At 41.1% G+C, this 288358-nt stretch overlaps 1 protein-coding gene across 1 annotated transcript; it reads right to left on the reverse strand.

Moving 5' to 3' along the window:
• Positions 1-17828: 17828 nt before the first annotated feature.
• LOC126412157 (nuclear pore complex protein Nup58-like) lies at positions 17829-165996 on the reverse strand. Its single transcript, XM_050081616.1, has 8 exons — positions 165824-165996; positions 141110-142119; positions 119552-119636; positions 98106-98280; positions 95555-95753; positions 66482-66706; positions 63422-63496; positions 17829-22503 (listed from the first exon to the last, which is right to left on the reverse strand). Exons 1-8 carry the CDS (start codon positions 165886-165888, stop codon positions 22304-22306), a joined length of 2034 nt encoding a protein of 677 aa, XP_049937573.1. The 5' UTR covers positions 165889-165996; the 3' UTR covers positions 17829-22303.
• Positions 165997-288358: the final 122362 nt, after the last annotated feature.

The following is a 288358-nucleotide window of genomic DNA, read 5'->3' on the forward strand; positions in this document are numbered from 1 at the left end:
TCCTGAGTGAATGCGCCAAGTTTCCATCACTTCCGACAGATAGCGTAGCTGCAGGTCAGATTCAAAATGGGGTCTGTAGGTGATGTATATTACTAGCAATGTGCCATCATTGAATTTTTCACTGCAGAGAAAGAAGCTGCGGAGAGTATTCACAAACACTTGTGTGAAGTCTATGGAGCATTTGCCGTTGACAGAAGTACAGTTAGTCACTGGGCATGAAGAGTGAGGTCATCAGAAGATGGTTTGGTGGAGCTCCATGATTTGCAGTGGTTAGGGAGACCATCCACGGTTGTTACACCGGGCATGTTGCAGCAAGCTGATGTTGTCATTCACGAGGACAGACACATTATGACTCCGCCATTGGCGCTGCATCTGTCAATCAGCAAAGGTAGTGAGGATACAAATATCTGCACTCTTGGATATTCAAAAGTATGTGTACCGACATGGCATACATGCATTTGTTTCGCGTTGCAGGAAGGCCACTGAACAGGATGGAGATTACATGGAAAAATAGAACGTTATCATGAGAAATAAAGCGTGTTCTATGGATCGGAGCATGGAACGTCAGATCCCTTAATCTGGCAGGTAGGTTAGAAAATTAAAAAGGGAAATGGATAGGTTAAAGTTAGATATAGTGGGAATTAGTGAACTTCAGTGGCAGGAGGAACAAGACTTCTGGTCAGGTGAAAACAGGGTTACAAATACAAAATCAAATAGGGGTAATGCAGGAATAGGTTTAATAATGAATAAAAAAAATAGGAACACGGGTAAGCTACTATGAACAGCACAGTGAACGCATTATCGTAGTCAAGACAGACATGAAGCCCACACCTACCACAGTAGTACAAATTTATATACCAACTAGCTCCACAGAAGAGGAAGAGATTGAAGAAATGTCTGATGAAACAAAAGAAATTATTCAGATAGTGAAGGGAGACGAAAATTTAATAGAAATGGGGGACTGGAATTTGATAGTAGGAAAATGAAGAGAAGGAAAAGTAGTAGGTGAATAAGGAATGGGAGGTAAGGAATGAAAGAGGAAGCTGTCCGGATAATTTAGCTAACACTTGGTTTGAAAATCATGAAAGAAGGTTGTATACACGGAAGAGGCCTGGAGATACTAAAAGGTATCAGATAGATTATATAATGGTAAGACAGAGATTTAGGAACCAGGTTTTAAATTGTAAGACATTTCCAGGGGCAGATATGGACTCTGACCACAATTTATTGGTTATGAACGGTAGATTAAAACTGAAGAAACTGAAGAAACTGCAAAAAAGTGGGAATTTAAGGATATAGGACCTGGATAAACTGAAAGAGTCAGAGGTTGTGGAGAATTTCTGAGAGAGCATTAGGGAATGATTGACAAGAACGGGGGGAAAGAAATACAGTAGAAGAAGAATGGGTAGTTTTGAGGGATGAAATAGTGAAGGCAGCTGAGGATCAAGTAGGTAAAAAAATGAGGGCAAAAAGAAATCCTTGGGTAACAGAAGAGATATTGAATTTAACTGATGAAAAGAGAAAATATAAAAATGCGGTAAATGAAGCACGCAAAAAGGAATACAAACGCCTCAAAAATGAGATCGACAGAACGTGCAAAATGGCGAAGCAGAGGACAAATGGAAGGATGTAGAGGCATATATCACTAGGAGTAAGATAGATACTCCCTACAGGAAAATTAAAGAGACCTTTGGAGAAAAGAGAACCACTTGTGTGAATATCAAGGGCTCAAATGGAAAACATGTTCTAAGCAAAGAAGGAAAGGCAGGAAGGTGGAAGGAGTATATAGAGCGTCTACACGAGGGCGATATACTCGAGGGCAATATTACGGAAATGGAAGAGGATGTAGATGAAGATGAAATAGGAGATACGATACTGTGTGAAGAGTTTGACACAACACTGAAAGATCTAAGTTGAAATAATGCCTCGGTAGTAGAACTACTAAAAGCCTTGGGAGAGCCAGCCACGATAAAACTCCAACAATTCAGTGAGCAAGATGTATGACTCAGGTGAAATTCCCTCAGACTTCAAGAAGAATATAATAATTCCAATCCCAAAGAAAACAGGAGTTGACAAGTGTGAAAATTACTGAATTATCTGTTTAATGAGTCATGGCTGCAAAATACTAACACGAATTCTTTACAGACGATTGGAAAAACTGATAGAAGCTGACATCGGGGAAGATCAGTTTGGGTTCCGTAGAAATGTTGGAACACGTGAGGCAATACTGAACCTACGACTGATCTTAGAAGAGAGATTAAGGAAAGGCAAACCCATGTTTCTAGCATTTGTAGACTCAGAGAAAGCTTTTGAAAATCTTGACTGGAATACTCTCTTTCAAATTCTGAAGGTGGCAGGGACAAAATACAGGGAGCAAAAGGCTTTTACAATCTGTACAGAAACCAGAAGGCAGTTATAAGAGTTGAGGGGCATAAAAGAGAAGCAGTGGTTGGGAAGGGAGTGGGACTGTAGCCTATCACCAGTGTTATTCAATCTATATAATGAGCAACCAGTAAAGGGGAAAAAAACTGGAGTATGAAGTAAAATCCATGGAGAAGAAATAAACACTTTGAGGTTTGCTTATGACATTGTGATTCTGCAGCAGATGGCAAAGGATCTGGAAGAGCAGTTGAACGGAATGGACAGCATCTTGAAAGAAGTTTATAAGATGAGCATCAACAAAAGCAAAATGAGGATAATGGAATGTAGTCAAATTAAATCTGGTGATGCTGAGGGAATGAGATTAGGAAAAGAGACACTTAAAGTAGTAGATGAGTTTTGCTATTTGGGGAGAAAAATAACTGGTGGTGGTCGAAGCAGAGAGGGTATAAAATATAGACTGGCAAGGAAAGCATTTCTGAAGAAGAGAAATTTGTTAACATTGAGTATAGATTTCAGTGTCAGGAAGTCTTTTCTAAAAGTATTTTTATGGTGTGTAGCCATGTATGGAAGTGAAACATGGACAATAAATAGTTTAGACAAGAAGAGAATAGAAGCTTTCGAAATGTGGTGCTGCAGAAGAATGCTGAAGATTAGATCACGTAACTAGTGAGGAGGTACTGAATAGAATTGGGGAGAAAAGGAATTTGTGGCACAACTTGACTAGAAGAAGGGATGGGTTGGTAGGACATGTTCTGAGGCATTAAGGGATCACTAATTTAGTATTGGAGGGCAGTGTGGAGGATAAAAATTGTAGAGGGAGACCAAGAGATGAATCCATTGAGCAGATTCAGAAGGATGTAGGTTGCAGTAGGTACTGGGAGATGAAGAAACTTGCACAGGATAGAGTAGCATGAAAAGCTGCATCAAACCAGTCTCTGGACTGAGGACCACTACAACAACAGATGAGACACCATTCTTTTGTGGGTATAATTCTCATTATGTTCAATAAAGAATTGTTGAAGAAAACAAATGTGGTGAATTACTTTCTGTGCAACCCTCGTAGACTGGGCACTGTCAAGAGGCCAGTGTGTCTTCTTTTATAAAGCAGTTTTCCCTGCACTTTTGCTAGAGAAGTGGAATTATTGGTAAAAATCTTGGGCTATCATTGGTGGACTTTGAACAGTAAGAGAAGTTTCCTGTGCTAATGCCAAAGAAGGGGTTATTGGCTAAGACTCCTGTGGCTACCATTAGCGGGTCAACATCATTGTTTAGAAAGTCATTTTTCCTGCATTTATGCTGGAGAAGAGTTATTGATAAAATTTTTCCTGCTGCTGTTAGTGGTCCCATATCATTAGCTAGAAGCCGAACAAGCAGAGTATGAGAAGAGGAATGTTTATCCAATATATTCTTATCCGCAGAGGTGCCTTTGATGGTGTTGCATGTATTGCTTGCATGCCACAGTCATGTAATCCCTTCGTTGATGGCACGAAGCCATGATGATAGAAGCCTATAGCCATCCTCTCTATCGAAGTTAGATGCGTTCTCAGAAATTTCAATCCCTTCTTGGACTTTCCCTGGATAAATATTGGTTTCCTTAGCCAGCACACACACACATTATTCAAATCAATGTCAAGGCCCCAGTTCTTGAAATGTTTTGTTACTGCCAATTTCATATTTTGTTTCAGCCACATGTGGCATTCGTGTTTCTTAATTCATTTTTTAACAGTCCTTCCCATTTGGCCTCTATACATTTTGCTGCAGCCATACATCATTTAATAGACACCCACACTGTGGAAGCAATCAGGTGCATCTGTTTTCCATCAGAAAAAGTCTTTTACTCAGTTTTGACTGAAGGAAGTGGTAAGAATTGCACTCTTCCTTAGAATTCTGCTTAGGTGGTCAGTGTCCCCAGAAACAAATGATAACTTAGTAGAGTGAGAAGGAGGTTCCTAAAACTTCCTGCTGGTAGAATTGATATTGTGCTTAAACATCCTGTCTATGGACCAACTGTCATAGCCACTGGCCTTCATTGTCTTCTTTAAAAATCCAACTCTGATTTCAAGCTGTTGACATCGGTGATATAGAAGACATGTGAAGACAGAGTGTTGAGCACTGCTCGCTTATGGGCTGGGCGACTGTGCAAAGTGGCATCTAAATACCTACTTGTGTTAGCACACTTTCTGTACATTCTGCGTCCCGGAGTGTGTCAGATCTTCTATATACCAACACATTGAGGAATGAGAGACCGACCTCACTCTCAACCTCCAAGCTAAAACTGATTTTGGGGTAAATACAATTTAAGAACTTGTGGAACCCATGAAGCTCTTCTTTGCTTTGTGGCCATATAATAAATGTTTCATCCACATAGAGGAGCCAACAGGAAGGCTTCAAAGGGGCACCACTTAATACCTGTTGCTCAAAATGTTCCATAAAAACATTAGTTGCTGCTGGTGAAAAGGGTAACCCCATAGCAGGACCATCGGACTTTTCATAGAATTCACAACTGTATTTAAAATAGCTTGACCAAAGACACGAGTCAGTAATGCCACAACACCACAACTTTGTCCCTTATGATCTCCATTGTATCTGATACGTAGAATTTCTAAAAAATGTCTCAAATCTTTGACAAAAGTATTTGTTTCTCCAACTAGATGCCTCAGTTTTCCAGATAAATGACTTGCTATAAAGTAAGTGGAGAGATAATCTCATTTGCTATAAATCTCAAAGGAACCGATTCTTTGTTTATCTTGGGTACTCCATACATTCTGGACGAGACAAGTATTCGAGCCATAAGACTCTTAGTAATGTACCTATCCACTCTGGAGTCTGATACCAGATATTTCAATTTCCAATAGAAAAATTCAATAGAGAGGATGGCTATAGTCTTCTGGCACCATGGCTACCCACCATCAAGGAACTGAATACATGGTCACAGTGGGGAAGCAATACAAACAATGCCCTTGAAGTGATCTCTGCAGACAAAAACATTTTCTCGGGCTTTGCCCATTTGGCTTGTGGCCAATGATATGGGCCCGCCAATAGCAGCAGGAAAAATTTTAACTTATAACTCTTCTCCAGTGTAAATGTACGAAAAATTCCTTTCTACCCAGTGACATTGACCAACCAAAAGCAGCCACAAGAGTTTTAGCCAAGAACCCTGTTCTTCAGCATTAGCACAGGAAAACTTCTCTTACTGTCCAATGATGATGGCCCACCAGTGGTAGCCCATGATTTTTATTCAATAATCCCACTTCTCCAGCACATGCACAGGGAAAAACCCCCTTTGTAAGAGAAGGGTACACTGGTCTCTGACAGAGAACAAACTACAGCGGAACCACAAATCCTGAAGAAGATCCCAGCAGAGGGATGGAAACTCAATTCTTTGATTTAACATGACATGGCCTAACAAATTAGGAAATTTTAACTTTAGTAAAAGAGATATTTTCACCCATTATTGTAATTGAAGCAGTATAAGGAAAACATTGGGCACAAAATACAGAAGAGTTATCATTGCACTGTTTATGTTGTTTAGTACTTGGACAGATTGGAGCTCTCTTCCAGCACCCTCACATTGCAACCGACAAAGAAGTCCAACGGTATGGTTCTGTAGCACTGCATAGCAGGATCACAAAAGGAATTACCTTCGACAATGGCGGGTGGAAATTAAATATGAGGTAAAGCTGACAGATACGCATCAGGAAGACTGATCATATGTGGACTGCAATTCAAAACCAACCACAAAACACACAATTTTGGCTTCCTAGTACAGGATGTGAATTTGTGGTGCAAAAAGGGAGAGAGCATTTGTGATTTTTCAGTAAATTTGATGAACATAAGAGAAGAAAATATAACATTGACCAGAGCAACTCAAGTCAACAACTGAGGAGAGATAAGTGAGCAGACACAGTACTGAATTGTTTGGCTACTTAAGAAGAAATAAGTTTATTTTATGATAAAACCATTGGCCATAGCTTTGGCATATGTATGAAGAAACAGCTCATAGACGACATGGAAGAATTCCATGTTGTGACTTTGAGGCTACAATGGCAACAGTGATCTCTGAGGGAACCCCTGTGGCAGCTGACCAGCACAACAAGAGTGCAGCTACACTCCACAGTGCAGTGGTACTTAACATAATTCTCTAGTAAATAAAAAAAATGAAGATAATAATACAAACAGAATATATGGCAGTTATAGTATATGATGATGTAGGACGAGCATCTTACATTATATACCTTACTAGCTGAGTACCTGGCACTGCCCAGGTATGTATTTATTTCAATTCTATTAGCCTATCTCCTCCTTCCCCTCTTCTCTGTCCAACCCCCCCCCCCCCGCCCCCCACCCTCTCTGCCCACCTCCACCACCATCACACTGTCTCCTGTTCCCCTTTTGTCCATATGCTACCCCCCAATTCTTTCCAATCAACTAATCCTACCCACTATCTCTGTCTATATCCTCCTCTCCCATATCTGTGCCCATGTCCTTCCTCCCCCTTCTCTCTGTACATTATCACCACCACCCCAATAGGCTTCTTGTTTTTACCCCCACAGCATTTTTTTCCATATAGTAATATGTGTACCTCATTTGACAGAAATCAGTCCAGAGGTTTAGGAGGAGATTTTTAGAAATGGCTTTGCCAGGGTACACACTTGTCACATACACAACGTATTTCATACCTATTTGTACACATATGAGGTGTGCTCAAAACGAAACTGATCTTTTGCTGTATCAGTTTTATTGCTTATTGTACAACATTTTATGCACTATCCCCTTCAACATATTCCCCTCTACTGACAATACACGATTCTCATCATTTCTTTCAGTTTTGGAACGCCACCTGGAACACATTTTGTGGGCTGGCACACAGGTTTCTCATCGCATTGACCTGTATCTCCTGTATGGTTTGGAAACGACATCCTTTCAACATTTCTTCAGTCTGGGAAGCAAGAAAAGTCTGCTGGGGCCAGGTCCGGAGAATGTGGTGTTTTACTAGACAGCTGCAGACAAAGTTGGCGTGATATTTCAAAAGTTCGATTTCTTTTTGAACACACCATGTATTTCTGCCCTAGCTGTAGCGAATTTTGTCCTGCAGTTTGAATTTTATGCAGCTCAATCTCTGTGATGTCATATCTCCTGAACAATGTGTCATAATTGATATAGTTTTGCAGGTACATTAAGCTGCATATTTTTGTGCTATCTGAGAAATGTGTTGTGAGTAGAATTAGCAGTAAAGTTGTAACAAATTAAAATGTCATGCATGATGAGGCAGTTTTTCATGGATCTCAGTGTTTATGACGTCTCATCTCCTGAACTTTATGTTGAACAATGATATAATTGTGCAGATACATTGTGTGTGATATGTGAATACTGTCTGCAAAATTTGCCATAGTACAATTACAGTAAAGAAATAAAAAATTAAAACATCATGACTGATGCAGCAGTTTTACTGCATGGACAACAAAAATGTAGTAAGCAATGAACTTTATTCCTTTCATCATTTTGTGAAGATTGTCAGAGAGAAAAGGTTTCATAGAGGTTCAAAATTACATGTAAACTTTGTTGAAAGTCACTAAGTGCTCTTATTATGAAATAATTAGACAAGTAAAGTCTGCAAATTTGCTCCTTGGGAGCTACACGTCTTCCCCCATCCCCACTCCTTTCATAGTTAGGTGGTTCTTGCACCTCACACCAAGTTTGGTTGAAATCAGTCCTGTGGTATATGAGGAGATGTGGAAAAACACACACACACACACACACACACACACACACACACACACATATAGAGGGAAACATTCCATGTGGGAAAAATATATCTAAAAACAAAGAAGCTGTAACTTACCAAACAAAAGCGTTGGTACATTGATAGAGACAATAAAAACAATAAAAAACACACACACAAATTTCAAGCTTTTGCAAGCCAAGGTTGCTTCATCAGGGAAGAGGGAAGGAGAGGGAAAGACAAAAGGATGTGGGTTTTAAGGGAGAGGGAAGGAGTCATTCAAATCCCGGGAGCAGAAAGACTTACCTTAGGGGGAAAAGGGGACAGGTATACACTCGCACACACACACACACACACACACACACACATATCCATCCGCACATATACAGACACAAGCAGACATATGTAAAGCCCATGTAAAGCCAAGAGTTTGGGCAGAGATGTCAGTCGAGGTGGAAGTAAAGAGGCAAAGATATTGTTGAGTGACAAGTGATGTATGAGGGGCAGCAACTTGAAATTAGCGGAGGTTGAGGCCAGGTACGTAACGGGAAGAGAGGATATATTGAAGGGCAAGTTCTCATCTCCGAAGTTTTGATAGGTTGTAACACTGTGCCAAGATGTGCTGGCTGTGCACCAAGGCATGTTTAGCCACAGGGTGATCCTCATTACCAACAAACACTGTCTGCCTGTGTCCGTTCATGCAAATGGACAGTTTGTTGCTGGTCATTTCCACATAGAAGGCTTCACAGTGTAGGCAGGTCAGTTGGTAAATCATGTGGGTGCTTTCACACGTGGCTCTGCCTTTGATCGTGTACACCTTCCGGGTTACAGGACTGGAGTAAGTGGTGTTGGGAGGGTGCATGGGACAGGTTTTACACTGGGGGCGGTTACAAGGGTAGGAGTCAGAGGGTAGGGAAGGTGGTTTGGGGATTTCATAGGGATGAACCAAGAGGTTACGAAGGTTACGTGGACGGCGGAAAGACACTATTGGTAGAGTGGGGAGGATTTCATGAAGGATGGATCTCATTTCGGGCAGGATTTGAGGAAGTCTATCCCTGCTGGAGAGCCACATTCAGAGTCTGATCCAGTCCCGGAAAGTATCCTGTCACAAGTGGGGCACTTTTGGGGTTATTCTGTGGGAGGTTCTGGGTTTGAGGGGATGAGGAAGTGGCTCTAGTTATTTGATTCTCTACCAGGTCAGGAGGGTAGTTGCGGGATGCGGAAGCTGTTTTCAGGTTGTTGGTGAAATGGTTCAGGGATTCGGGATTGGACCAGATTCGTTTGCCACGAAGACCTAAGCAGTAGGGGAGGGACCGTTTGATATGGAATGGGTGGCAGCTGTCATAATGGAGGTACTGTTGCTTGTTGGTGGGTTTGATGTGGACGGATGTGTGAAGCTGGCCATTGGACAGATGGATGTCAACGTCGAGGAAAGTGGCATTTGATTTGCAGTAGGACCAGGTGAATCTGATGGAACCAAAGGAGTTGAGGTTGGAGAGGAAATTCTGGAGTTCTTCTTCACTGTGAGTCCAGATCATGAAGATGTCATCAAGAAATCTGTCCACTATGGCATAATTTTCCAGAACTGATGACCAAATATAAAGACTGAAGCTGATAGTGGACCCAGTAAAGTTCTCAACAGCAACTGAGGCAGTGTTTCATAAATTAACTTTTACAATAATTTATTATCCATATGCCAGAAGTTTATCATGAGCAGGAAATAGAGGAAATTGCCCCTGCTGATTTTGCACCAGTCATAACAGATGGAGCAACAAGGAATTAAACAAATTCACAGCTTGTCGTGACTATCAAGTATGTTCTGCCGGAGGATAAACCTTTAGAACAGCTTGAAACTTTCTGCACTTTTGGAGACCTTATGGAGGAAAAAAAAGACTCTAAGTAGCAGAGCCTTTAATGAAGTAACTGAATGACAGATATAATCCAGATAAAGTTATTTTTCTGATTGTAGGTGATGCAGCTGTCATGTTGGCAGTCACAAGCATGTTCAGACTCTTCTGAAAGAACATTTAGACATGTACTGAATATGATTTTGGCTCAAGCAATGAATGAAAATACAGATATCACAATTTTTTGGCTGATATCTGTGAGACTTTCTTATTAGTCCCGGTTCTTGTCAACAGAATGCAACGTTAAGTCATGCAGTCAATAGGAAAATGTCTCATAGTGGCAACACACAATGTCATTGTACTCAAAAGCTAAGCCAGTTGCGTACAAAAATTGAAGTTAGAATGTATCAAAAACATTTAACTTTCATTATGTCTAACTATTACAATCACATAAGCAAAACAGCTCCATCTGGAGTTAGAGCAACAGGCATTTCAACACCCAATGGATTCCAAACCAACAACCTCCTTCCTAGTCGCCATGACCAACTATATCCTCACCTACAATTACTTCTCCTTTGAAGGCTTTACCTACAAAGAAAGCCGGCGTAAGGCTGTGAGCACCTGCAGGCCTCCAACCTATGCCAACCTTTTCATGGGTCATCTAGAGGAATCCTTCTTAAACACCCAGAATCCTAAACCTCTCACCTGGTTCAGATTCACTGATCACGTCTTTGCGATCCGGATCGCGGGTGAGGACATCCTATCCACATTCCTCCAGAACCTTAGCAGCTTCTCCTGCATTTGCTTCACCTGCTCCTACTCAACCCAACAAGCCACCTTCCTAGATGTTGACCTCCATCTCAAAGACGGCTACATCAGTACCTCTGCCCATATCAAACCTGCTAACCACCGGCAATACTTCCACTTTGACAGCTGCCACTTGTTTCATACAGCCTAGCCACCCATGGTCGTTGCATCTGCAATGACAAGCGGTCCCTCTCGAAATATACTGTGGGTCTCACTGAAGCCTTCATGGACCGTAATTATCCTCCCAATCTTGTACAAAAACAAATCTCTCGTTCCTTATCTTTCCAGTCTTCCACCACCTCCCAGAGTCTCACTGCCCTGCCACAGAGGACCATTCCCCTCGTAACTTAGCACCACCCAGGACTGGAGAAACTGAATTACATTCTACACCAGGGTTTCAACTACCTCTCACCGTGTCCTGAAAAGAGAAATGTTCTACCCACTATCCTTCCCACATCTTCTACAGTGGTATTCCATTGTCCACCAAATCTACACAATATACTCATCCATCCCTACACAATGCCTGCTCCTAACCCCTTACCTCATATCCCTGCAATAGACCTACACCCAAGACCTATCCCATACATCCTCCCACCATCACCTACTCCAGTCCTGTCACAAACATCACCAATTCCATCAAAGGCAGGGCTACCTCTGAAACCACTCATGTGGTATACGAGCTCAGCTGCAACCACTGTGCTGCATTGTATGTGGACATGACAACCAACAAGCTGTCTGTCCGGATGAATGGCCACTGACAAACTGTTGTCAAGAAAAAAGTGGGCCATCCTGTTGCTGAGCATGCTGCCCAACATGACATCCTTCATTTCAATGACTGCTTCACAGCCTGTGCCATATGGATCCTTCCCACCAACACCAGCTTTTGAAAACTGCGCAGGTGGGAATTTTCCCTGCAATATATTCTATGTTTGCATAACCCTCCTGGCCTCAGCCTTCCTTAGTGATTGTCCCATCCAGCCTCTTCCCTGTTCCCATTCCAGCACTACACAGCCCTCATTCCACCCCCAGACTCAGTCTTTTTACTTCTTTAATTTTCCACTACTCCCCCCCCCCCCCCCCCCCAACTCTCCCCTGCCCACCGTCTTACCTCCTGACTGCACATAGCTGCCCTACCCTCTCTCCACCTCATCCTTGGGCACTCCCCAGCAGCACTTCACTGTTCCCCACCCCCACCCTACTATCCCTCCACCTCCCTGGCCCAGTCTCCTCCTTACCCCCACCCAGTCGCCATACCCATCATGCACTGGTGCTGCTGCTCACAGTGTGGCTTCAGTTGCCAGAGGCTGCAGTTGTGGGTGTGTGAGTTGCATTTGCATGAGCGTGTGTGTCTGTCGTCTATTTTCGACAAAGGCCTTACTGGCTGAAAGGTTATTTGTGACGGTCTTTTTGTTGTGCCTATCTGTGATTCAGCCTTTCCTCTATATGGTGAGGAGCAACTTTCCTTTTCATAATATTGTTTCATTCCATCCAAGATTTTCCATTGTTTTGCTTAGTTTGAGTTGTCTGTATTTTATCTCATCTCATCTCATCACATCACATCGATGATAATGGAGCAAAAGGTTGAATTGGAGAACTCTGTGGCGGGAAACTGCCTACACCCCTCTCAAAGGAACCATTTCAACATCTGCCTATACCAGTACAGGTAAATCACGGAAAACTTAAATCTGTATGACTGAAAAGAGATTTGATTTGCCTTCCTCTTGAATGTAAGAACAACATCACACTACTGCACCATCTGGTTCAGTGATCTATTGTATAATCAATTACATGAACATACACAATTTTATAGTACCTGTGTTGTTCAGAAATATGATGCAATGTTCCTTTGGACATGCATGTCAAGCAGTCATGGTGTACAATGTCTGTACTCTAGTAGACTGCGGTCTGTGTTCGCAAGTTGAGGGCAATTGGTACCAAAGTACAATGACTGAGGAGGATACTGAACTACATGGACTCCCAACCTAGAATATGCAGTGCTTGCTCGAGTGGATGAGGCACCTGTAATCAGCACTCAATCAGCAGCAAGGAAATGAATGTTTCGCAGAGTACTGTGTGGTGAATATTATGGGAAATGCAACTACACCCCTACCATCCGCAGAAAGTGCATGCTTTGACTCCAACTGACTTAGACGTGTCATGTTCAGTCTCTCTGACATCAAGTTCACTGTGGGTTAAATGTCAGAGAGACTGAAAATCATAAGTCTGTGGTACAATAATAATGAATTTCTTTTACCTGCACATGATTCACAGTTATATTGTTGGGCAGTCTCTTTGACTCAAACATGACTATTTCAACTGTTTAGCATTCCGTCTCTGATGAAACAGACTCCATCACTCTAGTCCATCAACAGGGAGATTATCTGAGGGTATTGGGGAGTGTATTCAGTGGGATCTGTATGTCATGAACAGGATCTGAAACTTGGGGGCCTTTCTTTAAGTGATGTGATGGGCTGAGCTGGAACTTAACTAGATTTTTCACTTATACCTTCTGAATCTTTCATTTATAGACTAGGATCAGTTACATCACATTGATACATTTACCTTTTTCCATCATAACTCTAAGTTTGTAACACCTTCAAGGAATCACCCTGTAACAAGACAATTCTCTTTCACATTGCTGGAGAAATCTTGTGAAATACAGAATGAACTTGCAAATTGTGATTATGGCTCTGCATCCACTGTAGAATGTTTCAGAACAAATCAGAATTTGTGCTGGACTGGAACTCGAACCCGGATTTTCTGTCTGTCACATGTGTTTGCCTTAACCACTTCGACCACCTATGCACAGTACCAGGAGTGGTCCAAATCCCCATTTGTTCTGAAACATTCTACAGCTGTTTCAGAATCATAAGCACAGCTTGTGAGTTCATTCTTAATTTAATGCACCTGTTAATTGTCAACGTAGAATCTGACATTGCACTGCAGTATTTCATGTCACAGCAAGGCAATGACGAAAGAAATCAGTGTCTCACCCTGTGTGGGAATCCTGATAATACAGTGTGAGCACAAGGGAGAGAAGACATGAGGACACATGGGGATTTGGGGTGCACCTGGAAGCAGGCTCAGATAGCCAAAGTGGTTAATGTGATGGCATGGACAAGCCAGAAATCTGGGTTCAGGTCCTAGTCCATTACAACTTTTCATTTATTCTGAAACATTCTACGGCTGATGAGGAACCATAATCAAAATTTACAAGCTCATTCTTAATTGAAAGTGGCTGCTGATCATTAACATAGTGTCTCAGACTCTGCACTCGAGCACTTTTGAAATTCAAGCCATTCCAAAAATTCCTTAAGCTGAATATGTAGCTTCAGATACATAGGAAAATAGTTTAGAACTCTCACTTACAGTGTTTTCCTATAAATAAATTTCAGGATTATTTTAATGGAACATACTTCTGGGTGGACTTATGATGCCAGTGAGCTGGAGCAATATGTCTATACATGGAAGACAATGCCAATTACTATGAACAGCTAATAACATTATCAATATTATTTATAGACAAAGACTTCATAATGAGTATTTAGACTTCAAAAATGCAAGTGACATATTCTCTGCATTCACTTGTGAGAAATACTGATTTTTTGCACAAGCATCAACAATGTTTAAGAGTCTTACCATACAATGTTTTGCATAATTCTCCTTTTTAATTATTTTAGATTAGGCATTTACAGGTGTTGTGTTTGTGTATTCGTCTTTTCAGTTTCCTGTGGTGATATTAGAAGTTCATCCTTTTTCCTTCATGCCACTTTCTATGTTGTAAAAATGTTTCCATTGGAAAGTACAACAGAAATATAAATGGAACATCTGACAATGATTGGTACAAAGGTCTCTCCCTAAATTTGCATTTGTTCATTTTGGCTAAACTCAAATTTGGCAGCACTGTCAACTAAATAATTCATTCTTGACATAGTATTATCCTGGCATGGCATCTACCAATAAACATCTCGCCAGAGGTTTTTCCTTTTGACCTGTCAGTCTTCTGACTAGTTTGATGCAGCTCACCACAAATTTCTCTTCTGTGACAACTTTTTCATCTCAGAGTAGCCTTTGCAACCTACATCCTCAATTATTTGCTGGATGTATTCAAATCTCCGTCCTCCTCTGCAGTTTTCTCAAAAGTTTCTTCCTCAAATTAAGGCCTATGTTTGTTACTAGTAAACTCCTCTTGGCCAGAAATGCCCTTTTTGCCCATGCTAGTCTGCTTTTTATGTCCATCACAGATAATTTTACTCCCAAGATAGCACAGTTCCTTATCTTTGTGTACTTCGTGATCCCTAATTCTGACATTAAGTTACTTTCTGTTCTCATATTTGCTACTTCTCATTATGTTGCCTTTCTTTGATTCACTTTCAATCCATATTCCGTAATAATTCTTCACTTTCACTGAGGATAGCAATGCAATCAGCAGATCTTATCACTGATATCCTTTCACCTTGAATTTTAACCCGACTCTTGAACCTTTCATTTACTTTAGTCACTGCTTCTTCAATGTACAGATTAAATAGAAGGGCCAAAGACTACACCAATGTCTTACACCATTTTTAATCTGGGCACTTTGTTCTTAGTCTTCCAGTCTTAATGTTCTCTCTTTGTTCTTGTACATACTGTATATTACCCTTCTTTCCCTATACTTTCCCATGTTTTTCTCAGAATTTCAAACTCTTGCACCATTTTACATTATTGAAAGGTTTTTACAGGTTGACAAATCCTATGAATGTGTCTCGTTTCTTTTTTTTTTTTTTTTGTTCCTTCTTTTTTTTTTCAGTCTTGCTTTCACTGTCAACTGCAACATCAGAACTGCCTCTCTTGTGACTTTACCTTTGCTAAAACCAAACTACTCATCATCCAACAGATCCTCAATTTTCTTTTCATTCTTCAGCAATTTGGGTGCATGAGCTGTTCAGCTGACTGTGCAATAATTCTTGCACTTGTCGGCTCTTTCTCTCTTTGGAATTGTGTGTGACAGTATATCACTGGTTTCATACATTCTAAACACTAATATGAATATTCATTTTGTTGCCACTTCCCACAATGACTTTAGAAATTCTGATGGAATGTTATCTGTTTTGTCTGCCTTACTTGATCTTCAGCCATTCAAAGCTATATAAATTCTGACTCTTAATATTGGATTCCCCCCACCTTTCCCTGTTGACACCTTACATTTCAATATCTGATTTCAGAATCTATGCCTGACTGTGACGTACTCTAATTCAAATCTTCCCTGTATCTCCCAGCCTTTTCCAAGTATTCCACCTCCTCCTCTTGCAATTCTTGAACAGAGTATTATCTATTACCAGGTGAAATTTATTGCAGAACTCAATTAGTCTTTCTCCTCTCACATTCCTACTACTAACTCAATATTCCCCCTTAACCATTTCTTCTTCTGCTTCCCCTACAACAGAGTTCCAATCTCCCATGACTATTAGATTTTTATCTTCCTTTACATACCGAAACACCCATTCAGTATTCTACTATACTTTCTCTATCTATTCACCTTCTGCTTATGATGTTGGCATGCATGCCAGAACTATTGCTGTCAGTGTTGGTTTGCTGCCAATTCTGATAAGAACAACACTATCACTGGATTGTTCACAGTAACTCACTCTCTCCCCTATCTTCCTATTCATAACGAATCCCATTTTTGTTATACCATTTCCTGGTGCTGTAAATATTACCTTATATTTGACTGACCAGAAATCCTTGTCTTCTTTCCATTTTATTTCACTACCTGCCACTGTATCTAAATTGAGCATTAGCATTTCTCTTTTCAGATTTTTTAGCTTCCCTACTATGTTGAACCTTCTGACATTCCATGTCCCGATTTGTAGGAGGTTACCTTTTCGTTGCTCATTCAATCTTTTTCTCATGGTCACTTCTCCCTTGTTAGCCCCCTCCAGGACAGAGAAATCTTTTGCCAATGGAGAGATCATCATGACATTTTGTCAACTACAGACCACATGTCCTGTGGATACACATTGTGCGTCTTTAATGGAGTGGTTTCCATTCCCTTCTGCATCCTCATGCTGTTGATTGCTGATTCTTCCACCTGTTAGAGTAAGTTTCCAACCCCAAGGGCAAGAGAGTGCTCTAAACCTCCATATGCTCCTCCACTCTCTTTCACAAAACCATTGGTAGCCCTTCTTTTGTCGGTAGTCTTTGGCTGCCATTGCTGATGGTTTTTATTAAAAATGTAAGCAGTGGTGGAGTTTTAACCCAGGATGTTTGGATTATTAGTCAAAGATGCTACCCCTATCCCATGGGTGCCACTGCTAGTGATTCATTAATGCACATTTTCATAACCATGTAATTCTCATGAAGGTCTTCTCTGTATAAACCATAAAATCTTTGAGAAACCTACTTACTGGCATTATACCTGTTTGACAGTTTTGTTGGTGAATGAGGCTCTACCACCATTACTCGAGCGCTCTGCTGCTAACATATTGTTTCATCAGCATTCATGTTGTTAGTTTCCATGTACTTACTGCTCAGCATTCCACACTGAACAGTCACTACAACATTCTCAAAATGAAAGAATTTAGTAGGATATGTATTTTGTATTAACAACATGCATCTGGCTCCAAAATGCTGATGCAAGATGGTGCTAACTCTCCTCCCCCACTCCCCTGAAACAACACAGATATACACTTTATACTTGTCATCCATCAATACTTGATTAATAATGACCTCTCTTCAAATTTCCAATCATTCGTCTTATCTTGTATTCCCATTGCTCTTCTCTCCTTATGTCTTTATCAACTAGTATGCCTATAACGTTTTTTTCATTCATTTCCTATCATATTTTCTTCAGTTTGATTTTTTAGTCTTCCCTCTTTACAAAATTTTAATTTTTTCATTTCATTTATGTGCTGACTTTCAAGTTCACACATTTTGCTTTCGTCCCTTATGAACAGAGACAATTGTTAATTACTTATTAAAACCCATCCACATTATTATTTTCTGTTTACAAATTTTGCACATCCAGAGAGTTAGTATGGCTGATAAGACAAGGAAGCAATGGAATAAAATGATGAGAAATTAAACATTGATAATCAGAGATAATTTTTTATTATTATGTCGATACAAAAATAAAATCCTGAGAAATTATGCAAGTTGATGCAACCTGCTCATACAAATCCTTTTTCATTCAATCAAAACACAATTGAACAAATTCTCACAATACCGAGAAAAACTTGTTCATAAATGACACCTACGATACACTGTCATGCTGCAAACAGCATCTTCAGTTTAAAATTGAAATCATTGCATAAATGTGATATACCTACCATCTAAAGTTTGGATTCACATGAAGCTTCTCATAAAAATTCAGGTGTGTGATAAACTTTTCACTTGGATTCAGGCAACAACCAGTTTCTGAAGACACTCCAAGGTATTAAAAATGAACGTTCACTCACTCATTAGCCTATGATTATTTTCTAAATAATGTAATATAGTGTGTTATAGCTAAACAGCATATAATACTGTCATCACTATCATGTCAGAGATCATAAATATCAACCAGAACAATATAACAGCAACAACAGTGTCCATCACTTTGGATATTCGTTACAATTCAAATAGACTGGCATTTCTTATGGTAACATACTCAATATCAACAACACATTTGACATACTGCATCTACCTTAATATTCAGAGTGGGATTATACACTGTAAGAAAATCGACATCTACATTACGTACACAGATATATACTAATTTCATTCTTTCAGAGAAACATACTTAAAATGTATGTAATCTAAAAGGAATGAGAAAGGTTACTTAAAAATATTATGAAGGAAAACTGGACTTATTTGGTGCACTCTAACTCTCAGCACAAGATGATGATACATCCATATGAGGAAAAAAACTACCTACAATATGAACTAAGAGATACAATACTTCTCTCAACATCATGGCATACAGGTTCAATAACGTAACATTATTCAAAAGAACACTGACAGGCGAAGAAAACCCTCATTACAACCCTAAAGATCTTGTGTTTAGTACAGCCTGAGTCTGTGTTGTACAGCAACTAGAAAAACTGCAAGGAATATGAGTGTATCTAAGACAACTGATTCTATTTTGTTCACAGATGTGGAGCCTTTCCAGCTTTAAAGTAACTACAACTTGCTATTATAATAATGCAGTAATATTTTCACAAATAATTTTCACAGGAGGAGAGAGTAATTGCTCTATTCTGGCACTTTTTTTACCATTAACTGCTTACGAACACACACCATCTACTTTGTTAGAAGTGTTTCATAATTCTAAACACAATAAATTTCTTATTGACTTTCCTTGTCACCAAAAACAAAGTGGTGACTTTATTACATGTTCCTTTTTTTCAGGTCATTTTAATGCTGCACACATTCTGATATTTAATTCATCCAGAGACCAGGAACACAGCATTAGCACTTCACTTCTACGACACCACAGTTGTACCAGTTCACATTTTCATTCCATTTTATGTATGTGCACTACCAAAATCATAATCATAAGATGGAGATTTGCCGAAAACTTGAGAGTTTAGGTGACAAGTAAACCGAGAACGCTGTTTGCATGGCTATCATCGGGAGAAATTTCCATCTCATAATAGTTAGCACTGTTAAAGAGTTTTCTGAAATTTAAGTTCTGTATGTTAGGGAACGCATGTACTGTAATCAATGTTGGCGCCAGAATCCTAGAATAATATCCTGTGATTTTAGAGCCACAAAAGATGTATCACCATGAAACTTATACAAAAATGAGGAGAAAAAATTGGTAATGCACATACTGAAATAAATACAATCAAATTTGCTCAAAGCAATATGGTTGCACCACAAAAAATGTAAATCATGATGGCCAGTCTGGTATTTGACTCTGCTCCTCCCATGAATACAATGTTTTCAACAATTTGCTGTCTAGTTTAGTAATGAATCCAAAATCTTCAAGAAAATACAGGCAGTTTTATACATAGTTCTACAATTAGTGACTGTTAATCAAATGAAGCACTGAAACTGACATCAATATAACATCCTCAAACGTCATTTATCAGCACTTTCTATTTTTTCTCTTCCAGTTTTTGAGACATTCCTTTACCCTCAAATAACAATGGAGCAAAATTATGTAACAAAGTACTTCAATTAACATGAATGAAATCTATTATTGCTTGGTTCCAGCTGCTAATTATTTAAGAATGAAAAAAACGTAACTACAAACTTTCTGCTACTATTCGTTTTGGGCCAATGTTACATTTTTAGAATCGTCATTTTTCAAAAGATAGCCCGCAACATAAATGAATATTCACAGACATGTACTTTCACTTTTGAAATTCAGTTTGCACTTGGAAATACCTGAAACTGTCAATACCATTATCTTACTGTCATTACACAATGAGTTTTGGTTTTCTTTTCCTGTTTGCTTGAGAACATGTCTCTGATGAACAAGTCAGCTTCCTGGAAGGGTTTAGAAAATCTCACAAGATTCTGAACATACTATCTAGCTACTTCACCATCAGTACAGTTGTTCACTTCTGTCAAAAGTAATCCTATTCCACAGATTATAAAGCGAACAACAAGCACAGCAATGACAGATAAATCAAAGATATTGGTAGCTGAAATATGTTTTAGTAGGAGGCTTATTCAAAAAGTAAGAGTTGTTGCCTATATTTAAATGTTGGCAGCTCAGAACAAATTTGCACAAATGCAGTAATTATTTACAACTCCACAGAAGCTATTGTTTCGATTCATTAGTAATCTGACATGGGTGAACGTAAATAACAATGGTCGTGAAAATTGCTACTTCTCTCAGTTGTGAAGTGTGTGCTGTAATTAAATTTGGGAGCAAAAGTATCTACAGCTGTTAAATTGATCAGAAGCTGTCTAGTTTATGAGACTACTGTAATAAGTGAAGAGAAGATTAGACAGTGCTATTGAGACTTTAAAAGTGACAGTACAAATGTATGCAATGAAGAGTAGAGTGGTAAGACCAATATCCAGGCCAATAAGAGTGTGCAACAAGTTGGACCAAAAACTGCAGTCTGATCAAAGATTGACGAGTAGCGCTTAGGCTGATGAGTTTCTTTCTGCAGAATCCACCATTATCTACTCCACTGTTAAGGAAAAGCTTGGATATAACAAACTATGTGGTGGGTAAGTTCCAAAAACTTTTAGCCACCACCATAAAGAGCAAAGAATATCAATCAAATAAGCATTTCTGAATTGCTACTGACAAGATGAACGATGACGAGATGTGGATGTCCAAGAGCTATGCATAACCAGAACAACAGATAATGCAGTAGGGCCGCACAAAAATTAAAAGAATTCACCTAACCTCCTTAATCGGGTTGAAAAATACAGGCTACAGTTTTTTTTAGAACAAAAAAGGTGTTTTTTGCTTTACTTCATGAGATATGGGTCAACAATTACAGCTGAAATGTACTGCCAAATGCTCACCAAATTGGTATATGCCATCTAAAATCAACAATACAGGAAACTGTTGACTGGGGCAGTTCGCACCACTGACAATATTCATCCACGAAGAGTAAAATTCATCATTTCTGTTGACAACTTTTGAATCAATCATCCTACAGTCAAGAACTTGCATTATACTGATTATTACCTCTTCCTGCATTTGAAACAGTGACTTGGCTGACAATCATTAGAGATGATGATTAACTCAAGACCTCTATTATCAACTGGGTCAATTCTATGCGAAGGCACTGAAGAAGATAGTGTAACGTTACAAAAAAATGCTTAGATGTGAGCAACAGTTATGTGGGAAAGTGAAGCAGGGTTTTAGGAAACTAAAATCACCAATGAAGGCTTTTTCTAATATATAGACTCACATAATATTTTGTCATACAAATCTAGTAGTATGCTCATTTCTGTTTTACAGTTATGTTCAGTATCTAATATTGTGTTCCACTGTAAGTATGGTAATGGTTATTATAAATCAATAATAGAAAGAAAGAAAGAGGTAAGAAATCTAAATGAAGCCAAAGAGTCTAAATAAACAAATGGAATGTTTCACAGAGTTTACTTCAAAATATTTTTCTTTGTTCACATTTTCAACAAAAAGTTTGAGTTCATTCCTCTCGTAGCTAGGGAATCGAAAACTCTGACAATTTAGGTCCAGTTGTGTACTGCACAGCTCTTTCAACATGATATCAATAATTAAAAGAACTTAAGAAAGTTTGTGTGTGTGCCATGACTTTCTTAACAATTCAATACAAACAAACATTTCAAAATTCATAAAGAAAGAGGAAATTTGAGTTTAACCATATAATATCACAACCAATACAAAAAGAAATTTAATTTTCTCCTTTGCTTGGAAAGGAACTGACATTGCGCTGCATATCACACAAGGCTATGATCGCAGCTTTTCATGCATGGGTATACACACATCTTATAGATGCACAGAAATTATCATCATAATTCAGTTTGTTACTCTAACTCTATACAACTTCTAACTGCTGGAAGTAATATGGTAAAAAGTCTATTGAGAAAAAACACATGAAATGCCAGTCTAATTGAATGTAATTTTTTTTCAAATACGCTTTCCTCTTTTATTGCCCACAGGTGGTTTCTGAAGCTGAAAACTTTGATTTTCAACAGGTTGTGGCGTGGAAAGTGCATTAATATTACTTGTAATACCACCAGACAGGAGGGTTGAACCAGATGAAAAGAATTGCTGCTGTGGGTAGTGTAGTTGCAATGATGAACTCTGCTGTTGATTTGATCCCCAACCTGCAATGGGAGGAATCATTTCAACATTCCAGCAAGAAACTTAACAACAACAAATGTCCACTGTAGTATCCCATTATAAGGAAACAACATTCCATCAAAGCAGAAACTACATTCACAGTCATAGACTAAAACACAACAGCTCCTGATTATACATACTAACAATTCAAGATATTTACATCATCCGTGTGTGTGTGTGTGTGTGTGTCTTTTGAGGGATATACTACATTAATGTTTACCCTTAAATTAATGTTTAACCTCTTAAATGTTATACAGTTCGTCTCTGTTAATGGTAAAGAAGGTTGTAAACTAATAACACTTTTTCAATACCAGGACTTGGCCTGGCCTTCAGGTCTCAACGAGAGATCTTGTGTGCTGTATGAGTTGCTCTTATCTGCTATCCATCTTCAGGAGTCTCAGAAGTACATTACTGATTTAATTCAGTTGATGCTTACTGTCTCATTATCTAGATGGGCTACAATACCATGAGGAGAAGAGCTGTATCAGTACTTTATAAAGTCTTATAGTTCACTTCCCATTGTACGACATAGAGATGATCTAGATTAACTGATTTTTTTGGCTGTTTTCTGTGGGTCAGTCACACTTCTTTGTCTCACCATGTGTAAGTATGGTCAAGACACGCTTTTCAAATGAAATATAAAATTGTTAACTGACAACTTTTGGCAACCGAGATCATCCTTGGCAGAAATCAGTGTATCTCTTAAGACTGTACAACAAAGAAGAACATAAGTTGATGCAAGAGTCTGCCGAGGTTCCTCCTGAAACACTATTGGCATGATATGTGAAACTCTCACTGCCAGCTCTTTTCTCTCCCAGTAAATTACATTTTGAAAAAATAAGATTTTTGACAATAATGAATCTGTTTCAATGGAATTTTACCTGTCACATGCAAGTTAAGATGCCATATTGTCCAAACCTGAATATTTCCTTGCCATTAAGGAGGTAGTGGCATTTCAGGAGTGAAAGAACAAACCTCAAGTAAACAATGGAACATTTCACTGTACTATTAATTTCCTGTCTGGTGAGGTCATCCAATAGCTAGACAAAGCCATTTATCTGCACACCAACTGTTAAGTGAAAATTTGAGGTAGAAGAGTTAAGATATGTGAGAATGTTTTAAGCTATTTTCTTAACACAATGTTTTAAAAGTTTCAGAGATGCTGCCGGCCTGCTTGTCAATCTTTTCACAAAATAGGTAGAAGATTCAGGGTAGGATAGATTCAAAACAAACTTGGGGATTCCATAATATGTATGCAGGAGCTTTAGACATTGTTACGCTTAGGAAAACATGTACCAATAAAAGAAGATTGAGTCGATACATCAACTGCTAAGTACATGACAGATCACTCATCTTGGGTGTCATTCTGTTTCTGAAACTTAATTCAATGATCAGTTGCAAATGACTGTTTTCTAACATGCTCTCAATAGTGTTTTGCAAAAAGAATGTCGTCTTCCATCCAGAGATTCCCATTTGAATTCACAAAGCATCCCTGTAACACCCGCACGTTGATCAAACCTATTGGTAAGGCAGGCTTCTGAATTGCTTCACTGTCTTCCTTTAATCTGACCTGATGCAGATCCCAAAGACTAACAAAACTCAAGAATGGGTCACTCAAGTGTTCTATACGCAGTCACCTTTATGGAAGAGCTACACTTTCCTAGAAGTCTACCAATGAACCGAAGTCAACCATTTGTCTTCCCTGCTACCGTCCTTACATGCTTGTTCCATCTCTTACTGTCTAGATATTTTATTAACATGACTACCTCTCACCACACCACTAATACTGCATTCAGGAATTAAAGGATTGTTTTTCATACTCATCTGCATTAACTTACATTTTTCTACATTTTGAGCGAGCTACCATTCATCACACCAAATAGAAATTCTGTCCAAGTTATTCTGCATTCTTCTACAATCACTCAACGATGATATTTTCCTGTGCACTACAGTATCACCAGCATACAGTCGCCCATCATTTATGCACGTAAGGAACAGGAGTGGTCATATATGACATTTCCCCAGTGCTCTCTCGACAATACCCGTTTCTGATGAACACTCGCCATCGAGGACAATATACTGGGTTCTATTACTAACACAGTCTTCGAGCCACTCTGGGAACCTAATCTGTATGTTCAGACCTTTATATAACTGTCATTAGCAGTCTCAGTGGGGTACTGTATCAAATGCTTTCTTGAAATGTAGGAATACGGAATCTGCCTGCTTTCCTACATCCGTGGTTCGCAAGATATTGTGCAAGAACAGGGCAAGCTTAACAACTTGTCAGGAACAAATTAATCTAGTTAATAACAGCTGTCTGGTATGTGGCATTATTTTTAAGTTGTTTAGGCAGTTCTACATGAAGAGTGGCACATGCATCTGGTGCCTCTGACACACGCACGGCAGTTTATTTCCCCAAAATCAAATGAACTAAGAAAATCCGTTTATGTGATGCCCATTACATGACAAGTAACTGTGCAATGTTTTTATGGCATCCTTGCTACTATACAGGAAAATTATTACATACTTTTACTATAGATACTACATAGGGATCAGCACAATCACGTCAATTTTACCTTATAAATGATTTTGATGGCTCATTTGACGAGCAAAAGCTATTCAGAGAAAACATGGTACTACCTCAATACCAAAGTTGCTCCTCTGGTGATCTCATTAGACTCAGTAAACAAATTAATTCCTCCTCATTACTCTGCTGCCATTAGAAATATTTTAATTCTACAAACACCCCCACTTGTTCAAGTCATATACAGAAAGAGGGGCACAGAAATTAATCCACTGGACTCATATGTAGGGGAAGTGATGTTCAAGTGTTCATCCAGCCATTGTGATTTAGTAAACATAAACATTACTCATGGATTAAGTTTTAGGGCTGTTCAGACTGCTGCTTATGAGGAAGTATGAGAAGCGATCTGGAATCGTGGGACATGTCAGCACATCACCAATCCCTCCAGCCATTATTGCCAATAGAAGCATCCAGATGATGTTGCTGTACTCTGTTCCAGAAGTTCCTCTTCCTGCCTCACGAGGTGGAGTGGTGCCCTTTCCCAACCTCCCTACCTCAGGAAAAATCTGAGCACGAACTGCAAAATGAACCTAGGTCCTTCCACATCACAGGCAGTTACACTAACCACTGGAGGCATATTAAGGGGAACACAAAGGATATTCTTTTTGAACAGAGACAGCCAATTACTTTGCGTTATTTTCCAGTTCAAACTTGTGTCCAGTTTCTAATGTTCTCATTGATGGAACCTAACCATTATTTTTCTTTTTTCCAGTATAACCAGCATAACAACAGTTTTTTTTTTTGCCTTTTTGACAACCTATGATCAAGGGAAAGAATCAGTTCCAGAAATTATTCCCTGTAGACTTTATTTATGTTCATAATTTACGCTGAGTGTTATGCAGTATTCCAACTGGTTTGGTACTGTTTCTCAAGTATATATGTTTTTATTTATTTTATTTGCGTTACTTTAAAAAGCATGAAAAAATATTTGAGAGTCTGCAATAACTAAATAGTAGTTTTTACTCTCATTTATTTACTTCTATGTAAGAATAGTTATGACACTTTTCTGGGACAAGTGATAAAAAAGTTAATGTTGTGTGGCTGCAGTTTCACTTTCCCAATCATTATTTGGACAATACTTACGGCTGGCCACCACTTTCTTAGCTCTTCACAATCTTTTTAAATGGTCTGCTTTGTAGGCAAGATGATCGTATGGAATAAAAGAAATTCTCAAAATGCTGTACTTAATAGTTTAAAATATGAGTTTGCAGCATAAAAGTAGTGTTGTTTGCCTTGGTTTTATTAAGGTTAACCATGCTAATGGGATTATAAAAATGTAGATCATTTTTTCCACTCAGTGTTTGTCAGGTTTTAAGTTAATCCTAATAATACATAATCAAAAAAGTCTGGAACCTCATTGACTGGAATAGAATTGTGTTCCGTGATGAGTCCCATTTCGAATTGAGCCCCAATGACCAGTGAACATGTGTCTGGAGATTCCCAGGACAGCTGTGAGATACCAACCTGACTGTTGCCCACCAAAATGGCACAACCACCATCAGTGATGATTTGGACTGCTATTTCATTTCATAGCAGGACCCCTTTGGTTGTCATGCATGGCACCCTTACAGCAGAGCGATACGTCAACGGTATTCTATGCTCCATTTTGTTGCCCTTCACAGCAAGCCATACTGGGCTTCCATTTCAGCAAGATAATGCTAATCCCCACACACCTAGAGTTTCTAATGCTTATCTCCATCCTTGCCAAACCCTTCCTTGGCCAGCAAGATACCCCGGATCTCTCCCCAACTGAGAGCGTCTGGAGCATTAAGGGCAAGGCTCTCCAACCAGCTGAGGATTTTGACGATCTAACATGCCAAATGAACAAAATTTGGCACAGTATCCCTCAGCAGGACGTGTAACAAGTTGGTCAACCAATACTAAGCCAAATAATTGCTTGCGTTAGGGTCAGAGGTGAACCAACACATTACTGACTTGCTCAATTTGTGAAGCTCTTTTTTTTTTAATAAATCATCCAATTTTTCTGAATTTTAATCACTTGACTGTCTATACATGTACATCACATCTACAAATTTCCATCCAATTCGGATGATGCCTTTGTTTTGTGCCTTTGTATTGGATTGTATTATGAGAAGTTTCAAATTGATGAGAGGGCAACTTTTCAGCCTTAAAATTTCACACAATTTCCCTCTGTTTTAGTACACAAAAATGATATTTTATTTTTAGTACTGGTGCATTTTAGCTCGGGGATTAAGTATTTTATCTAGGATGTTAGACTGGACCCTTTCTGTAGTTTGGTAAAAACTGCATGAAGAAGTGATACAAAAATGATTAGGGACAATTTTGGCGCCATTCTCTTATCCACCTCGACTGCAGAACACGGAATCTTTCGCAGCACCAAGGAATCCATATAATTCCATGATTGCTTAAGTCACATTATTTCTCATCGGACTCAGCAATATAGGATCTGCAGTTTAGTAGACTCAAACACATGTGCACCCTCTTGTGGACACCTATGTCAATCATCCTCAACACTAATTGACAGACAGTTGTTGTTGGTATTCAACTGTGAGAAGAAGCAACCATCACTTGCTACTTATTTGGCTATAATTGTTCACACTTTTTCATAATGTCTGCTAGCATAAATGGATAAAAGTTTCAAAGAACTATCACCTTCTGTTGATGGTAACAAATGGAGATTATATATATCAGACTAGGTACTCCTTGGTTCACATTTCCACAGCTGTTACTGGTGAAATTTCTAGCTGGCATAGCTATCACTCACGAAATTTCTAGCTGGCAATTTATAACAGACGTTGAATGTAATGGGATGAAAATGAATATCACTCATCTTTGTGATCTCTTCTTCCCGTCTGCAGTTACTATGGAGCTGACGAACTTTTGCAACTTATTTGAAAGAAAAGGAATAGTAATTTCTCTTAAGGCTGAAAATCAATAATACTGCAATAATAATAATAATAATAATAATAATAGTACCCTGAAGATGCAAGTGCACAAAAAAGTTTTTAAATTCACTAATGTACTGAGAATAATCTATAATATGTAGTAGTTGCGAAGTGGCCAATATATTTTACATCAGTCATATACTCCACTATTTTTCTCATCCTTTAATAATGTTATACATGCTATTTATTTTTTATGTTCTTTTTAGACTGTGTTATCTAACTAGACACTACCATTTTTTTATGTTACCAAGAGTTGGGTTTAGATTTTACATTTTTTTGATACATTGTAAAATTCTAAGAACTTTCTAAAGCAATGACAGAGAAATCATAAAGTGTCCTACGTAACAAGCCAACCCCATTTTCCTCAAAATGAATACTGGGGAGGGAGAGAGGGGCGGGGAGAAAGAAAATAAAATTATGCTTAATGTAAAATATTACCTGTGTAATTTATGTTGTAAAATACAGCATGTTTAACTGTTCAGTTTCTTTGTAACTTAACTGTCTGATACTAAAATGTAAACTTTCACAGCCGGAAATATCATGTCCATTATAATTATCCGGGCTGTTATGCCGTGGTCGGTTGATGAATTCTGTGGTGATTCCCAACTGCATGATGTTGATGAATCACCACAGAATTCATCAACCGACCACGGCATAACAGCCCGGATAATTATAATGGACATAACTTAACTGTCTGCATCAACGTGAAAAAATTGAAAGCTGTTTTCACGGTGGAGGGAGGATTACATTATAATTAATATACTGTTCACCAGAAAAAGTTAAGGAAAAAAGTCAGTTACACTTCACTAATTTAGTGCAGCTTAATTCTAAGCTGATGTTAAAATTTGCACATTAATTTTTGTTTTTAGCACTGCTGCCATTACCCATAATTACTTTTAGTCACTAATTACTGGGCATACATACAAGCAGTTGACAGCATTGCGTGAGCATGCAGTTATTTTTTCACTGCATGAGGACATAATTTGATTGGCTGCATGTTGTGTGTGATCAGCAGCATTTTAACCACATAACTTTATAACAATGCATGTGTGTTTTGCTGCCCTTCGAAGTAATATCATGACAACTGTGCTGTGATATACTTCCTGTTGGGAAACTTCTATTAACAGCCACATATAACAATGTCTTACATATCTATTACTAATGCAGACAACTTCCGGTGTATTTGCAAGGAATTGACATTTGCTTTCAGGAAGTTTTAACAATTACAACTCCAAAAGAAAAGGGCACATTTATTGTATTTTGACTATAAGATAGCGGTCTAGAGTAAAAAATGCGCATCACATGAAGAACTACACCTTTAATATTATTGGCCTGTCTATTCTCAGTTGCCAGTAATATTGTATTACTGATTGATTATTGGTTGTGTGCATTTATGTGGAACTGAATAAATGCTATTTATTCAGGATACATTTCACTTACTTTATTTCACTGGCCTGAAATACACACCCATCTTCACTTGAACACAGCACACTCAACTTCCACATTGTGTAATTGTACTTGCAAGCTACAAACAGTCCTGGTCCAAGCACTTTTCATGTTCAATACTAATGTTTAATTGCTTTTTTACACAACACATACTGTAAGGAACAACAGACAAGCAACGAACAAGAAAATGCTACAACAATAATTCTTTGCAGACTGTAAGTACAGTGGCACGAGATGTAAGACAACAGTGCTAAATTTAAGTGAAAATGTTTGTTTGTTTCAGGTCACTGAAGATACCTCAACAAATTGTGGCAACACACACCTGGCAAATTGAAAATTATGTTTATTTAATTGCAAATAGGGTGATGACTTGGAGGAAGCCTACCAACCATACTAATGACTATGATTTTTGTATGTCTCCTCCCAATGAACCAAGGAGCCCCCATGAAGAAGGAAGAAACAGACTTGTACACCCTAATACATGCTTTGAAAATATAATGTAATTGGATGTTTAAAAAAAAACCTAGACGCCAAACAGCGGTAGGAGAACACATGTATAAAGGATTCAAATTTACAAGCTTTTAGAGCCAGTGGCTCCTTCTTCTGGCAGAAGGGTTGAAGGAGAAGGAAGGGGGTGGAGGAAAGAGACTAGTGAGGTTTAGAAAATGGGGAGAGTTTGGAAAAGTCGCCCAAAACCCCAGGTCAGGGGAGAAAAACTGAACAGGATGAATATGAAAACTGAGTCAACAGTCTTTTTTTATCACACCATCTGGTAAGTTTCCCGTGAACCAGGATTCTGAGTGAGTTTCCCCAACTCTCCAAATTTCCTAAAACTCACCAGTCATTTTCCTTCACCTCTCTACCTTCCCTTCAACCCTTCTGCCAGAAGACAGAGCCACTGCCTCAGAAAGCTTGTAAATTTAAATACCTTTACATATGTGTTCTGCCGCTGATTGGTGTGTAAATTTATTATCTATCCAATTACATCGTGCTAATATATGCTTTGCAATTAATCCTGTACCTATTGACAAAGAACTTTTAGTTTCTCAACTTTCTAGAGAGGTTCTGAAAGGAGAAAGGTAGGTTGAGGTTTAACAACCTGTCGACGTCAAAGTCACTTAGAGATGGAGCCCAAGCTCAGAATGTTTCAAGGACAGGAAAGGAAATCACACATGCCATTCAAAGGAACCATCCTGGCATTTGTTTGCAGTGATTTAGGGAAAACGTAAATCTGGATGGTTGGCTGCAGATATGAACTGTCACTCTCCCAAACGCTACTCCAGTGTGCTAACTACTACGCCACCTTGTTCGGTATTAGATGTTTTGATGAACTCTAATGAAATCTCAGTAAAATAGTACAATTCGAGATACAAAGACTTCTCCCAAGTTATTTCTGCCTCAACTCACAAGATAACACAAAGCAAGCTCAGCAGAAATCTGGTATGGGAAAGTAAGACAAAATTATTGGCATCACATTTAAAACATTGGAAATATCTACACCACTCTGTGAAAGTGTCCAAATTTTTTCATAGAACTAAATAATTGGAGGCGTTCTTTAAAACTGTAGGTGACATTAATTAGTGCAGAGAAATAGATGATTCAATTGAAGCAATGAATATGGTGCACAGTTTAATCAAGGGCAATCATTCATCGACACTTCTTAAAGGAGTACTTTTATGCAATAAGAGCACATTACTTTCAATTCTTGTGGGCAATGCTACTAATGCAGAAGAAACTTATAAAAATGTGAGTAACATCTTGATACAAGCAGACCATATGAGATACCAGAGGGAATTTTGTGGGGCTTTGAAAGTTATTGCTGTATTACACTGTCCAGTCACATTAAAGTGACCACCTGTCAAGAGCCTGAATAACAACCTTTTACGGCATGGACCACTGCAAGACGTGCAGGAAGAGTCAATGAGATTCTCAAAGGTACCAACAGGGATGTGAAGCCATGCCGACTCCAGAGCCGTGGCCAGCTGCACTAGATCCTTGGCTGATGATCCATGGCGTGAACAGCCTGGTTGAGGTGGTCCCACGTACTCTTGATTGGGTTTAAATCTGGGGAGTTTGGTGGCCAGCAGAGTATGTTAAACTCATTCTCTGCTCTCCGAACCACATATGTACACTGAGAGCTATGTGACACGTTGCACTGCCATGCTGGTAGATGCCATTGTGCCGAGGAAAAACGAACTAAATGTAAGGGTTCTCCAGACCATAATTCTCCCTTCTCCTGCCTAGATCCTTGTGAAGATTGTTGCAGGATGTTTGCTTCTGCCTAGACCCTAGTGAAGATTGTTGCAGGATGTTTGCTTTCTGTCCGATGGAGCATAACATATAATTCACTTGAAAAGGCCACCTCTCAACACACAGTGGATGTCCAGCAAAGATACTGGCATGCAAATTCCAGTCTTCATCGCTGATGACCAGCAGTCAGCATGGATGCATAAAGCAGGTGCCTCCTGGAGGTCCATCACAGCAATGTTCGCTGAAGTTACAGAGGAGTCACTGTTGATAGCTGCTTGGTTCACGTGGCCAGTCGTTGCTCAACAGTTGCACATCTATACACCAGTGCACACCTCCACAATCATCATTCACCCCTGTCATTTATATCCTATGGTGCATGACAGTTGCCTCGGGACTGGTTTTGGATAATGTCACTTTTCCATGCGTGGTATACTTTAAACATGGTGGCATGCGAACATTTTACAAATTTGCCATTTTGGAAATGTTTCCAGTCATAGCCTGAAAGCTTATGGACCATGCCCTTTTGGATGTCAGATAAATTGCTCTATTTCTGCATTATGAGAATGACTGCACTGTTTCTGCATCCCACGAACAGACTTTATATACCCACCATTGCTAGCGCTGCCACCTGCTATCTGTGAGTGGTTATTGCACATTGATGTCAAACATAATTGGTGGTCATATTAATGTGACTGAACCATGTATTACAACAGCAATCTGATTGCACCAATTACATCTGTATCCTGTGCAAGCAAGACAGGCAAGCTACGGTAAATACTATTCACAAACAAATGGCCGAAACGAGTGTCAATAACTCCAGGATAAAAAAAAAAAAAAAAATGTTATACAGAAACTACTGATAGAGTCAAGTACAGCTACGTTTCTGGCATTACATATAAAATTATGTCTTTTGAAGACTCTTGTAAAATCTGTAAATGCAGATGTCCCTGAATTTAGAAAATGTGCTACGAGAGATGAAAAAAAGAACATGGCAGCACTTTAAAAATGTTTTGAACGATTTTCTGGGAAACTTTAAAGCAGAAAACTTTAAGCAACTTGTGTATGAACTGATGCACTCAGATTACTAGGTGAAACTCAACATTTCATTAAAAATGTGCTTATTGCAATCACACCTTAACTACTTCACTCAAAATTGCTACAGTGGGAGTGAAGAGCATAGTGAGCACTTTCATGGATGTTCTGCTGATTGAGCAAAGGTAGCATAGATAATGAAGTGCTGCCAGTTAAGTAATCTCTACTGGTTGGAAAAAAAGAGGACATTTCCACAACACAGTACCAGAGATAAGCCAAAAAAAGAACACTCTTACATATCTGATTTTTTTCCATTATATATTTTCTTGTGAGATACTGCAAAAAAACATCATTTCCTCAAAAATAAGGGCTCTTCAATTAATTATTATAATTTTTGTGTGTTATGATACTAAAAATAAGTAAAAATCATATTCTTTTTAATACATAGTGATTAGTTTCATCAACTCAGTTTAGTGTACATAGCAGCCTATCGGCCGTATTCGGCCAAAAACTATGCCACAGCAGAAGCGAGTTGCAACAAAGCAGGCCACAGGCAGGCAAGAATTAATTTAAGTGTTGCAAAGCAAAACACAGTCATCAGGCATTGCAAAGCAGAGCCAGCTGGCTGCGGTACAGCAACAGCCAATGCTGCAATATGCTAGTGGAAAAATGAAAGCCTTTCCTCACTTGCCACCACATAATTGTTTGGACTAGGTGCCTTAAGACCTAAACAAACACAGCCATTCATGTACTAAAATATTCTCATCTTAGTATCATAGCCTACACCGCGAGCCTGTTAACAACTGGAGCGAGATCCCACAATGCAGTAAAGGGTCTGCTGTTGGACCACAGAACGGGGCACCCTGCCCTGAGTCTTGAGAGCAGCTACGGGCGAGCAGAGATTTGCCCACTGGCTGGATGGAGGTCACGGCCGCCTCCATGGTATCATAAGCTTCGCTGCCATCACCGTCGCTGACAACGGCATCAGAGTAATAGCACATTGCACTGTCAGCAATGCCAGAAGTCTACTGTTTCACATGACAGGCAACTGGACACTTCCACAAAGTTGTTCCCGACTTACTATGACTGAGGGCTGAAATAAAGAAGTTAATTCAACAAACCTACTGTCATCCTGAAGTCTCATCTCACTCTCCACAGGTGACAATTCATGGGTTATCTAACAAGGGTGCCAGATCGCTGACATCGCCTTTTTAGAGTAACATCTATACCTACAGCCTATGGTACGATGAATCAAAAAATTTTGATTTTATTTTGGTCATGGAGAAAAGGTTTGACAGTCATACATTTTATAATGTAGATTTTATTGCAAACAGAGAACCAGTGGACTTGCCTAGTTTTAGAGGTAGTGGAAGTCACAATTGGTTAGTGCCAGTTAGAAGTGCACATGTAACCTTGAGGGCCACTCAGTGTCATGTATGGAATCAGTTCCAGTGTGTGTGTGTGTGTGTGTGTGTGTGTGTGTGTGTGTGTGTGTCTATATATAAAAACAAAGATGATGAGACTTACCAAACAAAAGCGCTGGCAGGTCGATAGACACACAAACAAACACAAACATACACACAAAATTCAAGCTTTCGCAACAAACTCTCCCTTAAAACCCACATCCTTTCGTGTTTCCCTCTCCTTCCCTCTTTCCTGATGAGGCAACAGTTTGTTGCGAAAGTTTGAATTTTGTGTGTATGTTTGTGTTTGTTTGTGTGTCTATCGACGTGCCAGCGCTTTCGTTTGGTAAGTCACATCATCTTTGTTTTAGATACATTTTTCCCATGTGGAATGTTTCCCTCTATATATATATAATTGTTAGGGACATGTGGCTAGGCAATGCTGGGAGTCAAGATGGCTCATGATTAGATGTAAGAATTATGTTAATGCATTTTGTTTTCTTGTCTTGTGTATGTTAGTTCTCAAAATGAGTGTTCTGAAGGAAAATGATTCAACAGAACCAGAGACACAAGGTGTGTCAGAGCTGGAAGCAGTATTCATATTGTTAGAAAAGGTAGCACAATTAATAGCTGACAAAACAGAACTGTGTGGGTTGATAGAATTGCAATAATCACAATGGGGTATTGATTTGACAGTCGCAAGTTTAATTGCTCCTTTTTGTGGTAAGGCAAGTGAGGATGCGCAGGCTTTTGTGCGAGACCTTGCGAAATAGCTGAGATGGAAAGCTGGTCTGATAAGGAATTACTGAGTGTAGGAAAATTAGGAATTACTGACAAGGGAACCTTCCCATCGCAGCCCCCTCAGATTTAGTTGTAAGTTGGCACAGTGGATAGGCCTTGAAAAATTGAACACAGATCAATCAAGAAAACAGGAAGAAATTGTGTGGAACTACGAAAAAAATAAGCAAAATATAAAAACTAAGTAGTCCATGTGCAAGATAGGCAACATCAACGATAGTGTGAGCTCAGGAGCGCCGTGGTCCCGTGGTTTGCGTGAGCAGCTGCGGAACGAGAGGTCCTTGGTTCAAGTCTTCCCTCGAGTGAAAAGTTCACTTTCTTTATTTTCGTTAAGTTATGATCTGTCCGTTCGTTCATTGACATCTCTGTTCACTGTAATAAGTTTAGTGTCTGTGTTTTGCGACCGCACCGCAAAACCATGCGACTAGTAGACGAAAGGACGTGCCTCTCCAATGGGAACCGAAAACATTTGATCATAAGGTCATAAGTCAACCGATTCCTCCACAGGATAACACGTCTGATATATTCTATATGACACTGGTGACGGCATGTGCGTCACATGACAGGAATATGTTGTCGACCCACCTAACTTGTACACTTGGCGAATGGGTAAAACGATTCTTCTACCTTGCCCGATTTAGGTTTTCTTGTAGATGTGATAATCACTCCCAAAAAAGTGATGAAAACTTAAGAGTTTGTCACATAAACTGCAACAAATGAATGCAACAGTTTCACAGTCGCAAAGTTTTCCCTGTGCTCTGTCAAAACATATGTTTTTAATGTTTCCAAATTTTTCCATGTGTAGACCGTTAAATCCTGCTTATGTCCAAGCAAATCTGAACATGTCCTGGAATTTCGGAGAGCGAAGTTGATTATGTGTGAGTGCCTAAACTTTGATAATTGACACACGATCACGTAAACAATACTGCTCTGTGTACCTGTGCAGCTTCGCAAAATCATAGAATCTTTTCACAAAGTATTTCACTGCCGAAAACCAAACACATCTAATGGTTGCACAAGAGGTGTACAACCTGGAGGAATGGTAATCACGTCTACTCCCACACTAAAATTGTACACTGCCTGATCCTTCTGTCCTGTATAGCTGTCAAGGAGTAAGGTAAAATCTTTGTCCGCACAAGGAGTAATCACACGTTCATTAAAGTCTTTCACTAGTCTTTTCTCCATTTTTCCTGACGCACTGCAATTCACAATGACATTCGGCGTTTGCGCAAGTACCCTATTCACCTGTTGCTGAACTTGCGGTCCAAATACACCATTTTTTCCCTGCAAACATAAATAAAATGTAAGTAAAAGAAATCCTGCGTTGTTCAGAGCATATTGTATGGTATAACTATGTGAAGTGGCGTGCATCTGGTCTACAGCACATTCCGTGTCACCTTCTCCAACTAACGATAACGTGTGGGTCGATTTCGTTTCATAGTTAAAACCGGACTGATCTGAGTTGATAATATATGCGTCTCCATACTGTCGGAATCTGAGGTTAGTTTCTGTAACAAATGTCTTGGAACACTCTAAAAGTTCTTCCAGTTTATTCGCGTAGTTCTTGCTTACATATGTCGTAATCTTCCTGCTCATAATTTTGTATTTTCTTTTGAACGTGACAAGCCAATGAGATGAAGCCGGTTTGTTTAGCATAACGCAATCCCCAAATCTGTAGGTTTGTATCATGCACTGCACTTAATTCATTTCTGGCTTTAATAAATTGTCGGTATACATGGTTTTCTAGTTCACTGAACTTCTGTCTCCGGGTTCCACCTCGTTCCACGACTTCTCTGCAATATTTAATTGTGCTTTTTTCCTCCATCCCTTTAAATTTCTTAAATTTATTTGTTACTTCACTCCATAATCTATATTTGTGTCTTTTAATTGGTTTGGATAGTAACCTGTACTGGAGCATTTCCTTCATGTAACCCAAAGATATACCATCAGATTGAAGTCGTAGTATTTCCTCTTAGTGTTCTTCGTACGGATCATCAACAATCACATCATCTGGTACATACAGCCCCGCAGCAATCAGCAAGGTATTGTCATCACCACACGTACCGTTTATCAACAAATGTAGGAAATAATCATACAAATGTTCAACAATCGTTCAATCCCTTAAGGAACTTTCTGATTCCTAACAGTTCGGAAAATACTCATTGACCTTGTTATTGAAGTCGCGAGCTATATTTGCTGGGTTCATATTGCCCACGGAATACATCTCATGTATTTACTGCATTCTCGTCCAAAGTAGCGAACAGTCAACTGCCAGACAGTGAGCCTTGTTAGCAGGAATATTCTCTCTTCCGTGCGCTGTAGTCGACTGACGTCATGTGTACAATGTTTGTTTAGGTGTAACGTCCCCATACTACGGCACAGTTACCTCGCATCGGATGGACGGACAGACAGATAAAAATTGTCTGAAAATAAAAAATTAAACTTTTCACTCGAGGGAAGAATTGAACCAAGGACCTCTCGTTCCGCAGCTGCTCACGCTAACCACGGGACCACAGTGCTCCTGAGCTCACACTATCCTTGATGTTGCCTATCTTGCGCATGGACTACTCAGTTTGTATATTTTGCTTATTTTTTTCATAGTTCCACACAACTTCTTCCTGTTTTCTCGATTGATATGTGTTCAGTTTTTCAATGTCTATCCACTGTGCCAACTTATAACTAAATCTGAGGGGGGTGCAATGGGGAGGTTCCCTTGTGAGTGTAGAAAATTTGAGACTAACAGGGGAAGCTAAAACTTATGTATAGGGTATAAAGAAGCTCTAAAGGGAGCCACAACATCCAAAGAATTTAAAGATGAATTAATTCTAAGATAGACAAAACGAAATAGCGTCAGACACTATAGGGAACAATCAGGGGTAATAACGAAGAGAAATACATAAACTGTGGAACAATTTGCAGATATGATAAGGAAAATTAAAGGATGTACCTATAAATAAGGACACACTGCTGCAGTTAATGAACTTATTTTGCAAGAAACTGAGCAGAAGGCACTTGATGCCTTAGGGCTGCATGCAGAAACGTCAAGATGTGTATGGACAGGGGGTCCAATGGATTTGCATAGAGCAGTGTGATTAGCTATGACTGTGAGGAGATTGATTTGTTGACTGGAATGCAGGGTAAATAGTCAGTGTTTTGCAGACAATATAAATTATTTCAGGGGTGGACAAATGGGACATGTAAGGAGGCAGTGCTGTCAGCCTCATGGTGATGTGAATAAAAGAAGAGAAAATAATAGTTTTAGAAGCAGAGGGCTGGGGAAGTACAGGGTGTTAAATATAGCGAGAACCCCAGGTCCAACTATGGTCATTCCCAGTAAGCTGGGATGCTACAAAATCGTATGTTGAGATGGATAGTGCATACGAAGAATAGTAGGAGAAATGGGTTGTAGGATGTCTTGAGTCCAGAGACTGGTTTGATGCAGCTCTCCATGCTACTCTATCCTGTGCAAGCTTATTCACCTCTGAGTAACTACAGCAACCTACATCCTTCTGAATGTGTTTCGTATATTCATGCCTTATTTCCCTCTACGATTTTTACCCTCCGTGCTTCCCTCCAACACTAAATTGGTGATCCCTTGATGCCTAAGAACATGTCCTACCAACCGATCCCTTCTTCTAGTCGAGTTCTTCCCAATTCTATTCAGTACCTCCACATTAGTTACACGATCTACCCATCTCATCTTCAGCATTCTTCTGTAGCTTCTATTTTCTTCTTGTCCAAACTATTTAGCATCAACGTTTCACTTCTGTAAATGGCTACACTCCATACAAATACTTTTCTAAAAGACTTCCTGTCACTTAAATCTATACTCGATGTCAAAAAATTTCTCATCTTCAGAAACACTTTCCTTGCCATTGCCAGTCTACATTTTATATCCTCTCTACTTTGACCAACATCAGTTATTTTGCTCCCCAAATAGCAAAACTCATATACTACTATAAGTGTCTCCTTTCCTAATCTAATTCCCTCAGCATCACCTAATTTAATTTGACTACATTCCATTATCCTCGATTTGCTTTTGATGGTGTTCGTCTTACATCCTCCTTTCAAGACACTGTCCATTCCGTTCAACTGCCCTTCCAGGACCTTTGCCGTCTGTGACAGAATTACACTGTCATCGGCGAACTTCAAATGTCGTCAGCAAACCTCAATTTTTTTATTTCTTCTCCGTGGCTTTTAATTCCTACTCCAATTTTTTTGTTTCCTTTACTGCTTGCTCAATATACAGACTGAACAACATCGGGGACAGGCTGCAACCCTGTCTCACTCCCTTCTCAACCACTGCTTCCCTTTCATACCTTCTCGACCCTCGTAACTGCCTTCTGGTTTCTGTATAAATTGTAAATAGCCTTTCGCTCCCTGTATTTGACCCCTGCAAAATGGTTCAAATGGCTCTGAGCACTATGGGACTTAACTTCTGAGGTCATCAGTCCCCTAGAACTTAGAACTACTTAAATCTAACTAACCTAAGGACATCACACACATCCATGCCCGAGGCAGGATTTGAACCTGCGACTGTAGCGGTCCAGACTGTAGCGCCTAGAACCGCTCAGCCACTCTGACCGGCTTGACCTCTGCCAGCTTCAGAATTTGAAAGAGAGTATTCCAGTCAACATTGTCAAAAGTTTTCTCCAAGTCCACAAATGCTAGAAACATAGGTTTGCCTATCCTTAATCTATCCTCTAAGATAAGTCGTAGGATCAATATTGCCTCATGTGTCCTAACATTTCTACGGAATCCAAACCGATCTTCCCTGACGGCGGCTTCTACCAGTTTTTCCATTCATCTGTAAACAATTCATGTTAGTATTTTGCAGCCATGAGTTATTAAACTGATAGTTCGGTAATTTTTTACATCTGTCATCACTTGCTTTCTTTGGGATTGGAATCATTATGAGGGTCACTCCAAAAGAAATGCACACTATTTCTGTAAAAATACAGTTTTCATTCTGCATGTGTGAAAGTTTTACAGTGCGTAGATACATCCTTCCCACTTGTTTTCAAACTTAGTTCAACCTGTTCCCGTGAGTGGTGCCGTCACAGCATGTCTTCAAGATGGCTGCTACACTTGATGTTTGTCAGACGCAATGTGCTGTCATAGAATTCCTGTGCTGTGCTGTGAAAACGAGAAAGTGAGAAACATCCACAAGAGATTGAAAAAGGTGTCTGGAGATGCTGCTGTCGATTGCAGTACAGTTAGTCAGTGGGCAAGCAGGTTATGTGATGAAAGCAGGCACGGCAATATTGAGGATTGTCCTCGCAGCAGCAGGCCACATACTGCACACACTCCAGACAATGTGCAGAGAGTTAATGAATTGGTAACTGCTGACAGACGCATCGCAGTGAATGAATTGTCAAGCTACGTTGGGAAAGGGGAAGGAAGTGTTTGCAGAATACAGAAAGTGTTGGCGTTAAAAAAGGTTTGTGACAGGTGGGTTCCCAGGATGTTGACAATGGCTCACAAAGAAACAAGAAAAATGATATGCAGCGAACTTTTGGAACAGTACGAGACTGGTGGAGATGAATGTCTTGGAAGAATTGTGACAGGTGATGAAACTTGACTCCATCATTTTTCACCAGAGACAAAGAGGCAATCAATGGAGTGGCATCATGCAAATTCACCCCCCCCCCCCAAAAAAAAAACCACCACCACACCTTCTGCTGGAAAAGTTATGGCTACAGTGTTTTTTGATTCCAAAGGATTCTTGCTTGTGGACATCATGCCAAGTGGAGCCACCATAAATTTTGATGCATATGTGGCGATAATGAAGAAACTTCAAGCTCGAGAGAGTCGTGTTCGACCACATCGGCAAAAGCAGGATGTTTTTCCGTTGCACAACAATGCACGGCCACGTGCCAGTCAAAAACCCATGAAGCGAACACACAACTTGGATGGACAACACTGAAACACCAGCCTTATAGTCCTGACCTGGCTCCATGTGACTATCATCTCTTTGGGAAACCGAAAGACTCTCTTCGTGGAACAAGGTTTGAAGATGATGACTCCCTTGTGCGCGCTGCCAAACAGTGGCTCCAACAGGTTGGTCCAGAATTTTACGTGCAGGTATACAGGCACTAGTTCCAAGATGGTGTAAGGCAGTTGAGAGGGATGGAAATTATGTGGAGAAATGAAAATATTGTTCCTAAAGGATGTATCTACACACTGTAAAAGCTTTCAAACATGTAGAATAAAAGATGGATTAAAAAAAAAAATAGTGTGCATTTCTTTTGGAGTGACCCTTGTATATTCTTCCTGAAGTCTGAGGGTATTTCACCTGTCTCATACATCTTGCTCACAAGATGGTGGAGTTTTGTCAGAGATGGCTCTCCCAAGGCTATCACCAGTATTACTGTGGTGAAATGTAAGGAATATGACCCACATGGTACATATTGTGTCAAGTGGGGGATAAAGATGTCACACTGTTATGATCGGTGGACATAGTTTTTTGCCTGGATATTGTTCAATTTAAATAATATGTAGATATTGTGCCACACATGAGTGAGGGCTATAACATGATTCTAGGATTAGATTTCTTATATCAGCAATGTGCCATAATCGATCTTTGGCAACTTAACAGATAAATGTTTCAGTTAGGTGAAGCCATTGCCATTGTAGAGGGTTGCAGAGGGGGAGGGGGGGGGGGGGTCTGGCATGAAAGACGAACTGTTAACTATCACAAAAAGACCTGATTCGCATGATTGTGTACCTAAGGGTACTGGGAAACCACTTTATGTCTGTTTGAGTCTAGCTTGCTTGTAGGAATTTTGCATGTGGTGGAACTGTTAGAAGAGAATGAAGTATAAGATCAGGTGAATTGCTTATTTAAAAGAAGTACTGTATGCATACGAGAAATAAAGGGTGAAAAGAAGGTACCTGTTTTTATAGATAATTTTAGTGCAGAGGACTTGCTAATATACACTCCTGGAAATTGAAATAAGAACACCGTGAATTCATTGTCCCAGGAAGGGGAAACTTTATTGACACATTCCTGGGGTCAGATACATCACATGATCACACTGACAGAACCACAGGCACATAGACACAGGCAACAGAGCATGCACAATGTCGGCACTAGTACAGTGTATATCCACCTTTCGCAGCAATGCAGGCTGCTATTCTCCCATGGAGACGATCGTAGAGATGCTGGATGTAGTCCTGTGGAACGGCTTGCCATGCCATTTCCACCTGGCGCCTCAGTTGGACCAGCGTTCGTGCTGGACGTGCAGACCGCGTGAGACGACGCTTCATCCAGTCCCAAACATGCTCAATGGGGGACAGATCCGGGGATCTTGCTGGCCAGGGTAGTTGACTTACACCTTCTAGAGCACGTTGGGTGGCACGGGATACATGTGGATGTGCATTGTCCTGTTGGAACAGCAAGTTCCCTTGCCGATCTAGGAATGGTAGAACGATGGGTTCGATGACGGTTTGGATGTACCGTGCACTATTCAGTGTCCCCTCGACGATCACCAGTGGTGTACGGCCAGTGTAGGAGATCGCTCCCCACACCATGATGCCGGGTGTTGGCCCTGTGTGCCTCGGTCGTATGCAGTCCTGATTGTGGCGCTCACCTGCACGGCGCCAAACACGCATACGACCATCATTGGCACCAAGGCAGAAGCGACTCTCATCGCTGAAGACGACACGTCTCCATTCGTCCCTCCATTCACGCCTGTCGCGACACCACTGGAGGCGGGCTGCACGATGTCGGGGCGTGAGCGGAAGACGGCCTAACGGTGTGCGGGACCGTAGCCCAGCTTCATGGAGACGGTTGCGAATGGTTCTCGCCGATACCCCAGGAGCAACAGTGTCCCTAATTTGCTGGGAAGAGGCGGTGTGGTCCCCTACGGCACTGCGTAGGATCCTACGGTCTTGGCGTGCATCCGTGCGTCGCTGCGGTCCGGTCCCAGGTCGACGGGCACGTGCACCTTCCGCCGACCACTGGCGACAACATCGATGTACTGTGGAGACCTCACGCCCCACGTGTTGAGCAATTCGGCGGTACGTCTACCCGGCCTCCCGCATGCCCACTATACGCCCTCGCTCAAAGTCCGTCAACTGCACATACGGTTCACGTCCACGCTGTCGCGGCATGCTACCAGTGTTAAAGACTGCGATGGAGCTCCGTATGCCACGGCAAACTGGCTGACACTGACGGCGGCGGTGCACAAATGCTGCGCAGCTAGCGCCATTCGACGGCCAACACCGCGGTTCCTGGTGTGTCCGCTGTGCCGTGCGTGTGATCATTGCTTGTACAGCCCTCTCGCAGTGTCCGGAGCAAGTATGGTGGGTCTGACACACCGGTATCAATGTGTTCTTTTTTCGATTTCCAGGAGTGTAGATATCCTGGAAGAAGAAAACTCGAACACGAGGGGTGTCAGCCACGGACAATTGCCAAATGCCATTGCAACTGCATTACGAGGGAAAGTGGAGCACCTAGAGGGATGCAATAGGGAACAAATGGAAAAATTACTTTTGGAATTTATTTTATACAAAAGGATAATTATCAGCTATGCATAATACACAGCACCGAATACCAACGGGAAATGGAATACCAGTCTAGCACAAACCATACAGAATACCCAAGAATTTACAGCCAATTTTGGAGGAACTGATCGATAAATAGCTGAAAGATGGAATAATTGAAGGAAGTAATAGGGCATGGGGGGAGGAATAGTCGCTGGGCCAAAAAAAATTAATGGATGGAATGCAAAAATGTAGGTTTTATTGTGATTACAGACAAATAAATGTGAAAACCATCACACATGCCTATCCTTTGCGAAAAATCACACAAACCTTGGATTATTTAGGACAAAGCAAATATTTTTCAACAATGGATTTGCCGAGTGGTTGCCACCAGATAGAGGTTGCATTGCACGATTGACACAAAATAGTGTTTTCAACACCCTGGGGACACTACCAATTCAGAAGAATGCCATTCTGATTAAAAAGTGTACCTGCAATGTTTCAGAGATTGTTCGATGGAGTACTCAGAGGGTTAACACCATGGCAGTGTTTAGTGTATCTTGATGATATAATTGTCTATGGGAGTGATACTGAACTGCATACACGGCTATTAAGGAAAGCATTTTTAAGGTTAAGAGCAGCGAAGTTTACATTGAGTGCAGAAAACTGTAATTTTGTGAAGAAAGAAGTAGCATACCTAGGTCATATCATAAGATGGGGTTAAGACAGACCCAAGATTAATTAGAGCTGTACCTGAATTTCCTGTACCAGAATCTATAAAGGAATTGCAATTGTTCTTGGGATTCTGGAACTATTACCAACGGTTCGTAAAAGGATTTGCGGATATTGCCAGATCAATGACACAATTGTTAAAAAAGGATGCTCAATTTGTGTGGTCAGAAGAGTGTCAGCATGCCTTCAAGGAGATAAAAGAAGCTTTAACATTGAGTCCAATATGGATATTTTCAGATTTTAACAGAGAATTTGTTTTTTCATGTGATGCATCAAACCTTGCACTTGGCTGTGTGTTGTCGCCGGAGGAAGAGGGCACAGAACATCTGACAGCTTACACATTAAGACAATTAAATTCTTGAGAAAAAAAACAACACAGAAAAAGCTGTTAAGCCTTATTTGTGGAATCACATATTTCAAATGTTATCTTTATGGTAAGAAGTTCAGAGTAACAACAGATCATGCAGCACTAAAATGGCTGTTGGGATTAAAGGATCCTTCTGGTAGGCTGATGTGATGGGCAGTAAGAATAAGTGAATTTGATTTGAAAGTCGCACATAAACCTGGGAAGAAGCATGGAATTGTAAATGGATTAAGTAGAAAAGTAGCAGTTTTACACTTTGGGGGTAATGAGCATAAGCAATGGTAAACTGCACATAGAGAGGATGACAAATGTAAGCAGTCACAATTTTGTATGCAGTATTGGTCGCTATGAAGAGAAAACAAGTTGGGACCGTGGGTGGTACCAGCGAAGCTAAGGAATAGAGTGCTACCAAGAAGCTCGTTATCACTTATTAGGGGGCCATAGAGGTTGCAAATCTATAAACAGAAAAGTTGTGTAAAGGTATTTGTGGAGGAATAGGTGGACACACATAAACCAGCACACACAGAAATGCATATGTGCACAGTACCATTGCAGAGGTTACCTGAAGTTTTAGCATCATTTGAATTTCTGGGGATCGATGTTTTAGGTCTTCTCAATAAAACACCCGAAGGGATAAGTTTGTACTCAAAATCATTGATCATTTTTCAAGATACATAGAAATGGTCATGACGCCAAACCAGCAGGTGGCAACAGTGGCACAATCACTTGTGAATAATTGGTTAACGAAGTTTGGAGTGCCTGAGACAATAGCAACAGACCAGGCAACGAACTCTATGTCACATCTATTCAAGGAATTGTGTAAGTTATTGAATGTGAAGAAGTTAAGGACCAGTCCTCTCCATATACAAGCCAATCGAAGAACTGAAAACCTATAGGAAGATGTTTGGATACTACGTTGACTCACATCCCATCAAGTGGGATGTGTATTTGGAGTACATTTTTTCTGCCTGTAACTCAAAACAGCATAAGGACACAGGATTATCGCCACATGAAGTAACATATGATCGTAAAATGCTAGCACTGTTCGACATATTGAAAAGGAAGAAATGGAAGACTGGAGAGTCTGTTAAGAAATTTGCCAGAGTGATTAAGGAAATTTGGAGTAGAGTACAGAAAGCAAATACACGAGCACTGGAGGAACACGAAGAAGCAGTGGGCCTACAGCAAGAACACTGGAGTATAATGTTGGTCAGTGGGTGATGCTATCAACTTTGTATATGCTGAAGGGAAAGACAAAGAAGATGCTTGACAAGTATCAGTGGCCACACCAAGTGGTACAGAGTATGTCGCCAGTGAAAGCCAAGATTCAATCGCTGATAAGGGAGTCCAGCAGTTATTCCAGGGATAAGAGATGTGGACTGGAAGTGGAGAGTGGGGAGAAAGGTATTGGGAGATAAAAATGAGGTTGTGAATGAAATAGTAATGAGGAACCCGTATGGATTAAGGCCTGGAAGATAGTCTTTCATATTTTTTAAAGTTGGATATAGATTTGGTGTAATTAGTATAAACAGATGCAGAGCAGCAATGAGTTGAAGGGGGAGGAAAGTGATTAGTAATCCTGCTCGTAGGGGAGGTGCAGATGAGAGATGATGCAACTCATAACGGAACTACTGATCTTCGTCGGAGTGGAAGCATTACGGAACCAGCAACTGGGAAGGGGAGTGCTGTTCGCCAACCAGGAAGATGTATTGATCACCAGTCAGTCATTGCTGGGTGATAAAGGTGGTATTCAATGCATGGGAGATGTGTAATAACGAAGTGAGAAGATTGGAACAAGCATTCAACAAATTCTGCAAGGGAACAGAAAGGCACAGGATACTGAAAGGAAGTGCCGGGATATGTGAGAATGTACATGAATTGTTCAGTAAATTAAGGTGTGACATGACCGAGGTACTGGGGGTTCTTCCACATATGCGAAGGAAGAGGGGATGGATCAACGCTAGAGGTTAGCTTATGAAAACAGTATTTGGCACTGCTGATGAAGATGATGTTCAAAGGGTGAACAAGACGATAGAAGAGGTTAAGCAGTGGGAAAAAGGAAACAAAGCCATAAGTGACTGGCACACTATGCAGATTGCAAGTTTACAGAAGGATGCATTGAATAACACACAACTACTATGACAACTGACTAGGGAAGTAAGAGGGTATGCCAGAGCTGCAGAAGGGGTAGTTACTCAGAATATCAGGGAACTATAAACCGAAGTAGAAATCTCAGATACAGAAGTAGTAATGACAAAATGGTTGCAGTCCGTAGAAGATATTGTCTGGGAAGCATGAGGGAAAATAATAGAACTGCAGGAGGCTATGCAGCAGATTGTGAGAAGTCAGCAAGGGGTAAACTAGTTGCAACGGAGCAGTATTTAGAGGGTCTAAGGAAAGTATAGAAGGAACTACCAATGGAGATGGGGTTGGTTTTAGAACCCAAGCACAAAAAACTTAACTTTTTATTTCAAGGTTTCCACAGTATTGGTGAGAACTTATGGAGTGAAAGTTTACACTTCTGTTTTTATACCACTAGCAGGGAAACAAACACATTATGAGTGCTATATAGTTCATGCATATCCTGTTAAGTGGGGGATATTAAAGAAATCTGAGAGATTCAAAGCACAGCTACTATTATTAATTGCAAAAGACAAGGGAAGCTACGCAGAAATGGAGGAAGCAAATTTACAAAAAAGCTACTGAGGGGAAATCAGTCTGTCCGAATACGGTAATATGAGGTAGGCAGGATTCTAGCACAGTGAAATTGCTAATGGGGCAAAAGGAGGTAAGAGAATGCAATAAAAAAGTGATCAAGCCAAAATTGTCCTTTCAGCAGGTCGAGGTGCACTGATTGTACTCCACCTGTGACAAGATGGTAGCAGTGGCTACCTGATTCAAGAAGGGAAACTTACATCAGCAAAGAGGCTAGAGTTAAATGGGAGTGGTTTGTTGTTAAATGGAACAGCATGTGAGATAAAGGGGCTTGATTTCTATTTACCCAACATGATTTCCGGGATAACTCGCCTGAATATTTCGCAGTCTTGTTTGTATTGACCAGAGATGCCATTAGAAGCCCTACGTGCCGCAAATCTATTAGCTCGAACTCTAGGACTAGAATTAATGCAGTCTATAAATGAGCTTCTGAACCAGCAGGAGGGATGAGTCCACCTGGTAACCTTAGTGCAGCTTGTATATTTATATTGAGAAAATTAGTACTGGAAAGAGACAGCAATGACTATTGTCATACCAACCAGCGCAGTGATACTTGTTCCGCAGAGAACAGTCCTCATTTTGGTGCGCAGGCGACGAAGCACAAGACTGAATTTAGACCCAGCTGTTTTTCAGATTCCAGTGAACAGGATACCCTGAGCATAAAAGCAGCACAAGGAAGGTGAACACACAAGGGGTAGCATTAAGGATAACTGATTTATTTTAGCTTATAAGTTCATAATACCGAGTTAGAAGTTATTGTGCAAGAAGCCTTGTAATGAAGTAAGTTCCATGGTGTTTGAGTTAAGGAGCAGGGCAAGCGGCCCTATAGATATGTGTAAGATTAAGGAAACCAACTGTTACACTAATTCTCAAGAGGCCAAACAGGGCCAGAAGGGCCAGTCACCAGGAGCCTTCTAGATAAAAAGAAGGGCAATGTAGCATATTGACTGTATTTGGTCAAAAAGTGTGCCAGAGTGGAAGTGAGTTGCAACAGAATGACCACAGGCAGGTAAGAGCATTAGAGCGTTATGCACTGCGAAGCAAACTGCGGCTGACAAGTGTTGCGAAGCAGAGCCAGCTGGGTGCAGTATAGCACCAGACGACGCTGCAATACGCTAGTGGAAGGGTGGAAGCCTTTCCTCACTTGCCATCGTGGAAGGGTTTAGAGTGTGTGCCTTAAGCCTTAAATGAACATAGTCTGGGATGTATAAGTACTCGGCCATTCATGTATATTCTCATCTTAGTATCAGAGCCTACACCATGAGCCTGTGACAAACAGAGTGACATCCCAGAATGTAATACAAGGTCCACTGTTCAACCACAGAAGGGGTAGCCTGCCCTGAGTCACGGGTGTACCTGCTGCTGGAGCAGAGAGCCTTCCACTTGCTGGAGGGAGGTCATAGCTGCCTCCACAGTATTGTCAGCCACGCTGCTGTGCTGTCATCACAGTCACAGCTGGAGACACTGTTGATCATGGCATTCGAGTGATGCCATGCTTGATGCTCGGACCCATTCCTTACACTATCAGCAATGCCAGACATCCATTGTTTCACGTGAGTGGCAACTGAATGCCTCCATCAAGCTGTTCTTGAGGTATTGTGGCCGAGGGCCAGAATAAAAAAGTTAATTAAATGAATCTACTGTCGTACTGTCGTCTTGTCTCGCTCTCCATGGGTGACAATCCAAGCCTCACCGAACAATGTGTAAATCACTACTAAGTTGTTCTTGCACTCACCTAAAATGCAAAAACTGCAGAGCCCCTATGTCCTACACAGACATATGTGGGATCAAATAGCAGCTGTCATCTTCAATGTAGAATCTAACAGAACACAAATATGCAAAGAATCATTTCTTTTTTGTGTCACAGATCAAAACCATATTTTATAGTGGAGTCCATGAACATGTCTACAGTAAACTGCTTGTTCACTTCCTCTGAATACGACTGATTTTGTTGAAACTTGTCTCAAAGTTAAATAACTGTTATCCACAATTAAGCTATGACAAATAGTTCATTAATCATGTGAGTAGTCTTGTTTCTTTTTTGTGATACCCTATTTATCAACAGAATATTAAGGCATAGTTTATCTGCATAATATTAACTGTTGTATGAACTAGACTTGAAAGAATCTTAAATATTTTACAAACTGCTGTCACTTCTCCTACTGTTATGGCACCCACTCCTACATATCTTTCAGCCCATTTACTTAACGTTACTTTCCTTAGTGTTTCTTGTTAGTCAACTGTTTCCATGTAAACAACGCAGAAAGTTTCTCAATTTTTCACTTAATAACTTATTTCCAAAGAAGTCCAAAAACTGCAAGGAGAGGAGTGGTTCTGGTTTGAACCAGTTGTTGGAAGTATCTGCAAAAACTGAAAGTCTTCTATGGGAAGGGGAAGAGATTGGGGGCAGTGAGCGACAACAACACTACTCATCTGAAGTTTGATTTACATCCACTAGGTTCCACAGCTTTGTCAGCTACTCATATATGCCATGTCATTAGAGAAGTGAAAAACCATCTATAGATGTACGAATTTAATGCCTGAATGTGGTAATGACAATACTCCAGATTTAAGAAACAGGTGTTGCATAATCATTACTTTCACACCTGGGACATGGAATTTAAAATGGGCTTCAAACTACAATGTGATTACCTTTTTGATACAGGAAAAGTGCTCCTATACATGAATATGAAATTAAAATGCAGTTAAACTTATAGAATTAACTAATCATTGAACCCTGAACATTTAAGTTATTAATCTGAAAAAAGGCCAAAATGAGCTACCTTGCCATTGTGATTACAAGTTGGACAAGAAACACATAATTTAAGCACACATGAATTGAGAGGTGCCAATAAGATACTCAAAGCCCGACAACACAAACAGTACATGCCACAAAACAACAATAAAGTAACGTAAGCAATGCCACCTATAAACCAAAATACAACTTTAATACCACCTGTCTGTCCTTGATAACCAAATTGTCATCTCCTGTGGCTCACCCCAGCTTGGCAGTCGCCATTAAGCAAGGAGACAATTGTTTATTTGTCAGACACACAAAGAATGCTGTGCAATAATGGCAACACGGTTGATTTTACTTCCAGGGATGTGGGTCTGATATAACTGGGATATCCTTTGTCTCATGGCAGCATCTTATGCCAACTTACTTATAGGCCATCTGCAGGCTCCCTTCATATCCAGACAACACTTAAAACTCTTGTCTGGTTCAGATTCGTTAATGACACATTCATAATCTAGAGGCACAGCAAGGAAAACTATGTTCTTTCTTCCATAGGCTCAATGCCTGCTCCCAAATTCGCTTCACCTGGTCCTTCTCAACTCAACAAACCACTTTCCTAAGTGTTGACCTTCACCTCTCAGATGGAGCACTAGTTTCTCTGAACTATGCAGTTGGGAACTTATCTCTCCAGCATACTTGGTGCACTCAATCTCTGGTCTACATCTCTGCTAACCTGTTTCCCACTGCCTCACCTTACCTATCATTTCCCCTTCACCATCCAGGTAGTGTACTGCCTTCCTTCCAACACTCTTCCTCCCTCCCTCCCCCCACACATGCGATCTCTGTCTCTGTTTACCCCATCTTCCTGTGCGGAGATCAGGTCATGAGTTTTCTGTTGCATGTTTCTTTGTTCCACAGATCAGACCACTATAAGTAAGTGGTTGCCTTTCGCTTATTTTATGTGATGTTCCATCCAGGAATTTCCTCTATTGCTTTACCTAAATGTTGAATAGCTTTGAAATCTATGAAAAAGCTGTTCTCGACTTGAAGGGTGGGTTGACCACCACAGTGCCTTACTGGGTATGGTCCTATTGGAGGTGGTATGTCCTTATGTCCTTGCATTTGTCCAACCTTTGAACTGACTTACCAAGCCAGTTATAAGAGAACCTACAGATTAAGGCGAACTCCAAACAACAGTGCAGCTTGCCATTTTTTACATTAACGAATCATTGTCAGAAGTAAGAGAAGTGTGTGTGTGTGTGTGTGTGTGTGTGTGTGTGTGTGTGTGTGTGAGAGAGAGAGAGAGAGAGAGAGAGAGAGAGAGAGAGAGAGAGAGAGAGAGAGAGAGAGAGAGGGGGGGGGGGGGGCTGAGGATTAAACCCTGCACCTTTAGGCTTGTAGTCTAGTGCTTACCCAATGTGCCACCAAAACTACATATATTGTGAATGAGAAAATGTCAACAATGTTTTTATTTTACACGACGCATATCCTTTTCCACAAATTCAAAATGTTTGCCAACATTTCAAAATAAGAAAAAGCTGTATATTTTTTTCCTTTATATTATTATCATTTTAATTCATTTCAGTAACTGAAATTTATTATACTTTCATCATTTTCATTCATTCCAGTGTCTGAAATTCATTAAGCACTTTTAAGTCTATTACCAGATTTAAGGATGTTAAATCATTTTAATTTTACCAACATATTTTGTTGTAGAAATGCCAGATCACTAAAATAATTGTCTGTACCAATGTGTAGTTGCCTCCTGAAATACTGAAGTAGCAAAGGAGAAAAGTGCTTCTCAGTTATCAAAAGCTGGTTGAAATTACAACTTCTACTGCAGACCGGGAAGTTCTGACTGATGAATCATGAACAGTTAATTCAAAATATTTAATCACAAAAAATATTCAGGAAATCAGTCAATCTTCTCACATTTACACAAATCTCAGCTACACTCTAAGAGAGAGAGAGAGAGAGAGAGAGAGAGAGAGAGAGAGAAGAGATATACCACGAAGGAATTATCCAAGTGGGGCACAAATCAATAGATGTGACGTCCATGTACAGACAAACAAAATGAGTAGAGATTCTGAAAAGTTGGATGATTTATTAAAGAGAAAGAGCTTCACAAACTGAGCAAGTCAAGAACACATTGGTCCACCTTGGGCTCTTAAGCAAGCAGTTACTCGGCTCGAAATTGATAAGTGTTGTTGGATGCCCTCCTGAGGGATATCATACCAAATTCTGTCTAACTGGTGCATTTGATCGTCAAAATCGCAAGCTGGTTGGAAGGCCCTGCTCCAAATGTTCTAAACTGGGGAGATAGCCAGTGACCTCACTGGTCAAGGTAGTGTTTGGAAAGCATGAAGACAAGCAGTAGAAACTATAGCTGTGTGTGGGTGGGCATTATTTTGCTGCAACACATGGATGTTGGAGATATTGGTCTGTAATTTGATGCATTAAATCTTCCAACCTTTTTTATAGACAAAAGTGACATGTACTCTTTTTCCAGTCACAATGGGACTATTTTATACACTATATATTCTCAAAAACTGAATAGATATTCTGCCAGACTTGGGGCGTGGTACCCTTCGCATGGTCTTAATTGTCTTCAATACTGGGGGCTATTTCAGTACCTCCATCAGTAACTGCGTGCAGTGGTTAAACACTGGTATGGTAGTATCCTCATTCATGGGTACATTTTTAAAAGTAGGTCGTAATATTTTTGGTAAGGATGTTCTGGCAGAATGTATATAATTTAGGACTGAAGGAGCCAACTCACCAAATACAAGAACCATTGAGTCATTGACAGGCACACAAAAAAAGAATAAAAAATATCTTGCTTTCAGGCAAATCTTTAAGGAGTTAGAGTACATACATACACACCTGCACAGTAAATTGTGCTGGTTGAAAACACAGTGCAGGGGCTGCAGTTTGATGTGTTCTCTGGCGTTATGAGTTGTGCCGGGGTGTGGGTGGGGGTGACACAGAGGGAGAAAAAAGTGGGAAGCGGGAGGAAGGGGTCGGGAAGGACACCTGGTGAATTGGAGGGAGGCGTGTAGGTGTGCAGGATAGAAAAGTGGGAGGGAGTGGCAGCAGGCGCATGGGTAATGGAGCCAGTGAGTTTGCATGGCACATGGCTACAACAATGTGGAGTTATGGATTGGGAAATGGTGACAGAACAATGGAAAAGGAGGATGTTGGGTAGAGGGTGCGGGTGTTGGTGTTGGTTCGTGGGCACTGAGGTCATGAGGATTGAGGGAGCAGAGAAAGTACTGATAGATAATTACAACCTGCGTAGTTAAGAAAAGATAGAGCAGGTTGTGAAATAGCCGTTGAACTCGAGCATGTTGTGCTCACACCCAAACCTTCAGATGTCAGACAATCGGATTGGTACCAAACATTGTATGTAGATAGAGTATCAACCAAAACTCCGAGTTAGTTTGTACTATGTGCTGTGGTCCAGCAGAACGAGTGTGAAAATTAAATTAAAAATAACACCAGAACTATGGAGTACAGGAAAAGCATAACTGTAACTAATGGCTACAGCTTTTGTGGGGAACTTGGTAGAGTGTTAAATCTTCGTACCAAGAGTCCTGAGTTCAAACTATGACAATGACAATCTTTTTTACTATATTATATGTGAAAGCCATGGGAAAACATGTTTGTGACACATAAAAGGGTTGTTGGAGTTTACAGCAATGTTCTGTTGGCAGTCTGCTTTCATTTCATGTCTTTGAAATCAGTAAACCTATAGAGCACATCTGTAGTTTCACAGAATATACAATCAGAACAGTAAAATAATGAAACAACTGCATCACACATGTGGAAGTAATATTAATAACAATAACAAAATAGGAACATAACATTCAAAAATTAATGCAAACATGAGTCTCCTGCCCCCCCCCCCCCCCCCACACACACACAGAGTGCCATTAATTCAGGAACAAAGGCTTGATGATAATGGTTGCATACGAAGAAGTGTGTGAAGCAAATTAATTTCGTACACCAAGCATATTTTATGAATCCCACATTTGTGCATTCACCCTGTAGATTGCCGAATGAAAGCTTGTGTGGAACAGAACTTTATCAAAGTCTCAAAGGGTCTGAGTTTGTCAACAAGTTTAGCCATTACCTAGCAGTGACAGTGACAATTATAGAAATTTGGAGAACATAACTGATTGTACGTGAGGGAACGCAGATCACTCCATTGTTGCAGGCTAATCTCTTCTGAAGATTCTCGAACAGCACTGGACATTTTACAAATCATCTACTTGTACCTTCTGAACAAATGAAGATCAAACAGTTAACAAATGGAGGTTGTGTTTGCTGGAATTACATGACTTGCGATTTTGTCTTCTGGTAGGTTATTTTGAACATGCAGGTCATGAAGAATACTAGTGTCTTTGTGGAGCCTGTAAGATTCCTGTATTAGCAAAAGTTTCTCTCCAACTGATTTGTTCCACTACTGATTCTTGAAGAAATGTCCTTAGCAGTTCTTTGGTCATTTTGCCAGAGGAGTGAGAGTGGACAATTAAATTTGATGCTGGGAACATGGATTGGCGTGTATGAGTACTCAAAAAACAAGGCTTCTGAAGGACAATGAACAGCTTTGGAACAAGTTTACCCATATGTGAAAGCAATGCAATACTTGTATATGTATGGATTGTCATGTGAACAGACTGTAAAACCCTTACAATATCTTTAGAACCTCTAATCGCGAGAGTGTGGCCCACAGTCATCTCCTTGTTGAATCCACCTTTGTCAGTGTTGTAGATATTTGTGTCTGTGTAGGCTGTCATGAGTGCATGAGTTGCTTGTTGCCAGTCTTCTACCATTTTCTGGATGTTGTTTCTCTTGAGGAACATTTTCACTATAACAAAAGATTTGTCTTTATGGCTTACACAACTGTTTTTACACTTCCAGTGCAGAACCAATTGTCACTAGTGTCAAATCTTGGGAAATTTAACTCACTTTCTTTCATTCTTGCCTACAATTTGATGTCTACACAGTGACCACATCGACCTCACTGATGATGGTGTTTGAAGGTCTCCATCAAGGGCATTGCAACGTGTTTGTACGTCTCCTTCACAGAAATTAACTCTTTACTTTCCCACTGCCATTTCCATTCATACAACATACACTGGCAGGACATCTAGAGTGAAATCTGTTTTTCAATGAAGACATCATGTGATGTGCTAATGTTTGGGTTGAGCTTGGCTGCTTTTTGATGTTAAGCCAATATTTGAGCATTTTGATTTTATCTTTTCTAGAGTAAAACTCTACACTTTTCTCCTTCTGTGGTATTTCATCATTTCCATCACTTGAGGACCCTTCTGGTGACAATACTGAAGATGTCAACTCTAGTCCATTCACTTCATTACAAATGAGTGATGCACTCGTCAATATCTAGTGTTTCCTCTTGTGTGACGTTCGACTCATTCCACTGATCAATTATGTCCAATAGGAATGCTCCACACTTTCTCTCATCAGTTATTTCCATTGTTGTATGTACACAACAGTCATCATGCAACAGTTCGACGAGAATGTCAATAATGTTCCATGGACTCATATCGCACAACAGCATTACCTGTAATGTGTAGACTGGATGGCAACTATAGACCCATTTGTCTGTGTGTTTACAAACATGAGACTCTAGCCAGAACATGCACATCTGATGTATGGTGACGCTGCCATCTGCAGTCAATAATAATAATAATAATAATGATAACAATAATGGCAGATGTTTATTCTGTAAAACTACAAATGCACTAGCTGCTTCATCAGAAGTGGTGTCTTTTGTGTCACACATGTTCAACAGAACATCACACCTATCTATACAAATGTATTGTGTAGGTTTGCTACTTTCAACTAATGAACTGAAAGCTGACTATCAAAAGAACATTGCTACAAACTCCTGAAAGGCCTTTTACATGTCAGGAAAATGTTCTCCCACACAACAGTTTCACACATAAACAGTTAAAAGAAATTGTCATCATGGGGTACCTTTGGTACGACAACCTCATGCCCTACCAACTCACCCATGCAAGAACTATACAAAACAATAATTCACAGGTAAGCTTTTCCTGTGCTCTGTAGTTCTGGCTCTACTTTTAAATACCATTTATGCATGTTCTACTGGATGACAGCACAAAGCACATTCTAATCGATGTTTTGGTTGATTGCCCATTCATTCTGCTGGACAGCTAGTTGGTGTTGCAGAAATTGAAGCAGAGTTGATTGAACTACATTCCATTATCCTTTATCCTTGCTTTGCTTTTGTTGATGTTCATCTTATATCACCCCTTCACCACACTGTCCATTCCATTCAACTGCTCTGGTGGTGCAGAATAAGCCTGTGGCAGAACTTGAGTAGGATGTGCTGGTTGGGAGAATCGGGCAGGGCTTGCACACAAGTCTTCCACAGGGATGTGACCGCTTTGGCATGGGGTTTGGGCGGGGGGTATAGGGATGGACCACAATGTTGTGTAGGTTCGGTAGCCAATGGAATTCTACTTTAGGAGGGGTGGGAAGTATTGTGGGTTGGGAGTTCCTCATTTCTGGTCATGGTGGTAGCCAGTCAAAGCCTTGGGGAAGGATGTAGTTCAGTTCCTCCACTCTAGGATGATATTGGAGGCATTCCTTTGCAGCAATTCTTTGTTGTTATTGGAGGATTAAGGGTGTATGACACTGATGATGTTTTCTTGTGGCCTTCAGTTTGAAGACTGGTTTGATGTGGCTCTTCATGCTACTCTATCCTGTGCGAGCCTCTTCATCTCTGGATAACTACTGCAAACTACATCCTTCTCAATCTGCTTACTGTATTCCTCTCTTTGTCTCCTTCTATAATATTTACTCCCTACACTTCCCTCCAGCGCTACACTGGTGATCCTTGATGTCTCAGAATGTGTCCTATAAACCAGTCCTTCCTTTTGGCCAAGTTGTGCCACAAATTTCTTGTCTCCCCAATTATCTTCAGTATGTCCTCATTGGTTACATGACCTACCAATCTAATCTTCAACATTCTTCAGCAGCACTGCATTTCGAAAGCTCGTATTCTCTTTTTGTGTAAACTGTTTAACATTCATGTTTCACTTCCATACATGACTACACTCCAGACAAATACCTTCAGAAAAGACTTCCTATCACTTAAAGCTACATTCGATGCCGACAAATTTCTCTTCTTCGGAAATGTTTCCCAGTGCCAATCTACATTATTCTCTCTACTTTGGCAATCATAAGTTATTTTGTTGGCCAAACGACAAAAGACACCTACTACTTAAAGTACCCCATTCCCTAATCTAATCCCTTAGCATCACCTGATTTAATTTGACTACATTACATTATCCTTGTTTTGGTTTTGTTGATGTCCATCCACTTCAACACACTGTCCATTCTGTTCAACTGATCTTCCAAGTCCTTTATCTGTCTCTGACAGAACTGCAATGTCATCGGCAAACCTCAAAGTTTTCATTTCTTCTCCATGAATTTTAATTTCTACTCCAAATTGTTCTTTGGTTTCCTTTACTGCTTGTTCAACATACAGATTGAATAACACTGGGGATAAGCTACATCACTGTCTCACTCCCTGTTCAACCACTGCTTCCCTTTCATGCCTCTTCACTCTTATAACCGCTGCCTGGTTTCTGTACAAGTTGCAAATAGCCTTTCGGTCCCTGTATTTTAACCCTGCTCTCTTCAGAATTTCCAAGAGAGTATTCCAGTCAATATCGTCAGAAGATTTCTCTATGTCTACGTGTACATTTGCCTCTCTTTGATCTTTCTCCTAAGGTAAGTCGTAGGGTCAGGCTTGTCTCGTGTGTTCCTACATTTCTCCGGAATCCAAACTGATCTTCCACACCTCTGTAACGAACAAGTGTTAGTATTTTGCAAGCATGACTTATTAAACTGATAGTTTGGTAATTTTCACACCTGTCAACAATTGCTTTCCTTGAAATTGAAATTTGGCACGTTTAGGCTGTGAAGGACCAGTTGAAGCAGATGAGAGAGAATGTGTAGAGGTGCAAACCAATGTGTACAGGGTGCCCTGGCCCTGGATCCAGATCATGAAGATGTGTCAAATAAAACTGAACCAGATAGAGTGTTTGTGGTTTTGAGAGACAAGGTGTGTATTCACTAAATGGGTATTTGACAGATAGGCAAAGAAGTGTGGTATGTGGCTGCATATGGGCATTACACATAATTGTTTATATACCTGCCAATCAAAGGAGAAGTAGAAGTGTGTGAGAATTTAATTGGTTTGATGTATAATGAGTAATGTAGTGGGTTTGGAGTCTGAGGACATTGGAAGAGGTAGTATTTGAGAGTGAAAAAGCCACGGCTATGGAGGATGTTGGTGTACAGGGAGGTAGCAATAACAGTGATGAGTAACGGTTCATATGGTAATGGGGAAGGAAGTGAGAGGCATGCCCATGAGGAATTGATTGGAGGCATTGGTCAACAATAAGAGTATACACTGCTTCGGAGGAAGCACAGTAACCAGCGACAGGAGCATCCCAGATTGTCGGGATTATAAATTTTGGGAAAGATTCTGCGGTGAACCTAATGATTTGAGTATAGATTGGAGGTTATGTTGGACTTCTGGGATGGGATCACTATGGCAGAGCTTTTATGTAGAGGACTCAAGAGTCAGGTTGGTGGAAGCCTTCTGTCAGGTAGTCGCTGTGATTCATCACGTCAGTGGAGTCTTTGTCTGCAAGGTTGATGATTACATCATGGTCTGCCTTGAGATTGCAGATGACTGCTATTTCTTCTGTTAAGTGATTTGTATTCTTGGAAAGGAATCTGGGGAAGTATGGTCAGGCAGAGTTTGGGGTGAGAAATTCTTGGAAGTGGACCATGAGGTAGTGGTTGGGGGAGGGTTGTGTCACAATTGGATGGTGGCGTCAACTGGGAGACGCAAGATTCAGAGTTGGCATGAAGTTGGAAGAACTGGTAGTAAAGAAGTGTTTACACTGTTTGGATTGCGGAGAATTGAAATTTTAAATGGATAGGTTGAAAACAGTGTTTTGGCTCGGTTTAGGGTTTCATGGAATGTTGGGTGGGAGTCTTTGAGGCTGTGTGAAATGAAAAAGGTCAGCAAGGCATGGTCTGGTTACTATGGGGAGCTGATGATGGTATTCACTGGGTATAAGACAGGTGTTGATAGGTACTGATGCTCCGAGATGGGAGTAAGATGTCAATGCATTTGATAATTTTTGGAGGTGGTCTCTGAAGTGCTCTTCCAGGTGTTGGAGGGCAAGGATTTCTTTTATAGGTAGCAGAAGTGGTTCTGGGCTCCCTGCACCATGGAGATTTGTTTCGGAATACGTCTGTGAGTGATATGGGTTGGCATAATTTGAAAATCTGAAGGTTACCATAGAGGGATGGGTAGGATCCTGAGAAGGGAGCTTTTATGATTAGGCTGTTTGGGAGGAGGCAGGGGGGAGATTCTATGGCATAGCCAGTATTTACAGAACAGGATGTGGGAATGGGTTTTACTACAGCTAGGTATACTTTATGAACTGACAGACAGATGGAACAAAGGTTATTTGGGACAGGGCGTTGCTACAGAACAACACCTTCAAGAACCAGGTGCAAATGAATGCACCCTCAGCACCCAGTGTCATCCTGGACTGGAGCGACTGAACCACGTTCTTTGCCAGAGCTTCAATTGTCTATCACTGCGCCCGAGAAGGAGTGACATCCTACCTACAACCCTTCTTACACAGTGATAGTTTGCCACCAATCTAATCTACACATTATCCTGAATCATCCCTAAGCTACTCTCACCCCAGCCTCTTGCTACGTGGGTCAGGGGAGACACAGGTGCAAGATCCGCCCAATTAACTCACACAGCACATCTTACTCAAGTCCCATCACAGATTTATCCTATCCCATCAGAGGAAGGGCCACCCATGAAAGCAATCATGTCATATGCTAGCTCTGCTGCAATTTCTGCACATTTTATTTGAATATGATCACAACCAGCTGTCCACTAGAATGGATGGCCACTTTGAAACTGTGGCCAGGAGCAGAGTTGATCTTCCAGTAGCAGAACACACCGCTGAGAGCAACATGCTCGAGTTCAATGGCTGCTTAGTAACCTCTGCCATCTGGAGCCTCCCCCAGCAACAGCTTTTTTGAACTGTGCTGATGGGACTTATGCTTGCAATACATCCTTCATTCCTGCAATCCTCTTGGCCTCAGTCTCTGCTAACCCACTGCACCGACACTCTCTACCAAACAGTTTCCCCTTGGTTTGTCCTATCATCCCACCCTACCCACACGAAAACGCCACTGTCATTGCCCATTGTGCAACCCCACTGGCCCCAGTGTTCAAGTTCTGCTGCCTCTCCCTTCCTTCCACACTTGTGTGTGTGTGTGTGGGGCCGCCCATGCGCGCACGGTGCAGGCACACACATGCGTGCTTATGTAGGTGTACTCTACCTTATTTAAGGGTTCGTCTGAAAGCCAGCAAAGTTTTCATTCATTTTTCTGTACCTGTTAATGACTAAATGCTTCTACTATTTCGTAAGTGTTCTTTATTGGCTTCAATATTTTATCTGTGTCCTTCAGTGTCAACACCAGACTGATCCATGAGAAATGAGATGGAAGATTTGGGTCTGTCCATTTATGTTACATGCAAACACATCTTCCTTGCATTTTCTTATTAATCTTTTGCTACAAGTGATTGTGGAAAATTCTGTAGGCTTAACACACAACCCTTCTTATGGGTGAAAAGCCATGAAAAATTTCCCCTATGTATTTCCTGCTGTTTTCTTTTGTAGTGAGAGTTTTTTTTTCTACAACATTCTGAATGGTAGCATTATATGAAAGAGACTCTTTGTCGTCTTTTACTACTTTATTTATCTAGATCAGATTTTTTTGTTCTTTTCTTGTTCTCAGTTCCTGTTTTAAGTAGGTTGTCCACGACTATCAGTTCAACTCATCACAAATATTCTCACTGTTTTCTTGATGACATTTTTGCCTTTGATCGCCATCATCCCTGTAATAGCATCACATTCACTAATTTCTCTATTTCTATCACATCATTGACAAAATTGGAGTCAATCTGTAGCCAAGTAATCTAAAATATTTCTTTCAAATCCAGAATTTTCCCAGTTCATATTGGACCAATTGAATTCTACTATTACTATGTGTCTTGTGTTTCTGCTTTCACTGCTGAGGGAGTTTAATTTTTCTTTCTGATGAATGCCAAACATGTTATCTCTACCTTCGGTTCCAATCAAATCTCTGTTTCTAATATGACGCAGGTGAGACTGCCTTCTAGGAGATACAGGTTTTCTGAAACTTTGCTATGAATGGTTCAGCAGTTAACAACCAATATTTTAAGATTATCTCTGCATTAGCTATCAGGTTTGTTTTTATTGGTTTGTATGATACTGGCTTTTTATCAAAGGATCTTGGAATTTTGTGTAACCTAAAAAAATCCCCTGTACTCTCCATTCATACTCAGCCACCCAAGTGACTCATTCTGATACACATCTTCCCTATGCAGGGTAACTTTATGAGTCTCCAGCTCGTAGTGCAGGTTGAGAGGAAACTACAGTTGAACTCGTCACTGAGTTTACCAAGTCTCTCGTTAGCTGTTACACTTGACTCTCCACCAGCAAACCCCTAATCAGACCTGAGAATGATGCTACAAATCAACAGCTTTGTTAAGACTTTATAAATGGAACTAAATGTCTTCACCACTTCCACCCATCTCCAAAAACAACTCAAAATGTTCTTACATCCCATGTAACAGATGTTGTTCGTGTAACAATTTGCAGCTGACTGCAACATGTGCTCTCAATTTCTCCTGTGATGGCCACTTCAACCTGCCAGACAATTCCTTCTGAAATACACAATTAGTGTACACTGGATTAATTCTGTTTCCATGATACTATCTTCCCTACGAGGGAGGAATGGAACTAACTGCAGCTAACATCCTCTTCTTTTCCCTCTGTAGTTGCTCAAACTATGACAGAGGAGAGAATTCTGTTAGAGCAGGAGAGGCAAGGACCACCTGCTGTCTCCGTATCAGTGGAAGGCAATGCCTCAGTCCCATAGGTTAGATGTAATGGATAGCTTTTCAGTCATTTTCCACACACAACACCATAAAAAAAAATAGTTCCTTGTGCAATCTTGATTTTATTACAAAACAATAAAATATATTTTTGGCATATATTCTACCACAAATATTAGTATCATTTAACTATGTCAGCAGTGCAACAATAACAACACTTATTGATTAACATGAGGACTATAGTAATATTAAAACATTAACTGAAAAAAATACTGTGGATGCTAACAAACCATCCTTTAACAATACCAAAGAAAAAATTTGATTGATAATAGATAAGTATCACCTACCTGATTATGAAAAAAGAAGGGTTGTACTTATTGGTATGATCATGGATTCCAATTTTCATTTTATGTAACAGACACTAAAGAAAAGATCAACACTAACAACTACATTTCTCCAAGTAGAAATATTTAAAAATGGTTTTCTAGTCAATGGAGTCTATGGGGGTGACCATTTAACTACAACTACACTCAAAAATAAATATCAAGGAACTACTGTAAGGAACAACAGCAAAGTAATTATAGCCAAAATAATTTCAAAGTATATGCAGAAAAAGCAATGGACATTCTAAGGCTCTTGCACTGTTTTATATGAGGGATGGCTTCCATGTTGCACTATAGAGTGTTGTCCACAAAAGGAATAACAATTTATCCCCAGCTGTTAGGAAGTCACACTAACAAAAACTGAAGCAAAAGTGAAACATGGAGGGTCAGATAATTAGCCCCCCCCCCTCCCCATTTGTGTCTGTGCTTTTTTAAGCTCTTTCAATTCACAGATTCAGAGATATGCAGAGTCTCTTAAATAACTACAACTGTTTCTTTAAATACTTAGTAAACAGTATGAAGGTAAAAAAATTACATAAAATGCTTCATTTAATTCATATATTCTTCCATTTCATGAGCATTTACAACTTTAATGAAAGTACAACAGATAATAAACACAAACTACAGAAAAACAAAAAAAAACTGTAATTAACAAGTGTTTAGAATTTAACTGCAGTAGTCAACACATTTCACTTACTACTGACAAATCTCTCCTCAACAGAACAAAGTACAAATAATTTATATCAAGAAAGAAAGCCCTGCCAATATCTGGCAAAATAAATGCCATCTGCAATTTAGAAAAGCAATTTAAAACTGAAGTAGCATACTTTAACATTTTACAGACCTCTTAAATGAAACATTTCAATAATTCCAGGTCAGACCTTAGAAAAGATTTAAGCGGTTAATGAATAGTGCAAAGAGAGGGTGGAAGGAGTAATATTTTCAGAAACAACTATGCCCACGAACAAGCAATTGAAATATGGTAACTCAAACAATAACATGACCACATTATTTACCTAATGGATTGCTTGAAGGAAGCTGAGCTTTTGAAAGCAATGATGATATCAATCCAAAACCTTGATTTCCCAGAGCTGAAAAAAATTACAAACCAAAAATAAAAAGGTAGTTAGCATTCAGTTAGTGTAAATGCCAATTTAAGGATAATATTTATATAAAGGTTTTGTACCACTTAATCACACACAGACGTAAAGACATGTTCTATCATTTCATGGTTTCTCTACTCTTTAAATTAGTTAAGAAAATGTTGTTAACAAGATAGATCCTGTTAAATGTTGAAAGAATCATTCAGTATTATTTCCTAATCTAAACTATATAAAATAGCACTTGTGTAATGGCCAACTGGATATATTCATTATAAGTAAGTGTTGGGTAAAATGTTTAAGTGCAAACTTGATTAATGGTATGCTTCTGAGTGTTCCACCAAGTTACAATGTCCATTTATGCACACTATTTTGATGTCCAACCCAGGCATCTTCTTCATATAACAGCAAAATTCATAGCACCCGAAGAAAACATCTGGCTCATACACTGAAATATTGTGCATAAAATGGAAACAACAGCTCAGAAAAACACACAGAAGCACATCATTAATCACACTGACAAAACCTGAAGCTGAATAAAATGCCAGCAATATGAACTATGGACATTTCCTATGGACATATACAGATAGTGTCCACTTCAAGCAATACTGACATAGAAAAATCCATTGCTCACAAAAATCTCACACAACGTTTTCCGTTTACTTGCATCCACTGTTCTATATGTGTATTGACAACTTCATTGTGAAGTATTTCTTGTGAATGGCACAAAAGCCACAAAAGTGGTGATCATATATACATACATTTAGTATGATTCCTGGAGGAAGTCACGTATTATTCCCTTGAAATCTATTCCAAGTTAACAACACCTTCTAATAATGATGGGACAGGAGACTGAATGAAAGTCTTTGTATTTACAACTTAACTGCGGAAGCTTCAAAAATTCTTATTTGCGATTGGTAATTTGAAACTATGAAGACAAATATTTTTCTGACTGTAGTTTACAGTGTAAATCTTACATTTTCCACACAAAATTTGCACTATAACACAGTGTGTGAAGTACTAATGAATTTTTGAAATGCAGCTATTAGGAAATATGGATAAAGATGTAGACTTAAAACCTAAAATCCACCTGATGTGGCATTGTTCTTTAAACTGTGGAAACTTACGACTGATAGGTTTCCCCAAAAGATGTGAATCTTTTCAGTGTTTTGATATTACTTGGTTGATATCTCTGTTGATGTAATTAGTACACGTATCTCAGTATCAGCCACAGAATATTACTGTGCAGATTTTATTTATTTATTTTTCCCCCCTTCAAGATTTCGAACTCAATAAATCCAATCTTAAATTAAAACCATTTTGCTGTTAATTAATATTTTTTGTTGTTTGCCTGTTTGTGTGTATGGTATATGTTTAAAAAGTATTGGGAATTTTGTAATTTCGTGTGTTGTATTAGCCCGATTCACGCGATTTTGTTGTTGTTGTGTTGGTAAACATGCTGAAATTTATTTGTACACTGAAAGCCATACTGGATGTTAAGTCTGTCATCAGTTGTCAAGATGGTTACATGTGTTTGCATACGAGTGACAATTACTGATTTGTTTCAAAAATGGATCAGAGAACGCACATTATATTTTCCACAAAAAGGGAATACAACATAACACAGTTTTAGGAATGTCGCATATTGCTTTTGATGAGCCTGATATGAGTAAAACAAGGGTTTACGAATGGTATAAGCATTTCCAAAATGACTGCGAAGAAGTTAAAAATGACAAATGTTCAGGACCGCCCAGTACAACAACAACAACAACAACAACAACAACCGATGAAAATATGGAAAAAGTTAAAGAAATGATCATGAACTATCACTAAATCACAATCAGAGAAGTTGATGATGATGTTGGCATATCAACTTGATCTTGCCGTTAAATCTTTTCAGATGTTTTGGGTATGAAACATGCGACAGCAAAATTTGTGCCAAAGGTGTCGAATTTCGAGCACAAACAGTGGCAAATGGAAGTTGCTCAGGTGCTCATAAATGAAGTCAACAATGTGGTACTACAGAAATGTGTGATAACAGGTGATGAAACATGAGTTATGGGCATGACATCGAAACCATGGCTTATTCATTCTATGGGAGGCATTCTGGATTGCCACAACTAAAAAAAAGCTCAACAAGTGTGGTCGAATGTGAAGGTTCTGCTAACTGTTTTCTTTGATTTAATGGCATAGTGCATCATGAGTTCTTGTCAGAAGGTCATACGACCAACAAGGTGTAGTACCTACAAGGTCAATGCTGTTTGCAGGAAGCATTCATTCAGAAAAAATGACCAGATTTTTGGCGAAACAATTCATGCCTTTGTACCATGGTAATGCATCTGCTCAACTTCATTGCTTGTTCATGAATTTTTGGTGAAAAACAACACGGTAATTGTGCCCCAACCTCCTGTGTGACTTTTCTTTTTCCAAAAATAAAGAGAACCTTAAAGCACCTTCATTTTCCAAGCTAAGACAAGATTAAAAGCGCATTGTTGAAAAAGCTAAGTGCTATTCCAAAGACTGAGTTACAAAAGTGTTTCAGTGATTGGAAGAAGTGCTAGCATAAGTACATAATATCTAATGGGGACGACTCTGAAGGCGATAACATTAATGTAGATGAATAAATAAAATTATTTGCAAAAAATGAAAATTCCTGACACTTTCTGAACACACCTCGTATATAACCATGCAGTAGACGCGTTAAAGTTCAAAAACTTCTGAACTAACACTGCATTCCAATGACCCACCAATTATCTTTTGCATTTCCCATCATCATCGTTATTTTCAATTCCAATAAGAAAAATCCATTTAAGTTGCACTTAATTTTAATTAGCTCTGTTATTACAATGATACGGCCTAGTCTCAGATACATATTGCCGACGTAAGTCTAGAACATTAGAAAATATCCAGCCAGCAGATAAATCCTTTGCTCTAAACATTAAAGAACAAGGAGTTTTCAGTGTTCACTAAACTTACCAGAGAAAGCTGTAGGGCCTGTTGATATTGTTGGAGATTTTGTTTTTGTTGTGACTGATGATTTTTTATTGTCTTCTTCAAATACATTTGTTGTATCTTTCAAAAAATATTTTAGTAAATTTAAATACTGTTCCTTTTGATTCTCCACCATGTTATGAACTTCATGCAAACGTCCTGCTACAGCAACAAAGCAATCCAGGAGCCTTTTTAACGCCAAGCAGAACTCTGGAAAGACACAATGTAAGATAACAGCTCTTGTATAATACACAGCAAATATAAAAAGAATGAAGTTTGAAAAATTCTCTCATTCATTTCAAATTTCAGATTCCAAACCTGTAGGTACAAAACAAAAGAGTGAGTAATGGGCTACATAATTTTTTTTTTTTTTTACGACAGAAGTTGTCTGCATAATTTTTATAGTCTGCATCATGTAGTAAGGCAACAATCAATGAGATTCGTTCTATTTCCAAGTACTTATTCACAAGTTACTATTAGATGGTGAGAATCTCTCCCGCAGGCTCCACTGCTGCCGTACTTTACGACAACACAATTTCATTCACAGAGCGACTCAATTATTCATTCAATTGTTGATGACATTTTCTTGTAGCAGCATAGTTGTGAATGTGTATCTGTAAATATTTTAGTGTAATTTCAAAATAGATGTGTCGTGTGACAGCAGTAAAAGTTAAGTGTTTCATAAGCAAGTGAGGGGGATTACTTATCGTGTTTGTAACTTTTTCAAATGTGAATCTGAAAGTGAGACTCTTATTGTTGACATTGCGAAGACACAAGAAGAGACTGTAGAAGCATGCAGCGAATTGTAAACAAAAATGTCAGTGTTGTAGAAATGTCATAAGTTTGTTTAGTGTCCTCTGGAAAGCATTATAATCACAAGAAACCTATAATACAACACGATGGTTCTGCCAAGGATGTTTTAGGGCATCCCATGTTTGAAATGTACGTGTGGACTACATGGTGTAAGACACATTGTTATAGCAGTCAAGTAACTTTACATTCGAGAACCACTGTGTCAAGAAATTAATAATTGGAAACTTGTTCACCCCCACGTGTTCTTTTAGCTTGCTGAAATGATGGAAACTGAATAGTGCAGTATAGCGGAACCCAGACTGTACACAATTCCCAATACAGTGAACGATCTTCGATGAAGGAGTGAACACTGCCTTTACACACCCATCTGCTGAGCTATGTCTACGACAGTCACTCTACGACTGATGTGAATTAGCTCCTAGGCTGCCCGGACACTGTCGTCTCAGCTGGATGTCGATGCTATCCTTCCCAATCAGCTTCACAGCACATCTGTACAATCTTGGTCAAATTGTTGAGACCATTTCACTATGTATGGATACAACGTTGCATTCGGTCCATATCCACCAGTTTCAATGTGAATGCGCATGCAAGTTAGACATTTCAATGCACCACTCTTGTTATGCAATGGTCTGGGCATGGAATGATGTATGCAACTTTCTTACACATACAAATGGTGAACATCTGATGTCACAAACACTAGTTACAATCGTGCATGAGACAATTGGTTTCAAAGATTGCACTTTGTCAATGCAAACAGTTTTAAGAGACAGTGATTAAAATACAATAAAAGTAATGGTGGAAGAAAGTGATGATGAAAAGAACTGACATAACTGTTCGAATGGGCCACATTCCTCAAAAAGATGCACAAAATGAGAGAGGAAGGTAGTTCAACAGTGTATTGCCTCAAAGCAAGTGTGAATCGGAATTATTCCAGCAAAACTTGCCAGAAAATACGTTATGGTACTGGTGATTTTAAAGTGCCCAAAGGAAAAATGTTCTCAGATAATTATTCTGCATTCTGGCTTCATTCCTGAGAAAAAATTTGTGTTCAGGTGTAAGAAACATGAGTGCTCTTAAACTGGTCACTGTAATGGAGAATGTCAGTTACCATTCATCAGTTACAGAGGAAATACCAAGTACAAACAGGAATGCAGGTATTATGTCCTGCCTTAAAATTGAAAATATTCCACGCAGTATAAACCAGACCTGTGCTGAAATCCTGCAACTCATTAATTTAAACAATTCATACAAGAAAATGTATGAACTTTCCTTACTTGCAGTGAATGTGGTCACAGAATTTGGCATTTACCACCATACTCCTGTCAGTATAATCTAATTGAATTAATTTGAGCACAGTCAACACCTATGCAGCAGAAAAGAACAAAACATTCACGGTGCACACACTGGATCACTTCTACATGAGGCAATGGACATATCCCATTCAGCTTGGACAGACAGACTGTGGCACACTGAAAAGCTACAGGAAGAGAATTTTGACAGGAAGGTAAAGACCAGAAACGAGACTCTAAGCGATCATCATAAATTTACAACTAGCTCGTTTGTGGGCAGATTCGGATTGCTGTGACAATGGTATTATGATGTATACTTTGGAACGAAGTAAGGTGACAAGAGATCTCAGCTTTAAAGACTTGTGGTTAAAGAACAGGCTATGTTTGTCAGAATATCGACTGTGTTGTGAACTTTAAGCTTTTCCACTATGTACTATTCTAATAACTCGCAAAAATGCTGCCAGTTAAATTCATCATAAACTCTGATACACGTATTTCCAAAGCAGAAAGTGGAAAAGCTTTACAACAAGATGGGAGGACTACTTGTTGAGATATAAATTGTTTTCAATGAAGTTGCTGTGCAACATTCCCTCAAGTTATTTGAAGAAGATGGTTAGTGGTTTGCTTGTTCCAAGAATCATACATGCGGTCTCTCACCATGAGGTTAGTTTATTAACATTCTCTTAGTCAATGAAAAAAATGACAAAGTGTGATCATTTACAAGACTGTGTTTTGCATTAATCTTTGATACCTGTAATTCTTTTTCATGCAAAGTGAAACATGCGTGCGTGCGCGTGCCCACACACACACACACACACACACACACACACACACACACACAAAATCATTCTGAAAGCTAGCAAGTTTCCTCTATCTTTGTGTGAGCCTGTTGACAACTTAATGCTTCTACTATCTGTGGAGTGGTCTTCTTTCTATTACTGTAATGATGTGTGGTGTTGTTTTCAAACTGCAACTGATCACTGAAAACAAACTCCATACAATAATGTGCTGCAAGTCTGTAGCCAGTATGTATAATTGTAAAAATCAAGATATTCTACAGTGGTCATCACATATGATCCTTATTACACAGTTCAGTGTGACAATTCTTTTTTACAAAGAAGAATTACTAAAGAATGTGATACCATAACTAATTACTGAATGAAAGTAGAAACAGTAAGTCAGCTTACTGTCATTTTCATCACCAATGTCTGCTATTATATACAATGGAAAAAGTTGCAGGGATTGGACACTTAACATGTGAACACGTGAACTCAATTTCAATTCAGTTTCTTATCAATAGGTGCTTACGTACTATACTACAGTCCAAATCACACAAAAATGACAAGTACTGTAACCAATTTTGATGACCTTGTCATTACACAATCGACTTTTTGAAAAAACTGTACTTGTTATCTCCACAAAGCTGCCTCAGCTGTTTTTACCTTCCGATCTGACATGGGCTATAGTTGTAGAGCAGCTAACGCAGCTTCATCAAGATGAAATAAGATTGCTCCCATGTATGCAAATTATCAAAATCAGTTAGAACATTGTGTATTCTCCACACAGATCTGAATTATAATGTGATGTACTGCAGCCAAATGAATCTGATTGTTGACTGTGCAGAAACACAGTTTAACAACATGAACTTTGTTTCCCACCTCACCGCAGCTATGCTTATACACGCCTCATCCCATCCACACTTCCCTTCGGCTCCACCTCTCTGTGCAGAGCCACCATCCAAGTCATGCGAATTATAGCAGAAACTAATCTCCTCAGCAGAGTGAACAGATTGAAAGTGGAAAAAATTTGAAGATTTTTATGGCTGTTCTCATATACTAAAACCTTTGTATGTTGCATTATATTGGTATTTGGTTGTACTGAAACATTTTTGAAGGCCATAGAACTGGAATTGAAATGCAAAAATATGGTATTTGAACACGAATGAACCAATATAATAACCCAGTACTATTTGTATCTGTACAGTTTCTTGGTAGGGAGATATCTCTTGCAATCTCTTCCCAAATGTCTGAAATGTTAACTGTGCTTTATCAGTTTTTTAATATAGTAAAAACAAACATTCTTAAAGCACAATCAATCGTACATTAAGACTGGAACTAACAAAATTGTGGATCATAGATTAATGACTACATGTGTAACTTAAAACTAAATAAGTAACAGCTCCTTAATTTCCTTCCACAATTACAGGAGGGGGAGGGGAGGGGAGGAGAACTCAACAAATTGTTTTTGCTAGTTAAATAAACATGAAGAGTTGCAATAGACTGAATGAGTCTCTATACTTTTCCTTGCATATCTTTTGCCAAAGTTTTCTCATCAGGATTAACTTCCTATGCTGCCTTACATTTATGGAAGTTTGTACAACATGATCCTCCACCAACACTGCTGTGAATTTCAGAACATGAAGTGTGAGGATGCAATTGGCATCTTATTTAGTCAGAGTAATTATGATACATCCTGACAGTACCATACATCTGTATGCAACCCTAAAACAACTTAACCATGAGTGCATACTGATGACTACTACACATCCTCATGGTCTTGCTTCCCAGAAAGTATAGATTTATTTTATAGTTAGCACCACAATCGACACCCACATCCGCCACTGGGCCCTATGTTGGTGTCTAAGCATGCACAGAATTTTCAGCATTTGGGAACTGGTGGCACTAACATGCTTCAAGAATAATACAAAGTACAGGTTAGTACTTTGCATACTGCCATCTTTATATCTGTCCTCTCCCAGTCCTTTGGCTTAAATGTATTTTTTAACCCTATGGCTGCTACAGAAGCAGCGGCTACACACTGTTTTTAACATGAGAGGTTATTGCCTCATCTAGCTACTTCTTTTAAGTGCCTTGTGTCCGAGCTGCTACCAGGTACTGAATTAAATGAACCATCTGTCTTCATCAGTGATTACTATTTAGTAATCTGTTATTCCTTCCTCCCTGTTACGTGTGCATTCCTCAGTACAGTAATTTGAGAAATGACTATACCTGTCAATATTTACAATGTAGGAAAAAACAGATTGCTACTTACCACAAAGAAGACACATTAAGTTGCAGACAGTCACAACTAAAAAGACACTTACATAAAGCTCTCAGCCACAGCCTTTGTCAGTAAAACACACACACACACACACACACACACACACACACACACACACACACACACACACACCATTCACAAACACACAAGTAAACACAACTCACGCACACATGACCCTCAACTCCGGCATCTCATCTCAGGCTAGCCCGAGATGCTGGAGTTGGCGGTTGCGTGTGTGTGAGGTATGCTTGCTTTTCTGTCTGTGTGTGTGTGTGTGTGTGTGTGTGTGTGTGTGTGTGTGTGACAGACAAAGGCTGTGGCTGAAAGCTTTATGTAAGTGTCTTTTTAATTGTGACTGTCTGCAACTTGACGTGTCATCTTTACAGTCAGTAGCAATCTGTCTTTTTCCTTTGCCGGTATTCCTTGCTGCAGTTTCCAAGGATTGATTTCTGTCAATATTTATGTAGATGGTTCTTGGATCATTAATCACAGACCACTGTTTTTACAGATCGAAAATTATGCTGTTCCTTATGATGTCTGTGCAATGTGTGGATTATGCTTATCACAGCTAAGTACAGTGTTTTTATTCTGCAAAGCATCCTGGTAAGTCACATGGTAAACGTGATACGCACCCCAACTGTTATACAGGGTGAGTCACCTAACGCTACCACTGGATATATTTCGTAAACCACATCAAAAACTGATGAATCGATTCAACAGACCGAACTTGAGGAGAGGGGCTAGTGTAATTGGTTAATACAAACCATAAAAAAATTCACGGAAGTATGTTTTTTAACACAAACCTACGTTTTTTTAAATGGAACCCCGTTAGTTTTGTTAGCACATCTGAACATATAAACAAATACGTAATCAGTGCCATTTGTTGCATTGTAAAATGTTAATTACATCCGGAGATATTGTAACCTAAAGTTGACGCTTGAGTACCACTCCTCCGCTGTTCGATCGTGTGTGTCGGAGAGCACCGAATTACGTAGGGATCCAAAGGGAACTGTGATGGACCTTAGGTACAGAAGAGACTGGAACAGCACATTACGTCCACATGCTAACACCTTTTTATTGGTCTTTTTCACTGACGCACATGTACATTACCATGAGGGGTGAGGTTCACGTACACACGTGGTTTCCGTTTTCTATTACGGAGTGGAATAGGGTGTGTCCCAACATGTCAGGCCAATAGATGTTCAATGTAGTGGCCATCATTTGCTGCACACAATTGCAATCTCTGGCGTAATGAATGTCGTACACGCCGCAGTACATCTGGTGTAATGTCGCCGCAGGCTGCCACAATATGTCGTTTCACATCCTCTGGGGTTGTAGGCACATCACGGTACACATTCTCCTTTAACGTACCCCACAGAAAGAAGTCCAGAGGTGTAAGATCAGGAGAACGGGCTGGCCAATTTATGCGTCCTCCACGTCCTATGAAACACCCGTCGAACGTGTACCTCACCCCTCATGGTAATGTACATGTGCATCAGTGAAAAAGACCAATAAAAAGGTGTTAGCATGTGGACGTAATGTGCTGTTCCAGTCTCTTCTGTACCTAAGGTCCATCACCGTTCCCTTTGGATCCCTACGTAATTCGGTGCTCTCCGATACACACGATCGAACAGCGGAGGAGTGGTACTCAAGTGTCAACTTTAGGTTACAATATCTCTGGATGTAATTAACATTTTACAATGCAACAAACGGCACTGATTACGTATTTGTTTACATGTTCAGATGTGCTAACAAAACTAACGGGGTTCCATTTTAAAAAAACGTAGGTTTGTGTTAAAAAACATACTTCCGTGCATTTTTTTATGGTTTGTATTAACCAATTACACTAGCCCCTCTCCTCAAGTTCGGTCTGTTGAATCGATTCATCAGTATTTGATGTGGTTTACGAAATATATCCAGCGGTAATGTTAGGTGGCTCACCCTGTATAGCTCTAGCACATTAATGAAACCCACTTGATAACTCTATGTACGACATTTTTCTAGAGTGTAGTAGACTGAATGTGTAATATACACATTGTGTAGAAAGTGTAACAATGATGCACTTATTGTTGCCCTCTTCAGTAGCTTGTCAAAGAGTTTTATAAGTTTCCAATAATTTATTATGCATCAAAGACAGACAGCTATGTGCAGCTGAGTTACTATATTTAACCCATGTATAAGACAACCCTGATTATATGAGTAAATCCTTTCCTTCAAGAGGCTTCTGACTAATAAAAATTACAGACTTTTATTGAGATAAAGTATCTGCCTAAAAAGTTAACATTACGCCCATTTTAAATTTATGCCATTTATTTCATTATCTATGTTTCGATAATACACGGAGAAACAAAGCAAATGAAGAGAAAGGTCTGTGGATCATTTTATTTTCTACATTTTTCGCTTACTAACCCCACCCCATGAACCATGGACCTTGCCGTTGGTGGGGAGGCTTGCGTGCCTCAACGATACAGATAGCTGTACTGTAGCTGCAACCACAACAGAGGGGTATCTGTTGAGAGGCCAGACAAACGTGTGGTTCCTCAAGAGGGGCAGCAGCCTTTTCAGTAGTTGCAGGGGCAACAGTCTGGATGATTGACCGATCTGGCCCTGTAACACTAACCAAAAAGGCCTTACTGTTGTGGTACTGCGAACAGCTGAAAGCAAGGGGAAACTACAGCCGTAATTTTTCCCAAGGCCATTCAGTTTTACTGTATGATTAAATGATGATGTATGATTAAATAATGATGGCGTCCTCTTGGCTAAAATGTTCCGGAGGTAAAATAGTCCCCCCATTCGGATCTCCGGGCGAGGAGCACTCAAGAGGACGTCTTTATCAGGAGAAAGAAAACTGGCATACTACAGACCGGAGCATGGAATGTCAGATCCCTTAATCAGGCAGCTAGGTTAGAAAATTTAAAAACGGAAATGGATAGGTTAAAGTTAGATATAGTGGGAAATAGTGAGGTTCGGTGGTAGGAGGAACAAGGCTTTTGGTCAGGTGAATACAGGGTTATAAATACAAAATCAAATAGGGGTAATGCAGGAGTAGCTTTAATAATGAATAAAAAAATAGGAGTGGGGGTAAGCTACTACAAACAGCATAGTGAACACATTATTGTGGCCAAGATAGACACGAAGCCCACACCTACTACAGTAGTACCAGTTTATATGCCAACTAGCTCTGCAGATGATGAAGAAATTGATGAAATGTATGATGAGGTAAAAGAAATTATTCACGTAGTGAAGGGAGACAAAAATTTAATAGTCATGGGTGACTGGAATTCAGTAGTAGGAAAAGGAAGAGAGGGAAACGTAGTAGGTGAATATTGATTGGGGCTAAGAAATGAAAGAGGAAGTCGCCTGGTAGAATTTTGCACAGAGTATAACTTAATCATAGCTAACACTTGGTTCGAGAATCATGAAAGAGGGCTGTATACGTGGAAGAACCGAAGGTTTCAGATAGATTATATAATGGTAAGACAGAGATTTAGGAACCAGATTTTAAATTGTAAGGCATTTCCAGGGGCAGATGTGGACTCTGACCACAATCTATTGGTTATGACCTGTAGATTAAAACTGAAGAAACTGCAAAAAGGTGAGAATTGAAGGAGATGGGACCTGAATAAACTGAAAGAACCAGAGGTTGTACAGAGTTTCAGGAAGAGCATAAGGGAACAATTGACCGGAATGGGGGAAAGAAATACAGTAGAAGAAGAATAGGTAGCTTTGAGGAATGAAATAGTGAAGGCATCAGAGGATCAAGTAGGTAAAAAGACGAGGGCTAGTAGAAAGCCTTGGGTAACAGAAGAGATACTGATTAATTGATGAAAGAAGAAAATACAAAAATGCAGTAAGTGAAGCAGGCAAAAAGGAATACAAACATCTCAAAAATGAGATCAACAGGAAGTGCAAAATGGCTAAGCATGGATGGCTAGAGGACAAATGTAAGGATGTAGAGGCTTATCTCGTGAGGGGTAAGATAGATACTGCCTACAGGAAAACTGAAGAGACTTTTGGAGAAAAGAGAACCACTTGCACGAATATCAAGAGCTCAGATGGAAACCCAGTTCTAAGCAAAGAAGAGAAAGCCGAAAGGTGGAAGGAGTATATAGAGGGTCTATTCAGGGGCGATGTTCTTGAGGACAATATTATGGAAATGGAAGAGGATGTAGACGAAGATGAAATGGGAGATATGATACTGCGTGAAGAGTTCGACAGAGCACTGAAAGACCCGAGTCGAAACAAGGCCCCAGGCATAGACAACATTCCATTAGAACTACTGACAGCCTTGGGAGAGCCAGTCCTAACAAAACTCTACCATCTGGTGAGCAAGATGTATGAGACAAGCGAAATTCCCTCAGACTTTAAGAAGAATATAATAATTCCAATCCCAAAGAAAGCAGGTGTTGACAGATGTGAAAATTACTGAACTATCAGTTTAATAAGTCACAGCTGCAAAATTCTAACGCGAATTCTTTACAGACGAATGGAAAAACTGGTAGAAGCCAACCTCGGGGAAGATCAGTTTGGATTCCGTAGAAATGTTGGGACACGTGAGGCAATACTGACCCTACGACTTATCTTAGAAGAAAGATTAAGGAAAGGCAAACCTACATTTCTAGCATTTGTAGACTTAGAGAAAGCTTTCGACAATGTTGACTGGAATACTCTCTTTCAAATTCTGAAGGTGGCAGGGGTAGAATACAGGGAGCGAAAGGCTATTTACAATTTGTACAGAAAGCAGATGGCAGTTATAAGAGTCGAGAGACATGAAAGGGAAGCAGTGGTTGGGAAGGGAGTGAGACAGGGTTGTAGCCTCTCCCCGATGCTATTCAATTTGTATATTGAGCAAGCAGGAAAGGAAACAAAAGAAAAGTTCGGAGTAGGTATTAAAATCCATGCAGAAGAAATAAAAAATTTGAAGTTCGCCGATGACAGTGTAATTCTGTCAGAGACAGCAAAGGACTTGGAAGAGCAGTTGAACGGAATGGACAGTGTCTTGAAAGGAGGATATAAGATGAACATCAACAAAAGCAAAACGAGGATAATGGAATGTAGTCGTATTAAGTCGGGTGATGCTGAGGGAATTAGATTAGGAAAGGAGACACTTAAAGTAGTAAAAGAGTTTTGCTATTTGGGGAGCAAAATAACTGATGATGGTCGAAGTAGAGAGGATATAAAATGTAGACTGGAAATGGCAATGAAAGCGTTTCTGAAGAAGAGAAATTTGTTAACATCGAGTATAGATTTAAGTGTGAGGAAGTCGTTTCTGAAAGTATTTATATGGAGTGTAGCCATGTATGGAAGTGAAACGTGGACGATAAATAGTTTAGACAAGAAGAGAATAGAAGCTTTCGAAATGTGGTGCTACAGAAGAATGCTGAAGATTAGACGGGTAGATCACATAACTAATGAGGAGGTATTGAATAGAATTGGGGAGAAGAGGAGTTTGTGGCACAACTTGACTAGAAGAAGGGATCGGTTGGTAGGACATGTTCTGAGGCATCAAGGGATCACCAATTTAGTACTGGAGGGCAGTGTGGAGAGTAAAAATCGTAGAGGGAGACCAAGAGATGAATACACTAAGCAGATTCAGAAAGATGTAGGTTGCAGTAGGTACTGGGAGATGAAGAAGCTTGCACAGGATAGAGTAGCGTGGAGAGCTGCATCAAACCAGTCTCAGGACTGAAGACCACGACAACAACAACAACAACAACAAACCCTGCCATCTGTGGTATCACTATTTTTAATCATCATCATATAAAGAGCAAAGCTGTGAAGTTTATATCTACATTGTCAAAGATATTTGGCTGTTCCTTCCGAATATATTGTGATTTCTGAGGTTATGGTTACTGCGGGAGCTCAGAACACAGTTGTTTTTATCCGAACACATATTGGAATTGGCTTCGACAGCAATGTGAGAAGTTCTCTTGCTTCCAAATTTATCGTCTGCCCGCTGCTCTCGCACTGACTGTGTAGTACCAGTAGCTGTCACACCCATTTCATTCCCGTCATACACGATGGCAGGTGCCGACAATATTGCAGTATGAAACATGTAAGTACACCACTGGCCCCTGTCTAGACTTTTACCATCTTCTGCAGAAATGAATACTATTGTTGAGTATTTGCCAAATTTTAAAGTCAGTGCAATTCCAACTACAAATGGATTCAAGCAAACTGCAGTTCATTCCTAAAATGGGATTCTCTCACTGGAGAATATTAGTTGAAGCACATATAGACCTGTATTACACAGTGTCATTTATTCTTGACACTATTAGCAACGGTAAGAATTAATTTGATATAGTGGCATTAATCAACTCTTTTTATTAATTATGAGAGCGCATTCATACATGTTTCATTTTCGATTGGCAATTACGTGACAACGTGGTTAAAATGGCTTTAAGGTACAAGTGTGGTTTCATTAATTTTTTTAACAAACACTTTGTGAGCAGTATTCATGCACATCTTTTCTTGCACATGAACAACATGACATATTTTTGAAACTTTCCAGGCATGTTTAATAAACTAAATTTTCTGTTAATCAAATGGTGAATTAACCTAACATCTGTTTTATATTGGGTATGCACCTGTAATAGCAGATAGTAGCAATGCACTCTGTACAAGTTTCACATGGGTGACTGAATACAGTTCATTAAATCAAGTGGCAAGTGACCTCTAATATGATTCCTACCCTGTCATTAATGGATGTTGCTTTGTGCTATTTTGACAATCACGGAAGAAAATGATAAGAAGAAAGCAACCAAGTGGGGTTCAATGTAAATCTACATATACATCAATACTCTGGAAACCACCAAGAAGTCCCATTTTTACCAGTTACTTGGGTTTCTTCTCATTCCAATAACACATGGAGTGCAGGAAATTTGAATGTTCAAGTGCCTCTGTGAATACTGCAGTTATCCTAATCTTGTCCTCATGATCTCTATGTGAGCAATACGTAGAGGGTTATAGTATATTCCTAGAGTCATCATTTAAAGCTGGTTCTTGAAAATTTGTTAGTAGACTTTCTCAGGATAGTTTCAGCCAGTTCAGTGTCTTCAGCACCTTTGTGACACTCTCCCATGAGCCAAACAAACTTGTGGCCATTCATGCTGCCCTTCTCTGTATTAGTTCATTATCCCCTGTTAGACCTATTTGGTGTGGGTCCCACACACTTGGCCAATATTCTAGAACTTGTCACATGGGTGATTTGTGAGCCATCTTCTTATAGACTGATTGCATTTCCCCAGTATCCCACCAATAAACCAAAGCCTACCAAATGCTTTAACCCACGGCCGCCAAGAAGAGAGGATGCGCAGCAGTGCTGCCAGCAGCAGCAGCAGCAGTTGTCTGATAAAAAGTAAATTAATTTAGTCTTTGTTTTCCTTTCTTTTCTTTTTCACGCGCTTCTCCAGAGAAGTGAACTATACATTTGTATTTAACTGTGCGGACTAGTGGTTAGAAAATTAATCGTAGCTTTTGTTTTTGTGTTACTCTTGTGAATATCCTTGCATAGGCTGGCTTTCTAGTATAAATTTTCTCATCGGCAGAAACTCCTTCACGCCACTAAGTTTCAACTTTGTGTTAGTAGGCAGCATACAGTTTAGATCAGTGCATTCTAGTTTGAATATTTATCTTGTGCAGTAACTTTTTGGTAAACTGGGTTTTTAATAACAGTTATCTGTAAATACATCATCTTCAATAAGAAATTTATTTCTGTTTAATAGCTTGCGGTGTCAGAGTACAGTGAGAAATCTGCACAGCAATTTTTAGCGTTATTTTATTCTCCTTTGACATATTTTGAATACTTTTCAAACTCAGTAGCACCATTTGACACCTTATATCTATTTTATACACAGTACAATATGGCTGGAGACTGTGCTTGCTGTGAGTGGACACAAGGAGAGTTCGTTGCTGTCCATAAACAGCTGGAAGCTGCCTTGGATACCGCCGATGAGCTTCTAGCTAATGGGTTGTGGTGATGTTGGGGCGCCAGCGACAAGACCTATGACACCTTTGCTGCCACTGGAATCTCCTAGTGACCCAGATGTCACTGTGGCTTATGATACAGAACATCTGACCAGTCCGCCCTCACTCTAGGTTGGGTGGCAGACAGCAATGGGTTCGTGTGTCACTGGGTGGAAGGCTAAAGAGGGAGCTGGCCGTGCAGCTGGCTCCCTACCTCTTAGCAACAGGTACGAGTTGCTACCTAGTGTTGATGGTAACTATGAGCCAGTACGAGATGCCTCTCCCATTGGGCCAGCGGACGAGGTCTCATCCATGATGTGGAGGTGTCCCTGCTGGTGGCTATCGAGCGCACTGGGTGCAGCTGGCTGCATGTAGTGGCACATGTGAGCACGAATGCAGGAGCATCCACGGAAATGTCCCACAATTAGTAATGCTTACTGAAAGTTATAATCCACAGGTAGTATTGGGAACAGAACGCTGGTTGAAACCAGATGTCAATGACAACGAAATCCTACGTGGAATGTTTATCATAAGCATAGGTTAGTTGCCAATGGTGCCGGTGTGTTTACTGCAATTAAAAATTTGATAAAATCCAGCGAGGTTATCATGGAATCCGAATGTTAATTAATCTGGGGGAAATTGAGTATCAGAGAACGGTCAAAAATGGTGATCGGATGCTTTTATAGACCACCTGTGTCAGGATCTGTAGCTGTAGAGTGCTTCAGACAGAACTTGCAGAATATCATTACTAATTTTCCTGATCATGCCGTTGTAATAAGGGGTGACTTCAACTTGGCAGGTACAGATTGGGAGTGTTATGCTATTAAAACTGGTGTCAGAGCCAGTGTTTCTGGATGTCTTGTCCAAAAATTACCTTGAGCAGATAGATAGAGAACCAACTTTTGATGGTAACGTCTTAGACCTCCTAGCAACAAACAGACCCTTACTTAGCGAATCAGTTAACGTAGAGCAACGTATCAGTGATCATAAGGCTGTGACAGCGTCTCTGACGACGGGTCCTACAAGGAATGTTCAGAACGGAGGGAAGATATAACTGCTTAGCAAGGGTGACAGGATACAAATTTCAGAATATCTCAGCAGTCAGCATGAAATATTCGGTGATGAGGATGAAGATGTGATGAACAAATGGAAAAAATTCAAAGCCATCGTTCAATATGTCCTAGGCAAGTATGTTCCAAGTAAGGTTTTTAGGGACGGGCAGGCGCTACGTAAACAAAGAGCACATCATCTCAGATTCAAGAGAAGTAAAAACCTAGCCGACAAACAAAAGCTGAAGGAAGCGAAAATGAGCATAAGGAGAGCAATGAGAGAAGCATTCAATGATTTTGAAAGTAAGACATTGTCAACTGACCTGAGGAAAAACCCTAAGAGATTTTGGGTCAAAATAATCTATTCATTCTGTCAGTGACGGAGAGAAGGTTGAAATATTGAGTTTGGTGTTCCGAAGTTGTTTCACCGTGGAAGATAGTAACACTGTCCCTCCTTTCAAATGTCGTATGAACGCCGAAATAGCAGATATTGAGATAACCAACGGCAGAATTGAAAAGCAGCTACTATCGCTTGGTAGTGGAAAGGCATCAGGACCAGATGAGATACCTATAAGATTCTATAATGATCATGTGAAAGAACTTGCTCCCCTTCTAGCAGTAATTTATTGTAGATCGCAATGAAAAGTACCCAACAACCAGAAAAAAGCACAGGTCATTCCCATTTAAGAAAGGCCGTTAGACATATCCACATAATTATAGACCTACATCATTGACATCAATCTGTTGTAGAGTTGTGGAACATGTTTTATGCTCAAGAATTATGTTTTTTTGGGAAATGAACATCTCCTCTATAAAAATCAACATGGATTTTGCAAACAGAGATCCTGGGAAACTCAGCTCGTTCAGTTCCTCCACGAGATCCACAACACAGTGGACAACGGCGCTCAGGTTGATGCTGTGTTCCTAGATTTTGACACCATCTCCCACTGCCATTTAATGAAAAAAATACAAGCTTACAGAGTATTGGAGCAGACCTGTGATTGGATTGAAGACTTTCTTGCACACAGAACTCGACACGTCGCTCTTAATGGAAAAAAGAAAAGAAAAAAATTCCGGCAAGGTAATATCCGGAGTAAAAAAATATATATGATCTAGAAGAAAGAAGTTCACAGATGATGCAGTTGTTTATACCAAAGTAGCAACACCAGAAGATTGTAAGAATTTGCAGAATGACCAGCAGAGAATTGATGACTGGTGCAGGATCTAGCAGTTGACCCTGAACGTAAATAAATGTAACATATTGCGTATATATGGGAAAAGAAACCCCCTATTGTACAGCTACACTATTAATGACAAACAGCTGGAGACAGTGTCCGCCATAAAATATCTAGGAGTAACTATCCAGAGTGACCTTAGGTGGAATGACCACATAAAACAGATAGTGGGAAAAACAGATACCAGGCTTACATTCATTGGAGTAACTCATCTATGAAAGAAATAGCCTACAAGGCACTTGTTCGCCTGATTCTTGAGTATTGTTCATCTATCTGGGATCCCTATCAGGTACGACTAATAGAGGAGATAGAGAGGATCCAACGAAAAGCGGCGCGTTTCATCACGGGATTGTTTAGCTGGCGAGAGAGCATTACAGAGATGCTGAAAAAATTCCACTGGCAGACGTTACAAGAGAGGTATTGTGCACCACAGAGAGATTTACTATTGAAATTTATGGACAGCACCTATCAGGAGGAGTCAGACAACATATTGCTTCCCCCCACATACATCTGACGTTGTAACATTTTTTGACAACCGGAAACTGTGTGGTACTGGGGTGCAGGACTCAGACATTTCTCGTGGGTGATTTACGTATTGTGTGCAGCCGATCTTCTTCTCAGAACAGACGGCTGTGTTGATATTCACAATGCTTCTTCTTCGAAGATTTCGTGCTGGTTAGGGAAATGATACTGAACTACTTCTCTACTTCTGAAATGATTTCTTACTCTCAGAATACTTTCATATCAACTTCGCTATATTTTCTTCTTCACAATAAAACAACTACACAAGTTTCACATGTGCTTTCAAGTCTCACAAATCAACCCTGCCTGGAAAATCTTAGTACTTAACATATACCATTACAGTCTCTTTTGGTTTTAATAACCCTTGTCAAAACAGTTCTTGCTCCTAGCAAGTCAAACAACAGAGTATAAGAGTTTCTAGATAAGACATATTTCATTTGTTCCCAACAGTCACTACTATTTCACTGCCAAAGAGTAGCCCTTGATTACTTCTTGTACTGGACACAGAGCTTCCAAGGCATGCGCGGCCAAAACTTGTTAGTGCCGATAGACTGCCACAACTTTAGTCTTCTCATAACACATGACCGTCCTGCACACACATAAACCGTGTCGCAGTACACACATTTCCACTCTCACGCATTCATCCTTAAAATATTGTGTGTTCGAGACAGTGAAATACGAGTGCCTCTAGAATTTACCCCAAAATTCTCGAGGCACTACAACATATTGACCACGAGGAGATGATTCGAGAAATTAGAGTCAATACAGAGGCTTAACGATAATTATTCTTCCCATGCACTATTTGCAAATGAAACATGGTCGGAGGGATCAGATAGTGGTACCGAAAGTATCCTCTGCCACACACTATTAGGTGGCTTGCAGAGTATGATGATGTAGATGTAGATTGAGCCTATGTGGTCATTCCATTTCATACCCCTATAAAATATTACAACCAGGTATTTGTATGAGATGGCTGATTCCAACAGTGACTCACTGACATTGTAGTCATAGGCTACTATGTGTGTGTGTGTGTGTGTGTGTGTGTGTGTGTGTGTGTGTGTGTGTGTGTGCGCACCTCATTTGCAAAAAGTCTGAGGTTACTATTAATACTGTCTGCAAGGTCATTAATATGCAACATCGACAGCAAGAGTCCCTATATATTTTCATGGGGTACACTTGAAGTTGCTTCTACATCTGATGATGACTCTCCATACAAGATAACATGCTGCATCCTCCCTATTAAAAAAACCTCCAATCCAGCTACAAATTTCGCTTGATATCCCATATGTTATTACTTTTGACATTGAGCATAGATGTACTGAGCCAAAAGGTTTTCACAAAACAACAAATACTGCATCCACGTGACTACACTGTTCCACATCTTTCAATATGTCATGTGAGTAAAGTGAGAGTTGGGTTTCACATAACTGATGTTTTCAGATTCCATGATGGTTGGCACAGATGATGACATCCTGTTTGAGGTACCTCATTATGTTTCAGCTCAGAATATGTTCTACGAATCTACAACAAATCCGTGTCAAGTGTATTGGACAGCAGTTTTGTGGCTTACTTCTACTACCCTTCTTGTAAAAGCATGTGACCTGTGCTTTCTTCCAATTATTGGCAAAAGAAAAAAATATAGAGAAAAAGAAGCACTGAAGAAAGTTCTGCACCTGGATGTTTTCCTTGAAGAATTCTGGCAGAGAAGAAAGACTCTCCCCAAGTGGAATGTGAAAGATCAGGAAGAAACAGTTCTCCCAAATAAACCCAAAGATGATAAAGAAACACTTCCACCAAATGAAAGTGAAAATTGAATGCCATCACTGATGAGAAATATTTCACACTCATCACCAATCCTGTTTGTGGGAAAAAGTTGGTGAAAACATGTGACTGTACATCAATGATCAGGACAAAATAAAAGAAAGTGATTTTTAAAAACTAAAACATCAATTTAAAGATAGCACCATAAAATGCTGTACTGGTGTATTCCTAGCGCATTTTTTCAGAGAATGCTGAGAAACAATGAAATTGTCGATAGAGAATATTTAGTATATTCAGAAATGCAGGAAACATTAATTTGTGCACCATGTACGCTGTTTGAGGGAACATCAGATTTGGCAGGACCTTGTGGGTTTTTTGACTGAAAAAATCCATAGGCATTTGCAGCTCATGAGAATAGTCCACTGCACTGAGATTATGTTTTTAGTTTTAAAAACAGAACCTTGGCTCTGACCATGACAGATGGAAAATTATTCACACATCTTAAAATGAAAGCCTCCCATAATGTGTTAAGAATTATTGCTGTTGTGAAGAAACTTTCTTCTTGAGGACTAAAGGACTACCTTTCCACGGTGGTGAATAAGTACTTGGAAGTGTGCATAATCATAACTTTTTAATGTACATGGAATTTATTGCTGAATTTTATCTATTTATTGGTAGTCACATGCCACAACATAGCGATTACTTTTGTTCCATTCAAGGCCTGTTCAAAAAATTCTGGAACATCGGTAATTTCACGCCAATGGTGTGTTGGAGCAAACTATGCCTTTGTTTAATGTGTAACTGCCAAAAGTTTCAGTGTTGTGTGTCTGCTAGTTATTGTTCAGTGCTGTACTGAGTAGAATGTTGTGCCGCACAGTTTGTCGAGGCAGAGTTAAAGAAGCAATACTCCTGCATTAAATTTTAGGTGAAACTCAAAAAAAACTTTACAGAGACACAACAAATGATGCAGGAAGCTTACAGTGACGAGTGCCTAAGCCGCACTCAGTGTTACAATTGGTTCAGACGGTTTAAAAATGGCTGGATGAAAGTTAAAGATGACCCTTGTTCAGGATGTCCTTTATTGTCTACTGACAATGCTCATTTCAGGAATTTCAACAAAATTGTGCATGCCAATTGGACACTGACTGTTCGAGAAATTTCAGAAGAATGTAACATTTCAGTTGGATTTCGTTATGAAATCCTGACACAGCACTTTGGAATGCATCATTGTTGTTATAAAGTTTGTCCCAAGGCTCATGAGTTAAGACAAGGAAGACCACTTCGCAATATGTGAAAAGCTTTTGGATTGAGCAAATGAGAACCTAATGCTCCTTAAGAGAATCCTAACTGGTGATGATACAGTTATGATGTTGAGACCAAGGCTTGATCTTCACAGTGAGTCGGGAAAGGTTCTCTAAGACCAAAGAAAACTTGTTATGTCAGGTCAAATGTCAAAATCATGCTGATAGTTTTCTTTGACTTTGAAGGATTATGAATTCATGCTACAGGGACAAATTGTTAATCAATGGTACTATCCGGAAGTGATGCAACATTTGGGAGAAAATATGAGAAGGAAATGGCCTGACATGTGACGATACAATTCATGGCTCTCGCATCATGATAACACATCCACACATTCATCCCTGTTGGTGCATACCTATTACACAAAAAATGAAATCACTGTGCTGCCTCACCCTCCATAGTCTCCAGACCTGGCGCCTGTGGACTTTTTTTAATTTCCAAAGTTGAAAACCCCATTGAAGGGCGAAGATTTGCAACAATATATGAGATAAAAGAAAATTAGTAGATGGTACTTCGTGTGATCTAGCAGGAGGCAAACCAAGACTGCTTCCGGAAGTCGAAACGGTGTTGGGAGCATTGTATCAATTGTGACAGAGAGTATTTCAAAGGAGACCCATGCACAATAAGTAAAGTTAAGTGTAAAAAAAAACTGTGGAAGAAGATCTGGAATTTTTTGAACAGACCTCATATGAGAAAGTAATCAAAATCATGGGGAAAATAGTAGTTAAAGAAATAATGGCAGAAATTATTGCAGCTAAAACTATCCTGTCATTGTTGACTAAGGTCCTGGCATTGCACATAATATTCAGTTAAGTTGGGTCTTGTGGTATGTCAATAAACTGGGATTGGCAGAAGGGCGATTTGTTGAATTTGTATCCAATCCTAGACATGGTGACCAGGACCTGGCAGATGCACTACATCACTTTCTTCAAAGGCATGTATTTTACATAAGGAACAGTAGACGACAGAGTTATGACAATGTACCAAATATGTCACCTATTTGCTCTGGCTTGCAAGCCAGAATTTATGTTCTCTTTCTTTATGCTTACTATATTCCTTGTTCAACACACACACACTCTGAATTTGGGGAGTTCACATGCAGGAAAATGGTGTAACCCTGTGGTTCTAGTCAACGATGGAAGCATTCACGCACATTTTTCAGTAAAGACAACTTGACTGTAAAAATTCCTCCCTATAACCTGATGGTCTGCTAGAGAAGCAGCTTGCAGAAGCTTGAACAAAGATGGTGAGGCAATCATCATACCGCTGTTGTCAATCATTGGGAATTAATGTGAGAAGTCTTTGCTGAAATTGAAGCTAGAGACATAATGAAAAAATTGTGTACTTTTGACTCCTATTTTACATCTGTAATTCGGTTTTAATCCTTGAAATATTCAGTGTTGGAAGTAAACAATTGTAAGCAGCAGACATGGATGTAGCCACTGATCTGAAGTTGTAGTGTTCCCTAGACGGTTTCTTGGAAGAAATAAAAATGTGTTATGAAGTTTTCAAGAATCTAGGTCATAAAAAGCTGAATTTCTTTGTAACACTGCTAAAATTCAACAAAATTAAGTTCAGGAAAAGAAACACAACGAGAAAAATAAAAGTTTGTTTGCTGAATCTGATTCAGACATTGAAAAAACTAATGAATCACACGAGATGCAGATTTCCTTCCTTTTGATTATGGGTAAGTCGACTGAAGAACTAAACACGAGTTTCTTCTAATACCAACTGCAGTGAAACATTTATGTTTTTGAAGTGCTGAAGAAGCTACGTCCACTTGACATCCATGAACTTCTGACCAGGCTTCAGCAAATCGATAGTTCAAATCTTGAAGATTCAGTATTTGTACTTGAATGCTTACGCTTCGCAAGTTATGCATCCCACACAAAGAATGAAAATGAGTCATACGCTCTTCCAGAACTGTGCAAGATGCTACAAGGTAGCAATTTAGAGAACGTTTATGCAAATTTGAACACAGCTCTTCAATTGCACTTCATTACTCATGCTTCCAGTTGCTCAATAGAAAGGTCAGTTTATGCTGAAAGACATACAGATAATTATTTAAGGACATGCTAACATTTTTTGGACAACACGAGACAGTGTGGTACTGAGGTGCAAGACTTGTACGTCTCTCGCAGTTGACTTACGTATTGTGTGCAGCCGATCCTCTTCTCTGGGTAATCAGCTATGTCGATCTCTCAAAAACTTCTTCTCTGAAGACTATAGAGGGTTACAGGACTTAATTAAGTTACTTTTCTATCCTTGAAATGATTTGTGTACTCGTGAAACACTTTCAGATCATTCATGGTATATTTTAAACTCTCAACATAAAAGTAATGTTTACTCTTTTTCACAAAAGTAAGTAAACTCTTGCAAGTCAACTGGTGTCTTTAAATCTTTAAACATCAGACTCGATAAATCACAAGTACAATATCATATGTTGAAACAATCCAATAATTTATGGACATCACATATGTCCTGCCTCATGCAGAGCTAAGACGATAAGTAAGTTAAAAGTATCTAGTCTCCAGTGAGTCCAATACATGAATGTGCATAGAAATCTATATTCAATTGTTCATTAGTCTTTTTACAATCAGCACAGACACTAACACATCAAAGAATACTACATAATTATTCCTTGAGTTTTCATCACGACTTCTGTGGAGCTGGCGGCAAACACTTGTCCTAGTCAGTGACTTGCCCCTCTTACAGTCTTCTAATAACAAACTTCCGACTGCACATAGAAACAGGTGGACCGGTAGAAATGTTCTCACTCTCCCGCACCCGTACCTAAAATATCAGGTGTTCGAGACGGTGGAAGGCTGAGGGTTTCTAGAATTTACACCGAAATTCTTGAGGCACTACATATCCCTCCCCTTAGCTTGAACACGTGGTATTTTATATATATTCACCATGTACAATAACCTCACACAAGACAATTCTTTATCTTTTAACAGTACATCATTTTCTACTAATAACCGTGCATATTTTACCACAATTATAAAGCGTGAACCTTTCAATCCCTGTTGGAGTTAGCTCTTTACAATCTCCAAAAATTTGTGAGTAGTAAATTTTTGTTTTCTATTCCTCTTCCAATCGTAAATTCCAGGAGTACATAACTCTTGAATACTCTACCGCTTTGTTCTTACTTCCCGTACGACTTTTCCCGAGTATGTGCTTATTCATTACTTATTGTAGTCTGGAGGAACTCTGGGTAGAATAAAAGTGTTATCTTCTTGGATACTTGTAAATCTGAAACGTAATAAGGCTACTGATGCATAGAATTTAAACTTACCTGACTATTTTCTTTAAAAGTGTGACTTCTGTCACGATTCTGCCCTTTTTCCCTTTAGGGGCAGTCTGCCCTTTTTCCCTTTAGGAGCAGTACCTATATCTTATATGGATTGATCCTAGGAGTACCCTTTCTCCTTCTGTTTCGGCAGGTACGCCCCTTTCTTATTCCTATCCTCCTATGGTACAGGTCAATTCCCTTCTTGGTGCCCCTGTCCGTGCAGTATACATCAGCCTTTCATAGGTCTGCCTATCCGCCCTTTTTCTGATCCAATAAATGTCGAGTGCACCCTCCGTATCCTTCTTGAGTAGGCCTACTGGTTCATTGTCCTAGCATACGTCTTTATGAATACTATTCTTAAATTTTCTCTTGATAAAATTACAACTCTACTCTACATCTTAACTCCACTTTCCAATACTCCCTCTAATACCCTAGAGTCCTCTTTCACTCCTCACTCCTACTATATAGACATATCAACGCCACGCATAGTAGATGCTATGTCTACCTGTATCTATCAACTCCCAGTAGATACCATGCCTTTTCTCAAAGGACTAGCATGGCACGTGCGTTGATTGTTATTCTCCTGTCTTTACATACATGTAAATATGAATATAATAGAGGGAAACATTCCACATGGGAAAAATATATCTAAAAACCAAGATGATGTGACTTACTAAACGAAAGCGCTGGCACGTCGATACACACACAAACAAACACAAACATACACACAAAATTCAAGCTTTCGCAACAAACTGTTGCCTCATCAGGAAAGAGGGAAGGAGAGGGAAAGACGAAAGGATGTGGGTTTTAAGGGAGAGGGTAAGGAGTCATTCCAATCCCGGGAGCGGAAAGACTTACCTTAGGGGGAAAAAAGGACAGGTATACACTCGCACACACGCACATATCCATCCACACATACAGACACAAGCAGACATATTTGCTGCTACGCAGAACAAAATTCTCTTCTTAGACATACAAATATCTTCATCATCTCACTCGTATCTCGAGCTTTAGAAGTAATTAAGTACAATGAAACATAAGAGTTCATTTGAAAACCATATAAAAATATGAACATGTGTTTTGACTTCTGCGAGTCTAAGACATGAAGTAAGTTAAAAGTCTCTAGTCTCCAGCAAGTCTAATACATGAATGTGCATAGAAATCTATATTCAATTGTTCATTAGTCTTTTTACAATCAGCACGGACACTAACACATCAAAGAATACTACATAATTATTCCTTGAGTTTTCATCACGTCTTCTGTGGCACTGGCGGCCAACACTTGTCGTCGTCCCCCTCTTACAGACTTCTAATAACAAACTTCCGACCAGCACATAGAAACAAGTGGACTGGTACAAATGTTCTCACTCTCCTACACTTATACCTAAAATATCAGGTGTTCGAGACAGTGGAAGGCTGAGTGTTTTTAGAATTTACACAGAAAGTCTTGAGGCACTACAACGTGAAAAGAACAGTGTCTCTTAGTTATCTTGGTATCCCCGCTATTGAATCAAGCTTGGCAATGACACTGGACTATAAAACTTGTTTGCAAATGATGCTAGAAAAAAAAAACACTTTGTTATTTAAATAATCACTATTTTGGCCCCAGACCTTCCTCAATGTACTTTAAGTTGTTTGTATTGTTTCTATTTCATTTTAACAACTGGTAAATATACTGTTTTTATTTATATTTATTGCATAACAATTTGTTAAGTTTTTCTATGTTACTTTTACAAAAGCACTGTTTTAAATTACAACTTGCAATTAAGTACTATACAGATGAAAAACATGCCCACATGTTAGGCAAACTTTGAGAAATATCTAACAATGAAAAATCCAAGTTGGAGTAATGAAAACATTACGAAAAGAAAAGATTGCTTATCACCATAGAGAGGAGTGGTTGAGTCGTGCACAGACAACAGAAAGACTTCCCTACATGTTGAGCTTTCAGACAACAGGTCTTTTTTCTTTTTTAAGTAGATAACACATACATGCGACGAGCAACTACATCTACTGGGAAATGCTATCTGGGCGGGGATAAGGAGGAGACTGGGGTGAGGAGGAGGAGGAGGAGGAGGAGGAGGAATAGCAGGGTAGAAGGAATGTGGTTGGGACAGGGTAGGGCAGCTAGTGCTGCTGGTACATTTAAGGGAGGTTGGGGTGCAGAGGAGTGCAAAAGGACAGAAGTAGAGGTGGGGGGAGGGGGGGGGGGGAGTACACTGGTGGAATAGAGAGTTGTTAGTGGTGGAGTGGGACGAGGGAAGGACACAGGTGGGTGAAAGACAGGGACTAATGAAGGTAGAAGGCAGGGGGGATACTGGCATGGCAACATCCTAGGCCATCCTATTCATGGGCTATCTAGAGGAATCTGAAATCCCTTACTTGGTCCAGATTAGTTGATGACATCTTTTTGATATGGACCGAAGGTGAGAAGACCCTGTCTACATTCCTCCAGAACCTCAATTAATTCACTTCACCTGGTTCTTCTCAACCAACAAGCCACCTTCCTCGATGTTGACATCCACTTCAAAGATGGTTACAGTACCTCCATCCACATCAAACCTACCAACCACCAGCAATACCTCCACTTTGACAGGTGCCATCCTTTCCACACCATGAAGTCCCTTCCAAACTGCCTAGCCATGCATGGCCGCCACATGTATAGTGATGAGACAGTGAAATATCTAGGGGTAACCTTGGATGAGAAGCTAACTTGGACCCCTCATATTAAGACTATCTGCTCCAAGACAAAAAGCACTTTAGTGAGTACTAGGAGGGCTTGTGGCTAAAACTGGGGCCTAAGCCCCACGGGTATGCACTGGATATACACCACAGTGGTTAGACCCAGGATTTCCTATGGGGCCGCAGTGTGGTGGAAGAAGGTAGAACAGCGGGTTGCTGCTAAAGAGCTTGCTAATGTGCAGAGATTGGCCTGCTATGCCGTAATGGGCGGAATCAGCAGCACACCAACCGCTGGAATGGAAACCATGCTAGACATGTCTCCACTTCATCTTTGGGTTAAGATGGAGGCAGCAGCTGGGGCATACAGACTTAAAACTGGCCAAAACTGGGTCTCATTTGGATATCCAGAATCACACACTAACATAGTGAGTGAGGTAAATACAGGTATGGCTGGGGAAATGCCCGCTGACTATATAACAACTCCTAACTGCTTCGACAAGCCTTACAATACAATAATTGGAAGTAGGGAGCAGTGGGAGAAAACAGTTCGACGCCGTATGGGGGACATCGTTTGGTTCACCGATGGGTCGAAAACAGGATCAAGGCATTGGGGCAGGGTTGTACGGGGTTCAGCCAAGACTGGAGAGAAGCATCTCTCTAGGGAAAGCCGAAATTACTGCAATCAGGGCATGTGTGGAGGAGAATATGAGTAGGTGCTACAATTATCGTAGCATCTACATCTATTCAGACAGCCCTGAAATCATTGGATGCTCCTGCAACAAGATCTAAGATTGTTGCAGATTGCCACAGGGCTCTGGTGGAGCTAGGGGGAAGCAATAGGGTGTACCTAGTGTGGGTACCTGGCCACTCAGGGATCTGTGGCAATGAACAAGCCAATAGATTGGCTAGGATGGGGGCTACAACTCCATTTATTGGACCGGAACCTGTCTTGACAATCACCAAGGCTATGATCAAATTAGAACTACGGAACTGGCTTAGGAAACAGAACGTAGGATATTGGACCAAGGTCCATAAACAAAAGCATGATAAGGTAATGATGCCCAAGCCATGTTTTAAAAGAAGCTCTGTAATCCTGGGACTAACAGGAAAGAGATCAGGCTCATGACTGGACTGATGACCGGCCATGGGAACTTCAAAAAACACCTACACACAGTGGGTATAATGGAAGAGGACCCTAAATGTAGGATCTGTGATGAGGGTGAAGAAACTGCATCACACCTAATCTTTGAATGCATGGCATTGGAGAGTAAAAGATACAGAATCTTCGGAACAACTAGACCTGAAGAAATTGTGTCTACACAAAAAACTGGTAGAGTGACTCCTTGCACTATTTAAGGGCACTGGTTGACTTTACTAGATATACAGGGAGCGATACCACACAATAAACCTCGTTTCGGTGCGGGCAGTGGCAGATTAGACCTAAGCTGTTTTAGCTCTCCTGTTAAAAAATCAAATCAAATCAATCAATAGTGATGAGAAGTCACTCTCCAAATATGCCAAGGGTCTCGGTGAGGTCTTCACAGACTGAAATTACCCTCCCAACCTTGTACAGAAAAAGATCTCCCGCACTTTGTCTCTGAATTCACTTATCACCTCCCGGAGTTCCACCGACTGACCACAAAGGAGCACCCCCTTGTGTCTCAGTACCACACAGGACTGGAGCAACTGAATCGCATTCTTCGAAAGGGTTTTGACTACCTCTTGTCGTGCCCTGCAATGAGGAATATCCAACCCACTATGCTTCCCACTCCTCCCACAGTGGTATTCCACTGCCCACCAAATCTACACAATATCCTTGTCTATCCCTATTCCATCCCTGCTTCCAACCCCTTGCCTCAGGGGTCATATCCCTTCTCCAGTCTGGTCACAGGCATCACCTATCCCATCAAAGGCAGGGCTACCCATAATAGCAGCCATGTGATCTACAAACTAAGCTGCAACCACTATCCTGCAGTCTACTTGGGCTTGATAACCAACATGATGTCTACCCACATGAATCGCCACTGACACACTGTGGCCAAGAGACAGCTGAACCAACCAGCTGCTGGGCATGCTGCCCAAAGCAACATTCTTCAATTCAATGACTGCTTCACAGCCTGGGCCATCTGGTTCCTTCCTACCAACACCAGCTTTTCTGAAATGTGAAGGTGGGAACTCACCCTGCAATATATCCTACATTCCTGTAACCTCCCCTAGCCTCAACCTTTGTTAGTCCTTGTCCTTCACTCACCTATCCCTTCTCTGCTCCTACTCCCGTGCTACACAGCTTCCTATTCCACTCACGCACCCACTGATCTTTTTTCCCCTCTTCTACTTCTCTCCTTTTCCACTCCCCCCAATCCATCTCAAACCTCCAGGCTGCATCTAGTTGCCCTATTATGTCCCTGCATGCTCACACAAGCAGCGTTTTTAGCTTCCCCCTCCCTGCCCCAGCCTCCTCTTTACCCCCACCACCCAGACTGCTTCTGTAATCAGGTGCAGTTGCTTGCAGACCAGCCTCAGTGATTAGACACAGTTGTCATGTGTGTGATTTGTGCATGCACGAATGTGTGTGTGTTGTTTACTTTTGAAAAAGCCTTTTGACCAAAAGCTCTATATGTATGGCAGTCTTTTTGTTGTGCCTACCAATGATACAACATCTCTATACAATGAGTAGCAGTCTTTCCTTTTCATAATATTTTAGAAATATATATCTTATAAGTTGTGGGTGGCAGGGAGGTGGAGGGGGAGGAGGACATGACAGCAGAGTTTTTTTTTGCCCAGGGGCATAATCAGGAGTACTAAATCTGGGCCTGATCATAACACAACTGGCACAGCTTACAGAGATTTTACAAGCAACAGTATTGTGACTGGAGGGCTGTACACTCAATCCCACTGTAATACCGTATATTAGCAATTGGAATGCTGTGAAGAAATGACAAGATTTATGACTATGGGGTTACCTTGAACTTGTATTGTGTTCTCTCAATGCAATGAATTTCTGGCACGATAAAAATAGCCCCGTGTGAATTTTAACGACTCAATCCACTGAAATACATCACCTTTATGTAGCTCTTGCATATGATACTCAAACTGTGCAAGCTTACTTCTCTCCAACTGCTGCACTGTCCTATTAGTCACTGAATACACATTGCAAAACACTTTGATAAATGCCACTTGGAACAAAATTAAAACAATGCTCATGAAAAGAAGCATCTTCTGTATTATAACTTTTTCCATGTACGACTGTGATGCTGAATTGTAGTTCTGAAGCATGTAAAATGTAACTTTTAAAAAACAATTAATACTGTTCAAATTCATTAAAAATAATGAAAATAAATTCAGAATGAATATTTCATTCCACATCAAGAACACACTGTTTGAAGCTTTGTGTTAGATTAAGACTGTGTGCTGGACTGGGACTTGAATCCAGAACTTTGCTATTCATTGACAACGTTTTTATTCACTGAGCTGCCCAGGCACAACTCACAATCCACCCCAAAAGCTTGTTTTGTTTGTACCTCCTTCCTACTTACAAAACTAAACAAAAACTCTTCTTTATAACTTGCCAGATTAGCACTTCTAAAACAAAGAGACCACTGAGAAAGGACTTACCCACTACTTATGGGATGTTCCTAGAATGAAGATTCCAGATTTGAGTCACAACTCTGAACAAAGTTTTAATCTGCCAGGACATTTCAAAATGGCACACACTCCGTTACAGAGTGATAAATTTATATTGGAAACAACCCTTAGAGTGTGGTGAAGACCCTTCTCCACAATATCATTTCTTCCAGGTTTGCTTGTCCCACTAGGCATGCAGCAGACCTGCATTGAGTCTGGGAGTTATGTGAGAGATACTGGGATTAAAGCTGCAAGAGCTGGTGTTGAGTCATGCCTGGTTAGTGCAGTTAGGTAAAGATAAGTGTTCATGATAGGCAAGTTCCTGGGTTGAAGTCCTGGGCAAAATACCATTTTAATATGTAAAGATGTTTCACATGAAAATCAATGTCACAATTACTACTGCATTGATCCATTTAAAATACTGGCACTACAGCAAAACTAACATAGTAATCATATGTTACCTTGTGATGACAGAGGCTTTGGACTCAGTACTGCGTTTACATGAGCCTCAATTTTATCAACCTCTTGTTTGTACACTTGAATTTGATTTTCAAAACGTGTAACAAGGTCCTCGAAGTATTTATCAGGAGCAGTGTTTTCAAACTGTAATCCTGGAGGTGTATCTTGTGTTTTTTGAGCCATTTCCACAGTCTGCAGACACTATAAAAGAAGAGACACTATTTAATAAATATTATTTCGTACTTCGCAGAAGCAAGAACATTTAGCATGTAAGCTGCAGGACTGGGTGACAGGGGACTGGATAAATATGTATGCATTTGAAAGCTAAATAGAGGCACAAAATCTTTTTATTGTCTTCTCATATTTCAAACCAGGTACAGTTTCTTTCAAAATGAAACTTCCAAACTTCAAGTCTTTCTGATGTCTTATGTACTTGATTACAATTGTATCACATTCTGTTTCAAATGGGTGAAAAGTTGCTGGTGTATTACAATTTCTTTCTACAGTAATGTTAAATCCCCAGAACAAAGTTTGTCTTTGATCCTCATTTTTATTCACATATAGCACATTTTTTGAGAAACAAAAAATGATATTAATGAATAAGCGTATGTACTGAGAAACAAAAGCCAACGACAACTTTTTCAAAAATTGCATAATGTCCTAAAACTGCCATCACAAATAATTCTTATAGGATTTGATTTTAAATAACGATGATGATGGTATGAGAATAAATTCTGTGGGATTTGTTGAGAGAGAGAGAGAAAGAGAGAGAGAGAGAGAGAGAGAGAGAGAGAGAGAGAGAGAGAGAGTTGTCTTCAGAATGATATTTAAGAAAACCGATGAGCTTTTGAAAAATAATCAAGGAAAGTTTAATCGACTGACTTATTCCTATTAAGAAAAGGTCTTTGAAGGCTTACGAGAATGTGCTGACATCTTTTTAAATAAACTGAGGTTAATGAAAGGGCATGTGTGTTAGGAGGAGCTTTACTCTACACCTCTTTCCAGAAGCTGTCAAGAAATACATTAAAATACCAGATAATGACATAAGTGGAAGATCCAATAGCAAATACTGTAATATAATACACACTGCCACTAAAGGGAGTACAGATCTGACATTTCTTGAAGCTCATACAATTAAAGTGAGTAATCTTACCACATGATTAACCAGAAAGAATAGTAATACCATGTCAAAAATTTAATTGTATAAAATATTTTGACAGTTTAGAACAAGTAGCTATTGACTGCTAGAATTGGAAGAAGCAAGCCAGATGTACACACCACCTTTCTTTTTAACGTTCGTTGTTACCACCTTAACCCTTTCGTTGCCAAGTTAATGCTAGCAGCTGTCCACTTGCTGCATATGGCGTGGTGCACCTTGCGCCGTCAACATACTGCAAGGGAACTCTAGTGTCATGCTCTTGTTTGTCACTGTCATTAGTTTCACTTCAGGAAGGTCAGTGCGAGAAATCTGAAGAACAGTTTTCTCAGACCTGTGACGCCTGGGCAGAATTGACAATTTCCATAGTATCACCACGACAAGGAAAATTACTTCATTCTCACTGTCACTGTTCATAAATGAACTTCCTACTTCCATGTTTGATAATCCACACTTGTAAATTTTCAAAGTGCTTCACAACACATGCCTGAACTATAAACCCATAAAATAAGTAAAAGACAACTATTAAAGCTGCTTCTGTCATCTACAAGAAATATTAATATAATTGTTAGTGCAGGCAATACCCTAATGAAGCACCTTAGGTCAAGCCGTGCATTCGTGTCATGTTAAAACATTCACACTATTGCCACAATTCATCCTGCAATGTATATAAGTCACTAGCACAGAGCAGAAGTTCACTATGGATAATTATGTCACAAACAGTTTAATGGTTAAATGAATGCCATTTAGGCTTACTATTTTTTCGGCATCATCTTTGAGAGCTTTGGACAAGTTTCTGGGAAAAGGTCTTTAGCAGAATTTTGTAGTGTGTGTGTGTGTGTGTGTGTGTGTGTGTGTGTGTGTGTGAAACTCCTTAGAGGAGCACATGAATTTATCTTGAACATTTTTGAAATCTTTCGAGAAATCTGTTGTGATTCAACATGCACGAATCTCATCAACCTGACAAGAAACACATTCAGTTCTCTCAACCAATATAAATGGTCAAGAATTTTAGTAATAAATCACCTTAGTTTTAATTAATTTCTTTATCTTCATATCAACAGCAAGACACACACACACACACACACACACACACACACACACACACACAATGTACTGTGGAAATTAGTATGAACTTTTCTTTTATTTTGAGGAGGGGGTGGGGTGGGAAAGTTATGTGAACTTCGTGGTTGAACAGGTAACTGTAAGACCACAAATTTGAAGGTCTGGACTTTGTCTGACAGATAATGTGAATTTCCTAAATGGCAATCTGACAATGCTTTAAAAAAAAGAGAGAGAGAGAGAGAGAGAGAGAGAGAGAGAGAGAGAGAAAGAAAGAAAGAAAGAGAGAGAGAGAGAGAGAGAGAGAGACTGTATTTGAAACTTCAGTGTCTTACCTTATCAGTATCTGCCTTCAGCCTGCTTGACAACGTAACGTTCCTCTGAAGGTCACTAACTTCTGATGCAACCATCTGTTTCAGCAACTCTAAATCCTCTTGTACTTTATGCATAGTTTTAGGGGAGCTTCTTGCTACGTCTGAACAGTAAGCTTTCTGTTTTTTGACAAAGTCCCTACAAGAAAGAAGAAAAATAATCATTTTACAAACTCGAACAATAAATTATCTATTGTATAAAAAATATAATACGAGGGTAGTCCCAAAAGTGAGGTCTCCTATTCTTTTATAAGTACATAGCCGTGTTTATTTCTACAATGGTTTACATTAGTTTTTAGCTTGAACATTTAGCTATTTTTCGACATAATCACCATTTCTGTCGATGCATTTTTGTAGGTGCTGTGACATTTTTTATATGCCTATGTCATACCAGCTCGCTGCCATGCTGGTCAGAAAGATATGAACCTCTTCTTTCACCTTGTCATTGGAGCTGAATCGCTGGGACCACAATTAACGCTGACAGGTACTGTGACACTCTGAAAAAACTCAAACAGGCAATTCAGAAGCGGAGAAGGGGAATGTTGAGCAAGGGTGTACACATTCTCCAGGACAAAGTTTGCCCACACATTGCTTGGCAAACCGTTGCTCTCCTGTAACAGTTTCACAGGAACATAATTACCCAGCCACAATATTGTCCTGACTTGGCGCCTCGTGACTATCACCTGTTCCCTAGGTTAAAAGAACATTTGGCCGGTAAGCGATTCAGCTCCGATGACGAGGTAGGTGAAAGAAGAGGTTCATAACATTTTGAACAGCATGGCGACGAGCTGGTATGACATGGGCATACAAAAACTGCCACAGTGTCTACAAAAATGCACCGACAGAAATGGTAATTATGTCGAAAAATAGCTAAATGTTCAAGCTGTAAACTGATGTAAACCACTGTAGAAATAAACAAGTCTATGTACTTATAAAAAAATAGGAGGTCTTACTTTTGGGGTTACCTTCGTAGTAATGGTGTAAGGAGTAATATTCTTCAATATAAATAGTATTGAAAGGTATGTAATGCTGTAAGTATTTTCCACTTCATCAAGTGAACAAACAATTTCAATAATAATTCAAAAGATGTCCAGTAACTGTTTTCTGTTAATGGTCAAAGACAAAATGAGATGAAATTTATGGTGATCTCCCAAATCCAATTTCTGTTTTGTGATGAAAACTACCAATAACATAACATTCTCATCTAGTTGGATCTACCGTGCCATCGCTGTTAAACAGATTACTGCCTGTATCTCAAAGTAGCACTTTTCTTGTATGTTCAAACTTACCAGCTTCAAAATCTTCGGAAATGCTGCAGATGGAACAAGTTTCACCCCTCTCCCAAATAATTATTATTTGACTTTATTCTGAGTAAAGTTCAACACAATCCTGTTCCAACAGTAAGATGGATACTTATTCAATAAGAAAAGTCTGTACTTCAATTCTCAGAAATTACAGGTTAAGTAGGCTATGCGTTACCCTGTATGAAGCGTTTTGTTACAGACACAAAAGAATTACAGACACTGGCTGTGAATGGGCACTGATTGAAATCAATGGGAAAGTTGAATATTTGTGCCGGAATGGGATTCAAGCCTGGGTCTCCTGCCTACTAGGCAGTTGCTCTGACCACTAAGCCATCCGGACACTGTGGTCATTGCAACTGCTTGGACTGCCCTAGCACACTTCCTATCAAACCCAAATTCTCAACCTACCCACACACTACTAATTAGTGCCCCTTTCCCATTACCCTCATTACTCATGGCATTTTGCCGATTCCTGTAAGAGTTTGAGCCTGGTGTCCAGTTGTTACACTTTATTTATTTTTAGTTTAAGTTTTGTGGCAAACTAAAATTGTTTTTGTCAGGGTACAAGAACTTATACAACAGAAGGGGAAAACCATGTCATTTATGTGCAGTAATTAAAAGGTAAATATACTCCTTGAGGTTTTATTTCTATAATGTTGCTGTTAATTTTTAGTGTGTGGCTTGTCAGTCAATCTTCAATACATTAATTATTACAACACCTGTTTCGGTCTTACTACAATTGATTTTCGTCCACACATTGCTGAAGCTGGAATTTCCGCCTGACCTCCACCCCCCTCCCCCCTTTCCTTCCTTCCAATTCCAAAATTCTCACCATCCGGATGAAGTGTAAAGGAAACACTGTACACTAACATATGTGTCCTTCAGTACACTCACATAGCTTGAGTCAAATCCAATATTTCCAGGGAAACAGGTAATTCATATTTACTGCACCACTCTAAAGCTCTAATCCTTCACAACTTGTAAATGGTTTTCACAGTCTTATATGATGCCTCACTCCAATGTATATTTTCTTTTGCTTTACTCTCCTTGTACCTGCATCACCTTTTGCTGTTTGTGTAAGTACATCTGACAAATAATTATCCCTTTGATCCGTCTACATCATTTTCTACGATACTGGACTTTTTGCTTACTGGTGTACTTAACAATTCTTAAAATTTTCATAATCTACATTTCTGACTTCTCTACTGATGAGTAAGTTACTTTCCAGTTTTGAATTTGTTTTTACTTTGTACCTTACGAGTTTGCAGCCATTTGCGATTCGAAAGTGCTTTAGGACCATCGTGTTTGTGTAATTCTTTTACATTTGGTAAAATATGATTAATTTTGTTTAAAGCTTCTTTTGGTCATCGTCGAGTCTATTTTCTGTGTTTCCTTGGCAAATTCGACAAATGTATAACCTCTGGCTCTTCTGGTGTGAAGAATCATTCTTACTTTTTTTTTCCTACTTCTGCACAAGAATGCCACATCATTGTATTTTTGGTGGTATTTGTTGCTATTCATCAGCTCATGTAGCTCTTGTGCAACTCTTTGTACAGGTCTTCTATCATGTAAGCTTACTGGCACACAGGCTAATGATTTCCATGGGATGTATTCTGCTGATTTTTAACACGTCTTGTTCTTCCTTCCATAAATGCAATATTGTTCTTAATTTTCTTGTTTACAATAAATCCTATAATTGTAATTACTCCCTACAGTGTTCCTGCAGAGCAAAACATATCCTGATTTTAATTCTATTTGGTCCTCATGTTTTTGCTGGACTTTTGGTAACCCTGCTATGTTGTTGTGGTCTTCAGTCCTGAGACTGGTTTGATGCAGCTCTCCATGCTACTCTATCCTGCGCAAGCTTCTTCATCTCCCAGTACCTACTGCAACCTACATCCTTCTGAATCTGCTTAGTGTATTCATCTCTTGGTCTCCCTCTACGATTTTTACCCTCCACGCTGCCCTCCAATGCTAAATTTGTGATCCCTTGATGCCTCAAAACATGTCCTACCAACCGATCCCTTCTTCTAGTCAAGTTGTGCCACAAACTTCTCTTCTCCCTAATCCTATTCAATACCTCCTCATTAGTTATGTGATCTACCCACCTTATCTTCAGCATTCTTCTGTAGCACCACATTTCGAAAGCTTTTATTCTCTTCTTGTCCAAACTAGTTATCGTCCATGTTTCACTTCCATACATGGCTACACTCCATACAAATATTTTCAGAAACGACTTCCTGACACTTAAATCGATACTCGATGTTAACAAATTTCTCTTCTCCAGAAACGATTTCCTTGCCATTGCCAGTCTACATTTTATATCCTCTTTACTTTGACCATCATCAGTTATTTTACTCCCTAAATAGCAAAATTCCTTTACTACTTTAAGTGTCTCATTTCCTAATCTAATTCCCTCAGCATCACCCAATTTAATTTGACTACATTCCATTATCCTTGTTTTGCTTTTGTTGATGTTCATCTTATATCCTCCTTTCAAGACACTGTCCATTCCATTCAACTGCTCTTCCAAGTCCTTTGCTGTCTCTGACAGAATTACAATGTCATCGGCGAACCTCAAAGTTTTTACTTCTTCTCCATGAATTTTAATACCTACTCTGAATTTTTCTTTTGTTTCCTTTACTGCTTGCTCAATATACAGATTGAATAACATCGGGGACAGGCTACAACCCTGTCTCACTCCTTTCCCAACCACTGCTTCCCTTTCATGCCCCTCAACTGTTATAACTGCCATCTGGTTTCTGTACAAATTGTAAATAGCCTTTCGCTCCCTGTATTTTACCCCTGCCACCTTCAGAATTTGAAAGAGAGTATTCCAGTTAACATTGTCAAAAGCTTTCTCTAAGTCTACAAATGCTAGAAACATAGGTTTGCCTTTTCTTAATCTTTCTTCTAAGATAAGTCGTAAGGTTAGTATTGCCTCACGTGTTCCAACATTTCTACGGAATCCAAACTGATCTTCCCCGAGGTCCGCTATATCCCATTAAATTTTAATTCCTTTTTCAACTTATAGCCACAGTAATAATAATAATAATAATAATAATAATAATAATAATAATAATAATAATAATAGAAAATGTAAAAGAGCATACACAAAATGAAAAAGTGAAATAAATAGAGGAGATGAGGGTACTGAAAAACACTGAGATTACTAAAAACTGATCATCAGCTTAGTTGGAAAAGAATTGGAGAAGGAATTTGGCTGATGAAATACTCATCTAAAAAAGTACTATTATTGTTAATTCAAAAACAGTCATTTCACTTTTAATGTTTTCATCAGGTGAGAATCAACAGTCATTAAGTACTTTAGAAAATGCATTTTAACTAAAAGCTGTTTCATTTACCCTATATATCATCTACCAGTTTTGGTCACAGAATGTCATCACAAGATGTAACCTGAAACATATCAGTTAAAAACATTCCGCATTTTCCCCCCTAATCTGATACATCAAGTTTGTCATAATGAAATCATGCAAATAACTATTGTAGCCTGTTCTTTAAACACTGACCGAAACCGTTGGATGATATATAAGTTAAATAAAACAACCAATGGTTAAAATACATTTTCTAACAATTGTTGGCTCTTTCTGAAAACATACTTAGAATTATCTGAAACTCAATACCAGAAAGTTCAGACCCTCATAACTCCATTAACTTTTTTGCCTCAATGCCTTGTCAATATGTCAGTTAATGTAAAAGTTCTGCAACTGCACAATAGCTTTGTATCATAAAATCTAGTGTGAAATAGTGAAAACGTAACTTTAAAGTATTAATGTTCCACAAACACTATTTGCTGGACAGTGTAATTCATTTTGGTGATTGTACTGTAAGTCAAATAGTGTGCAATGTAATTTCACATTTCTGTCGCTGCAAATTACGCCACTGTGATATTCAACAAATGTTGTGTCACTAATTAATGCCTGGACTATTTCTCTCCCAAACATACTGGTGAAGGAAGAGATGCAGGCCTCTTTACCCATGTAACTGTGATCTGTAAAACTGTACCTGGCCATCAACAACATTGTAGTGTTAAGAATGTGGGAGAAGACACTTTAAAAGTCATTTATTGTGTGGTCCACATCATTTGGCACTATCCTTTATAGAATAAGTTCCCAGCATATTATTCTGGAACATCAGCGTATGAGACTTAGAGATTTGCATCAAAAAGTAAGGAGAATGTTGCATGGTGTGTGGGTGGTTAGATGAACAAAAAGAATGGGGGAAAAGACACCACACAAAAAGATAGGCACCCGAGGGAGACATCATAGCAATACTGTGTAATACCATCTTTGGCTGTCACTGACAAAACTTAAAATTCAACTCCTGTTCTTATTGGGCAAGACATTTTTACAATCACCTTTCTTATGCCTTGTAACATAGCTGCAAGAGGTACACCATTTCTCGAAGACACACGAGACACTCCGTGTCAATACATCAACAAATTAGCCAAAAATTCACAGTGTGACCACAGGAGCATCCAAATACAATAGCTCCTTTCTGCCATTCTATTACATGTCCATATTGACCTTCTTACTGTGCTGATTCGATACAATCAACTGCCATATACAAACCGTTTCACTGTCAAAATTTTTTTCCTGGAGTAGAGGGAAACATAACAGTCTGATGGAGTGGGTTACGGATATGGCCAAACATGATACTGTAACTCATTCTGAAACATCTTCACGGCAACCCATCTTAATGTGTTGATTCCATACTACTGACAGGTGCAAACAAGCCACTTGACTGCCATGATTTATGACAGAGGATCACTTAAGCACACGGTAACTCCTGAGGTATAACTGCTGCGAATGAGCACTGTGCAAGGGAATTTAAAACCTCATTTTTTGTCACCAAAAGCTTCCTCCGTGAGATGTATCACAGAATGCCCAGATTTAGTATCATACCCCAAGCCACGGAAATGTTCAAACTTCACCAAATGCCAGGCAGTTACAGAATGAAATGCCCTGTCAAACTGCATCCATAAAGCACTGTCCAGCCAATGCCAAGAAATAGCCAAAATTTTTTCAAGTAATTATTAAATGAAGGCAAAACAATTCCTTGGAAACAAAATCCAACCATTGATGAGTTTAATGGCTCCTGTCATGAACAAGAGTTAAGCCAACATGTTGCCTAATGCAATTAGTGGCAGGAGGATAATATGATCCACACCTTGGGCAAAAATTGGAACCACAACTCCCCATTGCACGCCCCTCAGATTTAGTGGTGAGATTAGCTCGTCAAAAACTGAACACAGCTCAACCATGAAAACAGGAAGGTGTACTGAACTGTGGGGGGGAAAAAAATAGGAACAGTGAATGGGCCAAAAACAAGAAGTGTGATATAGAGCAGCCTGAAACACCAACAGTGTTGTGGGTCAGTGGTCACAGTGTTGGGCAGACAAGCATGTTCAAAACTCCCTTGCGCCATTTATAAAAACACACACACACACACACACACACACACACACACACACACACACACACACACACTTTTTTTTCTCTTCACAACATTATGAATTGCTTGTCCAGTCATTGAAATGTTTGTTCTCTTTCTGTAGTCTTAGTAGTTGTCACACTATACACTGCGTATGGAATATGAGTCAGGTGGTAAGAATACATTACTGTCACCAAAAAATTTGATGAATAGTGAGAGTAGGCAAGATACCACATAGACGTCTCACAGAAATGAAAACAAAAAGTAAACGGTGTGAACTATGCTACAACAAAGGAATTCAAGAGTCAAGACTTCCAAAATGGAATGCAACTTGAAAAATGTTAAAAACATGTTTTGACAGAGCACAGAGAAACTGTGATTGTGAAACTGTTGCGTTCATTTGTTGCAGCTTATGTGACAAACTATTATGTTTTCATCATTTCCTTGGAAGTTATAGCATTCACTTTCATACAAACACCTGTACTGGGCAAGGAGGCATATCTCACTCACTCACCAGTAGTACAAATCAGGTGCATCGATAAGAGATTCCTATCATATTACACACGTACAGTCACTAATGCCATGTATGACACACCAGACATGTTTTCCGGTGGAGGATTCGGTTGACTTGTCGCCTCGTCATCGCGGTTCCCATTTGAAAGCTACTTCCTTCTGGCTGCTAATACAGTAGTTGTGTAGAATCAGCTGCCATTATACATTACATTACATCTCGCTGTTGCAAACAGATGTTACACTATGGCACAGACACAAATTTGAATAAAGCTAACAGAAAAAAAAAGAAAAAGAGAAAAAAAATAATTGCAAGGTGGAGGTTTATACATGGCTTGCCCGCTTGGCAGTTCAACACCATAACAACTTAACCACAATGCCATTTCTCTTGCAGGCTGCTCTCTATTGCAGTTCTTGTTCTTGGACCATTCACAGTTTCTATTTTGCCTTTATTTTATTATTTTTTTTTTTTCCTTCAACAGTCCGACACACCTTCTCCCTGTTTCCATGCTTGATCTGGGTTCAGTTTTTGATGGGCTGTCCACTGGGCCCTCTTACCACTTTATTTGAGGGGGTTGCAATGTGGAGTTTCCCTCGTCAGCAAAAACAATAATGCACATCGCAATCTTACTCTACTGCTGCAAAGTTTATCCAACCTCTGCAAGCAAACAATATACAACGTTCAAATAACTTATGGGTATGCAGCTAGCTGCTACACGTTCACTTAGAGTTGATCTGGATATTGTTCTTTTACCTGCAGACAAGGGCAATGCTACCACTGTTTTGGACAAGCAGGATTACATTCAAAAGTTGCAGGGGCTACAGTCTGATTCAGCGTATTGCACAACTAATGCTGCTCCCACAAAATGTGTTGACAGAAAGACTAACAGCTTCCTGAAGAAAAGTTCCTTGTCAAGGACACTATCAAGAGTATTATTATTATTGTGCAGTTCCCCCTAGGTTATATGGCCTCTCCAAGATCCATAGGGAAAGGGTTTCTCTTCACCCAATCGGTAGTAACACTGGTGTTCTGACATATCGTGTAGCAAAACACCTAGCTACTATGTTGAGCACCACATTAAAAACTCTGCAGATTTCTTAAATCGATTAATGGGAATGTGTTCGAATGACTCTGATATTTTATTAAGTTTTGATGTGGTCTCTCTGTTCACTCGTATTCCTCTGTCTGATTCATTATGCTTGATTGAGGTTAGGTTCAGTGCGGAATTAACAAATCTATTTCAACGTGAGTTGACTTCCACTTACTTTATATTCAATGATCAGTACTAAGTGCAGACAAACAAAGTTGCGATGGGAAGCCCGTTACCGCCTATTATTGCGAATTTGTTAATGGAAGACTTTGAGGAAAGTGTGTTGGAGTAGGTGGCTTTGAAAATTGTGTTTTTCCAGACACGTAGACAATACTATTGTTGTTTGACCTCACTGCAGTGAGAATTCAGTTGACTTTTTAGAAGACCGGAATTCAATCCACCTGAATATTTGTTTCACAATGGAGGTGAAGAAGGATGGCTGCCTTCCCTTTCTTGACGTGTCGGTCAGGAGGAAGGTTGACGGTATGCTAGTACGTGCCATTTATAGGAACTACTCAGAATGACCTGTATCTGTATGTCGACAGTTGTCACCAGCTAGCTCAGCGTGGGAGGTATTTTGTACCTTGGTTCACAGGTCCACGTCATCTCGGACCCTGAGAGTTTGTCAGCTTAGTTAGCCCACCAAGAAGTCACCTTTTGTCAGAATGGTTCTAGTGAAAGACAGATTACACATGCGTCACACTATCGACCAACTGTGGACTGGTCTGGTGATGATAATCCTAAGATGGCACGAAAGTCTATGGCCTTTTTGCCTTGCACAGGGAGCTCTCTGAACAAGATTTGTTGTATTTTGTGGAAATAGGATGTGACGTATGTTTTTTGACCACCATCTAAGATCGGGGTACTTTTAGGTTCCATAATAGATGATCTAGGTTTGCGTAAGTCAGGTTATGCCATGTGATATATTGGTCAGACTATCAAGACTGAGGAGGACAGGTGTACTTAGCTTAAGCATTACACAAACTTACAACAGCTGAGCAAATCTGCCATTGCAGAACACTGTCTCGGCACCGGTTATCCTGCAGAATGCATGCACTTCTGACGACTGGGATAGTGTGATTATGGAGCTTCTTGAAATTAAATTAGCAAGTGACGTTATAAATAGAGATGGTGGTTTTTGTTTAAATTCTGCACGGAATCCTGCTCTCTTCTTTGTCAAAAAACAAAGAAACAGAGTTCATGGTACCTCACCTGTTGATTATTAATTTCACCGCTGATAACTTCTGACAACGGCCACCATTGATTTGTGATAGCACTAGTGTTTATAATTTGTTTGAGTGTTATCTTTCCAGAGTTTCTCCAAAAACCAAGGTTTTAAGTTCCTTTGCACTTGTTGCAATTATGCCTTGAAAATGTCAGAGTGTATTCATGTCAAAATATCAGCAGCTGTCGACGATGCCACCTAGCAGCATTCCCGTAAGTTATTTGAACATCTTGTACCAGTTCTTCACCATCCACAGTGTTTCAAAGTGACCAATGTGGTCTTTTATGATAAGATTTTATGTTGTCTGACGATCTTAAGTTGATACATCACACAGTAATTAGAAGTCTAGAATCACAATCATCAATTTTATTGATTGGTAAACTGTTTTGGTTATCCAACTGTCATCAGACCATGGGGTGAATTGGTAAGTAAATATTATAACTTATTTTAGAATCTGTACCGGCATGACACTCGATGACAACCTGGGACCACAACCCTTGTGAGAGGAAATGAAAACTCGCCTTGTGAGTCGATCTATGGGAAACAGAAAGTCTGGGGAGTCATACAGACATGCACAGGGTAATTCAGCACACAGTTGGCATGGGTATTTGTCAACTGACTACAACACTTAACAGAATGTGCAATACAAGACTTAACTCCGTGTATGCACTGGTGTACCCGGGTTACTGCTGCCCACATTGAAACACTGATGTCAGTGGGTCTGGCCATACTACACACTTCATGCACCCCCCATGTCGGGTTTATGGACTATTCCACGTCAATACCCAAGCTCGCTCATCTGTCTTCATTGTGGTGTCCAATGGTGGGAATACTAAATCCCTCACCCAATGAAAAGCCCACATAGGGCTGAAAATTGACAGGGAGGGCTGCGGCCACCAGCGCAGAACCAGAGAGGCTACCGGAGAAGCCAGCAGCAGATTGACCTACACATGAAGCAACACCGACCCAGCTGTCTGAAGCAAGGGGAGGTTCACTGGGAACAGCTGAGGCCGAGGTCGCCATAATCAGTGAGGGCAGAGGGAGGAGGCAGAGGAGGAGAGTGGATCAAAATCCATGGGCTCCAAATCAGTCAGTGCAGTTGCCAGCTTCAAGACACAACTGATTTGCATGGTGGATCAGCTGCTCCATATCAATGTTCACCACAAACAACTGCCAACCTCTGTGTCCCACCATGACACCCACCCCTGGTTGAAGGACCAGGCTCAAACAGTAGCACTGGGACGAAATTGCAGCAGGCCACCGAGGTCTGTGGCATGCAACTCGGGGTGCCACAAAATCAGGAGAGACCCTGTGGCTGGTGCCCATGCACATGTTCTGCTGGATTGCATCTGTTCACCAATGTTGCCTGGTATGTAGCCAGAAGACTCAATCACGGGCAGAAGCAGATACTGATTTCTTCAGTTGGGTCTTGAATCTACACGACATGCTCCACCTCTGATTTAGAAGCAGGATGAAACAGGGTGGTATTCAGATGCTGGATACTGTTACAGATGCAGAAGTCTTCAAACTCCCACGACACAAATTGCCTGCCATTACTAGATACAAGGGACCTGGGAGGATCCCTCAATGGTATAAAGAACTGACAATGCATGCATGAACAGCGGCAGTCGACAACATGAAGGACTACTTGGCCATGTATGAGAAATTGGACAATGCGCCAACCATGAACAACCACATGCTGCCCACAAACGGACCTGTGAAATGGACGCACACCCTGTCGCAGTGGTGCTCTCTGGGACTAGTCAAGGATCTCACACCAATGCCTTCATCTGTGTAATACCGCAGTGTGATGCATGCAGCAACAGGAGTATGTGAGGTCGCAATGCCACGGGGACGACTACTCAACAGCATTGCTCCTCCAGGCTATGCCTGAGGATCCCTTGGACAATGATGATCATATAGGAGGAAAAACATATTCCATGTCTTATCTGCACCCAAGGAGACATGTCTTGACCAACCCATCTGGACCACTGAAACAACTTTCCGAAAATGCAGGTCAGGAGCTGTGTTGTTCATGACTTCTTTTTCTATAAACAGAAAATCTGACAGGGTTCGCCGCAAGGCGTCACGGAACACAACCATGAGAGCCTTCTGCTGACTGGGGGCCATCAGGAGATGCAGTAGCACATCAGCTTTGGAATGCTGGGTGGAGGAGCAATAATGAATATTGTAGTAATAAATACTGAGAAAGAGGACCCAACTCGGCTGTCAATGGGCAGACCCATCGGGCAACTTGGAATGAGGGCCACATAAGGAAATCGGTGGCTTGTGGTCAGAAGTGACAAGGAACATCGCCCTATATAAGAAAATGTAAACTTTTTAACTTCAAAAATAATGGATAGTGCCTCATTTTCCATCTGTGAATCGATTCATCATTGTCCAAGAGGTCCTCACCCTCATCACAGAGGAGAAATGCTCTTGAGTGGTTGTCATGGTGTTGCTACCCTCACATACTCCAGTTGCTGCAACATCACACTGGTGTACGGCTTGTATAAAGGCACTGGTGTGACATCATGTCTACTGGCCAGCGATCGTGACACTGAACAGCAGAAAGCTTCTTTGATGCATCAGTGATGGGCTGTTCGGTGCAGTGCTGTCTGGGTTCTGATGGAACAGGACTGCACCAAAGCCATACTGGGACACGTCAGAGGCCAGAGTTAACGGTTTACTTGGTGTAGAAAAGACGGACAGGGAGTGAATCACAAACACTGCTTGACAGACTGAAAAATCCATTCATAATCCACAAACCACACAAACTTAATGCCGCTCTGGCGAAGACAGTTAAAAGGATGAGAAATGTGCGCAGTCCAGCGACTGAACTGAGCATAAAATGAAATATGAAATCTTATCCAGAAAAGATTGGAGTTTCTTTAGGCCTTTGGGAACCAGCAGGTTGAGGATGGCTTTGATAGGACATCTATCAGGACAAGGTCATCTTTGCTACGCCCAAGTCCCAAGAAATTCACCTTTTGCAAGAAAAAACTGCACTTTTTCAGGGAGCAGAGCACGAACACTGCTTGAGAGACTGAAAGCCCATTGACAATCTGCAGACCAGAAAAACCTAATGCTCTTCTGACAAAGCTGGTTAAGAGGCTGGCACATGTGCGTGGCTCAAGGAATGAACTGAGCATAACACAAAATCTTACCCAAGACTGGAGCTCCTTCAGTTTCAAGTCCAAACAGGGCGTTGAGGACCAAGAAAGTCTTTGAGAATGCATGCAATGGCACCACACAAGTCAGTGCGTGAAAAATACTGGCTACCAACAACTTCGCCAACAACTCTACTGGCTGCTTAATTGCCTTAGATTATGCGACAACAAACAACAAAGCTCATCAAAGGGAAGTTTCTTATGTTCTGTGGAGCGCTTCAAATTTTGGACACATGTAAGCCAGTGCTGCTTTACAACAACAAGGTGGCCTCGTTCACTGGACTGATGATACACATTACATGGCAGTGAAGTAAGAACAGACACTGGTAATTCTCCCACTTTTTTGGATACTGTCGGGTCCATGGTGACCTAAAATTACCACTAAAAATGGAAACAAAGAAAGAGGGGAATCAATAATGTAGGAAAAGACAGATTGGTACTTACTGTAAAGATGAAACATTAAGTTACAGACAGGCACAATTAAAAGACACTTAAACATAACATTTCAGAACAACCTTCACCAGAAAAAGATAGAGAAACACACACCATTGATTCATACAGCCAAGCACATCTCATGCACACATCACCATGAGCTCCAGTAGCTCAGACCAGAATGCCTTCAGAATGCATTGTGGTCCAAGCTGTCGGAGTTGATGGTCATGTGTGCATGAGGTGTGCTTGCTTAAGTGAATGAATGGTGAGAGTTTCTCTTTCTTTTTCTGATGAAGACAGTGGCTGAAAGCATATGTATGTGTGTCTTTTAATCGATCCTGTCGCTGTACAGTAAGCAGCAATCTATCTTTTCCTAAACTGTTGATATACCAGCCTGGAGTTTCTATTGTTTGAAAGACGGGCATCACACACTTAAGAACTTCCTTCATTGCCACATGCCATTGGCTTGACAATGCCACTGCATTACACGGCCAGCGTGGGTACTTCATGGTCCAATATTGGCTCAATAGTACCCAGGGAACAGAACCATGAGAGAAGAAATGAAAAATCACCACAAGAGTCAATCTGCAGGAAGCAGAAAGGCCAAAACCTTATGTAGATGTGCACAGGGATAACTCAGAATGCAGCTGTCAACTCAACACTTGGCAACAATGCTCAACATGATGTGCGAGGTCCACGGTAGTTGAACTCAGCTTTATCACTGGTCTGCCTGAATCACTGCTGCCTGCAGTCCGCAGGTCTGCCCATACTACACTAGTGTCCAAAATTAAAGCAACAAACAGAAATTTTGCAAGGTTGTGTTTATTTTGTCACAAAACAGTACAAACAGATGATATTAAAGTACAAACAATGTAAAGAAAACAGAGCCTAAGCAACTGTAATATGCACCCATTCTTCCTACAGAGCTGCTTGTAAGTCTTGGAGAGTGGTTGGTGGATTCTGACATACCGTCTCCCTTGCACATTCCACACATACTCTATGGGATTTAAACAAGAAGAGCAAAGCAGGAGTGCTCTATGAGGTAGAGCATTATCATCCATCAATACAAAGTCTGGGCCCACAGAACGTCACACTAACCGCACATCAGGTCTCAAGATTTTGTCACAATGCCTGACAGCAGTTAAACCTTGCCAGCTCACACATACAATTTCATGAAGAGGTGTTCAAGTGTTCAACATAATCCCTTCCTACACCAAAAGGGATCCTGCTCGATATCAATCTCTTTCCACAATGTTTGGGTCCCGAAATCATGTTCCACATTCCCTCCAGATGCAAATACGTCAACCATCCACTCTCTAGACAAAATCAGGACTCATCTTTGAAAAAAAAACATTGACCCACTGTTTGGCTGGCCAGGTGGCATGTTGACGACTCTTCTCTAGGCAATCCCTTCTGTGACGACGCATCAGAGGTACACATACAGCAGGTCTCCGACAATAAAGGTCACCCTGCCGAAGTCTTTTGAACACTGGTTGCCTCAATACAACACGTCCAGTGGATGCTGCAAGGTCAGACCAGTTGCCATGCAGTACTAAAGTGGTATCATTGTGACCTTACAGCCAAATAACAGTCCTCTCTTTCTGATGTCACACGTGGTCAGCCCTGCCCTGGTCTTTGGATACAGTTTCGGTCTCTCTAAACTGTCGCCACATCTGAAAAATAATATAATTATTCACATTAAGCCATCGGGCAACATCAGTTTGTGACTGTCCTGCTTCCATTCTTCCTATGGCCCTAAAACACATAGAGTCTTGCAGGCATCTTGTCTGTGCCATAAGGCACCATCTGTGACCGTGTACACAGCGACTGTTAATGTGGGACTACCCGGAAAACACTATACCATTTGCTAGGTGCCCTGACGTTACCACTGGCATGGTTGTCCGTTGACCGGAATGTTATCTTCCGTGCACAACAAGATTTTGTGGACATATGTTGACAGTTTTTATGATTTTTTCTCCATTATTCTGCAGCACTAGTAACGCCAAGCCAGCTCTTCCATCTCTGTCGCAATGTCTGCTAGCAGAAATATTAAGTTTATTATCATGGTATTTATAAGGAGGAAGTAATAAAATTACCTGAGATCCAAAAACACCACATGCTCATCTGGGAAAAAACATTATTTCATAAATAGTTTTCAGAGTAGCAGCACATAGCAGCATTTTGTCAACACAGCTACAAATTTCCACTCCTACAAGTGATATTAGCAGCTAGAAAATTAAAAATGTTGCCAAAGATTTGTTCTGTGCAATGAAACAGAAAAGGATACGCTGTTCATGTAACACTATGTTGGGTCATTCCATGTCAATTCAACCAATTTGAGAAAATATTCCAGCTGATAGTCTCAGATTTGGCTGAAATTCAGCACACCAATGCTGCTGAGTGTGGAACACTCATGTACAAAATTTTTAGTTCCCCTGCCAATTAGTTGCAGATTTATGGCTTGTGAAAGAAGGTGGCGTGACCTGGAAATTGCAACCCGCATCTGGCAACCTATCTTCAGACTCAACTTCAGGTCTTAATAACTTTGGAACTATTCTGCACAGTCCAGAGAAATTTTTACAACCCAGTAACATCCACTTAGAGAACACACTCTATGAACCAAAACACCAACAACATATTTTTGAGGGAAAATAAAAAATTCCTAAATGTGATTAAAAAAATGTAATACGTTAAAAGGTACATATTGTAGGTGCCCTCTGTGCCAAATATAATTCACTCAAAAAGGGTATAAATATTTTTGTGGTAAGCTTAATGTGGCCTAAACACACACAGAACTCACCTTGCCCATATCAGTCACACAAACGGAGTTACATGCACATGAAAATACAAAAATTCGAAGAATTACCTGAAAAACATGGATTTTCTAAGTGTGGTAGCACAAAAAGGACAAGTGATATCCAAGCCAAATTTCAAACACTGCATAAGTAGACCATAATATAATATGTGTCAAAATTTCAACTTGTTATTGCAAGGCATTTGTGTACAATAAAAGTTGACAGAGACGTATTTGGTTACGTTTCTTTTAACACGATTTAGCAAGTAACAGTGATGATGCAGACAGCTTGTTTCAGATGAAGATGTAACAATTGTTGGGAACCATTAGGCAACAGAAAGTTAAACAAGGGTAGTTTTCAGGGACAGAATGAGTCATTGTTAGGAAGGATCAACAAAGGAAAGAAGCAACAATTACAGGTTACTCATGTTTTTAAGATTCTAGTTCAGACTGGTCAGTACTGTTGTGGTAAGTCAGTATGGAGGCAGAAGAGTGTACTAGTGGTGCTTTTGTTCAAACAAGTTGCAGTAATGGTAGAGCACAAGCATCTGAATGTCATAAAACAACATATGGAACAAAATGTGTACTGTATGATCTGGATGAATCGGACCAAGATTTGTTGCTATGGAGTTCCGGGATACACCCTGTGGGCACAAGAAGTACAATTCCAGGAAACTTTATAGTGTTTGTTATCATCATATGAAAGTGTTTCTGGATAAGTATTCTTTCCTACAAAGAAGTTGTTTTGATCCATCTCAGATCCATAAGAAGACAGTGAAGTGTAGCCTCAGAGAAATTGATATAAAATCAGCATTGAAAGTGAATCAGTGCATGGGACTTAACATGAAACCGGGACAAAAGTTATGTTCCAGGTGTGTTACACTGCTAAAAACGAAGAATATTCTGATAATTTACATGACAGTGACAAAGAGTATCAGCCACCTACAACCACAGCGGATGAGGAATTAAATACTTCAGTGACTGCTCGTTGTTTGTCTCCCACGAAGACACACAAAGATGGGAAAAGAGACAGGCCCAGCTATGGTAGAAGAAAACTACAAGAAGCTCAAATGTAATTAAAACACAAAATAGCTGACACACTAATGGTGGAAGAGGAAGAACTATCTGCTCCAAACGAACAGAAATCATGCCAGAAATGCTCTGATTTGGACAAAATTGTGCACAATTTGAAAGAAAAATGTGCCATATCCACATGCCACAAAAACGTAGCTATTCTTACCCTTGCACCTTCCAGATGGTCTACTGACTACACTGCAGAGGAATTCAATGTTTCTACATATATGGTAAAGCAAGCTAGGAAAATAAAAGCAACCCAAGGAGTGCTTCCACAACTTCAGCAGGCTCAGGGTAAGCAATAGAGTTCAGAAATAAAGGTGCTAGTGTTGGAGTTTTATGAAAATAATGACTACAGCCGAATAATGCCTGGAAAAAAAGACTATGTAATGGTGAAAATAGGAAATGTACGTGTACAGATACAAAAGATCGCCCCCGGTAGCTGAGTGGCCAGCGCAACAGACTGTCAATCCAAAGGGCCCGGGTTTGATTCCCAGCTGGGTCGGAGATTTTCTCTGCTCAGAGACTGGGTGTTGTGTTGTCCTTATCATCATCATTTCATCCCCATCGACGCGTAAGTCGCCGAAGTGGCGTCAAATTGAAAGACTTGCACCAGGCGAACGGTCTACCCGACGGGAGGCCCTCGTCACACGACATTTCATTTCATTTCACAGATGCAAAAAAGACTGTTGCTATGCAACATATAAGAACTATATGTAGAATTCAAGGAAAAGTATCCTGATACCAAAGTAGGTTTATCATCTTTTTTCAATCTTCGGCCAAAATGGATAGTGCCTGTAAGTGCAGGGGGCACACACAATGTTTGTGTATGTGAGACCCATCAAAATGCTAAGTTGATGTTTGCTGCTATAAAGGATTCTGGTCTGGATTACAAAGGTGCAATGAAGCTACTAGTGTGTGACATCAGTTCCTACTAGTGCATGATACACAGGTGTGCAAAGTGTCCTGGTAAGACAAATCTTGCAGAACACATGAATAACAAACTGTATGGTGAACTCCTTATGGATGACAATGAACTTTTTTCTTATAAACAAAGGACACACATGGATCGCTCAAGTCTTGAAACAGCAAAGTACAATGGAAGATTTTGTTGAAATGTGTTGTCAAAAAACCGACAAACTGACCACACACAGCTTCACAGCAACAGCACAATCAGCTTATCTCCAGTTTTGTAAGGATAATTTGAAACAAGATGAAATTATAGTAATACTAAACTTTTCTGAAAATTATACATTTATAGTTAAAGATGCCATCCAAGGATATCATTGGGACAACAGTCAAGCAACTCTCCAGCCATTTGCAATTTACTATAGAGGTGAATCAGGTGATGTGTCTGTCATGAATCTGTGTGTTTTTAGTGACTGTTTAATTCATGATGCCATTGCAGTTCATGCCCACATTTGCACTGTCATGGCATATGTGAAAAACAAGCTGCCTCACATACACTTTGCGAAATACTTCAGTGAAGGGGCAGCTAGTCAGTACAAAAACTGCAAAAATCTCAAAAATTAATGCATGCATTATCTCAAAAATTTATGCATGCATTACCATGATTTTCAGATTCACGCAGAATGGAATTTTTTCGCAGCAAGTCATGGTAAACATGTATGTGATGGTATTGGTGCTACCATTATAAGCGCATGGCATCACGAACTAGTCTGCAGCACCCTACAGAAGGTCACATTCTAACACCTCTTCAATTATTTACCTGGGTACAGAAAAATATCTCTGGCATACAATCAGTCTATGTTTCGAAAGATGAGGTGAAATCAGTTGAACAGTTGCTAAAATGCAGACTAGAAGACATTAAAACTGTTGCAGGCACAAGGAGCCATCATCACTTCTCTCCAGCGGACTCTGACAATGTGCAGATGAGCAGACTGTCTGGTTATAACTATAGGTTCATGCACAACATGGGTCTTCACAGTGTGTCTGACTCAGGGTTCAGAGGCAAAAGCAGCAACATGCAACCAGGTTGCTATGTTATTGCTGTTTATGATAACAAATGGTACTTAGGATGTGTTGCAGAGTGCTGTGAAGCAGAAGGTGATGTATTTGTGAACTTCATAGCACCAGCAGGACCAGCAAGATCATTTCATTGGCCACATTTGGCAGACAGGTGTTGGATTCCTTTTTAACATATTCTTATGACAGTTCCAGTTCCTACCACAGTGTCAGGAAGACAGTACAATTTGCCACTCAATGTACAGAGTAAGGTAGCTGATGTGTGGGAGAACTTCTGTTCGAAGCACAATCAACTGGTTTTTAGCAGTTAAGGTGCAGTAAATATTAATGATAGGTTGTGTTAATCTGTCTACATGTTGTTGCTTAGTGATTAAACAGTTGTGGGAGAGGATAAGAAGAGGCAGAACAGTTTACGAAATGTTTTTACAAAATTGTGTTGTGGAACAATGGCCACATCACCAAATACATCTGTCAACTTCCATTGTACACAAATATCTTGCAATAACATGCTGAAATTTTGAGGCATATATCATTATGGTCTACTTATGCAGTGTGTGAAATTTGGCTTGGATACCACTTGTCCGTTTTGTGCTACCACACTTAGAAAATCCATGTTTTTCAGGTAATTTTTCGAATTTTTGTATTTTCGTGTGCATGTAACTCAGTTTTTGTGACTGATATGGGCAAGATGAGTTCTGTGTGTGTTTAGGCCACATTAAGTTTACCACAAAAATATTTATACCCTTTTTGAGTGAATTATATTTGGCATAGAGGGCACCTACAATATGTACCTTTTAATGTATTACATTTTTTTAATCACATTTTGGAATTTTTTATTTTCCCTCAGAAATATGTTGTTGGTGTTTTGATTCACAGAGTGTGTTCTGTAAGTGGATGTTACTAGGTTGTAAAAATTTCACTGGACTGTGTGGAATAGTTCCAATGTAATTAAGACCTGAAGTTGGGACTGAAGATAGATTGCCAGATGCAGGTTGCAATTTCCGGGTCATGCCACCTTCTTTCACAAGTCATAATTCTGGAACTAATTGGCAGGGGAAACTAACACTTTGTACACAATTGTTCCACACATGGTAGAATTAGTGTACTGAATTTCAGTCAAATCTGAGACTATGAGCTGGAGCCCCTGGTTGAACTGACTGTTTGTCAGAAATCCCATTAAAAGAGTGGAAAGATCAGCAGATGAAATTATAGGTTATACATTGTAAGCCCCTATGACTTATTATGAGCTTGGTGAACTAAAGCTGAGAGCGAAAAATGTGTTGTCACTCATGAAATATTAATTTGTTATTTATATTTGTTCCAACTCTTTCTTGGTGCCATGTCTGAACAAAATCCACTGCTGCTAACTTTCAGAATTAAGCGTAACTATCTTTCTCATGCCCTGCACCATGCAAAACCAAGAAAAAGAGATTGCTGCAGTGCAACATTTCCAATGTGGATCGCAAACTGCATTGTTCTGTTCATTGGAGAGCAACAACAAACTTGCTCTGCACAATGTTGGTACATCAAAGGAAATGGTTTGTTCACTATATTTGCACCAAGTCGGAACAAGGTGGTCGTCTATCGACAGGAGGTGTGTAAATTAATTTGTATGCTATCTCAAAATGAGTTTTGAGTGGAATCATTAAAAGTAGGAAACATAACAGACCTGTATTGAGAATGGCCAGATTGTGGAATCTGAAACATTATGATTTCAAAAAAAAAAAAAAAAATAAATAAATAAATAAATAAATAAATAAATAAAATAAAAAAACTGATCCAGTGTTCCAGTATTCTGACAACACATGAAAAAATATAATCAAATTTTCCATCACCAGTGATAGTAAATCAGACATTATTTTTCCCATGTATCTTTTGACTTTTCAGTACTGGTGTCGCACACAGATGATGTTTCTATGTATTTTTCCACTCAGCTGATGATAAACAACTGCGAAAGCAACACTTCCAATTTTCAGAAATTCATTTTCCATTTTTACTGGCCCATGTACTGGAACCATGTACTCTGGTCCATTCAGAGCAGTTCTGCCCCTTTTTCCCTGTAAATTTGTGTACCATGTTGTGTGGTGTGTCCAATGTAGGAGTAACTGTATACTGAATGTTAAAATTAGAAGTAACTTTATTTTCTTCAAGAAATGCAGGACATCTCACTGTATGGTAATGGCAACAATAAAAGTACAGGTGTTACCACTACTTTTCTTGTATGTACTACATAAGGGTTTTAAGAGCTCTCATTGGAAACAAACATTTCTTATATTTCTTTAATGGAGTAACATGCAAATATTAATTAAAAAATCTGACATAACAAAAGCCATACATCAACCTTAGGTGAAAAAGAAAATGGTCACTCACTTGAAGCTGTCCACTGTTTGCAGTAGTTCATTAGGAACGGCAGTTTCCTTCACTGTTTTTGACTCTCCTCGATTTACTGAAGCACCTGTAACTCAATGTGATAAATTAATGAGAAAATTCTGAATAATAATAAATTTTCTTACACATTAGTGATAACCGAGTGCACAACTCCAAAATATAAAAGCATTTTCATTTAGTATGATGCACAACAACTTTTCTTTTCTGTCCTTTTTAACTGTACATTCACCATGAGAAATTTTGGTAACTGATGGATATCAAGTGTGTAATATTATATGAAGAATGCAATGTGTAATTTTTTTAGTAAATTAAACAACTCTTCTGTTGAAAAAGGTTGAATAATACAGCTTATTCAAACATCAAAATGTCAGGTTTATAACAGGCAACCATCTGACATTTTTCCACTGAATATCGTATCTGATTCCATTTCTTACTTGTAAAAGATTTGTGGAGACGACTGATGAATAGTCATTAAAATGTAGTTACAGTTATATTCTTGATGGAGTGGATAAAGTTCAGCACCAGCTTACAGACTACTTCCATGCAATAAACAGCTCACAGCAATTCATAGCTATCAGTGGGTTTCAAAACTGATCTTGTGATTATGAGCTATTTGCTGCCAATTCATCCATCCTGCTAACTATGTATCCAAGCTAAAAGAGGTTTTTATAGCACCATAATTCTCTCTTTACTGACAAAACAATCAAGGGATGAAATTATGCCTCACATACCACAGTATTCTGAGCCTTTAGAATGAAAGGGACTCCCGAATTACATACAATTAAAAAGAGGCAGTGCAAGGAACAATCACATACAGAAAATGACACAAATGCTAGTTCTTAAATTAAGAGGTTTCTTCAATGAATGCAAAAGAGGTGAGAGAAGTGGGACACATGCTTGATTGTCACCCCTAACAGGGCCTCAGTTTACACTAACTGTCTCATATTTTGCACTTTGTCATAATCTGTCATTTCCTTTGATTCTTCTGCACTATATCATTTGCTGCTTCTCTGTTGTTCTTTTTACACTCATATAATTTGCCTGTTATCTTCTTACATATGATTTATTGACTGCCCTTTATATCATATTTAATCTGTCATGTTTTCAAATTTCAAAAAGGTAATTACTGGATCCCCACTGTTTTTTATTCCACTTTTTACATAACATTACAATGACATTTTCAGTTGCTGCAAATAATGGTCCAAAATGTGATCACTGTCTGGTTTACACCCCAGAAGCTAAATGTCCAAATTTCTAGGGGATTTTAACTGATGGGTATCAGATTTCAAAATCTTGGCCAAATGTAAGTGCAAAGGAACATCAAAATAACTACATGACACTGAACTTACTGAGATTGAAGCAAAAGTGATATGGGTGGTTCTACCTTCCTTAGACTGATGCTACAACATGCCTCTATTACATTGAATTGAACAGAAATATAACTACAGTATTTGAAGCTGTAACTGAGATGCCCATTCATGCCAAACGTCATGGGTGCGGCATTACATCCACTGTATAATAATTCCATTACTGGTATATTTCATCATTTTGCATAGTTCCAATGAAAAAAATTTCTTGCTCAGAATACTCAAGACTGCTTAAATTGGCTGTAAAAACAAACATTATCAAAATTCAAAACTATCTGTCTCATTGGTAGCCTCCATTAGGCAACTCCTGTGTTATTTTCATTCTCAAAATCCTGATGACGTCGATATCCCCAAATATGGCAAAACTTTTAAACTCTATGATCTACTTTTGTGTAAGATCTATTTTAAATTTTTCTATGTTCTTAAAATCCACCAATGACAAAAATGATTTCTGCTCCTCTGTATTGGTACTGCTACACCGAAACTCTTATAGTTTATGTTTCTTTAACACAAATTTTAAAAGTTTTCCAATTCAAAAATAAATAAATTGTAACTGGTTTCGTTGACAACAATGATCTTTAGATCATACCGCCAACGTAACTGGTACCTAAGACAACATAGAGGGGTATCTGTTGAGAGGCCAGACAAACGTGTGGTTCCTGAAGAGGGGCAGCAGCCTTTTCAGTAGCTGCAGGGGCAACAGTCTGGATGATTGACTGATCTGGCCTTGCAACACTAACCAAAACGGCCTTGCTGTGCTGGTACTGCGAACGGCTGAAAGCAAGGGGAAACTACAGCTGTAATTTTTCCTGAGGGCATGCAGCTTTACTGTGTGGTTAAATGATGATGGTGTCCTCTTGGCTAAAATATTCCGGAGGTAAAACAGTCCCCCATTCGGATTTCCGGGCGGGGACTACTCAAGAGGATGTCGCTATCAGGAGAAAGAAAACTGGCGTTCTACGGATCAGAGCGTGGAATGTCAGATCCCTTAATCGGGCAGGTAGGTTAGAAAATTTAAAAAGGGAAATGGATAGGTTGAAGTTAGATATAGTGGGAATTAGTGAAGTTCGGTGGCAGGAGGAACAGGACTTTTGGTCAGGTGAATACAGGGTTATAAATACAAAATAAAATAGGGGTAATGCAGGAGTAGGTTTAATAATGAATAAAAAAATAGGAGTAAGGGTAAGCTACTACCAACAGCATAGTGAACGCATTATTGTGGCCAAGATTGACACGAAGCCCATGCCTACTACAGCAGTACAAGTTTATATGACAACTAGCTCTGCAGATGATGAAGAAATTGATGAAATGTATGATGAGATACAAGAAATTATTCAGATAGTGAAGGGAGACAAAAATTGAATAGTCATGGGTGACTGGAATTCGAGAGTAGGAAAAGGAAGAGAAGGAAGAATAGTGGGTGAATATGGATTGGGGGAGAGAAATGAAAGAGGAAGCCGTCTGGTAGAATTTTGCACAGAGCATAACTTAATCATAGCTAACACTTGGTTCAAGAGTCATAAAAGAAGGTTGTATACATGGAAGAATCCTGGAGATACTAGAAGGTATCAGATAGATTATATAATGGTAAGATAGAGATTTAGGAACCAGGTTTTAAATTGTAAGACATTTCCAGGGGCAGATGTGGACTCTGACCACAATCTATTGGTTATGAACTGTAGATTAAAACTGAAGAAACTGCAAAAAAGGTGGGAAGTTAAGGAGATGGGACCTGGATAAACTGACTAAACCAGAGGTTGTACAGAGTTTCAGGGAGAGCATAAGGGAACAATTGAACGGAATGGGGGAAAGAAATACAGTAGAAGAAGAATGGGTAGCTCTGAGGGATGAAGTAGTGAAGGCAGCAGAGGATCAAGTAGGTAAAAAGACGAGGGCCATTAGAAATGCTAGAAATGCTGAAAGAAGGAATCATTAAAGCAGGACAGCAAAATATAGGATATGTAAAAGGGAAAAGGTAAAAAAAAAACCATGGGTCACATAAGAAATGATTTCCAAGATGGAGGAGAGAAGAAAATTGAAAAACAAGAACACTGAAGATGCAAGAAAGATATACCGAAGGTTAAATAACGAACTGAGAAGACAAACAGAGCAGGCTAGGAAAAAATGGCTAAAAGAGGAATGTGATGAAATTGAAGAACTGGACAGGAAAGGAAGATACGACTTACTATACAACAGAGTAAAGACTATGACATGGGAACAAAACAGAGCAGGAAGTGCTACTATGGAAATTTTGAGTAAAGACGAAGAGGTAGTGTATAAAGATTGTGACGATGTCCTCCAGAGATGGGAAGAATATATAAAAGAGCTATATGACACAAATAGCAAACCAGAAACTCTGGAACTTGAATCACACAACAGTGTAAGTGATGAAGAGAAAGGACCGATCATCATAATGGAAGAAGTAAAGTCTGCCACTGCTGCAATGAAAAATGGCAAAGCAGTAGGTACAGATACAATACCGGGAGAAATACTAAAATGCTTGAACCACAATGGAATAAGAGAAATATTGAGGTTATGTAATAAAACATATGACAGTGGTGAATGGCCTGAGGACTTTTTGACAACAGTAATGATTCCATTACCGAAAAAACAAGGAACCAAGAAATGCAGCGAGCACAGGACAATCAGCCTCATTTCACATGCAGCCAAAGTGATGTTAAGAATAATTAATAAAAGACTTGAAAAAGTAATAGAGGAGAATCTCGGCGAGGAGCAGTTTGGCTTTAGACGGAATACGGGCACCAGAGATGCAATAGGGCTCCTACGAATCTTGGGAGAAAGGTTTATTGAAAAAGGAAGAGACCTATATATGTGCTTCATCGATTTAGAAAAGGCATTTGACAATGTGGTTTGGGACAAGCTGGCGACTATTATGAGGGAAAAGAGAGTGGACTGGAAAACCAGAAGACTTATAAACTCATTCTACCTTAATCAAAAAGTTTCAGTTAAAGTGAGAGGAGAAAGTACAAACTGGATCAGACTAGGGAAAGGAGTAAGACAAGGATGCTGTTTATCACCTACTCTTTTCAACCTGTACTTGGAAAATATGATTGACCAATGCTCATTAGATGACAAAGGAGTAGAAATTGGAGGAAGAAGAGTAGGGTGCTTGAGATTTGCTGATGACATGGTCCTTCTAGCCACAGGGGAAAAAGAATTACAGGATTTGGTGGACACCATTGCAACTAACGGAAAAAAATATGGAATGAAAATTAACACAAGTAAAACAAAAGTATTGGCAATAGGAGGAAATAAGGAAATAAAAATTGTGCTGAATGGAGAAACACTAGAACAGGTGCAAAATTTTAAGTATCTTGGAAGCAGGATAGACACCGACTGGAAGTGCACCACAGAAATTAAAACAAGGATAGTAATGGCAAAGGAGGCGTTTTATAAGAAAAGGAGAATCTTCTGCAGCGGTATGGACAGAGAACTCAGAAAGAGACTTATAAAATGTCTTGTATGGAGTGTTTTTCTATATGGCGCTGAAACATGGACTATGAGGAAAAAAGACAGAGAAAGGCTGGAGGCTTTTGAGATCTGGACATGGCGGAAGATGGAAAGAATAAGTTGGATGGACAGAGTAAAAAATGAAGAGGTACTGAGAAGAGTGGGAGAGAAAAGGCAGTTACTAGATGTAATAAAGAGAAGAAAAAGAAATTGGATTGGGCATATATTAAGAAAGAATGACGGACTGATAAAAACAGTTTTAGAAGATTATGTAGAAGGGAAAAGGAAGCGAGGAAGGAAGAGATTCCAGATACTGGATGACATGATGGACGGTACAACATACAGCAGCCTTAAGAAGGAAGCAATGGATCGCAGAAAATGGAGAGGCAAAGGACCTGCTAATAGAGCAGATAACTGATGATGATGATTAGAAATCCTTGGGTAACAGAAGAAATATTGAATTTAATTGATGAAAGGAGAAAATATAAAAACACAGTAAATGAAGCAGGCAAATGGGAATATAAACGTCTGAAAAATGAGATCGACAGGAAGTGCAAAATGGCTAAGCAGGGATGGCTAGAGGACAAATGTAAGGATGTAGAGGCTTATCTCACGAGGGGTAAGATAGATACTGCCTACAGGAAAATTAAAGAGACCTTTGGAGAAAAGAGAGCCACTTGTATGAATATCAAGAGCTCAGATGGAAACCCAGTTCTAAGCAAAGAAGGGAAAGCAGAAAGGCGGAAGGAGTATATAGAGGGGCTATACAAGGGCGATGTACTTGAGGACAATATTATGGAAATGGAAGAGGATGTAGATGAAGATGAAATGGGAGATACAATACTGCGTGGAGAGATTGACATAGCACTAAAAGATCTGAGTCAAAACAAGGCCCCGGGAGTAGACAACATTCCATTGGAACTACTGAGGGCCTTGGGAGAGCCAGTCCTGACAAAACTCTACCATCTGGTGAGCAAGATGTATGAGACAGGCGAAATACCCTTAGACTTCAAGAAGAATATAATAATTCCAATCCCAAAGAAAGCAGGCGTTGACAGATGTGAAAATTACTGAACTATCAGTTTAATAAGTCACAGCTGCAACATACTAACGCAAATTCTTTACAGACGAATGGAAAAACTGGTAGAAGCCGACCTCGGCGAAGATCAGTTTGGATTCCGCAGAAATGTTGGAACGCGTGAGGCAATACTGACCCTATGACTTATCTTAGAAAATAGATTAAGGAAAGGCAAACCTACATTTCTAGCATTTGTAGACTTAGAGAAAGCTTTTGACAATGTTGACTGGAATACTCTCTTTCAAATTCTAAAGGTGGCAGGGGTAAAATACAGGGAGCGAAAGGCTATTTACAATTTGTACAGAAACCAGATGGCAGTTATAACAGTTGAGGGGCATGAAAGGGAAGCAGTGGTTGGGAAGGGAGTGAGACAGGGTTGTAGCCTTTACCCGATGTTATTCAATCGGTATATTGAGCAAGCAGGAAAGGAAACAAAAGAAAAGTTCGGAGTAGTTATTAAAATCCATGGAGAAGAAATAAAAACGTTGAGGTTCGCCGATGACATTGTAATTCTGTCAGAGACAGCAAAGGACTTGGAAGAGCAGTTGAACGGAACGGACAGTGTCTTGAAAGGAGGATATAACATGAACATCAACAAAAGCAAAACGAGGATAATGGAATGTAGTCGAATTAAATCGGATGAGGAGGGAATTAGATTAGGAAATGAGACATTTAAAGTAGTAAAGGAGTTTTGCTATTTGGGGAGCAAAATAACTGATGATGGTCGAAGTAGAGAGGATACAGAATGTAGACTGGCAATGGCACGGAAAGCGTTTCTGAAGAAGAGAAATTTGTTAACATTGAGTATAGATTGAAGTGTCAGGAAGTCGTTTCTGAAAGTATTTGTATGGAGTGTATCCATGTATGGAAGTTAAACACGGACGATAAACAGTATGGATAAGAAGAGAATAAAAGCTTTTGAAATGTGGTGCTACAGAAGAATGCTGAAGATTAGATGGGTAGATCACATAACTAATGAGGAGGTATTGAACAGAATAGGGGAGAAGAGGAGTTTGTGGCACAACTTGACTAAAAGAAGGGATTGGTTGGTAGGACATGTCCTGAGGCATCGAGGTATCACCAATTTAGTATTGGAGGACAGTGTGAAGGGTAAAAATCGTAGAGGGAGACCAAGAGATGAATACACTAAGCAGATTCAGAAGGATGTAGGTTGCAGTAGCTACTGGGAGATGATGAAGCTTGCACAGGATAGAGTAGCATGGAGAGCTGCATCAAACCAGTCTCTGGACTGAAGACCACAACAACAACATATTTCACCAATTTTGGTTCAGTAATTCTTAATTTGATGTTACATAAAATCCAGGCTCTAATTATAATAAATTTAAAGTAGTTTTCCAAACAGTTTTACACACACACACACACACACACACACACACACATATATATATATATATATATCTAAAAACAAAGATGATGTGACTTACCAAATTAAAGTGCTGGCAGGTCGACAGACACACAAACAAACACAAACATACACACAAAATTCAAGCTTTCGCAACAAACTGTTGCCTCATCAGGAAAGAAGGAAGGAGAGGGAAAGACGAAAGGATGTGGGTTTTAAGGGAGAGGGTAAGGAGTCATTCCAATCCCGGGAGCGGAAAGACTTACCTTAGGGGGAAAAAAGGACGGGTATACACTCGCGCACACACACACATATCCATCCACACATATACAGACACAAGCAGACATATTTAAAGACTATTGGTCTTTAAATATGTCTGCTTGTGTCTGTATATGTGTGGATGGATATGTGTGTGTGTGCGCGAGTGTATACCCGTCCTTTTTTCCCCCTAAGGTAAGTCTTTCCGCTCCCGGGATTGGAATGACTCCTTACCCTCTCCCTTAAAACCCACATCCTTTCGTCTTTCCCTCTCCTTCCTTCTTTCCTGATGAGTCAACAGTTTGTTGCGAAAGCTTGAATTTTGTGTGTATGTTTGTGTTTGTTTGTGTGTCTGTCGACCTGCCAGCACTTTAATTTGGTAAGTCACATCATCTTTGTTTTTAGATATATATTTCCTACGTGGACTGTTTCCCTCTATTATATATATATATATATATATATATATATATATATATATATATATATATATATATATATATATATATATATATATATGAATATAATAGAGGGAAACATTCCACGTGGGAAAAATATATCTAAAAAGAAAGATGATGAAACTTACCAAACAAAAGCGCTGGCAGGTCGATAGACACACAAACAAACACAAACATACACACAAAATTCTAGCTTTCGCAACCAATGGTTGCCTCGTCAGGAAAGAGGGAAGGAGAAGGAAAGACAAAAGGATATGGGTTTTAAGGGAGAGGGTAAGGAGTCATTCCAATCCCGGGAGCGGAAAGACTTACCTTAGGGGGAAAAAAGGACAGGTATACACTCGCACACACACACATATCCATCCACACATACACAGACACAAGCAGACATTTGTAAAGGCAAAGAGTTTGGGCATTTTTTGGGCAGAGATGTCAGTCGGGGCGGATGTACAGAGGCAAAGATGAAGTTGAAAGACAGGTGAAGTATGAGCGACGGCAAATTGAAATTAGAAATTAGCGGAGATTGAGGCCTGGCGGATAGCGAGAAGAAAGGATATGCTGAAGGGCAAGTTCCCATCTCCGGAGTTCTGACAGGTTGGTGTTAGTGGGAAGTATCCAGATAACCCGGACGGTGTAACACTGTGCCAAGATGTGCTGGCCGTGCACCAAGGCATGTTTAGCCACAGGGTGATCCTCATTACCAACAAACACTGTCTGCCTGTGTCCATTCATGCGAATGGACAGTTTGTTGCTGGTCATTCCCACATAGAACGCTTCACAGTGTAGGCAGGTCAGTTGGTAAATCACGTGGGTGCTTTCACACGTGGCTCTGCCTTTGATCGTGTACACCTTCCGGGTTACAGGACTGGAATAGGTGGTGGTGGGAGGGTGCATGGGACAGGTTTTACACCGGGGGCGGTTACAGGGGTAGGAGCCAGAGGGTAGGGAAGGTGGTTTGGGGATTTCATAGGGATGAACTAAGAGGTTGCGAAGGTTAGGTGGACGGCGGAAAGACACTCTTGGTGGAGTGGGGAGGATTTCATGAAGGATGGATCTCATTTCAGGGCAGGATTTGAGGAAGTCGTATCCCTGCTGGAGAGCCACATTCAGAATCTGATCCAGTCCCGGAAAGTATCCTGTCACAAGTGGCGCACTTCTGGGGTTCTTCTGTGGAAGGTTCCGGGTTTGAGGAGATGAGGATGTGGCTCTGGTTATTTGCTTCTGTACCAGGTCGGGAGGGTAGTTACGGGATGCAAAAGCTGTTTTCAGGTTGTTGGTGTAATGGTTCAAGGATTCCGGACTGGAGCAGATTCGTTTGCCACGAAGACCTAGGCTGTAGGGAAGGGACCGTTTGATGTGGAATGGGTGGCAGCTGTCATAATGGAGGTACTGTTGCTTGTTGGTGGGTTTAATGTGGACGGACGTGTGAAGCTGGCCACTGGACAGGTGGAGGTCAACGTCAAGGAAAGTGGCATGGGATTTGGAGTAGGACCAGGTGAATCTGATGGAACCAAAGGAGTTGAGGTTGGAGAGGAAATTCTGGAGTTCTTCTTCACTGTGAGTCCAGATCACGAAAATGTCATCAATAAATCTGTACCAAACTTCGGGTTGGCAGGCCTGGGTAACCAGGAAGGCTTCCTCTAAGTGACCCATGAATAGGTTGGCATACGAGGGGGCCATCCTGGTACCCATGGCTGTTCCCTTTAATTGTTGGTATGTCTGGCCTTCAAAAGTGAAGAAGTTGTGGGTCAGGATGAAGCTGGCTAAGGTAATGAGGAAAGAGGTTTTAGGTAGGGCGGCAGGTGATCGGCGTGAAAGGAAGTGCTCCATCGCAGCGAGGCCCTGGACATGCGGAATATTTGTGTATAAGGAAGTGGCATCAATGGTTACAAGGATGGTTTCCGGGGGTAACAGACTGGGTAGGGATTCCAGGCGTTTGAGAAACGCCTGGAATCCCTACCCAGTCTGTTACCCCCGGAAACCATCCTTGTAACCATTGATGCCACTTCCTTATACACAAATATTCCGCATGTCCAGGGCCTCGTTGCGATGGAGCACTTCCTTTCACGCCGATCACCTGCCGCCCTACCTAAAACCTCTTTCCTCATTACCTTAGCCAGCTTCATCCTGACCCACAACTTCTTCACTTTTGAAGGCCAGACATACCAACAATTAAAGGGAACAGCCATGGGTACCAGGATGGCCCCCTCGTATGCCAACCTATTCATGGGTCACTTAGAGGAAGCCTTCCTGGTTACCCAGGCCTGCCAACCCGAAGTTTGGTACAGATTTATTGATGACATTTTCGTGATCTGGACTCACAGTGAAGAAGAACTCCAGAATTTCCTCTCCAACCTCAACTCCTTTGGTTCCATCAGATTCACCTGGTCCTACTCCAAATCCCATGCCACTTTCCTTGACGTTGACCTCCACCTGTCCAGTGGCCAGCTTCACACGTCCGTCCACATTAAACCCACCAACAAGCAACAGTACCTCCATTATGACAGCTGCCACCCATTCCACATCAAACGGTCCCTTCCCTACAGCCTAGGTCTTCGTGGCAAACGAATCTGCTCCAGTCCGGAATCCTTGAACCATTACACCAACAACCTGAAAACAGCTTTTGCATCCCGTAACTACCCTCCCGACCTGGTACAGAAGCAAATAACCAGAGCCACATCCTCATCTCCTCAAACCCGGAACCTTCCACAGAAGAACCCCAGAAGTGCGCCACTTGTGACAGGATACTTTCCGGGACTGGATCAGATTCTGAATGTGGCTCTCCAGCAGGGATACGACTTCCTCAAATCCTGCCCTGAAATGAGATCCATCCTTCATGAAATCCTCCCCACTCCACCAAGAGTGTCTTTCCGCCGTCCACCTAACCTTCGCAACCTCTTAGTTCATCCCTATGAAATCCCCAAACCACCTTCCCTACCCTCTGGCTCCTACCCCTGTAACTGCCCCCGGTGTAAAACCTGTCCCATGCACCCTCCCACCACCACCTATTCCAGTCCTGTAACCCGGAAGGTGTACACGATCAAAGGCAGAGCCACGTGTGAAAGCACCCACGTGATTTACCAACTGACCTGCCTACACTGTGAAGCGTTCTATGTGGGAATGACCAGCAACAAACTGTCCATTCGCATGAATGGACACAGGCAGACAGTGTTTGTTGGTAATGAGGATCACCCTGTGGCTAAACATGCCTTGGTGCACGGCCAGCACATCTTGGCACAGTGTTACACCGTCCGGGTTATCTGGATACTTCCCACTAACACCAACCTGTCAGAACTCCGGAGATGGGAACTTGCCCTTCAGCATATCCTTTCTTCTCGCTATCCGCCAGGCCTCAATCTCCGCTAATTTCTAATTTCAATTTGCCATCGCTCATACTTCACCTGTCTTTCAACTTCATCTTTGCCTCTGTACATCCGCCCCGACTGACATCTCTGCCCAAAAAATGCCCAAACTCTTTGCCTTTACAAATATCTGCTTGTGTCTGTGTATGTGTGGATGGATATGTGTGTGTGTGCGAGTGTATACCTGTCCTTTTTTCCCCCTAAGGTAAGTCTTTCCGCTCCCGGGATTGGAATGACTCCTTACCCTCTCCCTTAAAACCCATATCCTTTTGTCTTTCCTTCTCCTTCCCTCTTTCCTGACGAGGCAACCATTGGTTGCGAAAGCTAGAATTTTGTGTGTATGTTTGTGTTTGTTTGTGTGTCTATCGACCTGCCAGCGCTTTTGTTTGGTAAGTTTCATCATCTTTCTTTTTAGATATATATATATATATATATATATATATATATATATATATATATATATATATATATATATATAATGGAAGGAAACATTCCACGTGGGAAAAATTATATATAAAAACAAAGATGAGGTGACTTACCGAACAAAAGCGCTGGCAGGTCGATAGACACACAAACAAACACAAACATACACACAAAATTCAAGCTTTCGCAACAAACTGTTGCCTCATCAGGAAAGAGGGAAGGAGAGGGGAAGACGAAAGGAAGTGGGTTTTAAGGGAGAGGGTAAGGAGTCATTCCAATCCCGGGAGCGGAAAGACTTACCTTAGGGGGAAAAAAGGACAGGTATACACTCGCACACACGCACATATCCATCCACACATACAGACACAAGCAGACATATTTAAAGACAAAGAGTTTGGGCAGAGATGTCAGTCGAGGCAGAAGTGTAGAGGCAAAGAAGTTGTTGAAAGACAGGTGAGGTATGAGTGGCGGCAACTTGAAATTAACGGAGATTGAGGCCTGGCGGATGACGAGAAGAGAGGATATACTGAAGGGCAAGTTCCCATCTCCGGAGTTCGGATAGGTTGGTGTTGGTGGGAAGTATCCAGATAACCCGGACGGTGTAACACTGTGCCAAGATGTGCTGGCTGTGCACCAAGGCATGTTTAGCCACAGGGTGATCCTCATTACCAACAAACACTGTCTGCCTGTGTCCATTCATGCGAATGGACAGTTTGTTGCTGGTCATTCCCACATAGAATGCATCACAGTGTAGGCAGGTCAGTTGGTAAATCACGTGGGTGCTTTCACACGTGGCTCTGCCTTTGATCGTGTACACCTTCCGGGTTACAGGACTGGAGTAGGTGGTGGTGGGAGGGTGCATGGGACAGGTTTTGCATCGGGGGCGGTTACAAGGATAGGAGCCAGAGGGTAGGGAAGGTGGTTTGGGGATTTCATAGGGATGAACTAACAGGTTACGAAGGTTAGGTGGACGGCGGAAAGACACTCTTGGCGGAGTGGGGAGGATTTCATGAAGGATGGATCTCATTTCAGGGCAGGATTTGAGGAAGTCGTATCCCTGCTGGAGAGCCACATTCAGAGTCTGGTCCAGTCCCGGAAAGTATCCTGTCACAAGTGGGGCACTTTTGTGGTTCTTCTGTGGGGGATTCTGGGTTTGAGGGGACGAGGAGCTTTCAGACAACACCACATACAAAGTTTGCCAAGGTAACCCCATTCCCGATGTCCAGGCGGAGCTTCAAGGAATCCTCAGAACCTTAGGCCCCCTGCAAAACCTTTCACCTGACTCCATCAACCTCCTGACCCCACCGACACCCCGCACCCCTACCTTCTACCTTCTTCCTAAAATCCACAAACCCAATCATCCCGGCCGCCCCATTGTAGCTGGTTACCAAGCCCCCACAGAGCGTATCTCTGCCTACATAGATCAACACCTTCAACCCATTACATGCAGTCTCCCATCCTTCATCAAGGACACCAACCACTTCCTTGAACGCCTGGAATCCTTACCCAATCTGTTACCTCCGGAAACCATCCTTGTAACCATTGATGCCACGTCCTTATACACAAATATTCCGCACGTCCAGGGCCTCGCTGCGATGGAGCATTTCCTTTCACGCCGATCACCTGCCACCCTACCTAAAACCTCTTTCCTCATCACCTTAGCCAGCTTCATCCTGACCCACAACTTCTTCACTTTTGAGGGCCAGACATACCAACAATTAAAGGGAACAGCCATGGGCACCAGGATGGCCCCCTCGTACGCCAACCTATTCATGGGTCGCTTAGAGGAAGCCTTCTTGGTTACCCAAGTCTGCCAACCCAAAGTTTGGTACAGATTTATTGATGACATCTTCATGATCTGGACTCACAGTGAAGAAGAACTCCACAATTTCCTCTCCAACCTCAACTCCTTTGGTTCCATCAGTTTCACCTGGTCCTACTCCAAATCTCATGCCACTTTCCTTGACGTTGACCTCCACCTGTCCAATGGCCAACTTCACACGTCCGTCCACATCAAACCCACCAACAAGCAACAGTACCTCCATTATGACAGCTGCCACCCATTCCACATCAAACGGTCCCTTCCCTACAGCCTAGGTCTTCGTGGCAAACGAATCTGCTCCAGTCCGGAATCCCTGAATCATTACACCAACAACCTGAAAACATCTTTCGCATCCCGCAACTACCCTCCCGACCTGGTACAGAAGCAAATAACCAGAACCAGAGCCACTTCCTCGTCCCCTCAAACCCAGAATCCCCCACAGAAGAACCACAAAAGTGCCCCACTTGTGACAGGATACTTTCCAGGACTGGACCAGACTCTGAATGTGGCTCTCCAGCAGGGATACGACTTCCTCAAATCCTGCCCTGAAATGAGATCCATCCTTCATGAAATCCTCCCCACTCTGCCAAGAGTGTCTTTCCGCCGTCCACCTAACCTTCGTAACCTGTTACTTCATCCCTATGAAATCCCCAAACCACCTTCCCTACCCTCTGGCTCCTATCCTTGTAACCGCCCCCGATGCAAAACCTGTCCCATGCACCCTCCCACCACCACCTACTCCAGTCCTGTAACCCGGAAGGTGTACACGATCAAAGGCAGAGCCACGTGTGAAAGCACCCACGTGATTTACCAACTGACCTGCCTACACTGTGATGCATTCTATGTGGGAATGACCAGCAACAAACTGTCCATTCGCATGAATGGACACAGGCATACAGTGTTTGTTGGTAATGAGGATCACCCTGTGGCTAAACATGCCTTGGTGCACAGCCAGCACATCTTGGCACAGTGTTACACCGTCCGGGTTATCTGGATACTTCCCACCAACACCAACCTATCCGAACTCCGGAGATGGGAACTTGCCCTTCAGTATATCCTCTCTTCTCGTCATCCGCCAGGCCTCAATCTCCGCTAATTTCAAGTTGCCGCCACTCATACCTCACCTGTCTTTCAACAACTTCTTTGCCTCTACACTTCTGCCTCGACTGACATCTCTGCCCAAACTCTTTGTCTTTAAATATGTCTGCTTGTGTCTGTATGTGTGGATGGATATGTGCGTGTGTGCGAGTGTATACCTGTCCTTTTTTCCCCCTAAGGTAAGTCTTTCCGCTCCCGGGATTGGAATGACTCCTTACCCTCTCCCTTAAAACCCACTTCCTTTCGTCTTCCCCTCTCCTTCCCTCTTTCCTGATGAGGCAACAGTTTGTTGCGAAAGCTTGAATTTTGTGTGTATGTTTGTGTGTCTATCGACCTGCCAGCGCTTTTGTTCGGTAAGTCACCTCATCTTTGTTTTTTATATATAATTTTTCCCACGTGGAATGTTTCCTTCCATTATATATATATATATATATCTCAAAACCACACACCAGGTCAAAAAGAACTTAGAAAAGCCTCACATATGTCCATCAGACACTTTCAGCAGAAATTCATATAAAGATATAAGTTAGCGAATGAGAAGTACTATCAATAATGAAGTCTACACAAAACTGCAGACAAAATGGACTGAAGAAAAAGAATCCGAGAGGGGCGGGAATGAGACCTGCTTGGAAACTCCAAAGATTGAAGAATAATAGCTTTTCACGATACAATAGGGTCCAATGACACCTAATATAATAGAAAATCCAGGATGGAATGTAACAATATTATGAAAAGGAAACTTTCTGTTCACCATATAGTGAAGATGCCGAGTCGCAGATATGCACAACAAAAAGACTGTCAAAAATAAGCTTTTGGTCAACAAGGCCTTGATCAAAAATAGACCACACACACACACACACACACACACACACACACACACACGAGACTGCAGTCTCTGACAGCTGAAGCCTCACCTGCGGCAGCAGCAGTGCATGATAGGGGTGGAAACTGGGTGAGGGTAAGGAAGAGGCTGGGGCGGGCAGGGGGAGGTATAGTAGGGGTGGAAACTGGGTGAGGGTAAGGAAGATGCTGGGGTAGGCAGGGGGAGGTATAGTAGGGTAGGGGTGGAGGGCAGTGAATTGTTGCTGGGGAACACGCAGAGATGAGGTGGAGAGAGGGTAGGGCAGCTAGGTGCAGTTGGGAGGTTAGATGTAGGACAAGGAAGTGGAGGGGGCGGAGGGGTGGGGGGGGGGGGTGGATAGCGGAAAAGAAGTAAAAAGACTGGGTGTGTTGGTGGAATGAGGGCTGTGTAGTGCTGGAATGGGAACCAGGAGGGGGCTGGATGGGTGAGGACAGTGACTAACAAAGGTTGAGGCCAGGAGGGTTACATGAAAGTAGGATGTATTGCAGGGAAAGTTCCCACCAGCGCAATTCAGAAAATTTGGGTTTGATGGCGAGGATGCCTGTGGTACAGGCTGTGAAGCAGTCATTGAAATGAAGGAAGTTGTGTTGGGCAGTGTGTTCAGCAACAGGGTGGTCCATTTGTTTCTTGACTACAGTTTGTTGGTGGCCATTCATGCAGACAGACAGCTCGTTGGTTGTCATGCCCACTTAGAATGCAGCACAGTGGTTGCAGCTTAGCTTGCAGATGACATGACTGGTTTTACAGGTAGCCCTGCCTCTGATGGGATAGGTGATGCTAGTGACCAGACTGGAGTAGGTGGTGGTGGGACGATGTATGGGACAGGTCTTGCATCTAGGTCTATTAAAGGGATATGAGCAATGAGGTAAGAGATTGTGAGCAGGTGTGGGAGGGGTGGGGAGGATAGTGGGCAGGACATTTCTCATTTCACGTCATGATGGGAAGTAGTCGGTACCCTGGCGGAGAATGTGATTCAGTTTCTCCAGTCCTGGGTGGTACTGAGTTACGAGGGGAACTCTCCTCTGTGGCCGGATGGTGAGACTTCGGGATGTGGTCAGAGACTGGAAACATAAGGCAAGGGAGATTTGTTTTTTACATGGTTGGGAGGATGATTACAGTTAGTGAAGGCTTCAGTGAGACCCTTGGTATATTTCGAGAGGGACCTCTCGTCACTGCAGATGTGACAACCAAAGGTGACTATGCTGTATGGAAGGCACTTCTTGGTATGGAATGGGTGGCAGCTGTCAATGTAGAGGTATTGCTGGTGGTTAGTAGGTTCAATATGGACCGAAGTACTGATGTATCCACCTTTGGGGTGAAGGTAAACATATAGAAAGATGGATATTTGGGTTGAGTAGGAACAGCTGAAGCAAATGGGGGAGAAATCTATAGAGGTTCTGGAGGAATGTGGATAGGGAGTCCCCATCCTCAATCTAGATTGCCCTTGAACCTGAACCAGGTGAGGGATTTAGGATTCTGTGTGTTTAGGAAGGCTCCTCTAGATGGTCCATGAATAGGTTGGCATAGGATGGTGCCAATATGGGTGCCCATAGCCGTACCCCAGATTTGCCCACTATCCCCCCCCCCTCCCCACACACACACACACACACACACACACACACACACAGTGGTATTCCGCTGTCCACCAAACCTACAAATGTGCTCCTGCTCGCAACCCCTTACCTCATGGCTCATGTCACTATAGTAGAAATACATGCAAGATCTGTCACATACATCCTCCCACCACCAACTACTCCAGTCCGGCCACAAACATCACCTATTCCATCAAAGGTAGGACTACCTGTGAAACCAGTCATGTGATCTACAAGCTAATCTGCAACAGCTGTGCTGCAGTCTATGTGGGCATGACAACCAACAAGCTGTCTGTCCACATGAATCGTCACCAACAAACTGTGGTCAAGAAGCAAGTGGACCACCCTGTTGCTGAGCATGCTGTCCAACATAACACCCTTAATTTCAATGACTGATTCACAGCCTGTGCCATATGGATCCTTCCCAGCTTTTCTGAATTGTGAAGGTGGGAACTCTCACTGCAATATATCCTATGTTCCCATAACTCTCCTGGCCTCAACCTTCATTAGTCAGTGTCCTCACCCATCCAGCCCCTTCCCTGTTCCCATTCCAGCACTACACAGCTCTCATTCCAGTAATGCACCCAGTACTCTTACTTCTCTCGTTTTCCGCTAACCCCCCCCCCCCCCCCCCCTCTCCCCTCAAACTCTTCCCTGCCCTGTGTCTAACCTCCCAACTGCACCTAGCAGCCATACCCTCTCCTCACCTCATCTCATCTCTGCGTGTTCCCCAGCAGCACTTCACTCTCACTCACCTTCAACCTACCATTCCTCCCCTCTCCGTCCCAGCCTCCTCCTTAGCTCCACTCATTTGCCACTCCCATCATGCACTGCTGCTGCTGCTCGCAGTGTGGCTTCAGCTGTCAGAGACTGCAGTTTTGTGTGTGTGTGTGTGTGTGTGTGTGTGTGTGTGTGTGTGTGTGTCATCTATTTGGCCGAAAGCTTATTTGCAACAGTCTTTTTGTTGTGCCTATCTGCAATCAGCATCTCTTCTATATAATGAGTAGAAACTTTCCTTTTCATAATACTATAATAATAACAGAACAATATTCACTGCTAAACGGTCAGTCACTGTACTGGTATATAACAGTTGTCATGCTCAACAGTTTCTAAGTAGCGGCAATGCTGTGAGTCCTTGGTTATGCTAGAAAATCTTATACTTGCCCTCCTTTCAATGCTGGTAGACTTCACTTGTATCTGACAAGATTCAAGCCACGAGTTCACAGTTGTAAATGGGCGGTGGCAGAGACTCATGAGTCAAGTGTCCTAGTGTACAGGAATGGCCAGTTAGAAGATGGCATCAGAGGGCCCAATGGCAAATTTAAAGTGAGTATACAGAGGAATGACACAATTTTAGAGACTTCACTGGTCTCATACAGATGTGATTTGATGTATATACGCTGAAGCAACAGCTCAAAATTTGTAACAAGGCTGAGAATCAAACCCGGGTCTCCTGCTTACTGGAGAGCCTTGGTAATTTTGTTCATGTGTAAGGGGGAATTTAAAGTATACTGAGGCAACAGTGAGAATCTGGATCAATGAAGGAGTAGTGCCAGGGTAATCTGTGCAGTTGTGCTAACCACTGTGCCAAGGTGGCTTAATGGCTAATCCATCTGCCTAGTAAGCAGCAGGAGACCCATGTTCAATTCCCAGCTTTGGTACAAATTTTCACCTGCTGCTTCAGTCTATATACATCAGAGTATACAATGCTCATTTCTGAGCTCTACACGTTCTGCATGTCGGCAAGTGGGCTACGGTGGTATGGGGTTGTGCCAGTGGGGTGGGTAGGTGAGAGAGAGGTGGGTGGCAGAAAGAGGGGTTGGGGTGTGTATGTAACAGCTTGAGGGGTGATAACAGGTTTGCTGGCTAGGAATGTGAGAAGGGAAAAAAAGGGGGGGAATGGCAGGGGTATGGGCTAGGCATGTGATCCATGGGTACCAGAGCCTGTGGGGTGCAGCACACAATGGAGGTGGCATGGAGGCCTGGACTGGGAGGTGGTAACAGACAGATGAAGAGGAAACTGTTGAGCAGAGGTTGTGGGACCAACTGGTTAAGGGAGATTGAGGCCAGGACAGTTACAGGGCCAAAGAATGCAATGTGAGGATAACTCCAATCTGCGTAGTTCAGAAAAGCTGGTGGTGAAAGAAGGGTCAGGGTAGCCCAAGGTGTGAAGAAGTCAGTGAATGTGACCTGCTGCTCTCAACGAGTGTTGTACCATTAGGTGGCCAAATCTGTTCTTGGCCACAGTTTGGTGGTGGCCATTCATTTCAATGGACAACTGGTTGGTCATCACATTGACATACAAAACTGTGCACTGATTGCAGACAGCTGGTATATGACGTGGTTGCTCTGACATGTGGCCTGGATTCTGATAGGAAAAGCCTGAGACAGGGTCGGAGTAGGAAGTGGTGGGTGGGTGGACTGTGCAGGTGTTGCTTCAGTCTTTCACAGGGATATGATTCTGTGACAAGAGGTTGGGAATGACATAGGAATGGACCAGGATGTTTCGTAGGTTGGGTTGGTGATAGAATACTATTTTATTAGGGGCAGGAAGGATCTTGGGTAGGACCTCCCTCATACCTGGGTACAATGATAAATAATCGAAGCCCTGGCGAAGGACATGGTGCAGTTCTTCCAGTCCAGAGGGATTTGGGGGGGGGGGGGGTGCATTCCTTCCTAGCTGATTCTTAATCCAATGTCCCCACACTCTCTACTCAACAACTCACCTTGCTCTGTCTAGTCACCCCCACCCAATTCCCTTCTTCCAGTCATCCATTCTTCCCATATTCCAAGGCAGCAAACCTGTTGCCTACCTTCATGCTGCTAGCTACCCACCCCCAGTCCCGGCTTCTCTCTCTCTCTCTCTCTACCTTCCCCACCCGCCAACCACCACACCATCGTCCACCTGCCAAAATGCAATTGCAGAATTGTGTGGTAAGCTGGCACAACGTAGGTGCACAGTGTGTGTGTGTGTGTGTGTGTGTGTGTGTGTGTGTTTGTTCGTTTGTTTGGGGGAGGGGGCTTAATCTGAAAAAGAATATTTGAGAGATGAACTACCCTGCTCAAGCTCTTGGTTACATGTCTTAAGGATTGCTCAGCATCTTCACTACATTGCAAGCTACTTTTATGCATTACATTGTTTTAATGCAAAGTAAAACTGACCTCAACACAAAGTGGTTTGAACACTGCTGTGCTTTACTAGGTATGGTTCTATTTTAGATGGTACCCTCTTACCTTCCTTCGATCTGTGCAACTGACTTTCCCGGCCAGTAATATGGTGACCCACAGTTCAACAGGGGCTCTCAACCATGGTACAACTTAGCAATTTTTACATATACAACTCATTGTCACAGATGGAAGTAGTGATAAGAGACAGAAGAAGACAAAGATTTGAAACCCAAATCTTTAGAGCTGTAATTTGGCAGATATTCACTTCACCACCTAGTCAAATTCAATTATAATTTTCCTTACAATTAAATAAAAGTATGTATTGCTTTATACACTTTCATTCAATTGAGAGAAGTAATCTAGAAACGTGACTGTTGCACTACTTCAATGTTCTCAAAATGTGTGATGCAAGTGCTGAGAGGTTACAACTACTCAGGCAAAGAATGGTCTTTTATGGTTCCAGGTAGATGATCAAGAGCCTGTTGTTCCACAAGATTCAAGAAAGGAGTAAGGGGAATTATTTTTACCATCAACAGTCAACAGTGCTGAAACATGATGTACTGAATAGGAACAAGAGCCTTACAAATGCGGGACCCAGCTTCCCCACTAGAATTCAATTATTATTTTGGGTGTTGTTGAAAATGAACATGAGCAATAATGTTATTTTTTCTGCGTAACACCTTCAGTGGCAGCAGGTGAGATATGTCAAACAGAATCTAGTTTGCAATGCATCAATCGTGATTTCACAACTTCCTTTTGGTAACTTCTGCTGAGCTCACAGGACTCTGCAAGGGCATTATCCTTAAAATTAAATGATAATGGGGAACGAAACTGGCTGAAATGTGGTAATGTACAGCTCTCATTGTAACAGATATGTGAACATTTCTAACAATATTATCATTGCATCACTATTCTGTGTCTAACTGTCATAATATTTATTCTATGTCTCTAAGACTTATATTCTGCTACTTTAAATGACTTAGCTTTTTGTTTGATCCATAATAGGTGTCTGCAGTTCAAAGAACAAAAACCTTACTTTTACTGACTGCAATACATCATCAGTTCCACATTTTTACATTATTACTAAACTATAATGTTCTTAAGTACATACCAAATTTTTATATTAATATATCCATTATTTAAAAGTGGCATCCATTAAAATATTTAATAATTTACTGGAAATATTATAATGATGTCTTTACAAAAACTGAGTCCAATTACCTGTTATACTACTGGCTAGACCTTTGCTCTGTGTTGTGTCAAGACCACCTAGACCAATGGAAGGTGCAGAACTAGTTGTGGTTGCTGTGCTGGTGGTAGGTTTTGTAAATGAAGTAAATAAGCTGCTAGATGCCGTTGCCGTACTACCAAAAGCTGGTAATGTTAATCCAGATGTAGTTGTTGCAGTTGCTGCTGTGGCAAAAAGTCCCCCTGGCTTGCTTGTTGCTGTGCCAATACCAAAGCCTAGGCTTGTACTTGTAGTAGTAGGTGTACTAAAGAGGTTACTTGAGGTAGGGGTAGCTAACAAGGAAGACCCAAATGGCTGCGATTGTGTTGCTGGAGTGCCAAATGCTGTCCCAGCTGTTGCTGTTGTAGCTGCTGCTGCAAGTGTACCAATTCCTGCTGTTGTTCCTGGTGCTGCTGCTGCTGTAGTAGACGATGCTCCAAAGGCAAAACCACCAGAACCAAAAGCTGGAGTAGGAGCAGCTGAAGTCGTCACCTGACTACCAAAAGATAAAGGAATTGGGGCCGCGGTAGTTGTCAGAGTAGTAAATGCCAATGTTGGTTGGCTAGTTGTTGCAGGTGTTCCAAACTGAGCTGGAGCAGAGGAGGACGGAGTGGCAAAGAGTGCTGCGCTTCCAAAAGTAAGCCCTGTCTGAGTTGTAGTGGTGGGAGTTCCAAAATTAACTGTGGGCTGTGCAGATGACACTGGAGTCCCAAATGGCAATGTAGATGCTGCAGTTGGTTGGGATTGTTGGGTAGTTGGTGTCCCAAATGAAAGACCAGTTGTGGCTTGTGCTCCAAACGTAAGTCCTGATGCTTGGGTAGTAGGTGTCCCGAATGTTAATCCTGAAGCCTGTGTAGTTGTTGCAGTTCCAAACAAACCAGTATTCTGTGTAACACCAGGAGTGCCAAATGTTATTCCTGAAGTTGCATTTGCCTGCTGCGGTGTTCCAAAAAGAGAGCTAGTCGTAGTTGCAGTTCCAAGGCCAAAAGCTGGTGTAGATGGTCTGGAAAAAAGAACAACAGTTAAATGAAAACTTTGCTAAATAAATTTTTCACAAAATAGTAGGGAAGTTACAAGAAGACTTACACACACAGTTTTATCTTAGTATTGTATGATAAAATTAATAAATCCAGACAACAAAAAATTAAAAACATGTAAATAACAGTATTATCAAGTGATTAAATATTCCTTTCCCTTTGCCTGAAGCAATTTAGAGAAAAGGGTAACTGGACAGAGATTTGGACCCCACTCCTGAATGTGAATCTACAAGTCCAGCACTTTACCATCATGACACATCTGTACTACACTGGCTTGAAAAATAACATAAGATTTTTGATTTCATAAGACTACTTGGTGGGCAAAACAAAATTTACACTCATACTACATCACCTTAGCTAATTTTCAATATAAGAATCCACCCATCTTTCAGCATTGGCGGACTTTGCAAATGCTCTCTTTGTAGAATACTGGTATTGGAAAAACACTGCCAGCCATGGTTTACTTATGAACGCTGCAACTGTTCCGAGCGGTACATGAAATATGTAACACATCTGTTAATGAAGGTATAGCAACTGGATGTCCAGTACCTTGTTAATATGAGAGGCTGATGGCTTGCAGCAAAGAAGTGGCTCCCCATATACTATTAACATTTCAGCATTAATATTAACACCACTTTGGTTTATCCCTTACACACACACACACACACACACACACACACACACACACACACACACGGGTGCACATGTTTCACAATTTCCTATACTTATTCTAGAATGACGAATGATGTTTTTTCTAAATATGGCTGGCACAGTGGATCTTCTGTGTGTACACTAACTGAGTTGCTTGATGTACTCATACGATCCATTGATTAGGATTGCCAAAGGAATGTGTGAGGATAACTGATAATGTAATGCAATTGTAGCCATCATTTTAGACAGCTAAATTGCATAAAATAGACAGGCTGTCCATAAAAGAATGTCTTTCTTATAAATTTTAATAGTATCCAACTATCATCTTTGTAGGGCATTGGTTGAAGGTCGCAATTAAAGATTAACTCAAACAGTTTCAGATAAGTGCATGCATGAGTACTGTTTTGTTGTTTCCAGTTTTCCGCACCACATATACAAAATGGTGGCCCCTGAGTGTAAAGTGCTTTGTGTTCTGCAGTTTGCTAAGTGTGAACCTATAATTTCAGTTCAACCCATGTTTCTTTTCAAGTTTAACTGGATCCCCCACGTTGCAGAAACATTGGCTAATGATACAGTCAATTCGAAATTACTTGATGTGTGTGTAAATGCGAAAGCACAGGATGACCAAAAGTGTCTGAAGAGGATGTTGACCATGTCAGGGTATCTTACTTTCACAGTCCCAAGATGTCTGTTCGGAAAGCAGGTCCTGAGCTTCAGTTGCCAAAGACAAAAGTGCACAAGGTTTTAAGAAAACAATTACACATGCCCATAATGTTACAGTTGGTGCATGCTTTACTAGAAAACTATTGTGTATGTTACAAATTTGCAAGTGAAGTGTTACAGTGGGAAAACAACTTTCTTGACTATGTGGTGATCAGTGATGATACAAGTTTTCACCTAACTAGGTAAGGTAAGTACCCATTATATTCATATCTGGGGTCAGAACATCCTTATGAACCTGTTTAACATCAGAGATTCCCCAAAATTTTAATGTTTTCTGAGCTTTTTTAACTGTAGCTACAGTACCAAAGGTTGCTTATCTGGATATGTTGCAAGAGTGACTCTTTCACCAATTAAAAGGTAACCCTGAAAACTCTATTTGCCACATAGATGAAACCACTCCCAAGTGGCATCTCTTTGTACAAGAGTGACTGAAAGTCCCTGACCAGTGGATTGGTCATAATGGTCAATAGGACAGAGCTCCTTTCTGCTGGCCTACACATTCACCTAACCTCACACCATGTGATTTTTTTTTCTTTGACTTTATAAAAGAATGTGTTTGTGTTCCACCACTTCCTGATGGTCTGTCAAAGTTGAGACAAAGAATTGCAGAGGCTGTTCTTCCATTGCTTCATAAGTGTTAAAGTGTGGGAAGAACTGGATTTTAGGTTGGCAATGTGCCGTGTAACTGAACATGTACATACTGAACATTTGTAAGAAAAACTAGATCAGTTTACCTTAAATTTGATGTACAACTTGTTGTTAATGGTTGAAGTTCAACAGTTATAATATACCACTGAAACTGGAACACACTTTTATGGAGCAGCGGGATTTCCTGTCTCTACCAGGTTATCCCCAGGGCTCATCCAGAAGGCAACAGTTGCATGCCTGATCCCACAAAGGTTGATCGGGTCTAGGAGTCACAGTGCTGCCGAACCAGGGGCCAAATTGCTACAATATCAACATGACAACATTATAGCATCATGAGGTTTCAAAATTGTGGTGTGGTTTGGACCCAAGGAGATGTTATTTAAGACAATGTAGTATTAGTTGGAGGTGATTTTAATCCACTGCATATAGAATGGCAATCTATACATTTTCTGCAGTTAGTATTGACAGATATGTCTTGTGAAGTACTTTTGAACATGTTTTACAAAAACAGTCTTCAACCACTAGTGTGACAGCCCACATGAAATGGAAATATTTTAGACTTTGTAGCTTCAAACATGCCTGACATCATTGACAGTGTCAGTATAGACACAGGAATTAGTGATTATATCATCATAGTGATGATGTTTACTAAAGTTAACACAGTCATCATCATTTACATTAGAAAAAGGAGATCAGTAGTTGTCAGCACCCAACTTGGACAACAAATGGACATCAGTGAGTTCCAATATGACGGGCTTTAGATTTCTATAACGTTGACAAAGTGCCCCCACTGCAACTGATGACGCGGGTCTGAACATATGCATTAGGTTCCCAGATATGTGAATAGCTTGAAGACTTTTTAAGTATCAGAATCCACTATCTTGTCTTCAACGGTAAGTGTCCATCAGAGACAATGCTGTGGCTGGGCCATGACATCTCTCTGGTGGGCCGATGGTTCCGCCACCAGCCGGCACCTCAACCAGCTCCGCACCTGTCCTGTGGACCCCAAAGCCCCGGAGGAACTGCCAGCACCTATCGCCGACCGGCCTGTGGCGGAACCTTCACTTCCGTCTCAGCCACTATCTCCGCCGCCGCTGCCCGTGCTGCATTGTCACCTCCTGCCCCAACCGGTCACGAATCCATGGATGTCAACCAGGATGCCCCTACTCCTAAGGACGTTTGTGGTGCTGTGCACTCTTTTTTCCCAGGGGGAGAAATGTCATAGTAGCCCCTTGTTGTTAGAGGGCCCGCAGAACCAACATGCAAGATGGATTGCTAACTCCCTTTCAGCAGCACGGAGAGAAACACCACCAGCAGACAGAAACAGTAACAGACTTTCCAAATAAACACGGAATTACTTCACCAGACAAGTGTCCCACCAATCAGAACTCATACGACTGCTGTAGCACTCCACCGACCTGGCTTTGTTGTTGTTGTAGAGGAAGGAGACCAGACAGTGAGGTCATCGGTCTCATCGGATTAGGGAAGGACAGGGAAGGAAGTCGGCCGTGCCCTTTGAAAGGAACCATCCCGGCATTTGCCTGGAGCGATTTAGGGAAATCACGGAAAACCTAAATCAGGATGGCCGGACGCGGGATTGAACCGTCGTCCTCCCGAATGCGAGTCCAGTGTCTACCCACTGGACCTGGCTTTATAAGCACGCCTAGACCGTCAGTGTTTACCAACCACTAGGAATTGCTCCGGCCAGTACTTACACCGGCCCTAGCCTTGTATTCACTCACCTTAGTCTTGTAGCATTACGTTGTATTTTGTAGAGTAGTTTTGGTCAGTATTTTCTTCAATTGTCTTGTTTCCTTATCTGTTTTTGCTAGCACAGTATTGTGGGGTTCTTTTTTTGTTTGTTCTGCATTTAAAACTTAGTGTAAACCAAGAAGGCATTTTTTCTTTAATTGTAATAAAATGTGTTCAAATTGACTGTTAGTTCTTTCCTGCCAACTGCAGGGCGCTACACGCGCGTCATGCAATAGCGACTTATGATCTTGGTGGTCTATGGGCCTCTTCAACAGTCTCATGGTGAGTTACACTAAGCATTAAAGAAGTGCAAAAATTGTGCCAATCAGCAGCCTTAAAAATCCAAGGCAGAGCGATTCAGCTGAGTACTGGTGTGGGGGATAAAATGATCACATAGTAGACACTATCCTGAAGTTCATCATAAATCTTCCATCAAAGAAAGGAGTAAACGAAGGCTAAAAAACTCCATGTTGTCATCAGCTGAAATGGATCCACATGTTGTACAGGGTAGAGCAGAGCAACTGATTTATTTGAATTTGGGCCCCTGAAGCAACTGTTGTTCTGCGGGGGAGGGGAGGGGGGGGGGGTAGGCACATTCGAGAAGGTAGGGCTGCTTTTCTTACAGTCGTTTAGTAATCATTCATTCTATGAGGTGAATCCTTCATGAAGAACTAATACCCCCAACTGATACCCCAAACAACTTCATCAGCACTCCATGTATGCACAGATTGTGTTTTTTTCAGTGACTTCTGACCATTACATCCACATGATTGAAGAGTTTACCTGCCAACATTCAATGAGATGGTTGTGTGAGATGTACAGTTCCAGCAGACCAATGCCATGCCACACACCCTGGGTATGTCACAGATTGTTTTGCGGCCATGCTTCCCAGGATGCCTCATCTCCTTGAGGGGAGATTTGCACTGGCCAGCAAGGTCACCTAATTTCTAAAATCATGTTTTTACAACGATCAACCTACAACTCTGGCTTACCCGAAAAACAACATTCGTCAAGATATTGCCAACATACCCGTTGATATGCGTCAAAGAGTTGAAGGAAACTTCCGAGTTTTATTAAGACACTGTATTGAGATGCCATCTGCTTGATATCATCATTAAAATTCTGCAAAGTACTGCACTTTGGAGGTATTTGTATTCCTTTTTGCCTGCTTCTTTTACTCCTTTTTTATATTTTCTCCTGTCATCAATTAAATTCAATATATCCTCTGTTACCCAAGTATTTCTACTATCCCTCATCTTTTTATCTACTTGATCCTCTGGTTCCTTCACTATTTCATCTCTCAAAGCTACCCATCCTCCTACTGTACTTCTTTCCCCTGTTCTTGTCAATCGGTCCCTAATGCTCTCTCTGAAACTCTCTATAACCTCTGGCTCTTTCAGTTTATTCACGTCCCATCTCCTTAAATTCCCACCTTTTCGCAGTTTCTTCAGTTTTAATATACAGTTCATAACCAATAGATTGTGGTCAGAGTCCACACCTGCCCCTGGAAATGTCTTACAATTTAAAACCTGGTTCCTAAATCTCTGTCTTACCGTTAATTATCTATCTGAAACCTTCCAGCGTCTCCAGGCCTCTTCCGTGTATACAACCTTCTTTCATGATTCTTAAACCAAGTGTTAACTATGATTAAATTAAGCTCTGTGCAAAATTCTACCAGGTGGCTTCCTCTTTCAATCCTTACCCGCATTCCATATTCACCTACTACTTTTCCTTCTCTTCCTTTTCCTGCTATTGAATTCCAGTCCCCCATGACCACTAAATTTTCGTCTCCCTTCACTATCTGAATAATTTCTTTTATCTCATCATACATTTCTTCAATCACTTCGTCATCTGCGGAGCTAGTTGGCATATAAACTTGTACTACAATGGTGGGCGTGGGCTTCATGTCTATCTTGGCTACAATAATGCGTTCACTGTGCTGTTCGTAGAAGCTTACCCTTGCTCCTATTTTTTTTATTCATTATTAAACCTACTCCTGCATTATCCCTATTTGATTTTGTATTTATAACCCTGTATTCACCTGGTCATAAGTCTTGTTCCTCCTGACTCTGAACTTCACTAATTCCCACTATATCTAACTTTAGCCTATCCATTTCCCTTTTTAATTTTCTAAACTACCTGTCCAATTAAAGGATCTGACATTCCACGCTTCGATCCATAAAACACCAGTTTCGTTTCTCCTGATAATAATGTTCTCCTGAGTAGTCCCATATCTGCATTACTTTTTTTGGAAAAAAAAATTGATTTCTAAATAAGCTAGTTACATTTACTCATCTTGGACTAAAATAAGTGGGGGAGAAATTATTCAGGATCAGAGGTTTTTCTAATATGTTACAACTGTTTTTGTCTCGGAGCTGCCAAATAAAGGGTTATGGACATTAAAATCATCCAGTAAAACAAAGGGCGGGGCTAAAGAGGAGATGAAATTGATGATCTCCCAATATGCCGCATCACCCGTAGGAGCGATGGGATATATATGTTGCAAGGGCGATTCCTATATTGTACACACTCTCATAGCACCTTTCAGCATTTATTATGTCCTTATAATAGGCAGGTAATTAAGTACAGAACCAAGTTTCTTGAAGAGCTATGCTAACCACTGAGCAAAGTGAGAGCAAGTGTTCCTGTTCATCAGGGCAGTGACAACAACCATTACCAATTATGGTAGTAAGAAAAGGTTAGAATTGTTAATCACAATTTGATTTGGCTAAACACCACCTACTAGCTATGATCCACAAGCATGATTCTGGTAGCAGTGGAGAGGGAAATCCTGCGAAGTCAGGGTTGCCAGTTTTGCTGTCACCTGGGTCCAGCTGCCAGAGACTGTGGTCGTGTATGTGTGTGTGTATGTGTGTGTGTATGTGTGTGTGTGTTGTCTATCTTTTGAAATAAGCCTTTGTGTTAAGGCACTCTGATGAGGCTGCTGGACCCCTACAGCGATCAGTGTGATTCAACCTGACCCACTCCGGCTGGAGTCTCTTCCCATGGGTGCCATCCTGTCTAAGCAACAGCCCATGCATTGCTGTCCAGAATTCTCTTGTGCCCACATAACATAGACACATACTTCTGGGCAGTCTTTGGGAGGAAACAATGCAGGCATCAACAGTGTGTTCCTTGCATGGTTGGGGGACTGTCATTGTGTAGGTACCTGATGACACTCCATGTAGGACTGGCTGCCATGCTGGGTATCAGGCTTAGAACATAAGTAAGATAGATTGCACATAACTTCATTACAATGTAATCAACATCTAAGTCATGCGACACAGGGCAAGAAACCAAGTTTATGTGGATGCATGCACAGCCTATACATATTTGCAGGTGACTTCTGGAATAATGTTCAATTTATCTTAACTGCAGTATTTTCAGTTCGGGTTTCTTTATTACAGAGGTGAAATTTTGCAGGGCATTTTACACATCAAAAGATATGTGAAAGGAAGTAGCATACTATTCTGTTCCATGGGTAAAGAGGTTTTAAAAATGCAAAAAGATTTGTGAAGCCATTTTTCGAGACTAAGTCAACATATTTACAGGATGAAGTAAAGGAGTAATGTTGTCACAAAGCAAATGCGAACAGTCTTTTCTAATTGATAGTATTTATTTCTGTTTAAATATCATGAAGTGAATGATAAGGGACATTATACTCTATATCTCATTAAAATAAATGCGAAAATTTATGAATATTAACCACAAGGTCTTTAGTTTTTTCTGTTTAGTATCATAACTTGTTTTCACTGTTTGACTGGTTGCAGTTTTCCCGTTGATGAAATACGAAGGAATGTTTAGGGAGTCACTCTGAAAATGGAGAATTTTAAACCAAACTTCTACACAATGACAAAGAGCATACATTTTTCACCAGCAGTTTCAACATTAAGAGCTTTGGTTTATTAGAAGAGAACTGAACCAAGGTGTTGTACCATCAATTTTTGACTTTTTTCAGCACTTTGCATCGAAAGGAGAAAAGAGGAAACCACCAGCTAAGACAAGTGTCCATTATTTACTACAGAAAACTAAGTATTCTCATCAACATGACTAATGAGAACTAGTTTCAATCACTTAAACATGTAATTTCATTCCATTTGGAACTACATTTAGCACAATTTTGGATTAGTTTTTATAAAAATCTATGTAGAAACATCATGACTAGTATTACTGAATAATATTTGTTGTCACCAGAGCACTACTAGTTACTGATTCAAAATGGAAGTACTGTAGCCCCTATGATTTTTGTTGCTAGTAGTTAATGTTAAATTTATGTTCAGAATAAGCACAGAAAATTTTGTGAACATATTGCTTTTTTAGTCCCATGGTCAGCAACTAAATAAGGCACGAAACTCAGAAAATCACATGTATAAGTTTATGACAAGAAATAAAACAACTAATTTTGTGGAAGTTTCTAGAAATAGGCTTGAAGAGACTAAGGAGAATTTACATTTACTAATGTAAAACTGCCACCATTTAGTAAACAAACCCAGTACTGCTGAAACACTGCTGTCAGATTTAAAATGGAAGCAGAGGATTACTGGAATCAATTACACGTTTTTTGTCTTATTACCTACACAAAGCTGCAAATGTTAAAGAGTTCTACAGAGTAATTAATAGTGCTTCATTGGTAACTGTTTTGTGTGTATACATTTAGTCTTTCAAACAGACAAGTATCTGAGCTTGACAGCAGTAATCTACACCTATTATATACTTATGACGATTACTGTAAACGGGGATTTTTGTACAAATAAGTTGTGTGCATATTTCCATTTTTGTCCAAATATATTTTTCATGTCATAGTAAAAATCGTTCCTTTTCTTTTTTTAGAATCTTCTTCTAGTGGTTGCCCAGCATCAAAAGGAAAAATTTACCTTCGTCTACTCTTATTTTTTAAGCCACGCCTATAACAAAGTCTAAAGTTTTTTCTTTTTTTTCATAATGCTTCACCACATCCCACTACCTTACAAAAACTGTACCAAGGAGTATATGGTAAACCAGGGTTCAGCACAGAAGCAAAAACTGCAATGATCCTGAAATGATACCATATGGCTGTCATGAACATGACAGTTGTTTCTCACGATAGATGAAGTTTCTCATGATAGATGAAATGCTCATTAGAATACACACAGAATGACTTCTGGGTTCACAGTAATGTAATATTTTTTGAAAGACAAAATGTTCATCAGTCACTGTAGAAATTATTTATTTTACTATTGCAATTTCAGCCCCTGGGTCATTATCAAGTCCTACATCAAAAGCTAAAAAATATACAAAAAATGAAGCAAGTGAGTATAGACAGAGCTGCACAATCATGCCACCAGAGAGTAGAACATTACAAGAAATGATGAAAATAACACCTCACTTACATTTCTCTTCAGCACAGGTCAGTATTAAAAACCTCTGACATGTATACCCATCATCGTCAGAACTAAGCTTTCTGAATGTAGGAATACAGTGGCATCAAAATAGTGCAAAACTCTGTACGTTGTGGAAATTATTTAAATTATGTGAACTGTTACCCTGTTAACATCCTTAACACAAACTGCTATAAATCAATGTTCTAAACACTGTTTCCATGTGAACTGGGGTCACTGGTGTGAAAATACATTCACAATTCAATTTTCTCTGCACTTATCAAAAATAGTACTGTCCAGCAATAACAACTCTAAGCTTCATATCATAACATTGTTTCCAATCTGTTGGCAGCACACAGCTTTTCATGTGACAATTTGGCCGTAAGGTACAAGGAGACAGCTTACAGAAATTTAGTTATAAGGGAGTGGGATTAAACTACATATCTCATCTGTCCTAAAGATCTTACAGTGGCTTGCGTACTGATACAGAACATGGCAACAGTAATCTTACATATCATTTTCTCTGCATATACATTGCAAATGATTAAAAATATAGAAGGAGCAAAATGCTTGCCCAATGAAACAGCCAACAGAGCAGCACAGCAAACAGAAAATACATGATGATGACATGAAAACCCTTAAATATAGGAATGTATTTTTACTAAGCTCTAATATGGTAAATAAAATGCAATTATGTACAAACATATGTACATATAATAGTAATACAGTTCCGAAGTGCTTAAAACTTTATAAGGAAAAATGTAAAAAGTAATAACACCCTATTATGATTCACTACTAAAACAGGTAAGACAAGACACACTTTTAAAGATAAAATGAAATACAGATCATAAATTAGATTAAAAACTTAAAACATATGGGAGTGCAATCCATTCTCTCTCATTATGTACAAAAATTGCAATGCAATAGAAAACACTGGAAACACTTATAAAACTTTATTTTCATTTATGAAGACCTGGTAAAATACACCACATAATATATTCTAAAAATAAGATAAAGATAAAATAGAAGTCATAGCATATATGACTCTCCCATATCCTCAAATAAAAATGTTATGAGTACCATACATATTACAAAATCAAGATACATACATTTCTGTACATAATGTTGTGACAGTAAACCTGTACTACACCAGAAAAAATAAAGCAACCTAGTGCCATGATACATTCTATCATTTGCACTTAAAAGCACACTGGAATTTATCTATAAATTTTACATTTCTTACATAAGTTTGATCATAAGCAAGTCATTGGGATTATTTCTGATACTACATCAGAAATAATCCCAATGACTTGCTTATGATCAAACTTATGTAAGAAATGTAAAATTTATATTTCTACAAGAACAAATTATTCTACTTTCAGGCATTGCATACAGTATTGGAAGGGCTGAATCTATGTTCCTCACTGTATGTTTGTTCTCACTTAGATGTTTGCTTACGGTAGAGTTACTACTCTCTTTCTGCCTAATACACCCTCAGACCCGCCACTGAACACCCTCTCTGCTCGTCCAATATAATATTTTGTGCAAGTGCTACAGTCTCTTCTGTAAACCCCATGTCTGGCAAAGTGGTTGGTGTACCAGTGCTATGTCTGATTTTCTTGCCTAATGTATTATCTATATAAAAACTAGTCCCTACATTAGTTTTCTTGAATACTAGTGCAATATTGTCTGGGACTGCACCTAAGTATGGTAGTTAGGCAAACTTAAGTGTTTTTGTACTTGGGACTTTCTACTGTGACTCCATCAGTTATATCTGCACTGTTTGTATTAACTTTCCACTCACATAGTTCAGTGATCATTTCCCCTCTGAAACCACTGTTAATAGCTACTGCTTGCGAGACAGCCGGTTCTCTTTTTTTTTTTTTTTTTTTTTTTTCCATCTTCATCTAGTGGCAGGTTGTTTAGACAATGTATCACACAATTATAATAGGCTCACTTATGGCACACTGAATGGCAAGAATCATTACATACAGTACAATCCATGGTGACTGGCTATTAAAAACTTAAAAATTTGTTGTCAATATTTGATAGTTGGACGTCTAGGAAAGTTGTACTTTTGTTAACTCCTATTTCTTCCATAAATTTTATATGGGGATGCAGGCTATTAAGTTAGTTGTGCATTATATCTACATCGGTAACAAATCCCTCAGAAAGTACTAATGAACCATTGATACATCGTTTACAGTACTGAATTTTCTTTGATGTTGGGGAGGTGAGTAATTCTAATAAGTTAACAAAATTGCAAACCTCTGCTCATGTGAGTTTGCACATAATTAAACCTGTTCTTATTACTTTTACTGTCTCTTTAATCTGCAACATTTGTGTACATATTTGTGATGTCAAAAGAAACAAATACCCCATTCTACAGAATCTTAACATTCTTAATGTCACATGCACCCTTACAAGTTGCGCACAGTGTAGTTTTTCAAATGTTTAATACCATATAACTGGCACATCAAGTTTTTTTTACTGATCTTAGTTAGGACTATCAAAATAATTAATATTTGGCTGAACTGGAACATTTGGCAACAGTTCATGTAATTTACATCATTTCAATGATGTACATAGCTTCGCACTCGTCTGGCATTGCCCTATTTCTAAAGCCAAAAGTCTTATTTCTGATGATGTATATATGTTTGAGGATTTCAAATTATGACATGTGCTGAAACACAATTTAGGTGATGTGTTATTTTCACTGCATTTTGTAGTGTACTACTATCTGATGGCATGTTCATATGCGTCTACATCTATACTCCCCAAGCCACTGTACTGTGGGTGGCGGAGGGTACAGTGTACCACTACTTGTCTTTTTCTTTCCTGTTCCACTACCAAATAAAGCAAGAGAAAAGCAACTGTCTATATACATGCATATGAGCCCTAATTTCTCTTATTTTCGTGGTGTTTGTGCAACTCTGGCTCTACATTCTGTGGTTTAGTTTTTTGTTTGTTCTTTCCTTGTTGTTTTTGCAGTATCATCTCGCAATGGCCCTAAGACTGAAACTGCAATAGTAAAATAATTTCTACAGTTGACCAGAGGAAAAAGACGCCTTGGTATTCATGGTTGTAGCACTGGATGACAACTGGAAAATTCCCATGGAGTATTTCCTGACAAGTAGTTTGACTGGTAGTGAAAGAGGCAATTTATGGTTTGTCTTGATTTTCTAAAAGAGATTGGAATTAATGTACTCACCTTATCATTCGATGGTGCAACTGCTAATTTGTCAATTGCTCATTATTTGGGAGCTGAATTTAGTCTAGACAGGACGAAATTATGGTTTGTAAGCCCATTAACAGGCCTGTATTAGATGCTTGTCACATGTTAAAACTTGTTAGAAATTGTCTTTCCACAAATGAGGAATTCTTCAGTGAAGATAGCCTAATGAGGTGGATTTTTTTGTTGAACTAGAAGAATTATGGGCTCAAGAGAAATTGTATTTAAGCACAAAATTAACAAAATTTCCTATTAACTGGCACAATGAAGATTAAACTCGGTGTACAGACATTAATTGAAATTGTTGCCAGTGACTTCAGATATCATGATGAAAATCAGGCCTACTTCAGTTTCAGGGCTGTGACGAAAAAGTGAAATTTTCCAGGATAATTAATGATTTATTTGACATTTTCAACAGCACAGATTATTTTCAAAGGGATTCAAAAGACCCTTTGGCACAAATATGTACAGTGATGTATGCCTATATGTAAAGTAAAGAAAAGATATGGCTAATTACATTAAAACAGACGAGGGAACGTTACTGGTGCAACCAACAAAAAGAACTGCTTGCATACATATAATTAGTAGTCTCTATTCTTCATTAGCTGCATATAAGACTATCACAGGCAGAACTGCACCAAATGACTTTCTTACAAACATATAAACTCAGTCAAGACAGCCTGGAAATGTTTGTTTTATAGTGCTGTGAGACATCGTGGGAGGGGCAGGACAACAAACCCACAGCACAGCAGTAGTTTCAAGCTGCGTTCAAGAGATGTTCAGCATACATTTAGCTTAGTACATCTACTGGCACTAATTGCTCTGCCATTGATGCTATCACAATCCTTAGTGTAACATCAAGTAATCAAGAAAATGTAATGAGTTGCCATCTGTTCTAGAAACTACACTAATACTCGTAAATCATCAGCATGATGGCATACTTTATTGAGCTTCTCTCACTTTATATGTGAATCACGTAGTTGAATATACAGCTGCATTTGTGGCTAGGACAGTGAAGTACAGTACTAATACAAATGTCTATTTTCAATGTGGAAAACTTTTTAAAGAAATTAGGTACAACAGCTTTTCAGGACTTAAGGAAGAATATTTTCCTTCACCTGAATCATATATTTACTTGTTGAATATTTTCAAACATGGTTACATCATATACACACACACCAGAATGAGTAACTGCGCTATCCTTGAATTATGAGTTACCACACCAAAAGAGCTGTTTGAAAGCTAGTGATTGTGTGTTAGTTAATCCACTCAATGGGCTCAACTATTTCTGAGTATATGCATGGTAAGTATGGGGCATCAAGCCACTGCACCAAGGGATGCTGTATTCTATGTTGACTTGGCCATACCTCTGATCTCTGCGTTCAGTCATTCACTTTTACTTACTTTGTTAAGTGTAGGCTCCTTTCAGTTTGTTTACACAAGGTCCCAATTACCAGGTTTCACCTACATTTTATTTTCCAAATTTATTTTGGAAGTGCAGGATATCTGGGGATGTTATCTAATGCCTCAGACCAGTCTTTTTGTTGGGCCTATCTGCGACTCAGCATCTCTGCTTTTTGGTGAGTGGCAACTTTCCTTCTCATAATATCGAAAGTATAATTCTAAGAGAAGTCGCAAGTAACAACATATTCACCCTCATTCAAGCTTTCCTTAACTTTAATTACAAAAGAGCTCAGCTACAAAATCATGCAGTCAATTTTTTTGAAAATCGTTCAATGAATTCTGATGAGATATTCCGGATTGCTTCTAAGTTTACTGAAACCCACTGTTGAAAAGTCATATTTTTGACCATATTACTACTAAATGCATTTTGTAGTGTGCTTTTTATCGGGTTACATTGGATTACAAATTAATTAAAAAACTTTCATTTTTAGTAGGTCTAAAGAAATAATCACACATCTCAGTCACTAACTACATTTTAAACATAAAGCCATAACTCTATGGTGGCATAATGGTTAGCACATCTGCCTTGTAAGCAGGAGACCTGGCTTACAGTTCCAGCCATCAATTAATTCATTGCTTCAGCTTCTATCCTCATGAATAAAAAAATTTATGGAGCAAATGAAAATTTATTTATGGATAAGTTATGCATTTTTACAATTATATCTATAAATGTCATTACATCTAAAAATGTCATTTTTAGCAAAATATGCATTTTTTTTTAATTTTGTAAAAGTGTGAACCCCTGACAGGCCCACTTTCATAATTAGGGAATTAGTTAACAAAAATGTGAAGTGTTTTATACATTTTTTAAAAAATTTTTGAAGATATCTTTGATAAAGTAAAGATTTAAATTTTGAAACATTTTTGAAAGGTGGCAACCAACAGCCATCAAGTAATGTGTAAAATGCATGTTTCACCATCAGCTGCTGTTATTTTAAATTTTTATTTACATTTGAAAAACTTATCCCATCATTTTGGTTTACATAAGCAAGTTGTTACAGCAGTTTCAAATTACGGTAGTGGGGTATTTTTGACAAATTCATATCACCTATTTTCAAAATGGGTCACTGTATTTTAATAAAACTTGTCTTTTATCTATATGTAGGCTACCTCTGGGGCAAGCTTTATCACGACCAGAGATGGTGAGATAAAATTCACATTGAAATTGAGCTCATTTGACATGGAATGTCCATTTTATAGACTCCCCGCTTCAGCGGCAGTAATGCCTGAACATTTGAGAGGAAACATTCGAGAATATTTTGTGTACATTTCCAGACTGTGCTACAGTTGTAGGTGCAGATTTTTACTTAACAGCTATAGACTGAGGGACCTAAGTGATTAGAGCACCTGTTAGGGACAGGGAATTGTTCGAAATTGCTCTAAATGCCTTATCAGGGAACTAACAGCTTGCAGATTACCAAGAGGTCAGCATGAAAATTTCATCTCCACCACCAACAAAATGTGTATCAATGGACATGATATTCAAGAGCATTGTGCATTGACATGCTTTAAGCAGGTATGTGCTGAACAGAGTTGCGACGGATGAAAAGACTCACTATGGTTTGGAAGCTGCATTAGAATAGTGCTATGAAAACAAAGAGAGCTTCACTGCAAATTTAAATGTAGCCAAAGCCTCACAGACAAATAAAAACTAAACAAAACCGAAATTAATGTAGGATTACAAAATTGCAGAACAATCACTGGAAATGGTTACTTTCACAAAATACCTAAGAATATGCAAACAGAGTGATTTAAAAATGGAACGACCACATCACAGAAAGGGCACAAGCCATAGTAAGATTAGTTGGAAGAATCCTCAGGAAATGTAGTCCTGGAAGCAAAAATCTTTAAAAAATATAGTCTCACCCCATACTGTGGTAACTGTTTAGAAAATTGAACATACTAACAGCAGCCTCACAAAACATTTACTCTCATATGGAAATCACTGTGAAGAATCAGTTGGCTAAAGTGCACTCACTGTGTCCACAGCGCTTGCATTGCATCCTGATGTTGGTAATTTGTTGATGTTGGTCATCAGGCAATAGTGTACACTAGCCAGTGCAAGTCCTTCAATCTAATGATGTCTTTCAGTGGAAGACACCAATTGATTACATTTGTTTTTGGAATGGGAATCTGGAAGAAAACTAGATATGCTGACAGACTGATCTTTTATGTAGCTTGAGACCTAGGTTAGGTGGGAATGTGGCAGACTGCCAAACAGAATGCTGTTTAGCACAGCCCAAGATATACATCTGTCATTGCAATAAGGTACTTGTATATCTTCTTCCTCATTTTGCTGGAAATTCTATCAATGTCAGCAAAATTCTAACCTAAAAGAACAAAATACCAGCTAACTTTAAATAGGAAACATAGCAAATTACAAAAAAGCATTGTGACTGGCTACTATCAACTAACTCACAATTTGTTGTATTCAATTCTCATCGTTCATCATGAGTTGTTACCAACATTGGCATGCAATGCAACTGCTGCAGGGTCGGGGCCTGTAGAAGCACATTTACCAAATCAGGCGCTATTTGAAATAATGCTATAGAACTCTTCAAAAACATGAGAAACCAACAGCCTTTACCATCCTCACTCTGCCGGATAGTGAAATTTTTAAAAACAAACTGAAATCATTTCTACTTCACACCTCCCCCTACCCAGCAGACAAATTTCTGAGTAGATAGTTTCCACACAGTGGGCTACATTTATCACATGTCCATTAAGATCAAAATTAAAAATCCAATTATGTTAATGGCCAGATATACGCATGCTCTTTGTAGAAGATTATACTGACATACTCCACATCATTGCAAGTTGTGGATGTAAGCCAAGAAGTGTAGAGAGAGAGAGAGAGAGAGAGAGAGAGAGAGATTAAACTCTGTGCTTTTCTTTGTTTAAAATAAAATCTTAAATTTAATGTGCACCTACAACACCTACGATACATTATCAAATATGTTCGTCTGACAACAGTAAGAAGTTGTTCAACTTGTAATGTAAAAGATAATTTGCTAACATATCATAATTACGTTAAAAGAAAAAGCTGACATCCACTACCAGCAGGTTCAGTAGGTTACAATATATTAAAATTAAAACCAAATACACATTTATAACAGCAAGCAAGCAAATAAACCATTATGCAATATAATAGTAACTATTCAGATACTTCTTTATGAAGCACAAGCAGACAACAAGTGCAAAACTATTTCCTATAGAAAAACTTGTTTACAATATCAACTTAAGGAATACGTTTGTTAAGATTTATTTGGTTAAAACTGGAATGGGACATCTTAGAAGATATTATGGGCAACTAATAGAATATGGAGAGAGAAGTAGCCTTAATGGAAGCTGTTGAAAAGAAATGTAATCAAGATAATGACTTTTCATCAGTCACTAGAGAATAACAACAGCAGCACTAGAAAATAGAATAACATTTCCATTTAGCACATCAACACACCGGCTTCACAAGTTAACAACAAACTAGCATGTGTAGTAGGTTGAGGAAGAGACAAGAGAGGATATGGAATTCCATGGAGCTATAAATCGTTACGACAAGAGGGAAAGGAAGGTAATATTACTGTACAGTCTAGAAATGAAGTAAGGGGGGGATCTTGCTAGAGGAACTATGGTTCTTTCTGTGACAGGTACAAACTAAGAAGAGCAATCATTTTTTTCAAAATTAGAAAAATATAACAAATATTTTGAGAAAAACTCTAAACATTTCAGCATATTCATGAAGCAAGGCAACAGAAGATTACCAAGGACATTATGTGAAGCAAGCAGTATATTTGCTTCAAAAAGAAAACAACAAATTCAAAGTAGCAAAATCAGAATGTGTGAAAGGGAGACTAAATATATTTAAATAGATTTTGTAATGGGAAACAATGATATGTATTGGAAGATTAAGATCAGGTTCTAATAATAAAAAATTAAGAAGTTAACTCATGATATGCAAATTGCTCTTCAATGAGAAAAGTGGCAAACAGTTGTTCATCAAAGTCATCCCAACAGAAAAGAGCAGCTATGAAATATGAAAGGAGAAAAAAAGAAGCTGCCTAATGGTCAGAAAATGACAGAACAGAAGGTGCTGATACAACACATTTACAATCACTACAATCAGTTGGAAAATATCAGAGCTAAGTGGTTATTGGAACCTACCTCAAAATATATGGAGGTGGATACATATTAGATTTTTTTTTTTTTAAAGAAAATTACCCTCATATAAATGAAGGAGACGCAAGGAGTATGTGTGAGAATTGCCACACTATCGGCCTGACATATTATAGCCTGCATCAAGTGCAGATAAAACAGTAAGAAAAATTGAGGTACAGAACAAGTACCAATTTGGTTACAGAATATTTAAAAGAACCAGAGAAGCAATTTGAACATCCACTGAAATTACAATAAAATTCACTGTCAAACCTAACGATATCATTACATACATACAATTATCAATACTTGTTCCACAGGCCATGAATACAAGATTTTGTAATGATGTGGATTGTGTCACTTTAGTAGGCTAGAAGTTTTCTTTTCACAAAATAATTTTAATTTTTTTTGCAGTTACTTCATATCTAAAAATTCATCTATTGAGTAGAAGGAGTTATCATTCAGAAATTCTTTTAATTAGTTTTTAAATGGTGGTTGGCTATTTGTCAGACTATCTGGCAAATGACCAAAGATTTTTGTGGCAGCATAATTCACCCCTTTCTATGCCAAAGTCAGATTTAACCCAGAATAGTGATCATCGTCCTTTCTTCTAGTGTTATAGCTACGCACTTCACTGTTATTTTTGAATTGGGATGGGGTATTAATAACAATTTTCATAAGTGAATATAGGACTATGTTTTACAAAGGTACTGTGAATATCCCGAGTTCCTTGAATAAATGTCTGCAAGGTGATGATGGGTGGGTTCCAGCTATTGTTCTGATTACAAGCTTTTGTGCGATGAATACTTTTTCTCTTAATGATGAATCACTCAAAATACGATGCCATACGAAAGCAATGAATGAAAACAGCCATAGTAGACTAATTTACTGACATATTTATCACCAAAATTTGAAATAACTCTAATAGCATAATTAGCTGAACCTAACCATTTCAGGAGATCATCTGTTGATAATCCGAAAAAAAAGTGTTCAAAATAATACAAAGAGTAGTAAAAATGTTTGAGAGATAAGTGATATATAATAAGAAGTTGCATGTAATAAATGTAGAAGAAGAAATGAAGATTAATATTAACAAGGTTGTCGTATATTTTCATTGCTAAATTTGTATGTCAATGCAAAAAAGAAAGAAAGATCTAGAACCGTTAAATGGAATGGTGGAACCAATGTGGTGCAAAATGTCAAATTACATTTCTTAAATGAGAGGAAATGCACTACATTAAGTAAAACACTTATCTGTTGCCCAGAAAACAAAATGATAGACGTAGAGAAAATTAATTCTGCAAGACCACAAATAGTTCAATGGAGTACCTAAGAAAAGCATTATTCAACAAAAAGGTCAACTGATATCAGAAGTTCAGAAACAACATACGTAACGGGCACAAATTAAACAAGAAATTAAAAATATACTTCAGGCAACAGACGATTAAAGAAATGTACAAAAATAACTTGCCCAAAGACTGTATGTAGTCATTAGTGACAGTAACAATATGTGGAGATGAGACTGAAGAGAAGAAAATTCCCACAATACATTACACTAGTTAAATTTATTAGTATAAGCTGACTACACTCTTACATATAGTGTAGGAAATAAATACTTTCATTGCAACTATATCGTGAGGAGGAGGAGGAGATTAGTGTTTAACGTCCCGTCGACAACGAGGTCATTAGAGACGGAGCGCAAGCTCGGGTGAGGGTAGGATGGGGAAGGAAATCGGCCGTGCCCTTTCAAAGGAACCATCCCGGCATTTGCCTGAAGTGATTTAGGGAAATCACAGAAAACCTAAATCAGGATGGCCGGTGACGGGATTGAACCGTCGTCCTCCCGAATGCGAGTCCAGTGCTATATCGTGATATGAGATGATAAAAAGCTCTATGCACCTTCATGTTACCTAGATGCTCACATATTCAGTAAACTTATAGCTCATCATATTAGGGATTAAAAACTCAGAACAAAACTTTTCTCCTATCTACTTCCATATTTTGCCACTCATATTTGCCCTTACATGCATGGAGAATATAACAATCTTATTTCAGTAGCCTATATTTTATTCCTGCTTTTGGAACCTCAAAACAACTTTACGGATATGTGGAAATTAATTCCACTACAGTTTTCTATGTATGTCCATGATGACATCGAACAATTAATATGATAAGCTAGTGTTATTGGTATGACGTAGTTGGGCAATTCCATAGTTACGGGTGTTACATGTACACACCTTAAAATCAGGAAAAATAATGTAAGGACAAATATTTATTGAATTTAATATTGAAAACTTTTAAGGCTTACATTATATTTCATGTTAAAAATGTTGATACTGGAATTGTTTTATTGTTCTCCTGGTTATTAATCAAAAAAGTAGTGTTACGGGTGTTACCAAAAGTAGACCTAGTCCCTGTTATGAGTTAGGGAATTCTCTAATTTCTGCAAACTTGATGAAGCTTTTATTCTTGTAAAACAACTGTCAAGAGGTATCGCCCCAAATTTTATTTTGAAATATAAATTTTTATTTTTTTGGACATCATAACTCAGTATATATATTTTTTTTGTTGTTACGGGCGTTACATTAAATGTTACGGGTGTTACATAGATGCATCAGATTTGATTCTTGAAGGAATAAATCTACCTCTTACAATTGCATAAAAAGAAAAGAAGTATTGTAGTTTATTTGGAATAAAAGTATGTACTTAAGAGAACATATTTGAAGGATAAAGCTATTTATTACACAAAAAATTTTGTTACAATTTTATAGTACAACTAGGCCAAGATATCGTTACTTACTTAACATTTACCTCATTTTGTAGGCCTAATAAATTTATGACAAAAATGTTTTCTTATTATTGATAGGTTTAAAAACTTCATTTAATAAACTTTTCCAGCAACATCCAATTCAAAATTGAACTCATAGTACAAACGGTTACCTTGTTTGATTTCTGGTGCTGTTGCCTTAGATAGTACTTGACTGAATTTCACAAAACAAACATCAGTTTCATCTAGTTTAGAAAGTGTTTTACTTTTTCCTACTGACTTCAGAAACATTATTTTCACATCCTCCTCTTCATCAACCTCACTCTGGCAGATTCCCAAGTAACGGTGTTGAATTTTGGATAGGGTTGGCTTCTTTTTGTCACTTGGAATGTCAACCAAGACAAATAACCCAAATTTTAAATCAGACTTTTCAATTTTATTAGTTAGGCTTAACTCACAAGCACTTCCAATATTGTCTTGCGATTCAGATGGTGAAACAGTCTCCTGATTAGAATCATTAGAACTGCACATTTCATAGAAGTTTATGCATCTTTTTGCATGTAATGTTTTAACTTTGGCATCCTCAGTAATAAATACTGACATCCTTGTCATTAATGACTCTGCTGTTTTTGAACCCAGCAAATCAGTTGTGTTATAAGCCCGAAAGTGATGGCAGCCCTGGATTTGAGGAATTGCTTGTAAATTTTTCCACCTTTCATCCAAAATAGGAATGTTATGCTCCACTGTTATCTTATCAACCCATAGTACCTTAATTTTAGAAAAATTCTTCAGAGTGTAGTCATAAAAGTCAATTGCGTTGTTAATAATAACTTTCCTAGATCTAACAGCTGTCCACACACTCCTCTTCAGTGCACCTCCTATGCCATCCATGGCTCCTTTACCATGTGAACTGGCAAAAAAATTCCATTCAACTGTCAATCCAAAGTTTCAGAGCCAATTATATCGGAAACTATCTTTTTAATAACACCAGATTTTTTACTGGGGCTTTTTGGAAGTACCTTCAACACTTTCTTCACAGCTTTACCAAATGTCTGTTTACACTTGTAAGTCCCAATAGGAGAAGATTCATTTGGAACTTTTGATCTTGCGAGTTCTAGTTTTTTTCTTTTCTCTGATTGCTCTCTCTCTCTCTCTCTCTTATTTTTCTTCGATTCTTATCTCTAAGACGTTGATTATTTTTCAATTTTTTTTTAACCTGCAATCTTCTTAATTCGTCTTGTTCTTTCTTCAAGTAAGCTTCTCTGTTTTCATGGTTATCTTTAATCTTTTCTTGGTACTTCTTCACTCTTTCCCTTGCTGGTACTGGTGCCACGGTCTCCGAAGACAGAAATCATGATAATGTAGGCATATATATGTATAAACATAACGCTGTCCAGAGAGATAAAAGTAAAAGACATTGTTAAGCATAGGCTCTTATGAATGACTAGAATCTGCCTCAATGAGCTGTTTACTGGGCCTATATAAAATTTAAAACTGAGGTTAGCAATATTGTTGTTCTTGGAAAAGTTAGAATGGAAAACATAAACTATATGTAATCTAATTTTGGGCTTAATTAACGTTTTAGGAGGATGTCAGTTGAGTCAGGTTAATGCCCTAATTAACTTTTATAATGTAGGTGTAGTGCTTAAACAAATGTATGCAGTGGAATAAAAATTTTAGTTTTCATGCTTAAAACTGTTTTCAAAAATGACTCTGAGCACCATGGGACTTAACATCTGTGGTCATCAGTCCCCTAGAACTTAGAACTACTTAAACCTAACTAACCTAAGGACATCACACACATCCATGCCAGAGGCAGGATTCGAACCTGCGACCGTAGCGGTCACGCGGTTCCAGACTGAAGCGCCTAGAACCGCACAGCCACACCGGCTGGCAAAACTGTTTTCATATGTCATAAACATAGTTAAGAAACTTTATTCATTAATAATAATACCATTTGGTTATAATTTAAATGTAGGGCCTAGGCCTACTAAAGATTGAGGTGGCATTAAACCTTCCAATTCAAGTTACGGGTGTTACGCATGTGTTAAGTAACACCCGAAACAAAAATTAGTAACACCCGTAACAGCTCTAAGAGTGTTAAATAAGATTTCAAAATGCCATGTAATGGTATGATATTGTAAAACATGGGTATAACCTCACTTTTACAGAAAGGTATTGTACAGAACAAATTTACTAGATTACAAATTAAACTTTTGTATCTTTTTTGTTACGGGTGTTACAAGCTGCATATATATTATAAAACTAACAAAATAAAGAAATGCAATTAGCTTACCTCAGCAAAATGAATTATTATGAGCTATAACAATGTTGACTTCAATATTCTTTGCAACAATAGAACAATCAGCTATGGATAACACAACTAATATTCATCTGGAAATAGCATAAAACATACCTCTCTTTGGTGCCATAGAATAGTGCACTTTAAACACTTAGTGAAGGTAGAAATTTATTTTTTTCATATTCATGATTATTTTGCAATGAACAAATGTACTTTTAACTTGGCATTTTTAAGGTTATATTTGTAATATTGTCATTTTAATTTTTTTGTCACAAAGTCTCTTTAACATGGAATGACCCAGTTACAAATCATACCAGAAAACTGTGTTTGCAGTAAGAGTTAAAGTTAAGATACCACAACAAACGATAAGTTCCGGGACGTGTTTTTTAAAATGATGGGCAAGCCCCTTAGAATCGTTCCTCTGCCTCTTTACAGATCCGTCCAAATTTTCAGTGAGCAGCGTACTATAGCTTCTTGAACGATGCTTCAAATAACAAATGTGATCGCTAAAGATTTTAACATAATGTGGGAAACAATGCCAGTCAGAAATTCTATAAACACAAGTCGAGGAAAAAGTTTCGCTGTGCAAACTAGTTTTTAGTGTGAACTAATTTCGTTTACTCACTTCGCACCGAACCCGAAAGCCGTTCCGGTGGTTGTAATAGCTTGACTTCCGAAGCCAAACGACATTTTCTTAAAAATATTTTGTTGTCTTCTTACTGTTTACTTTCTGACGATTAATGTCACAACTGACAACAAGTTCACAATCCCAACAAAACAGGCCACCAAGCATTGCACCATACACTCATGGAAGTTAAATTGCCAGATACTCCACTCATTACAAAGAACACCAGCCAACATCAGAACATCGCGACACCCCGTCGTGTTTCTGTTACCCACTCGATAGCAACGCGCCAAGCGGCCATCAAGCTGCTCTTTTGAGTACCATATCGGATGAGTGGAAATATCGTCATATACATTGATTTGTAATTCACTTAAAGATAAAGTTAGTGAATTGCCTATAGATGCTGACTCTGAAATTATTAGTATGTCGAAGCACCACTTAAATAACTTTACAATTCAGAGGCTCCCTTTACCAGAACATAGATTAGCTGGCTGTTTTTCAATGAGTTCCTTGCGAGGTACAGGAGTGGCTATGTACGAAAAAACGGCATTCCATTTGAGTCCATAGATGTATCACGCCACTGCACTGAACAGATATTTGAATGTTGTGTAGGAGCAGTTGGATTTAGTGAAACTAAACTTCTAATTGTTGTTGTTTATAGGTCCCTTAACTCTGACTTCAGAGCATTATTGCTCAAGCTAGAGAGGGTTCTTGATTCACTTTCTAGGAAGTACCAGATTTAGTTATACATGGTGATGTCAATGCAAATTTTGTATATAAAAGTGCAAGAAAAAGGATGTTTATAGATCTTATAAATTCATATGGTCTGATGCAGGTTGTGTTTTTCCAACTAGGGTGCAGGGGACCAGTAGCAGAGCCATAGATAATATTTTTATTCATTCTTCATTACTGAATGGGCATTCTGCTAGTGAAAGAGTGAATGGCCGTTCAGACCATGATGCACAAATTTCAACACTAAAAGGCTTTTGTAGTCAAACAAATGTAGTAGTAGTAGTAGTAGTAGTAGTAGTAGCTTTATTCATCCATAGATCTCTTTTTACAAGGATGTAGGACATGTCAAAGTATTTACAAATTTAGATCTATTTAAAATAAGCTAATTCATACACACATATATTTACAAACTTCTAGTTAAAGACAATCATTAGATTTATCGTATAACATTCCTGGTATTTAATACTTTTTTTTTACAAATAGCTTATTAAATAATGTAATGCCACATTGTTTACTCATATCTCACTATCAGTCACTGCACACACTATACACACATTGTTTTATATCACTTCACACACACACACACACACACACACACACACACACACACACACACACACACACACACACATGTGATCTCTGGGCCATTTTCTGTACTGCAACTTCCCATCTGCTATCCTGAAAAACTGAGTCAGTATCCCGCCATAAAGAGTGAGATGTTGTGCTCAGAAAGAGGAAGAAAGTATTTATAGAAAGGAAAAAAAACATAAAGTGAAGGTATTTTACAATAATTTCTATTATTATTTATTTGTATAACATGTTTTATCAAACCCCTACTCGGTTTTATCTAAGTAATTCTTCAGTGTCACATATAATTACAAACTATGTAGGAAAGTTAATCCAACAGCAATAGAGAGTTTTTTAAATCTTGTCAAGGAACAAGAGTGGTAGATTGTTTCCAGTGCTGATAACATAGATGATAAATATAATGCTTTCCTTAACACATTTCTCATGTCTTTGAGAGTTGCTTTCCATTACAACAAACAGGGAACTAGCAGTAGTAGACAGTCCTATTGGCTGACTAGTGGGATAAGGATGTCATGTAGAAAAAAGTGGGAATTATATCAAAATGTTAGAAGTAGTCACAACCAAGCTACAGTAGCCCATTACAAACAGTACTGTAAGTTGCTTAAAATTGTTATTAGGAAGGCAAGGAGCATGTGGTATACAAATAGAATAGGTAATTCACATGATGAAATTAAAACCATATGGTCAGTTGTGAAGGAAGCGTCTGGTCACCAGCACGAGGTCAGCGATATAGTCAGTACGTAGATACATGTACAATATTAACAATCATTTTCTGTGCATTGCTGGTGAATTAAATAAAAATTTAGTTCTTACAGGGAATCACATAACTTTCTTGGCAAATGTCTTTCCGAGATTGATGTCTGAAATACTCCTCTGTGATACAGGCAAGGGGGAGATTAAGTCAATAATTAAATAACTGAAGACTAAGGACTCTCATGGTTACGATGGAGGGGCTAGCAGAATATTAAAGTACTGTATTTAGATCTATTTGTAGTTTTTCCTTTAGGAATGGTCAGATTCCTGAATGATTAAGTATTCACTAGTAAAGCCGCTTCATAAAAAGGGAGAAAAGGACCATGTAGATAATTTTAGACCTATTTCTATGCCATCAGTGTTTGCTAAAGTTATTGAAAAGGATGTAAGGATAATTGATCATTTTATATCACACGATTTGATATCAAATGTACAGTTCGGCATTAGAAGTCGTTTAACAACTGAAAATGTTATATTCTCCTTCCTCTGTGAGGAACTAGATGGGGTAAACAAAAGGTTTCGAATGTTGGGCATATTTTTTGATTTAACTAAGGCTTCTGATTATGTTGATAACAAAGTATTGCTCCAGAAGTTGGACCATTACAGAATAAGGGGAGCAGCTCACAATTGATTCACTTTTCACATTAGCAACAGATAGCAAAATGTCATTATTTACGATGTTGAGAATGGCTGTGTGGCTGGCTCTGAGTGGGGTATAGTCAAGCGAGGGGGGGGGGGTACTCCAGGGATCAGTTTATTTATATAAATTATATTCCCTCTAAAAATACGAGTAACTCTAAAATATTTCTGTTTGCTGATGAAACTAGCTTGGTAGTAATGAATGTTGTGGGCAACATTAACTTGGTTTCAAATAGTGCTGTTCATGACCTAAGTTCATGGCTTGTACAAAATAAACAAATGGTTAATCACAGTAAGACTCATTTTTTCCAGTTTCTAACACACAATTTAACAAAACCTGACGTTTTAATTTCACAGAATGGGCATACGATTAGTGAAACTGGGCTGTTCAAATTTCTAGGTGTTCAGGTAGTTAGTAAACTGTCACGGAAAGCCCACATTCAGGATCTTGTTCAAAGACTTAATGCTGCAATTTTTAGTATTCGAACAGTATCTGAAGTGAGTGATTGTTCGACACGAAAATTAGTCTACTTTCCTTATTTTCATTTGCATATGTCGTATGGTCCTACCCCCATGAACCATGGACCTTGCCGTTGGTGTGGAGGCTTGCATGCCTCAGCCATGCAGATGGCCGTACTGTAGGTGTAATCACAATGGAGGGGTATCTATTGAGAGGCCAGACAAACGTGTGGTTCCTGAAGAGGGGCAGCAGCCTTTTCAGTAGTTGCAGGGGCAACAGTCTGGATGATTGACTGATCTGGCCTTGCAACACTAACCAAAACGGCCTAGCTGTGCTGGTACTGTGAACGGCTGAAAGCAAGGGGAAACTACAGCCGTAATTTTTCCTGAGGGCATGCAGCTTTACTGTATGATTAAATGATGATGGCGTCCTCTTGGGTAAAATATTCCGGAGGTAAAATAGTCCCCCATTCGGATCTCCAGGCGGGGACTACTCAGGAGGACGTCGTTATCAGGAGAAAGAAAACTGGCGTTCTACAGATCGGAGTGTGGAACGTCAGATCTCTTAATCGGGCAAGTGGGTTAGAAAATTTAAAAAGGAAAATGGATAGGTTGAAGTTAGATATAGTGGGAATTAGTGAAGTTTGGTGGCAGGAGGAACAACACTATTGGTCAGGTGAATACAGGGTTACAAATACAAAATCAAATAGGGGTAATGCAGGAGTAGGTTTAATAATGAATAAAAAAATAGGAGTGCGGGTAAGCTACTACCAACAGCATAGTGAACGCATTATTGTAGCCAAGATAGACATGAAGCCCACACCCACCACTGTAGTACAAGTTTATATGCCAACTAGCTCCGCAGATGACGAAGTGATTGAAGAAATGTATGATGAGATAAAAGAAATTATTCAGATAGTGAAGGGAGACGAAAATTTAGTGGTCATGGGGGACTGGAATTCAAAAGCAGGAAAAGGAAGAGAAGGAAAAGTAGTAGGTGAATATGGAATGCGGGTAAGGATTGAAAGAGGAAGCCACCTGGTAGAATTTTGCACAGAGCATAATTTAATCATAGTTAACACTTGGTTTAAGAATCATGAAAGAAGGTTGTATACACGGAAGAGGCCTGGAGGCGCTGGAAGGTTTCAGATAGATAATTAACGGTAAGACAGAGATGTAGGAACCAGGTTTTAAATTGTAAGACGTTTCCAGGGGCAGATATGGACTCTGACCACAATCTATTGGTTATGACCTGTAGATTAAAACTGAAGAAACTGCAAAAAGGTGGGAAGTTAAGGAGATGGGTCCTGGATAAACTGACTAAACCAGAGGTTGTACAGAGTTTCAGGGAGAGCATATGGGAACAATTGACAGGAATGGGGGAAAGAAATACAGTAGAAGAAGAATGGGTAGCTCTGAGGGATGAAGTAGTGAAGGCAGCAGAGGATCAAGTAGGTAAAAAGACGAGGGCTAGTAGAAATCCTCGGGTAACAGAAGAAATATTGAATTTAATTGATGAAAGGAGAAAATGTAAAAATGCACTAAATGAAGCAGGCAAAAGGGAATACAAACGTCTCAAAAATGATATCGACAGGAAGTGCAAAATGGCTAAGCAGGGATGGCTAGAGGACAAATGTAAGGATGTAGAGGCTTATCTCACGAGGGGTAAGATAGATACTGCCTACAGGAAAATTAAAGAGACCTTTGGAGGAAAGAGAGCCATTTGTATAAATATCAAGAGCTCAGATGGAAACCCAGTTCTAAGCAAAGAAGGGAAAGTAGAAAGATGGAAGGAGTATATAATGGGCCTATACAAGGGCGATGTACTTGAGGACAATATTATGGAAATGGAAGAGGATGTAGATGAAGATGAAATGTGAGATACGATACTGCGTGAAGAGTTTGAAAGAGCGCTGAAAGACCTGAGTCGAAAGAAGGCCCCGGGAGTAGACAACATTCCATTGGAACTACTGACGGCCTTGGGAGAGCCAGTCCTGACAAAACTCTACCATCTGGTGAGCAAGTTGTATGAGACAGGTGAAATTCGTTCAGACTTCAAGAAGAATATAATAATTCCAATCCCAAAGAAAGCAGGTGTTGACAGATGTGAAAATTACCGAACTATCAGTTTAATAAGTCACAGCTGCAAAATACTAACGCGAATTCTTTACAGACGAATGGAAAAATTGATAGAAGCCGACCTCAGCGAAGATCAGTTTGGATTCCGCAAAAATGTTGGAACATGTGAGACAATACTGACCCTATGGCTTATCTTAGAAAATAGATTAAGGAAAGGCAAACCTACATTTCTAGCATTTGTAGACGTAGAGAAAGCTTTTGACAATGTTGACTGGAATACTCCTTTTCAAATTCCAAAGGTGGCAGGGGTAAAATACAGGGAGCGAAAGGCTATTTACAATTTGTACCGAAACCAGGTGGCAGTTATAACAGTTGAGGGGCATGAAAGGGAAGCAGCGGCTGGAAAGGGAGTGAAACAGGGCTGTAGCCTGTCCCCGATGTTATTCAATCTGTATATTGAGCAAGCAGTGAAGGAAACAAAAGAAAAATTCGGAGTAGGTATTAAAGTCCATGAAGAAGAAATAAAAACGTTGAGGTTCGCCGATGACATTGTAATTCTGTCAGAGACAGCAAAGGACTTGGAAGAGCAGTTGAACGGAATGGACAGTGTCTTGAAAGGAGGATGCAAGATGAACATCAACAAAAGCAAAACGAGGATAATGGAATGTAGTCGAATTAAGTCGTATGATGCTGAGGGAATTAGATTAGGAAATGAGACACTTAAAGTAGTAAAGAAGTTTTGCTATTTGGGGAGCAAAATAACTGATGATGGTCGAAGTAGAGAGGATATAAAATGTAGACTTCAAAGGCAAGGAAAGCGTTTCTGAAGAAGAGAAATTTGTTAACATCGAGTATTGATTTAAGTGTCAGGAAATCGTTTCTGAAAGTATTTGTGTGGAGTGTAGCCATGTATGGAAGTGAAACATGGACGATAAATAGTTTAGACAAGAAGAGAATAGAAACTTCCGAAATGTGGTGCTACAGAAGAATGCTGAAGATTAGATGGGTTGATCACATAACTAATGAGGAGGTATTGAACAGAATTGGGGAGAAGAGAAGTTTGTGGCACAACTTGACAAGAAGTTGGGACCGGTTGGTAGGACATGTTCTGAGGCATCAAGGGATCACAAATTTAGCATTGGAAGGCAGCGTGGAGGGTAAAAATCGTAGAGGGAGACCAAGAGATGAATACACTAACCCGATTCAGAAGGATGTAGGCTGCAGTAAGTACTGGGAGATGAAGATGCTTGCACAGGATAGAGTAGCATGGAGAGCTGCATCAAACCAGTCTCAGGACTGAAGACAACAACAACAACAACAACAACATGTTGTATGATATTGTATTTTGGGGTAACTCTTCCCATTCTAAAAGAATATTTTTGGCTCGGGAGCGGTCGGTTCGATTAATAAATGGTGTAAGTTCACAAATCTCTTGTCGACCCTTGTTCACAAGTCTGGGTATTTTGATATTGGCCTTTCAATATATATACCTTATGTCATTTCTTCTTAAAATACACTCCTGGAAATGGAAAAAAGAACACATTGACACCGGTGTGTCAGTCCCACCATACTTGCTCCGGACACTGCGAGAGGGCTGTACAAGCACTGATCACACGCACGGCACAGCGGACACACCAGGAACCGCGGTGTTGGCCGTCGAATGGCGCTAGCTGCGCAGCATTTGTGCACCGCCGCCGTCAGTGTCAGCCAGTTTGCCGTGGCATACGGAGCTCCATCGCAGTCTTTAACACTGGTAGCATGCCGCGACAGCGTGGACGTGAACCGTATGTGCAGTTGACGGACTTTGAGCGAGGGCGTATAGTGGGCATGCGGGAGGCCGGGTGGACGTACCGCCGAATTGCTCAACACGTGGGGCGTGAGGCCTCCACAGTACATCGATGTTGTCGCCAGTGGTCGGCGGAGGGTGCCCGTGCCCGTCGACCTGGGACCGGACCGCAGCGACGCACGGATGCACGCCAAGACCGTAGGATCCTACGCAGTGCCGTAGGGGACCGCACCGCCACTTCCCAGCAAATTAGGGACACTGTTGCTCCTGGGGTATCGGTGAGGACCATTCGCAACCGTCTCCATGAAGCTGGGCTACGGTCCCGCACACCGTTAGGCCGTCTTCCGCTCACGCCCCAACATCGTGCAGCCCGCCTCCAGTGGTGTCGCGACAGGCGTGAATGGAGGGACGAATGGAGACGTGTCGTCTTCAGCGATGAGAGTCGCTTCTGCCTTGGTGCCAATGATGGTCGTATGCGTGTTTGGCGCCGTGCAGGTGAGCGCCACAATCAGGACTGCATACGACCGAGGCACACAGGGCCAACACCCGGCATCATGGTGTGGGGAGCGATCTCCTACACTGGCCGTACACCACTGGTGATCGTCGAGGGGACACTGAATAGTGCACGGTACATCCAAACCGTCATCGAACCCATCGTTCTACCATTCCTAGACCGGCAAGGGAACTTGCTGTTCCAACAGGACAATGCACGTCCGCATGTATCCCGTGCCACCCAACGTGCTCTAGAAGGTGTAAGTCAACTACCCTGGCCAGCAAGATCTCCGGATCTGTCCCCCATTGAGCATGTTTGGGACTGGATGAAGCGTCGTCTCACGCGGTCTGCACGTCCAGCACGAACGCTGGTCCAACTGAGGCGCCAGGTGGAAATGGCATGGCAAGCCGTTCCACAGGACTACATCCAGCATCTCTGCGATTGTCTCCATGGGAGAATAGCAGCCTGCATTGCTGCAAAAGGTGGATATACACTGTACTAGTGCCGACATTGTGCATGCTCTGTTGCCTGTGTCTATGTGCCTGTGGTTCTGTCAGTGTGATCATGTGATGTATCTGACCCCAGGAATGTGTCAATAAAGTTTCCCCTTCCTGGGACAATGAATTCACGGTGTTCTTATTTCAATTTCCAGGAGTGTAGTAGCTTATTCCCAAGAATAACCAGTTTTCACTCAGTTAATACTCAGCAGAAATCAGACCTGCATTTGGATATGGCTTCCTTAACTCTTGTGCAGAAAGGTGTGCAATATACTGCTGCATCCATTTTGTATGGAATGTAATACCTACATTATTTAAAGAACCAAATAATTCCTACTGTGAACTTTGTAACTATGGTATGCAAATGCTCTGAGGCCATTGTTGATAATGTCGCTGTGTACAACTCTAGAAAAAACGTCATATCACAAGAACTAATAGTAGCTGTGCTATCTGGTCGTGACATGCAGCATGTTGTGTTAAATGTTGAAACTTGTCAGGATAAAAAAATCTATGAAATCTGAGTATAGGAGAGCAATAAATCAGCCCAAAATTGAGAGGTTTAAGAGATTGCTCAAAGACGTGAGCTGGATAGATGGCTACAGTACTTCTGAATGAAATGGAAAATTCAAAGCATTCATTAATAAAGATGCTCCCTCTTTTGAAAATTGTTTTCCGCTAAAGGTAAGTCAAACAGATGTCTAAATATAAACCACAGACTGCACAAGAAATGAAATTATCAAGAGAGACAAAAAGGAGACTGTATCTACTATCTAGGAACAGCTCTGATGTTAGCATTGCAATGCATTACAAAGAATACCGCAAAATAATGAAGCAAGTAATCAACAAATATAAGCAGATTTATTATGAGAGAAGGATAATTACATCAGACAACAAAATAAAAACTACGTGATATATGGTGAAGACAGAGACAGATGGGGCTAAAATGGAAGAGGGAGAGATAGTTCTAAAAATAAATGAGACATTGGTAACAAGTACGTGTAGTGTTGCAATCCTCTTAAACAAATACTTTGTTTCTGTTACTGACAGCTTGACGCAATTGGGTTCGATAAACAGTGCCATGGAGCATCTGGGACCAGTCTTTACAAATAACTTTAATAAAATGGAAATGGCACTCACATGTGTGTGTGTGTGTGAATACCTAAGGGACCAAACTGCTGAAGTCATTGGTCTCTAGACTTACACACTACTTAGAGTAACTTACGCTAAGAACAACTCACACACCCATGCCCGAGGGAGGACTCGAACCTCCAGTGGGAGGGGCCATGCAATCCGTGACAGGGCGCCTCAAACTGTGCGGCCATTCTGTGCAGCACTCACATCTCCCTAAGAAGTAGCATCTATCACAAAATCCTTGAAATCTGAGTATTTTGGTGGTTATAATAATATATCAACCAAGTTAATCAAAGAGTGCTCACATGTGTTGAGTACTATCTTAAGTTATTTGTGTAATCAGTCTCTTATCACTGGAACAATTCCAGACTGGCTAAAACTTGCTAAACTTAAGCCTCTTCACAAGAAGGAGGCTAAAGAGATACCATCAAACTATCAACGAATTTCAAAATTTGCCAGCTTTTTCAAAAGTGTTTGAAAAGGTTGTGTTCAAGTGACTCCTTAAGCATGTAATTGCAAATAATACATTGTCCAACTCGGAGTTTGGATTTCTTAAGAGTTCTGATGTACAGAAAGCTATTTACATGTAGAGTGAGAAAGTACATAATTCATTCGAAAATAAATTAGAAGCTACTGGCATTTTCTGTGACCTGTCAAAAGCCTTCATCTGATTGGGAATTAGGTACATAGTATAAGAAACGAAACACCTACAGCCATCCTTATGATCTTATTTATTGTACAGCTACTAGTTTCGGCCCTTCAGTGCTTCAGGTGATGCTGAAGGAGTTATCGTGATCCATATATATGATGTATCAGTGGCCAATGTGACTAGCTTGTGTTGACTAACTGTAACCGTGATGTCTCAACAACTGTCTATGTAAACCAGTTATGTTGGACACTGATGCATTTTGTATATGGATCGTAAAACTCCTTCAGCATCAGCTAAGGCCTGAAGATGGTGCATTGAAGTGCCAAAACTAGTTGCTACACAATAAATAAGATCATAAGGATGGAGGTAGGCGTTTCATTTTCTTACAATAGCAAATGGCCATAGTCCCACAGACCTGCAGTCAAAAAGATGGATATCCATAAACTTAATTACATGTGGTGTTACTCAAGATTCTACCTTGGGTCCATTGCTTTTTCTTGTGTACATTGATGAAATCTTGTCTGTTATATTGTCAGATGCTAAGTTTGTTTTCTTTGCAGATGCTACAAACATTGCAATAAGGAGCAAGTCACGTACAGATTTATAAATGTCATTCACTGTTATTAATCTTTGAAAAGATACACTATAAGCAATTCAGATCCTGTAAGAGATTTCCTTCCACCATGTGCATAACATATGAAGACTAGCAGAGCGAAGAGGTTGACAGTGTTAAATTTCTGGAATTACAGCCTGATAATAAATTCAGTTGTGAAGGCATACCACAAAATTGCTGAAGTGCCTAAAGAAGCCTGTATTTGCAGTGAGGTCGATGTCAGATGTAGGAGGTATAAAAAAAAAACAAAAAATGCGGACTTTGCTTACTATCATTCTATTATGTAACACAGGATCATATTCTGAAGTAACTTGTCAAACTGAGCAAAAGTTTTTACTGTGCAAAAGTGTGTAATAAGACACATTGGTGGTGTAAATTCATGAAAATCATGTAGAAATCTGTTTAAGGAACTTTGTATTCTAACGACTGCTTCTCAGTGTATTCATTTCTTGATTAAATTTGTTGCAAGTAATAGATCTCTGCTTCCAACAAACAGTTCAGTACATATTATCAGTATTAGGAATAAGAAAAATCTACATAAAGACCTAAAATCACTTACCTTGTTCCAGAAAGGGGTCCAATATTCAGGAACACACATTTTCAATAAATTACCAGCAATCATAACAAACTTGGTTTCGGATAAAGCACAGTTTAAACAGAGTTTGAAAGACTTTTTGATAGGCGACTCCTTCTACCCTATAGATGAATAGCTTAACAGAGACTGTTAGACCAGCTCAAGTAAAGTCCATTACATTTCAGCTTTGACAGCAGTTGGTCACATAAGTCAGTATTAGGTATTTTTTGTTTGATAAATTTATTAAAAGTGTATAAATATTTTCCTACTGACAGAGTATTAATTCTGTAAATATGATCAGGTCCAATTTACTGTAATGTGCTCACCTATTTTGACAGTATCCTGACAAATGATTAGGGTAGTGAGTATTATATTCAGATTTTTATGTCTTTATGTTGTACTTTCTGATTTGTTCCATGTCTAAAAGAATCACCTCATTTTTGGGTCTATGGAAAGTAAACTGAATCTAATCTAGTAAGCTGATTCACTTGTAACTGAGGAAAAACAATGCAGCTATAATAATAAAACATTAAAAGCAATAAAACTGTTTCCTGATGCAGAAGAAACCATTTCCACCATTGTTGTTACATATAGCAACAAACAGTAAGGATCTTCAACATACAAGCTTTGAATGCAAAATTTATCACATTTACAAAAAAAAGTGAATTAAACAGTTGGCTGAAGTGTATGGGCGAATCATTAGATTCCATACAAATTTTTACATATCAAGAAACGTGCCTATCGTAATAAGAACAGACAAGAACAGAAAAATATGCTTCTCATGCATGAAATATGTGTTTATATTGTCTTGCTTTCAGTGGAATAAGCTGAAATTAAGCACAGATTCGAAAGTACATCTTCAGAATAATTTGTAGCTTATATCATTGAATAAATGAGATTTGATTGTCTTTATATTTTTTCATGATTTTTTTTTCTTGCTAGTTTAGTAAGGTATGGAATGCAGTACGTAATAAATGTGTCATGATTAAGTAGAAAAACAATTGAAAACATATTTTATCCTCACAATGCAAGTGACTGTCTGGTTTCTCACCGCTTGGAGCACTAGTGTTGTGCTGGCTGTCAAACGGTAACAACTTTCACAACAAAGACTGTCACGACTTTGTTTGTTAGGCTGTGGGTTACCTAACGACACCAATGACATGCTTGAACAAAATAATGTAGAATATGTTACACGATTTTATACTATAAATACGTTTTCAAAAGTAATATGAACAAAACTCATTCAGAGATACGTACTAGGAAGAGTGTGGTATCGATTTTTAAAAGTGCAAGACATGCAGTGATCACTACCACATACAGGGTGCCATCATGTCGCATCATGTCAAAACATTCCATATTGCATTTTAAAAGGCAACATTCACATAGGCTGTCAACAGACCATCATGCCACATCACCATCAAGGTTACTTTAGAATAAAGTTTTATGATGTTGTCACTTGCTAGCATCAAAAGTGTTCATCTTCGGCCTGACGGTGTGGAAGGCAGCTAAGAAAAATCTGTGCAATTTGCATGTTTATTTATACGTAAAGGCCAAATTTGGCATTTTCCTTTATGTGAAGACCAATTCACACTGACCATCTCGTCATGTCATGAACCTGTCAAAACATTCTTCAGTGCATTTCAAATGGAAATATCCACAATTTCCATCACGACACATCATGACACCGTCAAGAGTTCTTGTGAAGCAAGTTTTGATGACTAACTTCAGGCCAATTCATATTGGCCGTCATGGCACTGCCACATCACAGAACAATCACATCAAGGTGTATTCATACTTTCCATCACATCATGGCATGTCAAGTCAATTCAACTCATGAAATCTTGATCTCAAGTCACTTGGCTGCCTTAACTGCTTTTTTCGTGGGAATTAGGATTTTCGCAAGATGGTTTTCAACTGTCTTTACATGCAAAGTGCATATACGTGGATGTTGGAATGCACGTTTGTGCGAAATTGACATTTATTGGACTCATATGGTTTACAGCTTGCAGGGATAGCTTGTATATTAGAGAAGGAAGACTAAAAGTCCAAAATAACACAAAAAGAGTGTGGGTCTGAAAAATGTCATTAAGTGGTACAGAAGGGAAATTTCACTCACTACACAAGAAGCTCGAGGAAGAGGAATCTTCATTTTATGTGCTTGGGGGTCATGTGATCAACAAGAGATGTATTGTGTCAGTTGGCAAAACTTTCTTCCCAAGAAACCTTGATGGTGGTGTCATATGATGTAACAGGATGGGATGGCCAGAGTGGATGCCACCTTTTAAAATGCATTGCAGATTGTTTTGACAGGGCAGGATGTGGCGTGGCGTGACAGTCAGTGTGAACTGGCCTTTCCTCATCCATTGTTGGTCACAGGACTCACAAGCTCATCTCCATACTTTGTTTCCTTTGGTTGATATCAGTTGTTATTCGAAGCCTTTGTTATTCATTATTTTTGTTATAAATTGTTTCATTTCATTATTTATTTTGCTAAAATTTATAATTTTATAATGAATTATGGAAGTTAATTGAAACAGTGAGCCAAGAGTCTAAATTGCATGGCATAAGCATGCTAAATTACTTGCCCTCTAGTACATTTATAAAATCGATTTTTATACATACTGTTACCGTAATTTTAATGAAACGGATTTGCAATGTGGCTCCAACTTCAAGTGGAAAACGTACTGTGGGTAGAATCAGATTGATCAGTAAATGGAAATTTATTTGTATCTTGTTAGACTTTTGTAATGTTTCATAAAGAAATGGACTGAAACTTTCAGACACTGCAAAAGTGGCAAAATGCCTTTTTGTGAACTATATATCAATTAATGTATTAGAGTTTTTTGTTTAAATATATGTTTGTGGTAGGCTCTTTTATTGAGTCCTCAATTTTCCACAGTGTATTTGATGATTGAACAGTTCATGAGTGAACTGCTGGTCCATTGTGTCCAATGGGCACAATATTTCAGCGATCAGATATGTCGCCATTGTCATGTGCTTGTCAAACTGAATTTCTAAGGGTATGTGGCTGACTTGTATCCCCTTCCACCACAAGCTATTCCTCCATGGTCCGTGTCTGAGGACATGCACTGGCCATCATGGAGACATTTGCACCTGCGTCTCTGGTAGCATTGATATAGTTGCTCTGTCCATACTGGTCACCATATCATTGTGTTTGCCGAGTGTCTTCTTAATTAGACCCAGTGCTCCCTCCCAAGCCTTGCTGAGATTATGGCCACAGTCCCGACTGATGAGATCATCCATGGTGCGAATTTCGATGGTTTCTGTAACGACTCTATCCCAGTATTTGAAAGTATGCATTAAAATCCTGATATGTTTGTATTCCATCTCATGATTCTCTGACAAACGATGCTCTGTGATTCCTGGCTTATTGAGGTACATTAGTTGAGTGTGCTAGCGGTATACTTGGTGTCTATCTTCCATGGTGAGCACTGTTTGTCCAATATATGTCTTGCCGTATTGGCAATGAATCTGGTGTACTCTGGCCTTCTGCAATCCGAGGTTATCTTTGACAATCCCCAGTAATGCCCATGTTTTATTCTGTGGGCAAAAGACAGTTCTTACAAGGTGCTTTTTCAGTATGACCGAACTTTTCCCAATCGCGTGCCAGATAAAGGCTGTGGCTATCTCGTCCTCTGTGATATCCTCAATCTCCGCAGGTAGTACTGTAGTGGTGTAGTGAAGAATGCACTAAATCTGCCATTCTGAATAGCTATATATTCAGTAGCTGGATACCAAGAAAGGTAGATTAAGTGTGCTCTTCACCCCACCACTACAGTCTAACCTGTGGAGACAGAAGACATCACTGGGGAAGTGGTAGTCACAGCCTTTATACCGTACACCAGCATGCTATTGGAAAAGCACTGTGTAATAACTGTTTTGCCTATTGAATAGACCACAGACGTGTCAAAGATGACCTTGGTTTACAAAAGACCAGGGTATATCAAATTCTGTGCCAATGTGGCAACACATACATTGGACAAACAGTGCTCACCATGGAAAATCGATGCCAAGAATACCACTATCACTCTCAACTAATGTACCTCAATAAGCCAGTGGTCATAGAGCATCGTTTGTCAGAGAATCATGAGATGGAATAGGGATATACCAGGATATTAATACAGACTTTCAAATACTGGGGTAGTGTCGTTACAGAAGCCACCGAAATTCGCACCAGGGATAATCTCATCAGTCAGGACTGTGGCTGTTATCTCAGCAAGGCTTGGGAAGGAGCGTTGGGTCTAATTAAGAAGACGCTCAGCAAACACAATGGTTTGACAACCAGGGCAGACAGAGCATTTTCATCGATGCTACCGCAAACGCCAACACGAAAGTCTCTATAACTGCCGACACGCTCTTTCAGGGGTGGACTATGAAGGGAATGGCTTGAAGTGGGAGGGGATATAAGTCAGTCGTGTGCCTTCTGACGACAACCATGGTGCTCCTTAGAGGGCTGCCTTGGAGGTGTACTGGTCTGCAAGAGACTGGTGCAAGGTGGGTTCAGGAATGTGGTTGTCAAGCTACATAAGCGAACAAGTAGGAAGAAACCGCCACTCTTCAGCATAGCCGTGTATACATCTGAGAACCAGTGGCACAACAAAGAAGCTGGTCAAGTCTTCAAGATCGACAAGCTCCTGGGCTTCAGCTTGCAGACAGGAACTCTACCAGTGGGACTTGACACAAAGTCACAATGCTTTAAGTATCAAGAGGAGGGTCATGTGGCAACATACTGCTGCAATGAAGCAAAGTGCATCAAGTGCACTGGCAATTATTCCACCCAAGATCGTACAATGCAGGAAGAAGATCGACCTATAAGTGCCTGTTGTGGCGGCCCGCATGTCGCAAACTGGCGTGGCTGTCCGGTCTTCCCAGGCCCCAGTGACATCAGTGAGAAGAAATGCAAGATGAGAAACCAGATGTGCACGGCAGCTGCCCCTCCCCCCGGTCAATGGCGTGCAGCCACCATCTACCAGTAACAGTGGTGGGTAGGGCAGCCAGCTGTGCGAATTGGAGGGAAGTGACTCATCATCAGCCTGCTGAAACGGACAGGCCGCCACAGTGGCAGAAGGTGGTACAGAAGCGGCCAACAGGAGAGACGACTGGGCATCAATGTCGATGCTGTCATCTGAGAAGCCGAAAGCTGATTCAGGATGTTGTTACATGCAGATCTGGAGGCTGCCTGCCTCTTCCTGTGTGAGGTGCATGAACGGCAAATACTGGAAGCTGGTGCAGCCAGAAGACCTGTCGCGATAGATGACTTTGCAATACACGCAGATGGAAAACCAAACTCCACAGAAGGAGGCAATTGACAGAGTGTCGGAACTGGAAGAAGAAGGAGACGCAAAAAAAAAAAAAAAAAAAAAAAAAACCATCGCCCCAGTCAACCAAGAAGCACAAACAGATGAAGTGGTCAGAGAAGGAAAACTACTTATGATCTACAAAGAATGCCTATTTAAAGAAAGCAATAAACGCATGGTTGCAGTATGGAGATGACTCGGACAAACAGGCAAAGAAGAATGGGAAGATATGGTTAGGATTATATTGGTAACACCAACAGGAGCTCTGGCTAGCATTTGCAGTTTTCCTTTGGCTGTAAGGTGAATAGTGCATTCACGCACTCAAACAGCCCACCTTCCTCCCACAGAGGAAGGAATGAAGCGATGAAAAGAAAAGAAAAAAAAACCTGAGGTGCTCAGTTCGTCAATTTACCTGACGATGACGACACGTCTGATCGTCGAAAGATTGCGACCATTGGACACTATGGGCTGGTAGACCAGCTGCAAAATGTTCAGTTGGGTTATTTATTGTTAAGAAGCTCTGTGAATTGTGTGTGGAACAGGTCTGTAAGCATCAGTGCACAATATTTATGTCGTTTCACTCGCTAATCCCAGTACAAATAAGGCACGTGAACTATTAGAAGCCAAGTACAAGATGTAGAGGAAACCCGTAAATCATGAACGGAAAGATATTAAGACACACAACTATTGCACAAAAATTAGCATTGGACTGGCAATTAAACTTAATCTTAAAGAAACCAATTTGTTAGGTAGTGTGATGGCTGCTCAAATCACGGTGTTCCTTTTAACAATATTGCGTGAAATTTGACGTAGTAAATAAGTAAAATGGGGTTTCGACTTTCTGAAATAGATATACAATGCAAATTCCTCTTCCTTGGGATTCTTGTAAAGTGTTTGAAATTCCCATTCTGATCCACATAGTAGCATTTTTGCGTTTTGTCGCACTTCTGTCTTCCTACACTAACATACAAACTATCCCTGCAAGCTGTAAAACATTTGAATCCGATTAAGGTCATTTTCATACAAAGGGTTGAACTCCAGCAGTCACATATATAAGCTATCATGTTGTCTACGTGCACTTCGTGCTTGAAAACGGTTGACATCATCTTGTGAAGACGACAGTTGCCGCGAAAAACAGTTGAGGGCAGCCATACGCCTTCAGTCCACATGCTCTGAATTAACCTGAGATGACGAGATGCGATGGACAGCGTGAAAACACCATGAAGTTACAGTGCTGTGACATGATGATACCATGATGGCAATGTGAATTGGCCTTGTGACTGCATGTGTCAAATCGTATGCCGATTGTGAAATTTCGAAGTATCAGGAGAAATCATACCGCTATCATCGCTTGTAGGCTTAGACCTGTTTGTGCTCTTTGAAGTATTTGAGAACCAGTCTCTAATTTTATTGTGTAATTATGTGAGAAATAGGTTATTTTTGAGAATTTTTGGTCTCTTACAAAACCATATCGTGGAATATTTTCGTGTTACCGACACAAGTATTGTGAATAGCTTATTTTGTAACAAATTACCGTTTCTGATTCACAGTTACTGCCAAACCATATCTCATCCTGAATTTCAATGTGTATCAATGTAACTAAACGTTCAGTTTTTGACAATTTTCGGAAGTTACCATTGTCCTGTGCGTAATTCATAGTCTACACATTTACTCGGATACTCTGCAAATCAGACTTAAGTACCTGGCAGAGGCTTCATCCAACCACCTTCACAATAATTTTCTATTATTCCAATCTCGAACAGTGTGCGGAAAAAACGAACACCTAGATCTTCCCATGTGATCTCTGATTTCCCTTATCTTATTATGATAATAGTTTCCTTCTATGTAGGTCAGTGTCAACAAAATATTTTCGCATTCGGCAGCAACGAAAAACGTCTTTGTTTTAATGATGTCCACCCCAAATCCTGTATTATGTCCGTGACACTCTCTCCACTACTTCTCTATTATACAAAATGTGCTGCTCTTCTTCGAACTTTCTCGATGTATACCGTTAATCTATCTGGTAGGGATCCCAAACCATGCAGCAGTACTCCAAAAGAGGACAGACAAGGGTAGTGTAGGCAGTCTCTTTAGTAGATCTGTTGCATCTTCTAAGTGTTCTGCCAATAAAACACAGTCTTTGGTTCGTCTTCCCCATTACATTTTCTGTGTTCTTTCCAAGTTAAGTTATTCATAATTCTAATTCCTAGATAGTTAGTTGAATTTACAGCCATTAGAGTTGACTGATTTATCATGTAACTGAAGTTTAACGGGTTCCTTTTAGCACTCATGTGGATGACCTCACCCTTTTCTTTATTTAGGGTCAATTGCCAATTTTCGCACTATACAGATACCTTTTCTAAATCGTTGTGCAATGTGTTTTGATCTTCTGATGACTTAACTAGACTATAAACGACAGTATCATCTGCAAACAACGTAAGACAGCTGCTTAGATTATCTCCTAAATCGTTTATATAGATAATGAACAGCAGAGGGCCCATAACACTACCTTGGGGAACACCAGAAATCACTCCTATTTTACTCGACGACTTACCATCAGTTACTATGAACTGTGAGCTCACTGACAGAAAATCACAAAGCCAGTCACATATCTGAGACGATATTTCTCAAGCACACAATTTCACTACAAGCCACTTGTGAGGTACAGTGTCAAAAGCTTTCTGGAAATCTAGAAATACGGAATAAATTTGAAATCAGTTGTCAATATCACTCAACAATTCATGTGAGCAAACAGCTAGTTGTGTTTCACGAGAACGATGTTTTCTAAATACATGTTGACTGTTTGTCAATAGACTGCTCTCTTTGAGGCAAATCACAATGTTCGAACAAAATCTACATTCCAGAATCCTGCTGCATATAGACGTTAATGATGTGGACTTGTAATTTAGTGGATTAATCCTACTGCTTTTTTGAATATAGGCATAAGCTGTGGAACTTCTCAGTCTTTGTGTAGATATCTTCCGCTGAGCGGGCTATTGTATATGATACTAAGTGTGGAGCCATGGGTGTACCCAGCGAGGGCCAGGGTGGGGCAGCTGCCCCCCCCCCCCCCCCCCAGAAGACATTCGCAGTTTTTCAATAGTTTACTGTTTTATTTAAAAAGAAATGGTGCATGTTTTCTCGGATTGTACAAGTGCATTATTGTATTTAAAATGTTTATTAAAAGCAGTTTTTCACTGGTTTACTGTTTTATTTAATAAGTGCTGTATGTTGTCTCGAGTCCTTGTTTTCTGAGACTAGTATGACCTGCCCCCCCCCCCCCCCCCCCCCGCCCCAGTTCAAATCCTTGGAACGCCCTTGTGTGGAGCTATTCTTGATTCAAATTATGGAATATTTACTTCGTATATCATGGTGAAGGAATTTCGGAAGGCTGTGGCTAGTAACTCTGCTTTAGCAGCACTGTCATCGACAGTATTTCCGTTGCTATCGCGCAGAGAAGGCATTGAATGTGTCTTGCCCCTAGCGTACTTTATATACGACCAGCATCTCTTATTTTCTGCCAGATTTCGAGACAAAGTTTCGTTGTGGAAACGATTGTAAGCATCTCGCATTGAAGTCCATGCCAAATTTCGACCTTCTGTAGAAGATCGCCAATCTTGGAGATTTTGTTTTCGCTCAGATTTGGCATGCTTTTTTCTTTGTTTCTGCAACTGTGTTTGCTCCATTTTGTGCACCAATGGGGATCAGCTCCATCGTTTGTTAATTTATTTGGCGTTTGTGATTTAGTTACTGTAGCAAATATTGTAACTAACATATTGTGTTCCATTTAGCTTTTCCTTTAAGAGGAGTATATATTATCTACATCTGTCTTAAATAAACTCTATTTTCGAGTTTGTTAATGATTATAAGTGTCCTCGAAAAGTCTTTGGAAACTAGTAATTTTTACTACAGGTTTTCCTGTTGCGTTAGTACTAATCACGTTTTGTGTATCTGCTTCAATTGTTTTAGGGAATTACTAATTTTCTAAGCTCAATAGACTTAGTGTGAAGCTATTTGTTCACTACCCTGTAATGCATGGCACCAGACACAGTGCAGCCCCACTGTGTCTGTTGTTCTCAAACATGGGTGAGTTAGTTGATATCCATAAGCAGCTGGGAATCGCCCTGACTACTATCAAATGACTGGCAACTGCTGCTAATCGGTATGTTGAGAGAGCTCCTGACAGTCATACACCTGTGATACTGGTAACAAAGGTGCCTCAAGTACTATCTTCTCTTGTGTATCCCATATACTCTGCAGGAAGTACAGGGTCTGTCGTTGCTCGTCCTCTTGACTGTGAGTGGTGTGTCAGTGTTAAAGCTAGGCGTCCTGTGTAGGGTAGACGGGGGCCAGAGAGGATTCAGGATGTTATAATGATCTGTCTAACCAACAGGTGATGTCTTTCACTGAAACTGAAACTAAGTAAATGTGACTCACTTCACCTGTTTTGGAGAAATCGTTTTGTCCTGTGTCAAGAGGTGACAAACAGAAAAGGGTAGGGTTCTATTAGTCGTCAGCAGTTCAAACATATAGTGACTGTTGTTGTGGTCTTCAGTCCTGAGACTGTTTTGATGCAGCTCTCCATGCTACTCTATCTTGTGCAAGCTTCTTCATCTCCCAGTACTTACTGCAACCTACATCCTTCTGAATCTGCTTAGTGTATTCATCTCTTGGTCTCCCTCTACGATTTTTACCCTCCACACTGCCCTCCAATGGTACCCTTAGGATAATGGCAGCAAGGGACAGGAAACAGCACCAGGGGCACTCAGTGTGATGTTCTGGGGCTTCATTCAACATGTTGGAGAAAATATCTCGGCAGCCACGAAGGGAATAGGGCGCAACCAAATGTAGATTGTGGTGCAGGTTGGAACAAATGATGCCTGTCGTCTAGACTCTGGGGTCATACTGGTATCATTCCAACGACTGCCAGAAAAGATTGATAAGACCACACTTGCAGACAGAGTTTGAAAGAAGCTCACAATTTGCAGCATTAATCTCAGAACTGCTCGTGGCCTCCTGGTTCTGAGTCGGGTGGAAAGACTGAAACAGAGACTTTGAAGGTTCTGTGACAAGTTATGCTGTGCAAAAGGGCTGAGAAATGTAGGGTCACCCTAAATGGGTCAAGTACGCACTACACGTCAGACACTGCTACCCAGGTAGCTGACTGTGTGTGTGTGGTGCACACAGTCTTTTTTTTTAGATTAGTCGGCTATCCAGTACAGATAACAACTGTAGGACAGCCGGAAGTATACGTGTAAGATCCAAAAGAATGCCCTCTAGAACATTAAAATCATAGTAGTTAACTGCCAAAGCATTCAAAGCATTTGCAACTAAGTGACAGAGTTTGAAGCGCTCCTGAAAAATAGCGAAACTCAGATAATACTAGCTGCAAAAAACTGGTTGAAACCTGAAACTGATGGCAGTAAGATTTATGGAGAAAAATTAAGTATATATCGAGAGGATAGGCAAATAGAACATGGAAGTGGTGTATTTGTTAGAAATTGCAACTGCATGCAAGATTAATTGTGCAAGAATCAGTATCAATATATATCTTCTGATGTAACAGAAGACCCTGAAACTTTAGAGAAAATCTCAATTCATTTGTATGTAAGTTCTTCAATCATACTGTAATCATTGGTGGAGACTTTTAATAATTCAACAATTAACTGGAAAAAGTACAGTTTTGTTAGTGGTGGTTGTGCCAAGACGTCCTGTGAAATGTTACTAAATGCCTTCTCAGAAAAGTATCTAGAAGAGATAGTTTGGAACCTACTCATGATGGAAACATATTGGATCTATGGCAACAGACAGACCTGACCTCTTTGAGGATATTCACATGGAAACTGATGTCAGCTCTAGCAGCAGTGATTATCAAAGTATAAAAGACAACTAAAACAAGTAGAAAGATATATATGTTGAGTAAACTAGGTATAAAAAGCAGTAGTGTCATATCTCAATGAGAAACTTGAAAACTTTAACCACAGTGCAGGCGCCTGTAGACGAACTATGGCCCAATTTTAAAAGAAATGTTGACCTTGAATTGGATAGATATGTATCCAGTAGAACAGTTCATACTGGGAAGGGCCCTCTGTGGTACAAATTCACTGTAAAGAAACTCCCAAAGAAACAGAGACAACTGCATAACAGTTATAAGACAAAGTATAAGGCTATAGATAGAGAGATGCTGAATGAAACACGTTTGGCTGTCAAGACAGCAGTGTGTCAAGTGCTCAGTGTTTACCATAGCACAATATTGTCAAATGATCTCTCACAAAACCCAAAGTAATTCTGATCATATGTAAGGGCTGTTAATGGCTCCAAACTTAGTGTCCAGTCACTCACAATTGAGACAGAACCGAAACTGAGGGTAGCAAGGCAAAAGCTGAAATGCTTTTTCAAATGTGCTTTTACAAAGGAAAACCTGGGATAATTGACCCAATGTAATCCTCATACCACTGAAAAGATGAGTGAAATAAGTATTACTATCAGTGGTGTTGATTAACCTAAAATACTTAAAATTCAACAAAACTTCAGTGTGGATTCTATACTGCATTTGTCACTGAGCTAGCCCCTCTTATAACTATAACCCATTGTAGATATCTCGAACAAAAATGTGTCCAGTTCTTAGAAAAAGGCATGGGTCACACTGTCTACAAGAAGGATGGCAGAAGTTATTCACAAAACTACCGTCTAGTATCCATGACATCGATTTGTTGTAGAATCTCAGAACATATTCTGAGCTCAAACATAAATAGTTATCTCAGATAGATCGACCTCTTCCATGACAATCAGCAGGGATTCCGAAAACATCGATCGTGTGAAACCCAACTTGCACTTTTCTTACACGACATATTGAAAGCTTTAGATCAAGGCAGGCCGACAGATGCAATATTTCTGGATTTCCGAAAAGCATTTGACGCAGTACCACATCTACGCTTATTGTCAAAATTACTATCATCATACGAGATATCAAGCGAAATTTTTATTGGATTGATGATTTTTTATAGGGAGGAGGCAGCATGTTATCTTGGATGGAAGTTCGTCTTTAGACGTAACTTTGAGTGTGCTCCAGGAGTAAGTCGGGACGCTTGCTGTTCATGTTGTATATTAATGACCTTGCAGAAAATGTTAATAGTAACCTTAGACTTTTGCATATGAGGCAGTTATTTATAGCGAAGTGCTGTCTGAAAGAAGCTGCATAAATATTGAGTCAGATCCTGATAAGACTTCAAAGTGGTGCAAAGATTGGCAACTCGCTTCAAATATTTAGAAATACAAAATTCTGCATTTCACAAAATGAAAAAACACGTAATAGCCTGTGTCTACAATATCAGAGAGTCACTGTTGGAATTTGCCAACTCGTTCAAGTATATGGGTGTAACACTTTGTAGGGATATGAAATGGAATGATCACAAAGGCTCAGTCATGGGTAAAGCAGGGGGAGATTTCAGTCCATTGGTAGAACAGTGGGGAAGTGCAGTGAGTCTACAATCGAGATTGCTTGTGCGAGCAGTTCCAGTATGTTGCTCAAGTGTATGAGACCTGTACCAAGTAGGACTAACAGAGGGTATTGTACGTATGCAGAGAAGGGCAGCAGGAATGGTCACAGGTTCCTTTGGCCCACGGGAGAATGCCACAGAGATGCTGAAGGAACTGAACTGGCAGGCTTTTGAAGATGTCACCAAGTATCCTGAGAAAGTCTTCTTACAAAGTTTCAAGAACCGGGTTTAAATGATGAATGTAGGAATATACTATCATCCACTACGTAATGTTCACATAGTGAGAAGAAGATTAGATTTGTTGCAACACACACAGAGGCATTTAAACAACCATTCTTCCTATAATCCAAAGGTAAATGGAATGGATAGAAACTCTAATAAGTGGTATAATAAAGCGTACCCTCTGTAGATCACAGTGGTTCGCAAAGCATGGATGTAGATGTTTATGCAGATGTAGAAAATATCCTACTTTCACTGTGTTCTGTCATGTGATAGTAGTGTCTTTTATGGTTTTGTGTCTTCTAAATTTTTATTTTATTATTATGCTTTTTTCCATGGCAAATTGCAAATATTCCGTGACGAATTGAATTTTTTCCATTTATTGTTCCACAACCAAGGTCAGATATCTGAAAGACAAAAATTGATTAGGTTTTACAGTAACAGAGCAGAGCTGATACCCACACTATGGGTCCTCAGGTGCATTTTCTCTGGTGTTCCAGCAGGTATTTGCAGTTTCGTTCTAGTAATGTGTAGCTGGAATCAGCCCAAACAAGCACTGCTCATTAAGTTTCTCATGCAATGTTCCGTTTCGACGGAAAGCGCCAGTTTGTTTCCCTTCACCATCAAAATTACTTTTAAATTGGTATTTTATGCGCCATTCGACAGAGCTATCCCAAATTAGTCTAGTGCGATACTCGTTTATCGATATATGTTAACAGGGGCAGTAAAACAAGAAGAATAATCTAGAATTCCAGCAGCAATGGAGCAGTGTTTCTGCGTGACTGTAGCAGTCAGTGCAGGTGAGGGCGGAGCTGTCGCTGCTGGAGTACTCGTTATTCTTCTTGTTTTGCTGTTCCGGTTGCCAGTTAATAGACGTCGATAAAAAGAGTACCGCACTAGACTAATCTGGGACCGCTCTGTCGAATGGCCACGTAGAATTCCGATTTAAAAATCGTTTTCTTGGTAACATGAAACAAAGTGATGCTTTCCATTGATTCTGGGCGTCGCATGGAAGACTTGACACACAGGATTTCTTTGGGCTAACTCCAGCTGCACTTCGCAAAAATGGAACTGGAAACATCTGCCGAAACACCAGAGAAAATGCGCCTGACGACACTTTGTATGTACACATTATTGACGATTGGAAGCCATCCGAAATTAATTCGCCATAAATTTGCTGAGCGCAAATATCTTGGCATCAGTTGTGTTAGCTACTACATATCAGTACATGAATGTTGGGGACTATGGAGTAGGGATGTAGATAATGTGATGTATGGAAGCTCGGGTCGAGCTTGGAGGTGCGTAGGGGTAGCCAAAGTGGTTAAGATGACTTCTCGCTGTACGTGGGAAACCCGGATTCAGTTGGCAGTCAGACACAAATTTTCATGTCACTAATATGTTATACAGATCATGCCAAGATATTCGTAGTCAGCGAATTTATTTAGAATTAATATACAGGGCATTTGTTTTAACTCGAGACAACTAAATATTTCGAAATTGACACACTGTACAAAAAAATGTCACAGGTTTGAGTCTCGGTCCACTACACAGTTTTAGTCTATGAATGATATGAAGTGCCACTGGTTGCATCCTGTGACAGACGTTGAACTTAAGGAACCCAAAGTGTCAATTGTTTCTGCTTCTCGTATTTTATTGTGGACTCCAGGTTTTCCCAGATACATGGACACGGTGATATACGTCGTCTTAATGTCTAATGGCCAGTAAATACTGTAATTGTAGAAGTGTGTATCTATTTGCTGCAGATTACAGCAGCCCTTGTCCTATCGCTGTCCAGTACCGACACTTGCTGGTAAGATGCTTCTCCTTCTTACACGTGGCATGACACGATCTTTTCGCAAACAACTAACATTAAAATGCGATTTTGAAATGAGAAACCTTTTGCATAATCTTTCATTATGTACAGAATCCAGATGGTATTACTCCTAACTACTTTGTGAATTTGTGCTGATACGCTAATCATTTGCATATTCAAGCGCATAGTTCATTTACCGGTAAACTGACATTTCTTGAATGGCTTTTTCATAATGCTGCAATTTTAATGGTCACAAGAGCGCTTATACACCATCTGCTCAAAATTACCTAGACACATATCAGTGGACTTTAGAGTGGCGTGTGTCCATCCATCATCTTCAACATGACTTGAAATCTGCTAGGGATACTTTCAATGTGGTGTCTGAATGTCTGTGGAACTCGTTCTTCCTCAAGAACCGAAACCAGAGAAGGTGGTGAGGTTGGACGCTGGGGTCTGGAGCGAAGTCGATCTGGAGCGAAGTCGACGTTTTGTTAGGTTTTGGTTGGGACTGTAGGCTGCATAGTCCATTTCAGAAATGTTATTTTCCACAAACGAACGTCTTACACATGATGCTTTATGAAAGAATGCACTGTCATGCCGATGCAAACCCACATCTCTACGAACAATTTCTCTACTGTACAGAGTACACAATGCCACAAAATATGTTCATATACTTCCACGTCTCCTGAGCGTCTGACTCGGTGTGGCACGACGGTCACGAGTTCAAACTTTTTGAACAAGGTATACCGACGTCCCAGATGACGCTGATGCGGTCGTACCTGAGTGAACTAACCTTCCACGTGAGGGCTGACGACGGTACGTCCACAGACCGGCAGATACGTGCAGGGGTGCCGCAGGGGTCAGTTCTCGGCCCCTCGCTGTGCTTCCTGTACACTGCCGACGCGCCGAAAGTGGCAGGAGTCGAACTGGCGCTGTACGCTGATGACACAGCCCTGTTCACTCGCAGCATGAACCCCCAAGTGCTGAGAAACCGCCTCCAACGCGGGTGCGACGCCTTGGGCTCATGAGCAACAAAGTGGCGGCTGAAATTCAACGCCACAAAGAGCCAGGCAGTCGTCTTCACCCGAAGACTTCTGCCGCCAGGGCTTACGCCGGTTGAAATCCTGGGAGAAACTATCCCATGGAGTGGGACGGCGAAATACCTAGGGGTTACCGTAGACCGCAGGCTCACCTGGAAGCATCACATCCGTGATGTGAAAGGGAGAGCAATAGGACGCCTTCGCGCCCTGTATCCGCTGCTAAACCCGCAGTCGTCATTGCCGCCGCAACACGGCATCACCCTTTACCTGACATCGGTTCGCCCACTGTTAGAGTATGCGGCCGTGGTCTGGGGGAAAGCCGCACATTGTGACTCTGCAGCGGATACAGCTATGCATCTTCCGAGGCGCTTGTCGACACGCCAACTCCACGAGAACACCAGGATCCTGCCTCTCCGAGACAGGTTTCGCGCCAGCGCCAGGAAGTTCTACGAGAAGACGGGACGCCCCCGCAACTGGTTCATCCGAGGACTGGGCCAGCAACCTCATCAGAGGCCAACCACGCGTTGGCCTGACCTGCTGAGGGATTAAGTTTTACTAATCCCTCAACAGAGTGTGTCTTTCTCTTTTTCAGGTTACACCAGCTAGGACCGATCAACAAGAGTGGAAATATATCTTTCTCTCTTTTACAGGAACCGCAGGAATGACAAATTTTGTCTAAACTGCACCACCTCGAGCCAAGGATAGACTCGTCTTTTCAGCGTCAGCGTTAGCATATCCTTCCACATTTAGCTTCTTCTTAAGCACAATAAGGGGACCACATCCTGATCACAAAAAACACCCCCATACCATAACATCTCTTCCACCATACTTCACTGCTGGCAGTTCACATGACGACAGGTAAGGTTCTCCAGACATTTGACAAACCTCAATCACTTCCATCAGATTGCCACAGGATATAGTGTGATTCATCGCCCCAAATCACTCGTTTCCAATCGTCCACAGTCCAGTGTTTGTTTTAGTTTCCAGATCACCATCTGTACTGCATATTTCCAATAATCAGTAATGTTGACGGCTTTTTTATTTGCAATGATAAATTCTATCACTTTGTAAGTTTAGCCTATTTTTGGGCATATCATTAGGTTGTGATGATCCTCTATTGCACTACAATCGCTCTCTATATTCACATTTTCCCAGGGTGGTATAGTACCATGTGACCCCAGTTCTTAAGCCGTTAAGCACTCTCCATGTCGGAAAACGATTCCCAGTAGCCAATTGTTCATTTGTTTATTTGCGTCTGATTAATACAGTTTTGCCATAAATTTATTCGAAGTATTTCAGGCAACTCGTCTACAGGGTTGGTCATTCACGTAAAACTTTGCCAGGATTTCATTCGGCTGTGCTGTATTCGGTAACCGTACAACGGGTGCCTTTGATCATTGGATCGTTTCCTTCTTTCGGACTCAGCTGCAACTTTCCCTCTGATTGTGGGTGGTGCAATGTCGAAAGTTGGGTAAATTCGTTGAACTGTCGTTGATTTAGGCAGCTACACATTATGTGCACTCTTTCATTAATTGCCACATCGTCCACACATTTGGCGTATGCAGCGTTGTACCTGACTGGTGTCGCATACTCTGCTACAGAGAAACATATTGCAAGACCCGATGCTCTCAGAATTTGAGGTTGAGCTCGTCATTTTGTCCTGGTGAGTTTTGGGATGATATTATCCCTTGTACAATCTTTTCCCTTCACGTTTTGGCAGTGCTTTCGAAGTGCCAGAGTTTTTTCAAATTGAATACCCAAATACAGGGCGTTCGGAAATTCCCCTTACAGACTTCTACGACTTGTAGAGGGGAGTCAGTACAAAACATTTTTTAATAGGAACCCATGTCCGGAAACGTACCGTTTCCGATCTACTACGGTTTCAATTCAGATGTAGAACCAGTCTACGTCTGCTGAGGAAAAGAGAAAACTATCAGAGTTACTTGTCCTGATATGCAAGAGGGTAGACAGGATGAAGTGTACTGCGTCAGATGGTCACCAGATGTCATAACGTTCGTCTTGCTGTGAGACCTATTCAATGCCTGTGCATCTTCAAAATGGTTCAAATGGCTCTGAGCACTATGGGACTTAACTTCTGAGGTCATCAGTCCCCTAGAACTTAGAACTACTTAAACCTAACTAACCTAAGGACATCACACACATCCATGCCCGAGGCAGGAGTCGAACCTACGACCGTTCGCGGTTCCAGACTGTAGCGCCTAGAACCGCTCGGCGACTCCGGCCGGCTGTGAGTCTTCGATGGTTTGCTATATGATTTCGGAATACACGGACATGCTCTTGGGTATGATGAAGCTCGAGTTAACAGAAGAGCTGCTAGTAGGTTGTATCACTAACGTTTCTCGCAACGTAGCACACCATCGCACAAACTTTTTGCCCAAGTTATGCAGCAGCTCCAGGAAATAGGTAGATTCACTATGAGGGGGAAGGGCTGTGGCACTCCACAGGAACGCCTCACGAGCGAATATGAAGAAGATGTACTGCATCATATTGAAGAGAATCCATCGATGGATACTCGAAAAATTGCACATGCAATGAGTGTTAGTCACAGTATTGTCTGAGATGTAATGCATGAGCAACAATTACATCCATACCACTTACAAAGTGTACATGCTAGTAGCAAGGTAATATCAGTTCTGGCGCATTTTTGGTGTGCAGGTTGTATACATTCAGGTGCAAGCATACATTCGGTGTAAACTTGATTCGTTTATGACTGCCTCCTCCTCCTCCTCCCCTTAACCTACTGTTATGGTAACTGATTTATGAATCCCTAGGGGTTAATTTATGACCTCTGGGGACAATCAATGCATTCTTCTGACAAACTGCTCACACCTCCCCCTCCCCTCTTCCCTCAACACCTCTGGGATATCCCCAACATTCCCTCTCCCCTTCGCCAATACAAGCACATTTTTCATACCAAATTAATTGATTAATTAATTAAATTGATCAATTAAATACCCTGATCCTGTCCTGGGAAATCCCACAGCCTCCTTTGCCTCCAACTCTCCCCCCCTCCACTTAGAAAAAAATGCTGGGAAAATCGCTCAATCTGTGCAGAGCTGTTGGTGTGGGAGGTGAAAGTGTTACCCTGTCCAGAACTACATGCCCCAATTATGTAATTTCGCTGCTGCAGATTGGAAGTGTTGTCTGGTTTGAAATTTTCACATGTGCGCTCACCTTGGTGTGCAGGGATCGACTGAGTTAATGCACAATGCCACCAGCAGAGGTCATCTAACCTCCAACCCTCACCTCCTCCCTCCCCGTCCCTCCCACAAAAAAATTGGTTGAAAAAGTCGTTGAGCTGATGGACTGCAAGGATCTCATGACAGAAAAGTCGCCTACATTGCAGAGGGTGTAATAATATATTGTTTATTTATAAACTCTGTTTGCAGGGGTTGGTCCTCTCTTTTATTTTGTAGGAAAACTCATCATTCTCTATCGTTTATTTAATTTTGGAAGATGAAGGTCTTGTAAAATACATCAAAAAGAAGGAATTAAATACATAAGTAGATCTGTTTTTTCGATAGTGCAAGGAATACCATCATGAGATCGGCGTTAACTTAACTCACCACATGGAATTACAATGTTAAAAAACTTCCAATTGCATCTTTGGACTGTCCACAGGGCTGACATGCTGGGGGCCATACTAAATGGTTCAAATGGCTCTGAGCACTATGGGACTTAACATCTATGATCATCAGTCCCCTAGAACTTAGAACTACTTAAACCTAACTAACCTAAGGACATCACACAACACCCAGTCATCACGGGGGCCATACTGTTTGGAGCATTGTGTCTTAGTGCACCCAAGTGCTCGCCACTTCGCCGTGACCACAAAACGTGACACCGCTGCCAGCCAGAGCAGGACTGGAGGTTTGCACAGGCATCAACCCCTGTCATGTGGCTACTTCTTGTTGAACAAAGTATCAGGTGGTGGGAACCCTTTGATATTAGATACCTATGAAACCGTCGCTGCATTCTCTCAAGTGGCTACTTCCTGTTTGTGAGTGAAATAACATGTGCAAACATACAGAGACCAAGGTGTTGCCCCCCCCCCCCCTTCCCATTCCTCATGCAGACCAGGCGCCGGTAGCTGGTATATCCTTTTGCTCTTGCACTTCCAGTGTTGTAGAAACCTGTAGCTGATGGAACGAAGGCATTCCAGAAGAGTTAGGTAGTATCTGTCATCTGCCACCAGAAACCACACTAACCTCTCCCTTGTCCTGAACAAAGTAGAAGATACCCGAGAAACCCCCAGGCCCTCCAAAAATGCTAGGTTGTGAATGTCTTAGAAATAGGTCCCCCACTCTATCAAACTGATTGACTAATTAATTAACTCAATAACCTCTATGTGGGACAGTTTTACCTTGCATCATATGGGTGGCTACTGTAAAGATTTTTACCTGGTACAGTTAGGTCGTTTGGCAGGAAGTCCATTACATTAGATGTAGCTGAGAATTTAAAATTTCAGCTGAACTGCGCTATGTCCTTAAACAGTTTGCAGCAGACAGGGCAGGGGTTCGACTGGAGTATGCTCGAAGTACCACTAGTGGAAACCATAAATTGATCAATCGGAAATTTGACATTTCCATTGGTTTTTAAATCACTATATAATCCCTGGGTTGGTTCTCTCCGCTAGACCAGGATGAGGATTGAGACAGAGGAGGAGGAATGGTCTAGCACATGATTGGATAGTAACAACACCGAATAGCACACCCACCTTTCCTCTGGAAGACAGAGTCCACTGGACTGTATTGAGAAGCAATAGACACCATACACTTCAACCACATTCCATTCTGTAGTAGTAGTTGTCACAGTTAGATCGCTGGAACACTCGTAAATCCCGCGAGCACATGTCTCAATGTCCGTATGCAGCACCCTAGGCCAGAGGTTGTGTAGTGATAGTTCCAGTGGTGTCACCGCCAGACACCACACTTGCTAGGTGGTAGCCTTTTAAATCGGCCGCGGTCCGCTAGTATACGACGGACCCGCGTGTCGCCACTATCAGTGATTGCAGACCGAGCGCCGCCACACGGCAGGTCTAGAGAGACTTACTAGCACTCGCCCCAAGTTGTACAGCCGACGTAGCTAGCAACAGACACTGACGAAGACTCTCTCATTTGCCGAGAAGATAGTTAGCATAGCCTTCAGCTAAGTCAATTTCTACGACCTAGCAAGGCGCCATCACCAAGTTATATTGAAATGATAATACTGTATCAACAAGACCAATGTTCCCAATTGTGGATTAAAGTTAAGTATTCCAGCAGCTACGTACTTTTCTTTATAGCATTCATTACGTATCCTGTTTCAGACCTCACGGCATCCTGTGCGAGCTTATAGCGTGCATTTCGGCTTCCTCAAACAACACGGTGTTGGCACTTCTGCCGACACTTCATTTCCCACCAAGTACACACATCTCAGCGATTGTGACAGTTCTGCAGCCAGACTCGGCCAACCAGAAGTACCACCTGACTGTGGAGGGTGTCCGGGATGACTGCATCCCCATACTCCACCTGACCAGCTCGGAAGGCTCAGTGCTGGCTTGCACATTAAGACAGAAATGTCCGTTCGTTTTGGTCACCAGCTACCTCCAACATACACCCAGATTGCGAGCAGAGTCGTCCAAGGAAACTTGCGACATATATATCGGTGTAATTACAATTAAATATTTCGATTGTAGTGTCAATCTGGTGACATTTGACAATGATAAAAGTATTGGAAATACCTCCTCCTGACGACTATGGCTCTGGAAACATCAATTTCCCTCGTAAATCTATATCCTTGTTATGACTGAACATAATTTTCCACATAAATACTTCCAGCCTCCTTATAGCTATCAATGCATTGAAATCGTAGTTTTCCAGGCCAAATCTGTTCCTCCCTTATGACTGGACATAGTTATTTTCTTGGGACTTTACACTGCAACACACAAATTTTCATGATCATTTATATGTGTACAGCCTGTGAAAAGTTATGATATATGCACACACACACCTGGTAGGTGTCTCGATTCTTCTCAGTTCTAGAAAATTATTTGACATATAAGCCTACCAGCCAATTAGTTTTGAGAATGGACTGCAGGTAATTTCAGTCAGTAGTTCCAGAAGGTGCTCCAAGCCGCCAAAATTCTCTCAAACTAATGTTTGTAAGGCACTGGCATCCAGCACTATGTGATAATAAATAACACTCACAGAGACAAAAGCTTTGGAAAGGCATCACCGACATGGGTTGGTGTACTGTAATAAACATTGCAGTTGATAGTGAGACAACGAATATATGAGACTCTGCTTAGAGGAGGCGATAAGAGGACGTTCTCTGTATCTTTCTGGTTACAGCCATATTGCCTACCTTGTTTGTGCACTACAGCAATCCAGTTTAAACTGCATTGGTATACTGTGCAGGTGTTTACGAAATGAATCTATCACCTCTTAGGTCGGATATGCTCCTGAATGCATTGCAATCTCAATTCCCCACGTCAAATCTATCCTCCACTTATAAGTAGACACATGTAACTTTGTTACAGGGTTAGTAGTCTGATCATGGTACATACAAGTCTGGAGGTATGTCAGAACAGTAACTGCAGTAACTTTACATTCCAACAGCATAACATTCCCGACTACTACCGTGATTATCACTTATAGGTGTACAGTGTCCGAAAAATTTGATATGTCCAAATCCACACCACCTGGGTGTCATTTCGCACAGCCTACCATAAGTTCTCAATATCGAAACCCTCCCGCCACGTCATTGTTATCACATTAAAGGGCGTAATAAAAAATAAAAAGCCCTAGAATCTTTTATTTAGATAACTTTCTTTCTTGCACGATAGCCGGCGCTTGCTAGACCAGGGGGAATTGATACCCCAGCAAAGTCACAGACCCCTGCTAATTCTCTCCAAATACCATCATATTCCGACAGGACTTTTCCACAGTTTGAAGGCTGGTTAGTCTTCCATCTACCATTGACTAGGTAGAGATCTATCACAACGAGAAAAATATCGCACTAAGTTACAGTGCATAAAAAAATTCTGAAGCATAACACCCACAATTCATCGATACCCGAATGACAGTCTATAAATATCCCCCTCTACATGTCATAATCTCCTTTATCGTATTCCTATGACAACCACGCTAGAAATATGACAGTGTAATGCTGCCAGAGTCTTCATTGACAATACAGTGTATCTCTTTCTCCTCGTTATGTTTGTAACATCCAATAGAGTGAAACTTCGAACTATAAAAACTTCGGTAACGTCACCTAGTAGAGAACTCGATAAAATTTCACCATCTCTTCTGATATATCGGAAACAAATTCCGACTGCGTGTCGATATCTACCATATGTGCTGATCCCATATTGGTCCATTGCAGCAGGCAGCGAGTGATCGAAGTGTGTAAAGTTTTGTCGTCTGCACTGGAGGAAGACCATATCCCACGGACTATCAATCACAATAGAAAGTTTTTGTATGTCGTTTCAGAAGCAGTTTGATACACTGACTTTTGCTGTAACACATCGAAGCAATGTACGAGCACAGATGTGTAAACATACATACGTTTTCTTTTTCTGCCAACACCTTGAGGTCTTTGTCAGATACTGAACCGGCATTAACCCATTTTGGCCCATTGACTCCCACAGAAAGCTGACATCGCATGGTGTAAACCAAGCTGCTCCGACAACACAAAGAATGGTTGAAATAAAAGGCAGAGGCGTTGTTTCTTATTGACATAAATGTGGAAGATATCTCAGTATATGGAAACTGGAAGAGGTTTCGGCATAATAGAGCGTTTTGAAACAGCTACTCGAAGGTGACGACCTCTACATTCAATCTCATCTTCCACAGTGACGGGGCTGCAAATGTCTCAGTGTTCTTTCTTCAAAGAGACCCAGAGCATTGAGTCCTCATATTGGTGAAGCATACCGCATCCTAGCATACCGTGTCCTAGGCAGTAGTCACCCTGACCCCCAAATCTCTGGACACAGCGTTTCTCATTTTTCTGACTAAGCACAATCCACAAACGCAAGTGGAACAAGGGAGTGTTCTTCAGGACTTAAACACATAGGGTACAGATAGTATGCACCATTAGTGGAGGAATGGAATTATTTTCATACACTCAGGCGAGCATGTAATTACCCTCATCCCTCCACATTTTCGTCGAATTTTCATCAGTTTAACGTATTTTTCATCATTTTCATAATTTTACCAGGTTTTCCATACTAGCATTTTACTCAATTACTCGAGGTCCAAACCACCACTCTCGATGAGGTGTCACATCAACAAAACGTTTCATCATGTCGATCTCATGACACTATCAGCCAATGACATTGCTGCACGGTTCTCAATTACTGTATCCTTGCTAAATCACCCCCTCCAATTACTTTGCGAGGGTCATATAAATGTGGATAGATTGCTAACCCTGTTACACAGCCTACACCACTGTTTCTTAGGGTAGGAAATGGCCATCAGCAGAGAGGAAGTGCAAAAACTACGTTCCTTAGTGGTAACACTTTATAAATTTGGTGAGGTTTCATTACGATTTGCCATCTCCCCCTACGAGGATGGGAGTGACAAAGTATTCTAAAATTCATAGATTGAAATAGGAGATTCAGACATTTAGCACTCTGCTCTCTATTTCGAAACAAGCTACCCTTTCGTTGAACATATCGGCTAAGACCCTGAGCAAAACTCTAAATGGCCTCTCTCCATGCATCTCGTAAATCTTTCCCTGTCTTTAAACAGCCCTCCCTGTAATATTGTCTCCGATTTAATTTAGAACTGAGCGGAAATAGGAGAGTACTACACCCGTACATTCGTTGTCTCGTGAAGGAACAGAATGAGCTGAGTTCCACATAATCAATACACTTCGCTATTTTGCTTTCGCAGAGAGTGTTCCAAACTTGTACTAACCGACCCCAGTATACAGACCAGTATTCTCATTCCAATACCGTAACTGCCATTCTGTGAAGATTGTTCCATACCAGTCTTACTCACATCACCCATACAATTACACTCAATCTCTCTAGATGCTTGTATGCTGAGGAGTTTAGCAATCAATGGCGCATAGTAGATACGAGCCTGATACATTTGAGAGTATTTTGGTGATATAACAGATGATTAAGAAGAAAAAAAAGAAACATATGATTTATGTGTAATGGAGCTCGAGACAGAAGGAGAGTGAAATATTTTATGTAAATCACGTGTGCTATCAATTCTGTAGAACTGTTGTAGTGTTTGGATTTCATATCAAGAAGGTATGGGTAAGGGGAAAATGGTCGTAGAACCTAAGCATACATCCCTGAGGCTACACAATTCTGAACTTAAGCATTTTAGGAAAGCAGTGTGATTCCCGATATATAAGTCGCATGGACTGAAACGAAGTTAATACACCAATGCAGAAAATATATTTCCAGTAATGATCGAAGCAGACAAAATGAATTAAAATGTGCGCTGCAGCCAGGACTCGAACGTGGGTCTTCTTGCTTGCTAGGCAGAAATGCTAACCATTACACCACCTGCACGAACTACCTAAGCTGTAATTCCCTCCCCAACACAAACTTCAATTTAGTTTTCCCTTACATAGTGTCACTACTGCCAGGGCTCTCCGAAATTGGCAAGCACCCCAGCATTGGACGTAATGGGACGTCCTTGTACCATTGGTGATCTTATAGATCTGTATTTCCAGCACCTGACATACATTCACCCTGTAAGTTTTCTATCACACTCACACGGTGAGAAACTTTAAGATGAGAAAACTGTTACCTTGCACACCAAGGGGGAAAAGAAAACATAGATTCTTTGTGATCTGTGTACTATATAGCTTTCCAAATGTATATAGTACCTACTGTTCAAATCAGGTTACGGTTCGGAAATTATGCTATGCTCGCATCAGTCATATAAAATTATCATCAGCAATGGAAAATGGAGGAAACAACGACATCTTATGAGGAAATTGACAAACACTTAGCACTGGTGTTGGACACGTGAAATTAACGCCATGCTGCTCTAATTCCGTAAACAGATACATTCTCTTTCACACACAATATCTATCAAGCAAATGTAAACACAGTGATTGCAATTATCCCCCAAACTCCTCTCAGTAACTTAGAATCACCGCAGGTATGAAACTGAAGACTCTGTTAATGTCCAAGATGTAGCAGGGTGTGTTCTGTATGGTATTCGTTAGCTCACGCAACATGGGTGTTGTGCTGACAGTACTCACGACTCCAGAGAATACCACACTACAATCGATAAGCCATCCTCTAAACATCGTAGTGCATGATCGATATGGGTTAGTAGTACAAACTATACTGAGATCCACCAGGGGCTGCAGCTGCCAACCCATAGGCATCATGTGTATTGATAGCAATTAGTTGATGCCTCGTTAAATACCGAAATACTGACCTACAGTGGACAGTTCTCTTCAGTGTGCCGAATCGTGTAGTTTCCAGTTACTGACAAGTCTACAGCCTGCAATGTTTGTCCATCATCTCCAAGACGTAGGCTCCATAGACATTGTAGGACAGCTCTGGACTCTACATTAGCATCACTCTTAGACACAGTGACGGGATTCTAATGTTTAGACGACTTGTAATAATTTCAAATGTCTAAGAAGCATCATTCAACTTGGGTATTTGTTCATACTTAATACATATCATTTTATTATTAATTGTTGGAAGTCTTTCTGATTGAAGACAACTTATGTCATCCTCCAGCACTCCAAACAGCTGTGATTGGTAGAGATTGCGGAGAAGCACATTGTAAATACTGTTTGTTAGAGTTTAAAACATGTAAACTGTCTTGCACAGATTCAAACAGGCGATTCATTTTGTAGTTGTATACTGCAGACCCGAAGCTGGCAATACAATACTCTTACGCTAAAGACACTTTCCAAAAATCTGTAAGGTGGTTGCCGATAACTGTAGGGTTATACCTAGGCTTGTGACCCAACATATATAAATTTATTACTCTACATTCGGTAGTCATCTACCTTAAACAATATATTCTAACAAATATTCTAACAAATATTCTAACAAATACTTTACATAATAGTTCCTTTATTTATTTTAACAATGTAGTGTTGCATATCCATTGAGGTAATAGGGATACATACAAATTGATTCCTATCTTTGATACTATCCTGTGAAAGAGAACCAGCTGCCTCTAAACTGACATGGATCTGCGTTAAAGGATGATAGAAAGTAGATGGAGTAATCGGTTGAGAGTGGTTGTAAAGAGGTGTGATTTAGTGGTAGACTGATGGTGCATTCTAGAGAGAAGGAGTTGCTGTGGCAGATCATTTATCACACAGTTAACCTTTCTTTCCGTTGTTCCACTGGGTCTATCAGTTATGTTGTATAACCTGCGTTCGACTCATGTACAATTGCGTGTTCTGTGCGTGACTTACAACACTATCTACCTGCGATAGTTAACAGCAAACCTTTCCATACCACAGTCAGCAGAGGACCTGCAACGCACATGTGACGAATCACATCCACCAAACTGATGGGAAACCTATTTCGGTACCCTCCTGTAGATGAAAGAAGATGTATGTGAAGTACTCCATTCCCCTGCCGTATCTTGGACATAAACAGAGTCTTGAGTTTCGTAACTGTGATGACTCTAATTTAGCGACAGGAATACGATAAAGGAGATTAGAACATGTACAGGGCGATATTTATAGACTGCCATTCGTTATCGATGAATTGTAGGTGTTATGCTTCTGAATTTTTTTGTGCACTGCAAATTAACGTGCTATTTTTCTTGTTGTGATAGCTCTCTACATAGTCAGTGATGGATGGAGGACTAGACAGCCTTCTAACTGTGGAACAGTGCTGTCAGAACATGATGGGATTTCGAGGGAACTAGCAGGGATTTGTGAGATGGCTGGGGCAACAGTTCCTTCTACTCTGGGAAACGCTGGCTATTGTGCAAGAAAGTACGTAACGTAAATAAAAGACGTGAGGGATTTTTAATTGTAATTACTCCCTTTATTCCTCGACAAACCTGTGATAACGACGATGTGGCGGGAGTGTTTCCTACTGGGAAGCTATGGTAGGCTGTGCAAAGTGACACCCAGCTGATATGAGTGTGTACATGCCTTAATTTTTCGGACATGTACAAAAACGATAATCACGTTAATTGTAGCGAATGTTACACTGTTGGACGTAAAGTTACTGTAGGTAATGTTCTGACATATCACCAGACATGTGTCGGTCGTGATCAGATTACTATTCCTGTAAAAAGATTACGAATGTCTAGTTGTAAGGGGAGGATAGATACGGCAAGGAGAATTGTTATTTCAAAGCACTGAGGAGTATATTCGACCTTAAGGGGTGTTATATTCATTTTGTAAACACCTGCACAATATACCAATGCATGGGTCAACTGGGCTGCTATAGTGTACAAACAGGGCTGGCAATACTGCTGGATACACAGATGGTCCTCTCATTGGTTACCCTAAGCTGATCCTCACACATTGTTTTTCAGGCTATTGAATGCGATGTATATTCCAGTACACCAAACCATATCGGTGATGTCTTTCTAGCGCTTCCATCCACGGGAGCTCTCTCGATTATCGTATAGTGCCAGTTGCCTGTGGTTTACAACACTGATGTGAGACAGTCTTGGTGGTATGCAGCTCCTTTCAGAACTGCTGACTGAAAATACCTGCAATCTGTTCTCGAATCTAATTGGCTGGAAGACTTAAATGTCAAATAATTTCCTAGAACTGAGAAGAATCGAGACACCTAGCCAATGTGTGTGTCGATATACATTTTTTTCAGGCGCTGTACGCATATAAACGAGAATCGGAAATGTGTGTGTCTGTTGGAGTGTAAAGTTACTGTGTTCAGCGTTCCGATATGATCAAAGAAAATGACTATGTCTGGTCGTACAGAAGGTATAGATTTGACATGGAAAACGATTTCAGTGCATTGATAGCCATGAGTGGGATGAAATATTTTACATGGAAAATTATGTCAAGTCATAAGAAGGATTTTGAATTATGTGGAAAATTGATATTTCAGATGTGGCTAGTTTCCTAGGACAACTCTGCCTGGAGTCTGGATACTTGGGGAGGTGTCTGCTGACCGGAATAAATGGACATTTCTGGCTTTATGCGCGGCCGCCACTGAGCCTCCTGAACTGGTCAGCCAGGGTATGGGGATGCAGTTTCCCCCCAATGTCGCCCTCTATGTGTTGGGCAGCCTTTGCTATTGGATGTGTTGCGAGTATTCTCCGATTTTTGGGTGGGTTGACTGACAAGTGTTGGCGCTGGATGTATTGATAATGTCTGAATTCCTACCACTCCAGTCATCCTGGACACCCTCCACAGCTGGGGATTACTCTGCGGCAGGCTGAGACTGGCTGCAGACCTGACGCGAATGTTGAGACACATGTCCATGGTGGCAATTAGCGCTATGCGACCTCTGGCCTTGGGTGCCCCGTGTGGACATCGGGACATGAGTGCACGGGATGTATAAGTGTTCCAGCAATCTCTGACATCTAACTGTGACAACTATTACTACAGAATGGAATTCAGCTTAAGTCTGTGGTGTTTACTGCTTCTCAATACAGTCCAATGGACTCTGTCTTGCAGTAGAATGGTGGGAGTGGTGTTTGTTGTTGTTACTATCCCAGCATGTGGTAGACCCTTCCTCTACCTCCTTCTCGCTAGGGCAACTGAGAGAACCAACTCAAGGGTTATATAGTGATTTTAAAACCCAATATCAATGTGACATTCCTGATTGATCAATTTATTGTTTCCAACAGTGGTCAAACTGCTGCCCTGTCTACTGCAAATTGTTTAAGGAAATGGCGCAATTGAGCTGAAATTTTAAATTCTCAGCTACCTCCAACATAATGGACTTCCTGCCAAACGACGTACTTGTGTGTCTCCACCAGCAGAATGCAAGGTAAAGATCTGGAAGTTGGAAGAGTAGGGTTTGTAAACTGGGCAGTTGTGGGGTCAGATGGAATATCCCAGGACACATACCAGTCCTAGTACCTACCAATAGGATACTAGGAAAAACTGATCTGCACAGACTGTATCGAGTTCATTAATTACTCAATCAATTTGATAGAGTGAGGGACCTATTTCCAAGACATACACAGCCCAGCATTTTCAGAAGCAATCCAGGTTTCCCAGGTATCTGCTACTTTGTTCAAGACAAGGGAGGGGTTAGTGTGGTTTTTGGTAGCACACAACAGATACTACCTAGTTCTTCTGGAATGCCTTTGTTCCATCCACTACAGGTTTTCATAGTGCTGCAAGTGTAAGAACAAAGGGAGACAGCGACTACCAGCGCCAGGTCATCATGAGGGGTGAGGAAGGTGTGGGAAACACGTTGGTCTGTGTGTTTGCTGTTGTTGGTTCACTCATAAACAGGAATAGCCGCTTAAGAGAGAGTGATGGTGGTTTCATATGTATCAATTATGATAGGGTTGCCACCACCTGATACTACGTTTTCCAGGAAGTGTCTACTTGAGAGGGTTGATGTACATGTGGGCCTCTAGTCTTGCCCTAGCTGGCAGTGGTAGCACATGATGTGGTCACAACAAAGCTGCTGGTGCATGGACACACAAAGATTCAATGTCCCAATTGGAGCAGCCCTGGCACATCTGCCCTGTGGTCGGTGTGAAGACATGATCAGAATTCGTTTAACCATATAATTCTGTGTGGTGAGTTATGTTGACATCGATGTCATGATGGCAATCCTTGCATGATAAAAAAAGATGTATTTAAATATTTAATTACTTCCTTTCAATGTACTTTACAAGACCTTCATCTTCCAAATTAAATAAATAACAGAGAATGATGAGCTTTCCCTGTCAAATAAAAGTGAGATCCAACCTCTGAAAACTGAATGTTATGAATAACAATACATTATTGTACCCTCTGTAGCGCAGTTGAATTTCCTATCATGTATCCTTCCAGTCCACCAAGTCAGCGACTTTTCCTGCCAATTTTTTCTGGGAGGGGTGGGAAGGGAAGAGGCGAGGAGTGGGGGTTGGATGTTCTCTGGTGGTGGCATTGAGCACTAGCTCAGTCGATCCCTGCATGTCAAGGTGAGAACACATGTGAAAATTTTCTGACAAGACAACACCTCCAGTCTGCTGCAGTGTAATTATGTAATTAGGAAATGCAGTGCACCCTGCACAGCAACATCGATGCACAGACTGAGCAATTTTTCCTCCAATTTCTTTTTAGGTGGTGAGGGGGGAATTGATGGAGGTGGGGGGCGGGATGTGGGATTTCTGAGGAGGAGGAGGAGGAGGAGGGAGTAATTAATTAATGAATTTAATTAATTAGTTCAATTAATTTGATATCAAAAGTTTACTTGTATTGGCGAAGGGGAGGGGGTGGGTTGGGAGTTTCCCAGAGGGATGGGGGCTAGGAGTAGGAGTGGGAAGGATGGGAGGTTTGTCAGAACGACTGATTATCCCTAGGGGGTAATAAATCAACTCCCAGGGGGTGATAAATTAATTAGCATAAAAATAAGTTAAGGGGAGGGACTCATAAATTAAATGAGTTTGTCCCAGAATGTATGCTTGCCCCAGAATGTATGCAAACCACAACAAACAAAATGTGCCAGAAAAGACATTACCTCACTACTCATGCAATAAGTGCATCTGTTTTTTACAATGCATTGCCTACTGCGTGTGGTTCCGCTGTGTACTTCATGTGGTCTCTGCACCGCTACATCGACACAGCCCTGTTTCCACGTCGAGTTCTGTTCCCAGACGAATATAAATTCATTAGGGACAGTGTTCTGAATTCGCAAAACAGCCGTGTATGGGCAGACAAAAACCCTCGGACCACACATGTTCCGGGATTTCAGCACCAGTTTGATTTTAACGTGTGAGCAGGTACTCTCGACGGTTACGTGGTTGGGCCATACCTCCTTCCACTCGAGCTAACCGGTCCTGGATACTTGATCTTCTTACAGAATCTATTGGACATCTTTTTGGAAGCCGAGCCGCTGAATGCCCGTCAGGAAACGTACTTTCAGCATGGTGGCGCACTACTTCACTTCTCACCTGCGGCTCAGAGACATCTCAACAGACAATATGGTGAAAGATGGATAGGCCGAGGTGGTCCAGCCGCATGGCTGCCGCGATAGCCGTATTTAACTCCTATGGACTACTTCTTGTGGAGTCTTGTGCAAAGATTAATTTACAAGACTCTCGTAGCGACAGAGGAAGATCTGCTGGCACGAGTTCTGACCGCTGTACTGGAAATTAAAGAGTGTATACCAGAACATGCTTCGTAAGTGATTGTAACAACGTTGGTGGTCGCCACATCGAGCTGCTGCTGTAATGCATCAGTGCTGTCCTTTACATACAGTATGCCGGGTTATTTTTGGTTTGGAATAATGTAAACACGTAATGTTTAAGGATTAATACAAACAAATGTGTATAACTCATAAAAGGAGTTTTCGTTATTTTCCCTTTCAATTCGTTACCTAATAATTGTACTGCTTCACACCTCATTCAGTTCCTCAAGCAGAAGTGGATTAGTTAAACATCTGAATTAAAACAGTCGTAGAATGGAAAAGGTGCGTGGGTTCCTATTTACTCCCCTCCTAAAAGTCTGTAACGGGAATTCCTGAACACGCTGTATTTCGGCGAACCGTCATGGTTCAACTCCTAAACGTGCCATATCACTTTCAATTGCCTATGTGCGTCTTTATTTCCAAGGTGGAAGGCATATACCTGAGTTTTACAGGGAATTGGCTTGAAAAATTTTCTCTACAGTAGACAGCAAAGTATTCGAGAGTTCGTATCAGTTTCCCTTGCTCTTCCTCAAACGATTTTCCCTGTGCACCCACGGTAGTACCATCGGAGTTTAAAAACTGCATCATCTCAGCGATTATAACCTTTTCACCGGTTTCCACGTTCGCCAGCTGATTTGCTTTATGTCGAGATTCATTATCAGTCTGGACCATCTTCCCGTTCGCGCTATTGGTACTGCTTGCAGGACCTCTTCCACTGTTTGAACAGTATTTTCTGAGAAAGGATCGTCGTCGTACATCGAATGGTACTGCTCTACAAGTTTTTTGGATCCTGCTTCCGGACCCCCAATGTATTCAGTCCTTCAGCACTCAGTATGGGCTTTTCGGATGTTTTTCTACCAGGAGAACAAAGTTGTCATTAGAACTAGTACGCGATTCAAACGGCACGATTTCCAGGTCCCGATCTTCTCCCTGAAATTATCATTTTTAAAATTAAAGCATCTTTTAAAGAGAATGACTTTGGGTCTGGCAGCCGCCCTCACTATCGAAGTTATCAGTCTGTGTTGCGTCCGTGGTATCGGGTTTGCCACAGTTTTTGATGACTGACCACTGATCACGTCACTAACAAAGATATTGTTCAGGTTATATCCTCTGTGACATCTTCCACTGTTGAAGGATGCGGGCTGTTTCGCACCATGTATTACTTTTAAATTCATTCCTTCTGTCCATTGTTCTAGCCTCTTAGGCAGTTCTGTTTCAGAGTACCTTCAGGCTTTGCTATGCCAGTCGGTAACAAATTTTAAGTTCTGAGACCGGAAATATTTAACTCCCCAGAGAAAACGTCTTCAGCTATATTAGGTTGATGCATAAGTCGTAGCGTTTTTGTTTTGAATTTTATTCCGTCTGCTATGGGTTTATTTATCAATCGTCATTTTTTTTTGTAGTTCAGTGTTGCTATTTGAGTTTACATATTGTCATTCGGAGATAGTGCGTGGAACTGTGGACACTGGGAAATGGAGTGCCAGATGGAGAAATCGGAACATTTCCGACACATTCTTCTGTCTGAGTTCAGTAGAGGGATGACAGCAGCGGAGGCAGCCAGAAACATTTGCACCGTATTTGGGAATAAAGCCACTGAACAGATGACGGTAAGAAAATGGTTTTCTCGTTTTAAGGAGGATCGTTTAGACGTTAATGAGTCCCCATGTTCTGGGAGACCTTCGGGGTTTGATGAAGATCGCTTAAACGCATTAATCCACAATGATCCAAATCAGTGTACTCGAGAACTAAAAAATGTGATGAAGTGTGATCATTCCACCATTGTGCGACGTTTTGCATGCAATGGGGAAGGTTCAAAAATCGATTATGTTAGCACCGCATGCTCTGAGCCAAAATCACAAAAATCAGCGAGTGGCCTTGTGTGCATCTCTGCTTGATCGTCATCAACTAGTTCGTGAACAGCACCGACCATTCCTGTCCTGTATCGTTACTGGTGACAGAAAATGGTGTCTTCGTGTTAACGTAGGGAGAGGAAAGGAATAGTTGAGCCCAAACAAAACAGCAACTCCACGGTACAAAGACCGTCTCGCATTCACAACAGCGACTGTGTGGTTTACTAAAAATAGCTTCCTCGAGACGTAGCCATCACTGCTGACTTTAAGTGTCAACAACTGAGACGTCTTGCAGACGCAGTCCAATGACAACGACCAGGATGACTGCGGGAAGTGACGCTACTCCATGCTACCGCATTCTGCTAGACTGACAGAAGACAGTATACAGGAGATGGGTTGGAAAATCATTCCGCCGCTTCGATGTTCACTTGATGTTGTGCTCTCAGACTTCCACCTTTACTGCTGTCTATCGAAAAACCTTTCAGGATGAAAATGCGCTCCGAACACGGCTCGACGAATTCTTCGCCTCAAAACCATACTATTTCTGCAGTTGCGAAATCAAAAGGTTATCCCAGGGTTGCAGACTGTTTTAAACAGTGAAGAATAATATATTATTAATAAATCCTCTGTTATTCACCAACCCAATAGAAGGAAGGTAGCCTGGAGGAATTTACCTCTGTAGTGAGAATCTCGATGTCAGCTTCACACGTCAGAGCTGCCGAACTTATTTTAATGTTCTTTTTAGCAAAGCTTACACTTCCATGTCGTTCGTGAGGTCTCTCTAGTATTAGCTTCATCCCTTTAACCCGAGGTCTTCGCCTTTCCGTTCCTCGGTGCGTTTCCTGGAATAGAAGGAGATGACCGTTTGTTTCCTTGCTTGCATTAGACAGCAAGAATTCCTTATGTGCAGAAAGGCCCTCGATATTTATCGAAGTTCTTACTAAAGCTGGGTCCGCAGCTCGTGGTCTTGCGGTAGCGTTCTCGCTTCCCGCGCACGGGGTCCCAGGTTCGATTCCCGGTGGGGTCAGGGATTTTTCCTGCCTCGAGATGTGTGTCGTCTGCATCATCATCATTCATACCCATTACGGTCGGAAGAAGGCAACGGCAAACCACCTCCGCTAGGACGTTACCTAGTACGGCGGTGCGGGTCTCCTGCATCGTCCCCTACGCTCCTCGGAGTATGGGACCCCATCAGCATTATCACCATCGTCGTCGTTAAGGGGAGGCACCCGACTGTTTTCAAACAGTGAGACATACAGTCTGCCGAGGAGCTCCTTCCTTATCCCTATGTCTGGTGACGTCGTCCTACACCACTCCACGCGTCGCTTAACGTTGACTTCAGAAATGTGTGGCTTATGAGGAGATGCTTCACCAGTGTACTCCGTTCTTTTTAATTTCTGCGCGCAGTCTCGTTGCGCTAGCCGGACTGCTGGTAGCATTTTGGAAATCACGAGTGATTCCTTTTTCTGATGTGATGCAGTTTTTCACAACCACCCTCCGAATGCTCGACGGTCCCTTTCTCTCATTTATTTTATTTTTATTTATTTAACCTGATCTGATTAGGCCTATCAGGCCCTCTCTTACATCGGACCAAGGTTTCACACGTGCAGCATCTATTACATCTTAGTCACTAAGAAATAACAATTTTAATACGACAGCTGGAATGATTTGAGTGTCTTATGTGGCAGTGTGAGTAAATTATTTATACTGATTACAAACTGAAAAGGTTAATCGTGGTGTTACTTGTATTACTGGAGCTGCTGCTACTAACAGTGATAATAACAATAATAACGACAATAAAAGTGACATTAATTGAAATAACGGTAGTGGGACACAGCGAGTTCTGGAAAAAGGACATTAATTATGGAGACTACATCGGCCAAGAATATTGGGAAACAGGAAAGATGAGGTAGGAAAGAGGGATGTGCAAGGGTAACAAGAGCGTACAGGGACAGTGGTAATCTTATTGTAGCTTTAGTAGATAGGTTATTACCTGTCTTCTGAAACTGGAGAGGTTTCTTAGTTCCCTAATATAGTATGGGAGTTTGTTTCAGAGTCGGGTTCCTGCTACTGAGAAGAACTTCCAGAAGATGGCTAAACGATGGCTTGATACAGAAATGATTTTGCTTTGATGGGAACGAGTGTTTCTGCCATGTTGTTCAGACAAGAGCTCTGAGGAGAGATATGAGGGACAATGTTTACTGATAAGACACCGGAGAAGACAGAGGGTATGGAAATCTCTGCACTTGTCTGCGTGAAGCCAAAATAGCTGCGCATATGATGGTGAACTATGATCAAAGAGTTGGCTATCACAGATATAACGAACACAGGCGTTCATAACCAGTTCCAAGCGCCGAGAGCTTTCCTGAGAAAGGCCTTGCAGGGTGAGTATCGCTGTAATCAATAACTGGAAGCATAACTGTTTGTACAACTTTATTTTCAGGTCAGGAGGGAAGACCTCTTCATATTTTAGTAAAGCGTGGAGAGACGCAGATGCATTCTTGCATTGTACAGTTATGTGCTCAGTTCAATTTAGATTTTCATCTGTTATTGGTCCTAGACTCTTTGCTGAAGGAGTTCAAATGGTTCAAATGGCTCCGAACACTATGGGACTTAACATCTGTGGTCATCAGTCCCCTAGAACTTAGAACTACTTAAACCAAACTAACCTAAGAACATCACACACATCCATGCCCGAGGCAGGATTCGAACCTGCGACCGTAGCAGTCGCGCGGTTCCGGACTGAGCGCCTAGAACCGCGAGACCACCGCGGCCGGCTGCTGAAGGAGTGAAGTTGATATTTGTCCCATTTAGGGTTAAAGATGGTGAGGATTCCCGATATTGCGGACTAATGAGACTGGAATGACCAGCCAGCACCGCAAGGGTTCTGGATAGATTGAGCTTTAACCCTGAATCCCCCGCTTTCATTTTGATACTGCAGAAGGTCGGTCTTGAGATTCTCGGTATCTGTCTTCAGGATTATTGGTTTTCCTCTTAGATGCAGCTGGAGTTTATCATCTTACTTGTGGTACTTGCTATAATACAAGACTGATGACACATGATTTACGTACAGTGAAAAGAGTGTAGGACCTAATACCGAATCCTGAGAGACGTCTCATACTGCTTGCCTCCATTGTAACATTAGAGTGCCGCACATGACTCATTGCTGCCAAGACATCAGGTATGAGCGAAACCATTGCACTCCACTTGGTGAGAAACTTACGTTCAAATGGTTCAAATGGCTCTGAGCACTATGGAACTTAACTTCTGGGGTCATCAGTCCCCTAGAACTTAGAACTTCTTAAGCCTAACTATCCTAAGGACATCACACACATCCATGCCGGAGGCAGGATTCGAACCTGCGACCATAGCGGTCGCGCGGTTCCAGACTGTAGCGTCTAGAACCGCTCGGCCACGCAGAAATTTAGGCTGTTAAGTTTGGCTCGTAAAATCTCATTGTCGACAGTGTCAAAGGCTTTGCTGAAGCCTATGTAGCACCTGATAGTTGCTTCTAGTGCATCCCTGGTAAGCCGGCCGAAGTGGCCGTGCGGTTAAAGGCGCTGCAGTCTGCAACCGCAAGACCGCTACGGTCGCAGGTTCGAATCCTGCCTCGGGCATGGATGTTTGTGATGTCCTTAGGTTAGTTAGGTTTAACTAGTTCTAAGTTCTAGGGGACTAATGACCTCAGCAGTTGAGTCCCATAGTGCTCAGAGCCATTTTTGAACCATCCCTGGTAAGCTTGAGGTCATTCTTTACTTTTATTAAGGCAGATGTTGTGCTACAATGTTTACGGAAGCCTGAGTGATATTTTTCTAGTAAGTTGTTTGTAGCTAGGTAGTTTTTTAGCTGGTCGTTGGCTATACATTCTAAAACCCTGGACAGTGCACGAAGAATGTAAACAGGTCGACAATCAGAGGTTATTGCGGCAGCGTCCTTTTTGGGTAATGGCTTAACTAGCCCGTGTTTCCATGCTTGTGGTTAAGGAGTGGTTGAAGATATCTGCTATATTGGATCAATAATAAGCTTCATCATTTGGACTGTGATGCCATCCTCTCTAATGGACGATGATCTGATGCGCACGATGGCCTTCTTGGCGCTGTTGCAAGTAACATGCTTTAATTAGAATTTTTCGTGGCTACAGTCGTTTACCCCTTCGAAGTAATCAATGACTCTCTGTTTCGTTTACGGTTCAATTGTCATTGTAGGTAATGTGAAGTACCGGTTCATTTCATCGCTGGGACAAAGGGATCAGCTGCAGCTTTTACTTTGCCTATATCAAGACCACGCAGGTTTTTCCGTAGGACAGCTGGTCAGTTTCTGTTGTCGGTCAATCTGCGGGCATGTCTGAGTTTTACATTTTCCACAGCTTCACTTACTCTGTTCCGCCCCCGCTTGTAAGTAAGATGATTTTCAAGCACAGAGCTCTGTTTGGCTGATGTGCAGCGCCTGTGAGATTCGTAAGGTGTTTTATTTTTTGAGTTAGGCCAGGTGCGTGTTTCCTTCGTACTTTTCCGGTCTTTAAGGGGGCATTTTGTCTTATTGTTGAGAAAGTTTGTTAGAAAATCAATGAAGTGTTTCGTTGATGACCAAGAAGGAAATGGAAGACTTTCCCCAAGCTGTTTCTTGCACCTCAGTTTCAAGTTCAGATAAATTAATGTGTTTGAAGTCTCGGTATGTAGTCAGCTGCGGTTTCTTTCTGAGACATTCTAGAGAGATAGCCGTGAAAATTATGCCAGGTGGAAGTATTTGAGAGGCATGAAGTACTCTCTTTGGGGACTTTCTTGAAAATATATCTATGAGAGTGTGACTATGTTCGTATGATAGGTGGGAGCAAGCTGAAGTAGTGACGCATTTGAAGCAGAAAAAATCAGCTTAAATTTCACATTAGAAGGACTGGTGTACAGAAAATTTGTGTTAGTGTCATGGGCTATAATACAGGGTGATTCAAAAAGAATACCACAACTTTAGGAATTTAAAACTCTGCAACGACAAAAGGCAGAGCTAAGCACTATCTGTCGGCGAATTAAGGGAACTATAAAGTTTCATTTAGTTGTACATTTGTTCGCTTGAGGCGCTGTTGACTAGGCGTCAGCGTCAGTTGATGCTAAGATGGCGACCGCTCAACAGAAAGCTTTTTGTGTTATAGAGCACGGCAGAAGTGAATCGACGACAGTTGTTCAGCGTGCATTTCGAACGAAGTATGGTGTTAAACCTCCTGATAGGTGGTGTATTAAACGTTGGTATAAACAGTTTACAGAGAATGGGTGTTTGTGCAAAGGGAAAAGTTCTGGACGGCCGAGAACGAGTGATGAAAATGTAGCACGCATCCAGCAAGCATTTGTTCGCAGTCCAGGAAAATCGACTCGCAGAGCTAGCAGAGAGCTGCAAATTCCACAATCAACTGTATGGAGAGTCCTACGAAAAAGGTTAGTTATGAAACCTTATCGTCTGAAATTGGTTCAAGCACTGTCTGCAGCTGATAAGATTAAAAGAATCGATTTCTGTGATTTTATCCTTGCTCAAATGGAAACAGATGAATCTTTCGTTTCAAAGATTGTGTTTAGTGATGAAGCAACTTTCCACACTAACGGGAAAGTCAACCGTCACAATGTCTGTATATGGGGCACTGAGAATCCGCGGGAAACAACTCAGTATGAACGTGACTCGCCTAAGGTGAACGTTTTCTGTCCTATTTCAGTCAATACAGTTTTTGGTCCCTTTTTCTTCGAAGGTGCTACTGTAACTGGACTACAGTATCTGGAGATGTTAGAGAATTGGCTGTTCCCTCAGCTCGAACAAGAAGCACAACAATTCATATTTCAGCAGGATGGAGCGCCACCACATTGGCACTTATCTGTCCGTAACTACCTGAACGTCAACTACCCGAGGCGATGGATCGGCCGCCAGGCAGCCCGTGACAGAGCACTTCATCACTGGCCTCCAAGAAGCCCTGATCTTACCCCCTGCGATTTTTTCTTATGGGGGTATGTTAAGGATATGGTGTTTCGGCCACCTCTCCCAGCCACCATTGATGATTTGAAACGAGAAATAACAGCAGCTATCCTAACTGTTACGCCTGATATGCTACAGAGAGTGTGGAACGAGTTGGAGTATCGGGTTGATATTGCTCGTGTGTCTGGAGGCGGCCACATTGAACATCTCTGAACTTGTTTTTGAGTGAAAAAAAAACCTTTTTAAATACTCTTTGTAATGATGTATAACAGAAGGTTATATTATGTTTCTTTCATTAAATACACATTTTTAAAGTTGTGGTATTCTTTTTGAATCACCCTGTATTATACGCTCGTATGTCGATTGAAGCAACAGCCTTGCATCGGTGGTAACATCGGTTCCCGCCAGTTAAGCTCTGTCGGGCTTGGCTAGTACTTGGAGGAGTGACCGTCTGGGTCTTCCGAGCGTTGGTGGCAGGCGGCTACTTGATGAAAAAGTAGAGGTTGCGGTCACGAAACTGACAACGGCCGGGAGAGTGATGTGCTGACCACATGCCTCTAGTGACGCCTCTTGGCTGAGGATGACACGTCGGTCACTCGGTAACGTTGTGCCTTCCGACATCTGTTCAGACGGAGACAGAGAGACATTTTGATTCGAGACCTGAAAGAACAGTTTCAAAGCAAGAAAACCTGCCTGCTTTAGGACGATTGTAGAGGAGACATATTAGTTACTTGCTGTCGAGGGGTTTGCTCCTTTTGAACATATATTCCACACTACATGAGATCTGCCCGGTCTTAGTTTATCTGTGATTGTTCCTTCACGTTTCCTCTTCATAGAAACATTACCAATAGTCAACCTCGGCCGTTTTAGAAAGGTGGGAATGTTGCTAATGGATTTGTTATTCAGATGATATCCAATCCACGGGCAAATGTATTGAGCTTTCGTGGCCGATCCATGCCATTGTTAGTGATTCTCTGGTGACAACACAGTACTCCCCGCCTCCTCGGCCGCTCGTGACATCTAGTGGTCAGTTCCGCATTGCGTACAGGTGTCCAGATACTTTAATCAGTAGTTCTATGATGCGACACTCTAAAGCTATGAATTGTAATGATTCTGTAAGGTACACATATTGTGCTGTGGGGCGATCTGTATGGTTGGAAATGAAGAACACCCTTTGAAGGCGCCGCGATCGTGGTACAGGAACTTCACATGTTCCAAGATGACAAGTTTCAACACTCTTATACTGCCATCATGTAATTTTACGGAACTTGTTATAAAAGAAGCATGTTACATTACAGAAAGTCAAAGTACAAATGAGTGCCTTTGTGCTTTATCTTCACGTAATACAGGGTGTTACAAAAAGGTACGGCCAAATTTTCAGGAAAAATTCCTCACACACAAGTAAAGAAAAGATGTTATGTGGACATATGTCCGGAAACGCTTAATTTCCATGTTAGAGCTCATTTTAGTTTCGTCAGTATGTACGCTCAATGGAGCACGTTATCATGATTTCATACGGGATACTCTACCTGTGCTGCTAGAACATGTGCCTTTACAAGTACGACACAACATGTGGTTCATGCACGATGGAGCTCCTGCACATTTCAGTCGAAGTGGTCGTACGCTTCTCAACAACAGATTCGGTGACCGATGGACTGGTAGAGGCGGACCAATTCCATGGCCTCCACGCTCTCCTAACCTCAACCCTCTTGACTTTCATTTATGGGGGCATTTGAAAGCTCTTGTCTACGCAACCCCGGTACCAAATGTAGAGACTCTTCGTGCTCGTATTGTGGACGGCTGTGATACAATACGCCATTCTCCAGGGCTGCATCAGCGCATCAGGGATTCCATGCGACGGAGGGTGGATGTATGTATCCTCGCTAACGGAGGATATTTTGAACATTTCCTGTAACAAAGTGTTTCAAGTCACGCTGGTACGTTCTGTTGCTGTGTGTTTCCATTCCATGATTAATGTGATTTGAAGAGTATTAATAAAATGAGCTCTAACATGGAAAGTAAGTGTTTGCGGACACATGTCCACATAACATATTTTCTTTCTTTGTCTGTGAGGAATGTTTCCTGAAAGTTTGACCGTACCTTTTTGTAACACCCTGTATAACTTGGCACCTTTAGTAGAAGTTCCATATGACGACATAATGGCAGCATAAGACTGTTGAACCTAGTCGTCTTGGATCAATGTAAGTTACTATACTGTGACTGAAGCGTATGAAGAGTAGTCTTCTTTCCTTGTAATGATTCGTCTGTGATAGAGTTGTAAACCTATCGTAGACTACTTCAAAAATGTTCAAATGTGTGTGAAATCTTATGGGACTTAACTGCTAAGGTCATCAGTCCCTAAGCTTACACACTACTTAACCTAAATTATCCTAAAGACAAACACACACACCCATGCCGGAGGGAGGACTGGAACCTCCGCCGGGACCAGCTGCAGAGTCCATGACTGCGGCTCCGTAGACCGCTCGGCTAACCCCGCGCGGCTCGTAGACTACAGCAGTAGTTTCCCTTGTAGCTTTTGTCGGTTAAGGTCGTACCTGCATTACCTGTACGTTGGGTGTGTTGCATACCTATTTGGGGTTCTCTATTAACGATGGCTACCTTAATGTGATCAATGTCCCCTAAGAACCGGAAGTGATGAATCGTGCAAAATCTGAGTGGGGACATATAAAGGACCGGATACTTACAGAACATTTTTCTTCTACATAGTTATACTCTTGTCTGTTACTTAAGAATAAACAATATTTATAGCAGAACTGTAATTGTCAATGGTTAATTCAGATATTATTCGAAAATTGTTGATTTGTAAAGTGAAACTGAGGGATGTTGCAGTAAAAATAAAGAAAAAGATATAGATTTATCATATAGTGCTGACAAACGCAATTTCCTCAATAAATTGTAAAATTTAAAAAATGCAAAACAGAAATATATCAGTCATCGCTTGTCTAGTTAGTCGAACTTATACAGCACATCTGTCTGTCATTCATAAACAACTTTCGAATTTATCAATAACAGCAAGAAACGTTTGCTTTGATCATAATGAAGAACGTTCTAATGAGTGCAAAGTAACAACGATGGTTAAATATATTTTTTATGTTAGTGCATGCAAACTGTACTTACATCAAAAGTACATGGAGCGCCAAAGAAACTGGTATAGGCGTGCGTATTCAAGTACAGAGATGTGTAAACAGGCAGAATACGGCGCCGCGGTCGGCAACAAGTGTCTGGCGAAGTTGTTAGATCGGTTACTGCTGCTACAATGGCAGGTAATCAAGATTTAAGTGAGTCTGAACGTGGTGTCATAGTCGGCGCTCGAGTGATGGGACACAGGTAGCGATGAAGTGGGGATTTTCCCGTACGACCATTGCACGAGTGTACCGAGCGGTAAAATATCAGTCTCCGACATCGCTGCCGCCGGAAAAAGATCCTTCAAGAACGGGACCTATGACGACTGAAGAGAATCGTTCAACGTGATAGAAGTGCAACCATTCTGCAAATTGCTGCACATATCAATGCTGGGCCATCAACACGCGCCAGCGTGCGTACCATTCAACGAAACATCATTGATATGGGCTTTCTGAGACAAAAGCACACTCGTTTACCCTTGATGACTGCACGACAGAAAGCATTACGCCCCGCCTGGGCCAGTCAACACCGACCTTGTACTGTTGATGGCTAGAAATATGTTGGCTGATGGGAAGATTCTCGTTTTAAATTGTATCGAGAGGATGGACGTGTACGCGTAGGGAGACAGCCTCATGATCCATTGACCCTGCATGCCAGCAGGCGACTCTTCGAGGTGGTGGAGGCCCTGCAATGGTGTGGCGCGTGTGTAGTTGGAGTGACATGGAGCATCTGATACGTCTAGATATGACTCTGGCAAGGCGACACGTACTTAAGCACCCTGTCTGATCACCTGCATCCATTCATGTCCATTGTGCATTCCGATGGACTTGGGCAATTCCAGCAGGATCATGCGACACCACACACACCCAGATTTGCTACAGAGCTACTCCAGGAACTCTCTTCTGAATTTAAACACTTCCGCTGGCCACCAAGCTCCCCAGACGTGAACATTATTGAGCATATCCAGAATGCCTTGCAACGTGCCGTTCAGAAGAGATCTCCACCCTCTCGTACTCTACGGATTTATGGACAGCCCTGCAGGATTCATAGTGTCAATGTACCAGTTTCTTTGGCTCTTCAGTGTAATTGCTTTGGTTAAGTAAAAGCACAGAAATTACGTGATAAATTAATTTTTATTACTTGCAAAATTTAATTTATATTCTGTAAGGATATGAATTATACAATGGACTAACAATGAATGACGTGCGGTTCCAATTATGTGCAAAAGAAACAATCAAACAAACCAAAAAAGAAGCAAGGAGAAGTCGTCGGCTCCCTGTTTTTCTGTTACACATTCATTGTTTCCCCTACCAATTCTACCAGTACTGCCGGTAGTCCTATCATTTGCTCGTCATTTATGTAGTGTACCAAAACTACTGAACCGTAGAGCGCAACTCTGGTTGTAAAGATTCACCTCTGAGTCTGCAGTAAGGCGCCCTGGTATTTTCGAGTTGACTATTTCTAAGGAAGTTGGCCGGCTGGGCCATCAACACGCGCCAGCGTGCGTACCATTCAACGAAACATCATTGATATGGGCTTTCTGAGACAAAAGCACACTCGTTTACCCTTGATGACTGCACGACAGAAAGCTTTACGCCCCGCCTGGGCGAGTCAACACCGACCTTGTACTGTTGATGGCTAGAAATATGTTGGCTGATGGGAAGATTCTCGTTTTAAATTGTATAGAGAGGATGGACGTGTACGCGTAGGGAGACAGCCTCATGATCCATTGAACCTGCATGCCAGCAGGCGACTCTTCGAGGTGGTGGAGGCCCTGTAATGGTGTGGGGCGTGTGTAGTTGGAGTGACATGGAGCATCTGATACGTCTAGATATGACTCTGGCAAGGCGACACGTACTTAAGCACCCTGTCTGATCACCTGCATCCATTCATGTCCATTGTGCATTCCGATGGACTTGGGCAATTCCAGCAGGATCATGCGGCACCACACACATCCAGATTTGTTACAGAGTTACTCCAGGAACTCTCTTCTGAGTTTAAACACTTCCGCTGGCCACCAGGCTCCCCAGACGTGAACATTATTGAGCATATCCAGAATGCCTTGCAACGTGCCGTTCAGAAGAGATCTCCACCCTCTCGTACTCTACGGATTTATGGACAGCCCTGCAGGATTCATAGTGTCAATGTCCCAGTTTCTTTGGCTCTTCAGTGTAATTGCTTTGGTTACGTAAAAGCACAGAAATTACGTGATAAATTAATTTTTATTACTTGCAAAATTTAATTTATATTCTGTAAGGATATGAATTATACAATGGACTAACAATGAATGACGTGCGGTTCCAATTATGTGCAAAAGAAACAATCAAACAAACCAAAAAAGAAGCAAGGAGAAGTCGTCGGCTCCCTGTTTTTCTGTTACACATTCATTGTTTCCCCTACCAATTCTACCAGTACTGCCGGTAGTCCTATCATTTGCTCGTCATTTATGTAGTGTACCAAAACTACTGAACCGTAGAGCGCATTTCTGGTTGTAAAGATTCGCCTCTGAGTCTGCAGTAAGGCGCCCTGGTATTTTCGAGTTGACTATTTCTAAGGAAGTTGGCCGGCCGCACGGCTGCGAGCTTGTGAGGAAGGGGATGGCAGGGAAGGGGGGGGGGGGGGGTGGCGCCGGCTCCTATCCATGTCCGTCACGCGCGGCCCACAAAGGCGGCCAGCTTGTGGGGCTGCGGTGTACAAATAGCCGCCTGTTGTCTCTGCGCTCCGCTCGTGCAGAGCAGAGGCGGCCGGGAAACCTCGTTTGAAGCAGTTTGGCCGGCGCTACGTGAGCTGCGCCGCCCACGCACACCGCCCACCGCCCACCGCGCCCACACCGGCCATTTCTCGAGCCCCTCGGCGCCGCCTGCAACCTGATCCCCATACCGATGTCCAGCCCGCGAGGGAGCGGCCCACTGCTCCGGGGGCGGCTCAGATAGCGTTTGGATGCTCTGCCGAGTCACGTGACGTGACGCGACTACCGCAACGCCGCTACCTGCGCTCGGTGGACCGACCTCAACGTCACGTTATGTACTACAAAGAAGTTTGCACTACCTGCGTATCGATGAACGCGTATAGAAGTAGATTAGAAGTAAACAGGGTAGCGGAAGAATAAGCATTATCTACATCTACATGTGCATAGATACTGCGCAGGCCACCATACGGTGCGTGGCCGACGGTACCTGCACCACTACTTGTCATTTCCTTTCCTGTACCACACGCAAATAGAGCGACGGAAAAAGGATTATCTGTATGCCTCTGTATGAGCCCTAGTTTCACGTAGCCTATCTTCGTTGTCCTTACGCGCAATGTACGAGGGTAATCCGAGAAGTAAGGTCTCCTATTTTTTTTATAAGCACATAGACCTGTTTATTTCTACAATGGTTTACATCAGTTTACAGCTTGAACATTTAGCTATTTTTCGACATAATCACCATTTCTGTCGATGCATTTTTGTAGACACTGTGGCAGTTTTTGTATGCCCATGTCATACCAGCTCGCCGCCATGCTGTTCAGAAAGCTATGGACCTCTTCTTTCACCTCGTCGTCGGAGCTGATTCGCTTTCGGGCCAAATGTTCTTTTAACCTAGGGAACTGGGCGCCAAGTCAGGATTATAGGGTGGGTTGGTGGTTATGTTCCACTGAAACTGTTGCAGGAGAGCAACGGTTTGCCGAGCGATGTGTGGGCGAGCGTTGTCATGGAGAATGTGTACGTCCTTGTTCAACATTCCTCTTCTCCGGTTCTGAATTGCCCGTTTGAGTTTCTTCAGCGTCTCACAGTACCTGTAAGCGTTAATTGTGGTCCCAGAGATTCAGCTCCGACGACGAGGTGAAAGAAGAGGTTCATAGCTTTCTGAACAGCATGGCGGCGAGCTGGTATGACATGGGCATACAAAAACTGATACAGCGTCTACAAAAGTGCATCGACAGAAGCGGTGATTATGTCGAAAAATAGCTACATGTTCAAGCTGTAAACCGATGTAAACCATTGTAGAAATAAACAGGTCTATGTACTTATAAAAAAAATAGGAGACCTTAATTTTGGGATTACCCTCGTATGTTGGCGGCAGTAGAATTGTTCGGCAGACAGCTTCAAATGCCAGTTCTCTAAATTTTCTCTACAGTGTTCCTAGAAAAGAGCGTCGCCTTCCCTCCAAGGATTCCCATTAGAGTTCCCAAAGCATGTCCGTAACACTGGTAATAAATCTAGCAGTCCCCCTCTGAACTGCTTCAATATCTTATTTCGATCTGACCTGGTACGGAACTCAAACACTCGAGCAGTACTCAAGAATAGCGTCCTACATGCGGTCTCCCTTACAGATGGAGCACTCTTCCCTAAAATCCCCACAATAAAATGAAGACTACCATTCGCCTTCCCTACCACAGTTCTGACACGCTTGTTCCACCTTATACCGCTTGGCTACGTTATGCCGAGGTATTTAAACGACTTGGTTGTGACAAGCAGGACACTAGTAATACTATATCTGCACGTTACAGGTTTGATCTTCCAACTCACCGACATTAACTTACATTATTCCACATTTAGGGTTAGCTGCCATTCATCACATCAACTGGAAAATTTGTCTAAATCGTCCTGTATCTTCCTACAGTCACTCAACTACGGCACCTTGCCGTACAACGCGGCATCAACAGCAAACAATTGCAAATTGCTGTCCACCCTTCAGCCAGATTATTTATCTGTATACAGAACAATAGCGGTCCTATCACACTTTCCAGGGGCGCTCCTGACGATACCCTTGTGTCTGATGTACACTCGTCGTCGAGGACAATATACTGGGCTCCATTATTTAAGAAGTCTTCGAGCCACTCACATATCTTGAACTTATTCCATATGCTCTTAACTTCATTAACAACCTGCAATGGGATACAGTGTCAAATACCTTCCGAAATCTAGAAATATGGAATCTGCCGGTTGCCCTTCATACGTAGTGCTTAGTATATAATGTGAGAAAAGGTCAAGCTGAGTTAGGCGCGAGCGATGCTTTCTAAAACCATGCTGATTCGTGTACACAAGCTTCTCAGACTCAAGAAAATTTATTATATTTGAACCGAGAATATGTTCAAGGATCCCGCAGCAAACAGCAGTTAGAGATATTGGTCTGTAATTTAGCTGGTCCATTATTTACCTTTCTAATATACTGGAGTCACCTGCGTTTTTTCTCCCAGTCGTTTGAGACTTTGCGCTGGGCAAGATATTCACGATAAATGCAAGCTAGGTAAGGTGCCAGTGCCGTAGAGTACTCTTTCTAAAATAGAACTGGGTTCCATCAGCGATGCTTATTATTATGTCGTCCATATGGGAGTTACTTCGATGGTCAAATGACGGTATGTTTATACGGAAGTGAAGTTTAAAACTTCAGCTTTGGTTTTGCTATCTTCAGCTGCCGCACCAGACTTATCAATAAAGTACTGAATGGAAACCTTAGACAAATATGAGGAGCTTCCAATAAGTAATGCAACACATTTTTTTCTCGGACAATTTCGGTTGAAAAAAAGTGGAATTTGTCGTGGAACATTCCCGCTTCCGTCCCTATAGTTTTGTGGTTCCGATATGTGGCGGCGCTAAACGGAGCCTTTGAAGTGGCGTCTGTAATGCAGGTGCATTCCCAACAGGGAACTATCATTGAGTTTCTTATGGCCGGCCGCACACAGCTGTGACTCCTGCAATGTTGAGATGTGCGGACACTCTCATAAGAGGTGATCGACGGATCGTAATCAAACATCCCAAACTGGACATCTGTTGGTACTGGCGACACACTCGCCCACCAGTTGGGGTAGTTGAAGGTGTGGGCCCACTAGATTCCTCGAAGCGTAACAGAAGACCATACGGAGCAACGAAGGGCCTTCTGTGTTGAATTGCTTGCGCGTTACGAGCCTGATCGTGACAACTTTTTTGTCTAACCTCGTCATTGGCGGTGAAACATGGGTTCATCAGTTTGAACTGGAGATAAAATGGCAGTCCATGGAGTGGCGTCGCCTCAACTCTCCTCCGAAGTCCGCCCTGATAGCTGAATGGTCAGCGTGACGGATTGCCGTCCTACGGGCCCGGGTTCGATTCCCGCTGGGTCGGGGATTTTCTCTGCTCGGGTACTGGGTGTTGTGTTGTCTTCATCTTAATTTCATCCCCATCCGGCGCGCAGGTCGCCCAATGTGGCGTCGAATGTAATTAGACCTGCACCAAGGCGGCCGGACCTACCGCGCAAGTTGCCTCCCGGCCAATGACGCCAAACGCTCATTTCCATTTACCTCTCCTCCGAAGTAAAAAAAATCAAAGATGCACTCTCAACCGGTAAAGTCATGGCAACGGTCTTCTGGGTCTCTGAAGAGTTTCCTGTTGGATGTCCTCGCTCATGGTGTAACGATCAGTTCTGAAGTTTATTGTGCTACGCTTAGTAAACTGCCGGAACGACTTCAACGTATTCGTCGCCACAAAAATGCAGACGAACTTCTCCTTCCCGCTGGCAACGCAACACCTCGCACAAGTCTGTGCACCCGAGAGGACCTCACAAAGCTTCCGTGGACTGTTCTTCCTCAACCGCGCTACAGACTGGATCTCGCAACTTCCAACTTCCATCTGTTCGACCCAACGAAAGATGCACTCCACAAGAAGCAGTATGTGGATGATGGGGAGGCTACTGATGCAGCAGCACGTTGACTCCGATGCCGGCCACGTCCTCCCAGTAAGCAGCCGCACTGAACGGAGATTATGTTGAAAAATAGGGTTTAGTAGCCAAAAGAGTGGGGAATAATATAGTGTACTGGAATCTTGAATAAAAACAACCTGCTTTCAGAAAAAAATGTGTTGCATTACTCACTGAACGCCCCTCATGTATACAGGGTGTTCCATATTTCCAAGCCGGCCGGTGTGGCCGAGCGGTTCTAGGCACTTCAGTCTGGAACCGCGTGACCGCTCCGGTCGCAGGTTCGAATCCTGCCTTGGGCATGGATGTGTGTGATGTCCTTAGGTTAGTTAGGTTTAAGTAGTTCTAAGTTCTAGGGATATATACCCGTGGTCTAGGGGTAGCGTCTTTGATTCATAATCAAAACGTCTTCGGTCCCAGGTTCGATCCCCGCCACTGCCTAAATTTTGATAAATAATCAGCATTGGCGGCCTAAGACTTCCGGCATAAGAAGTCAGCCTCATTCTGCCAACGGCCTTGTCAAAGAGGGCGGAGGAGCGGATAGAGGTTCAGGGCACTCTCTTGTCCTAGGGGTGGGAAATTGCCCCTAAAGGCGGAAGAATCAGCAATGATCAACGACATGAGGATGCAGAAGGCAATGGAAACCACTGCATTAAAGACACGTAACGTGTATCCACAGGACATGTGGCCTGTAATTGAAGAAGTGTCATGATGATCTCTCCATTGGCAAAAGATTCCGGAATAGTCCCCCATTCGGATCTCCGGGAGGGGACTGCCAAGGGGGAGGTTACCATGAGAAAAAGATTGAATAATCAACGAAAGGATAACGTTCTACGAGTCGAGGCGTGCAATGTCAGAAGCTTGAGTGTGGTAGGGAAACTATAAAATCTGAAAAGGGAAATGCAAAGGCTCAATCTAGATATAGTAGGGGTCAGTGAAGTGAAGTGGAAGGAAGACAAGGATTTCTGGTCAGATGAGTATCGGGTAATATCAACTGCAGCAGAAAATGGTATAACAGGTGTAGGATTCGTTATGAATAGGAAGGTAGGGCAGAGGGTGTGTTACTGTGAACAGTTCAGTGACCGGGTTGTTCTAATCAGAATCGACAGCAGACCAACACCGACAACGATAGTTCAGGTATACATGCCGACGTCGCAAGCTGAAGATGAACAGATAGAGAAAGTGTATGAGGATATTGAAAGGGTAATGCAGTACGTAAAGGGGGAAGAAAATCTAATAGTCATGGGCGACTGGAATGCAGTTGTAGGGGAAGGAGCAGAAGAAAAGGTTACGGGAGAATATGGGCTTGGGACAAGGAATGAAAGAGGAGAAAGACTAATTGAGTTCTGTAACAAGTTTCAGCTAGTAATAGCGAATACCCTGTTCAAGAATCACAAGGGGAGGAGTTATACTTGGAAAAGGCCAGGAGATAAGGGGAGATTTCAATTAGATTACATCATGGTCAGACAGAGATTCCGAAATCAGATACTGGATTGTAAGGCGTACCCAGGAGCAGATATATACTCACATCACAATATAGTAGTGATGAAGAGTAGGCTGAAGTTCAAGACATTAGTCAGGAAGAATCAATACGCAAAGAAGTGGGATACGGAAGTACTAAGGAATGACGAGATACGTTTGAAGTTCTCTAACGCTATAGATACAGCAATGAGGAATAGCGCAGTAGGCAGTACAGTTGAAGAGGAATGGACATCTCTAAAAAGGGTCATCACAGAAGTTGGGAAGGAAAACATAGGTACAAAGAAGGTAGCTGCGAAGAAACCATGGGTAACAGAAGAAATACTTCAGTTGATTGATGAAAGGAGGAAGTACAAACATGTTCCGGGAACATCAGGAATACAGAAGTACAAGTCGCTGAGGAATGAAATAAAGAGGAAGTGTAGGGAAGCTAAGAAGAAATGGCTGCAGGAAAAATGTGAAGACATCGAAAAAGATATGATTGTCGGAAGGACAGACTCAGCATACAGGAAAGTCAAAACAACCTTTGCTGACATTAAAAGCAACGGTGGTAACATTAAGAGTGCAACGGGAATTCCACTGTTAAATGCAGAGGAGAGAGCAGATAGGTGGAAAGAATACATTGAAAGCCTCTATGAGGGTGAAGATTTGTCTGATGTGATAGAAGAAGAAACAGGAGTCGATTTAGAAGAGATAGGGGATCCAGTATTAGAATCGGAATTTAAAAGAGCTTTGGAGGACTTACGGTCAAATAAGGCAGAAGGGATAGATAACATTCCATCAGAATTTCTAAAATCATTGGGGGAAGTGGCAACAAAACGACTATTCACGTTGGTGTGTTGAATATATGTGTCTGGCGATATACCATCTGACTTTCGGAAAAGCATCATCCACACAATTCCGAAGACGGCAAGAGCTGACAAGTGCGAAAATTATCGGACAATCAGCTTAACAGCTCATGCATCGAAGCTGCTTACAAGAATAATATACAGAAGAATGGAAAAGAAAATTGAGAATGCGCTAGGTGACGATCAGTTTGGCTTTAGGAAAAGTAAAGGGACGAGAGAGGCAATTCTGACGTTACGGCTAATAATGGAAGCAAGGCTAAAGAAAAATCAAGACACTTTCATAGGATTTGTCGACCTGGAAAAAGCGTTCGACAATATAAAATGGTGCAAGCTGTTCGAGATTCTGAAAAAAGTAGGGATAAGCTATAGGGAGCGACGGGTCACATACAATATGTACAACAACCAAGAGGGAGTAATAAGAGTGAACGATCAAGAACGAAGTGCTCGTATTAAGAAGGGTGTAAGACAAGGCTGTAGCCTTTCGCCCCTACTCTTCAATCTGTACATTGAGGAAGCAATGATGGAAATAAAAGAAAGGTTCAGGAGTGGAATTAAAATACAAGGTGAAAGGATATCAATGATACGATTCGCTGATGACATTGCTATCCTGAGTGAAAGTGAAGAAGAATTAAATGATCTGCTGAACGGAATGAAGAGTCTAATGAGTACACAGTATGGTTTGAGAGTAAATCGGAGAAAGACGAAGGTTATAAGAAGTAGTAGAAATGAGAACAGCGAGAAACTTAACATCAGGATTGATGGTCACGAAGTCAATGAAGTTAAGGAATTCTGCTACCTAGGCAGTAAAATAACCAATGACGGACGGAGCAAGGAGGACATCAAAAGCAAACTCGCTATGGCAAAAAAGGCATTTCTGGCCAAGAGAAGTCTACTAATATCAAATACCGGCCTTAATTTGAGGAAGAAATTTCTGAGGATGTACGTCTGGAGTACAGCATTGTATGGTAGTGAAACATGGACTGTGGGAAAACCGGAACAGGAGAGAATCGAAGCATTTGAGATGTGGTGCTATAGACGAATGTTGAAAATTAGGTGGGCTGATAAGGTAAGGAATAAGGAGGTTCTATGCAGAATCGGAGAGGAAAGGAATATGTGGAAAACACTGATAAGGAGAAGGGACAGGATGATAGGACATCTGCTAAGACATGAGGGAATGACTTCCATGGTACTAGAGGGAGCTGTAGAGGGCAAAAACTGTAGAGGAAGACAGAGATTGGAATTCGTCAAGCAAATAATTGAGGACGTAGGTTTCAAGTGCTACTCTGAGATGAAGAGGTTAGCACAGCAAAGGAATTCGTGGCGGGCAGCATCAAACCAGTCAGTATACTGATGACAAAAAAAAAAATCTAGGGGACTGGTGACCTCAGATGTTAAGCCCCATAGTGCTCAGAGCCATTTGAGCCATATTTCCAATTACAGGCTACTAGGGGTTTATTGGCGATAAGGAACCCATGTCCGGAAGTTTACCGTTTGGATATAAAATAAAATGCCTGACAGAAAAAAGTGAAGCACCCAGAAAGGAAGCAGATAACGAAATTAAACTGCATGGGCTGAGAGTCTGCATCTACATGGTTACTCTGCAATTCACACTTAAGTGCCTGTCAGAGGGTTCATCGAACCACTTTCACACTACTTCTCTACCATTCCACTCTCGAATGGCGCGTGAGAAAAAGGAACACCTAAATCTTTCCGTTCGAGCTCAATTTCTCTTATTTTATTATGATGATAATTTCTCCCTACGTAGGTGGGTGTCAACAAAATATTTTCGCATTCGAAAGAGAAAACTGGTCATTGAAATTTCGTAAATAGATCTCGCCGCGAAGAAAACCGCCTTTGTTTCAGTGTCTGCTACCCCAACTCGCATATCATATCAGTGACACTCTTACCCCTATTGCGCGATAGCACGAAACGAGCTGCCCTTCTTTGCACTTTTCCGATGTCCTCCGTCAGTCCTACCTGGTAGGGATCCCAAACCAGGCAGAAATATTCCAGCAGAGGACGGACAAGTGTAGTGTAGGCTGTCTCTTTAGTGGGTTCGTCGCATCTTCTAAGTGTTCTGCCAACAAAGCGCAATCTTTGTTTCGCCTTCCCCACAATATTATCTATGTGGTCTTTCCAATTTAAGTTGCTCGTAATTGTAATTCCTACGTATTTAGTCGAATTGACAGCCCTTAGATTTGTCGATTTATCGTATACCCAAAATTTATCGGATTTCTTTTAGTACCCATGTGGATGACCTCGCACTTTTCTTTGTTTAGTGCCACTTGTCACTTTTCGCACCATACAGAAATTCTCTCTAGATCATTTTGTAATTGTAAGATTTTACGAGATGCTAAATTACAGCGTCATCTGCAAACAGTCTAAGGGGGCTGCTCAGATTATCACCTAGAGAATTTATGTAAATCAGGAACAGCAGAGAGCCTATGACACTACCTTGCGGGACTCCAGATATCACTTCTGTTCTACTCGATGATTTACCGTCTACCTCTACGAACTGTGACCTCTCTGAGAGGAAATGACGAATCCAGTCACACAACTGAGACGATACTCCATATGCACGAAATTTGATTAATAGTCGCTTGTGAGAAACGGTATCAAAAGCCTTCTGGAAATCTAGGACTATGGAAACGATCTGAGACCCCTTGTCGACAGCACTCATTACTTCATGGGAATAAAGAGCTAGCTGTGTTCCACAAGAACGCTATTTTCTGAATCCGTGTTGGTTAAGTATCAATAAGTCATTTTCTTCAAGTTGATTCATAATGTTCGAGTACAGTATATGCTCCAAAATCCTATTGCAAATTGAGGTCAGTGATATGGGTCTGTAATTCAATGGGTTACTCATATTTCCTTTCTTGAGTATTGGTGTGACCTGTACTACTTTCCAGTCCTTAGGAACAGATCTTTCGTCAAGTGAGCGGTTGTATATGATTGCCAAGAAAGGCGCTATTCTGTCTGCATACTCTGAAAGGAACGTGATTGGTATGCCATCTGGGTGGGAAATTTGCCTTTGTTAAGTGATTTGAGTTGTTTCGCAACACCTAAAATATCTACGTTTACGTCACTCATGCTACAGCTGTTCTGGTTTCGAATTCTGGAATATTTACTTTGTCTTCTTTCGTGAAGGAATTACGGAAAACTGTATTTAGTAACTCCGCTTTATTGTGTGTGATGTTATCTCAGTGATTACAAAATCGAGACAAATTTACAAAGAACTTGGCAGTATGAGCCCTCTTATTAGTGTGACGTTTCATCCCCTCTGGTCTGAATGCATGCACTGAAGAGTATCATAAAATCGTTGCATCCTCTCTTAAGGCAAGCTGGCACATAGCTGTGGAAACTGGTCCTTAATATCTTGAGTCGAAATTGAGAACTGAAATGGTCCCACACACGTTCTGTTGGGGACATATTTGGCGATCCTATTGACTGCGGGAGTACCTCAACATCAAGCCGCTGGTTCTTAGAAACAAGTGTTATGTGCGGAAGGACATTGTCCTGTTGAAAAATGGCACCACAATTCTGCACCATGAGAGGTAATACATGAGGATGCAAAATGTCCTTGAAGTACCGTAGTGCCGTCATCGTTATCTCAATCACTACGAGCGGTGACCCTCAAGTCATACCTGATGGTTCCCCACACCATGACTCCTGGGCCTCTCCGAAAGCCGGCCGGTGGGGCCGAGCGGTTCTAGGCGCTACAGTATGGAACCGCGCGACCGCTACGGTCGCAGGTTCAAATCCTGCCTCGGGCATGGATGTGTGTGATGTCCTTAGGTTAGTTAGGTTTAAGTAGTTCTAAGTTCTAGGGGACTGATGACCTCACCAGTTAAGTTTCATAGTGCTCAGAGCCATTTGAACCTCTCCAAAACATTGGAAGAATGGAGCCTGTTCCGCCACCATACTCGGTGATAATGATCATCCAGGGTAGTGCAGAGCTGCGGTCCATGTTTCCTGGCTACGGCACAACTCCAACAGCTGCCGTTTGAAACGTGGTGTTACAGGCATCCTACACATGGGAAGCTAATTTCCTTAATTATAATTATATTAATACCTTCAGCTGTTGACGGGCGTTGATGTATATCAACGGGGACAGGTGAAAAGGAGTGCCCCGTCCGGGACTCGAACCCGGGATCTCCTGCTCGCATGGCAGACGCTCCATCCATCTGGGCCACCGAGGGCACAGAGGATAGCACGGCTGCAGGGACTATCTCGAGCACGCCTCCCGCGAGACCCACATTCTCACCTTGTATGTCCACACACCACATTCGTAGTGTCCCACCCCAACACACTCATTACTCGTGGAAGACATTCTTACCAAGTCCCATAAGAGTTCGGGGAATATGTGTGCACCCGCACAAAAGAAGAAGGTCATGGCCGGTATTGCCAGAACGATATACTTATATGGATATGGTGTCTGTTCCTTCGGACATGTCCGAAAGAACAGACACCATTGATGACCTGCAGCTGTCTACGAAATTAGAATTACATTTATACCTTCAACTGTTGACGGGCGTTGACATATATCAACGGGGATAGGTGAAGATGTGTGCCCCGACCGCGACTCGAACCCGGGATCTCCTGTTTACATGGCAGACGCTTCATCCATCTGAGCCACCGAGGGCACAAAGATTAGCGCGACTGCAGGGACTATCTCGCGCACGCCTCCCGCGAGACCCACATAATGTCCACACACTAAATTCGTACTGTCCCACCACAGTTCAACTGCGGACTTCCATCAGGCCAAAGTCCACAGTTCAACTGCCAAATAGCCATGCCTGGAAATTGGAAACTCCTAACGCAACTCACGTGTTCAAGCATCAACAAACTCTTACCATAAATGTTCGGACTGGTACAGTTGGCCGGCCGGAGTGGTCGAGCGGTTCTACACGCTACAGTCTGGAACCGCACGACCGCTACGGTCGCAGGTTCGAATCCTGCCTCGGGCATGGATGTGTGTGATGTCCTTAGGTTAGGTTTAAGTAGTTTTAAGTTCTAGGGGACTGATGAGCTCAGAAGTTAAGTCCCATAGTGCTCAGAGCCATTTGAACCATCTGGTACAGTTCTCAACCATGTGACTGGCCGTATCTTCTGCCCATCATGCGCGTTGGATAAAATTACCGTATTTCTCCGTGAAGTACTACCGGAAATATTGGGGAACTTCCCTCTAGCAGTAACGATTATGGATGCAGGGTAACGGGGCCCGTGCACACTTTATCATTGGTGGCAGGGAACATTTAGGCAATGTTTTCCCAATTGTTTGATTGGAAGGAGAGGGCCAGCCAGTTCTGTGGCCACCGTGTTCTCCCGATCTCACTCCTACGCCTTTTAAGGGTGCCAAACCAACCTGTCGATTCGGAAACTGCTCATCGAGATTCCTGCTAAATAAGATGGAGCACCATCGTGCACAAGCCGCATTTGTTGGATGATCTCTAGAGGTATAGTAACAAGTAAATGAAGCATCTCATTTCTGAGAACCTATAGGTATGTTTGTTCAGTAAGGCTTTATGGGAAGAATTAGAAACCTCTCCCATGCAGCTCGTGTGGGATATCTCGATTTGGACACTTTGTGCTACCTTTCCATTGCGCGCTTGGCTTGCGCCGCAGAGCCGTTTACTGGCCATCTCGCACGGCTGGGAGAGTGGCTCCTGGTCGCAAGCAGGGAGGAACAGACACAGGTGAGTAGCAGACGCTTCCTTCTTCTGGACGGCGCCGGGTGTTGATTCTACATGGGTTGGCGGTGGGGCAACTAGAACTGGAGGGAGGCTCTTGCGCAGCCGATTCACTTGGTTTGTGCCATGGATGTCTGGTGTTACCTGTCAGAGTGTTTCCTGGAGAGGGGTCAGTGTGTTCCATTGGCATGGTATTTTTTTTTACCCCTGTTTTTGCTGATGCTGTTTCTTTCAAGTGAGAGAAGGTGAGAGCATTTATATTGTTTGTGCGAGGCCCATCTGATGTGATGTCTCACCTTGTAAACATGTTACCACTGTGATAGTTATCTTGAACATTGCAGCTGTTGGATGTTTGCTGGTTCGGGTCCCTGCAGTAAGGTGAACCTACAGTGTTAAGCACTGGTGGTGGACTACCTATCCTCATTGTGGAAGTTTGTTGTTTCCCTGGCCACTCCTCATTGCTCTGGCTATTGGTTGTCTGTTCCACTGTAATGGATTGGATTTTTAAGGAAGTGTATTGCAACGTTACACTATGCAACATGAGTGAGGCTCTAAAATTTTCGTAACGTCCTTTAGTGAAGCTGGTTTTACTGTTCTTTAACATTGGGGATTTTATTGTCTTGTGTGGATTTACGAGCAATTATTTCTGATTAGTGTCTTAAGTATCTGCCATGCAAGGTTAAATTTTAGCTAGCTAGTGCCCCATTAAAATGTGTAATAGCGTTGTCTTGAAATATAAATTTGACATAGAGGGGGCTCTCCTCATTCTTGCCACAAGCGGCGAATTTTGCCTAGGGGGGCAGGATACATGTGTTAGCTCACTAACGCTATATCACCCCAGTTTTGTTTGTGGTGCCCACGCTGGCTCACGCTTGTCAGCTTGTTCCAATTTACGAATTACTTATTTAAAAAAAGTTCTTCCACTTTCAACACAAAATTACACTTCTGCCAATCTCTGAAAGTTCACATACATCGTAGGAAAGTAGAGTAAAAGACATAAAGGCCTTTAACCTACAATGAGTACGAGAAACCAACTACTACATCTTATTCTCAGGCGGAATGAGATTAAAACATGGTAGTTTCGAACAACTGGGCGTATAACAGATTTTTAGATTCGTGCCCAAGTATTCTGCAGTGTCTGGACTCTGGACCTTCCCTGTCTCCGTCCAGTGCCTAAAGAAAAAAAAAGGAAAAAAACGAAAGGGGAAGTACTAGATGCAGAGTCCTGTATATATACATTTATTTTTGAATTCTATATGTTCCATTATCGGCCACTTATGGCCTATCTTAGTGTGTTGTAGATGTGGTTCCATTTGGTATTTCAGGCCAGTAGCCCGTTTAGCGGCGCTGTGACGTGTATGTCGTCAGGAGACGAGGCCCTTTGTGTGTCTTTGGGAGGAGCCAAAGGGTTGTGTTTACATTTACCTACTGTAAGATACCGCGATCATCTGGTTTACTGTTTTAACTTTAACCATTTGAAAACTGATTTCCCATAAGCTTTTGTCATTATTCTTGTGTGGGGCGAGATAATTAATTAATTAATTGAGCCCTGCAGTTTAGGGGCATCTTGTTATTATTATTATTCTGGTATAATTTTTTTTAATGTTTCAAAAACTGATTTGCATAAACTTTTGTCATTATTGTTGTGTGGGGTGAGATAATTAATTACTTGAGTCCTGTTGTTCAAGTGCAGCTTTGTTATTATTATTGTCCTGGGATAACTTCTTTTTATTGTTTAAAAAACAGATTTGCTAAGCTTTGGTCATTGTTATTGTGTGAGGTAAAATTATTAATTATGTGAGCCCTTGCTGTTCGAGTACAGCTTTATCGTTACTATTGTTCTGGGCCAAAAATTTTTAGTTATTTGAAAACTGATTTTTCATATGCTTTTGTCATTGTTTAAGCGTGATGTGAAATTATGATTATTTGAGCTCCGCTGTTTAAGTGCAGCTTTTACGTATTTATTGTTTTGCGATAATTTTTTTACTGCTTAAAATCTAATGTTGTGAATAAGGTTTGTCATTTATTGTTGTGGAATAGCATCACTAACTGTTTGCTGTGGAGATAACCTTTGGCTTTTTATGACGGCTTATTTTCTGAATACCTTGTAATTAAATATTTTGACGTTCGATACCTGTAGTTGAAATTTCATTGTCTTGGAGACATAATGAATATTTTTACTGTTTAAAACTGCTTTTCAATCTACTGGAAAGGTTGTTTGTTAATTGCAATCTGGTTTAAAATAAGGCAGTGTGCGTAACTATGAATACTGCTGCCCTTGCGTGTGTTCGTGGGCCACCCTTCCACTCCGCAGCCACTTGCGCTGCACCTTGCGTCTTTGTAACCCAAAGAGTCGCGTCAGGAGCAGTGACATTATCGTGTATGATTCTACCCCACACATTGATGCTGAACAGCTATTGTTGACTGTTGTACTTCAGTGGTGTTCCATATACCCAGATGTGATTCTTACGATAGCTGAAGATACTATCACGCGTAAATCCAGCCTTATTTGTGAATAGGGTAAATGCTAAGAAATGCATGAAATAGCATACTGCTATAACATCCATTGGCAGAAAGTTCTTCTTCGCTGAAGGTCACCCTCATTTAATCCTTTCACATATTGAAGGTGATATCAGTACAGAAGATTTTCTTACAGAACTTGACGTGAATAATGCCTTTCCTTCTCGCAATTCTTCTGGTACTAGTTGGTTCGGTTTCATCTATTGAACGAGCAACTCATTCCTCAGACTCACAGATTCGTACCCCTCATGGTCTCCGAACATCTGTAATTCTCCACTGAAATGCGCTTGTCTGTCGCAAGCGTTGGTGGAGACGATCTTTTTTTTTTTTTTTTTTTTTTTTTTGCACAGGGTAACTGCCTTACAGCATTCATTGCTGCATGAAGCTGACGTGTTGTACCGCATTCCCATCTGGTGGACCATACATAGAGCGGATGCCTATCATTTCACCCAGTGAACACATCGTTTTGTAATATGATGGAAGTAAATCTGAATATAACACAAAGGAACGAAAGGTAACCAGTCAAAATAAAAAAAAGTTATTTTGACAAATACAAAAAAGGACAAAAGACAAAAAATGGTTCAAATGGCTCTGAGCACTATGGGACTTAACATCTGTGGTCATCAGTCCCCTAAAACTTAGAACTACTTAAACCTATCTAACCTAAGGACATCACACACATCCACGCACGAGACAGGATTCAAATCTGCGACTGTAGCAACAGCGCGGCTCCGGACTGAAGCGCCTAGAACCGCTCGGCCACACCGGCTGGCGGAACAAAAGACAATCATAAAACTAAAAACAAATGCCAGGATCATCTGTAAAGAAGAATGTGAGTAAAAACACACCTCTGAGGTGCTATACATAATCGAGGTTCACTACAGGGGATCTCTTTTGTAGCCCACAAATGAAGGATTTTGGGGCACACGTTTATACGGACTTTTAGTAATCTTTAGATGTCAGGGAGATATTAGTACATTTATAGACACCTGTTTACATTCTCTCTGTACACGGTGATTCAGTTGCCCCTATCTGTTTTATGCAACCCGCAACACCTTCAAAAACCACTCATGATATTTTCATATTCTCTCACTCGCTACGTGCAAATTATTAGTCCAATGAACGGGACCTTTTTGTAGAAAATTTAATTATTTAAATTTTGTACTGGGATATGTTTTCGCTGAAGGCCACGGTTTTCGAGTTTTTCAAGAAAAACATTTTTCAATGTCTCTTTCATACGTTTTTACATTTTTCTTGAATAATTCCAAGGCTATGGTTTCTAGCGAAAATGGGTCACAGTGCAAAAATTAACTACATTAAATTGCCCACAAAATGGCCTGTTCATTTTTTCTGTAGGACATAGTGAGGGAGAGAACATGAAAGTTTCGATCATGGTATTTCAAGGCTGTGCAGGATGTATGAAACTCATAGGTAGGGACAGCTGAATGACCCTGTATAAAGGCAGTTTCTCTGACAGTGCATATCTGTTAAATCTTAATCTGGTGTAGGGTAAATTTCACTACTGTGTTGCTCTATCCTGTGCAGTGTAAAATGTTTCGCTGCTCTTTGGCCAAAGAGTCCTGTAATGTGATGTTTCATATCTCTCAGGATTCTTGAGAAACTTAAGACAGGCAAATACAGTCTCTTCTTTCCGCTGTTGCTCTAGTTCATTGCTCTGCATTTCAAACTCACGAGTGATTCCGTCCGCTGATTTCATGCGATTTTTTATAACCTCATTCGATAACGCACGGCAGTACCTGTCCGTCACAACATGTGTTTTCCTTGTCTTGATTTATCTCTAGTTGTCTCTTCTCATTTCCACTTCACAGTCACATAACCAACTATCGAATTTGGCGGCTTTGGAAGAAAAAAATCAGTAGTTAGGTTTTTAGCACTAGTACATGCTTTTCAACGACGATAATTTAGCGCATTACAAGTAATTACTGATGAGAACCAAACCCCACTGATTCATACTCCACCCCACGTGCTCCCTTGACCACCTTTTTTGGCGCTCTACTTTGCTGGACGGTTTATTCTTTTGTTCGTAACGGACGTCTTGAGACAAAATTGGTCGTTTAGACCCTGTTGCGTACTGGTTTCATCGACGTGGCCCTCCCAGTTGTTCCCAAAACGCAGCGCGTTGTTCTGTTGCATTCTCCTCGGTCTAGGAATGAGTGAATGAATGAGGGTAGGTCAGAACTGAACCTCCTGTCAACAACGAGGTCATTATGGACGGAAAACTAGCTTAGCTAGACAAGCGTGAAGGTAGAAATCAGCTGTCATCTTCCTGAAGGCAGTATTGAGAAAGTCACTTTAATGATTTAGGAAAACCAGGGTAAACATATAACGATATAGTCGTATGCGAATTTAAACGTCGTTTCTTCCAAATACAGATCCAGTGTTTGAAGCACTCTAGACACCGTTCGGTAACTCGAGTGTAAGGTGTGTGGCTAGTTGTGGTACAGTCGAACACCATACTTATCTTTCATTTCGTGTCTCCGTGTATGCAGGATAATTCATCTGCCCCTATCGACGGGTTTTATGCAACCCGCAATGCCTTTAAATACCAAGGTCAATATTTTCATATCTTCTCACGCGCTATGTTACGAACTGTTCGTCCTATAAAAGAATGAACAAGAACTTTTTGTAGGAATTTTAATGTGATCACATTTTGTACTGGGATACATTTTCCCTGGGCGCCATAGTTTTCGATTTATTCAAGTAAAACGTACAAAACTGACCTTCAAAAGTATTTTTCTCGAATAACTCGAAAACCGTGCCATCAGCAAAAACATATCCCAGTACAAAATTTAACTACATTAAATTAATTACAAAATGTCCTATTCGTTTTTTCTGTTGGACTAATAGTTTTCGCGTAGCGTGCGAGAGAAGGCATCGTGGGTTGCATAAAACCTGTTGGTAAGGGCAGTTGAATTATCCTCTAGAATCTGTACAGTGAGCAAGTAGTAAAGGCAACCAATGAGAAATTTAGAAAGTAAACTGAAGTTCACGAAGAAGAAATAAAAGCTTTTAAGTTTTACTGATAGCATGGTAATTCTGCCAGAGATGGAAACGGGTTTGGAAGAACATTTGAACGAAATAGACAGTGTTTTGAAAAGAGATTGTAAGATGAACATCAAATAAAGCAAAACAAGGGTACGAGAGTGTTACTGAATTAAATCTGGCGATGCTGAGAGAATTACATTAGGAAACGTGACACTAAAATTAGGAGATGAGTTTTGCTATTTGGGGAGTAAAATAAGTATCATGCTCGATGCAGACAGAATATAAAATGTAGATTAGTAGTAACAAGAAAAGCATTTCTGAAAAAGAGGAATTTATTTACATCTAAAATCAGTTTAAATATTAGAAAGTCTTTACTGAAGATATTTGGAGTGTAGCCTCGTGTGGAAGTGAAACGTGAATAATAAGCAGTTCAGACAAGAACAGATTAGAAGCTTTTGAAATGTGGTGCTTTAGAAGAATGCTAAAGATTAGATAGGTAGATAGAATAAAAAACGACGAGGTACAGCATCGAATTGGTGAAAAAAGAAATTTATGGCACAATTTGATTAATGGGAAGGATTTATTGACAGGACACATTCTGAGGCATCAAGGAGTTGTCAATGTGGTAATGGAAAGAAGTGTGCGTGCAGGGGGTGGATAAAGATTGTTGAAGGAGACCAAGGTTGAATACAATAAGCAGGTACAAGCGGATGTGGACTGCGGTAGTTACGCAGGGATGAATAGGCTTGTGCAGGACAGCATAATATGGCGAACTGTACCAAGCCAGTATTAGGACTGAAGACCACACCAACAAACATATAGAAGACCGTATAGCAGCTGGAGATAAAACACTAAAACATTGTCTTTTTAAGTGATGTAGATCATTCAATACGGAAATTAACTGTTTACATAACGTAGAGATCCACTGGCGGAACTTTAACTCGGTGGAAGGGGGGGAGGGGGGGGGAGGGGAGGGCGAGGATCGTGAGTCGTGACTGTGTACCTCAGAAGATATATAGGTAACAGAGAATCATAATACCGATTTTTTTTCTTTTGAGTCCATTATGAAAGGCCGAATTCCAAGAGAAAATCTATTCCTTGTTCAAAATTTAGACCGAAGGTCATATTTTTTTTGGTGGACCTAATGAAGGTGCAGGGGCGGAATGGTTCACACAAATAAAAAACAGTGTGAGACACAGAGATAGTTTCGTCGGTAAGAGGAATTCCCGTGAAAGCAAGCTTTTAAGTCTTTGAGTCCGAGTCGACAAACTGTTATAATACGTCAAGACGCTTTAATCGTTTATTTTATCGAATTGTAGTCGAACACGCATGAAGTTTTCCTTTTCAGACGATTTCTTAAATGTGTTCTATGTCTTTTTTTCTCTCTCTATAGGGTACCACTTTCACCATTCAGTTATTCCTACATTTCACAATCTTAATCTTTAATTTTTTTTGACAGGCTGAAAATTGTACCAATGGTCCCCCTTTGTTTCTTTTTTTTTTTTTACCAACGTTGGAAAGTTCCTTCGGCACATGAATACACGTCAAGTGTCTGAATTTCCGGCGAATTCAATCTTGTTGTTCAGTTAACATTCTGCGTACAAGCCAAGTTGTTTTATTTCTTTGGAATCAAATTCATTAAAGGTTTCAGGAATTACTGCAACCAATCGCCGTTTTTTTTCTTCAGTTTTTATTTATCATGACCGGTTTCGAATCGCCTAGCGATTCATCATTAGATGATACAATTTAGTTTGGAGTATTGTGGGCGTCGTGCATTGTTTTTATTCTTGTGGCAGGCACAAGTCTGGAAACATAATGTATCCTTGCCAGTATCGTTAAATATCAAATGAAACAGGCACTTTTCCACCGATGGCGACTCCCACATATGTGCCTGTTTCATTTGATATTTAACGATACTGGCAAGCATACATTATGTTTTCCAGACCAGTGCCTGCCACAAGAATAAAAACATAGCACGACGCCACAATACTCCAAACTAAATTGTATCATCTGATGATGAATCACTAGGCGATTCGAAACCGGTCATGAATAAATAAAAACTGAAGAAAAAAACGGCAATTGGTTGCAGTAGTTCTTGAAACATTTAACAAGACAGTCGCAGTGTTCCAAATCCAGAATGGATAAAAGTTTTATCAAATTCTGACAAGTTGCGACATCGTCGCGAAAAAAACAGTGACCCGTATACGTAATAAGTTTCCTTTAATTTACGTCTATGGTCACAGACTTTATGTATTGTTCTTAAGCTGTAGACAGTTTGCGAGTGTATTTATGTTTTTCCCATTTTTGCTGTAGATATGATGATAGTCATTAAAGACCGAAACCGGTAATCTGTTAACAAAAAGTTTGTGACCATAGACGTAAATTCAAGAAAATTTATCAAATTCATTGGTCCGATGCGTTATGATCACAAATTAAAGCCATGCTGTGATCATGAAATGAGAATTTGCGTTTACTCTCCCACGACAAGAGTCACACAAAACAAAAGTCCTGTTAACACTGGAGGGAAAACTTCCTTTCATGAGTTGCAGCAGATGACGTAATGCTAACGTCCACTCTTAATGCTGGACTTTTGAAGTATACAATGGTGAAGTTAAATTAAATATTGGAAACGATAATATCTGCTGATTTATTCTGTAGCTAGTAATTAAGTTATTTACTTGCCGCAGCTCTTTTAATTTGATGCGATTCATAATCATACCATATTTTAACAGTTCACCGTACACTGAATAATACACAGCTGAATTATAGTGAATTGCAAATTAAAATTAATGTTAGTAGCTAATCATCAAATCCGGCAGTGTACGTGCGTATACAGCGGTAAACGCGTAAAGTGATATATTAAATTTTCTGCCCGCAGTCGCGCGCTTCTGCCATCTGTTTCAAACTGTACCATGAGAGAATGCTCACGGATAATAAAATGTGACAGAAATAGAACAGCTAGTGGTCTGAAGAGTATACTGAATTAGAACATGCTCCTGTAATATTCTGTTACTGACAGCGTTTTGGAGTGGAGCTCGAATGCTGATGGCATTGAAATCTTGGCGTATTTTCGTCGCTGGATGATTGGAAGGAAATGTAGGACGATTTAAAAAGTTATGTCGCTTCAATGAGAATGAGAGAGAATGAGTTACTTCAAACTTCGGTTCCTCAATAAAGTCAATAAATTGGGGAAATCCCATGTGTGCTGGTACAATCGATAAATCAAAGCAATTGTCATGACACGTGACCCGCAGACACACTATAATTTGAAGTAGGCGGCTATCTAAAGGACCCACACACGAGTGACGGACATTCGGCGGTCGGTAAAAATGAACTGATATGTTTTGCACCATGGCGCTGGATTTCCGCAGCCTCACAAATACTTGCAATAAATAAACTAAAAAAACAGGGATTGTACGAGTATTTTATTCAATTTGTTTTTAAACGCATGTTTTGGGACCTGTGGGTTGCCTTACAGAATACAGTACACCTTTCACTGACGCCGAATAGGTTGCGTACATTTTTTCATCGTGCTAATACGATTAGTTCTTAATTTCTTCTTCTTCTTTTAAATATGAGCCGCTATGGACTACGGTTATTTCAACTGTTTCTCCTTTCTCGATGCTTATCTCCTCTATCTTCTGTCCGAGTAGCTTCTTCGTGGGTTTTTCACGGAAATCTTTGGAATCTTGAAATTTCTCTCTGAGTGGCAGTCGTTCCCCAGTATCGTGTGGATTAATTTGGAGTTCATCCGTGTCCCCTCTAACTTCTTTGCAACGTGTGTTATCCATTTTTAATTTATCAAAATAGTGAACAGTTATTTTGTCGTTTTTTTCATTGATTGGTTTACAATTCCTTTCTCATTCATTAATCTTATTGTTTAACTGAGAGTATTTGTTTTGTTACTTGTTTTGCAATCTCGATGCGTCTAAAGAAATATTGTCAACAGCAGCACGAACGATTGTCATAACTCTTAATATACACTATTAGCAATTAAAATTGCTACACCACGAAGATGACGTGCTACAGACTCAAAATTTAACCGACAGCAAGACGATGCTGTGATATGCAAATGATTAGCTTTTCAGAGCATTCACACTAGGTTGGCGCCGGTGGCGACACCTACAACGTGCTGACATGAGGAAAGTTTCCAACCCATTTCTCATACACAAACAGCAGTTGACCGGCGTTGCCTAGTGAAACGTTGTTGTGATGCCTCGTGTAAGGAGCAGAAATGCGTACCGTCACGTTTGCGACTTTGATAAAGGTCGGATTGTTGTAGCCTATCGCGATTGCGGTTTATCGTATCGCGACATTGCTGCTCGCGTTGGTCGAGATCCAATGACTGTTAGCGGAATATGGAATCGGTGGGTTCAGGAGGGTAATACGGAACGCCGTGCTGGATCCCAACGGCCTCGTATCACTAGCAGTCGAGATGACAGGCATCTTATCCGCATGGCTGTAACGGATTGTGCAGCCACGTCTCGATCCCTTAGTCAAAGATGGGACGTTTGAAAGACAACAAACATCTGCACGAACAGATCGACGACGTTTGCAGCAGCATGGACTATCAGCTCGGAGACCATGGCTGCATCACAGACTGCGAGGGTGTACTCAACGGCGAACCTGGATGCACGAATGGCAAAACGTCATTTTTTCAGATGAATCCAGGTTCTGTTTACAGCATCACGATGGTCGCATCCGTGTTTGGCGACATCGCAGTGAACGCACATTGGAAGCGTGTATTCGTCATCGCCATACTGGCGTATCACCCGGCGTGAGGGTATGGGGTGTCATTGGTTACACGTCTCGGTCACCTCTTGGTCGCATTGACGGCACTTTGAACAGGGGACGTTAAATTTCAGATGTGTTACGACCCGTGGCTCTACGCTTCATTCGATCCCTGCGAAATCCTACATTTCGACAGGATAACGCACGGCCGCATGTTGCAGGTCCTGTACGGGCCTTTCTGGATACAGAAAATGTTCGACTGGTGCCCTGGCCAGCACATTCTCGAGATCTCTCACCAACTGAAAACGTCTGGTCAATGGTGGCCAAGCAACTGGCTCGTCGCAATACGCCAGTCACTACTCTTGATGAATTTGTACACGCCATCCAAGCTGTGTTTGACTCAATGCCCAGGCGTATCAAGGCCGTTATTACGGCCAGAGGTGGTTGTTCTGGGTACTGATTTCTCAAGATCTATGCACCAAAATTGCCTGAAAATGTAATCCCATGTCAATTCTACTATAATATATTCATCCAATGAATACCAGTTTATCAACTGCATTTCTTCTTGGTGTAGCGATTTTATTGTCAGTAGTGTAATTTGTATGAGGGAGAGTTAGATTACATGTAACGATAAGAACTTGAGTACAATATACACTGAGGTGACAAAAGTTATGGAATGCCTCCTAATATCGTGTCGGACCTCCTTTAGCCCATCGCAGTGCAGCAACCCGACATGGCGTGGACGCAACAAGTCGTTCGAAGTCATCTCCAGAAACGGTGCGAAAGTGTTGCCGGTGGAGGATTTTGCCCACGAGCTGACCTCTCGATTATGTCTGGTGAATGTTCGATGGGATTCACGTCGGGCGATCTGGCTCGCCATATCATTCGCTCGAATTGTCCAGAACGTTCTTCAAACCAGTCGCTAACAACTGTGGCCCTGTGACATGGCGCATTGTCATCCATAAAAATTCCATCGTTGTTTGGAAACGTGAAGTCAATGTTGTTGTTGTTGTTGTTGTTGTTGTCTTCAGTCCAGAGACGGGTTTGATGCAGTTCTCCATACTACTCTATGCTGTGCAATCTTCTTCATCTCCCAGTACCTACTGCAACCTACATCCTTCTGAATCTGCTTAGTGTATTCATCTCTTGGTCTCCTTCTACGATTTTTACCCTCACGCTGCCCTCCAATACTAAATTGGTGATCCCTTGATGACCCAGAACATGTCCTACCAACCGATCCCTTCTTCTAGTCAAGTTGTGCCATAAATTTCTCTTCTCCCCAATTCTATTCAATACCTCCTCATTAGCTATGTGGTCTATACATCTAATCATAAGGATTCTTCTGTAGCACCACATTTCGAAAGCTTCTATTCTCTTCTTGTCCAAACTATTTATCGTCCATGTTTCACTTCCATACATGGCTACACTCCATACAAATACTTTCAGCAACGACTTCCTGACGCTAAAATCTATACTCGATGTTAACAAATTTCTCTTCTTCAGAAACACTTTCCTTGTCATAGCCAGTCTACATTTTCTATCATCTCTACTTCAACCATCATCAGTTATTTTGCTCCCCAGATAGCAAAACTCCTTTACTACTTTAAGTGCCTCATTTCCTAATCTAATTCCCTCAGCATCACCCGACTTTATTCAACTACATTCCATTATCCTCGTTTTGCTTTTGTTGATGTTCATCCTATATCCTCCTTTCAAGACACTGTCCATTCCGTTCAACTGCTCTTCCAAGTCCTTTGCTGTCTCTGACAGAATTACAATGTCATCGGCGAACCTCAAAGTTTTTACTTCTTCTCCATGAATTTTAATACCTACTCCGAATTTTTCTTTTGTTTCCCTTACTGCTTGCTCAATATACAGATTGAATAACATCGGGGAGAGGCTACAACCCTGTCTGACTTCCTTCCCAACTACTGCTTCCCTTTCATGCCCCTCGACTCTTATAACTGCCATCTGGTTTTTGTACCATGCATGGCTCCAAATGGTCTCAAAGAGGCCAACAATAACCATTTCTAGTCAGTGGTCGGTTCACTCCATGTAAACACAGCCCACAATATTATCGAGCCTCCACAAGTTTGCATAGCGTCTTGCCGACAGTTTAGGTTCATGGCTTCGTAGGGTTTGCGTAATGCTTGAATCCTGCCATCAGCTCTTCCCTACTGAATCGGTTTTCCAGTAGTCTAGGGCCCAACCGATTTGGTCACGAGCCTAGGAGAGGCGCTGCAGACGCTGTCGTGTTGTTAGCAAAGGCACTCGCGTCGGTCGTCTGCCTCCGTTGTCCGTTAATGCCAAATTTCGACACACTATCCTAACCGATATGTTCGTCGTACTACCCACATTGATTCCTGCGTATGTTTCACGGAGTGTTGTTTGTGCCTTAGCACTGACAACTCTACGCAGACACCGCTGCTCTCGGTCTTTTAAGTGAAGGCCGTCGGTAACTGCATTGTCCGTGGTGAGAGGTAACGCCTGAAGTTTGGTATTATCGGCACAAGGCCCCGCAGTAGGTTTATACATAACACTGACACACCTGTGACGCTGGAGGCAGTAGAGGTTTAGCCATAAGTAGCCATTAGAATAAGTAAAGTAATAAAAATAGAAAATAAATTGCCCATCGTAACACACTGTACTGTAGCTCACCTGTAAACATTGTAATTTAGCTGCTAATAATAATGATATTGTAACACTTAAGGACCTACTAATCATGTGAGGTGGTGGGTTGTATAAGTATAATACATAAAGATCAAGAATAAAGAATTTTTTTAAAGAAGTAAAAATCTACGTCAACGTACTGAGTTACATTTTCATAATGACTACGTGCGTTTGCATTATGCCAAAGATTCTTCTGATGTTCAGTCCGTTGTTCCTGACATATTACGTTTATTGGTACTACATCTTTCTCAGGATTACTTACGTTTCTTAGTATTTTGAAAGTGATGTGTCTTCTGTATACATTATGTTCAATCACTATTACTATGAGCCTTTCGTGTAGATGATTGTGCTTTATTTTTAATCAGTCAAACTCTTGTTTGGCGATTGGGAGACCGCAGAAACAGCGTATGTTCTTTGTTTCCATTTAATTATTTCTTGTGTTTCTTCATTCCAAATTTTAAGGCCTTTTTCCTTTGCCATTCCGGTTGTTTTCTACGGTTCACCTACTGCTTTACTCATGCAGTATTTGATTTTTCTCATTTTAAAGTCATATCATTTTGTGTAGACATGTTTGTTAAATGATAATTTCATTCTTAGAGGTAGAGATCTGAAGGATCTTTTAATAAATTCACTTAAAGCTGGGTAGTTTACCTGAGCCCTTGAACGTCTTGCATCTGGATGGTAGTGCTGTTTCGTGTATAACAAAAATATGGTCCCTTAAAACATTACACCCTCTGAAAAGTTTAATGTATGGCCTTATAGTCTAGAACTGATCTAGTTCCTCTGTTAGCCCACGTGTGTCAATGAATTTCTTTCTTTCTACAGATCGTATTAGTTACTTTGAGGTTACTGTAAGGACAGAAACTAGTCACCTGAGTGCCATTTGCTTTTACTATATATCCTTCGTATCTTCCCGTCAAGTCTGTTATATGGGCATTACCTACTCCGGGATTCCAGTCGCCACATATGTAAATTAAGTCTATTTTATATATTCCATCATATACAAACTCGAGATTCTCCTAATGATTTTCTGAGTCCTGTACTCGTCCTCTTTCAGGATAGTAAATCCCAATCACTGTTAGGTGCTCTCGGTTTAGTTTCAACCTTACAGTCATTAATTTACCATTGAGAAAGGTACAGGACGTCATTCTTTCCTTCCATTCTGAATCTGTCACCATGGCTACTCCCACCTGTGCGTGACTCCGTTCTTCAAATAATATAGCAGATCTGTTGTTCCTACCTACATTTTAACCTTCTTCTTCCCTAATTCCCTCTGCAATAAATTTTCTTTTGTTCGAAGACCTCTGACATTCCGTGTGCCAATATTAAGTATTGTCGCGTCCCGGCACAGTTTCTCTATAGGTGTTGTCTGCGAGGCGCATTCAGAACGTTAACGACAACATGGGTTTAATAAGTTTTTTTGTCAGCCTTTATAGCAGAGGTGAAAGGTAGGAGCTCTCCTTGGCTGGGATGGGTGTTCGGTTCTAACAGGTTGCTAATTCTCGTGGAGTTGGCAGAACTGATCTGCTGAAGTAGCAAGTTATTACTTTTACTCAATTCGTTTATTATTCTACCAACAAATTTGTTTACAGAGGTGTCAGACCAAAATCTCTTAACAGGATGTCAAATGCTTTCAGTAATCGCTAGGAAGAACCTTTATCACAGACGAGTGCTTTACCTACCACTCGGTTTGCCAACTCCTGGGCACTTGGCCTAAATCATCAACACTCTGAAATAATCAGTAACTTGTTCCTGCTATTCACTGAAATTTCTCTAACTTAGAGAAGACACAGATAATCTCTGTTCGAATGCTATTCCAATGGGTACTGAAAATTGCTACATAGCTTGCAGTTGCCACGTGTACAGCAGAGTCTCTCACCGTCTTCTCGTGGTTGAAGAGTCTGTTGCTGCATCAGGTGCTGCTGTGAAGTTTAACTGCTCTCCAACTGATTGGATAACTCGCTGAATCTCTGCTCTCGTTTAACCTGTTCCTTTCTAAGCCTTTATTCCGCTCCACAGTGATTCTGGGTGCACGCTGCCCGCTTCAGCATCTGTTGGGAATGTTCCTTTGGAAGCTTTTCTCGGCATGTGATAGTCTTGATATTTGACTGTCATCCTGACTTTCACTAGAAATTCCTCCATTACGTGCATCGGAAGGTTGCCACTGATGCCTGTGACCCCGACCCTCGTCGCCTTGGTGAAGCATCGAGAATACTCCTCACTGGCATGTCTGATCAGCAGCCGAGAAGCAAACAGCTGTCGGTTGCCTTGGGAGTCGTTATCTCATCCTGCTTGTCACCAGTCTGTTCCATGTGCCTGAAAGCCTGTGTCCACTTAAGTATTGTGTATCTACATCGGGGACCTAGAAACTACGGACAGGCTTCGTCCCGCCGTAGCCCTCAGTGGTTCACAACAGGCCATAGCCACCAGATGAGTGTAACCCCAAATGTTTGCGTAGTAGAGTAATGATGGTGTACGCGTACGTGGAGACAGTGTTTGCGCAGCAATCGCCGACATAGTGTAACTGAGGCGGAATAAGGGGATCCGCCGGGCGAATTCGTGCCGGGGACCGTCACGCCTTCCCACTCGAAACGCGTCGCGTTACACCGCACAGCTAGCCGGGCGGGCTCCACTTAACTATGGTCCAATATGTAATTAAAATTATTAACATTTACTGATATGACATGCAATTCAAATTATTAACATTTTCTATGGTCATGACAGTTCATCCGCTATTCCAAATCCTTTGTCTTGTCCTTGCTGAGGACAGCTGTTTTCCTCGATGCTGACTAGCAGGGTTAGGATTTGTAGGTGCAAATTTCAGGTGAAAAAAGGAAGGGGAAAGGTGCTCAAATAAGATACAAAAGGGACAAAGGTTGCTTGTTTACTCAACTAATTCAACAATTTCTCTTTCCTCTGTTCTAGTTTATTGAATTACAAACAAGTACATCAAATTATCACTCTTCAAAGGAAGGAAAGGAAACATGAAGCTGCCGCACTTCAAGACATTAAGCATCTCCGCATTTTTAAAAGTATATCTGTTTCTATTAGGAGACAGAAGGTCTTTGTAGATGCTAAAACTTCTTTCGACATCCACAGAAACAAGTGGAGCAAATCTTGTATTCATTCGGAATGACAACTCTACACATGTGGCAAATTCCTCAATGTCTGGATTCTTCTGAAGACTAGACTCAAGCCTGTCTTTGGCAAAGCCATGTAACTGCTCCCTCACGGAAGTAAAATTATCCCATTGTTTTTCCTTTTCCAGACCTTGTTCTTCTAATGGTTTGATAACTGCAGTCAAGTACTTGTAACTACGGACACAATATAGTTTTCTATTCAAATTATGTATTTTCTCCGATAACAGAAGTTGCTGTGCCTTGGAAACTGCACCTGCGTCGGCTGGATCGAAAGAAAGCACACTCTCTCTAATTTTGTCAAAATTGTCACACAGCTTAGCAGCTCACTCAGTCCCAGATCCCCAACGAGTAATGACAGGGAAATTTGTAATGGGCGGCCAACAACACAACTCGGAGCTTTCTGTAGAACCTTCTTCAGGGCAGAGATGAATTGATTTGCGATGTCCTTATGGATTTACAAACCCAGTCAAGGGCATGAACCAACTCTTTGGCAGAAATCCCTACCAAAGGAAAAACTAAAGTGTTCAAAACGTTTCGTTTCTTTAAGTCTATGGTTTCATCCACAATGATCCCCACATCGTAATCAGACACTGTCGCCTTGACTCTTTGTATGGGTTCTTGGTAAAGAAGCTCAATGTAATTCTTTCTTAAAGTACTCTCATTGGGCATTGAGATCTTTGTGTATTTTACAAAAAAAAATCCCTTGAAGGCTGAATGGTTCACCTTACTGAGTGGAATTCCTGTTTGTGTAAGAACTGCACACAAATCATTGCTTAATTCCTTCAAATTTTGGCTTTTTGAAAAGCTTTGCCACGCATTTCGTAATAGACGTTGCCGCAATTTGTATGTTTGAAGAGTCTTATTCATTTGATGCTGAGAGCTGAAAATGTTTTGTTTTATATGATCTCGCTGGTATTTGTCATCTAACAAAATTCCTGAATTGCAAAGAGTACATTGCACAACAGTTCCATCAGCGTCTCTGAAATCTTGGTTGAATTCCTGAGCCAGAACAATAAATCGGGGCCGCGGAGGGTTAGCCGAGCGGTCTAAGGTGCTGCAGTCATGGACTGTGCGGCTTGTCCCGGCGGAGGTTCGAGTCCTCCCTCGGGCATGGGTGTGTGTGTTTGTCCTTAGGATAATTTAGGTTAAGTAGTGTGTAAGCTTAGGGATTGATGACCTTAGCAGTTAAGGCCCATAAGATTTCACACACATTCAAACAATAAACCGGGCAATGGACACCTCTGACATGGTAAAATCTAGTAGTACACTCGTTTAGTAACGTAACAAAGAGCTAACACCAGTTCACTTGCTAACTTATGGCAAGAAAGGAAGAACGAATTGATTGTTGGTGATAATAACGATCATCCTCCTTTACCTCCTCTGAATTACTGCAGATGATGCGTCACTGAGCACATTTGTTCTGTGCATGCAGTACACGTGAGGCGCCTAGTTGTTTCCACTGCACTGTGTGGAATACGAAGATTCTGTTATAGTTCACTAACCTGCTATCTTCAAGTTGATGTCCCCAGCGCAAAAAACAGCAACAGTCGTAGGTTCTGTATCTTGAGGCTGAAACTGACTTTTAGCGAGGTTCTGTTCTGAAATAATGTATCACTTGTTTGGGATGCCGCTCGCGTATTTTAATATAGCCACACGAGAAGACTACATGATCTTAATACAACACCTTCTGATACAGCAAAGTACATGATCAAACACAATGTTTATGGAAATATATTTTTACGCTATTTGTGGCACGTGTCTGTGCCTCATAACTACCGGAGTGAATCTTTTAGTACTGAATACTGGCAAACACATTCTGCCACAGACAACATGACTGTTCTTCTCGACCGCCTAATCCAGAGTGACGAACAGCCCGAAACACTTCGCGCGCCATCCAGAAAAGGCGTGACCCGAACGCTTCCGAAGTGCTTCCTCTGCAATTTCGTCAGTCCTTTGTTTTTTATTTAAATTGTTTTTAATAATTCTAAAATGACTGATTGATAGTCAGCTGTTGAGAGATATTTATATTAAAAAGTGAAGCCATTCCAATGAGTAGTTTAACAGATAATAATAACTATACTTTGCCGGCCGGAGTGGTCGAGCGTCTCTAGGTGCTTCAGTCTGGAACCGCGCTGCCACTACGGTCGCAGGTTCCAATCCTGTCTCGGGCATGGATGTGTGTGATGTCTTTAGGTTAGTTAGGTTTAAATAGTTCTAAGTTCTAGGGGACTGATGACCTCCGCTGTTAAGTCCCATGGTGCTCAGAGCCATTTGAACCAACCAAAAACTATACTTTAACGTTTTGGCGCCCTTTCTCCGAACACAGCAGCCAATCACAGAGCAGTAGCATTATGCAGGCGGTCTTTCTCACGGGAACGGTACCGAATCTATCATCTGTCACAGGCACCTCACACCACATTTCGTCATCTATATACTTCTTGCATCTCCACTGCTCTGGGAACAGCTTCTTGGAGCCTAATATGATGGCTGAGTAAGCCAGAAATATTACAAACTCACTGCTACTGTCACGCAACAGTCTTGAGCTCACTCGCTCACTTGTTGCACACGGTCTGTTTTATAACACCGCGACAATTACCTGAATGTTCGCACTGACACTGGAACTGCAGTTTCAGCAATTTCTAGTAGCTTCGAGGTAAACCCAATTCACGGAATTACCCAAGTGCGGTTACTGCCGTCTCTGTGTGCCCAGCGACCGCATCCACGCGAACAGATGACGTCACTCACAGTCACAAACACACAGTCACGAACAGCAGACTACTGATTCTGGTGGGATAGAATCACTCAGAATGAGTGATCGCATTATTGCAGGCTACTTTATAGCGTTAAAGCGAGAGAGAGAGAGAGGTTCTGTCGAACATACAACGATTTTCCCTGTTGCAGGCACGCTTTCAACTCCCGCGCGGCATTTACTGAAACAGGAAGGCTTACTATTCCTCACGTATAGAGCAAGATGAGGAAACGTTAATGGAAAGTTAAATATTTTATATCGATGAGAAATCTTATAGAATAAATTGAAATGAAACTTAAAAGGGAAAAGGGGGGGGGGGGGGGGGAAGGAGATTATGTGCATGGTTGGGGGGAAAAGGGATAAAGGTCCAAAGGGGAAAAGGTGCGTGAAAAAAATGCCTCTTTTAGCAACTAGAAACAAAATTTTACACTGTGGTATCTTTCCAGGCAGCTTTAATTTACCATAAGAAAAAGCACCTAAAAATCCTGACCCTGCCGATTAGTAAGGAGCTTTTTTATTTATCTTTTATATGAATAAGCTACCAAGTCAACTGGACAACCTCCAACTTGGAGGACTGGGTAATTAGTAAGCGAGGTTTTCTTGCCCCATCCTATCGTGAGCCGAAGTCATACAGCAATACAGCAGCTTCTCTATTCATCATTCGTACATAGAGGATTTCTACTTCCGTCTTAAGTCATGGTGGCTCTCCCTTGGAAATATTTCGCCCCGCAACCGTTGTAGGTTTCACGCTAACCCAGGCAAGGGGACAGAAGCAATAGGAGGTATTCGTAGTACTCTTCCCTTCTCAGTCGGGCTTTGAATCGGCCGTTTCAGAGTTACAACTACATAATCCCATCTCCGATTTCATTCATAACCCAGTTAAAAACTTCGATATTCACCATTATTAAAGATTGTGGAAAATTGCTTCTGTACATCGATTGTAGTTTCAGTGCATACGTTAATCTTGTTGGCCACATTTTGTTCATGTGTATTCTGAACGCCACTAAATTCTACTTAAATATGGCACCACGGTATGGGATTACGTTCCGTCAGTTGCATTGTGTCATACTAGCCAATACCCACAGAAAAAAATCAAGAGAAGGCTATCAGTATTACATAAAAGGGCATCGATAAGACAACATTATTAAGAGATCAAAAACGTCACACATGTAGCTCTGAAAACACTTCAGATGTACGCGACGCATTCCACAGCGTTTCAGAGTCAAAACCGTAGTCCCTTCAGCAGAAAGTGTCTATGGTGACGGCTCTCTTCGCGCCCCTCCGAAACGTCCACCCTCGTCTCCCCCGAGCGGGCTGCCATCTATCGCCGGAGCACAGCAACTCGATTACGGGTGGCAACTCACGCGACGAGATGGGCCTCGCAGTAACGCAATTTGCTTCCGCTGCTCGTTGCCAGTTGCTGGGTGTCTGGTGACTCTGCCAATCAGTGGCGCTTCCCTCTAACCCTGACATTCAGGCGCGCGCATGCGCTCTGGGGTCAACGACAGGCGGACCGTCGAGTACTGCTCGCCTGGCTTTTGTGTACAACTCGGGACAAACTGTTAGTAGAAGTGAAACAGTCTGTACAGGTGCGTCCACACGATGCCTTTTTTGTGTTCAAATGTGCGCATTCACATAAATTTTCAACAGCGCAACCCGCATTCGCGTTTCCTCATGCGTACACGTGAGGCAATGCTGACCCTAAGACTTAACTTAGAAAATAGATTAAGGAAAAACAAACCTACATTTCTAGCATTTGTAGACTTAGAGAAAGCTTTTGACAATGTTGACTGGAATACTGTCTTTCAAATTGTGAAGGTGGAGGGGTAAAATACAGGGAGCGAAAGGCTATTTACAGTTTGTACAGGAAACAAATGGCAGTTATAAGAGTCGAGGGGCATGAAAGGGAAGCAGTGGTTGGGAAGGGAGTGAGACAGGGTTGTAGCCTATCATCGATGTTATTCAATCTGTATATTGAGCAAGCAGAAAAGGAAACAAAAGAAAAATTCGGAGTACGAATTAAAATCCATGGCCGGCCGGTGTGGCCGTGCGGTTAAAGGCGCTTCAGTCTGGAACCGCGTGACCGCTACGGTCGCAGGTTCGAATCCTGCCTCGGGCATGGATGTGTGTGATGTCCTTAGGTTAGTTAGGTTTAAGTAGTTCTAAGTTCTAGGGGACTGATGACCACAGCAGTTAAGTCCCATAGTGCTCAGAGCCATTTGCACCATTTTTAAAATCCATGGTTCATGGTGTGGGTTCCTGGTATCATGTCCTAGTTCATGAACCACGGGCAACGAATGAGTGGCCAAGTAAGTGGTCCTGACAGTTGGGATAGCAGTTACTTTGGAATAAGGCTGGGCATCTCGGGCATATTCCGAGTCGTGGCCACCTTTGTGCTCAGACGGCAAAGACTACCAAATCCACCGGTTAGTCCCTCAACCGTTAGGGGTAAAACTCAATGGAACCCGGGGCAAGTAAGGCTAGCAACCTGCTTCCCTGGTACTATAAATATGATGCTGGCAACAATCAGAGCAAAATGCCTCGGACCTTTGGAGGTGACGGAGTCCCACCTCTAACTGATAAACCAGGAACTCCTAAGATACGACTCGGCAGACGAATGGTAACGGGATGGGGAGCTATTAATCTCAATGGGGGCTACTCTGGGAGGAAGGTAGAGCTGGCAGAGGCTGCAAGTAAGATGGGGTTGGACGTTTTAGCTGTTAGTGACATTCGGGTAAGGGGTGAGAAAGAAGAGGAAGTGGGAGAATACAAGGTCTACCTGTCAGGAGTCAAAACAGGAATAGCACAATAGGGTGTAGGGCTTTTCATTAGGAAAGAAATGGAACCCAGCGTAGTTGCAATAAGGTATGTAAACGAACGACTGATGTGGATAGATTTGACAGTGTCTAGCAAGAAAATTAGGATTGTGTCAGTATATTCGCATTGTGAAGGGACAGATCAAGATAAGATGGATAGTTTTTATGACGCACTCAGGGATGTAGTTGTTAGAGTAAAGGACAAGGACAGTGTTCTGCTCATGGGTGATTTTAATGCCAGGATTGGAAATTGAACAGAAGGGTATGAAAAGGTTATGGGTAAATTTGGAGAGGATATGGAGGCCAACAGGAACGGGAAACAACTCTTGGATTTCTGTGCCAGTATGGGCTTAGTAATCACAAACTCCTTTTTTAAACATAAGAACATTCACCGATATACTGAGGCCGAAAGTGCAGGACGTCAGGTCCATGTGTAGGAGGATAAGAGTGGAGAAACTTCAGGATAAGGAAATCAGACACAAGTACATAACAGTGATTTCAGAAAGGTACCAGTTAGTTGAATGTAGTCAATTGCAGTCACTGGAAAAGGAATGGACAAGGTACAGGGACACAGTACTAGAAGTGGCCAAAGAATGTCTTGGAACAATAGTGTGTAAAGGTAGGATGAAGCAAACAGCTCGGTGGAATGACACAGTCAAGGCAGCCTGTAAAAGTAAAAAGAAGGCATATCAAAAATGGCTACATACTAGAACTCAGGTTGACAGAGAAAGTTATGTTGAAGAAAGAAACAAAGCCAAACGGATAATTGCAGCATCCAAGAAGAAATCTTGGGAAGACTTTGGAAACAGGTTGGAGACTTTGGGTCAAGCTGCTGGAAAACCATTCTGGAGTGTAATTAGCAGTCTTCGAAAGGGAGGTAAGAAGGAAATGACAAGTATTTTGGACAGGTCAGGAAAACTGCTGGTGAATCCTGTTGATGCCTTGGGCAGATGGAGGGAATGTTTTGAAGAGTTGCTCAATGTAGATGAAAATACGATCAGTAATGTTCCAGATTTCGATGTACAATGGGACAGGAATGATGATGGAAATAGGATCACATTGGAGGAAGTGGAGAAAATGGTCAATAGATTGCAGTGCAATAAAGCGGCTGGGGTGGATGAAATTAAGTCGGAAATCATCAAATACAGTGGAAGGTCAGGTCTTAAATGGCTACACAGGATAATTGAAATGGCGTGGGAGTCGGGACAGGTTCCATCAGACTGGACGAAAGCAGTAATCACACCAATCTTTAAACATGGAAACAGAAAAGATTGTAACAACTACGGAGGTATCTCTTTGATCAGCGTTGTGGGTAAAATCTTCTCAGGTATTGTTGAAAGGAAAGTGCGAGTATTAGTTGAGGACGAATTGGATGAAAGTCAGTGTGGGTTTAGGCCTCTTAGAGGTTGTCAGGACCAGATCTTTAGCTTACGGCAAATAATGGAGAAGTGTTACGAGTGGAACAGGGAATTGTATCTATGTTTTATAGATCTAGAAAAGGCATATGACCGGGTTCCTAGGAGGAAGTTATTGTCTGTTCTACGTGATTATGGAATAGGAGGCAAGCTTTTGCAAGCAATTAAAGGTCTTTACATAGATAGTCAGGCAGCAGTTAGAGTTGACGGTAAATTGAGTCCATGGTTCAGAGTAGTTTCAGGGGTAAGACAAGGCTGCAACCTGTCTCCACTGTTGTTTTTTATGGATCATATGTTGAAAACAATAGACTGGCTGGGTGAGATTAAGATAGGTGAACACAAAATAAGCAGTCTTGCATATGCGGATGACTTAGTTGTAATGGCAGATTCTATCGAAAGTTTGCAAAGTAATATTTCAGAGCTAGATCAGAAATGTAAGGACTATGGTATGAAGATTAGCATCTCCAAAACGAAAGTAATGTCAGTGGGAAAGAGATATAAACGGATTGACTGCCAAATAGGAGGAACAAAGTTAGAACAGGTGGACGGTTTCAAGTACTTAGGATGCATATTCTCACAGGATGGCAACATAGTGAAAGAACTGGAAGCGAGGTGTAGCAAAGCTAATGCAGTGAGCGCTCAGCTACGACCTACTCTCTTCTGCAAGAAGGAAGTCAGTACCAAGACTAAGTTATCTGTGCACTGTTCAATCTTTCGGCCGACTTTGTTGTATGGGAGCGAAAGCTGGGTGGATTCAGGTTACCTTATCAATAAGGTTGAGGTTACGGATATGAAAGTAGCTAGGATGATTGCAGGTACTAGTAGATGGGAACAATGGCAGGAGGGTGTGCACAATGAGGAAATCAAAGAAAAACTGGGAATAAACTCTATAGATGTAGCAGTCAGGGCGAACAGGCTTAGATGGTGGGGTCATGTTACACGCATGGGATAAGCAAGGTTACCCAAGAGACTCATGGGTTCAGCATTAGAGGGTAGGAGGAGTCGGGGTAGACCAAGGAGAAGATACCTGGATTCGGTTAAGAATGATTTTGAAGTAATAGGCTTAACATCAGAAGAGGCACCAATGTTAGCACTGAATAGGGGATCATGGAGGAATTTTATAAGGGGGACTATGCTCCAGACTGAACGCTGAAAGGCATAATCAGTCTTAAATGATGATGATGATGAGGAAGAGGAGGAGGAGGAGAAGAAATAAAAACTTTGAGGTTCGCCGATGACGTTGTAATTCTGTCAAAGACAGCAAAGGACCTGGAAGAGCAACTGAACGGAATGGACGGTGTCTTGAAAGGAGAATGTAAGACTAACATCAACAAAAGCAAAAAGAGGATAATGGAATATAGTCGAATTAGATCAGGTGATGTTGAGGGTATTAGATCAGGAAATGAGACGCTTAAAGTAGTAAATGAGTTTTGCTATTTGGGGAGCAAAATAACTGATGATGGTCGAAGTAGAGAGAATATAAAATATAACTGGCAATGGCGAGGAAAACGTTTCTTAAGAAAATAATTTTCTTAACATCGAGTATAGATTTAAGTGTCAGGAAGCCGTTTCTGAAAGTATTTGTATGGAGTGTTGCCGTGTATGGAAGTGAAACGTGGACGATAAATAGTTTGGACAAGAAGAGAATAGAAGCCTTCGAAGTGTGGTGCTGCAGAATAATGCTAAGATTAGATGAGTAGATCACAAAACTATTGAGGAGGTATTGAATAGCATTAGGGAGAAGAGAAATTTGTGGCACAACGCGACTAGAAGAAGGGATCGGTTGGTAGGACATGTTCTGAGGTATCAAGGGATCACCCATTTAGTACTGGAGGGTAGCGTGTAGGGTAAAAATCGTAGAGGGAGACCAAGAGATTAATACACTAAGCAGATTCAGAAGGATGTAGGTTGCAGTATGTATTGGGAGGAGAAGAACCTTGCACAGGATAGAGTAGCATGGAGAGCTGCATCAAACCAGTCTCTGGACTGAAGACTACAACAATTTCCTAGAAATGGAGGCCGTGCATAAAGCGCATTGCTACCCGTTTTCGGTGGGAATCTTTCAGCTCTTTAGCAGACGACAGGCAGCTGGGTCCCATAGGTGTTTGACTGCGAAATGTGTCGAGATTTTGTTGTCAAAAAAATGGCTCTGAGCACTATGGGACTTAACTTCTGAGGTCATCAGTCGCCTAGAACTTAGAACTAATTAAATCTAACTAACCTAAAGACATCACACACATCCATGCCTGAGGCAGGATTCGAACCTGCGACCGTAGCGGTCGCTCGTTTCCAGACTGTAGCGCCTAGAAACGCACGGCCACTCCGGCCGGCGATTATGTTGTAAAGCAATTTATGAGCAGTAATGTGCGTTGACTTCTAATGCTGGCCGTTGTGGCCTAGCGGTTCTAGGCGCTTCAGTTAGGGACCGCGATGCTGCTACGGTCGCAGGTTCGAATCCTGCCTCGGGCATGGTTGTGTGTGATGTCCTTAGGTTAGTTAGGTTTAAGTAGTTCTATGTCTAGGGGACTGACGACCTCAGATGTTACGTCCCATAGTGCCTAGAGCCATCTGAACCATTTGTTGACTTCTAAGGAAGCACGTTTATAGTTTAAAGGAAAAAGTCGCGTGGAATACCGCTTCTGAAGATTATTTGAATAAAAACTCGGGATGTGTTGCCCTGCGCGTCACGTATTAGATAGAGGCCCCGATCAGATTTCTGTAAAGGTTAAGATACCGTAAGTTTCCAAGGAGGAAAACAAAAAAAGCTAAAAATTTATGAAAAGTTTATATGAGAACTCTGAACGAATATTCAGGCTAACGAGACTTAAAAGAACAACAACTGAGGAGCCTGATCTCTGGACAAAAGTGATGGTGTACGTGTAGCTCCTCAACAAACTACGAAAAATAGAAATGAAACTCACTGATGATGCAAAAATACTAAACTGAAATACACAATCTCCGTTCTAGTGGATTCTGGAGTCTATGAAATAACGAAATTTGTCGAGTCCTACGATGTTAATAAAAAAAAAAATGTTCAAATGTGTGTGAATTCCTACGGGACCAAACTGCTGAGGTCATCGGTCCCTACACTTACACACTACTTAAACTAACTTATGCTAAGAACAACACACACCTATGCCCGAGGGAGGACTTCGAGCTTCCGGCGGGAGGGGCTACGTAGTCCGTGAGATGGCGTCTCAGACCACGCGGCCACTCTGGGCGCCGTTGTTAATTTACATATTATATTTCATGATTAAAAAACAAATGACGCATTGAAAGTAAATCAACCTTCACATAATGACTAAGAATCTCCCTTAAGTATTTCTCAGTTTCAAGAATAATCACTTTTAATTTTGACATCTTGTGTTGTCGGGTGTTCTGCCGGATATCAGCGTCGTACTTGCACGATATTTCGGTCACGTAGCTCGTAACCTTCATCAGGTGCGACCTGAGACTCAGGTCGCACCTTATGAAGGTCACGAGCTACGTGACCGAAATACCGTGCAAGTACGACGCTGATATCCGGCAGAACACCCGACAACCCAAGATGTCATTAGATCGCCGGGAAAGCCTGAAGAGTTACACTTTTAATTTTATTTACTTATTTGTGTTCCGTTGATCCAATATGCAACAGAATTGCATGGATACGGAACGAGTCATAATTATATATGAGAACAGTACTTACAGGTGCTAATAGATACAAATTGTAATATTGTATAGGAACAAAATATGCTAATAATTACTAGCGGAGGCATTTCCTTAGCGAAAAGAGGTATAAAACAATCAAATAATAAATTACAATTATTACACATTACAGGCTACAAATTTGATACAACTGAAATGCTTTGTTTTGAAGTGAGGAAAAAATAATTCAAACGAGTCTGTAAGTCGCCAATTACTGCTAACAAAATTTTATTGCCAGCCTTATCGCTGCAGTTTCGCAAGCAGAAAATTTAAAATCTCGCTGTGACCTGAAATTTGTCGACAAGACATTGTCATCTCTTCGTATTTTTGATACCTATGTTGTTTACAGTAGCCGGCCGCGGTGGCCGTGCGGTTCTAGGCCCTGCAGTCCGGAACCGTGGGACTGCTACGGTCGCAGGTTCGAATCCTGCCTCGGGCATGGATGTGTGTGATGTCCTTAGGTTAGTTAGGTTTAAGTAGTTCTAAGCTCTAGGGGACTGATGACCTAAGATGTTAAGTCCCATAGTGCTCAGAGCCATTTGAAAATTTGTTTGCAGTCGCGTTTGAGTTTTCTTTGTCTGTCGCCTTTTCATCACAATAAACGCAGCACAAGCTCCCAAGCAAAGAAAGGGATTCATAGCAGACTGCTTGCGCAATGGGGCAACGTATGGGCACGAGAACGCCCATGCGTTCATGCGTTCTTTCCATACATTTTTGTGCATGCCGTTCTATTCCCGGGCGTTGGCGATTGCTTACGATGGAAGAGGCATCGTGCGGACATACCTTGATGCTGGCTTAGAGATGGCGTTAATATAAGCGATATTCGGCTTTTGTTAAGTCAAGTGTAAACATAATCTGCGGAACAGAGAGTTAACGTTACACTTTTGACATACAATACCACAGTCTAACACCCATGGAGGTAAGAATAGAGGGAGACGCCGTGACGTCACAGCTGTGAAGCTATGTGAAGCCGAGGGTAGCCATCTCAGTCAGACCAAAACATTGCTGCTGTAAGCTTGTGTGCATAGGCTTGTCGCTCGCTTTTGGAAGGATTTTGCGTTATTATGGTGACCTGTGTGGTGTTCGGATGTACGAATCGTTCTGATTGTGATGCGAAATCGAAGGGAATAACATTTCATGTGTAAGTTGTCTCGTTAAGTGTGATTTTACAACTTCATTGTGAATGAACGTGTGCTACATCGGTACTTGTACTATAGCGTGTTTTTCTCCTGTATGATTTTAATTTCCTAAAAATGAAAGTCGGAAAGCTCTGTGGAAGAATGCCGTGAGGAGGAAGAATTTGCGTGCGTCTAAGTGGAGCACTATATGTTCTCAGCATTTCCGAGAAGAGGACATAGACCGAACTTCCCTTTCAACAGTAAGGCTCCGAGAAAATGCTGTACCATCAGTTTTCCCTATACACCCAAAACATTTGCAAAAGGTATGTTAATTCAAAGAATTAAATTCTTAGTTTTCAAGTTCACGTTTCAGTATAATATGTACGTATCGTCGATAATCGAAGTGTTGAGTAACTCACTTTGTCTTCATCATGTACCAAATTAAAAGCTAACACTACATTAACTGGCGTAAAGTATAGGCCTAAACAGGACACTGTGTAGATTTGCCATTCTATGTACCGTATTTCAGTAAATATTGGTGGTAATGAACAGTGTTTCCCATTAGTGTAACGTGGACACTGTGTAGATTTGCCATTCTATGTACCGTATTTCAGTAAATATTGGTGGTAATGAACAGTGTTTCCCATTAGTGCAACGTAACTGAAATGACCCAGTACGTATTACAAACAAGATGTATTTATGGGGCTTTGGAGGGAGGGTACAGCTAACTTAGTTTTCAGTTTCTATTATTTAGTTTGTGATACACGTTTATTACTGAATTAACAAAATTGTATCGTTTACATTGAAGGCTAGCTATTCGTAATATTACATTAAAAACTATTTTTAATCAGAAGAGACGCGGAATGTCGCCTTTACGAGATTTTATTTTAAACAAAAACTTTGAAACAACCAATCTGATGACGTTACATGCGTATATGGTGCAACTAGCGACTGTAATACACGCAGCGCTATAGCACACTGGCAATGTTTTGGTCAGAGTGTCATGGCAGCAAGCCACGCCTCCATGGCTTCAAAACGTGTACTACGGACACGTGGCGCCACCTCCCCTTATTCTTACCTCCATGCTAACACCGTAGAGTAAATATCTCTGGAGTGAGCATTCACATGCGCAGAACAGATTTTGTGTTGTCAACATATATTGTCGGCCTGGTCACGTGTTCTCGGGATGTCGTGTGTGTGTCTGTATAGCGCCCTGTATATTTAGAATGTCACTACATCCCTAGTACAGACGTATTCTTTTCTTACGTGTCGTGGATTATTTATATACGTTGCGCAGACATTTTAACAGTGTCCATTTCATACCGGGAGTAAACCGGGCTACGTAACTTTTAAGGGCAAGTGATATTACATCCTGCTTCTCTTCGATGGGTGTCACAGTTCAGATGCACTCGATTTTTGGTAGTTTTCGGTATGATAAGGCACTTTATAGTATTACAGAGCCTGACGTACATTTTTACAGTGATAGTCTTTGCAAAACGACAGTACGCTAGTACTTTTGCAAGTGTCCGCAAAACACCGAATTTGCCACACATTAGCGATTATATTCCAGCTAATTCGTCATTTTTTTCTGCTATTTCTGCGTATTCATTTTCTCGTTTTTGCGACCTAAATCATAATTTTTTTACTGATGACACTTTGAAGTATTTATTTAACGCATTTTACGTACTTGCTCCCAGTTTATTAAATAAATAGTAGACTGAGTAATCTATATACATAATCGACAAGTCACTGATAAATGCATGGAGGATAGTATTTGCTGAAACAACTAACCATTCCCTTTCCTGTTCCACTAGCAAATTTACGAGAGGGAGCTATTGTTTGTAAGCTTTTGTACGAGCCGTAATATCTATTATATAGTCATAAAATCGTAGAAAAACAGGTCTACAGAATCAAGCCTTTATTATAATGCGTCTCCAAATTTTTAAACATATACAGTGTCTCTTACTAATACGATAACTGTAATTAGAGCTACATGGTATGTACCCATGAAAAGTTACTATCCCTCCTTTCACATATTTTTCTTTGCATCCGTAGCAACAACAGTAATTCATCATCGCTATTACACTATCAACAAACGGTGAAATACAACAAAAACTCTTGATATTATAAACTTCAAACGCTGCAGAAAGCACACACGCACAGCGAAGTCCCGAGAACACGTGACAATCCTGGTTTAATGTTGACAACATGTGCAGAACGCAATGCTCACTCCAGAGATATTTACTCTATGTCTAACACACACACTGTCGCATAACACCAAAATATACGAGTACGCGGCCCATGTAATGATATGGAAGCAGAGAGAGAGACAGTGGCGCTACTAGTGGCCTGACAGTCAACTTCGAATGCGTGAAAATATGGTGCGAAATCCGTATTCTTACTTTGCGAAACGGTCTTGTAAAGCATTGCATCCGAGAAATCTTAATAAAAAATTAAGATTAACTTCTTGTATATGGGGTCTGTAATCATGCAAAATTTTGCAAACGATATCTTGGTCACGCTTTGACTATGAAATTATTTTTTGTAAAACCCAATATTACAATTTCGACTTAGTGGCAGTTATCAAGTGGGCAATCACATAAGCTGGAAAGAATAACAAGATATAAAGAAGGTAACTGCGAAGAAACGATGGGTAACAGAAGAAATACTTCAGTTGATCGATGAAAGAAGGAAGTACGAAAATGTTAAAGGAATTCAGGAAAACAGAAATACAAGTCGCTGAGGAACGAAATGAATAGGAAGTTGAGGGAAGTTAAGACGAAATGGCTACATGAAAAATGTGGAGAAACCAAAAAAGAAATGACTGTCGGAAGGACTGACTTAGCATATAGGAAGGCAAATCAACCTTCGATGAAATTAAAAGCAAGCGGGGAAACATTAAGAGTGCGACGGGAACTCCACTGTTAAATGCAGAGGAGAGAGCGGGTAGGTGGAAAGAGTACATTGGAGGCCTCTATGAGGGGGAAGATTTGTCTGATGTGATAGAAGAAGAAACAGGAGTCGATTTAGAAGTTACGGGGGATCCAGTATTAGAATCAGAATTTAAGAGAGCTTTGGAGGACCTAAGAACAAATAAGGCAGAAGGGATAGATAACATGCCATCAGAATCTCTAAAATCGTTGAGGGAAGTGGCAACAAAACTACTACTCACGTTGCTGTGTAGAATGTATGAGTCCGGCAACATAGCATCTGACTTTCGAAAAAATATCATCCACAATATTCCGAAAAGTGCAAGAGCTGACAAGTGCGAAAATTATTCCACAATCAGCTTAACAGCTCATGCATCCAAGATGCTGACAAGAATAATATACAGAAGAATGCAGAAGACACGTTCATGCGATTTGTCGACCTGGAAAAAGCGTTCGACAATGTGAAATGGTTCAAGATGTTCGAAATTCTTAGAAAAATGGGGGTAAGCTATAGGGAGAGACGGGTAATATACAATATGCACAAGAGGCATGAGGGAATAATAAGAGCGGACGACCAAGAACGAAATGCCCGGATTAAAAAGGGTATAAGACGGGGATGTAGTGTTTGGCCCCTACTGTTCTATCTGTACGTCGAAGAAGCAATGATGGAAATAAACGGAAGGTTCAGGGGTGGAATTAAAATTCAAAGTGAAAGGATATTACTGATACGATTCGCCGATGACATTGCTGTCCTGAGTGAAAGTGATCTGCTAAATGGAATGTCCAATCTAATGAGTACAGAATATGGACTGAGAGTAAATCGAAGAAAGACGAAAGTAATGAGAAGTCGCAGAAACGAGAACAGCGGGAAACTTAACATCAAGGTTGACGGTCACGATTTAGATGAAGTTAAGGAATTCTGCTACCCAGGCAGCAAAATAACCAATGACGGACGGAGCAAGGACGACATCAAAAGCAGACTAGCCCTGGCAAAAAGGGCATTCCTGGCCAAAAGAAGTCTGCTAGTATCAAACATAGGCCTCAATTTGAGAAAGAAATTTCTGAGAATGTACGTTTGGAGCACAGTGTTTTGTAGTAGTAAACATGGGCTGTGGGAAAAACGGCACAGAAAAGAATAGAAGCACTTGAGATTTAGTACTACAGTATGATGTTGAAAATTAGGTGGACAGATAAGGTAAGGAATGAGGAGGTTCTGCGCAGAATCGGAGACGAAAGGAATTTGTAGAAAACACTGACAAGGAGAAGGGACAGGATGATAGGACATTTGTTAAGACATGAGGGAATGACTTCCATGGTACTAGAGGGAGCTCTGGAGAGCAAAAACTGTAGAGGAAGAGAAAGATTGGAATACTTCTCTCAAATAATTCAGGACGTAGGTTGACACAGGATAGGAAATCATGGCATCAAACTAATCAGAAGAAATCCAGTCAAAAAAAATCAAGTGGAAATAATTGCAAGATAGTTCATGTCAAATCTCAAAAATTATCTGACATGACATGACACAGAAGCTGCTTCTTGTATGTATTGCACTATTCGATTTGCGCTGTAAATATGTTGCTCGTATTCTGATTTATTTTTGCTCGCATCTGTAATACTGATTGTGAGTCGGATAAATGATTTCACATTTGTTTTTATTTCATATAAAACAGAAGCTGGTTTCGTAGCGTAGTAGCGTTCTCTGTACTCATGTCTATTTATTGATGCTTACGAACACATTACTGCTAGATTTAAATGCGTGGTAAGTGTATTTCTCACATTTCAACTTATTTTTCTTCACATATGTTTTTTGTACTTTCTAGCATTTAACGGAGAACTAAGAAATCTTATTGAAATGGGAGGATTATTCCAGTACAATGATTTCTGCTAAATTGTAGTACCAATGTGAACTAATTTGTGTAACTACTGTTACATTTTTAGCATTTTCAGGGAAGAACGCTCTAGTCACGAAGACTACAAATTATAATCAGAGGCAAGAAGCAACACCATTCAAAACAAAATTTCATCCTCATTCCATGATAAGCTGAAATGTGGTGAATACCAGTTCTGTCAAGAGCTGGTAATATGGAGTGCTCCACTATATGCGAGTAAACGGCTGCGAACAAAAATAAAGTAGAATGCGTACATTATACTTACAACACATTTAAATAGAGGAGCTCGCACACGTATTCGTACGCAGGAACTAATTTACATGAGTCCACAGAACACCAAACGATGTTTTATACGAAAAAGAAAACAAAAATGGAATCATTTACCTCACCCAGTATTACATATGTGAGTAAAAAGCAGGCAGAATACAAGCAACATATATACAATGCAATTCAAAGAGTTCAATACACATAATGCGATGAGATCAGCTTTTATGTACTGCGAAACGGGAACGACCATGGAAGACTTCAAATCCTCCAGTAAGAAAACCACATGAGGAATGACTCAATTTGCAGTGCTCCAAGTGGCCTGGCAGAGAACCAAGGTCACGCCCCCCCCCCCCCCCCCGCCCACCCCAACCACTGTGCTCAATATTCTGGAAGTTGTCGTCAGACGGTTTGAGCGACGCTAGCGCCCCAAGCAGCGAGAAAGCTGACCATCTCTTAACGTCATATGCATAGCAAAAATGTTTCTATTGAACTCTATTTTTACTACATTACGAAATAGTTACATGTTTGCATCCCAAGCTTAGTAAAATATCAAGGGACATGAAAGGTAAAAAATAAATACAAAAAGAGCCGAAAATCAAGAGTGAAATGAAATAAGCTACAATGTGCTCTGAAATTTATAAGTAATTTCTTGTCCTTTACAAGAAACGATATTCTTCACTGCAGACTGTACGTTAGAAGAAAATAGTAGCCAAACAGTCCTGTAATGGCATATTTCATACCGCTCAGTGTCCTTGGGAAACTTCAGAATGACGCATGTAGTATCTTCTTTTCGTTACTGCTGTAATTTATTGCCTCGAACGATGGCGGTCTAGTTTAGGCTTGTTCTGTGCACCTACGTCATGCATTCCCCGTCAGCCAATGAACGTTCAAGTAATGTTCTGAGCGCTCTGCTCTCAATGCTGTAGCTAACGCAGGCATTAAACGTGATCGTAGCGGGTTGTTAGTGAATTTTTATTCAATTTGCTGCGAGCTGTCATCGCTGATAGTTGTGGTAAGTGATACATTCCGCGTAGGCAAGAGAGAGGCATAATTTTCGGGATATATGCTTTCTCCAAGCGGAAAGCACGAGCATTCGCGTGATGCAGTTGTCACGCGTGATCGTCAACAATGAAATCCTCGTCTGTGCCTCGAATCCGCGAACCAACTGCCATAGTTCGTAGCTCGGACTATAGTGCTGGTCAATGCGATGGAAACAGAGCGGCGTACGGAGAGCCAAGTCGCTTCACAACCTGGACGGAACAGATATAGAAGAAAGTGCGCATTCCGACTTTAGTCCCGCATAATCTTTTGTAGATTGCACTCGTGCATACATGTCCAGTGCTGCGGTGGCATTCCTATCACAAAACGGTATAATACTTGCCGTGACAGTTGCTGGTAAATCGGAAACGACACAGTGTTCAGATATTGATTGTGTGGCCTGTTTAATATACGGCAATGATTCTCCCCAACAGTCAGAATAGTAAGATGGTTGCACTCCAGAAAGTACGTTTATCCCTTTTTAACCAGTGTAATGACTTATATCGACTTGAAACTAAACTACTACCAATATTATCAGAAATTGTTGGCAACAAAATTCCCTCTGCGTGGATTCACTTCTGTAAATGGCGCTCCTGCTACATAAATTGTATAAATAACGGGTTCAAATGTATTTGCGCGTTTTTAGTGGATGGCCATTTTTCTACTGTTCGGCAGTGCCACAATTATTGTGCAGTAATACACAGTATTGTGCAATAATGACCGATGCCGACGTCAGTCCACGCAGATTTGACACACGGATATTCCAAAATCGAAGCTGCTCCGTTGCTGATTGGTCGGCTGTCTCAAGACGTGCACGAAGCTCTGAGTAGAGGTATCCAGCGTCACCGAGAGGATTTTACGCGCAAATATTCCGGTGTGAAAACCGTACGTCACGTATTTCATCACTTTCCGGCATCTTCGGGTCTATTCATCTCGAGATTCCAGCAAATGACAATTGAATAAGATAAACAGATGCCACCTGAGCTAAAAGATTTGCTTTTGGAACCAGGTCTAGGCCATTCTGATCGCGATAACGACGCAAGCGACGAAGATGAATACGCTTGAGACTGAAGATCTTAAGTATCACATAAAACATTTCAGTATGGAAATTCGTCTTCTAATTCGTTATCAGCGAACTCAAAATACTTTAAACCCGAAGTTTTCATCGAATTCGCGAAATTTATAATTTTTGATTCGCGAAATTGGATCGCTATTTTCAGTTTTGGGATTCCCATGTTGGATTTGTAACCAGCGAGCCCAAGAAGCTAAAAAGAATACAGTTTTGTAGGATTTTGTGTCACTCTTTCTGTTATGTCCAGGTTTTGAAGCGACTGGTCTCACTGTGTGGACTCACTGTTTCTCAACATCGGTGTTTTTCCATGCCAGTTTAAACTGATTCTTAAAACTGCTCAAAATAACCAGTTTCTGAAATAAGCGATTTTCAGTTGTTATTCGTATTATTTCATCAACGACTGACAAATTTTGACTATCTCAGTTTCAAACACAGAAATTCAAGACATTAAATAATACAGACAAAAGAAAACTTAGTCCGTCCACTGTTCGCTATTTTTCTCGAAAAGTAAGGAAGGAAGGAAGCAAGCAAGATTGGGTTTAACGCCCCGTCGACATCGTGGTCATTAGGGACGGAGCACAAGTTCGAATTGTGTCAAGGATGGGGAAAGAAATAGGCCGTGCCCTTTCAAAGGAACCATCCCGGCATTTGCTTGGAGGGATTTAGGGAAATCACGGAAAACCTAAATCCAGATGGCCGGACGCCGATTTGAGCCATCGTCCTCCCAAATGAGAGTCACTCGAAAAGTGATAAGTGATTGAATATTTAAAAAAAATCAGCAGTATTCTCCTATTCACTGTAACTTTTTGAAACTCTGCTCAAAAATTATATTGTAATCGGGGATCATACAACTCTTTGGGCACTACAGATAGTCAGTGCTAGAGGGTGAAAACTGAGGTTGAAGAACTCTATGTTTCGTGTTAATTTGTCCGTTTTCAAGGGCTACAAGCAGATAAAGGTATATTATCTAGACACAACTAGCTACTTTCTATTTTTATTGTATAATATGAATGAACTGTTGTTAAGTTTTTAATTGATTTATGTCACCATAATTTCGTTCCTCTTATTATTTCTTAGAAATGGCAGACAGATATTTATTCTTTTAAAGCAAATGAAGCATTGCACTTCATTGCTACGTCACTTCACAAAAATACTTCTTGACTAGGATGGTGCCATTCTGCAATACAACGGATGTCCGGCGATGACAGCGAGAAAATACCTAAGGACCAGGTGGAGGCAAGTCTTGCAGACTGTAAGTATCCCCGTACGTTAAACCATGACACACAGCAACAATGACATTATTATCTCAGCACTGAAGTACCAATTCTTATTGCTACGTGTTTGTTGCTCGCTTCTGTCGGCGTTGTTGTTAAAATAATACAGATCGCTTTTCCTATTTTCTATAATAACGCAATATTTCAAACCAATGCAGATTTAGCGAATAAAAATTAATCATTTTTCAAAAAAGGATTGAAAATGAAAAATTTTAGCACTGCCGTTACGGCTAATTGAAATTTCGGTTATCAGCAAAAAATAAAAAAAAAACACGTTACAACCGAGGCCAACGAACTATCAAAAAATACCGGTTCTTCAGAACTGAAATAACGGCATCGGATTTAGTCTGTCGGTTTTTCGTCAAAACTCTGGCTGCATGAAATGTTGCGTTCTGAATAATTAGTAGAATATCCCCCAAATGTTTAATTAATACTCATAGAACCTTAAGAATAAATATTCTCTGTGTAAATAGATCGGTACAGTAAGCTGCAAGAATCATCATTTAAGATAGGGGATGTATTTTTTTGCTGTTCCGGTAAGGAACGTTCTACAGAAACGTTAACACATTGCTCTACAGCAAGTTGAAGGCAGTCGCCGTAATTTGTTCTGGACTATATAAAAGCAAGATCCGTGAGCTCTCTTGCTTTTGGTTGCTGTCTCACAAAATGTAAGTGTCGCTCACGTATCTGTAACTTTTGGTTAAATAATTACGTTAATTTAGTGATATCAGCAGTGCTTAAATCAAGCAGCCTACTTTCCTCTTCTGTTAATGCCACATCTCAATTTATCATGTTGCGTTTTAGAACTTTTTCAGGCTGCAGCGAAGGGGAGTTGCCGACGAATTGTTTCGTGGCCACAGCCGAACGCTACTAGTGTTCAATTGGCATTTACTTTATCAAACTTTTATTTCAACGTACCTGAGATCTCTTTTACTGATCTTCGGTCAACGTTCTCGTCGGTCTGATAGGAATCCGATGCTGGATGGCGGAATGAAAATTCATTACTAAGCAAGCAAAAATTTGCTATGCACCATTTTCGCACTTCAGAAGCTTTGTCACCAGCAGAAGAGATTAAATAAGGTATATAATACTACTACTACTATTCTTCTAAATATCAGTAATATTGTGTGCAATCGGGATATGCTAGCAGCATTCGGCTGTTGCTGAAGATAGCGACTTTTCTGACAGGTACTATTGCTGGCGCTTGTATTTCTCTCGTTGTATTGTTGAGAAAATGTCACCAACGCACGCCCTGATAGCAACTGTTTTTCATCGGCATCCTTTATGGGACCAGCAAGACTACAATCATCAGAACAGATTCATTTTGGGCAAATTATGGAACAAGATGGCAGCAGGAGTAAAGAATATGACTAAGTACAAAATACATTTCCTTCATCTATTATTTCTTTTATTGCCTTAAGAGGAGAAGCGGTAATATAGTAATATAGGCAGCAGGAGTACAGAATATGACTAAGTACAAAATACATTTCCTTCATCTATTATTTCTTTTATTGCCTTAAGACGAGAAGCGGTAATATAGTTGAAAGTAAAAGACGTGACAAACGCATGAAAATCATATTTCTTCATGTACGAAGTAGTTTGCAAAATGGTCTCCTAATTGGACAGCATTCGAAGATATGTTGAAGTTCCGCCCTATCTAATAAGTCTTGGATAGAACGTTCGATTTCTCCTGTATCCCATTCATCGAGGCTCAGGGATCCTTCTAGGCCGGTGACATTGTTCTGCAGAAGACATACATTTCATAATGTAGTCAGCAAACGGTGGTGAAGTTTCTACTGGCGTCCAAGGTGTTCTCGACTTTCCGTTCATTATTTCAAAAGTACATTCATTTCTTAATTGTGATCTTGAAAGGCATTTGTTGAAATATTCTTTCTCTGGGTCTAAAATCTGTCGACTGTAAGGTTTGATAAAATTCCTCGATAATGTATCCACCTCATCTCCAACGAATACAAAGGGCTGTGCAACTGACGTCTGTGGCATTGGATAGTCTGTCGATATATTAAGCTCCTTCTCTTGCATCAAGCTAAGCACACCAAATGAACGAAACTTACCACCGTCACTTTGGTTCCCATGTCCTCCAACATGGATTATGAATTTCCCATGAGCATCTGCAACTCCTTGTAAAACGACTGAATAAAAATGATCATATTTAAAAAACGTTATTTGGGCATTTTGGACGAATGTGCTTTCAGTCAACAGCAACGATTACATTTGGAAAGTTCCATATAGTATATAAATAACCCGCCAGGGTAGCCGAGCGCGCCAACGCGCTGCTTCCTGCACTCTGGTAGGCGCGCCGGCCCCGGATCGAATCCGCCCGGCGGATTAACGACGAGAGCCGGTGTGCCGGCCAACCTGGATGTGGTTTTTAGGTGGTTTTCCACATCCCGCTAGGTAAGTACCGGGCTACCCCGCGTTCCGCCTCAGTTACACGCGTCGCAGACCTTTGAAACACGTCCGCCCTATTGCACGATTTACACTAGACGCAGACATTTGGGGTACACTGATTCCGTCCTGGAGGGTACGGGGTAGCGGCAGGAAGGGCATTCGGCCATCCTTAACACTAACACTGCCAAATCCGTTGTAACCACGCCGACCCTGCGATCGCTGCGGGCTATGCCGTAAGCGAAAGAAAGAAATATAGTATATAAATCATTTTCAGTCTTTAGAAAATCACTTCCAGAATGCACTCCATTGTGGAATGGCAGGAGGCAATCCCGCAATACTTTGACGTTTGAGTTTACAATTTGTGGTTGTGAATCCCATTCTGAAAGTTTATGCCGTGTCTTGGAAACTTTCAGTTGCTAGGAACCTGCAACAATATATAATTCATTAAAAGTAATAATAATGAGTATTGGTAATCAAATAACTGTTGAAGTCGTAGGTTTCATTTATAATTAGTAATTTGTTTCAAAAAAAGAGGTGCGAATGCAATGGAAAATCTAAGGGACTAAATTTCACAGAAAACTAAACAAAAATTGCAAACTCCCTCTGGTAATGGGAAAGAAGAAGAATGTCGGACTACAAAGAACAGTCACGGCAGCTGTATCAAGCTATAAGTGACCGTACACCGGCAGCCTTAAATTTCTGATCCATCAGTTCACACAACGCGAAACACAGATAGTTTACGCTCAAATATCGTCAGTCATGCTACAATGGGTCGATACGAAGACATTTTTCGACGAGATCTTGGCCAGTCCAGTTTCAACACTGTTTTATTTGTCTAAGATTAGTAACATGCCCCTTTGCGGTTGGAACAACAGAACATCACGAAAGAGACAGTCGTTCACCGAGGTCCAAAATAAATTGATTAGTGTCGAGGAGAAAAAAGTTAAACTAGCTGAAGACAAAGGTCAGACCAAGTTTCAGGGTTATTTGAGTCTCATGACATACATAGGAAAACGGTCAGATGAGAAAAAAATGCTGGTGATGAGGGATATTTAGTAGGTTGTTTATAAACACGTCTACTGACCTAACTCATCCCTCTCACAGACTGATACAAATCTGGTATGGAACATGCTTGTTTATAATCTTTATTCGGATCCACCCCGTCATCACGCTTCTCGTGGTACATTTTCATCTCCCAGATATGTCGTTAAATGTCGAGAAAATCAAGCGACTCAGGGGTTGGGTGACAGAAACAGGGCTGATTATGAACAAGGTGTGTTAATAACGTTTGTACAGTACGTACGACTGTTTGAAATTATTGTAAGTATGTAGCAAACATTAACAAGTAAAATCCTTGACATTCCCCCATCCCCCCTCCCCCCTCCATAGACAAAAAGTCCATCGGTGTAATGCCAAACGACCCAAGAGGCCACCTCCGCCAATCCAGCGATCTGGAAACACCTAGTCTGAGCCCAGTGTGTCGGTGCACCATCATGTTGGAAACCAACTGTGTCTTGACGGTCAGCCAGTTGTGGTAACGCAAAGACCTCCAGCATATCAAGCTAACTGTTAAAATTACACTACTGGCCATTAAAATTGCTACACCACGAAGATTACGTGCTACAGGCGCGAAATTTAACCGACAGGAAGAAGATGCTGTGATATGCAAATGATTAGCTTTTCAGAGCATTCACACAAGGTTGGCGCCGGTGGCGATTTCCCATACACAAACAGCAGTTGACCGGCGTTGCCTGGTGAAACGTTGTTGTGATGCCTCGTGTAAGGAGGAGGAATGCGTACCATCACGTTTCCGATTTTGATAAAGTTTATCGTATCGCAACATTGCCGCTCGCGTTGGTCGAGATCCAATGACTGTTAGCAGAATATGGAATCGGTGGGTTCAGGTGGGCAATACGGAAGGCCGTGCTGGATCCCAACGGCCTCGCATTACTAGCAGTCGAGGTGACAGGCATCTTATCCGCATGGCTGTAACGGATCCCTGAGTCAGCAGATGGGGACGTTTGCAAGACAACAACCATCTGCACGAACAGTTCGACGACGTCTGCAGCAGCATGGACTATCAGCTCGGAGACCAAGGCTGTGGTTACTCTTGACGCTGCATCACAGACAGGAGCGCCTGCGATGGTGTACTCAACGACGAATCTGGGTGCACGAATGGGAAAACGTCATTTTTTAGAATGAATCTAGGCTCTGTTTACAGCATCATGATGGTCGCATCCGTGTTTATCGACATCGCGGTGAACGCACATTGGGAACGCGTATTCGTCATCGCCATATCGCCATACTGGCGTATCACCCGGCGTGATGGTATGGGGTGCCATTGGTTACACGCCTCGATCACCTCTTGTTCGCACTGACGGTACTTTGAACAGTGGACGTTACATTTCAGATGTGTTACGACCCGTGGCTCTACCCTTCATTCGATCCCTGCGAAACCCTACATTTCAGCAGGATAATGCACTACCGCATGTTGCAGGTCCTGTACGGGCCTTTCTGGATACAGAAAATGTTCGACTGCTGCCCTGGCCAGCACATTCTCCAGATCTCGCACCAACTGAAAACGTCTGGTCACTGGTGGCCGAGCAACTGGCTCGTCACAATACGCCAGTCACTACTCTCGATGAACTGTGGTATCGTGTTGAAGCTGCATCGGCAGCTGTACCTGTACACGCCATCCAAGCTCTGTTTGACTCAATGCCCAGGCATATCAAGGCCGTTATTACGGCTAGAGGTGGTTGTTCTTGGTACTGATTTCTCAGGATCTATGCACCCAAATTGCATGAAAATGTCATCACATGTCAGTTCTAGTATAAAATATTTGTCCAATGAATACCCGTTTATCATCTGCATTTCTTCTTGATAGCAGTTTTAATGGCCGGTAGTGTACCTGTTTTGTTCTCAGGAAAACTTGTCCCACAATGCGATCAACCATCAAACAACATCACACACTTAGTTTCGCGCTGTTACATACCTCTTCCGTCACAGTATGCGATTTGGTTTTCCCCGGATGCAAACATTGCGTTTGTGTACCTTAAAACACACGTCGAATGTTTCTTCGTTGGAAAATGCGAAGTTCTTTAGAAAATTTCCATCTTTCTCTACATGCTGAAGAACGCCCAACGTGAATTGTATATGTTTTGGCTTGTCATCTGGTTTCAATGTGTGCAGCAGTTGTGTTCGGTATGAATACATCTGCAAACGTTTTCGAAAGTCCCGGTGCAGGGATTTGCAGCTTCTCTGTCACCCTCCGAGCAGACGTCCGCGATGTACGTTGGAAATTCAACCGTATCCGTCCCATGTCGGCTTCACTTGTTCCAGATTGTTTCAGTAAGACAAGTATGAAGTTCAAATCAACACATCCTCTCTAGATGAAGCTCCTGTACCACCGGCGGATCGACGTCCGCGAGGCCGAGTGTTTCTTATGCCGTGTTTGGAAGTTCCTTTGAAGCTGTGTGTCCGATTTGGTCTGAATAAACCGTTCCACACACTGAGACTTCTACTGAACCAATATCATTATGTTTCACTTACGACAACTTGGAACACACACAGACACGCAAACAAAACTTTGTGAGCTTGTCTGTCACATAAGCCAAACATGGTGTGAATATCTTAATTAGTTTGGGCACTCTAACACATAGAAGTTGTGGTTTACCTTTTGAGATGCCCTGGATTGCCGACGTTCATCTGGATGTAAGCGCAGCTGTGTAATGTGTTGTGTTCACCAGCAGTTGTCATGTAGAAGATAGCTATTTTAAATGCGCCGTTATAAATAATGATCTTTATTACACATTATTAAAGACTTCAGTGGCCCAGAATGGTGTTCAGTATGCACCAACAAAAATTATTGATCATTTGCCCAATAAAATAAATGACTGACAAGTAGCGAAGCAAGTTTTAAATCATTTTTCCTGGACAACTCCTTCTATCCTACCGATAAATTCTATTCAAAAACTGATATCCCGAAAAAAATGTAGGATTGAATGTAAATGCATGAGTAGAGCTAAAAAATAACTTGCTCATTAATAGTAACACTAAAAATGTATACATATCCTGTAAGCTAATTCGTTCCACGTCATTTCCATGAAACAATCGTTCAGGTGATCTATTGCACATATTACTAACTGTGAGTACAAACTAGGAAAATATCAGTTTTTCTGCCTATTGACGTTGATAGGGTGGATGGACCATCTTCCTAATCCTCTGCTTGATACACAACGATGCAAGCGACAATATCTAAGCACTGTTTTATAAGTAGCGATCTCTTTAATAACTAACAAACGTTGCAGAACGAGTATAGCCACTTGTCGGCAATTTCGGAAGTCTCCGGACACGCGCGCCGCTCTGCTCCCTATCCCCACTATACCTGAAAGCTAAACAGCGCTGCGATGGCTAGCAGATGACGATCTCTGCTGCGCCACTCCCTTATAAGCTGGGGCTTGTTCTGCTACAGCTGGTCAGCTAGGGCGCTGGTGTCGTTGCCACACGAATCGCACCACTGCAGTTGGAGTGGAGAACTGCAGGTACACTCCGTTTCAAGATAAGATCGTAGCGCCTACTACTACCTCGGCATCCCACTTATGTCCAACCATCACGGGATGTCTGCATCACAGGGTGCATGTTCACCAGGAAAACCTACGTCGTCTGTGTTGTCAAAACAAAGACTTAACGGCGGACACAACACAACCCAACACCAGGTCTCCACCAACGGCTGCCAGGGACCGCTACCCGTTCGCGGAGCCTGCAGAAGCTATGATGTACGAAGTGTGTGGCCATAGCAACGTTGATGGAGATGGATAGCGATGAAGCATCCGTCTCCCCAAAACAGGCTCAATAATACTGAGATCTGGTAGCTGGTGGTGAGATACGACGATTAATCCTAGTGCTCACAAAACCACTCCTGGATCATACGAGCTGTGTGAACGGGGGCCCTGTTGTCTTGGAACACAGCATCGCCAGAGGAACAACCATTTTACAATGGTATATACAAGATCAGTCAAAATGGTCACCTAATCCTCGGTAGTAATGCGACCTTTTAGAATAACCTTGGCGTTCATGGAATACCACGATAAGGCTGCTCAGATAATCACCGAACTACTGTCTCGTTTCATTCCTGGGACATAAACTCGGTCCGAACTTTGACAACTCGTGAAACAATACTGATTCGACCAAACGACATACTTCTATTGTTCCATATAACGTGTAGCTCCTTTGCATCGCGCCTATAAAAGTCAGATGAGAGGAGATAGCTTCTTACAGACGATGAGCTGTGCTTCTAGCACCACATATGTACACTTACGATTGAGCAAACATGTTAGTTCCAAGTAGCAACGGCTGTGTCCGAAAGGTGTCAGCATCAAGCACACTATGACATTCTAATTAGCTAAAACAACGTAATCTGGAAAGGAAATTTATCTTCCGGGAACATTATATCTTTTGATAGTTATTGCTGATATAATGTGTTTAGTTACTGGTGTGAATGAAGGTGTGAACGCAAAGTAATATAATAAATGGATATTGTTATGTCTATTAACTGAGTGAATGCTAGCGTGGGGAATCTGTCTGTACAGAGAGAGTGAATCATACGCTCAGAGGAAATTTGTAAAGCGTTGTTTGACAGTTTATGGTTCTGGGAAGCAAGAGACGTTTCACAATAATTCAGATATATAAAAAGGGAGCTATTTTGATATTTTCGGATTTCATAAATTTGTTATTTTAATTAACTGGTCATAAAACCTATTATATTGTGACTGGTTCACAGTAAAAGACGCGGGATAGTGCGTTTTATGCTGATAGACCATTGGCTGTAAAGTTTCTCACTCAGTGATAAAAGAGACTATATCATGAAGGAGGATTCGATAGCAAAAAATAATAAAAGTCTGTGAACAGTTTACAATCTCATAAGCGTGCTGTCAAAACGAAATAGTAGAATTTTCTGTTTGCCACATTACGTTAACTTGCCATGTATTTCCACTGTGTGAACCATAAAATTCTATTTGAGAATTTAAAATGTTATAGTATTGTCATACACGGGTTGGTTAAAAATATGGAAACACCGTGAGGAATGCATATTTGAACAAAATACATGCAGATGTCTGCATGTTGTGCTGGTGTAATTGACCATGAAGGGCACCTGTGTAATGTCCTCAGAAGGTTGCAAGTGTTAGTCGCGGTCAGAACCGTGTTCTGTGAAGTTGAGAGTGCAATGTGTTGGAGATGACTGAATTGGAACGTGGGCTAATTGTTGGTGGTCGTATGTTGGGTGCCTACGTAACCAAGATAGCCGCGTGTTTCGTGTTTTAAAAGACACAGTATCGATGATACAGGGTGACAATTATTGAAATATATGAAAAAAAGATAAATTAGTTGCAAACTGTCCGCCCTGATAGCTGAGTGGTCAGCGCGGCGGTTTGTCACGCCAAGGGGCCCGGGTTCGATTCCCGGCTGGGTCGGAGTTTTCTCCGCTCAGGGATTGGATGTTGTTGTCCTCATTATCATTTCATCATCATCATCAGTGGAAGGCAATGGGAAACCACTACTGGAATCACTTCCCTAGACGCTCATGTGGTGGACCTCTCTGACGAGGCTCCCCCCATGACAAGACCTGCCGTAAGGCAGAACACAAAGTGTGGTTTGCGTACTGTAAGACCTTCGGTACACACACCATCAGATTATTTGACTTGTCGCTCTAACGAAGTAGGCGAGAGTCAGCAATATGTCTTGTGGTCTTATCGTGGCGTGTTTATCTTCTGCCGTTAGGTCAGACGATAGAAATACCACTTGCACGCTTAGAGTAGCAGATTGACGGTGACCAACTTTAAACAGAACTTGATTAATTTTCACACACATTTATTAAAATAATAAAAAATATAGACATTACGTAACTTGATTCTGGATGCTGTTTACAACTGACAATCTGAAGTTCCTTTGATCTTGATACGTTAATCTTATTCACACATATCTCTGATACTTGACAAAGTGTCTATTCATTTATCTTCATGGCTATGTACAGGAATATGATAATCTTATTAGGCGCAGATTGAAACTTGACTGTAGACTAAGGCAGACTAATGCAGACTAATGCAGACTGACTAATCGGAGGTCTGTACACTCGTTATAATACCTCGCGCGTTCATGTATCACTGCGCGAGTGTGATCCGCGAGGAGAAAAGGTTCTACGTTAGCAGCAATCTCATTGGTTGCGTTACATATTAATACGCGGATCGGCGGAAGCAGAATTTGGTCCGTCTCTAAGACAGCGCCATCTCATAGTGCGGAGATGGACGAGCGCTGCGCCTGCGCTGTTGTGCTTAGCGGGGCGCGCTCTAGTGGGAAAGTTGTGTACGCGCTGACTATGCGGAACTCGCATGTACACAACACAAAGTTTCAGTACTTACAAACTACAGCTTACACACACTTTATTCAACATGTAAACGGCACTACAGATATTTGGATTTAGTTTATGACCCGCTCGATAGGCCTGCCGTCATGGGCGATGATGTGGCGCAAACGAGTAGCCAAATTCTGCATGACCCTCTGACGTGTCGGAACATCGATGCCATCGATGACCTCCAGAATAGCTGTTTTCAGCTGAGCAATAGTTTTGGGGTTACTGCTGTAAACGTTGTCTTTAATATAGCCCCACAAAAAGGAGTCGCATGCGTTCAGATCCGGAGAATCTGGTGGCCACTCGAGGCCCATGCCAGTGGCCTCTGGATACCCCAGAGTCAGAATGCGGTCCCCGTAGTGCTCCTCTAGGACATCAGACACTCTTCTTGGATGAGGTCGAGCTCGTCTTGCACGAACCACATCTCGTCGAAATCAGGGTCACTTTGGATAATGGGGATGATATCATCTTCCAAAATCTTCACGGTAGTCACCATACCATCAAAGAACATCGCAGCAATTATTCCGTGACTGGACATTGCACACTATACGGCCAACCGTTGGTGGTGAAGAGATTTCTCGATCGTGAAATGCGGTTTCTCAGTCTCCCAAATATGTCGGTTTTGACGAACCTATCCAAATCAAAGAGGGCGCGCACTAATACCTATCATGCCTCGCGGCCAACCATGCACTTTGAAAGGCCTAATGTAAACCGTCCAGAAGCTGTGACGATTTTATTTCATACACTTCAATAATTGTCACATTGGAAATTTCTGGTAAGGTCTTATGGGACCAAACTGCTGAGGTCATCGGTCCCTAAGCTTACACGCTACTTAATCTAACTTAATTTAACTTACGCTAAGGGCAACACACACACTCATGCCCGAGGGTGGACTCGAACCTCCGACATGGGGAGCCGCGCGAACCGTGACAGAACGCCTCAGATCGCAAGGCTACCCCGCGTGGCTGTTAATCTGTATATACAGCATGCAGGAAAAAAGGAAAAAAAAATATCCGCTAAGTCACAACGCGAACAAAAGTGTGTGTTGAGTGATCGTGACGGGCGGTGATTGAACAGAACTGTGACGAAAAGTAAGTGGATGGCAGCTGCAAAAATCACTGCAGAACTGAATGCCGGACTCGCCGATCCCGTCAGCAAGAAAATAGAATACGGGCGGTAGGGGTGGGGGGGGGGGGGGAGACGGGGGGGGGAGTCCATAAGCAGAGAAATGCAGGGCGAGCTGGAATTCCAAAGCCTCATCAGTGCTACAAATGCCTGTAACAAGAGAATGTGATACCAAAGCCATAAAACCTGGACTATGCACCAATAGCAAAATGTACACTACTGGCCATTAAAATTGCTACACCACGAAGGAAGATGACGTGCTACAGACGAGAAATTTAACCGACAGGAAGAAGATGCTGTGATATGCAAATGATTAGCTTTCCAGAGCATTCACACAAGGTTGGCGCCGGTGGCGACACCTACAACGTGCTGACATGGGGAAAGTTTCCAACCGATTTCTCCTACACAAACAGCAGTTGGCCGGCGTTGCCTGGCGAAACGTTGTTGTGATGCCTCGTGTAAGGAGGAGAAATACGTAACATCACGTTTCCGACTTTGATAAAGGTCGGATTGTAGCCTATCGCGATTGCGGTTTATCGTATCGCGACATTGCTGCTCACGTTGGTCGAGATCCAATGACTGTTAGCAGAATATGGAATCGGTGGGTTCAGGAGAGTAATACGGAACGCCGTGCTGGAGCCCAACGGCCTCGTATCACTAGCAGTCGAGATGACAGGCATCTTATCCGCATGGCTGTAACGGATAGTGCAGCCACGTCTCGATCCCTGAGTCAACAGATGGGGACGTTTGCAAGAAAACAACCATCTGCACGAACAGTTCGACGACGTTTGTAGCAGCATGGACTATTAGCTCGGACACCATGGGTGCGGTTATCCTTGACGCTGCATCACAGACAGGAGCGCCTGCGATGGTGTACTCAACGACAAACCTGGGTGCACGAATGGCAAAACGTCATTTTTCCGGATGAATCCGGTTTCTGTTTACAGCAACATGACGGTCGCATCCGTGTTTGGCGACATCGCGGTGAACGCACATTGGAAACGTTTATTCGTCATCACCCGGCGTGATGGTATGGGGTGCCATTGGTTACACGTCTCGGCCACCTCCTGTTCACATTACGGCACTTTGAACAGTGACCCTACATTTCAGATGTGTTACGACCCGTGGCTCTACATTCGATCTCTGCGATACCCTACATTCAGCAGGATAATGCACGACCGCATGTTGCAGGTCCTGTACGGGCCTTTCTGGATACAGAAAATGTTCGACTGCTGTCCTGGCCAGCACATTCTCCAGATCTCTCACCAATTCGTCTGGTCAATGGTGGCCGAGCAACTGGCTCGTCACAATACGCCAGTCACTACTCTTGATGAACTGTGGTATCGTGTTGAAGCTGTGTGGGCAGCTGTAGCTGTACACGCCATCCAAGCTGTGTTTGACTCAATGCCCAGGCGTATCAAAGCTGTTATCACGGCCAGAGGTGGTTGTTCTGGGTACTGATTTCTCAGGATGTGTGCACCCAAATTGCGTGAAAATGTAATCACATGTCAGTTCTAGTATAAAATATTTGTTCAATGATTACCCGTTTATCATCTACATTTCTTCTTGGTGTAGCAATTTTAATGGCCAGTAGTGTAGTTCGGTCGAATGACTCTTGTTGCACACTGTTTCCAACTTCCGGCCGAGTTTATACCCCAAACATGTTATGGGCTCAGTGAATATTTGGGCAGCCACATCGTGGCGTTCCATGGGCTCCATGGTTACCATTTAAGGTCGCGCTACTACCGAAGATTATGTGACCGTTTTAGTTGATCAGCTCCATCCCATGATACAATGTTTTTTTCCCAATATTGATACTGTGTTTCAAAGTGACAGGATCCCTGTTCACACAGCTTGCGTGGTCCAAGATTTATTTTGTGAGCATGAGTATGAACTACCGCATCTCCCCTGGCCACATCAGTCACCCTATGTCACATTTATTGAGCCTTTGTGGTCCACTTTGGAGAGGAGAGTGCATGATCGCTACCCACCTCTATCACTATTAACCGAACTTGCCGCTATTTTGCACGAAGAATGGCGTACGATTGCCTCGAAAGCCATAAAGAACTTGTATTTATCTGTTCCGACGACTGGGAGCTGTTTCGAATGGCAACGTTTTCCCTTCACCATATTAGTCATGGTAACGTGTTGCGTTCGTCGTGTTTCCACAGTTTTGCCCATCCCCTGTATTGACACTGTCCTATTGTTCTGGATCGTGTCTGTCTTTGTAATTGAGGAAGCAATAAAATCAAACTCAGAACAGAGGAGCATGAGAAGTCCCAAGAGTTTTAATATTGTGTCTGTTCCTGTTCCTAGCCTACATGTATACAGGGTGTTTCAAAAAGAATATACATATTTCGAATGCATATATTTATTAAACTTTAAGACATACGAATATGAAACTTTACACACATATTTACGAACCTGTAAAGCTCAGATTACAATGTTCAATATGTCTTCCATCAGCGACAAGAACAATATCATTTCGATACTCAAATTCCCTTCACACTCGGGCAACCATGTCTCCTTCGTCACTGATGTATGGCAGTAGGGTTCAGGTTCTTCAACTCTTCCCGATTCTGTGGGGGTGGTGGTACACAAATACACAAACATTGTCTTTAACAAAACCCCACAGGAAGAAGTCAGAGGGTGTCAAATCCGGTGACCGTGGAGCCAAGCTGAGACATGCTAAGTCGTCAAAATGATTTCTGCTGCGGAGTAGCCATTTTAAACATATGGCGGTCACCTAACAAAACAGAAGACAACTGACATCTAGCGGCTATTAATATAAATAGCAGAGCCAAGGCGCAGCGATCGATAGTTTGGACAAAATAATACCCCTCCATTCTTTTTGAAACACCGTGTATTATTCAAATAGCTTTAGAGTACTGCTCAACAGCTACGAAACTTGCTGATGACACATCCATCGTAATCAAGAACACGAGTTATACCTTTCCAGAGACAGCTCAGATGATAACTGGAAAGGTACACACTGGTTCATAGCAAATAGATTGTCTTGATTCACAAGGAGCCTTATTATGAAATGATACGCAATGGAATGATATTCCTTCTAATATGACAGGTGATTCTAAAATATTTCTGTTTGCTGATGACACTAGTTTTATAGTGAAGGGCGCTGAGTGCAACGTACACAATGTATGAAATAGTGGTTTGTAAAAAATAAATTTATGTGAAATGACAGGAAGACTCAAGTTTTATAGTTTCTAAGACACAATTCAACTGAAACTGACATTTCGACTACACAGAATGGGAATATGATTTGTGAGTCTGAACAACCAAAATTCCTATCTGTTCACACAGATGGTAAGATGTCACGGAAAGGCCATGTTTAGGATCTTGTTCAGAAACTGACTGTTGCTATTTTTACCATTAGAACAGTATCTGCAATAAGTGATAGTCCAACATGAAAGCCGTCCGCTGTGGCCGAGCGGTTCGAGGTGCTTCAATCCGGAACCACGCTGCTGCTACGGTCGCAGGTTCGAACCCTGCCTCGGGCATGGATGTGTGTGATGTCCTTAGATTAGTTAGGTTTAAGTGGTTCTAAGTCTATGGGATTGATGACGTCAGATGTTAAGTACCATAGTGCTTAGAGCCATTTGAACCAACATGAAAATTAGTCTACTTTGCTTGTTTTCATTCGTTTATGACGTATGGCATTATAGTCTGGGTATCTCTTCCCAGGCCGGCTTCTGTGGACGAGCGGTTCTAGGCTCTTCAGTCCGGAACCGCGCTGCTGCTACGGTCGCAGGTTCGAATCCTGCCTCGTGCATGGATGTGTGTGATGTTCTTAGGTTAGTTAGGTTTAAGTGGTTCTAAGTCTATGGGACTGATGACGTCAGATGTTAAGTGCTTAGAGCCATTTGAATTCCCTTCCCAGTCCGCTAATGGCCTTGTCGCAGTGGTACCACCGGTTCCAGTCAGATCATCGGAGTTAAGCGCTGTCGGGTCGGGCTAGCGTCTGGGTGGGTCTGCAGAGAGCTTTGGCAAGCGGTGTGCGCTCAGCCCTTGGAAGGCCAATTGAGGATCTACTCGACTGAGAAGTAGAGCCATCAGTCACGAAAACTAACAACGACCGGGAGAGCGGTGTGCTGATCATACACCCCTCCATATCCGCATCTGGTAAAATGGAAATCAGCGTTTGGCGTCATTGGCCGCGAGGCCCCTTGTGGGGCAGGTCTGGTCGCCTTGGTGCACGTCTTATTACATTCGACGCCACATTGGGTGACCTGCGCGCCGAATGGGGATGAAATGATGATGAAGACAACACCAGTCCCTGGGCGGAGAACCGAACCTGAGCCCGTAGGGCGGCAATCCGTCACGCTGATCCGCATCTGGCGGCACCCTACTGCTGTGAATGACACGGCGGCTGGTTGGTACCGTCGGGCCTTCAAGGCCTGTTCGGACGGTGTTTGTTTGTTTGTTTGTTTTTATCCCTTCCCAGACCAACTCCATAGCTGAGCGGTTAGTGTTGTTGGTTCCCTCGCGGAGGACCCGGGTATGATTCCCGGTACTGCCAAGGAATTTTCCTTGGTAGGACAACTTATACAGCATGCACTCAACCTCGTGATACCAACTGAAAAGCTACTTTAATGAGAAGTGGCTGCCGCAATCTGGATTTGGAACGCACCTCCTCGACTCTTGTGCAGAAAGGCGTGCAGTATTCTGTTGCATCCATTTTCAATAAACTACCACGTGAATTAAAAAAAAAAATTAGCAATGGTCAACGCATGATTCATTTCTTCAATTCTGTTGGCTAGTTCATCAAAAAAATTCAGCAGTTTCCATTGTTACATTGTTGATACTAGCATATATTCAGCAGCTTGTCGTCTGCGTAGAATTCGTGTAAATTTTAGGTGATCCGTTATTAGTTTTCGTGGTGTTAATTGGGTGTAATGACTCGTTCCATTACCAAGAGGGTTTGCTACGCAATTTCGTTCTACGCAACCCGGTATGTAAAACAAAAGTCAGTAAAATAGAAACAAACAAAAATTTCCTGTTGATCCCAGAAATAGATACTTTGTAAGTAGGCTGTTTAGGTTTTTATGTTGGTAACGCCACGTAGCGCTCTATATGAAAATCATTGGCTGTGCTGTGTGCAGTCTGTGACTGGTTGGCATTGTTGGAATATTCGCTATTGTAGTGTTGGGCTGTTGGATGTGAACAGTGCGTAGCGTTGTGCAGTTGGAGGTGAGCCGCCAGCAGTGGTGGATGTGGGGAGAGAGATGGCAGAATTTTGAGAGCGGACGATCCAGACGTGTGTCCATCAGAAAGAGTAAATTTGTAATACTAGATATCATGAACTGATATATATATGATGACTTTTGAACATTATTAAGGCAAATACATTGTTTGTTCTGTATCAAAATCTTTCATTTGCTAACTATGCCTATCAGTAGTTAGTGCCTTCGTCCGCAGCTCGTGGTCGTGCGGTAGCGTTCTCGCTTCCCACGCCCGGGTTCCCGGGTTGGATTCCCGGCGGGGTCAGGGATTTTCTCGGCCTCGTGATGACTGGGTGTTGTGTGCTGTCCTTGGGTTAGTTAGGTTTAAGTAGTTTTAAGTTCTAGGGGACTGATGACCGTAGATGTTAAGTCCCATAGTGCTCAGAGCCAGTTAGTGCCTTCAGTAATTAGAATCTTTTATTTAGCTGGCAGTACTGGCGCTCGCTGTATTTCAGTAGTTCGAGTAACGAAGACTGTTGTGAGGTAAGTGATTCATGAAAGGTTTAGGTTATTGTTAGTCAGGGCTATTCTTTTGTAGGGATTATTGAAAGTCACATTGCGTTACGTTAAAATATTGTGTGTCAGTTTCGTGTTTATCAGAATAAGTAAAGAGAGAAATGTCTGAATACATTCAGTTCTGCTCAGCTGTTTGAAAATCAAATAAGGTAGAGGTTTTCCAGCGCAGTAAAATATAAATTTTCCTAAGGGGATGTTTCAACTTATAGTGAAACTGTAAATCATGTAGTACGTGAATAATTCCTTGAGACTAGGTGGATAATAAAGTGGAACCAACTGGTAGGTATACTAATCAAGAAGCTGTGATAATCATGATTCGCACTTAGAAGTATCTCTCATTGTATTGGCTTTAAACCTGTGGTACTGACTTATTCTGCTTATATTTATTTCATGTTGTCTTAGTCAATTATCTTCAGAAGGAATGTACTTGAGGTTAAACATCTGCTAGCGTTCGCAGACAAAAATTGTATACCGTAAATGTTAGCGGAGGACCATGAATAACGCTTCGAATCCACTCGGATTGTAATGAATTACGACAACTTTTTATCACATTACTCATAATAAGTTAATATTCAAAAATAAAAATATACATATTTGCTGTTTAGTGTATATGGCGAGTGGTCACGAACTTAGGACAGCCTACCAACCGAGAATCTACTCACAACTGTTGTCACTCTTGCAGCGGCGATGGTATCATCAGACGCGATTGGAGAGGTTGTCTGTTAACCATTG

This window comes from Schistocerca serialis, chromosome 7, assembly GCF_023864345.2.
Source record: "Schistocerca serialis cubense isolate TAMUIC-IGC-003099 chromosome 7, iqSchSeri2.2, whole genome shotgun sequence".
Classification (NCBI taxonomy): domain Eukaryota; kingdom Metazoa; phylum Arthropoda; class Insecta; order Orthoptera; family Acrididae; genus Schistocerca; species Schistocerca serialis.

What these genes read in the sequence shown, in the direction of transcription:
- LOC126412157 (XM_050081616.1), bottom strand. Translation starts at nt 165,888, where the DNA reads ATGTCGTTTGGCTTCGGAAGTCAAGCTATTACAACCACCGGAACGGCT. An exon ending in GCTTTCGGGTTCGGTGCGAA is followed by an intron (nt 142,120 to 165,823) that starts GTGAGTAAACGA and finishes TCTTTTTTCCAG; the next exon opens with ACCATCTACACCAGCTTTTG. An exon ending in TCCTTCAAGCAATCCATTAG is followed by an intron (nt 22,504 to 63,421) that starts GTAAATAATGTG and finishes CTCCCATTGCAG; the next exon opens with GTTGGGGATCAAATCAACAG.